General features: G+C 42.4%; 1 protein-coding gene across 1 annotated transcript; it reads left to right on the forward strand.

Annotated features, from left to right (window-relative positions):
- Positions 1 to 17399: 17399 nt before the first annotated feature.
- On the forward strand, positions 17400 to 185513 carry LOC124717352 (E3 ubiquitin-protein ligase UHRF1-like). The gene is made up of 14 exons (XM_047244181.1): positions 17400 to 17579; positions 17684 to 17815; positions 46397 to 46438; positions 66141 to 67093; positions 91494 to 91834; positions 126225 to 126411; positions 134781 to 135201; positions 140190 to 140404; positions 146684 to 146824; positions 152238 to 152394; positions 163327 to 163662; positions 170939 to 171037; positions 180426 to 180568; positions 184205 to 185513. Exons 1-14 carry the CDS (start codon positions 17433 to 17435, stop codon positions 184227 to 184229), a joined length of 3339 nt encoding a protein of 1112 aa, XP_047100137.1. The 5' UTR covers positions 17400 to 17432; the 3' UTR covers positions 184230 to 185513.
- The last annotated feature ends 102759 nt before the right edge of the window (positions 185514 to 288272 follow it).

Genomic DNA, 288272 nt, shown 5'->3' on the forward strand with positions numbered 1-288272 from the left:
CATATTTATAAACAGTGAAGAACATTTCTTTTGTTTAACAGCCAAAAAATAAAAAACCCTCTGATGATGTAGCTACAGCAGTGAAACACGTATGGGACAAAATACACAATTGTGTTTTGCTAAAGGTGGACCCCATCCAAAAACATATGTATTGTTAAAGCAAACACAGACAAAAGAGCTTCAACCTCAAAAATGTTCTTACTGTTTACTTCTGCTGAATAAACATCTTATTTACTCTGCTTGCACTGCTCCAGAGGATAATTACATAAGGTGACAAGGACTAAAAATGTGCAAGCTAAGCCAATACTCTCACCTTGAAATCAGCACTAGACAGATGCTTCCGAGGGCAAAACATGCTGAGTTGAAGTTATTGTTTAGTTTATGTATGTGCCGACTCCATTTTAATTTGTTATCCAATTGGAGCCTGAAGAAATTGTATCATTCTGCATTATTTAATATGTGATTATTAATGTCTACTTGCGTGACTACAAGTTGTTCGAAACTGAATATGAATCTTGGTGAGATTAAGACTTAAAATTTTAAGCCTTGCACCACTTATAGGGAATGATGGTGTACTCATGTAATTCGGGCCACTGGAAGACCTTTGTGTGGGAAAGATCTGTAGATCAACTACATATTTGGTCGTTTTGTGAGCCCTACCCTGGAATGACTCAGATGGCAGTATGGAGAATTTCGGTGAGAGACACTTCTGGAATTATGAGAAGCTGAACTTACAGATCCTTGAGAAACCAAAGCAATAGCTTGGTTACCTATCATCTGCTAAGACTGCATTTGTTTATGTCATTATTACATCTCTTGAACGATACTCTAAAATCATTGTAACATCATGTAGGCTAAGGATAAGAGTGAGCCAATTACCGCATGTGTCATGTTTCCTCTTTCCGAGTTTAGTTTCATGCTTGTACAATACACATTACATGGCCGAAGCAAGAAATAAAGAGCATGGAAGTAAGTAGAGTGGGGTAGGAATAGTTTTTTTCTAAGGTACCTTCCCCTAAGAACAGTTTGCAAATTTGAGACTGTGCAGATCACTAAGTTAACGCATTTTCATTCAATGATAATCTCAAGAAAAATATTTTTGAGAAACTTTTAAATTAAGTTAAATCTTACATATTATACCACAAGATACAAAAACTGTTTAAGCAGTTGAGATATTAACTACAGCTGCACTGCAGATTTATTGACTGATGAAATTCGTTGTGGGAGAGACTAACAGTAGGCCTAACAGATTGCTCCACTAATAGAATAATGGAAGGAAAAATTATTTGCATCACCCTCTGGGGCAGTGGCTCCCAACCTTTCTCAGGCCATTATGTCAGGTGTAAACAGACATTAGCCAGGACACTCTTGTCCCCAGCATCAACAGTAGCGCCTAAAATTTAAAATGAAAAAAAATTTTCTTTGAACATTTTTGTTTTTAAAGTGACAAAAGGTAAATGAAATTTAGTATTTTGCAGCTTCCTCCCCTTCTTAGAAAAGAAACCTAACTATCCAGATGGAGGGCAGACATTTGCTACAAAATATGCTTCCTCTGCATGAATCCTCTACATAGCAACACTTGCTTCACCGATATCCTGCATTCCGATTTAAAAATAACCATGTTAAAATGTTTGCACAGCACTTATTGTGTGTGAATCACTCGTTTGCTGGACTGACAACTGCTGCTCTTGGTTATAATAATGACAATAATAAATAATGTTGTGTAGGTCCTACAGCAATGTAGTACCCATAAAATGGTTACTGTTGTGCTGTCTATTAGTTTATCTACTGTACAGTGAAAAATGAAGCAATTTGTGGTCCATTGCGGGAGCTACCTATAACTTGAAGGAGACATTTTCATGAGATATTTAAGCATATGTGATATTTATGTCTCAGTTTTACTGTCATAGATGCATGCTACAAAATACAATGAGTGGGGTGAGTGGGTTATATAAAGAAGATATTATTCATACTTCTGTTTCACAAAAAGTAGCCTCCATCACATAATGTCATGTGTTAATGCCTTGTACACTCCTGGAAATTGAAATAAGAACACCGTGAATTCATTGTCCCAGGAAGGGGAAACTTTATTGACACATTCCTGGGGTCAGATACATCACATGATCACACTGACAGAACCACAGGCACATAGACACAGGCAACAGAGCATGCACAATGTCGGCACTAGTACAGTGTATATCCACCTTTCGCAGCAATGCAGGCTGCTATTCTCCCATGGAGACGATCGTAGAGATGCTGGATGTAGTCCTGTTGAACGGCTTGCCATGCCATTTCCACCTGGCGCCTCAGTTGGACCAGCGTTCGTGCTGGACGTGCAGACCGCGTGAGACGACGCTTCATCCAGTCCCAAACATGCTCAATGGGGGACAGATCCGGAGATCTTGCTGGCCAGGGTAGTTGACTTACACCTTCTAGAGCACGTTGGGTGGCACGGGATACATGCGGACGTGCATTGTCCTGTTGGAACAGCAAGTTCCCTTGCCGGTCTAGGAATGGTAGAACGATGGGTTCGATGACGGTTTGGATGTACCGTGCACTATTCAGTGTCCCCTCGACGATCACCAGTGGTGTACGGCCAGTGTAGGAGATCGCTCCCCACACCATGATGCCGGGTGTTGGCCCTGTGTGCCTCGGTCGTATGCAGTCCTGATTGTGGCGCTCACCTGCACGGCGCCAAACACGCATACGACCATCATTGGCACCAAGGCAGAAGCGACTCTCATCGCTGAAGACGACACGTCTCCATTCGTCCCTCCATTCACGCCTGTCGCGACACCACTGGAGGCGGGCTGCACGATGTTGGGGCGTGAGCGGAAGACGGCCTAACGGTGTGCGGGACCGTAGCCCAGCTTCATGGAGACGGTTGCGAATGGTCCTCGCCGATACCCCAGGAGCAACAGTGTCCCTAATTTGCTGGGAAGTGGCGGTGCGGTCCCCTACGGCACTGCGTAGGATCCTACGGTCTTGGCGTGCATCCGTGCGTCGCTGCGGTCCGGTCCCAGGTCGACGGGCACGTGCACCTTCCGCCGACCACTGGCGACAACATCGATGTACTGTGGAGACCTCACGCCCCACGTGTTGAGCAATTCGGCGGTACGTCCACCCGGCCTCCCGCATGCCCACTATACGCTCTCGCTCAAAGTCCGTCAACTGCACATACGGTTCACGTCCACGCTGTCGCGGCATGCTACCAGTGTTAAAGACTGCGATGGAGCTCCGTATGCCACGGCAAACTAGCTGACACTGACGGCGGCGGTGCACAAATGCTGCGCAGCTAGCGCCATTCGACGGCCAACACCGCGGTTCCTGGTGTGTCCGCTGTGCCGTGCGTGTGATCATTGCTTGTACAGCCCTCTCGCAGTGTCCGGAGCAAGTATGGTGGGTCTGACACACCGGTGTCAATGTGTTCTTTTTTCCATTTCCAGGAGTGTATTTGGAAAAATGTAATTGTTGGTAACTTATGTAATCAGTATTATAGTCTTATAAAATAGTGATAATAGTAATGATTTTTAAAACATAATTTAATTTCAGGGTGGAAACACGGTAAAACACTTTTGTTTTTACCACTCAGAGAATCCCATTAAACCTCAGGGGGCAATTACCCCGATGTTGGAAATCGCTGCTCTACGGTATCTAGTTTTGCCCCAAATTCTGTTTGACAATCAACTAACTGAAATTAAATGTCTGCAGATAGCAGCAGTGCTGTTAAGTGCAGAATACAGTTGCTTCCCCTTGGAAACTTTTTTTGTAGTGTATAAGAATTCTATACAAATTATAGAAGTTAATTATGAAACTGTACATTGAAGCCATATATCTTGAACATCCTAGTTATTTTATAAAAAAACAAAGAAATTAAATACTTTAACTGCCAGTGTGCATTGCCTTATATCCATGGAGCAAGTTAAAAAATTGTGTCGAACCGGGATTCGAACCCAGATCTCCTGCTTACTAGGCAGATGCACTGACTACTACACTATCCAGACACAGTGGTCACAATCACATGGACTACCCTAGCACGCCTCCCACCAGACCCAAAACTCAAGTCACCATGCACTACTGATGTAATGCCCCCGCAAATTAACCTTCAAGAGAACACACACCACAGATGTACAATCAAGGCAATGGTGGCCATTGATCCCTTCAATGAAGATGCACAGCAAGTTGAAACTCTTGTTGGAATTGGCGAGATGCTGCAAGTAATGAGGCTAATGAACAGGAGCACTACATCAGTAGTGCATGGTATAAGTTGAGAATTTGGATCTGACAAGAATGTGCTAGGGTAATATGCCAAAAATTCGCATCATCTGCGAAATGTTACTGGTCTTTACCCAGGTTTTGCCTAGAGTAATCTAGCCTTCTTCAGAAGTACAAAATAAACTAATACATGCCAGAATAAGGCACGGTCCATGTAGCGTCCGCGGCTAACCGACCGCATTCCATGGAGTGGGGCTGGGGCTGTTCCTCAGCTAAGTAACGTAGCTTGACATAGTACCACGGTACTTTAGTTTTTTAAGTTTTACTGTGCCTTATTCTGGCATGTATTAGTTCATTTTATGCTTCTGAAGAAGGCTAGATTACTCTAGCTGAAAATTGAGTAAAGACCAGTAACATTTCGCAACTGAGGCGGATTTTTCACATATTAATTTTTCACAGTTGCTGACAGGGCTGCAACATGTTAAAAATTCTTATATGTGCTAGGGTAGTCTGTGTGGTTATGTTGACCACCTTGTGTGTATGGAACAGACGTCAGTGCGTCTGCCTAGTAAGTACAAGATGCAAGTTCAAATCCCAACGTGGTACAAATTTTCAACTTACCCCACTGATATAAATCAGTGCCCATGGGCAGATAATATCTTTGATTCCTTTGTGTCTTGACTCATAGAAGCTGCAGGATAAAAAATGGTGCTCATTCATTTTGACATGTCTTTTTAACCACATTCAAAACCTCTTGGAATAAGTTCAAAATCTGCAACGAAATTTTTGCAAAAATAGCTGAGTAATTTTTTGAACAGGAGTGCATAGATATGTGGCAAAATGTGTTTATCCTGTGTTGAAATAGTCTCAGACCAGTGATAGAAATGGGACTTCGCAGGTTAGAGATTTTTAAAAATATGTATTTCAAGCAGTTTTCATTTTTCAATTACAAGCTGAGAGCAGAGCAGATGGAATCCCAGCTAGAAATATTTGAGAGACTATTTCCAGTTCTTACATTTGCCACACAACTGTGGAAAACCAAGGGATTTGAACTATTTTTAATTTATTTCTTGGATGATAAATCTTATACTAAAAACAGAAGACTTGCTGAGTGTCCATATATGTGTTTAAGACAGGACTTGCTTGTCATTTGCATTGATCTGATGAGGGACTTATTTTTCTCTATTGTTATTACAACTCCCCGTGAGGGCATGGCTTGACACTGGATAAAATTGCTCTTCTGCTAAAGGTTTTACATGTTAAACAAAAGTTTCATTTACAGTGCCTGACAAAAAAAATTGAAGTACCAAGAAGACACAGACAGATGTCAATACATGTGCAGTTCATTGGGACATATGTAAATAGTTAGAGTCGCAGTTCTCTGTAACAGGTAGAATGGCCACTGGAGCATTGTTAATCTTTAGCGTTGTTACCAGCCCTGGAAGGGTATACAGGAAATGAACAGTGTCAGATCTTGAGTGATCACAGTGTAGGAAACTGTAATGTTATTTACTCCTGTGAGACAGTACATGACAGAGTTTGAAAGGGGCCTCATTGTTTATCTCCATTTGACTGTCAGGTTGAATGGTACAGTATCTACATTAATCTGGCATTGAAATGGGACAGTGGCCCAATATTGGATACCATGAGAATGTGAGGACAAACATATTTGTCATCAAGTTTCCGATCATATCTGAGAACTAAAAGGGACTCGCCACATTGTGCATGAAGCATATCACAACCCCTTCACATCTGTGCCAATCGACCAAGAACAATTAATGGACTCCCTGCAACATTTTGTATCATCCTGCACAACTGGTTGTTGACTAGCAGCAGCCATACTAGCAAACTAATGTCCCATGGCGTAGCCTGCCATTAACATAACAACACAAATGACTGTATTTGAAGTAGATATTGACTGGGAAGCATGGACTGTTGGTGAACGGCATCACGTTGTGTTCAGGAATGAAACATAATTCTGCACTATCCCAGATGACTACTGTTGGCAAGTATTTACATGGTCTGTGGGGAGGCCCCATTTTACAGTATTTCAGAGAGGTACTGTGGTGTACTCCTGGCATCATGGTGCAAGGAGCCATTGGGTATGCTTTCAGGTCATGGCTGGTAATGACTGAGGGAACAGCACAACAGTACATCACAGACATCCTGCATCCTTACGTGTTAACTCTCATGAGACAGAACCACAGCACCATTTTTCAAAAGGATCACGCCCATTCACACATCGTATGGTCTCTACGGACTGTCTTTATGATGTTGAAGTACTCTCATGGCAAGCAAGATCACCAGGTCTATCCCTGATAGAATAGCTGTGGGACCAGCTCGGACACCAATTCCATACCAGTGCCAGCATTGAGGATATCAAGGATCAGTAGCAACAGCTGTGTGACAGCCTGCCTCAGGAGATGACACAATATCTTTATTATACCATTCCTGAGCAAATTCGTGTGTGTGCCCAGACCAGAGGGGGTGTAACATGATACTGATGAGCAGACTCATACTGCAAAGTTTTTTGTAAATATCATTAAGTTTTTTTAAAATCACTGAAATGACATCACATATCCTTTCAATCAGTGCTTTTTTTCTAAAAAAATTTGAGGGTACTCCGACATTGGATATAATTCAGCGAAAATTACTTCTAACTGAAGCATGGGATACCACCCATCTGCTTTTAGCCATGACGTCATCAACATGTCGAACTACAAAAAAATGGTATTAGACTCTTCAGTTGACTTTACTACAGCTCAAATGAAGCAGGCGATACTGAGAAACACCCAAATGTACAAGAGAATGTGGTATCGAACGCTTCAGTTTACATCACCTCAAATGAACCGTGCGATTCCCATAAACCCCTGAACAATAAAAGAAAATGGTATCGTATACTTCAATTGACCTATAATACAACTCAAAATGAAACAGGTGAGTCCAACTAATCAGTGCTCAGGTCTACAGTTTCACTTTCATCATCCACTGATGAACTTCCTGGCTTTTCACTCGCACACGAATTACTGACAGTTTTTGGTTTTTTATATGCAGGAGAACAAGAATAGTTTGTTAGTTTTCTGCTCATCTCTCACCTCCAACTTAACTTTCAAGTTGCAACGAAAGACAGAACATATTGTAAAACTTTGCACAACCGACAAGCATGGAACAGCAAAGGCAAATGAATAAAGAACAACAAAACAAAGATGGCAATGAGTCGAGCAGGATCATGGTAGTGGGACCATAGAGTCCTTTATCGGTAGCTCGGCATTTGAGCGTACGCATATCCGTTTAGCACTACTATCACCCACTATTAGCGGGTGAGGGCACTACATGCTTGTCGAACTGGCTGCAGCGATTCAGTTGTCGAGAATGGTTGCCGCAGCTTCGAAATGCTTGAAACAGTCAATGACATCGCTTTTCCCACCAAAAACTGCACTAGTATCGTTCGTATTGCAATTACTAACACGAAAAAATGAAATAAAAAATTTACGTCCGTGAAATGGCACTCGTCTAAGTTCTCAACATCGTAAAAAAATTACTTTGTCGACGAAAACGTTTAGGGGCACGCATCCCCCAGCGTTCTCCCAGAAAAACAGCACTGCTTTCAATCCATAAACTTTCATTTCATTTCCTCCTCCCCTTCTGCATGCTTCACTTTTTTGTCATGCAGGGTATACAAAAAATATGAAATAAATTCTTTTTGTGAAGACATAGATTGGTGAACATTTTTACAGTTTTCAATTTTTAGATGATTTTACATATCACTTAAAATGATGAAGGAGATGATGATAGTGACACTACTATGATATAACGGTGATGAATGAAAATGATAACGTTGGTGTCACAAGGCTGTGACAATTGTGTGAGATCAGTAGTGGGGAAAGCAAATAGAAGATTTAGATTTATTGGGGAAATGCAATCAATCTTTAAAGAAGTCTCATACAAGACTCCACCGCAACAAATTTTAGAGAATTTATCCAGTATTTGGAGTCACTATCAAGTAGACTACACAAGAGGTAGCCAACAAATTTAGAGACAAGCTATTAGGAGCATCACGGAGTCGGACAGCACACACAAAAGTGTAATAGAAATGCCAGAGAACTTAAATGGTAATCCTTTAAAATGTGAAATTCTGCACTGCAAAAACAAGAAAGCATGGTATTCTTGTCTAAATTGGAATTAGTCAAGTCATACAAACTCCTGACTGTAAAAATTTCTAGACTTGCTCAAGTGTGTAGGACCCATGCCAAATGGGACTAACAGGGAATACTGGACATATGCAAAGAAGAGCAGATATGGAAGGTACTGAAAATTAAACATGGCAAACACTTGAAAATGTACTTAAACAACAGACAGTGGAAGCGTAATTAGAAAGTTTCAAGAATCAGTTTTAAGAGACTACTGAAGGCACTAACTACTGATAGGCATAGTTAGCAAATGAAAGATTTTAATAGAGAACAAACAATGTATTTACCTTAATAGTCATAATATATATAGCAGTTCATGACATCCAGTCTTACAAATTTCAAAACTCCGCCATCTCTCTCCCCACATCCACCACTGCTGGCAGCTCACCTCCAACCAGTGTTGCCAACTCTAAAAAACCCGAGTCGCTAGATTCAATATCAAAAGTCGCTAGAAAGTCGCTAAAACTGATTTTACTAGGGGTGTACTGAAAATTTCGTGCTGTGAATGGTGCAGTAAGCCAGTGGGGCGGGGGGAGGTAATAAAATATTAATAAAATTGTCTCATACATAATTGCTATATTGTCTTAATTAAATGATGCATCACTTGCAACAACATACATATAAAATACGCTAACGTTTAATTAAACATGTTATCATAATTGCCGCCACACGTAAATTGTTGTTTCAATCACAGTAGTCAAATATACTAGAAATATACAACTATATTTGTAACAAAAGAAAACAAGAACTCAGATTAGGTTACAAAATATATACATACCGGTATGTGAGCTATTCATCGTCGTCACTCAAAAGATCGAATAATTCTTCTGTTTCATTCTCTGACAGAACTGTAGTTGACGTAGAGGGTTGAACGTCGCTCAGAAGATGATGTTGCAGTTCGACTGATTTTGTTGCAAAAGAGTAACTTTTGTTCGTTCCAATAAGCTCCAATACGTATGATGGTATGTCAAAAGATGCACAATCTTTATTTTGTTTCTTCATTTGGTCTCTCAATATGATCAAAGCATTAATTGTCTTTAATGATAATCTGTTACGTTGTTTAGTTTTAATAATATTCATAGAACTGAACAGTCTTTCCACTCAGTCATTGCCAGCTGTGAAATCAAAGAAAAAGTATTCTCCCCTGCGGCATTTTTATACCGCAAAACCTCACTCCAAAATCGAACAGTGTTAGTAGTGTTATTCCACCTAATGAAGTTGATATTATGCCATTCTTGCAGCATACCGTCTATGAAATCGCCACTAAAACCCAATTCTTTGGCTACATCCACTACAGCATTATTTTTATTCACTTTTAGTGTTTCTTCAACATTCAGCATTGACATTTTTTTCAGGATCGTAACGTTACTTGGCAGTCTTTGTTGAATTTCTTTTACGAATTTCAGACTAAACAGAATGCATCTCGTCTTCAAATAAACTTTATTTTCTTCAGACAAACTTGACTCAGACAATTTCTGTTCAAACATAAAGCCAAGGTTCGGATTTTCGCACATACATTCGCTTGGAACTGGTGTTGTCAACAAATCAAGAGTTGGAAAAACTATGTTTTGTCCGAATGACCGCATGAGAACTACAAGAGTATCTAGTAATTTAGTGAGGTCATTCTCTTATCCTTCAAAAGCTTTTATTGCTATTTGTACGTCTTTTAAATCATGTTTAAGGTAAGACATGTAAAGATGATTTGAGTCGTCACAATACATCTTGTACAAAAGATCGGCAGTGTAACAATTGTCTTGAGCCATGGGAAGTGAGAAATGTAGCTTTAGTTCTTCCCACTGCTCCAGAATTCTTCGTATTGCTGGTTCAATTGAAAGCCAACGTGTTGCACAGACCTTCAAAATTTTTAGTGGCTGTTTTCCACAATTTGTCTCATAAACCTTTTTATATTCCTCTTGTCTTTTGGGTGAAATGGAGAACCAATCGTAGATGTCCCGTACAAGAAGCTCTGTGTTTCTAGGTATGGTATTCACTGAGGCGTGCGAAACTGCAAGCTGAAGAGAGTGACAAATGCAACGGATCAATACCAAATGATTCAAACTATATTCTCTCTTGAGTTGTTCGAAAAGCGCATTTTTTATTCCAACCATTGCAGAAGCACTATCTGTGCCAATTCCTACCATATTAGCTATTGGAAGTTTGAGATCTTTCAAAGAATTCACAAGAACAGCAGCCAGATTTCTTGCATCTGCAGTTTCTACTACAACGAGTTTGAGAAATGCTGATCTAATAGTTTGGTTGTTTACACTATAGTACCGTATAACGATACCTAGCATTTTAGATATTGATACATCTGTGAAATCATTTAGTAGTACACTGTATTTTTGGTTACCTATTTCTTCAACCAATGATTGTGTAAAATATGGAGCCAAAACTTCAGTTATAATGTTAGTACACTTTGTACGACGCAATTGCATGTTTTTAACGCTCTCATCACCGGAAAACACTTTCTTGCACAGTATTCTTAATAGTTTTCGAATGCTTTCTAATATCACACAATTTAGCATAAAACTCTGTTGCACATACTTGACATCTTGCCTTGGATAAGTCTCCAGCGACTGGTTTCAGCCACCCATTGAATTCGGGTTCTGCTTCACACGCATCCCGATATTTTTGAGCGTACTGCTTCTTCTTCTGGGGTAAATACATTATGTAAGCCACCACAACATAAGTTTCACCAATTTATAATCACTGAAAATACGTTAAAACTCAGGCGAACTAGAGGTCATGAAACAATCTACTCACTTGGTATCAGTCCTATAGTTCATTGTTTAAAACGTAATAATGTCTGAGATACCCCCACCGAATTGTTCTTGCGTTACCACTGTGCATGTGGTAATAATTTGACAGCGAGTTAACATTTCGAAAAATTAGAGGTTGCTGGACAGAAACGTATTTTATTATACTTAATATTACGTATGTTTTTTGTCAATTCGAAAAATAAAGGGAGTTACAAAGTTGAAGAATTATAGATCGATACGCTATCGACGATAACAGGCTAGTGGGTAATGAATAATGAATTGTTCTATAGTCAAGGTTTTCTTACTCTGTAGGCAATTCCCACATTCAGGTTTACTAAATGCTGAACAATGCTACACGATCTACTAAGAACTTAATTTAACTTAGTAAATCTAGAACAAAGTCAGTGTAGTACCCATTCTATAGTTAAAATCTTACTTTTGTTAATGAAAATACTGGCCCAAAATAGTTTTGATTTGTACTTCAAAAGTCGTCAGTACTCCAAAAGTCGCCAGATAAGTAGATAAATAATTTTTGTCGCTAAAAAGTTTTTTTGGTCGCTAAGACAAGGGCAAAAGTCGCCATTTCTAGCGACAAAGTCGCTAAATTGGCAACACTGCCTCCAACTGCCCAACGCTACGCGCTGTTCACATCCAGCTGCCCAACACTACAATGGCAAACAACAATGCAAACTGGCCACAGACTGCACACAGCACAGCCAGTGATTTTCATACAGAGTGCTACGTGGCGTTACCAATATAAGAACCTAAACAGCCTACTTACACAATCACCAGTCGACATGCAGGCAGGGAAATCAGGACGTGCTCAGTGTAAAGATACTTCAGCTATCAAGATATTAGCAGTAAATTTCCAGAGTGTTCGGAATAAAGTTCCTGAATTTACTGCCCTCCAGGAAGCGTGTGGTGCGCAAATTATTGTCAGGACTGAGACCTGGCTGAACCCTGAGATAGGAAGTTCTGAAATATTTAGTGAGGGTTGGAACATGTATCGGAAAGACAGATTAAACACCGTATGAGGTGGTGTCTTCATTACAGTTGACAAAAATATTGTGTCTACTGAGGTCGAAGTAGAGTGTGATTGTGAAGTTATCTTGACACGTTTAACAGGGCTAGGAGAAATAAAGTTAATTGTTCGGTGTTATTACCGGCCACCAGGTTCCACCGTGACAGTTCTATAATCATTCAAAGGGAGTCTACACTCTATATCGCAGAAGTACCCGGATCATGCTATATTAGTCGGAGGCGACATCAACCTACCTAGTACAGACTGGGATGTCTATGGATTCATTAAAGGCGGTACAGACAAGCCGTCGTGTGAATTACTTTTAAACACATTATCCGAAAACTGTCTTGAGCAGCTAAATCGACAGCCAACGCGTAATGAAAATATTTTAGATCTGGTAGCCACGAACAGACCAGACCTCATCGGCTGTGTCAGTGTTGAGGCAGGGATTAGTGATCATGATGTTTTCATTAGGACTATGGTTACGAAAGCTAAAAAGTCGGTCAAGAAAGCTGGGAGAGTATTCTTACTAGAAAGAGCAGATAAGCAGTTGTTAGCGTCCCACTCAGTAAATGAATCGACTACATTTACTTCCGGTACGATGGACGTGGAAGAATTATGGGCAAATATTAAACATATTGTAAATCACGTATAGGACAAGTATGTGCCGAAAAAGTGGGTTACGGACAGAAAAGACCCACCGTGGTTTAACAGCGCAATTCGGAGAATGCTCAGGAAGCAAAGACAGTTGCACTCGCGGTACAAGAAAGATCGGGAGAATGAGGACAGGCAAAAGATAGCAGAGATTCGTGCTACTGTAAAAAGATCGATGCGCGAAGCATACAACCACTACCACTGTCATACCTTAGCAAAAGATCTTGCTGAAAAGCCAAGGAAATTCTGGTCTTACGTAAAATCGGTAAGCGGGTCGAAGGCTTCCATCCAGTCACTCACTGATTAGTCTGGCCTGGCAACGGAAGACAGCAAAACGAAAGGTGAAATTTTAAATTTAGCATTTGAGAAATCTTTCACGCAGGAGGATCGTACAAACATACCGCTGTTTGAGTCTCGTACAGATTCCCGTATGGAGGACATAGTGATAGACATCCCTGGGGCTGTGAAGCAGCTGAATGGGTTGAAAATAAATAAATCGCCAGGTCCTGATGGGATTCCAATTCGGTTTTACAGAGAGTACTCTACTGCATTGGCTCCTTACTTAGCTTGCATTTATCGCGAAACGTAAAGTCCCGAGCGACTGAAAAAAAGCGCAGGTGACGCCTGTATATAGGAAGGGTACAAGGACGCATCCTTAAAATTACAGACCAATATCCTTAACATCGGTTTGTTGCAGAATTCACGAACATATTCTCAGTTCGAATGTAATGAATTTCCTTGAGGCAGAGAAGTTGCTGTCCATGCATCAGCATGGCTTTAGAAAGCATCGCTCCTGCGAAACGCAACTCACCCTTTTTTCACATGATATCTTGCGAACCATGGATGAAGGGTATCAGACGGATGCCATATTCCTTGACTTTCGGAAAGCGTTTGACTCGGTGCCCCACTGCAGACTCCTAACTAAGGTACGAGCATATGGGATTGGTGCGAGTGGCTCGAAGACTTCTTAAGTATTAGAACCCAGTACGTTGTCCTCGATGGTGAGTGTTCGTAGGATGTGAGGGTATCATCTGGAGTGCCCCAGGGAAGTGTGGTAGGTCCGCTGTTGCTTTCTGTCTGCATAAATGACCTTTGGATAGGGTGGATAGCAATGTGCGGCCGTTTGCTGATGATGCTGTGGTGTACGGGAAGGTGTCGTCGTTGAGTGACTCTAGGAGGATACATGATGACTTGGACAGGATTTGTGATTGGTGTAAAGAATGGCAGCTAACTCTAAATATAGATAAATGTAAATTAATACAGATGTATAGGAAAAAGAATCCCGTGATGTTTGAATACTCCATTAGTAGTGTAGCACTTGACACAGTCACGTCGATTAAATATATGGGCGTTACATTGCTGAGCGATATGAAGTGGGACAAGTATGTAATGGCAGTTGTGGAGAAGGTTCATTGGCAGAATGTTGGGAAGATGTGGTTCATCTGTAAAGGAGACCACTTATAAAACACTAATACGACCTATTCTTGAGTACTGATCGAGCGTTTGGGATCCCTATCAGGTCAGATTGAGGGAGGACATAGAAGCGGGCTGCTATATTTGTTACTGGTAGGTTTGATCATCATGCGAGTGTTACAGAAATGCTTCAGGAACTCGGATGGGAGTCTCTAGAAGAAAGGAGGCGTTCTTTTCGTGAATCGCTACTGAGGAAATTTAGAGAACCAGCATTTGAGGGTGACTGCTGTACAATTTCACTGCTGCCAACTTATATTTCGTAGAAAGACCACAAAGATAAGATAAGAGAGATTAGGGCTCGTACAGAGTCATATAGGCAGTCATTTTTCCCTCGTTCTGTTTGGGAGGGGAACAGGGAGAGAAGATGCTAGTTGTGGTACGAGGTACCCTCCGCCACGCACTGTATGGTGGAGTGCGGAGTATGTATGTAGATGTAGATGTAGTTTCTGAACATCATCCACCGAAACACTTCTTCCTGGTGTTATAGCAAGGCACTTCTTCTTCCTGGACTGGGGTTTAGAGCACTGGCTGACTGAAGGTTTAGCACTGGTTTGTGAGGTTTCAGATCTCTTAAATTCCTCCCAATACTCTTTTAAGCTGTCAGACCAAGATTCAACATCTTCAGTTTCTTCATTTCCTTTTGGTACGTTTTTCAGAACCTAATCTTTAGTCAAAGGCATGACGCCTGTGGCCTCAAACCCTGCCATCAGGTTTTGCTTAGATGAACCATCTTTTTCTAATTGAGTCAAACACTTCTTCAGCAGATGAGGGAAACAATCTTTTGGAATGGGTCCTCTGTGCTTTGTCTTATATCCATCGAGAACCTTCCACCAAGACCTCTTAAGAGGCCTGAAATATATTACATCAAGAGGTTGACACAAATGGGTAGTGTTTGGGGGAAGAAGAACAAAACGAATGTTGTTCTCTTTGCACTCACTGATAACTGTCAAAGAAATGTGGCTGCTGAGATTATCTCCAGTGAGTACTTTAGGAGAGTCTTTATCAAACTTCTTGAGGCATGGCAAGGCAACACTTTGAAACCAGTCCTCAAAAACAATTCAATTGAACCACCCATTTTTAAATCCGCTGTATCAAGAGCCAGTAGGGCCCCCTTCAGTCCATGAGTCATACATGTGTTCAGCTTTGTAACAAACATTGATTGCTAGAAGAACTCCTGAGGCTGAAGCACTAAACATTACAGACACACTAGACTTTGAGTGATCAATTATTCGGTCTGAATGCTTATATCCCCTGTGAGTAGCAACTATTTTTCTTTGTGGGTCATTAGTCATGTTGCTCTCACCATAATTTACAATTGCATCTTGAGCCACCCCATCCAGTGATTTTCTCAGTCCCTCAAAATACTCTACAATCATTTCTGCAGTGAGAGCTGCTCTTGCTTCAGTTATATTCTGGCACAAGCGCTATGACAGTACTGATCGATGTCTATCAAGGAACTCTCTGACCTAATCAACGCCAGGCATATTTTTTGTTAAAGCGATTCTCTACAATGTCTCTTCCATCTAAAAACCCTTTCACAATGAGACGAACGTCTAAATGAATCAACAGAAACCTCAATTCACTTGCCAGACTCTCTGCAAGACCTTTTTCATCCTCAGGTGTCAATATTGTTGGTTGGCCAACATTTTATTGTATGTTTTCCACATAACTTTTTGCTAAGAGTTCCTGCAGAGATTCTGTACTGCTTTATTCAGTGAAATAACACCACTCTGTATTTCCTTCAAAGCCTCCTGTAAGGTTTCTTCTGAATAATTTCTGTATTTTCGAGAACCAGGGGTAGTTTTATACACTCTTGACATCTTGGACTGAAATAAACCAAAATAAAAATATAAAATCACCATATTCTGTCTATCTAGCTATGAAATTACAGGGTGAAATGGTATTTACATTTCAGCTTGGGGGAGCTTGAAATGTATAGGGGTACTTGAAACACCCATTCAAGTTACCCCACTCCTGTCATTAAAAATTAAAATGAAATATATATCAAAAAGATGGAGAGCTATTGAAAGATTGATACTGTAGCCGTTTTGACAATAAGTGAGGTTAGACAGCTTCAGAGTTTCAATAATCTTACTTCTCTGTATTTCGTTTTACAGCAGAAGTTTACAGAGGTCTATTTTTAGGTTAAGAAATGTCCCTGTGATTAAAATTTCTTAAAAAGTGCTTAATGTAGTAGTTTATGACAAATTTATTCCAGAAATCACATACAAAACTTCCTTCATTTGTCTGAACACACATCAAATGAAATACACTACAAATCAGCGTTGCCAAGAATGTAGAAGCGAGATATGACACAAGTATTTCAAGTAACCCCACTATTTCAAGTGACCCTATTTGACAATATATGATTCAAGCTTTTGGGGAGGGCGTTTGGATTTTAACTTGTGGGAGTAGCTATGTAGCAGGTAGGTGAGAATTTTTAGCTTTGGGCATTATTTATGAAGGTGATGTTGCTTCAGGAGAAAATAAGTATGCACCTTTGGCATTTGCAATTAGTCCCTGCGTCTACCCGCTTATATGCGGGCAGCCGTAATACACTTCTTGATTCCTACCATACAAGAAACCGCGAAGGATAGAAAACTGTGAAGAAATAAATATATGCTTCACATCCGTTTGAATCATTATTTCAACAACGTTTTAGTTATCGCAATATTTTCACAGAATACCACAACATAGCATCGGAAATACTAGTTCCTAAAACAAAAATTTATGTTAACTAAAGCATTAATAATAGCGCTGTTGACACAAATGATCACCATTTTAAAGAGTAAAGACGAAGTGTTGTTCGGCTTGGCTACTTTACTTTACAAACAATGCGATATACAAAATTATTGGTTATGAAATCAAGTACGTTTCTCTTTCTCAAGAAAAAACTCTGAAATATAATCTAATAACTGTCATGCTCTACTCATAATCCGGTACCAACTATATGCGCCTCTTGCGTGTGCAATGAAAATAAATAAATATGAGGGCAGGTTTCTTAAATCCATAAACTTACAGAAACGTTGGCAGTACTGTTGTAGTCACCATGTAGTTTCTACTTTTTTTTGTGCTACTTGAGAACAATTGACGTCTAGCTTGTAAACATAATTTTATACGATGTTTGTGAAAGTTAGAGGACCTGGTAAACGAGTCGAAACTGTAACAACCACTTTGTCGATGCAGATAAAAGAATTGAAAGAAAAACTTGCCAATATTTTCTCTGTGGATCCAGAAGATCAACGTCTGACACATAGACGGAAACAGGTACAATGTAATTTTTTTGTGTGTGTGTGCGTATATACGTGTTCTCGTTTGACAGGTGTGTGGTTTTTTTTCTAGTTAAAATAACATACCATTGTCCATTCCAGTTAGAAGACCAATATCAATTATTCGATTATGGTGTGAAAATTGGTGACCTGGTGTTGTTAACTGTAAACCGAATAGTAATTCAGAAAGAAGCTGTGACAGAAACCAAAGAACCTCTCAGTATAGAGAAACGTGTAAGTATAGCTTTTAACAGAACGTTGCTTTCGCTTTATTTCATTTGGCAGCGGCAGTTGCGAAAAGTTGCGAAACAGCAAGAGAAATCATAAACGTTAAAATAAGCCTTCACAGGAAGTAAACCCCCCCCCCCCCCCCCCCCCCCCCCCCCGCCAATAGCAATAGTTATTTTTCGCTGCCATTACCCTGTATTTTGTGCAATGTATATTCAAACAACTGCAGAAAGATATAAATGTTATTGTATGGAACAGTGATATGGGATAAGTTCGGTTGACTGTTCTTGTATTATTAACTATTTGAAAAAAAGCATGGACATTTGCTGCTGAGCACCGAAATGTTGAAGATGTTTGGTTGGATTTCATTTTTGTATCTAATTTATTGATGGGCTATAAGCACTGTTGTAGCCTACCTATGGTTTCAAAGTGTTTAGTTCTTTGTATTTTGTAGTTGGTTCAGCTAGAATTTTATATATAATAGACTTTGCTCAGACTTCACTGTTTTTCAATGGCATCAATGGTGATAATTTGTGGGAACATGAAAATAAGGAATTATTCAAACGTTATTGACTGTAATGCTCAATGTACCTTGGAGTGAGTGAATGTTGTTATGTTTCATAGGTTTTTACATTTATCAGGACCTGTTTTTAAGCACATGTTATAATTGTAAAATAATATAACAACAGTTGTGTTCATACGCTAGGCATACAGACAAAGGAAAGCATATAGTGACTTTCTGGTAAGCAAAATTCTTTTATTTAATTATGTACACACACATTATTGTATAGCACAAAGCTGGCCAGAAGAAATTACATTCACATTGAGAAGTTATGTATAGCACTGACATGTACTAACTACCACCTGTCAGTTTATGCTGGAAATAATTCTTTTTGAATATTTCGCAGAAACGATTCTGTCAGTATGTATGTCTATTCCCAGATGACACAGCATGTTTTGTGCAAATGAAATAAATCTCTGTTGCTTACACGCCATGTTTTATGCAAAAGAACTACATTTTTGTTGCTTATAAATCCTCTCCAATAGCGACTGTATGAGAGTAGTTAGTTGCTAGGTGGTTTCTATAGCTTAGCGATGGATATGCAGACAGACCACACAGACAACCTCTGGATTGACTTGAGACGATGTAAGAATTTTACCTCAAGAGACAGAATTATTGCTATACTTGCCTGTATCTGCATTGCACAACATGAGATATTCTTCAATTACGATTGTGTTCTCTTAATTTCCCACATTGGAGATGAAAGTATTGTGGCTAGATATGGAAGTGTTTAGCTGAAATGCACTTGGAGTGCCAGCAACTCTTGTGTAACATGTTGAATCGGGTGATAGTATAGGTAACCGACTAGAACCACTGGTGCTAGTGATTTCTTTCAACAGATGATACAAATTGATTACATTTGTTTTTAATATGAGGAGCAGCAGAGTAACTTTTACTGACCTGGCTGTTATGAATTTTGAGGTTGGTTACCGATTTTCATATTTATTTGATGAAGGCGAAAGCAGGATGTGCTGAGAGACTGATCTGTATTGACGCTCAAGGCCTAGGTGAGGCTGGAATGTGAAAATTTGCATTAGAGTTGGTGAAGGCAATGAATCTGAACATGACAATAAGAGTGCCTGAATAGATTGCTGTGTAGAGTAGTCTGTGATATATGTTTGACTTCGAAATTACCTACTTGAATGCCTTATTTCCGATTTTGTTGAAAATTATGACTCTGTGATTAAATTCTAATGGGTCATTCCACATCAAATCACCCAATAAAAAATAAATTTTACACCCACCTCCTTAGATTTTCATGAAATTTGGATCAAATGGTTCTAATACCATCCTGACAACACCTGCAAAATTTTTTTGCTGTATCTCCTATAGTTTTTTTATAAATTTTTTAAGTTTTTATGTTTTGCGTTTTCCGAACCTTTCGAAATGGTAAATTTAATTTGTATTCAAAACTTTAAAATTGCTTATCTTAAAAACTCTTCTAGATAACATCATGAATTGTTGCAGCAAGTTCATTTATTATACATATTTGAAGATAAAAATGATACTATTAAAATATATTAATATTTTCTATGAAACCCAACTGATTGCTTGAAACATTGAATTTTTTGAGTAATTTTGTCTTTTTAATAAACATTAATGCTGATTCAACTTGTTTTTCCACTTCATGCAAGAGCTTTCAGTTCTTTTGATACAGTCTTTATTGAAGTAATACATTCTTCCAGTGCCACTTGATTGAGGTGCGTCTACTACACAGACTATGTGCTCCAAAGGCACTATGCAAGAATCTTCTCTTTCAGGCCAATAAAATGATGCAGCTGGTCCTGAAGGATGTAGAAATAGAATTTCTGCATCTTCATCATCATTGAATATTGTTTTTACCAGTCCAAAGTACCAGTTACCATCATAATTTACAGCCACATAGCTATTTATGGATGGTTCAACACGAACCCAGTCAGAAGATGAATGGAAAGAAAAGAGTAAGGAGGGTTTTACACTATCTGTAGTCCTTCTAATTTCAAGGTTGTTTGTTGGAAGTGGTTTGAAGTTATGAAAACTTGTTGTTCCAGGAATGGTTCGGGATGCTGAAAAACGGTTTTCTATTTTTAACCGTAGCAAATCAGCTTCTTTTTTGTCAATAAAGTGAAAATGAACACACATCGATTACTGTCATTATTTGTTCTTTGTCTGAAAGCTGTAGACTAGCTTTCCTTAAAATTCTTTTAATAGTTCCTCCTAGGCCATCACAAATTGACTTCCCATGACTTGTTGCAAAAAAAGAGTGTTGGGCCTTCAAATTAAAGTCTCTCAAGTGTTCAGTCAAATTTTTAAAACTGTTTCTATTTTTGTACTGCCCAGCACAACCATCTGTAAGGTAGTGAACTGAGTCAATGTCAGTATGATGTGATGACAGCCACTTTGTAATTTATTTTTGTACAAAGTTAACAAAACCAGTATCACGTTCTTGGTCATCACTAATAAAACATTGGTTGGAAACAAAAACATTGTTTTCCTCATTTCTTAGAAAAACTCCAACTGGGTGTAGAGTACAACCACCTCTATTCCAGTGGTAACTTTGGATCTCATTTTGTATAACAAACGAATAATTTTCACTGAAACCCATCACAATAATTGCTGTTTTGGGTGGTGGGTCTTCTTTCAATCTTTTAAAGGCTGCTGATTGGGATTTTGCTATAAATGAGTGCGGGGTGAGCTTTTCCAATGACCTAACCAATAAAGAAATGTAGTCTTCAACACCGATAGACTGTTTGATCATTTCTGCCCGTCTGTGTTAACCCACTGACTGATTACAATTTCTTCTTCTAAATCATAATCTTCACTTAGTTTATATATAAAAACAAAGATGAGGTGACTTACCGAACAAAAGCGCTGGCAGGTCGATAGACACACAAACAAACACAAACATACACACAAAATTCAAGCTTTCGCAACAAACTGTTGCCTCATCAGGAAAGAGGGAAGGAGAGGGGAAGACGAAAGGAAGTGGGTTTTAAGGGAGAGGGTAAGGAGTCATTCCAATCCCGGGAGCGGAAAGACTTACCTTAGGGGGAAAAAAGGACAGGTATACACTCGCACACACGCACATATCCATCCACACATACACTCAGTTTTTCAGATAAGTACTCAGTTAGTGTAGTATTTGCAGTACAGCTGTCGCAATGACGTAGCATGCAGTTTTGGTTTTCCATGTTGCACACAAGCATCTTAATTAGGTCTTTATAAGATTCTTCAATTTTCGCAGCATCCAGTAATAGTTTAACATTCTGGTGGATACTGCATACACATACAGTGTGTGTGCCTGCAGCACCAGCAAGGATACACCATTTAGGTCTCAAGAAACAACATTTTGAAAATCCTACTTCTACCTCGGGATTCTCCCATTAGAAAGAATAATATAGTTCTCTCAAGTTACACAAAATGAGTCTTTTTTTGCATGTACACATTTTTTGAACACTTACTTTGTCTTTTGTTCCAGGTGGCACTCTGGAACTTCCATCCTTTTCATAAAAATCTGTTACAAGTCTTACTGTATTTTCAGAAAGAGTTTTACCTTTTTTTGGACCAGGAGTTTCCAAAATACCCTTTTCAAATTTTAGCTTTCTAGCTTGTCGCACCATGTACTCACTCACATTAAATTCTTTCATCACTTTATTTTGACTCCAAGAATCTGGAGCCAAGGTCAGAATCTGGATTTTTCTAGACCTCCCAACAGATGAAATCTTCTCTTTCATAAGATAAATCATTACATCAAAATCCTTTGCTTTCTCAACCACACTTGTATCTTCTTCGTCATCATCAGAACTTGGTGCATCATATTTTAATGCTTTTGAAACCGCCTTTTTTGCAGTCTTTTCAATACTGCTAACCTTCCTTTTAAAATAAGACCCTTTACTTTGTTCTGACAAGCCATGAAGCTCTATCGGTGTTAAACCTAAATTATCAAGAGCAATGTTTGTTTGTACGAGGGATTCATTTCTGGATTCCTGTGATTCTAATTCAACCATGACTTCATCATCTGTTTCACTTTCATTGATTTCAACTCTTTATTTTTCCTCACAAAAGTTACGGCATGTTGAGCAAAACTTTTGTCCAGGTTTTATGTTAATATTTTTTGTCAGTAATTGTTTAGAAAGATCCAAGCCTACACTTCTCAATGATTTCTTCTCAATGGTTTTTTGAAGGACTTTTTGTGTTTTTTAGTGGGTCTACACATGTTGTTTGATACTTTTCAAAAACGTTTAAAAAGTAGTAGCTGTGGTATGAACATATATTCTTAAATTCACACAGATTAACTCCAGATCGTAAGTGGATCAAATCTTTTTCTTTCTCGCTCAATTCAGATACCGGCTGTAACTTTTTTGAGGGTGTGTAGGTTGTTTGGAAACAGTCAGATTTTTTAAATAACCCTATGCTACAAGTTTGAATATCTGACATACTGATTTCACTTTTGGTCTGATTACTGTTCTGGTTACTTTTATAGGATATTGGAAAAGAATCTCTGTAAACTAAGTAACAGTACTTACTGAAAGTTTGAATAAACTTAATAAAATACTATCCAAGCACTATTTTACACTGTAATAATTTTTTATTTCAAAACACAGGAGTAACAAAACAAAATCCAAGTGTACATTGTTACTCGAAGAAGACAAAAACTTATTTTCGGTGTCTAAGTCACTTGGTACTTTTTATTTTTAAAATATAATTAATATTATTTTAAAAATTAGATAACTATTAAACAGGCTAAAAAGCCAACATAATTTTTCTTTTATCTAATAGCCTATACAATTAAGAGTATTTTAAAACAAATTTGAGCTTTCTATGAGGTCTGAGACTCTAGATATTGCAGTTCTTGTAAAACTAAACATCCGTTAGCTAAAAAAAAAACTTGTAAATTTTTATTCATTTGGAAGGTTTAAATATGTCTTTATGGTAATTTTTTTAACATTTAGATATAATACACAAACTTATTCCAAAATTTCATACTGATATCTTGAGTATTCTTTAATATACAAATTTTTTTAGTTGTGAGGACGCGTTTAAGTTATGATTTCCAACTGCTGAAACTACGCCAAATCTAAAAACTTTAAAAATTTATAAAAAAAAACTATCAGAGAAAGAGCAAAAGTGCTTTCAGGATGATAAAAGAAGTAATTGTACCAAGTTTCATCAAAATCTGACATGGTTGGTGTCAAGGCCTGGGTGACTTGACATGGAATGACCCTAACATGAAAGAACAAAATATATCTACACTTACATGACTGTTCTGTATGTCACCTGAAGTTTTTAGCAGAGGGTTCAGTAAGTCACCTTCTTGATATTCCTATACCACCCAACTCTTAGTCGGCAGGAAAAATGAATGCTTAAGTATTTCTGTCCTACTCCTGATTTTTCTTATCTTATTATGATTATCATTTCTTCCTGTGTAGCTGGGAATCAGAAAAATATCTTTGCATTTGCAGGTGATTGAAATTTCATGAAAAGACCTTGCTGCAACAAAAAACACCTTTTTATTAGCGATAACCACCCCAGCTCACTTATTGTATCTATGACCCTCTCTCATACTTCATAATAATACAAAAGGAGCAGCCCTTCTTTGAATTTTTACAATGCCCTCCAGCTAACTTGATTTAAGGACTGCAGAAACTTACAAACAAACGTTTTGATTCTCTACTGACTGCCTTGTTCAGTTCCCATTGTTCATCACACAAATTGTTATCAACATTGACATGAAACACAACAGCTGCCAACCCCGTAAATGCTCTTTCACCAATTGTGTCGCAAACGGTGGCAACTTCTGTAAGGCATAATGCAACCTTTCGAAACTCAGAGGCTACAACTTTTGCTTACCCGTGTGGTAGTTTTCTGGTGGGTAGATACTGCCTTCAACAAGCAATGTGACAATATTGATGAACAATGACAATATTTCTTTCCTGCCCATAATAGTTTTTGAAATGTAGGTTGCAGTGACAGACTGATCTGTAGACTAGCCCGAGGACTAAGTTAGGTTGGAAGGGGACAGTTTGATTGTGAGTAGGTGAAACCAACAAATGTGAGTATGAAATTTCAGATGTGACAACTTACTGAAGTGTAGCATTGTCAGAGGTCTAGGTTAGATTGAAAGGTGACAGTTTGGTTGTGAGTTGGCATACCGATATCGGATTCTGCTGTTAATTCTTCATTTCAGTTCTGCAGATCAGAAAAAATTCCTTCAAAATCTCTATCGATGGGAATGGACTACATTTTGTTGTGAGATATATCATAGCTCTATATATTGTAGGAAGACCTTAGTTTTACACTCTTAGTTGTGTGTCAAATGGTTGGTGACCAGTTTTAGTTAAATGTAATAATCACCTTTAGATTGAGTGTCCGCCATTGTTGATTGTTGGGAATCTTGTTGTACCTGTTGGACCTGCAATATGAATTGATTGTAATAATGTAAAATGTATTTACCAAGGGTGTGATGTATTAGACTTATTTCTTGCATAATTTTGGGCTGATTATTTTTACCAGAAGATGTTGACCAGTTGCCAGTGATAAGTGCTCAAATCTGAAGATCAGTCTTTCGTTTATGGTATACAACTGTAAAAATAAGCATTTCTTATCATTTGTACAGAATGTTCAGTACCTGTACTGATATGACATGATTTTTTTGCAGTAATATGTTGTGTAAAATGCTTTACTCACATTTGAGCGTTTTTACTTTCCATTAGTGCCATCCAATAAATCGTTAGTTAAATGACTATAAGCACAATATGTGCATACGTAACTTAGAAATAGATAACCGTGATGTAACCAAGCAACTTAAGTGACTCAGTAAAGACAGATCTTCCGGTCCTGATTTTGTACCATTTGATTCCTTTCGGAGTATTCTTATGAAACAGTTCTATTTTTAGCAACCATGTGCGACCACTGGCTCAGTGAATGAGCTGTACCTAAAGACTGGGAAATTGCTCAGGTGACACCACTACACAAGAAAGGAAATAGGAATAAGCTGCTGAATTATTGACCCCACATCACTGACATTGATTTGTAGTAGGATTTTTGAACTTATACTGTATTCAAACATTAAAAAAAAAAAAAAATCTATTGACATAACCGGGATGGTTTCAGAAAATATCATTTTTGTGAAACTCGGCAGGCTCTTTATTCACACAGATTAATGAGGGCTGTCAACCGGGGATCTAAAGTTGATTCAATATTTCTATACTTGCAGAAGACTTTTCCTCAAAAGTGACTTCTAATTGTATTGCTTGCCTATGGGGTATCATCTCAGTTGTCGACTGTATTTGTCATTTCCTGTCATCTGGTGGGGTGGATGTGATGAATGCAGGCCACAACAATGTATTGACTGCCATATATGCATTACAGTTAATGTTTACTCACTCTGTGCAATGTTAGCCATGTTATGTATCTTACATACACCCTCATATCACGTAATACGATGATAAATGTTATTTCAATTATGATAATGTGTCATGAGGGTAGGTCGGGCATTTCGACATTTCATCTTGCGCTTGAGAAAGGCTATAAAGATGAAATCGTGATTGCATGAAAGAAATGAATTTGAATTTACAGTCAAATGTCGAAAATTTATTTCAAAATGGAAGGTCACAGTTCGTAGTAATCAACAGGAAGTCATAGAGTGAAAAAATGATGATATCTGGGGGTTCACAAGTAAGTGTTACAGGTGCTTTGCTGTTCTTAATCTATGTCAAAGACTTAGGGGACGATCTGAGCGGTCCTCTTACATTGTTTTCAGATGATGCTGTCAAGTACAATCTACTAAAGTCATAAGAAGATCAAAAGAAATTGCAAAATGATATAGACAAAATATCTTTGTGGTGTGAACATTGGCAGTTGACCTGGAAGTAATAAAAAGTGTCAGGTCCTACACGTGAGTACTAAACAGGACCCATTAAATTTCAGTTATATGAGAAATCACAAAAATTTAAAATTTGTTGATTGAATTAAATGTTTAGGGATTAAATTGATGAACAACTTAAATTAGCCAGAATGAGATTTTCACTCTGCAGCGGAGTGTGCGCTGATATGAAACTTCCTGGCAGATTAAAACTGTGTGCCGGACCGAGACTCGAACTCGGGACCTTTGCCTTTCGCGGGCAAGTGCTCTACCAACTGAGCTACCCAAGCACGACTCACGCCACGCCCCGCCCTCACAGGAGACGAGATACTGGCAGAAGTAAAGCTGTGAGGGCAGAGCATGAGTCATGCTTGGGTAGCTCAGTTGGTAGAGCACTTGGCCGCGAAAGGCAAATGTCCCGAGTTCGAGTCTCGGTCCGGCACACAGTTTTAATCTGCCAGGAAGTTTCAACTTAAATTAGAATAATCATGTAGATAATGTGGGGAAGGTGAACCACTGACTGTGTTTTATTGGTAGAATGCTTAGAAAATGCAACAGATCAACTAAAGAGAGTGCCTTCACTGTGCTTGTCCATCATCTTTTGGAATATTGCTATGCCGTATGGGATCCTTACCAGACAGGAATGACACAGGGGGAAGTTCAAAAAAGGGCACAATGTTTTGTATGTTGCGAGATGGGAGGGAGTGCGTCACAGATGTGATAAGCGAGTTGGTGTGGCACTCAGTACAACAATAGCATTTTTTGTTGTGGCAAGATTTTCAATCACAAGCATTATCCTCTGACTAGTATGTCAAAATATTTTATCGACTCCCACCTCCATAGGGCGAAATGACAGTTTAATAAGAAAAATCAGAGCTTGCACAGAAGAATTTGTGTGTTCATTTTTCCCACGTGCTGTTAGAAAATGGAGTGGTCCAAAAACAATCTGGAAGTGGTTCGATGAATCTGCCGCAAAGCTGTTAAGTGTGGATTGTGGAGTAGTTGTGTAGATATAGATGTAGACACAATAGTTAGCATTCTGTGTGGATGCAGATACTTGTGTATATATCAGCAGTAGTAATTACTTTGCAGATAAAATCCAACACAGATGTGGATATCCATAGATATGTTTGTGAATATCTGCAGTGATAATTACTATGTGGTTTTTGGAATGGACAGTTTGTTGGTAAACATAGATGTGGTGTTATATATGCAGTGTCTAAACATGGTGACATGCTCTTCTTCCTGCTTTTTCACACTTTTACACATGAAGATAAATCTTATTATCCGCTATAGTTTTGTTCCACAGAATATCCGCACATATCGAGTTCACGTCAATCAAGAGCAATTTTATATATAAAATATGCGCTTAGGTTCTTGTTTACTGACATATTAACTTGAAGATAGCACAGTTTCTAAGTATTTTTTGTCAAAAATAAACCTTGCTATCTTCCTGGAACATATTTTAAAGCAAAATATAGACACTTTAAAAAATTTATCACTGAAACAAACAATAATACACTGTTATCAGAACCCTTCATTACCCTAGGATTTTCACAGATCATAAAGGGTTTTAATTTGCAATACCCTGCAGCGTTTCCTTCAAAAAGATATGTGCATCTGTCCTTGGTAGTCTTAAACCAAAGTGCTGTGTTTTCTTCTATAGAGCAATAGAAATGAGCATGCGACTAGGCATTGGATTCCAAAATAAGCCTCTTCTTCAATTCCTTGGCTCCAACTTCATTTGCCACAGCTGCCTCTCTTGTCATTTTAATGTTGTAGAAGTCAGAACTATGCATCAATCAATCAGTCCAATCCAACCTGAGCTGGCCGAGAAAGGTGATGGATTGTCCTCTTTTTTTTCATCATATCTGCATACGAGCTCGTGGCTTTAGTTTGAATAGCAGCCCCAGAGAGAGGCATATGCTTTTGTTGTGGTGCTCAGTCCAATGGCTTACGTTTTTTCCATTCTACTCATCGCCTCCGAGTGAGATTTGCTATCTCTAGTCACACTTCATTTAGTTGAGATTGAGCATTTTTTCGAACTGATACCACATTATCATGACTAGTTGTTACAGTGGAGTCACTAAGTCCTAAAGCATGCTGGAATGTGAATATGCTCATATTTTTCATACTGGTCCAGAAGTTCTACCTTCGTTTCTAATGAATAGGACCTTCGTACATGCTTTTTTTTCTCTTGGCAAGCACACTTTCTTTCCTTTTATGTGACATTTTAAGTATAGGCCCTGTCAAGTGCAACTTCACAGCACTACTGACCTGAACTAGTAATTTACATTTCATCAAACACGACAGAAGATGTGCGTCGAGACGTGCTAATGCATTATTGCTTCCACATGTTGTCAGCGGATTGCAGCACTGGACTTCAATCTAAATTCACATATATGCGAAAATGCGGTTGACAAATCTACACAATGCAGTCTGCCTGTACCTCCTGTTTCTGTAGTACTAGTATCTCACATAATACTAGGTACAGAAAGCTGGCTGAAACCTGAAATTGATAACAGTAAGATTTTTGGGTAAAATTTAAGTGTACATCAAAGGGGTAGGCAAATGGGAAATGAGGTGGTGTTTTTGTCACAGTAGACAAACTCAAACCCACTGAGATAGAAATTGAAGCTGCATGTCAGACTGATTGGGCATAAAATAATAATTGGATCCTTCTGTCACCCATCAGGTTCATCTCCTGATGTAACTGAAATTTTTAGAGAAAACCTCAGTTCACTTGTATGTCAAGTTCCCCAATCATACTGTAATCATCGATGGAGACTTTCATAGTCCAACAATTAATTAGAAAAATTACAGTTGTGTTGGTGGTGGGCTTCCTGTGAAACTTTACTAAATGCCTTCTCTGAAAACGACCTGGAACAGATAGTTGGGAACCTCACTCATAGTGCAAATATATTGGGTCTAAAAGCAGCATCCCTTTGAGGATGTCCGAATCGAAACTAGCATCAGTGACCACGAAGCGGTTGTGGGAACAATTACACTAGACTCTCGCTAATCCGGCCATTTCTTGCACGTATGGGTGCCGGATTAGCGGAAGTGCCCTATTATTCACAGTGTCTTAAATTTATTGTAAAATAGGTGTAATACTGATCCAGAGACACGTTCATTTTCATAGAAAACAAAGTTTTTGAGTGTGTTCTTATATGGTAATACCCCTCACTATGAAACATGTCCCAAATTTTATTTGTCACAATGAAGACACTTGACGGCAGTATGCTTTACCACACAATGACTTTACAAGCATTACATCAGTATTGGACATTGGTAATCAAGGAAGATGTCTGCAGCTTTAGCTCCAACAGTGTGAGATTTCTTCATGGCCTCTCCTCCTGCGTCCCCTCCTTCATCACTTTCATCATAACTTTTCTGCACGCTTTTTATCTTTTTAGTTTTGTCGCAAATAGTTGCATCGCAACATTGTACTCGGCAACAGTGGCTTCCTGTGAAGAACCTCAGTTCACCTTATGTCTGATTTCGAGTTTCTATTTGACATCTAACATAAGGTGCTTTTTTTCAGAAGCCTTGACAATGAACAGTAAAAAAGTGACAATTTCAAACATGTGTAGTATTGTTTAACATTGTATTTAATAATAATGTTGTTACACATGAGAACTCAGTATTGTCATCATTTCTGCTTGAGCAACTAGAAGCTGGATGTGAGCCGGATTACTGAGAGGCCGGACTACTGAGGGCCGCATTAGCGAGAGTCTAGGTTATTACCAAAGTACAAAGGACAACTAAAACAAGCTGAGAGAGATATATGTTCAGTAAACAAGATAAAAATATCAAAAGTGTCATATCTCAGTGAGGAACTTGAAACTATCAGCACAAGTCAGGAGCATGTTGAGGAACTTTGGCTCAAGTTTAAAAGAATAGTTGAACCTGCTCTGGCTAGATATTTACCCAGTAGAACAGTTCATAATGGAACGAAACCTCCATGTTATACAGTCACTATAAGAAACTTTTAAAGAAACAGATATTTTTTTATAATATGTGTAAAACAAAGTGTTGCACTATAAATACAGAAATGCTGAATGAAACTTGTTTATCTGTCAAGAGAGCAATGTGTGATGCCTTCAATGACTATTGTGGCATTAAATTGCCAAATGACATTTCACAAAATCCAAATCAATTCTGATCTGTGTAAAGGCTGTTAGTGGTACCAAATTTAGTGTCCAGTCCCTAACGAACGAGGCAGGAACTGAAATTGAGGGTAGCAAAGCAAGAAATGAAATGCTAAACTCTGTTTTCAATCATTCCTTTACAAAGGAAAACCCAGAAGAATTACCCCAATTAAATCTTCATGACACTGAAAGATGAATGAAATAAGTATTAGTGTCATGCTGTTGAAAACAGCTGAAATCGTTAAAATAGAGTAAAGCTCCAGGCCTCGATGTAATCCCTGTCAGATTCTATATTGACTTTGTGGCTGAGTTAGCCCCTCTACTAAATATAATCTATCATAGATCCTTCAAACAAAAAATTGTGCCTAGTTCTTGGAGGGGAAAAAAACCACAGGTCACACCCATCTACAAGTACAGGTGATCCATAAAACTACTGTCCACTATCCCTGACATCAGTATGTTGTTGAATCTTGGAACATATTCTGAGCTCAAACATAATGGGGTATCTTGAACAGAATGACATTGAGGATAGCAAATAGTTCAAATGGCTCTGAGCACTATGGGACTTCACTACTGAGGTCATCAATCCCCTATAACTTAGAACTACTTAAACCAAACCTAACTAACCTAAGGACATCATACACATCCGTGCCCGAGGCAGGATTTGAACCTGTGACCGTAGCGGTTGCGCAGTTCCGGACTGTAGCGCCTAGAACCGCTCAGCCACTCGGGCCAGCCGTCAATAGCAGCCAGCACAGTTTTCGAAAACATCAATTATGTGAAACCCAACTCACATTTTCTCACATGACGTAGTGAAAGCTTTGTATCAAGGTAAATAGGTAGTGTTTCTTGATTTCCAAAAAGCATTTGAATCAATACCGAACCTACACTTATTGTCAAAAGTATGATCATATCGGGGTATCAAGTGATATTTGTGACTGGATTGAGGACTTTTTGGTACAGAGGACATAGCATGTTATCATGGATGGAGAGTCATTGTCAGATGCAGAAATAACTTCGGGTGTGCCCCAGGGTAGAGTGCTTGGATGCTTGCTGTTCATGTTGTGTATTAATTACCTTACAGACAATATTAATAGTAAAATCTGGCTTTTTGCAGGTGATGCAGTTATATATAATGAAGTACTATCTGAAAGAAGCTACATAAATATTGAGTCAGATCTTTATAAGATTTCAGCATGGTGCTGAGTTTGACGGCTGCCTCTAAATCTTCAGAAATGTAAGATTTTGCTCTTCACAAACTGAAGAAACATAGTATCATATGACTATGATGTCAATGAGCCACTGTTTGAATCAGCCAAGTCTTGCAAATACCTGGGTGTAACACTTTGTAGGGATATGAAGTGGAATGATCACATAGGTCCAGTCATGGGTAAAGCAGGTGCTAGACTTCAGTTTATTGGTAAATACTGGGGAAGGAGATTGCTTGCAAATCATTTGTGCGACCAGTTCTAGAATACTGCTCAAGTGTTTGGGACCCGAAGGGCAGCACGAATGGTCACAGGTTTGTTTAAACCATGGGAGAGTGTCACAGAGATACTGAAGGAACTGAACTGGCAGACTCTTGAAGAGAGACGTAAAGTATCCCGAGAAAGTCTATTTACAAAGTTTCAAGAATCAACTTTAAATGATTCCTCTAGGGATATACCACAACCCCCTACTTACTGCTCACATGGGGATCATGAGGATAAGATTAGACTAATTACTGCATGCACAGAGGCATTCAAACAATTATTCTTCCTGCGCTCGATATGTGAATGGAACAGGAAGAAAACCTAGTTACTGGTACAATGGGGTGTAACTCTGTCAGAGCTCTAGCCTGTCAAATAGATTAAAATGGTTTAAAAAATTTTAATTTCTGCGGATGCAGATAAGACTGGCAGAGAAAGAAATTGCAGCTGTATTTGTGTGGCATTTATTTTGCCCCCACAGTAGTATTCCACAATCCAGGTGGACATGGAAGAATCCGAAATATGCATGTAGTAGAGTTCTTTACTGACAGAGCTCCTAAGGTTGTACAGCATATTGCTCACTCATTGCAGTGGGACACACAAATTTCTTGTGTGAGTATCCCAGATGAATGTTTGATCTGTGTGAAATCTTAAAGTCTGGATGTAGGAAAAAAAGGGTTTGGTCATTTGAGCAGATCAGCCATGATGAGTGCAGGATCTGTTTGATCTACCTCTCCCCCTCCCCATACTGTTGCCAAATTTATTATAGATGACTAGAACTTTCATAGCTGAGCATTTTTTGTTGATTTTTTAAAATTTGTTCTGATGTGATAATGTCATTAAAACAGTATTCTATCCATTGAGAGGTTAACACTTAAAGAAATAAAAAGAACGTTTTATGATGGTTGGTATTCCTAAAAGTATGTTTTTAATTTTTTAAAGAAACTGTTTCTTGCAACTTACTTGACTCTGAAGCCTCATTTTTAGTGCTGCGTAATATAAACTCCTTACAAAGCTATTGCCATTAATTTCTCTTAGTGGACACCACCATTATTGTTGCTCTTTTGTTAATAGGATTGACGTATTATTTATTCCAATCGTCATTTCACCTTCGTTGTTTATTAATAAGTTGCACTAGCTCCATTCTGTACCAACCTTATAGGATTGTCTCTATGCCTAACAGCTTTCCTTTATTTAGTTTCTTGTACTGTTGTTACTCTTTCTCCTATTTAAATTTTCTAATTCCATTCCTGTCAACACATTGTTTTTTTTGTATTCTTTTCCACTAGTACTCTGATCAGATTTCTGTCAAATCTTTCTCATCAATCTGGATTATGTCAACAATATTTTCTCTTCTTTTGTGAAGTTCTTTTTGTAAATTTGTTTTATATTATTTTCCATGCATATGAAACTTCCATCTCTCGTATAATCTTATCTGATTGTTGACATTTTGCTGTTTTATTGAAAATTGACATGATGAGACCATATGTAACAATTAACATGTATCTTCGCATCTGCCTTTCCACATTTTGCTCTTATTTCTTATCTTTTGCCCTATCACCCCCCACCCCCATCCCCTACCTCTCTCCATTTTCAGTTTAGTTTATATTTCCCCTATCTACCTGGTTATTGGACTTAGTCACTTAAAATATATTCGCTTTTCCAATAGTGTCTTTTACCCTACCCCTGCCCCCTCCTCTCTTTTCAATCTAGTGTATGTTTTCCCCATCTTCATAGTTATTGGATTGTAGTCACTTAAAATATATTCGCTTTTCCAATAGTGTCTTTTGCCCTACCCCTGCCCCCTCCTCTCTTTTCAATCTGGTGTATGTTTTCCCCATCTTCATAGTTATTGGATTGTAGTCACTTAAAATATATTCACTTTTCCATTAGTGTTTAAGCTTGTATTTCTGCCCATTGCTGATCTGGTGGTGTCGAATTTTTATATCTTACCTTTCCTAGAATTTCATTTGTCGTGTTGTGAATCTGCTTTTTATTTGCAGATGATATTTTTTCTGCAAAATAGTGATCAGTAATGAAACCAATCTTCCATCTGGGATGCCCTTAAGAATTTAAGAAAGTTATTGCAGTTGGCCTGTAGTGAACAATAATACATCTTTAAATTTCAGAAGATAGCTGCGATGTGCAATGATTTTAAATTTAAACAACGTCTTATTGGCTGTGAGGCCCAACCTAAAGAAAATGATTGTAGATTTTAGTTTAAAACTTTATATTTTGTACTTTAAGTTTGCATGCTTTATTTCTTCACTGTGCTAGTTGCTTATTAACTTTCCTGTTTTGTTTACACCTATACAGAGTGTCCTTGGAGTCTTTTTCGGCAGCCTGTCTGAATAAAATCTTCTCGGTGTTCAAGCCGCATCAGTTTGAATAAAATCCCAGAACTTTCGATGACTGTGTCTACCTTTGGTGTCAGGACGCGTTAGCCATTGAGAACTTGAGAATTTTATTTGAACTGATGCGGCATGAACACTGAGAAGATTTTATTCACATATTCAGATTATTCCAAAAGACTCTTTACAACTTTGATCACACATATTTCAGAAATGGGGATAGGAAGGAACATGCAGTTTGTAGCATAATGTTCACACACACCTATAATTTTAGTAACCATTTAAAATATTTCAAGGCGTGCACCATGTCTAGCACACAGGATATCTAACCAATATTCCAATTCCTCCCATCTCTGACCTAGTACATCATTGCTCCAATGGAACCTTGTAGTTCCTGCATGTACCCCACTGGGGGTCTAGTAAATAGCATTATTCATAAAGACCCAAATTAAAAAAAGAAAAAGTCTAATGGGATTATGTGTGCATCACTTGTGCTAAGAGATTTTGGTTGTATGTAAAGTATGCTATTGGCAAGACACAATCAGTGCTTTCTCTGCACGACAACAATGGAAATACTATTGATGGTGGTGCTAAATCAGTATTACTAAACACAGCCTTCCGAAATTCCTTCACCAAAGAAGACGAAGCAAATACTCCATAATTTCAATCAAGAACAACTGCCAAGATGAATAACATAGAAGTAGATATCCTCGGAGTAGAGAAGCAGCTTAAATCACTTAATAAAAGCAAGTCTTCTGTTTGAGACTGTTTACAAATGAGGTTCTTTCAGAGTATACTGATGCAGCAGCTCCATACGTAAGTCGCGTACAACCGCTGCTCGATGAAAGATCCATATCCAAAGACTGGAAAGTTGCACAGGCCACACCACTATTCAAGAAAGGCAATAAGAGTAAAACCACTAAATTACAGGCCCATATCATTAATGTCAGTATACAGCAAGATTTTGTGTTGTGTTTGAACAGTAAGAATTACTGTGAAGAGAACAGTCTAGTGACACGTAGTCAATACAGATATAGAAAACAATGTTCTTCTGAAATACAAGTAGCTCTTTACTCACTTGGAAGTATTGAGTGTTATTGACAAGGAATTTCAAATTGATTCTGTATTTCTAGATTTCTAGGAGGCTTTTTACACAGTACCTCATAAGCAGATTTTAATCAAATTGCTTACTACTTATGGAATATCATCTCAGTCGTGTGACTGGATTTGTGATTTCCTGTCAGAGAGGTCACAGTTCATAGCAATTGACAGAAAGTCATCGAGTAAAACAGAAGTGATTTGTGGCATTCCCCAAGGTGGTGGTATAGCCCCTCTACTGTTTCTTACCTATATAAATGATTTAGGAGATAATCTGAGCAGCCATCTTAAGGTTGTTCGCATGAGGCTGTCATTTATCATCTTGTAAAGTCATCAGAAACTTTCTCCACCAAATGCGCAAATCTTTTGTTGACGCCGATCTTATAATCAAAATAAGATAAGGGTAATCAGAGCTCACACGGGAAGATGTAGGTATTCATTACCTTCTGCGTGCTGTTCGAGAGTGAAATAATAGAGAATTAGTGTGAAGGTAGATCGATGAACCATCTGCCAGGCACTTAAGTGTGATTTGCAGAGTAGCCATCTAGATATACATCAAACAATGGAAAATACAGAATGGAATGTAACAGTATTCTGAAAAGGAACGTTGCTACTCACCATATAGCGGAGATGCTGAGTCACAGATAGGTGCAAAAAAATACTGTCACAAATAATAAAGCTTCCAACCATTAAGGCCTTCATCAACAATAAACGTGCACGCACGAACGTGCACGCACGCACGAACGTGCACGCACGCACGAACGTGCGCGCACGCACGAACGTGCGCGCACGCACGAACGCGCGCGCACGCACGAACGCGCGCGCACGCACGAACGCGCGCGCACGCACGAACGCGCGCGCACGCACGAACGCGCGCGCACGCACGAACGCGCGCGCACGCACGAACGCGCGCGCACGCACGAACGCGCGCGCACGCACGAACGCGCGCGCACGCACGAACGCGCGCGCACGCACGAACGCGCGCGCACGCGCGAACGCGCGCGCACGCGCGAACGCGCGCGCACGCGCGAACGCGCGCGCACGCGCGAACGCGCGCGCACGCGCGAACGCGCGCGCACGCGCGCACACACACACAAAAAAAAGCATGTGCGCTCAAACGCAACTGTCACACATAACTGCAACCTCAGGCAACTGAAACCACACTGCAAGCAGCAGGACCAGTGCACAGGGGGCATAAAGGAGCATTCCCCTCGTAACTCAGCACCACCTAGGACTGGAGCAACTGAATTACCTTCTCTGCCAGGGTTTCGACTACCTTTAGCCGTGACCTAAAATGAGAAATGTCCTGCCCACTATCCTTCCCACCCCTCCCGCAGTGGTATTCTGCCGTCCACTGAACCTACACAATATACTCGTCCATCCTTACAAATCCCTGCTCCCAACCCTTACCTCATGACTCATACCCCTGTAATAGACCTAGATTCAAGACCTGTTCCATACATCCTCCCACGACCCTCGTCTGGTCACGAACTTCACGTATCCGGTCAAAGGCAGGGCTACCTGTGAAACCAGTCATGTGATCTAAAAGCTAAGCTGCAATCACTGTGCTGCATTCTATGCACAAGCTGTCTGTGTGCATGAATGGCCACCGACAAACTGTGGAAAAGAAATGAGTGGACCACCCTGTTGCTGAACATGCTGCCGGACACGACATCCTTCATTTCAATGACTGCTTCAAAGTCTGTGCCATATGGATCCTTCCCACCAACACCAGCTTCTCTGAATTGCACAGGTGGGAACTCTCCCTGCAGTACATCCCACGTTCCCATAACCGTTCTGGCCTCAACCTTCATTAGTCACTGTCCTAACTCATCCGGCCCCTTCCCTGTTCCCATTCCAACACTACACAACCATCATTCCACCGTTACACTCGGTCTTTTCACTTCTCTCCTTTCCCACTACTTACTCCTCTCCACCCCCCCCCCCCCCCCCTCTCCCGACCTCTTTCCTACCCTCCATCTAACCTGCAGCACTTCACTGTCCACTATCCCCACCATACTATCCTCCCTCCTCTCCGCCCCAGCCTCCTCCTTACCCCCACCCAGTCTCCACTTCCACTGGTGCCGCTGCTTGCAGTGTGGTTTCAGTTTCAGTTGCCTAAGGCTGCAGTTTGTGTTGTGTTGTGTTGTGTTGTGTTGTGTGTGTGTGTGTGTGTGTGTGTGTGTGTGTGTGTGTGTGTGTGTGTGTGTGTGTCTACTGTTGATGAAGGCCTTAATGGCCAAAAGCTTTATTTATATGTGGCAGTCTTTTTGTTGTGCCCATCTGCGACTCAGCACCTCCACTATATGGTGAGTAACAACTTTACGCTTCATAATATTGTTACATCTAGATACAGATGTAGATAAACTTGTCCTCTTTATGACCCCTCCATATTCCTTCAACCTTGTGTACTGCTTTCTGATGGTTGGATGTTATGGTGGTGTGCTTCAGTAACGTGTCCAGAAGTTCTACTGAACCTTTGTGTCAGATTTGGTCGCTTTCAGCCGTTCCACAGTGTTCCATTTGATAGGGAGGAAGGAGGAGACATTTTTGTCAATACTTAAACTGTAAAAACAGAAATAAAATCTCAGGAGAGTGTGTGAGAGGGGAGGGGTGGGGAGGGGAGGGGAGGGGAGGGGGGGGGGGGAAGGAGAGAGAGAGAGAGAGAGAGAGAGAGAGAGAGAGAGAGAGAGAGAGAGAGGGAGGACATTATGCCTCTACCTTTCTATCTATGCCTATTTCTGAAATTTACATGATAAAAATTGTTACCATACTTACTTTTGTCAGGCATTTATATCTATTGGTTTATAAAGGGCTCCTCTAAATTTCTTATACATTGCAGTCTTCACTGATATCAATCCATTGAGCACCTGTTAGCCACTTTCCATTATGACATGGTCACAGATTTAAGCTTAAGAATTTACTGCTTAAAATGTCACGTTGCTTTTAACCAGTAAACCCCCTATTCCTTAAGGAATCCCATCTATAAAACAGCTTCAAACTTCTGATTACTTTACAAATGAGTTAATGTGTTGAATATTTGACTTTAATCATGTAAGTGAAAAAAAATTATGAAAGATTTAAAATTACACTTAAAGTTTGTTGGAAGTTGCTAAGTGCTCTCATTATTAAACAGTGGAGGAATATAGTCTGGGTAATTTGTTCTCCATATTAAGCAAAAGCTAGTTTTTCATGCATCTAAATTTTTTTGACTTCATAAGTCCGACACTACGAGGGTCTTTTAATAAGTAATGCAACACATTTTTTTCTTTTCTTGGCCTGTTTCAGTTGAAAAAATATGGAATTTGTTGTGGCACATCCTGAAATATTCCCACTTCAGCCCCTATAGTTTCATAAAGTGCTGATAGATGGCAATGCTATATGTAACATTCAAAATGGTGTCTGTAATGGAAGTCCTTTCCAAGCTGTCATTGAGTCTCTTTTGGTGGAAAACCAGAGCATTGATGATATTCTTAGGTGCTTGCAGAATGTCTGCAGAGACCTGACAGTGAACAAATGCACAGTGAGTCATTGGGCAAGGTGTCTTTCATTATTGCAACAAGGTCACGCAAACCTGTCCGATGTCCCATGTGCTGGTTGGTCACACACAGCTGCCTGCAATGTTGCAGTTATTCGAGTTAACCGGTGGTTTACAATCGAACACCTTGCTGCTCAACTTCTCCTTCTCCATGGCAATGCAAGGTTTCACACAAGTCTGTGCACTCAAGAGGAGTTCACAAAACTTCATAGAGCCCAGATCTTACACCGTACGACTTCCATATGTTTGGTTCAGTGGAGGATACACTCCACAGGAAGCAGTGCATGGATGATGGTGAGGTTATTTATGCAGAAAGATGATGGTTCAGATGTCAACCAACAGGGCGATACCATATGACCATACAGACCTTCCCAGTACTGTAGTGTAAGGCCGTTGATATTGAACGGAGGTTACATTCAAAAATAGGGTTTTGTAGCCAAAAGAGTGGGGAATAATATGGTGTAATGGAATCCTGAATAAAACCAACATACTTTCAGAAAAAAATGTGTTGCGTTATTTATTGAACATACCTCATAAGTATCGTAGTGTATATACTTCTGGAGGTACATTCTGCCTGATATGTAGATACTGTCTACAAACTGCATTGTGAATAAACTTAGCAGTATAGAAGTGATAAATTAAAAATCATGTCTGATGCAGTAGTTTTACTGTGTGAATAGCAAAAATGTAGCATGTTATAAAAATTTTTCCTTTCATCAATTTGTGTGTGTGGGGGGGATTGACAATGAGAAAAAGTTTTGAAAAGGTTTGAAATTATGTCTTAAATTTGTTGGGCATCAGTATGTGCTCTCATTCTCAACTACAGCTGTTTACTTACAGCTGCTTAGGCCTAATTTTTCTAGTGTGCATATTTAGCGTTATACCGCAGTTGTAATTGCATTTGCTATAACTGATTAAATATGTCCATTAGGGTGCTTTTGAAGCTCACAATTAAAAGTTTTTGTTTTATTTGCGTATTGTTCCAGTAATCGCGAAAAGTTCTTTTCTTTACATTTCGCGGCTTTGCCTTACTTTCCGAGTGTGCGTACTTAGCGTTATACCGCAATCTTAAGTGCATTTGCTATAGGTTAACTGATTAAATATGTTCATTAGTGTGCTCTTCAAGCTTGCCATTAAAGGTTTTTCTTTTATTTTCATATTCTTCCAGTAATTGCAAAAAGTTCATTTTGGTTACATTCGGCTATTTAGGCCTAGTTTTTGAACATGCTTATTTAGCATTATACCACAAATTTAAGTGCATTTGCTAATAGTTTACTTACATATTAGTTTCCAAAACATATTTAGTGTCCTTTTACATCTGTATTTAATATGCTACTGTTATCACTTAGTAAATCTCTTAACTAATTTCCAAACTACCATGGATACTAAATGTACAAGCTGCAGTAGGAAAGTTAGTTCAGGGGTTTTGTGCACCTGTTGTGACAGGTGGTTTCATTGGGGAAATTGTAGCGGCATGGGAATTGGGGAAGCAAACGAGACTCTTCCATTATTTTGCAGGGTTTGTTAAAGAGATAGGATTATAGCTGAACAGGAGGAGAAAATTAGTGCCCTTCAGGCTGATTTGGACAGTGTGTGAGAGGAACTGAAGAGGTTAAGGGGGCGGAGGAGGGTAAACAGTGGTGGGAAGTGGTGGCTGGGAACAGGGGCCACAGAAAGAGAACAGTGTCTAACAGTTTCCCAATTGGCACAGCCAATAGATTTACCTTGCTACCACAGTTAAGTAAGAAAGAGGCTCCAGTAGAAGTAGATGATGTTAAGATGCAACAAAATCTCACTAGGAAAACAACTGTATCAAAAAGAGTAGAAAGTAAGAGGAAAGCTCTGTTGCTAGGTAGCAGCCATGGAAGAGGTGTGGACCAGATTTTGCAGGAAAAATTAGGTGACAGGTACCAGGTCACAAACTTTTTCAAGCCAAGTGCATGTCTTACCCGGGTGGTAAAGAATATAGGTTCCTTGTGCAAGGGTTTCTCAAAGCAGGATCATGTGATGAGAGTGGGTGGAGTGGGAAACAGTATTGATAGGGATCAGGGCTACAGTATTGAGTGTGACCTGGTGAAAATAGCCTCTGCAATGACCCATACCAATGTTGGGCTGATGCCTACTTTCGTGCGGCATGATAAGCCCCAGTTGAACCACTCTGTTAGGTGGGTAAATATGGAGTTGTATCAGTTGTGTAGGGCGGCTACTCTGTCAGACATTGGATTGGTTCCTGTCGAGGCTATTGATAGGGGGGATTTCACAAGGCATGGCCTAAACCTCAGTAGAAAAGGGAAGGGTAAACTGGCAGGGTTGTTAGCGAAATCCATAAGGGGGGACACTATTACTCATGGATATACCTCTTTTTTAGACTAATATCAGTGTCCAATGAGAAGTTCAGGCAGGCAGGTGCTAAAGAGGTCTAAATCTCACAAGATTCTCACGACAGTAAAGTAAATAATAATGTTACCATTTTTCACCAAAATATTCCGGGATTGAAGAATAAAGTAGATGAGCTCCTGGTTTGTTTAGATGACATTGAATCTGATAATGTAATAGATATACTATGCCTGTCTGAGCATCACATTGTGTCTGATATGGAAAAGGTAAATATCAGTGGTTATAAACTAGCTGCACGTATGTGTAGAGAGAATAAGGTGAGAGGAGGAGTTGCCATGTATGTCAAAAGTTATCACTGTGTAAAAAGCTTAGATGCAAAAAAGTTTTGTCTAGAGCAACATATGTAAGCATGTGCCTGTCAACTTAAACTGAAGGAGAGCTCTTTGATAATTGTAACAGTATATAGGTCCCCTTCAGGAAACTTTCATTTATTCCTGGAAAACTTGGATGCCTTGTTGTGCTATTTGTTAGATAGGGGAAAGCAAATTATTATTTGTGGGGACTTCATTGTTGATTCACTGAAAGAGTGTAATAGGAAGAATGACCTGCAAGTCTTGCTCGGTTCTTTCAATTTGACATCTGTCTTGATTTTCCTACTCGGGTAGTAAAGGACAGCAGCACATTGGTAGATAACACTTTTATAGACCAAGATAAGTTTTAAAACATAAATTCATGTCCTGTTGAGAATGGCCTTCCTGATCATGGTGCTCATCTAGTTACAGTATATGACATAGCTCCATTCAGTAATTCAAAACTACTCTCCAAAGTAGTGCTTTCAATTAATGACTCAACAATTAGAAATTTCAGGCAAAATCTTCAGCAGTTAGACTGGGATGAGGTGTACAAGGAACCCGATGCTAATTTAAAATATAACTTATTTCATGATACACTTGTAAGAGAATTTGAAAACTGTTTCCCCAAGAAAGTAGTCGAATCTAATTATAAGAAACCAGCAAAAAACCTTGGCTTACTAAAGAACTAAAAATATATTGTAACCACAAAAGGGAACTGTATCTAACAACAAGAAAGAGTAATGACCCAGAACCAGCCAAATATTATAAAAACTACTGTGCTACATGAAGAAAGGTTATTAAAAAGTCCAGAAGCACGTGAATCATGTCTGAGATTAATACCCCTGATAACAAAATCAAAACAATTTGGAATATTATTACAAGGGAGACAGGGCAACCAAGAGTACAGGATGACGGCATTACCATCAAAGCGAATGGAAACTTGACAGACAACAAACCGGAAGTCAAAAACATTTTGAATAATCCTCTTTTAAATGTTGTAGAGAAAATAGGATCTAAATATTCATTAGAAGATGCAAGGCAGTTAATGGAAGACGCCTTACCCACACCATTTGATACAGTTGAAATTCCACCCACCTTTTCTTGTGAAATTAGGAAGATAATAAACTCTCTCAAGAATAAGAGCCCACATGGAATTGATGGCATTTCCAGCAGGATAATAAAAGCTTATTCCCAAGAAATAAGTGGGATTCTTAGCCACATATGTAATAGCTCTCTGAAGCAGGGTATTTTCCCAGATAGACTGAAGTATGCCATTGTTCAACCACTGCATAAAAAAGGGGATATGTCTGATGTCAACAACCATAGTCCAATCTCTCTTCTGGCTGCCTTATCCAAAATTCTTGAAAAAGCTTCACACCTTTGTAAAAATAAAGTTTTAACAAAATGTCAGTTTGGTTTCCAGAAAGGTTTTTCAATGGAAAATGCTATATATATTTTCTCTAATGAAATATTAAATGCTCTGAGTAACTGGAAGTCACCCGTTGGCATTTTTTGTGATCTCTCAAAGGCTTTTGATTGTGTAAATCATGGAATACTTCTAGATAAACTCAAGTACTATGGTATGAATGGGACAGTGGTCAAATGGTTTAAATCATACCAAACTGGAAGAGTGCAGAAAGTTCACATAATATGCAAAAAACTGGTGATTTCTCAATCTGGGGAACAATCAAGAATGGGGTGCTGCAGGGTTCGGTCTTGGGTCCTCTGCTGTTTTTAATATATATTAATGACTTACCATTCTATGTTCACAAACATGCAAAGCTGGTACTTTTTGCCGATGATAAAAGTATAGCTATCACACCCAACATACTAGAATTAACTGATGAAATTGTAAATGATGTTTTTCAGAAAATCATTAAGTGGTTCTCTGCAAATGGGCTCTCATTAAACTTTGACAAAACACAGTATATACAGTTCCACACAGTAAATGGAATGACACCATTGATAAATATAGATTTCGATCAGAAATCGGTAGCTAAGGTAGAATATTCAAAATTTCTCGGTGTATGCATTGATGAGGGGTTGAACTGGAAAAAACACACTGAAGATCTGCTGAAACGTCTGAGTTCAGCTACTTATGTTATTAGGGTCATTGCAAATTTTGGCAATATACAGCTCAGTAAATTAGCTTACCACACCTATTTTCATTCTCTGCTTTCGTGTGGCATCATATTCTGGGGTAACTCATCATTGAGTAAAAGAGTGTTCATTGCACAAGAGTGAGTAGTCAGAGTAATTGCTGGAGCTCATCCAAGATCATCCTGCAGACACTTATTTAAAGAGCCAGAAATCTTCACTGTAGCCTCACAATATATATATATTCACTTATGAAATTTGTTATTAACAATCTAAACGAATTCAAAAGTAATAGGAGTGTACATGGCTACAACACTAGGAGAAAGGATGATCTTCACTACTCAAGGTTAAATCTAACTTTGGCTCAGAAGGGGGAAAATTATGCTGCCACAAAAGTCTTTGGTCACTTACCTAATAGCATCAAAAATTCCTGACTGGCAACTCCTTCTACTCATTAGATGAATTTTTGGATATAGTAAGTGGGTAATCCCCCCCCCAAAAAAAAAAGAAATTAAAAAATATTAAGTGTCATGTAATATTTTGTGTAATGTAATATCTTGTATAGACACCTTTTATTAACCTGACACATTTAACAACATTACGAAGTGTTGTATTCATGATCTATGGAACAAGTACTAATCTAATCTACTGGATATATCAGATTTGCCACAAAACAAACACAATTTCAAACTGTGATATTTGCCTTTTTGTGTTAAACTTTTAATACAAGATTATAGCTGTTAAGGAGTAGATTATAACAGCATTTTTAAATTTGGTTAGCAATCATATGAAATATTGATAATCAAATTTTTGTTGCCAGTGGAAGCCATTAGATAGATGCCCAGCAACTGGCACTAGATTCTGGGTTCTAGGGTAGTCGCTTAGTAATTACACTGAAGTGCCAAAGAAACTGGTGTAGACATGTGTTTTCAAATACAGAGAGATGAAAACAAGCAGAATACAGCATTCCGGTCAGCAACACCTATATAAGAAAATAAGTGTCTGGAGCAGTTGTTAGATCAGTTACTGCTGCAGCAATGGCAGGTTAATCAAGATTTAAGTGAGTTTGAGTGTGATGTTACAGTAGGTGCATGAGCGATAGGACACATCTTCAAGGTACTGATGAAGTGGGGATTTTTCCGTGTGACCATTTCACGAGTGTATAGTGAATATCAGGAATCTGGAAGACATCTAATCTCTGACATCGCTATGGCTGGAAAAAGATCCTGCAAGAATGGGACCAACAATGATTGAAGAATTGTTGAATGTGACAGAAGTGCAACCCTTCCGTAAATTGCTGCAGATTTCAATGCTGGGCCACCAGCAAGTGTCAGCGCCCGAACCATTCAACGAAACATCATCGTTATGGGCTTTCGGAGTCGAAGGCCCACTCATGTACCCTTGATGACTGCACGACACAAAGCTTTACACCTCACCTGGACCTGTCAACATCGGCATTAGACTATTGATAACATGAAACATGTTGCCTGCTTGGACAAGTCTTGTTTCAAATTGTGTGGGTGTGGAGACAACCTCATGAATTTGAGGACCCTGCATGTCAGCAGGGGATTGTTCAAGCTTGTGGAGGCACTGTAATGGTAATGGTGTGGGGCATGTGTAGTTGGAGTGATATGGGACCCCTGACATGTCTAGATAAGACTCTGACAAGTGACACATATGTAAGCATCCTGTCTGATCACCTACATCCATTCATGTCCATTGTACATTCAGATGGACTTGGGCAATCCTAGCAGTTCGATGTGACACCCCATATGTTCAGAATTGCTACAGAGTGGCTTCAAGAACACTCTTCTGAGTTTAAACACTTCAGCTCACCACCAAACTCCCAAGACATGACCATTATTGAGTATACCTGGGATCCCTTGCAACATGCTGTTCAGAGGAGATCTCCACTCATTCGTATGCTTACAGATTTGTGGACAGCCTTGCAGGATTCATGGTGTCACTTCCCTTCAGCACTACTTCAGACGCCGGCCGGAGTGGCCGAGCGGTTCTAGGCGCTACAGTCTGGAACCGCACGACCGCTACGGTCGTAGGTTCGAATCCTGCCTCGGGCATGGATGTGTGTGCTGTCCTTCAGTTAGTTAGGTTTAAGTAGTTCTAAGTTCTAGGGGACTGATGACCTCTGAAGTTAAGTCCCATAGTGCTCAGAGCCAACCAACCAACTACTTCAGACATTAAGTCGAGTCCATGCCACGTCGTGTTGCAGCACTTCTGTGTGCTAGCTAGGGCCCTACGTGATATTAGGCAGGTGTACCAGTTTCTTTGGCTCTTAAGTGTATATGTGATTGATTTAACATTTTCAGCTTTAATAATACAAATTTACACAAGATATCATTCATTTTTGACAAGATTTATATTTCAGAATAAAAACAGCCTTGGTTGCAAAATGATTTAATATAAGTGACATGTTTCACCCTTTTGGGCATCATCATATTGTGTAAAAATAGCTGGATATGTAACTCATCCATCATAAAGTCATACAAAATGGAGAATGGATGTAACAGTATGTGGATATGTAATCCATCTATCATGAAATACAAGGTCGACCTTGACTACACTGACTGACTCCACCATAGCAGTACAAAATAGGGCCACACTTACAAAGCACATGCAGTATGAATTGCATGCAGCACAATGTCCATTTATATTACTGAATTTATTGCTTAATTATAAATAAAAATTTTTATATGAGATATCAAAGCTGTCGTGTATTATTAATTTTTGTGTACCACTTTTAATTCTTACCGTACTTGTTTTGTTGCAGTTGAGGGCTTTGCCTCAGATATCAGAGAGTAAACACTTCAAGGTGAGTGCTGTTACTTGAATTTTGCTAGAATGTATTTTTCTTGTTGTTGCTGTAATTGGTGGTGGTGGTGGTGGTCTGTAAATTAATCTGTTCTGTGGAACAGATCCACTTCATCAGTAACTCGAAGATGATGTGTCCTATCACTCGTGCGCCTACTATAACGTCACGGTCAAACTCGCTTAAATCTTGATAACCTGCCATTGCTGCAGCAGTAACCGATCTAACAACTGCGCCAGACACTTACTGTCTTATATAGGTGTAGCTGACCGCAGTGCCGTCCTATTAACAGCTTCCTTCTTTTAGTCAAGTGTGCCGTAACACTCCTTTTCCCCCAATTTGATTTAGTACCTTTTCATTAGTTACATGATGTACTCGTCTAATTTTCAGCTTTCTTCTATAGCACCACATATCAAAAGCATCTGTTCTATTCTTGCCCGAATTACTGACTGTCTGTGTTTCTCTTCCATGCAATCCTACACTCCTAACAAATACCTACAGAAAAGACTTACAAACACTTAAATTTATAGTAGATGTTAAAAATTTTATAGTTTCCACAAATCAAACAATGGAAACTCCAGGGTGGAATATCAGCGGTGTAAGGAAAAGATTGCTGCTTACCACAAAAATGACACAGTAAGTTGCAGACAGACACAACTAAACGACACATACATTCATAAAAGCAACCACATCTCACACACGTGACTGTCGTCTCCATCAGCTCAGTCTGGAGTTAGGTAAGAGCGTAGGGAAGGAGATAGGACAGACAGGTACACTGGAACAGTGTGGAACACAAAAAGAGGATGAGGGAATGTGGAAGGTGCAGGGACAATAGGTTGCAGTGGGTTGAGGCCAGGATAATTTCAAGGGTGGAGAATTTATTCTTAGGACAACTTCCATCTGTGCAGTTCAGGGAAGCTTGTGGTGGAAGGGGGCCATCTGGATCTTCTCCTCCACCACCAGCTTTTCTGAAATGCATAGATGCGAGTTATCCTAACAAAACATTCTCCGCTCCTGATATTATCCCTACCTCAATCTACGGTAATCTACTGCCCCCACACCCTCCACCCAACAGTTTCTGCCCCTTTGTCATATCACCTCCTCCCATCTTGCATTCCCTCATCCTCTTTGTGTGTGTCACCCTCCTCTCCTTTTCTGCTCCAGTCCACTCCACTCCCTGCCCTTCCCCTCCTTTTCCGCTGTCCCCCTCTTTCGCTCCCTGTTCCTTTGTCTTTTTCTTAAATGCTTTTCTTGCTATTGTGAGTCTGCATTCTATATCTACTTCAGTCATCATCTGTTATTTTGCTTCCAAATTTGTAAAAACTCTGTTATTTTAGTGATTAAATTATATATCCTGATATAATGTGACTGTATACTGTTACCTTTCTCACATTTTATGAGCATTTCATATCCTCTTCTAACTGTTCTTCCAAGTCATTTCCCACCTGATAAAATTACAATGTTGTTTGTAAATTTTAAAAGTCGTCCCCCCCTCTACCTACCCCAGTTTCTCCTAGGTTTCTTTCACAGCTTGTCCATTGTAAAGATTGAATAACACCAAGGACTGTCTACAAACCTGTGTCATTCCCCCTCCACTACTGCTTCCCTTTCATGTCCTTGACCCCTTATAACTGTAGTCTTGTTTGTGTACAAGTTGTAAATAATGTTTGACTCCCTGTATTTTATCCATGCTACCTTTACAATTTCAATTAGTGTATTCCAATAAACAATGTTAAAAGCTTTCTCTTAACATACAAATGCTATGCGCATTTGTTTGCATAGAATGCTGCATGCATAACATCTGCGCTGGACAACAACAAAAGAGTGGAATACACTGAAGGGAAGGAGGAAACTAAATTCAACTTCCAGGGTTGAGAGGGTATGGGATGTTATTTCAGTGGTTACAAAATTGAGTCAGTTTGACAGTGAGCTTGGCAGTATGAGCCCATTTATTAATATAATGTCGCACCCCTCTGTCCTGGATGCACGGGCTGGTTTGGTTGTGAAGGGTGTCATGACACCATTTTAGCCTCTCGTGAGGCAAGCTGGCCCACAACTGTTGTAACTTTTTCACAATGTCCTGGGGATACTGGTACAGGGATGGAGTTGATGTCCAAGCTGGCCCCACCTCAACATCAAGGAAACAGTCCAAGGCAAAACTTGTCATATGTGGATGAGCATTGTCCTATTGAAAAATACATAATGATACTGTCACACGAGAGGTAAGACGTGAGGATGCGGGATGTACTCGACATACTGCTGTGCCATCAGAGTTCCCTCAGTGACTACCAGCCGTGACCTGAGGTCATACCTGATGGCTCCCTACACCGTGATGCCAGGTGCGACTCTGCAAATCATTGGAACACTGGGACCTCTGCCCAGTGTCACTGTCATTTCACCAACGATGCCGATCTGGGGTAGTGCAGAACCACAATTTCTCACTTAACACAATGTGACACCATTCACTAGCAGTCCTCACTTCCCATACTTCCGGGTCATGACACCGCTCCAAACTCCAGCCATTTGTGTTATGGTGCAACGGGACCTATGCTAGGGATAATAATTACCTAGTCTGCTAGTATCTAATGGTGGTGTGGGGTGACACAGAATGTTGTGTGAAGCCTTCAATGACTACCATAGTAGAATATTACCAAATGATCATTCACAAAATCCAAAGAAATTCTAGCCATAGTTAATGGCTGTTAGTGGCATCAAAGTTAGTGTCCAGTCACTCAAAAAGTTCCTTTACAAAGGATAGATATTAGTGTCAGCTGTGTTGAGAAACAGCTGAAAGTGTTAAAATTGAACAAAGTCCCAGGGCCTGATAGAATCCCTATCATATTCTACACCCAATTTGCAGTTGAGTTAGCCCCTGTCTTAACTGTAATCTATTGTAGATGTGTCGAACGAGAATTTGTGCACAGTAGCTGGAAGAAATGATAGGTTACAACTGTCTACAAGAAGTGTAGCAGAAGTGACCCACAAAACTAACGCCCAATATCCTTGACAGCTTTGTTGCAGAATCTTAGAACATTTTTAAGGTCAAACACAATGGCCTCATACATGCCAACATAGATCGTGCGAAACCCAACTCACACTTTTCACACCTGGCATTCTGAAAGCTGTTGGTCAAAGCAGTCGGGTAGATGCAGTATTTCTTGATTTCCAAAAGGCATTTGACTCAGTATCACATCTATGCTTATTATCAAAAGTATGATGATGTGGGTTATCGGATGAAATATGTGAGTGGATTAAGGATTTCTTGGTAGGAAGGACACAGCATGTTATCTAGCATGGAGAGTCATTGACAGATGTAGAAATAATTTCAGCTGCACCCCAGCGAAACATGTTGAGCCCCTTGCTGTTTGTGTTTACATAATGATCTTGCCAACAGTATTAATAGTCACTTCAGACTTTTTGCACATGATGCAGTTATCTAGAATGAAGTGCAGTCAGAATGAAACTGTACAAATATTCAGTCAAACCTTGATAGGTTTCAAAGTGGTGTAGTGATTAGCAATTTGCTTTAAATGTTCAAAAATGTAAAACTGGGCACTTCGGAAAATAACATACAGTAGCCAATGAATATAATATTAATGAGTCAAAGTTGGAATCTGTAAACTCATACCTCATTGTAACACTTCGTAGGGACATGAAGTAGAATGATCACATAGGCTCAGCCCTGGGTTTATTGGTAGGTTACTGGGGAAGTGAAATCAGTCTACAAAGGAGACTGCTTACAAATCAGTTGTGCGACACATCCTAGGATATTGCTCGAGCATGTGGGACCTGTACTAGGACTAGCAAGGCATATTGAGTGTATAAAGAGAAGGGCAGCATGAATGGTCACAAGTCTGTTTGACCCATGTGAGAGTGTCACTGAGATGTTGAAAGTTAACTGAACTTGTATACTCTTGAAAATAGACAGAAACTATACCAAGAAAGTGTGCTAACAAAGTTTCGGGCTCCAGCTTTAAATGTTGAGTCCAGGAATATACTAGAAGTTCAACATATGGCTTCCATAGGGATCATGAGGGTAAGATTAGATTAATTACAACATGCACAGAAGCATTTAAACCATCATTTTTCCTGCCCTCCAAATGTGAATGGAACAAGAAAAAGCCCTAATAACTGGTACAGTGGGCTGTACCTTGTGCCATGCACTTCACAGTAGGTCATAGAGCGTGGATGTGGATATAGATGTAGAGGTAGATATAGAGTCCATTACCGGTTCATGGATGGCAAGCAGATTTGGAGGGGTTACCGTGTGCTCAGTGCATAATACAGTGATCTTCCATTGTGGTGGTCAGAGGTATTCTACTGGAACCTCAATGATGAGTTTTCCTGCTGTCAATATCCCACACAATATATCTTAAAGCCACTGTCCCATCAAAATCCTCCACAAATCTGAATATTGCACAGTTAAACCTGCCAGCCAAATGGAGGCCCACAATGAGGTCCTTTTCAAGCTACATCAGCAGTTCTGTCTCACAAGAGTACATGAAATCTCTGTCTCTCACACAGTAATCACTCGAGGCCTGATGCTGTTCACACCCTGTATATATCCTTATGGGCCTGGTAGCAACACTAAACATGAACACCACTAATATACTCCGATGCTCGTTTTACGTGTTACGGAAAATTGCACTATTTATGGGCATTGGTTGGCTTACTAGATATACAGGGAGCAGTACCTCACAATAAACTTAGTTTCGGTGCGGGCAGTGGCAGGTTAGACCTAAGCTGTTTTAGCTTCCCTGTTAAAATCAAATCACCGTTTTAGACGGGTCAAGTCCACTTGTACCAGACAACAGACTCAAGTGGCGAGTTTTCCATTACAATGGGGAGGGGAGAGATTCGTGAGTCAAGGCTCCGAGCACCCTGAAACAGTGAGTTCAGAGATAATGTCACAGGACTCTCTGGTAAGTGTATGGATCTCACTTATGTATTTATATGATTTAAACACACAATATGATTTAAATACACACACACACACACACACACACACACACACACAGCTACTGTCATCTCCGGATGTTGAAGTGCAAATGTGGTGCACAGGTGTCAGGTTTGGGGTGAGTAGTATAGGGTACAGAACAGAGTTGGGGCGGGGAGGGATAGCAGGTAGAGGTTTGGGAAGGCACTGTAGGGCTTGCCTGTAGTAGAGTGCTTGGACATGACAGGGATCTGTGAGAGAGGAGACAACTGGAGAAGAGGTAAGGGCTGTGCAAGTGAGTCAGGGTGATAGCAGGTGTGGGTGAGGCTGGATTTGGAGCAGGGAAGGAGATAGGCAGTTGGGGACAGGATCTGGCAAAGTTTGAAACCAGGAAGGTTACTCGAATGAATCGTGTGTTGTAGGGAGAGTTACAACTGGTGCAGTTCAGAAAAGGTAATGATAGTGGGAAGAATCCGGATGGCACACAGGCTGTGTAGCAATTGTCGAAGTCGTGCCCACCGTGCTGTGCAGCATACGTCTACATATATACTCCGCAAGCCACTGTGCAGTGCGTGGCGGAGGGTACCCTGTACCACTACAAATAAAACGAATGTTGGCAGCCGTGGAATTGTTCTGCAGTCAGCTTCAAATGCCAGTTCTCTAAATATTCTCAACAGTGTTTCTCAAAAAGAAAGTCACCTTCCCACCCATTTGAGTTCCCGGAGCATCTCCGTAATACTTATGTGTTGTTCGAACCTACTGGTAACAAATCTAGCAGCCTGTCTCTGAATTGCTTTCATGTGTACCTTTACGAGCTGGCATCCAAAATTTTTGGGACTGGTGCTGCCATCTGGAAAGTAGGAGTAGTAGATCTTTTCACTGCTAAATGGCGCGAGCTGCATATCTGATGGGTCAGTGTGTGGAGTGGTATTCAGCTGGGAGGACGTGTTGCATGTCCACAGTAATTTCCATAATAATCTGTGTTTGTGTGTGCGATTTTACAATGCATCTGCGTACGGAACAGTATGTGTGTATCAAATTCTGTGCGAATCTCAGGAAAAGTGCTACGGAGACCCTTGCAATGACTCAACAAGTGTTTGGGAGACAGAGCATGAGCTGTACGCGTGTGTTGGAGTGGCATGCTCAGTTCAGGCCGGCAGTACAGATGTCAAAGATGATGCTCACACTGGAAGGCTCGTTAGCCACACAACACCAGACATTGTTGCCAAATTTCTACAATTGGTTCGTGCGGATCGACGTCGAACGATTCGAGACCTTGCGGATGAAGTGAGTATTGGTTATGGGACATGTCAACGAATGTTGACTGATGAATTGGGTGTGCATCGTGTTGCTGTTTGTGCCAAGGATCTTAACTGTCGATCAGAAGGCATAGCATGCTGGAGTGTGCACAGACCTTCGTCAGACCACATCTGATGATCCAACCTTCTTGTCATGGGTTATCACCAGTGACAGGAGCTGGATTTACGGTTATGACCCAGAGACAAAGCAACACCTGGGATCAGTGGAAGAGCCTGGGCTCTCCAAGACCCAAAAAAGTGAGACAGGTGAAGACAAAGTGAAGAGCATGATCATAGTTTTCTTTGATACCAAGGGAATTGTGCACAAAGAATTCATCCCACCCAACCAAACGGTGAATTCCGCATACTACTGTGATGTTTTGCAACGGCTCTGTGAAAATGTGTGGCAACGACGGCTCGAACTTTGGCGTCAAAGGAACTGGCTGCTGCATCACGACAGTGTACCCTGTCACAGGTCCTTGCTCACCAGGACCTTTTTGGCAAAAAACAACATGGCGGTTGTACCTTACTCACCGTACTTGCCAGATTTGGCACCTTGCGACTTCGCGCTATTCCCAAAACTGAAACTCAAGTTGAAAGGCCGCCAGTTTGACACTGTAGAGAGGATTCGAGAAGCATCGCCGGCAGTGATAAACACCCTCAAAGAACAGGACTTCCAGAAAATGTTTGACCAGTGACAGAAGCGTTGGGACCAATGTGTATGTGCGGATGGGAACTTCTTCGAGGGTGATGGTGACCATTAGTCCAAAGGTAATGTTTTCAACAAATGGCAGCACCAGTCCCGAAAATTTTGGATAGCACTTCGTAATTCTATTGGGCACTGATCCTAAATGCTTGAGCAGTACTCACAAATAGGTCGTAGTACTGTCCTATGTGCTGTCTTCTTTATAGATGAACCACACTTTCCCAAAATTCTCCCAGTAAACCCAAGATCATAAACCATTAGCATTCCCTACCACAATCCTCACATGCTCGTTTCATTTGATATTGCTTTCCAACGTTATGCCCAACTTTGTAAATGTCATGACTGTGTCAAGCAGCACACTGACAGTGTTGTATTCGATCATTACGGGATTGTTTTCCCTACTCATCTGTATTAACTTACATTTTTCTAGGTTTAGAGCTAGGTGCCATTCGTGACACAAACTAGAAATTTTGTCAAGTCATCTAGTATCCCCCTACAGTCACTCAACTACTAAATGTTCGTGTACACCACAGCATCATCAGCAAACTGCTCCAGATTGCTGCTCACCCTGTCCAGCAGATCATTTATGTATACAGAAAATAATAGCAGTCCTTTGACATTTCCCTGAAGCACTCCTGATGATAACCTTGTCTCTGATGAACACTTGCCGCTGAGGACAACATTCGAATCACTCACACATCTGGGAACCTAATCCATACACTCACACCTTTGTTAACAGTCTGCAGTTGGGCACTGTATCAAATACGTTTCGGAAGTCTAAAAATATGGGATCTGCCTGTAGCCCTTCATCCATAGTTTGCAGGATATTATAAGAGAAAAGGATAAGCTGTTGGTGGTGGCCATTCTTAAGGACAGATAGGTCGTCGGTGGTTGTGCCCACATAGAATTTCGCACACTGTTTACTGATAAGTTGGTAATGTTGTAGCTGCTTTCACAGGCAGTCTTGCCTTTGATGGCAGTTGTGGAGTTGGTGGTAATGGAAAGATGGCTGGGACAGGTCTTGTATGTAGGTCTCTTGGAGGGATATTAACTGTAGGGGCAGGGTTGAAATAGAGACAGACAAGGATATTATTTGGGTTTGGTTTGTGGTGGAATGCCACAGTCGAAGGAGTGAGGAGGATATTTCTCATTTCAGGGCATGACGAGAGGTGGTCAAAATGGTGCCAGAGACCATGATTAATTTACTCCGGTCCCAGATTGTACTGAATCGCAGCAAAGGAGTGGGGCTGGGGGACTTCTTTGTGATTTGTGGCTAGAAGAGATAAAGCATGAGAGTTCTGTTTCTGGATGAGGTAGGGAGGATAATTGTGGCCTGTGAAGGCCTCAAGGAGACCCCCAAAATTTGTACCGTGTAACACATAGGCTAGCATTGATGATGGTCTCAAATCAGCGAATACATGAGTTCACAAGTTTCTCAAGATGTACCACATCCAGCCTGACCCAATCATTATTCTTAGATTGCTTAGGGCCCCACCACACTGGGAACATTACAGCAACACTGCAGTCTGGTGTTACAAGACACCTGAGGAATTTATAAGTTTGTGCACAGTTGAAGATCTAGTAGCTTTGTGTGTGACTTGGTTCATCCATTAATTGATGATCATGATGTAAATTGGTTATTTCACACTCTACAATTATTTAAGAAATTACAGTGTTAGATTCTTCATTTTCGTGAGTGTGTCAGTATATTAATTTGACAAATTAGTGGAGATCTCCCAAAATGAACTGAAGAAAAAGGACGCTGTTTTAAGGAAAGTCATCTAATTATTTGTTGTTTGCAGTAATATTTACAGTTTCAGCTGTAGCTGAAAGTTATAGTTAGAAGTGACGTTTCAGTTTTTATTTGAAAAGAACCTTGTTATAAACTCAAATTCAGTTTACATATGTTTTAAACCAAAAGTAGGAAGCCTGCTTCAGATGTTTATTTCTTAAAACAATGCTACCGTATTGGACTCATTAACATCACTTGCTGCAGCAGGAGATGTAGCTGTGTTGTTTCAGTTTGAGAGTAGGTTTTGAGGAAAAATTTTCTGTCCCTGATAGTAAAGTGCTTCATCTGTGTTATAAAGTTCTTGTGACTGGAGTGGATCACCCAACCAACTAGTGTCCTGAAAATGCATTATTATAAATATTTAGAATGTGATAGTAATGTGGAGGGACATGTTCTTGAAACTGGATTTCATTTATATGGCACTCATGATTCCTACTACTGCATATTACACCCCCCCCCCCCCCCAATTCCCCCTCCAATCCCCATTTGCAATTTGAATAGCAGTGAGGTGAACTGTCACAAATTTCTAGTGCCCCCCTGCGGGTTCGGGGGTTAGAATAGGCCCGCGGTATTCCTGCCTGTCGTAAGAGGCGACTAAAAGGAGTCTCAAATGTTTCGGCCTTATGTGATGGTCCCCTCTCGGGTTTGACCTCCATCTTTCTAAATTGTTCCGAAGAGCGAGCCGATTGGGGAAGGGCGCCTTACTTGGTGCATTGTGTCCATCTTGCGTTGAGAACTTTCGCCAGCTTATTCGTCGTTGCATTGCAGTCCTGCCCGCTCTCCATCTCTTGGGCATGGATCCGTTCCTGCGTGCACTTTCCGCCATGCGATGAGCAGTGCCAGTTTCTGCACAGATGAAAACCATGGACGACGTGTCACCTAAAATCCAGCACGGTAGCCAGTCCGTTGTGGTGGGGCTGCCATGTACCCTCTTGATTGTAGCCCCCTGACAACACAGGGATCGCTCTACTGATGCCTGCGCTGTTAACTCCCCACGTATGCCAAGGAGTAGATGCCCATCTCCCTGGGGCATCGGGACTCCCGGCAATGGCCATCCTGCCAGCTGGCCTTTGCTGTGGCTGGGTGGCGCCCGTGGGGAGGGCCCTTGGTCAGAGTAGGTGGCATCAGGGCGGATGACACGCAATGAAGCGTGGCACATCTTCTTTTGCTGGTGGCCAGCCACCAGCAGTCTCTAAGCGTTAGAGGGCCCATTTTAAAGGTAACGTTTATGACCCCAAATCGTTCCCCTCCTTCGCCACACCGTGGGAGGAATGAAAGGCATTAAATGCATGTGAGCCGTATTCGCCCAGGTATCTTGTGTGTACTCGAGCTGATGGGGAATCCTTTATATCCGTGAAGCCTCAGTTCTTTGTAGAGCATTTAGAGGACAAGTTTGGGGAGGTGGAGGGCTTGTCCAAGATGCGGTCCGGATCGGTGTTGATAAAAACGGCATCCTCCGCCCAGTCGCGGGCCTTGCTCGCTTGTAATAAGCTGGGGGATGTCTCCGTAACTATCACGCCCCATAAAAGTCTGAATTTGGTCCAGGGCATTATCTTCCACAGGGATCTCCTTTTACAGTCTGATGACGAGCTGCACGCCAACTTGGAGCGACGAGGTGTCCATTTCGTCCGGCGCGTCCACCGGGGTCCGAGGGATCATCAAGTTGCCACCAGTGCCTTCAGCTTGGCCTTCGAGGGTGACACGTTACCTGAGAAGGTCAAGGTGATGGTGTACCGTTGTGATGTCAAGCCATATATCCCTCCCCCGATGCGGTGCTTTAAGTGTTGGAAGTTCGGCCATATGTCTGCACGCTGTGCTTCCGACCTCGTATGTCGCGATTGCGGTCGACCGTCCCATCCTTATCATCCCTGTGCCCCGCCTCCCATCTGTGTGAACTGTGGTGAGCACCATCCGCCTCGCTCGCCGGACTGTCCGATTCTGCAGAAGGAGCGGAGAATCATGGAAATCGAGACCCTCGACCGACTGACGTACACTGAGGCGAAGCGAAAATACGATCGGCTTCATCCAGTGCATATGACATCTTCTTATGCCGCAACTGTCACTCCTGCTACAGTTCCATCAGCTCCAGTCAGCTCTCGGAGTCGAAGGCCCACACCTGCCCCCTTGATGGTGGGGGACACTAAACTCCCCGTTGCTCCTGCTCCATCTACTTCAGGAGCAACACCCCCCAACCAATGGGGACATCAGTTCCCCCTTCCCAGCCGGCGAAGCATAAGACTTCTTCGGCTACTCTCGCAAGGAAGGGGTCCCTTGGGGACCTCCCTCCGCCAGTTCCGACCAGCGGCACAGCAGATACCCGCAAGTGGCTCAAACAACCACCGGTCCCTGGTCGTAGGGCCTCACTGTCATCGTCCGTCCCTGAGACTGACCCTGTGAAGCCCTCCAAGCCTGAACCACCAAAGGCACAACGAGAGAAACTGACACAGAAACAGAAGAACGTCCCCAAGAATACCGACATTGCGGTGGCACCCGTCCCACCGCTTCCTACAAGCTCTGCGTCTGAGGACGAGGTGGAGATTCTGGCGTCCGCTGAGGACCTCGATCTCGCCGGTCCCTCCGACGCCGTGGAAAGCACTAGCACAGGTGCTCACTCGGAGGCAGCAGGTGACCCAGCGGCGTAATCTGCCTTGCCAGTCCCGTCACGCCTTTCCCAGCCATGGACAACACCATCCTCCAGTGGAACTGCAGCGGTTTCTTCCACCATCTAGCTGAGCTCCGCCAACTTATCAGCCTTCATCCTTTCCTCTGCATTGCTCTGCAGGAAACTTGGTTTCCAGCAATGCGAACCCCTGCCCTCCGTGGCTATCGGGGTTATTATAAGAACCGAGCGGCTTATGAAAGGGTGTCAGGTGGCGTCTGCATCTATGTCCTTAACTCTCTTCACAGCGAGACTGTCCCTCTACAAACGGCTTTAGAGGCTGTCGCTGTTAGGGTGTGGACGCCGAGGGCTATTACTGTCTGCAGTCTTTACCTTCCACCGGATGGTGATGTCGCACTGCATGTCCTGGTTGCACTGATCGCCCAATTGCCGCCACCTTTCTTGTTGCTGGGCGATTTCAATGCCCACAACCCTCTATGGAGTGGGACTGTCTCCGATGACCGCGGTCGTGCCGTGGAGCATGTGTTGGCTCAGCTCGACCTTAGCCTCTTGAACACCGGTGCTCCCACGCATTTCAGTGTGGCCCATGGCTCGTTCTCGGCCATCGATCTCTCTCTTTGCAGCCCCGGACTTGTCCCGTCCCTCCACTGGAGAGTGCATCCTGACCTGTGTGGTGGTGACCATTTTCCCATCTATTTGTCACTGCCACAGTGTTGTTCTTCTGGGCTCCTGCCCCGCTGGGCTCTCCACAGGGCTGACTGGCCGGCTTTTACTTCCGCTGCAACCATTGAGTCTCCCCCACAGGGTGACATTGACGAGGTGGTCCGTGTCTTAACCACGTCAATCATTTCGGCAGCCGAGGCTGCCATCCCCCGCTCTTCTGGACTCCCTCGGAGGAAGGCTGTCCCCTGGTGGTCGCAGGGGATTGCTGAGGCTATTCGCGACCGTAGGCGGGCTCTCCAGCGTCATAGGCGGCACCCGTCTCGAGATACCCTCATCGCCTTTAAGAGGCTCCGTGCCTTGGCCCGTCGCCTTATTGCACGGTGTAAGCAGGAGTGCTGGGAGAGGTATGTCTCATCCTTGGGCTCCCGTGTCTCCCCCTCGCTTGTGTGGTCCCGGATCCGGCGGATTTATGGATACGAGACCCCTATGGGTGTCCCTGGGATCTCCTTGGACGGCACTGTCTGCACGGACGCTGCCGCCATTGCTGAACACCTTGCTGCGCACTTTGCTCAGAGCTCTGCGACTGCAACTTACCCCCCGCCTTTCGCTCTCTAAAGGAGCGAGCCGAGCAGACGCCATTATCATTCCACATGCATCGTTCTGAAAAATACAATGCTCCTTTCAGCGAGAGGGAATTCCTTGCTGCCCTCGCCGATTGCCCTGATACAGCACCAGGACCAGACTGCATCCATGCGCAGATGCTGAAGCATCTCTCCAGGGACTGCCAGAGACACATCCTCACCATCTTTAACCGCATTTGGAGCGAGGGCGTGTTCCCGTCGCAATGGCGAGAGGGTCTTATTGTCCCGATCTTGAAGCCCGGTGCGGACCCACTGGCGGTGGACAGCTATCGTCCCATTACCCTCACCAACGTTTTGTGCAAATTGCTCGAACATATGGTGGGGCGGCGTTTGTGTTGGGTCCTTGAGTCGCGCGGTCTCCTCGCTCCATCCCAGGGTGGCTTCCGTCGGGGCCGGTCTGCAGCGGACAATTTGGTGCGGCTGGAATCTGCTATCCGTACGGCCTCTGCCTGACGTCAGCATCTCGTTGCTGTATTTTTTGATCTGCGGAAGGCGTATGACACCACTTGGAGGCATCACATCCTTGCTACGTTGCATGAGTGGGGTCTTCGTGGTCGGCTCCCGGCTTTTCTTCAAACCTTTCTATTGCGCCACTCTTTCCGGGTGCAAGTCGGTTCCGCCTCTAGTTCATCTTATACACAGGAAAATGGCGTCCCGCAGGGTTCGGTGTTGAGCGTCTCCTTATTTCTCGTGGTCATTAATGGTCTGGCTGCAGCCGTGGGGTTGTCGGTGTCTCCTTCTTTGTATGCCGACGACTTCTGCATCTCCTTTAGCTCCACGACTACGGGAGTCGCCGAACGCAGGCTGCAAGTAGCCATTCGCAAGGCAGCGTCATGGGCTCTGACTCATGGTTTTCAGTTCTCTGCGGCCAAGACTCGAGTTATGCACTTCTGCAGGCATCGGATGGTCCACCCTCATCCTGAACTTTACCTCGACGGACACCTGCTTGAAGTGGTGGACACTTGCCACTTCTTAGGACTCGTCTTTGTTGCCCGGCTCACATGAGTTCCTCATATTACTCAGCTGAAGCAAAAGTGCTGGCAGCACCTCAACGCCTTCCGCTGCCTGAGCCACACATCTTGGGGTGCGGATCGCTGCACGCAGTTGCGATTATACAGAGCCCTTGTGCAGTCCAGGCTTGATTATGGGAGCCTGGCCTATGGGTCTGCATCACCCTCAGTGTTGACGTTGTTAGACCACATACACCACTGTGGGGTTCGGCTTGCAACTGGCGCTTTTCGTACGAACCCCGTGGATAGTCTACTGGTGGAGGCCAGGGTTCCCCCGCTGCGGATTCGCCGCCATCGACTGCTCGCTGACTATGCTGTCCACGTGCATTGCTCGCCGGGCCATCTCAATTGTCGCCTGCTTTTCCCTGCCATGGTCCTCCATCTGCCAGACAGGCGACCTAGGTCTGGGCTTCCCATAGCTGTCCGCGTCCAATCCCTGCTGTCGGAACTAGGGTCATTCCCTCTTCTGCCTCCCTTCCGGGTCCGTGCAACTACGCCTCCTTGGTGTTTGCCCCAGCCGTCCGTCCGTCTGGACTTGGCACAGGGACCCAAGGACTCAGTTCCGCCTGTGGCCCTCCGTCGCCGTTTTCTTGCACTCCTCGCCTCATTTTCGGGCTGTGAGGCTGTCTACACTGATGGTTCCCTGGTTGATGGTCGCACTGCCTTCGCTTTTGCTCACGCTGCCCATGTTGAGCAGCGCTCCTTGCCGGCTGGCTGCAGTATTTTTACTGCAGAGCTGGTGGCCATATTGCGCGCTCTTGAGCATATGCGTTTCTGCTCAGGTACGTCCATCGTCATCTGTAGTGACTCCCTGAGCAGCCTCCAGGCCATCGACCGCTGCTATACCTCTTCTCCTCTGGTGTCCTCTATTCAAGAGTCTGTTTCCGTCATTACCCGCTCTGGTCGTTCAGTGGTCTTTGTTTGGACGCCAGGTCACGTTGACATCCCGGGGAATGAACGTGTTGACAGGCTGGCCAAAGGGGCGATCGACGCCCCAGCTTTGGAGATCGGCCTCACGGCTCGCGATCAGCAGCTGGTGTTGCGCCGTAAGGTGCTTGGGATGTGGACTGCTGAGTGGCGTGACATGACATCCCCGAATAAACTGCGGGCTGTCTCAAGGAGACGACCGATGTGTGGTGCTCCTCCCTGCGGGCTTCTCGCAGGGACTCTGTCATCCTGTGTCGGCTCCGCATCGGCCATACCTACCTGACGCACGGCCATCTTTTGCGTCAGGAGGATCCCCCCCTGTGTCGGTGTGGGTCCCGGCTGACGGTCGCCCACATTTTGTTGGAGTGTCCCCGACTGCGCACCCTCCGGCAGTCTTTTAATCTCCCGGGCATTTTGCCTTTGGCTTTATGCAACGATGCCTCCATGGCTGATGACGTTTTAAATTTTATCCGTGGTAGTCCTTTTTATGGATCCATTTAGGGAGGTCCTGCACCTTTCCCTTTCTGTGTCTCTTGTCCTCGAGTCTCTCATATTTGGTTGCAGATTTTAGTGTGTCGTAAGATGGTTGACTCTTTCCCTTTTTTTTTGTTTTCGTGGTCAGTCAACCAGTCTCCGGCCTTCTTCTTTTCCTCTGTTTCTTTCTGTCTGGTGTTTATCTGTACTCTTCTTGTCTGTAGTGTTCATTGCCTAATTTGTGTTCTTTTAGTGCCTGGGGGGGAGTCTCCTTCCCCTTGGGGTTTTACCTGCTCCGCGAATTTATGTATTGCCTGTTTTTGGAATGGGGGACTGATGACCTTCGCTGTTTAGTCCCCCTTAAACATCCCAACAACCACCACCACCCAAATTTCTAGTCTCATCTCAATCTTACAAATAAAAGATTCAGTGTCAAAACTATCTATAGCACAAATGCAGAATTGGCTTTGGAAAGTGAGATTTTATCAAGGGCACAAGTGTTTCACTGGCAAAAAATGTTTTCTGAAGACAGAGCCAATGTCTAAGATGAACATCGCAGTGGACAACTGCCAAAAGCATGATCGGATGACAGCAGAACCGGGGCAAGTGAAGCTGTATGAGCTGATCAAATGTTAACCATGAAAATCGTTGCCCCGAGATTAAAAGTCAAAGTTGGCAGTGATGTTTGAAGGAATTGTGGAGACCAAAGAAAGCGTGCATGTCCAAGTCGAAGGTGAAATGTGTGATTGTGTGTTTCTTTGAATCCATGGGCGTTGTGCCCAAAGAGAGGCTACCTCATCTCCAGATAGTAAACCAATACTACAATTGAGAAATTCTCAACAGACTTTGAAAATGGGTCTATTGTGTTCGTCGACACATGACTAATGATTGGAACCCACTTCATGATAATGAACTGTCCTATACTGCATTATCTATTGGGCAGTTTTTGACATCAGAGTCCATTGCAGTGCTACCATGGCCCCATGTCATACTTTATTTGTTCCCGAAAGACAGTCGTTAAAGGGCACCATTTTTTGCCAGAAGATGAGTTCTAGAGATGCTACCGACAATGGAAGCACTGGTGGAATAAGTGTTTGCAGACACAAGGGAATTGCTTTGAAGGTGATAGAAACGTAGTTGGTTGAAAATGTAAGTAAAGGTGTATTGTGTGTTTTCCTAGCCAGTCTAGTTACTATACTGTTGCATGCCATTCCTCTGTGGTCATTATTGACTCAAATTCAAGTGACAACCTGATGCCAGTTCTGTACCATCTAAACTACCAGTCAAAAGTTTTTGATCACCTATCACAACTATGGATTTGTGCTTAAGAGGGATTTCGTTTTGAAAATTACTTCATACCTGCATTCTGATAATAAAATAAGTATAAACATGTAAAGACTAAGCACCCCTGTTGTGTATTTGAAGGGCTTTTGCCTAGAGTGGTACTAAAGAGTACCCACAACAACACTGATGTATCTCTATGTGAGTCGGCTCAATTGAAACAAGCCTCATTCATTATACTGTATAAATCAGTTTGCTTTAGTTTACAGTACATTGTATGCATCTGACAGTGTTTGTATACCTGATCAGAATCCTACCATATTACGTCCTAACAGGAGACTGGAACTGAAAAACATGCTGTAATTGTATATTGGCATCAGGAAGGCTATTCTAGTAAGACAATAGGAACAAAAGTTGGCATAGCCCAATCTGCAACCAAATGAGGTGGCTCAGTAGTTAGCACACTGGACTCGCTTTCGGGAAGACGATTATTTAAATCCTCATCCGACCATCCTGGTTTAGGTTTTTTGTGATTTCCCTAAATTGCTTCAGACAAATGCTGGGGTAGTTCCTTTGAAAGGGCATGGCCAACTTCCTTCCCCATCCTTCCCTGATTTGATTGGATCAATGACTGCGCTGTTCGGTCCCTCAACCCGAATCGACCAACCATCCAAATCTGCAGGGGTGTGCACATTGCAGCAATTCAAGCAAACTGGTGCCAATGCAAGTGTTTCATGATTTGAAGACAGCGAGTAACACCGTACAATGAAGACCGGTTCATATGTATACAGAGTAAATGTCAGAGGACTTGCACTGCACCTGAATTTCCTGAGGAAGTAAGTAGTATGCAAGCAGTTTCAGTCTCTGTCTCAACAATGCAATGCTGTCTCTGTGAGCAAGGTTTAAAGGGATGGATATTGGAAAAAAAAACTTTGTTATTCAAACAAAATAAGATGAAACAATTGCATTGGCACAGCAACATAAAAACTGGAGTGTACAGCAGTGGCCTAAGGTGTTATTCATGGACAAATTTAGGTTAGATATTTGGAAGCCGTCATCAAATGTCTGTCTGTTGACTTTGCAGAGAACGCGTGAAGAATCAGTGTGTGACACCAATGGTGAAGGACGGTGGAGGGCTAGTCACGGTTTAGCGATGTTTTGTGGGTGACAGAGTTGATCTAGTGAGAATTAATGGAACATTAAAGAAGGAAGGGTATCACATGACACTGATCAACAATGGTTTTCCATCTGGTAAGAGAATTATTAGTCATGAGTTTGTTCTGCTTCAGAACAGTGATCCCAAACATGCTTCTAAATTGTACAGTGTGTATGTTGATAGAAAAGGGTCTGAAGAATAGGATTTGGCCAGTTCGGTCACCTGACTTAAATCCCATTGAACTCTTGTGGGCTGAACTTACCAGGAAGGTCAGAAAACTCAGGTCATCTGATATTTGAAGATCTATGGAATAATTCATTGACGTGTTCGGTTGCAATAGCTACAAAAAATGCTACAAAATCATATATCCAGAATGCCAAGAGTTCGTGAAGCCGTATTGTACTAGATGTAGAGGGGGAAAATATTTATTTTGTTGGTCTTTTTAGTTTGTATGATGTGTTTGTATATTGAAATAAAATATACAGTTTTCTTTCGTGGGTGATCGAAAACTTTTGACCAGTAGTGCGTGATGCTGCAATATGATCTTTGTGCTCATTTAGGGACGTGACTCATATTTTGTCCAGTGAGATTTTATTGTTATTTACTAAGACAAGGAATAGCCATACTAATGAAAGGGTAGTATGCAGAGAAATAGGGGAGTCTAAGGCTAGTTGCTGAAAATTTTTTTCTGATAATGTTTTTGTACAAGAAGGTTTTAGAGGTGTTTTTTATGCTCGGCTATCAAGAATATCACTGACTTGATATTATTTTTGGTCATGCACTCTGTAACAGTTTACACACAGTGGGACATGGTGGTACAGTATGTGGGGTAATTTGTTATACATTGTGTAGCCCATTAAGTATTGATAAAAAGTATTATATAGTTGTTGTTTTCTCTTACAAATAATTTATCAATATCAATGTTTTGTTTTTAGAAATTACTGATGCAGAAAGTTAAAAATTTTCCTTAATAAAGTTTTTAATAGTCAATATTGGAATTAAATAATATTATTTACATACTGTTGTTTACTTGTGATCTTGACTATTAAAAGATTTTAAGGACAATTTTTTTAAACTTTTTGTAAAATATTTAGATCATTTGTCCCCATCTTGACTATTTCAGGAATCAACAAGTTACTGATAATCTCAAATGTTCAAGATCGCTTTTTCTGATACACTAACATAAATTTCATCATCACATCGCAACTGCAGTTCTTGCAAATGCAATACTCATCAATATTTGCACAATAATCATGATCCCATTCTTCACTTGTCGTACACTGAAACCATTTTGTTGGTTGCACTGATTTAGTATTAGGCTCAACCAACGAGTTTAAATTTCGTAGAGTGAGTATATGTGTCTGCCATGTTTGAAGCAAATCAAATACTCATTCACCACTTTTATCTGTTGTCAGGTATGTCGTTTGCTATGTCACCCCCCGCCCCCATTGAAATTGACTTTAACTAACTTCATATAGCTCATGCTAGCTTTATTTTTTTCTGAAAAAACAGTAAAGGGTCATGATTTGTGTGTACACTGGCAGCAACGAGAAATGTTTAGCAAAAATATGAATAAACTTTTCGATGTAGATAAAACTGCAAAAGACGACTGAAAACATTTTTGTCCATCCACGATAACTTCTTGTTGCTCACAAACTGAATGTAAAGCAATGCAAAATGAGCAGCTACCACCTAAAGATTACATAGTAAACTTCGATATGTTTTGGTTAACTAATAGAATTGGTATTTTTTTTAATGAAAATGTGTATAGCGCTGTAATTATTGAATTACCGGCTTACAGTGCGCTACTGCTGATTGATTAAGAGTATTATTGATCAAATTGTTGACAGTTCATTTTCTGGTGGGTTGGCTGGTTTTTGGGGAAGGAGACCAGACAGCATGGTCATGGGTCTCATCGGATTAGGGAAGGATGGGGAAGGAAGTCGGCCGTGCCCTTTCAGAGGAACCATCCCGGCATTTGCCTGGAGTGATTTAGGGAAATCACGGAAAACCTAAATCAGGATGGCCGGACGCGGGATTTAACCGTCGTCCTCCCGAATGCGAGTCCAGTGTCTAACCACTACGCCATCTCGCTCGGTTCATTTTCTGGGCTGTGGTTGTGTGATCACTGTAGTCTGGTCTCACCTAATATCACTTTGTAGTTCTGTATTCTGAACTTGTTTTCCTCTTTTTGTTTGCAGGTTGGCGAGTACGTTGACTTTCTGGACACACATTTTGGAGCGTGGTTTCAAGGCAAAGTTAAAGTTATTTATGTGGAGGACCAGGCACGTTTAGATGCTATTAGTGAGGAAACTATCCCACCGACCCAGAGGAATGGGGAACGGGAAGCTGACTACAGCAACAAAGGTGTTGGTGACAAAACCAAAGATGCACCAGCTCCAAGTACCTTACATAGAGACTCACCTGTGGAAATCTCTGATGATGAAGTAGTAGATGTCGTGACAGTTCGATCGAGTAGCCCCGAATCGGTAATTTACATCCCATCAGAAGAAGAACCGGTAATTTACCTTCCCCCAGAAGATCCAGATGTTCAGGTAATATATGAACCAGAAATTTACGTGCCTCCAGCAATCTATGTTGCTCCATACCCACGTGGTGTAGAAACAGTTGACTCGGTTGCAAATACACCAATGTCAAATGGAAATAAACAGGTAGAACTGCAAGAAATCACTTGTGACCAGTCTTCTCATAAAATATGTGCAGTGAGTGATACAGGTGGTAAAAGAACAGTTGACTCCATTGGTAATACACAGAGGACGAATGGAAGTAAAAAGGGTGTGCCGCAGAAAAAGACGTGTGGCCGACCTTCAAATAAAAAAAAATCAGTGAGTGATACAAATAGTAAGATAACAGGTGACACCATTGGAAATACTCCGAGGCCAAATGAGACTAGACAAGAAGCGCTGCAGAGAGCGCTGCATGAAGCACTGCAAGAAATGACTTATGACTTATCTTCTGATAGAATGAATGGAGTGAGTGATACAGATCATTCTGAAAGTGGTGACAGTGGACATTCTTCTCATATGTCACTCAAGAACACTTCACAAAGCAATGGATGGGCAGAATGTGAGGAAGCTTCCAATCAGCAAGCACTGCCAGATGATGGTTGTTTGTATGAGATAATTAATCTGAAGTTAGTATGAATTATTTTTATTATTATTATTGTTGTTATTATAATCTTTATTTTCATAATGATTAATTACTCACTACACTGTTTGAAATTCTGAAGTTGCAAGGGATGAAATACAGTGAGCAAAAGCTTGTATAGAAATCATACTGAAGTTGCAACAGTTGAAGTAAATGCAAAAGAAGCAGTAATTGAGAGACTAGTGGGTTAGAGTACCAGCCTATGCCCATGTTATTCAATAAGTACAGAGAGCAAGTAGTACTGGAAACCAAGGAGAAATTAGGAAGAGGAATTAAAGTTCACCGAGAAGAAATAGAAGCTTTGAGGTTTGGCAGTGACATTGTAGTTCTGTCAGAAACAGCAAAGGACATGGAAAAGCAGTTGGTCAGAACAGGTAGTATCTTGATAAAGAGGCTACAAGATGAAAATGAAATTTATGGCCTGTAGTCAAATTAAATGAAGTAATACTCTGGGGGGAGTAGCTGCTGGATTTTGCTATTTGGGTAGAAAAGGAAGTAATAATAGAAGAAATAAAGACCAATTTGCACTGGTCTTCACTTCATGTCACATCACCTCTAACCATTCCAGAATGCATTTCAAATGACAGTTTTCACACAATCAGTCAGCCAACATTCATTTCACATCAAGGTTCCTCCGGAAGAAAGTTTGAGCTTTTAGCCCAAAGGCCTTCTTGTAAAGTAGAAAGCGTACAAGCACACAGCCACACGACGGTTGTCTCTGGCTGCAGAGGCCGGGTTGCATACAGCAACTGCACTCGATGGAAGAAGCAATGAGTGGTGGGGATTAGTGGCTGTGGCGGCAGGGACGGGGGGGGGGGGGGGGGGTCGGTGTAGTTCTGACTGTGGGAGAATGCAGGGACATGGTGGCGATGGGGTAGCACTGCTAGGTGCAGTTGAGTGGCTTGGGAGGGAGGGGCAGAAAGGGAGGAAGAGGAAAAGGCTAGTAGGTGTGTTGGTGGAATAGAAGGCTGTGTAATTGAGTAGGGGCAGGGAAATGCAACACAGTGGTTGCAGCTTGGTTTATAGATCACATGATTGCTTTCACATGTAGCCTTTGATGGAATAGATGATGCCTGTGACTGGACTGGAGCAGGTGATGGGAGGATGCATGGGGCAGTCTTGCATGTAGGTCTGTTACAGGAATATGAACCATGAGAAAAGGGGTTGGGAGTGGGGGTGAAGTGGGGATGGACTAGGATATTGTGTAGATTCAGTGGACAGCAGAATACCACTACGGGAAGAGTGGGAAGGATAGTTTGTCGGATATATCTCATTTCAGGGCATGATGAGAGGTGTTTGAAATCCTAGCGAATAATGTGATTCCTTTGCTCCAGTCCTGGGTGGAACTTAGTCATGAGTAGAGTGCACCTTTGTGGGAAGACAGTGGGTGTGCGAGAGGTGGTAGGTGACTGGAGGGAAAGCCACAGGAGATCTGTTTTTGTATATGGTTGTGAGGTAATTTCAGTCAGTGAGAGGGGAACTACTCTTTACTACAATTGCTACAGTCACTAGTGGCTATGCTGTATGAAGGGATGGGTGGCAGCTGTTAAAGTGGAGGTATTGCTGGTGGTTGGTTGGTTTTATATGGATTGAGTTACTGATATAGCCTTCTTTGAGGTGGAGGTCAGCATCAAGGAAGGTGGCTTGTTGCAATATAGTGGGACCAGGGGACAAGCAATGATATTGGGGTTCCGGAGGAATGTCGAGAGGGTGTCAGCACCCCCAGCCCAATTCACGAAGGCGTCATCAATGAATCTGAAACTGTTGAGAGTTTTGGGATTCTGAGTGTTTACGAAGGATTCCTCTAGATGGCCCTCGAATAGGTTTGCGCAGGATGCTGCCATGCAGGCGGCCATTGCTGCACCGTGGAGTTGTTTGTAGGTAATGCCTCCAAATGTGAAGTACAAAAAAGTATGTGGAGATATAGTTGGTCACGGTGACCAGGAAAGAGGGTGTAAGTTTGAAATCAGTCAGGCGTTGGGAAAGGTAGTGTCTAATAAGGGCAAGGCTGTTGACATTAAGGATGTTAGTGTAGAGGAAGATGGCATCAGTAGTTGTGAACAAGGCACCGTATGGTAAAAGAACAGGAATTGTGGAGAGGCAGTGGAGAAAATGGTAGTTGTATTTTATGTAGGAGGGTAGGCTACAGGGAAATTAGCTGAAAGTGCTGCCCCCACAAGAGCAGAGATTCTCTTAGAGGGGGCACAATAGGTTACTCTGGGCAGTTGGGTTTATGAATTTCAGAAAGCATGTAGAAGTTAAGAGTGCTGGGAGTGGTATGGGTGAGGAGAGAGATACTTGGGAGAGGTTCTATGGTGGGACTAAAGATTTAAGGAGAAACTGGGAATGCTGTTGGATTTCGGAATGGGGTCACTATGACAAGGTTTGTAGGAATCCGATAGCTGACAGAGTCCCTCTGCCAGGTAATCCTTGTGGTTCAAAACCACAGTGGTGGAGTCTTTACTGGCAGGTGGGATTGCCATAAGCAATGTGGCCCCAGCAGCCAGAGACAGTGGTCATGTGTGTGTGAATTGTGCTTGTTTATTTTTATTTATTTATTTATTTATTTGTTGTTCCGTGGGACCACATTTAGGAGAAGTCTCCATGGTCATGGAACGAGTCAATGCATGAAATTATAACACGATTGTAGAAACAGATAAAATGAAATATAAGAAACATATTCAGGCGACAAATCATTAGTTTAAATAAAGAAAATCAAGAATGTAACACTGGAATTTGCTTAATTTTTTAGCTCTTCCAGGAGCTCCTCGACAGAATAGAAGGAGTGAGCCACGAGGAAACTCTTCAGTTTAGACTTAAAAGTGTTTGGGCTACTGCTAAGATTTTTGAGCTCTTGTGGTAGCTTATTGAAAATGGATGCAGCAGAATACTGCACTCCTTTCTGCACAAGAGTCAAGGAAGTGCATTCCACATGCAGATTTAATTTCTGCCTAGTATTAACTGAGTGAAAGCTGCTAACTCTTGGGAATAAGCTAATATTGCTAACAACAAACGACATTAAAGAAAATACATACTGTGAGGGCAATGTCAAAATTCCCAGACTATTGAATAGGGGTTGACAAGAGGTTTTCGAACTTACACCATACATAGCTCGAACAGCCCGTTTTTGAGCCAAAAATACCCTTTTTGAATCAGAAGAATTACCCCAAAAAATAATACCATATGACATAAGCGTATGAAAATATGCGAAGTATACTACTTTTCGTGTTGAAATGTCACTTATTTCAGATACTGTTCTAATGGTAAATAAAGCGGCATTTAGTTTCTGAACAAGATCCTGAACATGGGCTTTCCACAACAGCTTACTATCTATCCGTACGCCTAGGAACTTGAACTGTTCCGTCTCGCTTATAACATGCCCATTCTGTCTGATTAAAATGTCAGTTCTTGTTGAATTGTGAGTTAGAAACTGTAAAAACTGAGTCTTACTGTGATTTAGCATCAAATTATTTTCCACAAGCCACGAACTTATATCATGAACTACATTATTTGATAATGTTTCAATATTACACACAAGATCCTTCACTACCAAGGTGGTGTCATCAGCAAACAGAAATATTTTTGAATCACCTGTAATACTAGAAGGCATATCATTTATATAAATAAGAAACAGCAGTGGCCCCAGCACCGACCCTTGAGGAACGCCCCATTTAACAGTGCCCCATTGGGACTGAACATCATTACCACTCTCAATATTGCGGAGGATTACCTTCTGCTTTCTGTTCTTAAAGTAGGAGGCGAACCAATTGTAAGCTACTCCCCTTACTCCATAATGTTCCAACTTCTGCAGTAATATTTTGTGGTCAACACAGTCAAAAGCCTTCATTAAATCAAAGAAAACACCTAACGTTCGTAACCTTTTATTTAATCCGTCCAAAACCTCACAGAGAAAAGAGACTATAGCATTTTCAGTTGTTAAGCCATTTCTAAAACCAAACTGTACATTTGACAGCAAATTATGTGAATTTAAATGCTGCAGTAACCTTGTATATACAACCCTCTCGATAACTTTAGCAAACACCGATGGCATAGAAATAGGTCTATAATTGTCAACATTATCCCTGTCTCCCTTTTTATAAAGTGGCTTCACTACCGAGTACTTTAATCGGTCAGGAAACCGACCACTCCTAAAGGAAAAGTTACAGATATGGCTAAGTACTGAGCTAACATACGTGGAACAATACTTCAGTATTCTGCTAGATACCCCGTCATATCCGTGAGAGTTCTTGGTCTTTAGTGATTTAATTATTAACTCAATCTCCCTCTTGTCAGTATCATGGAGGAGCATTTCAGGTAACAGTCTCGGAACACTTTTTTCTAAGAGCGCTATATGATTCCCTGTTGGGACTAGGTTTCTATTTAGTTCACCTGCTATATTCAGAAAGTGATTATTAAGTACTGTACATATATGCGACTTATCAGTAACACGGACATCCCCACTACGCACTGATTCTATATTCTCGACCTGTCTCTGCAGACCAGCCACTTCCTTTACGACTGACAATATGGTTTTAATTTTATCCTGAGACTTAGCTATTCTATCTGCATACCACATACTTTTTGCCTTCCTAATAACTTTTTTAAGCACCTTACAATACTGTTTGTAATGGGCTGCTGCATTTAGATTTTGACTGTTTCTAACGTTTTGATATAATTGCCACTTTGTTCTACAAGATATTCTTATCCCTTCAGTCAGCCACCCAGGCTGCCTGTTTGTGCTAGTACCCTGTTTTGAACGTTCTAACGGAAAGCAACTTTCAAAGAGCACGAGAAAAGTCTTGAGGAAAGCATTATATTTATCGTCTACTGTATCAGCACTATAAACATCTTGCCACTCTTGTTCCTTGATAAGGTTTACAAAAGTTTGTACAGCAACTGGATCAGCTTTCCTAAAAAGTTGGTAACTATATTTAACATGTGTTGCAGCACAAAAATCTTTTAGACTTAAAATTTGTGCATCATGATCTGAAAGGCCATTCACCTTTTTGCTAACAGAATGCCCTTCTAATGATGACGAATGAACAAAAATATTGTCTATGGTTGTTCTACAGTTCCCTTGCACTCTTGTTGGAAAGAATACGGTTTGCATAAGATTATATGAATTAAGGAGGTCTACCAGCATCCTTTTCCTTGCACAATCACTTACACAATTAATATTGAAGTCACCACATATAACTAACTTTTTGTATTTCCTATAAAGTGAACCAAGAACCTCCTCTAGCTTTAGCAAAAATGTTGTGAAATTGAATTCTGTGGATCTATAAATAACAACAGTAAGAAGTTTAGCTCCACTAAATTTAACCACACCTGCACAACATTCAAACACCTTTTCGGTGCAGTACTTTGAAACATCAATTGACTCAAATGGGATACCGTTTTTCACATACATGGCTACTCCCCCACACCGCAAAGAGCTCCTAGAAAAGCTGCCAGCCAACCTGTATCCTGGTAAAGGAAGCCTCTGAATTATCTCCTTATTTAAGAAGTGTTCAGATATACCAATAATTTCAGAGTCAACATCTATAAGCAGTTCACTAACTTTATCTCTAATACCTTGTATATTTTGATGAAATATTCTAATTCCCTCATTAATCGGATACCCAAGCTTTGTAGAAAGTGGTTTCTTTGTTAGAGTGACTTCCCTTAAGCAGGAATACCTATCAGCTGACTTCAATCTAAAAAAGATACAGCTCTAACACCCACAACTACCGGAATTTTCCCACGAGTGATCCCACCACCCCCACCTATGCTGTCACCTGTAAGTTTTGCCAACCTCCCCTTCCCATACCTGTTGAGGTGCAGGCCATGTCTAGTGAAACCCATCCTGCTGATAGAAAGTGTGTGTTTTCTACTTTAGAAGAAGACCTTTTGGCGGGAAGCTGAAATGTATGACAAGTCTTTCTACTGTTTACAAAATGGTTGTAGGTTGCACAGTACTTTTATTAACTTAAGAACAATGCATTTTGCCTGGATAAGGCATCATCAGGTTGTGTTAAAAAAAAATCAGAAATTTTCTGCCAAAAAGCATCTGTCAAGGAGGCAAGATACTAGATAAAATGTATTGAAAGGCAACTTCATGGATACAATGACAGGCTTTTAGTATGTTTTATTTGGTGTCTTATCTTCTTGATGTATGCTTTTTGGCAGAGAATTTTCTGGTTTTATAACGACCTGATGATGCCCTATCTGGGTGAAATGCATTGTTCCTAACTTAATAAAGAATACTGTGCAACCTACAATTGTTTTTTTAAATAATAGCCATAGAAGGTTGCTGTACCACTACACAAGATGTAATGGATAATTTTTATAACAATCTTTTTGTTGTGCCTGTGTGTGAGTCAATGTCTCCTTCACACTGAGGTGACAAAAGTCATGGGATGGCAATATGCACGTATACAGATGGCAGTAGTATCGTGTGCACAAGGTATGAAAGAGCAGTGCATCAGCAGAGTTGTCATTTGTACTCGGGTGATTCATGTGGAGAGGTTTCTGATGTGATTATGGCCACACAACGGGAATTAACAGGCTTTGAATGCAGAATGGCTGTTGGATCCAGATGCGTGGGACGTTCCATTTCAGAAATTTTTAGGGAATTTAGTATTCCAAGATCTGCAGTGTCAAGAGTGTTTCGAGAATACGAAATTTCGGGCATTACCTCTCACCACAGACAACTCTGTGGCCGATGGTCTTCACTCGATGACAGAGCAGTGATGTTTGCATATAGTTGCCAGTGCTAACGGACAACCAGGACTGCAAGAAATAACCACAGAAATCAATGTAGGATGTACAACAAATGTATCCATTAGGATATTGCAACAAAATTTGATGTTAATGGGCTATGACAACAGATGACTGACGTGAGTGCCTGCAGTGGTTCTCCTTGGCTCTTGACCAATACAGTTGGCCTGGTCAGATGAGTCCCAATTTCAGTTGGCTAGAGCTGATGGTCGAGTTCAAGTGTGGCCAGACCTCATGAAGCTGTGGACCCAAGCTGTGAAAGAGGCACTGTGCAAGCTGGTGGTGGTTCCGTAATGGTGTGTGCTGTGCTTACATGGAGTGAACTGAGTCCTCTGGTCCAACTGAGCCAATATTTGACTGGAAATGTGTACGTTTGGCTACTTGGAGACCATTTCCAGCTGTTTGTGGACTTTATATCCCCAAACAATGATGGAATTTTTACGAATGCAGTTTGTCATTTCACTGAGCCACAATTGTTTATGGTTTGTTTCAAGAACATTCTGGATGGTTTGAGCAAATGATCTGGCCACCCAGATCTCCTTACATAAATCCCATCGAACATTCGTGGGACGTAATCGAGAGATCGGTTTGCGTGCAAAATCCTGCACTGACAACACTTCCACAATCATGGACGGCTGTAAAGGCAGCAGGGGATTTCCAACAACTTGTCAGAGTCCATCCCACGTCGAGTTGCTGCACTGTACTGGACTAAGGTCCAACACAATATTAGGAGATAACCCATGGCTTTTGTTTCCTCAACATGTATGATGAGTAGCAATCTGTCCTTTTTATAATATTATTGTTATTCTGTCCTGGATTTTACATTGTTTGAAAAATTATTTAGGTTTTCCAATAACAAACAGATCTGACATCCATACTGTATACAAATAAGAACACAAGTTAATGAAGCAATTGTCATTGAATAACATTATAAGTGAAAAAGTCAGCGCAAGTGAAGGAGAAAAATACAGTCGTTTGTGACATTATTAGTTATGTAAGGAAGAAAAAGATGTGGATGAGGTAAACAGGCTCTGTTTATTCCCTCATAAGTATTGTTTGTATAAGTTTTTGCCTGCAAATAAATGTTGATGTATTGAAAAGTTGTTTCAATTCTCAGCACTTCACTACGCAAAAAGTTATGGAGGACATATGTTATGAGATTTGCTTTGGTGATTAATAAACTTAATTGTTGTTAGTTCCTCAATTCCGAAACTATACTCTGACGTCGTGTGTCACAGATGATAACTCGTAACAACACTTTCACTGTTCAGTAATGGGTTAAGAGAATTAATGTGATTTGACATGATAGACAGTGTGAACACACCGCGATGTGACGGCCAGTGTGAATTGGCGTTAAGGAGTGGCAGGGGTGGAAGAGGGAATGGGGGGGGGGGGGGTTTGGGAGGAACACAGCCCGTAAAGGCCCAAGGGATATCTACCAGCTGCCGTGTCATCCTCTGCATTGTGGCGTCATGTGGATGAGGTATGGAGGGGTAGGTGCTCAGCACACCACTCTCTTGCTGTTTCTCAGATTGTGAGCAGCTGCTACTCAGTCAAGTAGCTCCAGAATTGGTATCACAAGGCCGAGACCAGCAAAATAAGCTCATCTGACAAAAAGAAATATGTTAACAGTAAATATAAATTTAAGTGTTAGGAAGTCTTTTCAGAAGCAGTTTGTCTGGAGTGTAACCTTATAAAGTGAAACATGGATTATAAGCACTACGTACGAAAGGAGAATAGAAGTTTTTGAAATGTGGTGGGACAAAGAATGATGGAGGTAGGTGGATAGGCTGGGTAACGAATGAAGAGGTATTGAAACAAATTGGGGAGGAAATAAATTTGTGGCATAGCTGAAATGAATGAAGGCGTAGGTGCAGAGAACACTTCCTGAGGCATCAAGGTATAGTTACGTTGGTGAGGGGAGACCAGGGCTCAAATACAATAAGCAGCTTGGAATAGTTATTTACAAATGAAAAGCGTAGGCTGGCAGGGTTAGCTGCATCAAACCAGTCTTCGCACTCATTTGGACTGGGGGGGGGGGGGGGGGGGGTTAGGTCCCAACACCTGGAAAGATTATTTGATCTGATGACAGCATATGCCACCTGGGGGATAGTAGATGTACCAATAATGGTTTCAGTGTCATCTGCAAGTGGGCGGCATTTAGCATAATTTTCAAAACATCACCTTTGTCTCTTCCTTGCAGATTAAAATTGTGCCACACGGAGACTCGAAGCTGGGACTTTTGCCTTTTGTGCGCAAGTGTTTTACCAATTGAGCTATGTGAGCATAATGCGTGACGTGCCCTTACAGCTTTACTTCCACCTATACCTTATTTCCTATCTCAAAAAACTTCACATAAGTTCTCCAGCATACCTTGTGGGACTAGCACTCCTCAAAGAAAGGGTATTGTGGGGACATGGCTTAGCCACAGCCTGAGGTATTGTTTCCAGAATGAGTTTTCACTCTGCAGTGGAGTGTGCAGTGATTTGAAACTTCCTGGCAGATTAAAACAATGCGGTGGAACTGGACTTGTACACGGCACATTTGCCTTTGCGGGCAGGTGCTTCCTTCCAGGAGTGCTAGTCCCGTGAGGCAGGCCAGAGAACTTCTGCGAAGTCTGGAAGGCTGGAGATGAGGTACTGGCAGAAGTAACGATGTGGGGGCGGGTAACGAGTAGTGCATATTTTGTTGTATAATGAAAATTCCTTTTGCTAGAGGTATAGTCCGAAAATGTTCTATGCACCCTCTGTTGCACACTTAAGGGTTAATTGTAAAGTGATTGTATAAATGTAGAAGTAAACAGAATGTTTCTCACAGAGTGGATACAAGCATTGTGGCCCAAGAAATGTCAACACAAACCATTGGAAACAGGTTACTAGTGGTGGGACTAAGGGCTTGTCCATCTGCAGCATGTTTTCTGCTCATGCATGCACGGTTCTACTGGTGCATCAGAGGATCACTCACACAGTCAGGGTGGCTGATGTCTCACAGTGCTCTCATCTGAGGCACGGTGGTCCCACCCCAAACCTTCAGTGTAACCAGCCCTCAGTATGTGCATTGTTGTTAGACTAGCTCTTCTGCTGTTTTTACAAGGCAATGTGCAGTTCCAGTAGTATGATACCTACCCACTGCCTGTGAAACTCTGCAAGAAGTGCAACAGTCTCCATGTCCAGTATGATTTTCAGACATGTTTCCAATGTAGAGAGAGAGGTCTGCATCTTGCCTTTATGTGTGCTCAAGTTGCTTGACCCATGGAATTCTGCAAACATCCACCAGATATGTAGCCACTTTCGGTGCTGGCAGCAGCTGCATTTGCCTTTGTTTCCAGTCATTTGGACGTCTTGTGCTCAAATGGTCCAGCTGTCTAATCACCTGATAACCATTCAGTTGCGCTGTGCAGGATTGTGGCACGACACTGTGCGACTAAAGTATGAAAGCTAAGCCTGTCTCCAAAGAGAGTATCCTGAATACGAAATATAGCACTCGTAGCAATATTAGGGAAAGATTTACGCTAGTGACTAATCTGGATGGAAGTGAGGTTTTTTGCATGTTCTGTGCAGGTGCTCCGCTCTCCCCCCATTCAATTTCATTACACCACAGCTGAAGTAAAATGTCTGCAGAACAAGCTAAAGTATGAGCTCTGCAGTATTGCCAGCTTCAGTGGAAGGTATTATAACTACGTGGCCCAGCCACATTAATGTGACCACCACTGTATGTAAAGTGCTTCAAAGGGGACTCTGAAACATTAGTTGTCATAATGCAAAAGGGCATAACCATTGGCCTTCAGGTCAAAGGTGAAAGCATTTCCAAAATGGCTAATTTTTTTAAACTGTTCGTGTGCTGCTGTGGTTAAAGTATATCGTGCATAGCAAAGTGGCGCTGTCCAAAACCGGCACCGAGACAACTGTAAAGCAACGTGGGCCATAGATGACAGTTATGAAAAATGGCTGCATGTACAGGTATTTGTGGAACTGTTGAGCAACTGACCACCCAGATGAACCAAGGAGCTACAAAGTGTCTCTTTGACAACCATTCAGGCATTGTTGCGTATGGGCCTCAGCAGCAGGCACCCGAGTCGTGCACTTATGCTGACTGCTGTTCGTTTGCGAGGAAGGCTGGAACTTGCGTGTCAATACCACAACCAGAAGTCCAGTGAGAGGCAACAGGTGGCCTTTTCATATGAATCATGTTTTGTGCCCATCAGACATAAGGTTGTGTACAGCGCTTCAACAATCATTGGAAGGGTCCAGGTCAGAGGAGGGAGGATTATGATCGGAGAATCGTTTTTGTGGCATTCCCTGAGTGATCTCGTCATTCTGGAAGGCACAATAGAGCAATGCAAGTATGCATGTGTCCTTGAGGACCGTGTCCACCCCTACACACAGTTTGTTTTTCCTCGGTACAAAGGTGTTTACCAATAGGATAATGCAATGTGTCACACAGCTCACAGTGTATGTGCGTGGTGTGAAGCCCACTGTAATGAACTTACACTACTCCCCTGGCCGTCAAATACCATCATTTAAATTCATTCGAGAATCAATGGGACCACCACATTCAGGCTATTTGGGCCATGGATCCTCAGTCGAAAACCTAGCTCAGCTGACCATGGCACTGAAGTTAGAATGGCTCCACATCCACTTCAGTACCTTCCAAAACCTCGTTAACACTCTTTCTTCGTAACCAGCTGCAAAACGTGGTTATCGAGGCTTTTAAGAGGTGGTCTCATTAATGTGACTGGACTAAATAAAAAGTACATAAAAAAGTGCGTCATAAATCTACGTCCATTTGCATAGATAGCAGATTGAGGGTTTCACACTTGATTTCAGGACCTTGTAGACATCAGTTCATGATTTGGACGAAAGGATATCTGTAGCAATCTGCCTCATATTACAGCAGTGTCACCCAACATAGGAAGCCAGACCAATAAAGTACGAGTGAAAATGAAACCCAGCATTTTAGGCTAATGGCGAGAATACCAGTTCAAGTATTGCAGATTTGTGAGCCTGTCCATATCAGAAATATGTTTCCCGTCTGTAATGGCACATTTTTTTCACAAAAATTTGAAGTTGTTGGTGACAACACTCTTTGTGGAGATGTAAAAGTGGTGGGGGGGAATAATTAAGAATCATATTGTGGAAATGTTTTTTTGTAAATCCACGTAAATCATAGAATTCAAAGTCTCTGTTACATTTTATTCTGGTCTAACACACACCTGATTTTGACGTTACAACCATTCTCAAATCTATAAGAAAAAATAAAAAAATAACATTATTTCTCTGTTTAGGAAAGATGAATGTGCAAATAGCTTTTTAACTTGTAAAGCAGTAACAAAGGGAACACAGTAACGTGACTGAATTGACAATAATGTACACGATACTTCAGTAATGGGTAACAGTTCCAAACCTTGGCACTGGCAGTACCAGCTGTGACAGATCTTTAATACATTGTCTGATCAAAAGCTTTTGAACACCCCTATGTATCGTGGAATTGAGCACTAGATGTCACGAGAAGCGGACCTGCCAGTATAAAACTAGGCAGGGAGTGTTGTGTTGTCAGCAGAGTAGCAGTAACAACAGAATAGGTCAGCCAGGAGAGCTTCAAGAGTTCAATTTGGGCTAGTCGCTGGATGTCACCTGAGTAATAAATCCATCAGGAGCATTATAACACTTCTAAAGCTGTGCAGGTTGACTGTTGGTAATGTGATTGTGAAGTGGATAGATGAAGAAACAACACAGCCAAAACAAAAGTCAGGCAGACATTCCAAAGAGTGGGTGTGTAAAGTCAGATGAAACCAGCCACCAGCAGTCCAGTTAGCATAATGACTGTCTACAGGGAGTTAAAAAGAATGGGATACAGTGGACGAACAACTTCTTGTAAGCCACACATTTCTGAAGTTAGTGCTAAGCAGTGCTGGAGGTGGTGTGAAGAGGGATGTCTCGGGAAAGTGAATGAATCGCGGTATAACTTGTGGCAATCTGATGGAAGGGTTTGGGTTTGGCAAATTTGTAGTGCCAACAGTGAAGTGCAGAGGAGGTGGTGTTAGGCTATTGAGGTGTTTTTTTGTGGTTAGGGTGTTGTCCCCTGTTTGCGCTTGAAAAACCACTAAATGGGAAAGGATACGAGCACATTTGACAGCATCATGTACTGCATACAGTACGGGAACGACTTGGGGACTAAGATTGAATTCGCTTGACAATGCACCCTGTTATAATGCAGCATATGTGAGGCAATGGTTTGTGGACAATAACATTTCTGAAACAGACTGGCCTGTCCAGTGTCCCAATCTGGAACCCAATGGAACACCTTTGGGATAATGGGATGAGTTACAAAGTCAGCCTGGCTTCAGAACCTAGTGGCCAGGCCAACCAACATCCCTAGCTTCTTTGGTTTCAGCTGTTGAGAGAGGATGTGCTGCTGTTCATGTACAGACATTGGAAATCTATCAAAAGTGTCGTCAACAGAGTTTAGGCAGTCATAAAAGTGAAGGGTGGACATACTCCTCATTAATGGCCACTAATGGGTGTCCGGATACTTTTGATCAGATAGCATAGAGTCCAAATGAGTTAATTTGGCTTGCCCTATGAGAGTGTGGAGTACCTGAAGAGCTCGTTCGGTGAGTCAGACTGCTCTGCCAGAACCCAAAGAGCCAGATACAGTCAGCTGCTGGACCATCTTACGGGAAGTATTTCCATGGGAGTTCATCGAGGATCTGCTCTCCGCTCCTATTCATCACTGTCATGGATACCGTCACTAGAAACCTGCAGGACACCTCACCCTGGACATTACTGTATCCTGATGATGTGCTACTGGCCAGTGAAGATAAGAATGATCTACAACTTTAAATCCAAGCCAGGGATGACCGCTTTGTAGATGCAGGGCTGCGGCTCAATGTGTTCAAAACATATTACCTTTCCACAGATTTGAATGACTCTGTAACCATCAGAAACAATGATGTTGACTTCCCAACAGCAAGGACTTTTAAGTACCTGGGCTTGACAATTGCTGCCAATGGAAATCTCCAGCCGCCTTAGCAGCGTGTGGTTCAAATGGTGTTCTTTTACTGGAGTAGTATGCAACAAGAAAATTCCAAACAGGCTCAAATCAAAAGTAAACTGATCGGTAATCCATCCAGTTGCACTGTATGGTGCTTCAACAAAGGAAGCAGAGCAAAGACTTGCTGTTACAGAGACGAAAATGCTTAGGTGGACGTCAGGATTAACATTGCGCAACCATGTCACAAATAATGTTGACAGGCTGTACGGTATTGCACCAATAGTAGACAAAATGAGAGAAAGCAGCCTATGTTGATACGGGTATGTCCTCAGAACAGACGAGACAACAGTGGCAAAGACTAGTTTCAATCTAAATGTAAATGAGAAACAGCCAGCAGGGTGGCCAAGGCAGTGATGGCTTGACACCCTGCTTGAAGACCTCACAGTCTTAAGGCCTTCGCCCTGATCAGGCACAAGATTGCAAGAAGTGGTGACAACGAGTGAAAACAGCGGACCCAGCCAGCACGTGGGACAAACGCTGAGGAGGAGGAGGAGGAAGAGGAAGGAGAAGAAGAAGAAGAAGAAGTATGGTAAATACACAGTTGGAAAAAGATCACAACATCAAAATATAATTAATGGAAAGTAATGAAGTTTCAGGAATACATTTGTCTAGGTACCATAGTGATTGACATTGCAAGGTCACAGGCTAGTGCAGGCGTGAGATAGGCCATTGCAAATGTGAGATGCTTGTACATTAATAATCAGTGTAACTGCCAGAATATTAAGTGTAAGCATGCCAACTTATATGCATTGTGTTGTACATCTGCCAGATATCAGTTTGTGGGATGGAATTCCACGCCTGTTGCATTTGGTCAGTTCAGTCTGTGGATGATGCTGGAGACATCATCTGATGATGTCCCATACGTGCTCAATTAAGACAGATGTGGTGTTCCAGCAGGCCAAGGCAACCTGCAGACACCCTGTAGAGCACATTGTGTTACAACAGCAGTCTTTGAGCAAGTGTTATCCTGTTGGAAAACAACTGATTGTGTGCTATTCACGAATGGCAGCAAAACAGGTCAAGTCACCAGATTCATGTACAGTTTCATAGTCAGGGTGCACGGGATGATAACCACGAGGGTGCACCCCGGACCATCGGACCATAACTCCAGGTGTAGGTCCTGTGTGTCTAGCACACCGACAGTTGGGTTGCAGGCCCTCAACTGGCCCCCTAACCGACACGCGGCCATCACTGGCATCAACTTTCGTCAGAATTCCACCCTGCCCTCCATTGATCTCTTGCTTGACACCTCTGAAGTTGCAAATGGTGGTGGTTTGGGGTCAGTGGAATGCACGCTGCAGGGCATCTGACTCGGAGCTGTCCTTGAAATTAACAGTTTGTCTTCTCTCTCAGTAGTACCACACGGCCATCCAGAACCCGGTCTTCTTGCGACTGTACATTCGTGTGACCACTGCAGCCAGCGGTTGTGTACAGTGGCTACATCCCTGCCAAGTCTTTCTCCAGTATCACAGGACGATCATTCAGCTTCTTGTAGCCCAATTACACGACCTTGTTCAATCCCAACAAAGTGTTGATAATGGTGTTTTTCTCACTGAAAGGCTTTCATGACGAACATCATCTCACCACATCCGGTCGTAAAGGTAACTAACGCTCAAGACCTTTACAGCATGTCTTAAAAGCAAACCTGATTTGCATCCTCATAGTGGCACTACTAGAGGCACTCTCGTGTGACTGCTGTGAAATTTGAATAGACATCATCTTTCAGATGTTAGAAACACGCAGTCGTGTCACACAGCTCCTTCGTGGTGTTGCGAATTTTTTTTCTGTCAGTGTATTTATTGATAGTAATTAAAGTCAGAAAAAGTAGTCAAAAGAGAGTTTCTTAACATTTATGGATCATTTTAGTAAAATTAAATAAGGAAGTGTGGTCCAATGGTCAACATCTGGATGTAATAGAGTCTGAATTAATAACACTTAAAACAAACTGATATGCAATAGCGGTAGCAGTACTGTAAAATTAACCTGAAAGTGCAAAGGATATGAACTAAAACATGTACAAAAGAAAACGCAGTTTTGAGGATTTGGCCATCTATGTAAGTATCGTGTACATTATTAATCCATCCAGTTACTGACTACCCGTCCTCTGTGTTGCTGCCTTTATAAGGTAACAAGCTTAAGAAATTTTTCTGTTTGTGTATAACAGAACTACCTTCATGTTTCAAAAATCCTGAAACACGTTAATCTTTCATTTTACTCTAATAGATCTGATGGCGTCTGTACAGCCAAAACTGGTTAATCCTAGAAATAATAAAATGTGACCCAGATTATGAGTTCTATGATTTATTAAATTTTCATTTGTTATTGACTGAGGAGCTAATATATAAAACATTGACAGTCATTTTAGCATTATGGATTACACATTTAAATGCAATCTTCATGCATGTTTCAGATGATAATTATCTGAAAAATGAACCTGCAATGGTTTTTTCTATGATTCATGTTGCTTAAAATGCTGGTTTTATTGCAAAGAAAACTGGTGACTTGCAATCATTAGGGACAAACATGAAACAAGAAACTGAGATTCCATGAGAGTGCCTTTTTACAATTCAAGAGCATGTGTTTAGATAGTACATTTGAGTGTTGAAAATACTTGAAGAGAAGATGCTCACTGAAAACTTCATTGTTGCAACAGCACTGCAAGACGCACAGTAATATTTTTGATGGCATTCAGAGATACAGTAGAAAACCTCAAAAGGGAGAAATATTCAACTGTAAACTGAAAGGTCATTATATCACAGGTCTCACCTACATAGACGATCATTTGTTTGAATTAGTCTTTTATATAGGCTACATGCCTATCATGTGAAACATGTTAAACTTAATAGTTTTTTGCCTTGCAAAAAAGGTAGTGTCCATTCCTATAGGATGATGATGTCCCACTCAATGCCTGTGAAATTCGACAGTAATGTGCAAAATTCATATTGCTGACTGTGTATTTTTAAGGCAATGAGAGTGCTGAAAGAGTTTTGTTCATCTGGTGGAGGAGAAAGGTGAAATTCAGGTGCCTCACTAAACCACATATGCTCATTCAAGTACTCGCATTTGGACATGTGGTGTGTCAGAGTGGATGCAATCGAGTGAGTATGAGGAGGAAAATCTCATGTTGGTAGACTTCTACTTCAACAAGAAGCGTGTGGGCACTGTGGGATGACAAGTAGCTTGTGTGTCTTGTCCACCCACAACTCTTAACAGAGCTACACAAACACATCTACATCTACATCATTACTCTGCAAACCACTGCAAAGTGCATAGCAGAGGGTATGTTCCATTGTACCACTTATTAGGGTTTCTTCCGATTCCATTCATGTAAGGAGCACATGAAGAAAGAATGACTGAATGCCTCTGTGTATGCTGCAATTATTCTGACCTTATCCTCTTAATCTCTTTGTGAGTGATACATAGGGGGTTGTAGTGTATTCCTAGAATCATCATTTAAAGCCAGTTCTTGAAACTTCGTTAGTAGGCTTTCTCAGGATAGTTTAAATGTATCTTCAAGAGACTGCCAGCTCAGTTCCTTCAGCATCACTGTAACACACTCCCATGGTCAAACAAACCAGTGACCATTCGTGGTACGCTTACCTGTATAGACTGAACATCCCCTGTTAATCCTGTTTGGTACAAGTCCAGAACACTTGAGCAGTATTCTAGGATGACTCTTAAGAGTGATTTATTAGCAGTCTCCTAAGACTGAATGCAGTTCCCTAAAATTTTAGCAATGAACTGGAGTTTACCACCTGCTTTACCCACAACTGTGCCTATATGATCATTTTATTTAATATCCGTACAAAGTGTTACACCCAGGTATTCACATGTGTTGGCCAATTCCAGCTGTGACTCATTGATATTAGATTTATAGGATACTATATTTTTTTTCATTTTGCGATGTGTGCAATTTTAAATTTGTGAACACTTAAAACAAGTTGCCAATCTTTGCACCAATTTGAAAGCTTACCAAGATGTGACTGAATATTTACACAGCTTCTTTCAGACACTAGTTCATTATAGATAACTGCATCATCTGCAAAAGTCTGAGTTTACTAATATTGTCTGCAAGCTCATTAATATACACATGAACAGCAAGGGTTCCAACATACTTACCTGGGGCTCACCTGAAGTTACTTCTACATCAGATGATGACTCTCCATCTGTGATAACATGCTGTGTCCTTCCTATCAAAAAGTCCTCAATCCAGTCACAAATTTTGCATGATACCCCTTATGGTTGAACTTTTGACAATAAGCATAGATGTGAGATACTTTTCCGAAATCCAGAAATACTGCATTTACCTGACTGCCTTGAGCCAAAGGTATCAGTATGTTATGCGAGAAAAGTGCGAGTTGCGTTTCACGTGATCCAAGTTTTTGGAATTCATGTTAGTTGACATTGAGTGATCATTCTGTTCAAGAAATCTCATTGTGTGTGAACTCAGAATATTCTGTAGCAAATCAGTGTCAAAGATAGTGGACAGTAGTTTGGTGGATCACTTCTACTACCCTTCTTGTAGACAGATGTTACTTGCACTTTCATCCAACTACTGGTCACAGTTTTTGCTCTATGAACCTACAATTGATTATAGTTAGAAGAGGAGCTAACTTAACTGCAAATTCAATATATAATCTGATAGGCGTTCCATCAGGCCCTGGAGCTTTGTTCAGTTGTAACAATTTCAGCTATTGCTCAATGCCATTGGTACTAATCCTGATTTCACTCTTCTTTTCAGTGGTACGACTATTAAATTGTGGCAATTCTTGTGGGTTTTCCTTTTTAAAGGAACATTTGAAAACACATTTAAGCATTTCATCTTTTGCTTTGCTACCCTCAATTTCAGTTCCTGTCTCATTCGTTAGTGACTGGAAACTAATGTTGGTAGCACTAACAGCCTTTACATATGACCAGAATTTATGTGGGTTTTGTGAGAGATCATTTGATAGTATTCTGCTGCAATAATCACTGAAGTCTGCTACAATAATCACTGAAGACTTCACACATTGCCCTCATGACAGTCAAATGTGTTTCATTCAGCACCTCTCTATCTATGGTTTAAGCTCTGTTTTACACCTATTATGCAGTACTCTCTGTTTCCTTAGAAATTTCTGTACAGTGATTGTATACCACGGCCAGTGATTGTATACCATGGAGGGTCCGTACCATTACTGTTCTACTTGGTACGTATTTATCCAGTGCATGGTCAACTATTCTTTTAAACTTGAGTAATAGTTCTTCTACATGCTCCTGTCCTGTGCTGAAAGTTTCCTCATTGAGATACGATACTACTGATTTTCTACCCAGTTTACTGAACATGTATAACTTTCTGCTTGTTTTAGTTGCTATTTTGTTCTTTGGTGATCATCGTTGCCACAACTGCGTCATGAACACTGATACTAATTTCCGTGTGGACGTCCTCAAAGAGATCAGGTCTGTTTTTTGCCATTGGATAGATTCCCCTGCAAGTCAGAGATTTTTTCCACTCGGAGAGTGAGTTTCATGTCGCCGCCGTCATTTCGTCACAGCCGATACACAAGTCTCCGAATTAGTGTAATATAAAAAGACTTGCACAAGGCAGCCAAACTCCCTGAAAGTGGACTCCCTGCCAAATATGCCATAATACACACATTTCAGTCATTCTCTTCTTATCAGTACTGTTTATTGTCCATGCGTCACTTCCATAAAATGGTACACTGCAGACAGACATCTACAGGAAACACTTCCTAACACTTAAACTTGTATTCAGTGTTAACAGATTCTTGTTTTTTTTTATATTATTTTATTGTTAATCTCAGCCTGCTGTGCTGGTACTGTGAACGGCTGAAAGCAAGGGGAAACCACAGCCGTAATTTTTCCCGAGGACATGCAGCTTTACTGTATGATTAAATGATGGTGGCGTCCTCTTGGGTAAAATATTCCGGAGGTAAAATAGTCCCCCATTCGGATCTCCGGGCGGGGACTACTCAAGAGGACGTCGTTATCAGGAGAAAGAAAACTGGCATTCTACGGATCGGAGCGTGGAATGTCAGATCCCTTAATCGGGCAGGTAGGTTAGAAAATTTAAAAAGGGAAATGGATAGGTTAAAGTTAGATATAGTAGGAATTAGTGAAGTTCGGTGGCAGGAGGAACAAGACTTTTGGTCAGGTGGTTACAGGGCTATAAATACACTCCTGGAAATGGAAAAAAGAACACATTGACACCGGTGTGTCAGACCCACCATACTTGCTCCGGACACTGCGAGAGGGCTGTACAAGCAATGATCACACGCACGGCACAGCGGACACACCAGGAACCGCGGTGTTGGCCGTCGAATGGCGCTAGCTGCGCAGCATTTGTGCACCGCCGCCGTCAGTGTCAGCCAGTTTGCCGTGGCATACGGAGCTCCATCGCAGTCTTTAACACTGGTAGCATGCCGCGACAGCGCGGACGTGAACCGTATGTGCAGTTGACGGACTTTGAGCGAGGGCGTATAGTGGGCATGCGGGAGGCCGGGCGGACGTACCATCGAATTGCTCAACATGTGGGGCGTGAGGTCTCCACAGTACATCGATGTTGTCGCCAGTGGTCGGCGGAAGGTGCACGTGCCCATCGACCTGGGACCGGACCGCAGCGATGCACGGATGCACGCCAACACCGTAGGATCCTACGCAGTGCCGTAGGGGACCGCACCGCCACTTCCCAGCAAATTAGGGACACTGTTGCTCCTGGGGTATCGGCGAGGACCATTCGCAACCGTCTCCATGAAGCTGGGCTACGGTCCCGCACACCGTTAGGCCGTCTTCCGCTCACGCCCCAACATTGTGCAGCCCGCCTCCATTGGTGTCGCGACAGGCGTGAATGGAGGGATGAATGGAGACGTGTCGTCTTCAGCGATGAGAGTCGCTTCTGCCTTGGTGCCAATGATGGTCGTATGCGTGTTTGGCGCCGTGCAGGTGAGCGCCACAATCAGGACTGCATACGACCGAGGCACACAGGGCCAACACCCGGCATCATGGTGTGGGGAGCGATCTCCTACACTGGCCGTACACCACTGGTGATCGTCGAGGGGACACCGAATAGTGCACGGTACATCCAAACCGTCATCGAACCCATCATTCTACCATTCCTAGACCGGCAAGGGAACTTGCTGTTCCAACAGGACAATGCACGTCCGCATGTATCCCGTGCCACCCAACGTGCTCTAGAAGGTGTAAGTCAACTACCCTGGCCAGCAAGATCTCCGGATCTGTCCCCCATTGAGCATGTTTGGGACTGGATGAAGCGTCGTCTCACGCGGTCTGCACGTCCAGCACGAACGCTGGTCCAACTGAGGCGCCAGGTGGAAATGGCATGGCAAGCCGTTCCACAGGACTACATCCAGCATCTCTACGATCGTCTCCATGGGAGAATAGCAGCCTGCATTGCTGCGAAAGGTGGATATACACTGTACTAGTGCCGACATTGTGCATGCTCTGTTGCCTGTGTCTATGTGCCTGTGGTTCTGTCAGTGTGATCATGTGATGTATCTGACCCCAGGAATGTGTCAATAAAGTTTCCCCTTCCTGGGACAATGAATTCACGGTGTTCTTATTTCAATTTCCAGGAGTGTACAAAATCAAATAGGGGTAATGCAGGAGTAGGTTTAATAATGAATAAAAAAATAGGCGTGCGGGTTAGCTACTACAAACAGCATAGTGAACGCATTATTGTGGCCAAGATAGACACAAAGCCCATGCCTACTACAGTAGTACAAGTTTATATGCCAACTAGCTCTGCAGATGACGAAGAAATTGAAGAAATGTATGATGAAATAAAAGAAATTATTCAGATTGTGAAGGGAGACGAAAATTTAATAGTCATGGGTGACTGGAATTCGTCAGTAGGAAAAGGGAGAGAAGGAAACACATTAGGTGAATATGGATTGGGGGGAAGAAATGAAAGAGGAAGCCGCCTTGTAGAATTTTGCACAGAGCATAACTTAATCATAGCTAACACTTGGTTCAAGAATCATGAAAGAAGGTTGTATACCTGGAAGAATCCTGGAGATACTAAAACATATCAGATAGATTACATAATGGTAAGACAGAGATTTAGGAACCAGGTTTTAAATTGTAAGACATTTCCAGGGGCAGATGTGGATTCTGACCACAATCTATTGGTTATGAACTGCAGATTGAAACTGAAGAAACTGCAAAAAGGCGGGAATTTAAGGAGATGGGACCTGGATGAACTGAAAGAACCAGAGGTTGTAGAGAGCTTCAGGGAGAGCACAAGGGAACAATTGACAGGAATGGGGGAAAGAAATACAGTAGAAGAAGAATGGGTAGCTCTGAGGGATGAAGTAGTGAAGGCAGCAGAGGATCAAGTAGGTAAAAAGACGAGGGCTAATAGAAATCCTTGGGTAACAGAACAAATATTGAATTTAATTGATGAAAGGAGAAAATATAAAAATGCAGTAACTGAAGCAGGCAAAAAGGAATACAAACGTCTCAAAAATGAGATCGACAGGAAGTGCAAAATGGCTAAGCAGGGATGGCTAGAGGACAAATGTAAGGATGTAGAGGCTTGTCTCACTAGGGGTAAGATAGATACTGCCTACAGGAAAATTAAAGAGACCTTTGGAGAGAAGAGAACCACTTGCACGAATATCAAGAGCTCAGATGGGAACCCAGTTCTAAGCAAAGAAGGGAAGGCAGAAAGGTGGAAGGAGTATATAGAGGGTTTATACAAGGGCGATGTACTTGAGGACAATATTATGGAAATGGAAGATGATGTAGATGAAGATGAAATGGGAGATAAGATACTGTGTGAAGAGTTTGACAAAGCACTGAAAGACCTGAGTCGAAACAAGGCCCTGGGAGTAGACAAGATTCCTTTAGAACTACTGATGGCCTTGGGAGAGCCAGTCATGACAAAACTCTACCATCTGGTGAGCAAGATGTATGAGACAGGCGAAATACCCACAGACTTCAAGAAGAATATAATAATTCCAATCCCAAAGAAAGCAGGTGTTGACATGTGAAAATTACCGAACTATCAGTTTAATAAGTCACAGCTGCAAAATACTAATGCGAATTGTTTACAGACGAATGGAAAAACTGGTAGGAGCGGACCTCGGGGAAGATCAGTTTGGATTCCGTAGAAATGTTGGAACACGTGAGGCAATACTAACCTTACGACTTATCTTAGAAGAAAGATTAAGAAAAGGCAAACCTACGTTTCTAGCATTTGTAGACTTAGAGAAAGCTTTTGACAACGTTAACTGGAATACTCTCTTTCAAATTCTGAAGGTGGCAGGGGTAAAATACAGGGAGCGAAAGGCTATTTACAATTTGTACTAAAATCAGATGGCAGTTATAAGAGTCGAGGGGCATGAAAGGGAAGCAGTGATTGGGAAAGGAGTGAGACAGGGTTGTAGCCTCTCCCCGATGTTATTCAATCTGTATATTGAGCAAGCAGTAAAGGAAACAAAAGAAAAATTCGGAGTAGGTATTAAAATTCATGGAGAAGAAGTAAAAACTTTGAGGTTCGCCAATGACATTGTAATTCTGTCAGAGACAGCAAAGGACTTGTAAGAGCAGTTGAACGGAATGGACAGTGTCTTGAAAGGAGGATATAAGATGAACATCAACAAAAGCAAAACGAGGATAATGGAATGTAGTCGAATTAAATTGGGTGATGCTGAGGGGATTAGATTAGGAAATGAGACACTTAAAGTAGTAAAGGAGTTTTGCTATTTGGGTAGCAAAATAACTGATGATGGTCAAAGTAGAGAAGATATAAAATGTAGACTGGCAATGGCAAGGAAAGCGTTTCTGAAGAAGAGAAATTTGTTAACATCGAGTATAGATAGATTTAAGTGTCAGGAAGTCGTTTCTGAAAGTATTTGTATGGAGTGTAGCCATGTATGTAAGTGAAACATGGACGATAACCAGTTTGGACAAGAAGAGAATAGAAGCTTTCGAAATGTGGTGCTACAGAAGAATGCTGAAGATAAGGTGGGTAGATCACGTAACTAATGAGGAGGTATTGAATAGGATTGGGGAGAAGAGAAGTTTGAGACACAACTTGACTAGAAGAAGGGATCGGTTGGTAGGACATGTTTTGAGGCATCAAGGGATCACAAATTTAGCATTGGAGGGCAACGTGGAGGGTAAAAATCGTAGAGGGAGACCAAGAGATCAATACACTAAGCAGATTGAGAAGGATGTAGGTTGCAGTAGGTACTGGGAGATGAAGAAGCTTGCACAGGATAGAGTAGCATGGAGAGCTGCATCAAACCAGTCTCAGGACTGAAGACCACAACAACAACAACAACAACAGCCTGCATTTTGTCCTTTCTTTTTCGACCTTTAGAATTTCAAAGAGTGTATTGCAGTGAACACTAGTTTCTGTAAATCTGAATAAATTGGTCTTTCTTTTATTTACTTTTTTATTTTCTGTGTGAAATCACTGTAATGACATTATCTTACATGCAATCAGTATTTTGTTTTTGTAAATTGTCATTTGTTGGGCAGGACTTGTACATTTTTTATGTAATCTTTTAAAGAAATTTGCTTCCTTAAACAACATGTTACCCCCTTTACAGCACCATCGATCAGATAGACATGTTGTGTAAGCTGTCACAAGTTCGGCCAATGTCGCGTAAACTTCTGGACATTACAGAGATTGAATGTGGCCAGACTGTTTTGGTTAATTACAGTCTGGATGGAACAGATAAATTGGGTCACTGGTTTGACTTCAAGGTTTCGAAAGTTGTGAACAGTAGTAAAAAGAAGTGGCTCGAAGGTATCATTCACGTGCTTAACTGGAATCCTTACGAGGTGACTGGTGTGAAGATTATGAAAGTGGACATGATATGGCAGATTGAGAAACTAACATTGCGGAAGCAAAGAGAAGATTTGTGCAGTGCTCATAATGTACAGAAACGTAAGTACCTATGTTCAGTGTTTGTAACTTTAGTTAAAATATTTATGTTACATACTTTCATTCCTCATAGACTTATCTTTTGGGATAGTGCATATAAAGAAAATAAAGTATCTGCTTTGGAATGTATAGTGTGTTCTAGCCTCTTCCCCACTACAGTATCTCTCTGAGCCTAGGACAGTTGAGTGACCTAACCTTTGTTTCTAACCTTCCACCCAATATATCCCATTCCCCTTCCGAAAACTAGTAGGTAGGCACCTTATCCTTTTACACACTATCTGATAAAAATAGATTGGTGAGCATTAATATGAGATGTGTCTACCATTCACCTATATGATGTCTTGAACTCTGCTGGGGACACTTGCAGTAGACGTCTAAATGTCTGTACAGGAATGGCAGCCCATTCTTCCGCAAGTGTCAAAACAAGAAAAGGTAATGGTGTTGGAAGGTGAGGTCTGGAGTGAAGCCAACATTTTAACACCCTCCCAAAGATGTTCTGTTGGCTTCAGGTTGGGCCTTTGAGCAGACCAGTCCATTTCAGGTCTGTTATTGTCTACAAACCATTGTGTTACAGATGCTGCTTTATGGTAGGATGCAGTCACACTCGTGCACTCAGTTTTTGCCTCTGAAGTGTTCCTCTACTGTAAACAGTACACAATGCTGTATAATGTTTTCATATCATTCTGTGTTTAGCATTTTCTTTACTGCAATAACGGAACCACACCCTAACCTTGAAAAACACTCCATACCATAACATCATCTTCTGGTACTTCAATGTTTACACTACACATGATGATAGTTCACATCTTCAAGTATTCACCAAATCCTTCCATCAGACTGCCACAGCTTATAGCACGACCCATCACTCCAAATCACTCATTTCCATTCATCCACTGCCCAGTGGCATCACTATTTACATCAACTCGAGCATCGACCACAGAAATGTGCAGCTTACGATGATTTCCACGACCGTTGTACCCCCTTTTTTTTTATCTCCTTACGCACAGTCACTCTGTTAGCAGAAATGTCGGTAGCATTTCAGAACTCGTGAGTGATTCTTTCTGCTGATTTCATGTTTTCTTGCAAGCACTCTGCATTGCTTGACGGTCTGTATCCGTCAGTTGGTAACATCTGCTTGGTCTTCCTTTAACTGTGGATGTTCTTTTGCATTTCCAGTCCACAGCCACATCACTAACAGTCAACTTGGGCAGGTGTGAAAGGCCTGAAATGTCCCTGACGTAGGTGTTATACAGGTGACATGCAATGACTAATCTGCAGGGTGATTATAATTAAAGTTAAACTTTTAGCCTGCTGTAGAAACACCACCACTGGTCAGAATGATGTCAAATTGCAACGGAATGTTATCAGAGAAGTGGGAAAACGTATGGCAGTAGAAAAATAAATAGTTGTCAAATTTAGCAATAGATTGGCACTGTAAGCTTTATATTTTAAGAGTGGTCAACTGCAAATGATAACTGAATCGTACAGCAATGCCTGTGATGTATGTGTGATGTTAAAGTAACTTACTACTCAGTGTGCATGGGTGTACAGGTGTGATACTGTTAGTTATGTAAGCCCATCCATCACAGCAAGGTCATATCGTGTCGGATGGGAAAAATCAGTTTTTAATTGTTCTGAGGCCAAAAACTGCATAAAAAGCATCAATGGCATCGGTTTTAAATTGTCCTGAGACCAAGAACCGCATAAAAAGCATAAATCAAAATCAAATTGGATTATTAATTTCTGTGTGACTGGTGCAAAACATGTTCAATATGCTGTCCAGCATTTTCTGCAACAAGTTGAAATCGAGAAACAGCATGATCCATGACTGATCAAAGTGTTTCCAGGGTTACATTCAGATTGTGTTGCGCAATGCCTTCCTTCGATGCAGCCAAGTTTGCAACATCCCACAGCCAGAAGTCACACGGATTAAGATCAGGTGATCGGGACGGCCAGGCTGTAGGGAAATGGGGGCTGATAATTCTAGGATTTCTGAAATGGCGCTTTAGCAGCTGCTTAACTGGTTTTGCAGTGTGTGGAGGTGCACCATCTTGCATAAAAATGATCCCACCCACGCTGTGGGAGAGCTGAAATGATGTGGTTGCGCAAAAGACACTCGTAGCGCTTGCCAGTGACGGTACAGGTAACAGTACCGGAAGCACCTGTCTCTCCGAAAAAAAAAATGACCAAATGATGCCGTAAACCCACACCACACAGTGACCTTTTCAGGATGAAGTGCTACTGGTTGATCCTGTCAGATGGAAGTGGGCTTCGTCTGCCCACAAAATCTTCCACGGCCAATCATTGTCCAGTTCCATGCAAGCAAGAAATTCTAAAGCAAGGGTCTCTCTAGCTGGCCGGTCAAAAGGAAGCAACTCGTGCACATGGGTGATTTTGAATGGATAGCAAAGAAGGATGTTTCATATGATTTTACGCACCGTGTTCACAGGTGTGTCTAATGGTCGGGCAATTCTCTGTGCACTACACGTTTGCACACCACTACTAATCTCCTTCAGCATTGCTGTGGCCACTGCTTCCACTGATTTTGAATGAATTCGTTTCCTCCTCCTACCAGGTTGCACACCAAAAGAACCCGTCTTTTCGAATTTCTGAATCATTTTCTCCAGACCCACAGCAGTCGTAGGACTAACACCTTTTTTCAAACTCTTCAGTGTCTGAACTTCTGCAGAGCAATGCGGCACAGTCATAATTCTTGTAATACAGCTCTACAAGCAGAGCCGGAGCCTGTATTGAGGCAGCCATGGTGAATGTTGCAGACACGAAAGGAGGAAAAGCTGTGTATATGGCGTATTTATACCAACTTTAATGGGTCATGTGCATAACAGGTGGTTTCATTTACATTTTCTGACACATACAGCATCGTCTGTTAATCAATTTTCACACTGTTTTTTTTCTTCTGCCATATGTTTTCCCCCTTCTCCGATAATATTACATTGCAATTTGATGTCATTGTGACCAGTGGTGTTATTTCTACAGCGTTTTGAAAGTTTAACTTTAATTATAATCACCCTGTACATTCAAAGTCACTGCACTCTCCCGACACACATTCTGCTGTTATTGTTTCTCAACTGAGAATACAGTACTGCTCACTGCCTTTTGTACTGATGGGTCCTCCTCTTGTGACATACAGTGGTCAATTCCACATTACACAGGGGTGTCTGAATACTCTTGATCAAATAGTGTGTGTGTGTCGATCAGCAGTAGTACTCATTTCACCTACTGAAGGTAAGTAGCAGCCAGCAATTCTGTCTACCAATTTATTAGTTTTCTCAACTGAATTTTCCTTCGATAAATTTACTCTGTTCCAACGTTATGGAAGAAGATATCTTCCTAGTGAAACAGAACTAGCTCTTTATTCTCGTGGTTTAATCAGTGCTGTTGCTGTGGGATCTTGAGTCAGTTACAGATTTCTACATTTCCACAAGACTTTTGACACCATTCCTCATAAAAGCAGGTTCTAATCAGATTGTGGGTGTATGCAATATTGTCTCAGTTCTGTGACATCTTGAGATTCCTGTCAGAAGAGTGACAGTTTGTAGTAGTTGATGGGCAGTCACCTAGTGAATCCAGCTGAATGTGGGGTGTCCAAAGGCAGAGGTCTAGGCCCTCTGCAGTTCGTATTCTTTATAAATGATTTAGAGTACAGTGTGAGCAGCTCACTTACATTCTTTTCAGGTGATGCCATGTGTGAAGCCACAGCCAGTCTAGGGGATACCAGGATTATTTTATTGTTAATTCAAAATTTTTCTACACTGAAATTCTCTCCTCCAGTATATTTATGCATTAACTCTTGCATCATAAGTGCTGGATTAATTCATTACCTCATCAAAACGGCATTTCTCTCTGGAAAGGGCGCTGACAAACAGAGTTCTCCCACATTGCATTGGTCTGTCTCATATAGTGTGCAAGGATGTGACCAGAAGTGTCAGTTTGCGTGCTCCCCCCCCCCCCCCCCCCCCGCCCCCCCTCATAATGATCATTCAGATTGGCTGCTGGCGTTCGTTCACCGACTCTATGATGCACCCATCTATATTCCAAACTGAAGGGTATAGCTTAATTTTCCCTATTACTCCTCCTTTTTTTTTTTATTGCTGTTGGCCTGGGATATCCACAAATGTTTTAGACAAGATAGCTACTGGATGATAAAGTTATAGTGCTTCCTGAACAAAAACTATGTGATACCACCTCACAGTTTTTTTTAGAAAATAGTTATTGTGCAATTCGTTTAAATTTCACAAATTGAAAGGTTAATGATTGACCTAATTACCTAGAGACTACAAGTATGAACGACTTAAACTGGAACAATCTCGAAGAAAATGTTGTGGGTCAAGGGAAACCAAAGACTGTATTCTGTTGACAGAATACTCGGAAAATATTTCTCGGCATCATAATTACCATCCCTGACTGGTACCAAAATAGTGAAGTGTTGTATCAAAACTTCCTCGAAAATGGTGATCAAGAAATATCAGATGAATTCCTACACAGGCTAGGTGCAGCAAAATGGCAAAAGTGAGTGGACACAGCAGGAAGTCTGAATTTTGAGACCACAATGTAGATGAGCCTGAACTTTGTTAAGGGAACTAGGAATTGGTGTCCCCATACCAAGGAATAAGACAACAGTTAAACCAAATGCCATTGTTTCACATCTAGTAGTGACATCCAGAGCACCAAAAGACAAAGCACCTACATCAAAGCGAAACAAACACCCAGAACCCGAAAAGCCAAAGCCATAAAACCAAACAATCCTGTTCCTTTACTCGTGAAGTTGTCTCAACGGCACTTAAACACGTTAAGCCAGAAAAAGCTACAGGTTTTTACAGTATCCATGCTGAATACTTAATAAACTGTGGCAGATACACAAAATAAGGATGACTCATTTCTTCGTAGATATTATGCAAACCAGCAATATAACACGAGAATTAAAAATACTCTAAGGTAATCGCTGTATTAAAACATGCCAAACCAGCTGATACCCCTAAAAGCTATAGACCAATACAAAATGGCTCTGAGCACTATGGGACTAAACATCTATGGTCATCAGTCCCCTAGAACTTAGAACTACTTAAACCTAACTAACCTAAGGACAGCACACAACACCCAGCCATCACGAGGCAGAGAAAATCCCCGACCCCGCCGGGAATCGAACCCGGGAACCCTGACCAATACACCTACTATCTGTGGGCTACAAGCTGCTAGAACAGCTCATCCATAATAGAATAAGTACAAGGTTACTTGAAGCAGTCCCGGTCGAAGAAGCGTGTTTCCAAGCAAAACAAAGCTGCACAAATCAAGTTCTGTCACTCACCACTTACATCAAGGCAGGATTTTAAAGAACTCTTAAAACTGCAGCTGCAATCATTGAGTTATTAGTGGCCTATGATAGTGTCGGGAGACGGCACAATTCCTTGCAGACCAGTCACTTGCGTGATTGACAATATGTTAAATGACCGGGTGTTTGGATCCAACATCAGCTCCCTACGAAAATTGATTAATGGTCTACCACAGGGATCAGTCCTTATTCCTCTTCTTTTCAGCTCGTACATACCATAAACAGAATCGAGGAAGTTTGGTTACACTCTTGATTGGGTACTTGCAACAAGATGTAGCTCAATTGAAAAGTCAGAAGAAATTGTAATGGAGACCTAGTTGTAGTGAGAAAATAGTTCCTTAAATGGAGACTCCAAACAAACACCACCAAAACTGAGGTTTCCTGCTGCCGTGTAAATAATAAAACTTGCCAGGAAAAAGCCTCAACATACAGTTTGGAACTACTTCAGTCATAATAAAACACCAAGGTACCTAGAGATAATGCTAGATAGAATTCTGTCTTTCAGAAGGCATCTAACAAAAACAGCTACAAAATTGGAATGAGACACACAATCATTCAAAAGCTATATGGAATAACATGGTGAGCATCAGAGCATCATTATCCACCATACGTTCTTTTGCTCTGGGTCTTATCTTCTCAACTGCTGAATATTGTGCTAGTTTGGCTAAACAGTCGATTTGCGCAAAAGATAGATGTCAAACAAAATAACAACTCGAGAATGATTGCTGATGTTATCAAATCAACATCTACCAAATTACTAAGAGTACTGGGCCCTATTACACCTTGCCATCTCACGAATGAGTACAAAAAGATCGTGGGTAATAAAAATCTACCAGTTCATCAAGGTGTTGATGATGAAAATGATAACCGACTCCACTCTACATCAGCAACAGCAAAAGTGATAGTTGCTGTGGAAGCTGAGTTTAGTATTACTAGAGCATGATAATAGTGTCCCATGTATCACCCAAAAACTGCTGGGTTTTGACTTGCCATGCAAAACATGGTCAGTACTAAAAGAAATGTGCACACAAATGGGATAAATAACCATCCCCACATTGTGAATGTGGGTGAACCACAGACCATCAGACAAATCGCAGAAAATGCCCCCTCAAGATCATACGATGCTAGGCAAGGAGACTTCATGCTGCTGACTCCAAGTTGATAGGTTACATAAATGCTCTAGACGTTTGTTTATAAGATTTTGTGTTGTAAATATTATGCACAAAAAATTTGTTTCTAATGTGTCAAAATGCAGTACAGTAAATAAATAATTTAGAAAGTGCAACAAATCCACCAAAGAGAATGCGTCCACTATGCATGCTTTTCTGTGATCAACTGAACCTACCAATACCAGATGTCGGCTTTGTCCTGTAACATAAGTGTTGCAGCATATGATTGTTATAACACCAAGTTGAACAAATATATTTCAAGGACGATGCAATACATGAAAGTCACAGATCAAGTAAACAGAGTAAGACGTGTGTCACTTTTACAGTCAAATCATAACTGAGTCAGAGTCTAGCGGCCACTGGCTGGCTGGCTGCTTAGGTGGCGCTGCTGCTGCTGCATGGCTGGCAGACAGCGCCGCATGTAGAGGATGCTCGTAACTGCGTGGCGGCACTTTGAAAGATCGGTGAGTCACAACACTTTTCCCCCCTTTGAAGTTTTTGCACAGATCTTGATGGAGGTGGCCTGTAGATAACTAACGTCCATAGGTGGTGTTTGACTGGCCTAAAGTCTCGAGGAGGAGGCTTCCCGTACGGACGGAAGTGCCCCTGATGATAACGGGTCGAGACGACTGGAGACGTGGGGATCGAATCTGCTGGATCCCCGTGCACCAATCTGCCCGTTGCGGCAAGTCTGGTTGTTATAACAGGAGACATGGGCAATGTGTCCGTGTCCGTAGGAGAAGGAGGCGAGTAGAGTTGCTCCGACAGATGGTGGTCATCTGGTTCCTACATGGGCATGTCTCCTGTTGGCGTCAGTTCTTGTGCTGGCACCGATGTGATGGTGAGAGGACTGCGTTGTGACTAATGAGAGATTCCAGGATCCCGAGCGTCAGGTAGAGTCGAAGATGGTGTAGCGGCATCCGGAACAGGCGTTGCCGGCACACGAGGCTGAAGCTGGTCCGAATGAGACACTGCAACATCCGTGCCCGTCTGGATTTCATACAGGCGTCGGCCATGGTGTCGTAAGATGCGGCCAGGACTCCATTTTGGCCGCCTGCCATATCCCCGTACCCATACAAGGTCGTCGGCGGTGAACTGGCCAAGTGAAGGCACCCGCGGCTGTGAGGTGGAAGGCCGCAGAAGATGAAGTAGCTTGCGGTGCTGTCGGCCATGTAAGAGCTCAGCTGGGCTGTGGTTGCCCATGGGGGTGAAACGGTAAGAAGCCAGAAATTGGAGAGGCACATCATCATCAGCAGCAGAAAAAGTCAGTAGTTTCCTCATCTGAGCTTTAAATGTGGAGACTAGTCGTTCAGCCTCACTGTTTGACTGTGGATGGAATGGAGGGGCCGTGACATGCATGACGCTGTGATGGGCACAAAAATCCGCAAAATGGGAAGAGGCAAATTGCGGACCATTATCAGTAACAAGAGTAGAGGGAAGGCCATCCAAAGAGAAAATGCGAGCTAGAGCATTGGTGGTTGCCGCGGTGGTAGGCGACATGCAACGGACAATGAAAGGAAAGTAAGAGTAGGCATCAGTAACGAGAAGCCAATAAGTACCTAAAAAAGGCCCCACGAAGTCAGCATGAATATGCTCCCAGGGCTTCTCAGGCGGAGGCCACGGTGACAAAGATGACTTCCGGGCGGCGGCCTGTGATGCACAAGGGCCACAGGCAACAACCATGCGTGCGATTTCAGAGTCTATATTGGGCCAGTACACATGACAGCGCGTCAGAGATTTTGTGCGAGAGACACCCCAGTGCCCTTGGTGAAGGAGGCGCAAGACCGAAGCACGCATAGACACAGATACCACAACACACGGTGAAGCATTTTCGGTGGAAAGGAGTAGAACACCTTCCCTAACCGTGAGGCGGTAACGTAAAGCATAGTAGTTCCACAATGGATCAGAAGATAGCGGGCGGACGATCCGGCCAACCCTTCTGAATACAGCATTAACCTGGGAGAGGGTAGGGTCGGAACCCATAGCGGCTGCCAGCAGGTCCCCGGTGATGGGGAACCCATCCACAACCCGCTGCTCGGCAACATCCAGGTGGAAAAACAAAAGTTCGTCCCTGTCGAATGCCAGATCAGGACCCATGGGAAGGCGAGACAGTGCATCAGCATTCGCATGTTGAGCCGTCGGCCGGAAATGAATCTCATAATTGAAACGAGACAAGTAAAGAGCCCAACACTGGAGGCGGTGTGCAGCCTTGTCGGGAAGTGACGTTGATGGATGAAACAAGGAAACAAGTGGTTTGTGATCCGTATCAAGATGAAATTTGGATCCATAGAGAAAAACACCAAACTTATGAAGAGCATAAATAATGGCCAAAGCTTCTTTTTCAATTTGTGAATACTTTTGTTGGGTATCCGTGAGCGTTTTGGAGGCATAAGCAATGGGTTGTTCAGAGCCATCTGAAAAACGGTGCGCAAGGACTGCACCGACCCCATATTGAGAGGTGTCCGTGGCAAGAACAAGATGTTGGCCAGGTCGATAAGTAGCCAGGCACGGGGCCTGTTTCAGCATAGTATTCAATTTGTGGAAAGCCACATCGCATGACGTGGACCAGTGAAAAGGCACATTTTTATGCAACAGGCGATGCAACGGCTGAGCCACTGAAGCAGCAGATGGTAAAAACCTGTAATAGTATGCTATTTTCCCAAAGAAGGCCTGCAGTTCCTTAGCAGATGTAGGGTGAGGAAGGGCATTGATCACAGCAACGGTTTGTTGAAGTGGACGAATACCATCCTGAGAGAGTTGAAACCCCAAGTATGTGATAGATGCCTGAAAAATTGATTTCTGAAGACTACACTTGAGGCCGGCAGTCTGCAAGACATGAAAAAGTGTGCGGAGATTCTGAAGATGTTCTTCAGTGGTGGAGCCAGTGACAACAATGTCATCCTGGTAATTTATACACCCAGGGACAGTGAACAATAATTGTTCCAAGAATCGCTGAAAGAGAGCAGGTGCACTGGCAACCCCGAATGGCAATCGTTGGTATTGATAGAGGCCGAAGGGCATGTTAAGGACCAGAAACTGCTGGGAAACAGCGTCAAGAGGAAGTTGATGATAAGCTTCTGGCAGGTCAAGTTTAGAAAAATACTGGCCTCCAGCAAGTTATAGTGAACAATTCTTCAGGTTGAGGCATAGGGTAAGTGTCGATAAGCCATTGAGCATTTACAGTGGCCTTGAAATCGCCACAGAGACGAATAGCACCATTTGGCGTAGCAATGACGACGACAGGAGAGGACCGCTCACTGGAAGTGACAGGAAGCAAGACCCCTGAAGCAGTGAGACGATCTAGCTCCCGTTTGACCTGATCACAAAGGCCAAATATTTGCAGGTCTCTGCTGCTAGAGGATTCCAAGTTGCAGCCGCACGGTCAGTGGCTCCTTGCCATGGTTCACGCAGCTCACCCCTTCGGAGGTTCGAGTCCTCCCTTGGGCGTGTGTGTGTGTGTGTGTGTGTGTGTGTGTGTGTGTGTGTGTGTGTGTGTGTGTGTGTGTGTGTGTTGTCTTTAGCATAAGTCAAATTAAGTAGTGTGTAAGCCTAGGGGCCAATGACCTCAGCAGTTTGGTCCCATAGGAACTTACCACAAATTTCCAAGTTGCAGTGTGCAACATGGAGGTGTGTTACATAACTATGTCGGTACATGAGAAACAACATGCTGTAATTGAGTTTTGAATTGGAAGAGTTTGTCCACCCATGGGGAACACACTCTTTCGGTGTGACAATGGGACCACACACAAGTGCTGTGACACCTGCAACAATCTGATGCCTTGGATTCACTGTCATCAGTCATCCTACATACAATCCTGATTTGGCCCTATCTGATTTTCATCTGTTTCCAAAACTTGAAGGTCATCTTTCTGGACTTCACTTTGAAAGTGCCGAAGCAGTGCAACCAGAAGTTACAGTGTGGCCCCGTCAACAGGGTCGAACGTTTTACAGTGGCGGTACCAACAAACTGGTCTCTTGTTGGGAGAAATGTTTGTCACCAGTGTGATTATGTTGTGAAATAAATATGTAGACATGAAAAATAAAGATATTAAGAATAAAAAATTTGGAGACATTACTTTTCAGCACATGGTCAGTAGCAGTGAGGGGTTAACCAACACAAATTCCAAGATTCGGGGAAGAAATTTCAAAAGATTTCACAGTAAAAAAAAATGGTCTTAGACCAATGTGTTCCTCAAGTACATAATGAGAATTTGGCAAAAAGAATATCTATTTAAAACAAATTTGGAGCAAAACCCTTAATAAAAACAGCCTACCTTGGGTTTGTGGATGACATAGAAAAGGTTCATGCCCAGATCACCCATCTGCAAAACATTGCCTTAAAAATAGGATTACAGATATCCTTTGAGAAAGCTGAGATTGTGCCCATGAAACCATTGTATCATTATTCATAGTCAGTCAGAAAATAAACATAATAAAAAATTGAAAATTAATCAAACAATGGGAAATCTAGGAAAGAATGTAACAATATTACGAAAAGGACTGTGTTCATGTGTGTGTGAGTTGCTATTGCGTTTGCACACACGTGCGTGCGTGTGCATGTGCGTGTTTTTTGTGTGTTGTGTGTTTTTGACAGAGACCTTGCTGGCTGAAAGGTTATTTTGTGACAGAAAATTAACATAGTTCTACAATTTAAATAGCGTGGAGAACTCAACAAGCACAACTTATGTGAAAAAGAAATGTGGATAAACAGAAGCAGCAAAATGAAAAAAACGCAGTTTGTAACATGGTCAGTGTGCAATAGAAATGATTGTGTATAACAGAAATGATTGTTAATAGACACTAATTTCTAACACGATAAAATTGTAGTTCTCTTGGAAGCCACTTATTCTAGCAAAATCCAGTTCCAAATCAAAAATGAAAGAACTAATCAAGTCCTAGAAACTGAAAGAAGAGTAAAAACTACCAGGGTGAAGGAGTCTGGAGGATCTTGCCCAGTGAGACTTTCTGTTGAGAGATTGACCCAGTCACCAGGATAATGAACGAGAAAACCACCTCTGATTTCTGTCATACCAAGCGAATACAAGGAAACAGCATTTCACTATAACTTATGAAGAGAAATCTTAGAAATAAGACAAGAGGAAAATGGATCAGAAAAATTCCACATCTTCTAAAAGCGGTTGTAATCCCGAAAACAGACAGAGAGCAAAAAAGATAGAATTATTAATCTTCTTGAGAACCACAAATTTTCAGCAAAAATGACACACACAAGGGTTTCAAACAAATTGAGAAAATTAAAAAATTATGACTGGAAAGAATGAAATGGTATTGAGCGGATGGCAAGAACCAAACAGTACGAACTTCAAAGAGAAATTGAGTGTGGAATGTCTCAGGTGGTCTAATGTAACCAATAAACTTAGTAATAATAATGTTATTAGCAGTAATAATAATAATAAATAGTGATAATAATAATCTTAATAACGATGATGTAGGTTTTATCCATCTGATGCCTTTGTTGTATGTAAATGTATACTTTATCTCATTCCACATCGAAGAGGGTTCTCCTTCTTGATGAGATCTGTTTAACACAATGAATGAATGGATGAATGAGTGTCGTTCATTAATTTGTAAGTTATTTGTATGCTCCATGGATTGTGTTACATATCACCATGGAGGAGAGATGTATACCCGTATGTATTCCCATAGTTATTGCATTTGCATGTGGAAAAACGTGCTGAGGGATGACACACGTGTCTTCAGGATGGGATGGCGATTGTAGTAACTTCGTGGCAAGAAGTACCTCCCTGGATGCAAACATAGAAGCTCCTACCATCACTGGCCTTCTTTGGAGAAGTGCAAACTTCTCTTAGAATATATATTTTTTACAGTAGTTATGATGTTGGTCAGACAAATGAAATGTGATGTTCGTATTCATTCTTTCTTTGGATAGTCTTCTATATAGAGGTTTTGTGCTGGACATTAAGATTTGACAGAAATTTGATTTTATCCAGTTGTATATGTTTATTGACATTATGCAGATTATAAATATGAAAGGTGTTTGTATTAAACAGTGGAAAGCCCACATTGGAATGTCAACAATATTACGAAAAGGATAGATTGCTACTTACCATGAAGATGAAAAGTTGAGTTGCAGATAGGCGTAATGAAAAATCTGTTAGGTGTTGGCTTTTGTCCAGAGCCTTCTTCAGAAAAGAAAAATGAGCACACACATGCCTCATGGACACATGACCACTATGCATGTCACATTGAATGAATGCAGCAACCCTTGGTAGGACAGGGAATGGGGAGCGATAGCAGGATACGGGTGGGGAGATAAATTAGCTCTGTTTGGCAGAATGTTTGGAGACATGTGGTCTGGAGGTAGCATCTTTGACTAGTAATCAAAATATCCTTGGTCTTGAAACCTGCCACTGCTTAAATTTTGATTGATAATCAGCATCTGAATCCAAAGTCTTCCAGCATAAGAAGTCACTCTCTTTCTGCCAATGACCTGGTCAAAGATGGGTGAAGGAGCAGGCAGAGGTTCAGGGCACTCTCTTGTCCTTGGGGTGGGAAACTGCCCCTAAAGGCAGAAGAATTAGCAACAATTAACGGTATGACAATGCAAAAGACAATGGAACCCATCACATTAAAGATACATAACGTGTATCCACAGGCCTGTAATTGAAAGAAGTGTCACGACGACCTCTCCATTGGTGGAAGATTCCGGAATAGTCCCCCCTTCGGGAGGGGACTGCCAATGGGGGTTGGCCATGAGGAAAAGATTGAATAATCAACAAAAGGATAACGTTCTACGAGTTGGGGCATGGAATTTCAGAAGCTTGACTGTTGTAGAGAAGATAGAAAATCTGAAAAGGGAAATGCAAAGGCTCAATCTAGATATAGTAGGGATCAGTGAAGGGAAATGGAAAGAAGACAAGGATTTCTGGTCAGATGAGTAGTGGGTAATCTCAACAGCAGATTCATAATGAATTGTATTGCATAAGGGGAGTGGGATTGATTATGAAAAAGAAGGTACAGCAGAGAGTGTGTTTCTGTGAACAGTTCAGTGATAGAGTTTTTCTTATCACAATTGACAGCCAACCAACACCGACAACGATAGTCCAGCTTGTGCCAACATCGTAAGCTGAAGATGAAGAGACAGAGAAAGTATATGAGTATATTAAAAGGGTAATACAGCATGTACAGGGAGATGAGAACCTATTAGTCATGGGCGACTGGAATGCAGGGAAAGGAGTAGAAGAAAAGATCACAGTAGAATATGGGCTTGGGACAAGGAATGAGAGAGGAGTAAGGCTAATGGAGTTCTGTAATAAATTTCAACTTGTAATAGCATATACTCTGTTCAAGAATCACAACAGATGGAGGTATACTTGGAAAAAGCTGATTGATACGTGAAGATTTCAGTTGGATTACATCATGGTCAGGCAGAGATTCCGAAATCAGATGCTGGATTGTAAGGCATACTCATGAGCAGATATAGACTCGGATCAAAATGTAGTTGTATTAACACAATTCACGTTGTCCGTCACCCTTCACCTAGTGTAGACCGGGAACTGTCTGCTAGGCATGCCCGATGTAAAACTGACTGGGCACGGCTCGTGCTGCCTGAGTTGTTGTTGTTCCGCCAGCAGAGGGTGCAGCCAAATTCCCGCGTGCCCTCTGGTGGACGGGACTTTACTTGCGGCAACTACTGTCCGTGACGTGACGTGCCGATGTGCGCCTCCCGCAATCTTTCTAGTGGCTACTGCACTCCTCCTCCTTTGGGGGGTGAAACCACTGTGATCCACTGCGTCGGGAGGTGGAGCGTCGTGCAGTAGCGATGACCTCGACGCCCATTGGAATGCTGGAGTCTGGGGGGATCTGCCAACCCTCGAGCCGGAACCTTCGAATACGGTTGGAAGTGACCCACAGGAAGAGGCCCCCATTGTCTCACCACCGGAGCCCAGGACACAACGGGCGACAAGCTGGTGAACTCCGGATTCCGTTCCCCCTCGGGAGGGGCAAGACCCACTGGCGGGGACGATGGGGAAGGCTCGACCACAGGTGAACCAGCCTCCTGAAAAACCGGGCCTGCGAGGGGGCTGGCTCTCGCCGGGGCATCTCTAACGATGGCGATGCCGGTGCTGGAGCTACTGGAGGCCGCCAAGGCTGAGAACCATCGCAGTGTGGTGGAGTCACAGGTGGGAGGGGCGGTAGCGTCTCCTGAGAAAACAACACGGGTGCCGGCAATGCGGAAGCCGGCACCTGAGGTGTCGGAGGGTGGGTGCCCAAATGTGGACGTAGCTGATTTTGGTGACGACGTACCTCCCGGTCCCCCGCTGCAAGGTATAGAGCTGGCGGCCATTGTGGCGCAGGACCACCACCGGTATCCAACGTGGATTGCGACCAAACCCACATGCCCAGACCGACATATGCAGTGGAAAGCCGGGTACCTTATTTTGCGAAGACTGGCGAGGACCAGGCTGGAGGAGGTGCGGCAGAGTCCGAGGTTGGTGCCCGTGGAGGAGCTCTGCGGCACTAAGTTCTCCCATCGGTGTGGTCCATTGTGTCGTCAGGAAATACGTCAACACCTCCCCCGCAGGAAATTCGTGCACATACTTTTTCATCTGCGTCTTATGTGCGCACCATGTGCTCGGTTTCTCCATTCGATTGTGGATGAAAGGGGGGAGAGCAAACGTGCCGAATACCGAAGAGCCTACAGAAATCCTGGAAGGTCTGCGAAATAAACTGAGGCCCATTGTCCGATACCAGGGTGACTGGCAGACCTTCCACAGAAAAGATTTTTGCGAGTGCCTGGATGGCAACTTCTGAAGTGGTTGAGGAGCAGCAAACCACATATGGGAATCAGGAATAAGCATCAATGACAATGAACCAATAGCCATGGTTGCAGGCGGCCATGAGAAGAACGCTGACGTGAGAGATGCCCGTTGGCTCGCACACTGGGAACAGGTGACCACCAAGTGCTCAATTTCTCTGTCAATACCAGGCCAGTACACATGTCTGCGAGCCAAGATTTTAGTACGGGAAACACCCCAGTGCCCCTCATGTAATAACGTGAGGACCTCCCTTCGCAAACTTGAGGGAACAACCACACAAGGAGCTGTATCATCAGTAGCCAGAAGGAGAACTCCTTCCAAGACCGAGAGGCGGTCTCGTAGAACAAAATAATTACGAAGAGGGTCCGAGGCCCGGCCTGGAGGTCGGGACGACCACCCCTGCTGAATGAGGCGAACTACTTGCCGGAGAACCGTGTCAGCTGCCGTTTCCCTGGTGACTCTTGAACTAGTGATCGGGAAGCCATCAACCGCTTGGTGGGACGCCGCATCCAAATGAAAACACATAATCTCCTCCCGATCGAACTTAGGATCCGGGCCCACCGGAAGACGGGAAAGAGCATCAGCGTTGGCATGCTGTTCGGTAGGGCTAACATGAATGTCATAATGGTACTTAGAGAGGAACAAGGCCCAGCGCTGCAGTCTGTGGGCCGCCCTATCCGGAATCTGAGAGGCAGGGCCAAATAACGATATTAATGGCTTATGGTCAGTGATTAACTGAAACTTCGTGCCGTACAAGAAAGGGTGAAACTTGGTAACAGCATAGACAATGGCCAAAGCCTCTTTTTCCACCTGGTAGTAATGGGCCTGTGCGGGACTAAGAGTTTTAGACACAAACGTCAGTGGCTGCTCGGAACCATCCGCGTTGCGATGGGCCAGGACCGCCCCCACCCCATACTGCGAAGCATCTATAGCCAGGACCAACGGCTTATTGGGGTCAAAAGTAGCCAAACAAGGCGCTGACGTGAGGAGGCCCTTCAACGAGGTGAATGCACGCTCGCATGCAGGCGACCAATCAAAGGAACACCCTTACGCAGAAGGCAGTACAGGGGGCGGGCTATGGAGGAAGGCCTGGGAATGAACCGGTGGTAATAGGCAATCTTGCCTAAAAAAGCGTGTAACTCCTTCAGCGAAGCGGGCCACGGAAGGTCGACGATATCTTGGACCAAACTTCCTAGCGGCTGGACGCCGTGCCGAGAGATGGTGTAGCCCACATACTCAATGGACGGTTGGAAGAAGTTCGACTTACACAGGTTGCAATGCAGGCCCACAGATCTGAATTTGAGAAAGAGGGTTCAAAGGTTATGCAAGTGTTCCTTTGTGCTGCAGCCGTGACAATTATGTCGTCCAGGTAATTAATGCAATGGGTGATTGTTGACGTGACGTGCTGAAGATAATGCTGAAATATCGCCGGGGCACCAGACATTCCGAAGGCCAACCGCTGGTATTGGTAAAGGCCAAACGGGGTGTTGACGACCGCCAGCCGTTTGGTGTCATCATCAAGTGGTATTTGATGATAAGCCTCCGAAAGATCGATTTTCGAAAAATATTGGCCTCCCGCCACATCGGAGAACAATTCATCAGAACGAGGCAAGGGATAGGTGTCCACCGATTGGGAATTAATGGTGGCCTTGAAATCGCCACAAGGACGTAATTTTCCCGAGGATTTCCTGACAATAACGAGGGGCGTAGTCCACTGACTAGAAGAAATGGGAAGAACGACCCCGAGGGCTGTCACCCGGTCTAGATCTGCTTTTACCTGAGGGCGGAGAGCCAAGGGGCTCTGCCTCACGCGTAGAAAATGCGGGTGAGCCGACGCCGTCAACGTTAAGTGAGCTAAAAAATCTGAAACACGCCCCAGGCCCTCCTCAAAGATATCCTTAAAGTCAGAGGTCAAAGATTCCAATGATTGATAGGGAACATCTTTGGAGACCAACTGTATGGTGTCTGCGATAGAAAAACCAAAGGCTTGAAAGGCATCCAATCCATAAAGGTTAGCGGAGCTCGCATCACTGACAACAATAAAAGTAAGAGGCCGAGTGAATGATTTGTAAGTAACATCGGTAGTGAATTGACCCAGTAGGGGAATGAACTGTTTACCATAACCGCGGAGACGCCGATAAACTGGCGCCAATGGGGGCGACCCAAGGTCGGAGTAAGTTTGTGCATTCAACAAGAAAACTGCCGCACCCGTATCTACTTGCAGTTGTAATCGGCATGACCGAACTGACACCTCGATAAAGAGTTTGTGTGCCGATGCGTCGGGAGCCTGGCCCGATGAAACTTCCTTAATGTCAACATCCATGTCCTCTGTACCTGCTTCCTTCGATTCTTTTGAGGCTGAGCGGCAAACTGTAGCAATGTGTCCTTTTTTATTACATGTGCGACAAATGGCCCAACACTGGGGGCACTCTGACCAATCCTGATGTATATAGCATGATGCACAGGACAGTAACAGGGGCCGGCGGCCAGAACTCTGTTTATGCGCCGCGCGGGAGCGGCCGTAATGGCCAGATTGTACCGCTCGCACATCGTCCAACCCGGACGCAGTGGACCCGGCCGCGCTGCCCCGAACTGCCGCGACGTTGCACCACACTTTCAACTGTTGACCTGCGGTGTGACAGACTTCATACGATTGAGCGATGGACAGGACTTCCTCGAGGGAAGGGTCTTCTAACTGCAGGGCCCGTTGCTGGACCTCCGTATCAGGGGCCGAACGAACAATGACGTTGCGCACCATAACGTGGGCATACGACTCTTGCGACTGCTCCGTGACAAAATGACACTTGCGACTAAGACCGTGCAGGGTAACGGCCCATGCCCAGTAAGACTGATGGGGCTGTTTCTTGCATTGATAGAACTCGACCCTAGCCACTACAACATGCGTGCGGCGGCGATAATATGAAGACAGCAATGAACACAACGCATGAAAAGACAAGGACGAGGGTTCCTGCAATGGCGCTAGCTGCCACAAAACTTAATACAGCGAGGGAGATACCCAAGACAAGAAAAGAGCACAACATACCTCCGCATCGGCAACATGAAATGCCTGCAAATGCTGCCGAAGGCGATGTTCATATGTCCCATTCCTCTGCCGTCTTGTCACACGGGGGAAAGGGAAGAGGGAACGGCGCTGGAGCAGACTGTGTGGAGAGCAACGCCGGAAGCGCTTGTTTCATGATGGCCATGAGCTCCGTCTGCCGCTCAACCAAACCCCGCACTAAATCCTCCATGCTGTGGATAAGCTGCGAAACCGGAACGATGACGCAACATGCGAAAGAACGACCCTACTCGTTGCCAATTGTGTATTAACACGATTCACGTTGTCCGTCGCACTTCACCTAGTGTAGACCGGGAACTGTCTGCTAGGCATGCCCAATGTAAAACTTACTGGGCACGGCTCGTTCTGCCTGAGTTGTTGTTCCGCCGAAAGAGGGCGCGGCTGAATTCTCGCATGCTCTCTGGTGGACGGGACTTTACTTGCGGCAACTACCGTCCGTGACGCACCGTGCCGATGTGCGCCTCCTGCAATCTTTCTGGTGGCTACTGCAATAGTAGTGATGAAGAATAGGCTGAAGTTTAAGAGATTAGTCAGCAAGAATCATTACGTAAAGTAGTGGGATGTGGAAGTACTAAGAAATGACAAGATATGCTTAAAGTTCTTTAAGGCTTTAGGTTCGGCCAAGATTCTCATGTGACCTTTTCTTCTACTCCTTCCCCTGGAACTGCTTTCCAGTCGCCCATGACTATTAGGTTTTCATCTCCCTATACATGCTGTATTACGCTTTTAATATCCTCATATACTTTCCCTGTTTCTTCACCTTCAGCTTGCGATGTTGGCATGTAGGCAGTACAGTTGAAGAGGAATGGACGTCTCCAAAAAAGGCAATCATGGAAGTTGGAAAGAAAAAGAAGGTAACTGTGAAGAAAATGTGGGTAACAGAAGCAATACTTCAGTTTATCGATGAAAGAAGGGACAAAAATGTTCAGGGAAATTCAGGAATACAGAAATACAAGTTGCTGAGGAATGAAATAAGCTAAGACGAAATGGCTTCATGAAAAATGTGAAGAAATTGAAAAAGAAATTATTGTCGGAAGGACAGACTCAGCGTATAGGAAAGTCAAAACAACCTTTGGTGAAATTAAGAGCAAGGGTGGTGACATTGAGAGTGCAATGGGAAATCCACTGTTACCCCTCTATGAAGGGGAAGATTTGTCTGGTGTGATGGAAGAAGAAACGGGACTCTGTTTAGAAGAGATAAGGGATCCAGTATTAGAATCGGAATTAAACAGAACTTAGGAGGACTTAAGAACAAATAAGGCAGAATGGATAGACAACCTTCCATCAGAATTTCTGGAATAATTGTGGGAAGTGGCAACAAAACAACTATACGTGTTGGTGTGTAGAATGTGTGTGTCTGGCGATATACCATATGACTTTCAGAAAATATCACCCACACAATTCTGAAGGCTTCAAGAGCTGACAAGTGTGAGAAGTATCGCACAATCAGCTTAATAGCTCATGCATCCAAGTTGCTGACAAGAATAATATACAGAAGAACAGAAATGGAAACTGAGGATATGTTAGATGACGATCAGTTTGGCTTTAGGAAAGGTAACACGAGAGAGGCAATTCTGACAGTGCAGTTGATAATGGAAGCAAGACTAAAGATAAATCAAACATGTTCATAGGATTTGTTGGCCTGGAAAAGGCGTACGACAACGTAAAATGGCGCAAGACTTTCAAAATTTTGAGAAAAATAGGAATAAGCTATAGGGAGAGACTAGTAATATACAATATGTACAAGAGCCAAGGGGGAATGATAAGACTGGATGACCAAGAATGAAGTGCTCAGATTAAAAAGGATGTAAGACAGGTATGTACTCTGTCGCCGCTACTTTTGAATCTGTACATTGAAGAAGCAACAATGGAAATAAAAGAAAGATTCAGGAGTGGAATTAAAATTCGAGGTGAAAGGATATCAGTGGTGTGATTCACTAATGACATTGCTATCCTTAGTGAAAGTGAATAAGAATTTCGTGATCTGCTGAACGGAATGAACAGTCTAATGAGTATAGAATTCAGATTGAGATCAAATCGAAGAAAGACAAAAGTAATGAGAGGTGGCAGAAACGATAACTGCGAGAAATTTAGCATCAGGATTGACGGTCACAGAATAGATGAAGTTATTCCGCTATCTAGGCAGCAAAATAACCAGTGATGGATGGAGCAAGGACGACATAAAAAGCAAGCCAGCACTGGCAAAAAGGGCATTCCTGACCAAGAAATGTCTACTAGTATCAAACATAGGCCTTAATTTGATGAAGAAATCTCTGAGAATGTATGTTTGCACCACAGCATTGTACGGTAGTGAAACATGGACTGTGGGAAAACCGGAACAGAAGAGAATCGAAGCATTTGACATGTGGTGCTATAGACGAATGTTGAAAATTAGGTGGACTGATAAGGTAAGGAATGAGGAGGTTCTACGCAGAATCGGAGAGGAAAGGAATATGTGGAAAACACTGATAAGGAGAAGGGACAGGATGATAGGACATCTGCTAAGACATGAGGGAATGACTTCCATGGTACTAGAGGGAGCGGTAGAGGGCAAAAACTGTAGAGGAAGACAGAGATTGGAATACGTCAAGCAAATAATTGAGTACGTAGGTTGCGAGTGCTACTCTGAGATGAAGAGGTTAGCACAGGAAAGGAATTCGTGGCGGGCCGCATCAAACCAGTCAGTAGACTGATGACTCAAAAATATTCAGAGAGTAGATGGTGGCAGGACAAGACTGCCAGATGCAGCATCGGGAGGCTGTGGGAGACACGGGGGAAAGGGAATGGGGAATGGAAAAAGGAGAGGGGCAGAGAAAGGTAAAAGACCAGTTGGTGCATTGGCAGAGAGTGGCACACAGTTAGGGCCAGAAGACTGGGTTTACTGTTGCTGAACTGAAGTCTACCAAGTGAGGTGGCGCAGTGGTTAGCACACTGGACTCGCATTCGGGAGGATGACGGTTGAATCCCGCTTCCAGCCATCCTGATCTAGGTTTCCCACGATTTCCCTAAATCGCTCCAGGCAAATGCCGGGATGGTTCCTTTGCGAGGGCACGGCCGACTTCCTTCCCCCTAATCCGATGAGGCTGATGACCTCGCTGTTTGGTCTCTTCTGCCAAAACAACCCGACTGACTAATGTCTAGAACGGGACAGGAACTGTATCCAAATGAGAAGATAGGCCAAACCAGTGCTGATTTAAAGGCTCAAAGCATTAAATTTCAAATAGTTCTTTCTGAAGCAACTGCTGAATTAAATGCCAAATTAGATACAACTAATGCTAAAAAACAGACCAGCAAGTCAATAAATTAGAGGAACATACTGTTGAGTCTCACAAGGAAATGATTCAAATAAATTAAAAGATATCAGATTTAAAAACAACCACACTTAATTTACAGGCTGAATTATATGCTAAGATAATTGAACAGTATGATCTAGTGAGGAACAAAGTATATTAATAATTTAGAGATCTGAATGAAGGTGTAAAAGAGATTATGGCATTTACTGAGCAAGGATTTACTGAAGCACATAAATGTCAAGACCTGATGGTGAGATGTAATGTTTTAGGACAAGGCAAAGAGTCATCAGATGCAGCAGTCTGATGTTCTACTTTCACAACTTTGGAGGAACAAGTAAGTGATTTAATTTATCAAAAGTCCAAGAAAAGAGAGATTCATCTGTCAGTGAATCTAAGTTGATAGTTGACAGTAAGAAAAAATGAAAAATATGCCTCTGACAGGCACTTAAATGTGATTTGCAGAGTATCGATGTAGATGTAAGTTTAAAAGCAGAAAATAATTTTAATTATATTGTACATGAGGAATCAATATGGGAGAAATTATGTAAATTTAGTACACAGCTGCAGCTGAACAGTGGGAAGATATACACAGGGAAGTTCTTGGATAATTTAGAACTAATTAAAATGAATTTTGTTGTCAAATAGTATTTGATGTGTTTGATTTTGATATAAAATTACATGAAATTAGGAAATAAAATTACTGATGCAAAGCAAAAAGAGATGGGAGCAATAACTGAAATCTCTCTAAGAAAATAAATACATTGATAGAATTGCATGCAGTCACTATCAGAAATGTTTCCTTTGCTATTCTATGTGCTATCTTTCATATTACCTTATCATAACCATACTGCATTTTTTTCTCCAATGTTGTAAACACAGGTATCATTGTTTTATTGTGCACTGTAGTAGGATTTATTTTCTTGGATATTAGCAATGATGAGAAAGTTAGGTGCTAAGTCTACCTCAATTTAAATGAGAGTAGTAATGTCATAAGCGAATCTTATCATCGCTGTCGTTTCACCCTCAGTTTTAATATCAGTCTTGTACATTGGTTTTTTGGTGTACAGGTTGAACTGCATGGGAGGCAGACTGCATTCCTGTCTTAAACCTTTTATAAGCTGAGTACTTCCCTATCGATCTTCCATTCTTATTTTTTCCTCACAAGTCTTGTTCATACCGTACGTTACTTGCCTCTCTCTGTAGTTTACCCATATTTTTATGAGAACTTCAAATATCTTGCACCATTTTACATTGTCGAATACATTTTCTACATCAGAACTGCCTCTCTGGTGCCTTTACGTTACCTGAAGGTGAACTAATTTTGTTGTAACAGACCATCAGTTTCCTTTTCCATTCCATATACTAACATCTGAAAAATCATCTACTGCAATTCATCCTTTTGTGTCAGACATTGTAAGGCTCGGCATCTATACTGTGACCATAACAGCATCAGTTTCCTTTTCCATTCCATATACTAACATCTGAAAAATCATCTACTGCAATTCATCCTTTTGTGTCAGACATTGTAAGGCTCGGCATCTATACTGTGACCATAACAGAGGCAGTGCATGATACTTGTACTTCCGTATGTCACAAAAGCTGGAACTGCCGGCTGTGTTTTTTCCACACATGTGGCTTCTTCTCTGCCCACTCCTGATACTGACGCGTTAAAGGCATAAACAGAACCAAAGTCATCCTGAGCTGGAATAGACACCGATAGTGGGAGGAAGAAAGTCGGTGACCAAAACAGGTTCATTATCCAAATAGCAGCAAGGTGTAACTGGTAGTAACTCATGGAATGTTCTATATGTAGCTGTTCTGGTGCCTGCTTGCCTGACCTTGTCCCCACAAGACTGTGTGATATTTTGTATGTGCCTCTAGCAGTGATCGTCGATCATGAGATCGGTGCCTCTGAGCTGCGATAGACTTCTACAGTTGGCATAGATATTTTATTCCCCCCCTCCCTCCTTTGAAATCAGCATGCAGGGCCAAAACTGTACAGGCTTATGCTGGTGAAGGTGAGAGGGTTGCAGGAGGTGCAACAGAACTCCCTACTAACAGATCGAGCTACAAGGGCTCGGGTCCGTCCTACCCAGACAGCCCGGCCAGTGACTACCGGTGTGGCAGAGGTGGCAGCATGCCAGAGGTGACAGTGTGCCACAGGCAGCAGGCTGCACCACTACAATATGGGTGAGGGAATGCTGAGGAGGAAGCAGTGGTTCCATCCTCACAAGTTCCCACACCATTAGTGGGTGTATAGGTTGCATTGCAGTGTAGGTGGTGCAGTGGTCGGTGGCCCTGGCATTTGACTGGGCAGTGGGAGGCGGCAGTGGGTGCGAGAATGCCAGTTGCAGCTGTGGTTGCTGCTGGAGCAGATTGCGGTGGCGAGTCAGAAGTCTCGCCTGTCTGCGGTGTCATCGAGCTAATGGCCCCTATGGCCTATGGTGGCCCCAAAGGTTCATCTTTGACACCAGCCAAACTAGTGTACTCAGACGTAGGCACCTGCTTGTAGGTTCACCTGTATGCAGGCTGAGTACGCTGCACAGGACACGTGTGGTCGAACAGGGAACAGTGACAGCACTCGTGCCGGCGGTGGACCGATACATAGTAAGGAAGCCGTGTAATGCTTCCTCGTTAGACAATGTCGGCAAGACCTTCTGCACCTGTTTTTTAAAAGTATGAATCATCCTCTCGGCCTCTATATTGGGGGTGGAGTAAATTGGGGTGGTGGTCAGTTGTTCAATGTGGAAAGACTATGACTGTGATGGTGAGAATTCGGGACTGTGGTCCGACACTAGGGTGTGCGGCCCTCCCTCTGTGGTGAATATCGAGAGGGCATGGACGGCAGCAGGCGTGGTAGTGGGCGGCACCTGCACCACGTAAGGGAAGTTTGAGAGACTGTCCACGACCAGCTGGCACGTAGCTCCCTGAAGTTGTCCCGCATAATCGATAAGGACACTCTCCTACAAATGGTTAGGGTTGGGTCTTGGCGAGAAACGTTGCGCAGTAGCCGTCTGATTGAGGGAATGGGTGTGACCCGTCACTGAGGCTTTTGCAGCGAAGGTGAGCTGAAATGCCGATGTGTGTCCTCATTGGTTAATGACGTGGCAGATGTGCTGTCCAGCTGGAACTCTACTGACTGTATGACAATAGGAAAGGCCAATGTCAGTTTCTGTGTTGCTGGTGGAACTGCCTGGTCAGCTGCCATAACTGCGCAGAACTGTGCACTGTCACTGGGCCTTCTCGGCACAGGATGTCAGCGAGTAGCTTGTTTACAAACAGCTGTGAGGTGCTCGTGTTTGCCCCACACCTGACACTGCACAGTGAGGTGTGAGTGAAGACATCAAGAATAGTGGCTGCTGCAGTCCCATCGTGACCGGAACTTCGTCATTTTGCTTGATGGATGTTTCAGTGTCAATAAGAGAAGGCGTTTGTGACATGCCCATTTAGTATTAAAAGAAGTTACACTTGACACAGTGGGGGAGCATTTAGATTATCATACTGAAGTCTCTCAGAATACACTGGCAATCCAGGTGACCATGAACTTGGCTGAGCCTTAAGGCATGAAAAGGTGGCTGTCACATCTGATGGTGACTGAAACTATGCTGAGCAAAGATAGCAATGTTAAAAACTTCACTAAAACAGGGATCAGATCCGACCAACCATTTGGCCTCGATGTCCCTATCTGAGGCTAGGTGCACAATCACAGCACGAATCAATCATTCTGCTTAGGAAACTTTAGAGTTCTGATAAGTGAAACTGTACTGACATACAAGATCCCGCAACTCAGCAGTTCACACTGTGTAAATGTGTTCAAGCTGTTTATCACACTGATTAAATTGGAGTCTAGCTTCAGCAGGGTAAATTAAGTACAACTGTAGCATTTAGTTAACAGAGCACTTAGTTCATCGAAATACAAATTGCTGGGCATCGAAATACAAGTTGCTGGGGTTCATAAGTGATCGTAACTTTTGTGCCGCTTTGCACTAGCGACTGCTAGAAGATTATGCTGCTTACCAGAAGTTCTATAAGCAAAACAGTGTAGTGCTCGCTGAAGCCCCATCAAAACAGACAAATGGCAGTGTAGACTTAGCGGTGATCACTGACATTGTTACTGCTATTGAGACAAGAGTTGCAGGAGGGCAGCATGCTGTTCTTGCTGTTGTGGCTACTGTTCTGGTGCTACTGCCGTTGTGGTGACAGTTGTTGCATTTAGTTGCTGCCATTGCTGGTGTTGCAGTGACAGTTCCAGAAACATAGGATTCATTGCACTGACACTGAGTGTGAATGGTTCACTGAAAGCCCAGTATGGTAAGACCTGATTGCCACTTTTCTGTCTGCTTCCGATACTAACATGTAATCTGTAAACAAAGCCAAATTCATCATAAGCTAGAAGCGAGGAAATCAGTGTCCAAAACAGAGTTCTCGTTGTGAATGGCAGCTAGATCTGCTGGTAAAACTTGCATTGTTGGCTATGACAGTGAAATAGCGGCTGCTTGCCTATGCTTCTTGCAGCGATCATCGTCAATCGCAAGATGAAGCACCTCTTAAGCTGCGATTGTCGATCGCAAGATGCAGCACCTCTTAAGCTGCGATCGATAGCTGCCATTGACGTGAATACTAAAGTTTTTCAAAATCGATTTAGACATATGTTAGTTTTGTTCCATTGACAAGTCCTTTCGCATTCTGAGCTGATGCTCCATCTCTGATAACAGGATGGTAACCCCTAAGCTTTCTTCTGTTTCAGACTGAATAACCACTGCTTTGTGAGATCCTTGTCACAGCTACAGCGTTCCGTATCAGTTCAGCAGAGTAATGTGTAATCTTGTGTCTACCTAGCCAGCGAATGATGATTGTGATCGTTAAACCACATAATAATTTAGTGGTTAAAAATTGGTAGCCATTTTCAGGTTTTTGTTACCTTTTTCACATGTGATGCATATTCAGATGAACACCGTGCGCCTTCAAGTTGGAATGGCGATTGCAGTATTACCATGAGTTGCTCTACCTGTGAGGGCTTTGTGCTTTCTCCTTGAGTCATAGTTCCATACTTGGAGTAGCACAGTGTTCCACCAAGTAAAAACACATGCAATAACAATGCGATGTGGCATCGGGGTACAACAGAAGAAGTCATTTGTAATGTAAAAAGTGTTTTTTGTTTTTCTAATGTCAGATCTTGAGTCATATACTTGTGTAATGTTCCCTGTGTTATAAAATACTGTATGGAAGAAGTCAGTGCATATTCAGAAGATAGTATAAAAAGTTGTTACAGAATATAAAGTTAAATGCTTTTTAAATTTTATCAGTTTGATCATAAGCAAAACTGCAAAGGTGATGAAGTCCACGAAATCTCCACTAGCGCTGTTGAAAGAGAATTTGATTTTCTAGGTGCAGATGTTCAGAATGAAGAGGAGACAATAAACTTGAATCTGAACACAATTATATTTAAAAGGGAAACATTGCACAGCCTATTTTCAGTGCCTTTTTACAGTAACGTGCAGTTGAATGAACTTCTGGTGTTTCTGCACGAGTAAGGAGGTCACATTTCAAGTTTTAACATACAATCACTAGAAATTGCTATTCAGATAACATTAATGTTGTTTAACATTTGCTGTTAAACAGCAGTAGCTCCAAAATAGGCAGAGTCATTTGTTTGCAGTGAGTGTGTAAAGGAACAGGGTTATGAAAAAAAGGAAATGTCCATTGAAGGTTTTGATTGGATGACTATTGTATGGTTTTTGTAAAGACCTAATTTAACAATAACATGGTGAACATTTTGTTCAACTTTTGGTAATCAGTTGTCTTTAGAAAGGTGATCTCCAATCGGTTTGTAGAATCTCGTCAGGACCGTTGAGGCGTGGCACCTTATATTGCCCCTCTCTAGAGCCTGTGTACCAGGAGAATGACTCATGCAAGCACAGTGACAGATGGTCTGAAGCGGATTCAGTCAAGTGCGTAGCTCAAAATGGTTCAAATGACTCCGAGCACTATGGAGCTTAACTTCTGAGGTCATCAGTACCCTAGAACTTAGAACAACTTAAACCTAACAAACCTAAGGACAGCACACACATCCATGCCCGAGGCAGGATTCGAGCCTGCGACTGTAGTGGTCGGACGGGTCCCGACTCTAGTGCCTAGAACAGTTCGGCCACTCCAGTCGGCAGTACATAGCTCTAATTTTTATCTGCTAGAGGACAGTAGTGCACACACACACATTCAAGAGACAGGTAAAGAGAATGTGATTCTTCAGTTTCTCCCAGCGTATTTCTTGCCTGAACCGTCCACGGGTGTACTGCTGGTCCATAGTGTCCAACAGGCACAATATTTCGGTGATCAGACATGTCGCCATCGTCAGGTGTGCTGACAAACTGAGCTCCTGAAGTCAGGCGGCCGTATTAAATCCCCTCCCCTCACGAGGCGTTCTCTCCACGGTCCGCGACCACGCATCAGAGGTCGCTGAGATGTGGGCGTCAGCATCTGTGGTGGCGTCGGTGTAATTGCCTCATCCGTTCCAGGCGCCCATTCGTTTCCTTTGCTGAGCGTCTTTTTAATTAGACTCAGTGCTGGTTCCCATGCCCTGCTGAGGTTGTAGCTGTAATCTTGGTTGATGAGTCCGTCCCTGGTACAAATTTCAGTAGCTTCTCTAACGATGCTCTCCCAGTATTTAGATGTCTATGCCAAGACCCTGGTATGTTGGTAGTCCATTTCGTGATTTTTGGACAAACAGAGCTCTGCGACTGCAGACTTGTTGGGGTACCCGAGTCGAGTGTGCCTCTGATGTTCTCCGCAATGATCTTCGATGGTGCGCACTCTCTGTCCAGTATAAGTCTTCCCACATTGATACGGTTGTATATGCCGGCCTTCCGCAAACCGAGATCGTCTTTGACACTTCCCAATAATGCTCGTGTTTTGTTTGGTGAGCAAAAGTCAGTTTCTACTCATGGTTTCCTCAATATTCATCCTATTTTCCCTGATAGTGTGCCAGTATATGGTATATAGGCAGTGGCTATCTCTTTCTCTGTGGCTCCTTCCGTCTCCACATGCTGTACTGTAGAGGGGGGTGGAAAGTGCATCTGATCTTCCATTTTGAGTACCCGTTTTTCCGGAATACAGTTTTGAGGTGTTCCAGCTCTTGGGGCAGACTCTATGCATCATAGATGGTGCGCGCCCTGTGCCCCAGTGTTTTTAGCACCCCATTCCTCTGCACCGGATGGTAGCAGCTATCCGCTTGCAAATACAGGTCGGTGTGTGTTTTCTTCCTGTATACCCCGTGGCCCAGGGTGCCATCTGCTCTTTTGACCTTGACGTCCAGGAATGGTAATCTTCTCTCTGCTTCGGTCTCCATAGTGATTTTGATATTCGGATGTGTGGAGTTCAGGTTTGTAAGGAAGTCTAGGAGCTTGCCCCTTTTATGGGGCCAGATCACGAAAGTGTCATCCACATAATGTAGAAAACAAGTAGGTTTCCATTTGGATGAAGCCAAGCTCCTAGTCTTCCTTACACACCTTAAATCCATACATCCGAACATCAAATTCACTAGGGAGACTGAAGCAGAAGGAAGATTACCATTCCTGGAAGTCATGGTCGAAAGAAGAGCAGGTGGCATCCTGGGCCATGGGGTACACAGGAAGAAAATGCACAGCGACCTTTATTTGCATGTGGATGGCTGCCACCACCCTGCGCAGAGGAATGGGTTGCTAAAAACACTGGGGCACAGGGCGCGCACCACCTCTGACACAGAGAGTCTGCCCCAAGTGCTGGAACACCTCAAAACTGTATTCCGGAAAAACGGCACTTGGAATGGCAGATAATATGTGCTCTCCGCCCAACCTGTACAGTACAGCGTGTGGAGACGGAAGAAGCCACGGAGAAAGAGAGGGCCACTGCCTATATACCATATACTGGCATACTATCAGGGAAAATAGGATGAATATTGAGGAAACCCTGAGTAGAAACTGTCTTTTGCCCACCAAATAAAACACAAGCATTATTGGGAAGTGTCAAAGATGATACCGATTTGCGGAAGGCCGGCGTATACCAGATTCCGAGTCAATTGGACAGAGAGTGCGCACCATCTAAGATCGTTGCAGAGAACATCAGAGGCACACTCGACTTGGGTACCCCAACAAGTAGGCGGTCGCAGAGCTCTGTTTGTCTGAATATCACAAAATGGACTACCAACATACCAGGGTCTTGGCACAGACATCTTAACTACTGGGACAGCATCAAACCGAAATTTGTACCAGGGACGGACTCATCAACCGAGATTACAGCTACAACCTCAGCAGGGCATGGGAACCAGCATTGAGTCTAATTAAAAAGACGCTCAGCAAAGGAAACGAATGGGTGACTAGGGCGGACGAGACAATTACACCGACGCCACCACAGATGCTGACACCAGCGTCTCAGTGACCACTGACACGCGGGCGCAGACTGTGGAGAGAACGCCTCGTGAGGGGAGGGGATTTAATACGGCCGCTCGCCCTCAGGAGATCAGTTCGTTAGTGCACCTGACAATGGCAACATGTCTGATCACCAAAGTATTGTGCCTGTTGGACACTAGGAACTGGCATTACACTCGTGGACTGTTTGAGCAGGTAAAGAGAATGTTTTTGTGAATTGTTCTGTTTATTTCTGGAAGTGTTTTTGTTTATTTATATTTGTACAGTTTTGTATATGCTTTTAGTAGTGTGAATGATGCATGAATGTGGTCTAAAGCAAATATGTAGATCATTGTTCTTCTAATGAACGCTGTAGTGTGAGAAAGTTTTAAGACAGTGTGAATGCAGATGACGGGGAATTTTGTATCATAATATGTTAAGTAAGTTTACGGTAAAAGGAAAGCTCATTCAAGCGTAAATGAAAATAGTGAATAATGTAAAGTATAAACAAAATATCAGAATGTTAAATATTTATTTCAGGAAAAAGTACAGTTCGAAAGCATGTTATTTGTTGATGGGTTAGTCACGAAAAATGCAGACTAATGCAGGAGAATAATGTTTTTCTATTGGCTTTAAAGAAAACTGACTAATCAGAATGGAGTATTCTTCACCCATCTTTTCTCTTGGAAATATAGAATGCTTACAACAGTCTAAAGAGTTAGAGCCAAGCCTTTCAGTGGTACATCCGTGTGTAGTATGAGCTCTGAAAGAAGTTATAATTGCCAGTTTTCATTGTGCTGCATGTTTCAAAAGTGTTCTAAAGTGAGGACATATTTATTTGTTGATGAGAAAAGACAGTAATTCCAAGTGACGTATTGAGCAGATCAGTGACTAAAAACTGGAGTGCATTGGACACTGATGAACTTAATAGAATGGTGTGAATTTTCATGTTAGAACAATTTGTGCTTAGTAGCTGTTCAGATTTTGGGAAATACATTACCATAAACTTGCTAATATCAATGAAAGGGTTTGTACATGACTGTGTTAAGATTAGCACGGGCGTGGCAGTGAACGTGTACATTATCAAGGTTCAGAATATAGTGAAGTTTTGCCAGTATTTCCACCTTTCATTCAAAATTAAGACCTTTTCCCCATTCTTGGGAATGTTATGTTGTACCCAGCATAGTGCGAGTTGCAGTACGATAGGTTTCTGCTCGGCTTTCCTACCGGCAATCTGCTCCAATGAGTTCACAGGTAGGTGCAGGTGATGGACGAAAGAAACCGTGCCGCCACACTGTGCTTCCATCAGCAGTGAAATTCGTGAATGTTTATGTAAAAATTTTGTTCCAAAAACCAGCAATGCTGAGCCCGATTTAATGACACAGGCCACAGCCAGAGCCCAGTGCCCAGTGCCATATACAGAACACGTAGCAGAGGTAGCCATCGCGGCATTTCGACATACTGTCCACTTCCTGAATTGCAGCCCAAATCTGCAGACAGCGACTGACCTTCAGAAAGTGTCAACGGCACTGAAATTATGTGGCAGTGGTTGCCTTCCGCATTGCTGAGCTCATTTTTGGTGGCATATATATCCTAGGACTAACAGCGTGGGTCATGCACAACACCCTCCACACGTCAGCCTCTGCTGCAGAGTGGAGACGATGTCCTCCTGATGCAGCTACCCGTGCTGCACCTGTGTTGCAAAATGATGTCCGCTGCCTTATGGCCATGTCATTGGGCCACTTCATCCTGCTGCTGCCCCGTGATCTGAGGCACAAAGAGAGATCCTGCCAGCTTCACACTGTGTATGTCAGTCGTTGTCTGATGCAGTACCGCAACTTCCGGTCGCAGGTTAGTGCCTCGTGGCAAATACGTGCATTCGCCCTGCAAGTATCTTGCCTTTTGGCAGTTTGCGGGAACTGCGAATGTGACTGCCACTCCTGCCATACCGATGGGGGGGACATCCCAGGCTGCACCCAAAATGAGGATGCGCACATATAATTTTTAGAGTTTAACAGAATAATAAAAAATTATGTTTACTGATTGTTTTGCTGCAACCACCTATTACGCACTCTGGTCTCTCTCACCAGCATACAAACCCAGCCTCCTAAAAAACACAAAGATGGCTCCTACTATCCACTAGCAGTTTTCACACCCCATCCCGCTACATTTCTCTGTCAGTGCTGAACAATCGCCATGCACGCATGTCTGCTGTGCTGATTACTTGCTCTGCCGTCCCCGAATGTGGCCAAAACGAGGTCGTCAATGTGAAATACAAGCACTGTTGCATATTTTCAATTCCGTAGAAACTTGCTGAAGATTAGTCACTGCCCAGAGAACTGGGTCGTAATCCAGAAAGTGGCCATTATGTCGAAGTGCTGTGTTGGCTAGCTGCTACTCATGCCCCGGATAATGGCATTGGGACCTGGCTGTTGCTTCTGCCATTACAATAACATGATTGCTGAAGCTTGGCATGTGACTTACTGTGAGACATAGTTGTTTTTAGGCATGTTGAAGACTGCAGTATATTAGAGTTAGCTTGAACATTTACACTGATGAACTAAAACATTATGACCACTGCCCACTGTGAGATTGAATGCCTCTTGGTGGTGTGATGCAGTAAGGAAGGAATGTCAGTGGAAAAGAGATGAATCGACAGTCATTATAGTGAAAATATGGGCCGCAAATGCGTAAGTCCACTGATACGTGCAGTTTTGACAAAGGGTGCATTTTTGTGGCTCTGCTGCCGCTGGAAACGAGAATCTCTAAAATGGCAAAGCGGTCGCCTGTAGGCGTACTCCTGTCATGAGCACCTAAGGAAAGTGATTGAAGGATGGTGAAGCATAATTATCAGAGGATCCCCCACTCTGTAATCCAGGATAGGCAGCAATCTGTGGTGGATCTGATGACAGACACAAGTGTTTCGGAGCACACTGTTCAAATGCCATTGTTGAACATGGAGATCCACATGACATAACCCCTATGTGTTCCTGGGCACAGCATAATTGAGTTTCCACCAGGCTGATGGTTGGGTCCTTACACAGCATCCAGGCGAAGGGTGCACGAAACGTGTGTCCATGTCAAAGATGCAGGTAGGAAAGAGAAGAATCATGCTATGGGTTACACTGAGTTGGGCTTCCATGGGATCTGTGGTGGAATCATGACAGCAGCGAACTATGTGAACATTATTGTGGACCACCTGCATCGCTTCATGCTTGAAGTCTCTCTCTGTGGCAGTGACATTTCCCAGCAGGATAACTGTCTATGTTGCAAGGTTAGAATCATGCTGCAGTGGTTTGAGGTGCATTACAGTGAACTCATATTGATGCCTTGGCCAGCAAATGTGCTTTATCTATACCCATTGGGATACATATAGCGTGCCAGTAGCATGCCTGTAAACCAGTTGCTTGATTTGTGCGTAGACATCTGGAGCTGCAATGTCTGGAATCCTGTCAAGGACACGTAGAATCCATGCCAAGCAGAATCTCTGTTGCACAGTGTTTTAAAAAAGTGGAGCAACACACTTTTAAACAGGTGGTCATAATGTTTTGGACTGTCCTTGCAGCTGCATGGTAGATCTGTTCATGATGGGCCTTACAATATTTGACTGAAACTCAAAACTGGGCTTGTGTTAATTTGTGTCAGGAAATAATCAGAATGCTGGCTGGGGGGCAGGGGGGGGGGGGGGGGGAACCTTAGATATATTTGTACAAGCTGGTAACTATGCCGCAGTTGATTGTGTAGGTGTTGTGAGCTGAATCGTAACCGTTGGAAGGAGTTCACTTGTGTGTCATTCCCAAAAAAGATGATTACCTGTTTCTTTGGTTACCGTGGACATACCATGACCAGTACTTTAGAGGATCAAATAGCAGTTCATGGCAAATGATAGATGGCTTGTTTGCGACAAGACATCGACAAAATGAGGAAAAATGGCTAAAGTTCACTTATGCTGTCAGCAGCTCTCACTTTGCATGACGATGTTGGCAATTCATTGACGTCGATCATAGCCAATTGCGTGGTGGTATATGATAGCCAATGAGAATCACTGACCCTAATGATTTCATTCAGCAGAAGATACAAATTAATGTCATTTGTTTTCGATCTGATGTTGTTGTTATGAATTTTAAGCTTGGGTACTGAGTGTTGTATATGCTACAGCACAGTCTGGCAGCATATAACTCAGATTTTGCTGTCCTCTCACAGTGCATCTGAGCTATTTTATCATCACTGGCAGCAGGCTATAGTTCTTCAGAGTACAGTTTAGGAGTTTCTGTACCCTGTGTGATGTCTTTTGTGCATATTAACTGCACAGTTTGCTTTTAGGTCCGGTTCGTGCCATCTGTGACAATTGCAATGACAACCCAGCTGCACAGTGTAGAGCTTGTAGCTGTCGAGTGTGTGGCCTGAAGAGCGAACCATCCAAGCAAATCATGTGTGACGAATGTGACTCGCCGTACCACCTGTGGTGTCTTACGCCTCCACTGGCAGAAGTTCCGGATGTGGATCAGTGGTGAGCAAATATAGTTCTTCTTATATTAATGTTATCAAATGAAAAAGTCAGTCATCCAAGCAGTTTTACCAGTTGAGACATTTATCCCACTAGTGGAAAAGATGTTCAATCCCTTACCTGTAAAACTCTTTAGGTCTCCAGTTAAACCTCAGTTACATTAGGGCAAATGGAAAATTTAATTGCCTAATGTAGATATTGCATCAATACAAATGCAATGAAATTGATTTCGATATCTTGTTACATTTGTTTAAATATCATCAATATCATCATCATCATCACCATCATAATATTTGGAACAGCCTTGCTTATATAGCTGTTTGTAGTATTTCAAACAATGGAAACTCCAGGAGAGAATGTAACAATATTATGAAAAGGAAAGTTGCTACTCACCATGCAGCGGAGATGCTGATTTGCAGATAGGCACAACGAAAAAGACTCTCACAATGTAAGCTTTCAGCCAACAATGCCTTTGTAAAAAAATAGACAACAGACATATACACACAAATGTAACTCACACACGACTCCAGCCTCTGGCAGCGGAAGCAACGCTGCGAGCAACAGTAGCAGTGCATGATGGGAGTGGCAACCGAGCTGGGATAAGGAGGCTGAGACAAGGGGGGGTGGGGGGGGGGGCAGTGAAGTGCTGCTGGGAGCACGCAAGGACGAGGTGGAGAGAGGGTAGGGCAGCTAGGTGCAGATGGAGAGCAGGGAAAAGGGGGGTGTGTGTGGGGGGGGGGGGGGGGGGGGGACGGCTTACGGAAAAAGGAGAGAGAATGACTGGGTGTGTTGGTGGAATGACGGCTGTGTAGTGCTGGAATGGGAAGAGGGTAGGGGCCAGATGAGTGAGAAAAATGAGTAACCAAGGTTAGGCCAGGAGGATTACGGGAACATAGGATATATTGCAGGGATAGTTCCCACCATTGCAATTCAGAAAAGCTGTATGCTCTAGAGACGGACAGTTATCACCCAGTAAATCTCACCAATGTTCTTTGTAAGTTGCTTGAATGCATACTGAGCCGGCAGCTGTGTTGGCTCCTTGAGTCTTGGGGTCCTCTGATTCCATCCCAGGGTGGTATTTGTCAAGACCATTCCACTACTAGTAATGTGGCTTACCTGGTGTCTGCCATCCAAACGGCTTTTGCCCGACATCTTTTTTGACCTGCAACAGGATTATAACACCATATGGCGACGCCACATCCTTGCTACCTTACATGAGGTGGGTCTCCAGGGTCCGTCCCGATTTTCATCAAGAACTTCCTGCTGTTGCACAGGTTCGAGTCGGTGCTTCGCACAGTACACCCCCCCACCACCACCACCACCACCACCACCACCACCACCACCACCACCACCCCCTCCATCGCAGAGAATGGTATCCAGCAGTGTGCTGTCCTGAGTGTACCTCTCTTCCTAGTAGCCATTGATGGTCTAGCAGCAGATGTAGGGCCCTCAGTATCACCCTCATTATATTCTGACGAGTTTTGCCTCTATTATTCCTCCTCTGGTGCAGGTGTGTTGCTGAATGTTGACTGCAAGGTGCCATACGAAAAGCGCAGTCATGGGCCCTCATTGATGTCTTTCAGTTTTCCACTGCCAAGACGAGTCATGCACTTTTGTCGATATCGTACTATTCACCCACAACCAGAACTTTACTTCAGTGACCAGCTACTTTATGTGGTGGAGACTTGTCACTTTTTAGGGCTGGTCTTCGATTCTCGGTTGACGTGGGTTCCACATCTTTGCCAGGTTAAGCAAAAGTGCTGGCTACACCTAAATACGCTTCGCTGTCTGAGTAACACCAGCTGGGATGCAGATCACACTACCCTTCTGCAGCTTTACAAAGTCCTGATACAATTCTGCCTTGATTACGGGAGTCTGGCATTTGGTCTGGAATTGCATTGCAGGTACTGGATCCGATACTTAGTGTGGGATTCGACTTGTGACAGTAGCCTTTCGAACTAGTCGTGTAAACAAGTTATTTGTGAAGGTTGTGGTCCCTCTGTTGCAGATCAGTCACCAACAACAGCTTGTCAATTATGCTACCCAAGTTTGTAGCTCCCCTAAGCATCCAAACTTTTATGTCTTCTTTCCAAACACTGTAATCCATCTCTTGCAATGGCGGCTCCTATCAAGGATTATGATCGCAATCTGCATCCAGTCTATCCTCTCTGAACTTCAGTTGTTTCCTCTTCCACCTCTCCTCTGAACCCGTTCCGAGACACCTCCTTGGTGCATCCGTCGGCCACAGCTTTGTCTTGACCTGTCATGAAGTCTGAAAGACTCAGCTCATCCCGAGGCCCTCTGCCACCAATTTTTCTCCATTCTTGGTGCATCTTGGGGTTCAGAAGTCGTCTAAACTGATAGCTTGATGGTTGCAGGTCGTGTAGACTTTGCTTATACTCATGCAGGACATATTGAACTGCTCTCCTTGCCAGATGGCTGCAGTGTTTTCACTGCAGAGTTTGTAGCCTCCCTCGAGCTCTTGAGCATATCCATTACTGCACTTGTGGGTTGTTTCTCACCTGCAGTGACTCCTTGAGCAGGTTGCAACCTCTCGGCTAGTGGGTTGTTTCTCACCTGCAGTGACTCCTTGAGCAGGTTGCAACCTCTCGGCTAGTGCTACCCTTGCCACCCCTTGTTCATTGCTATACAGGATTTCTGTATGCCCTTGAACAGAGTGGATGCTCCGTGATCTTTGTCTGGACCATGGGCCACGTTGCGAACCCGGGGAATGAACTCGCTGATTGCCTGGCCAGACGTGCTACTTGTAAACTGACTTGAGATTGGCATTCCAGAAACAGGACTGCAATTGGTATTACACTATCAAGTTTTAGGTGCCTGGAATATGGAGTGGTTCACTCTGACTTCACCAAACAAACTACGGGTGGTAAAGGAGACTATTAACCTGTGGAGGTCCTCCATGCAGGCCTCTCGCAATGACTCTGTCATCCTTTGCTGTTTTGGCATTGGCTGTACTTGGCTGACTCATGGTCATCTCCCCCATAGTGTTGTCGTTGTGACACCCATTTGGTAGTGGTCCACATTTTACTGGACTGTCCCAACCAAGCCACCCTGTGGCAGACTCTTTAATCTCCCTGACTCGCTACCCTTGGTGTTAGGAGACGATGCCTCAGTGGCTGAAGCAATTTGATGTTTCATTTGTGAAACGAGGTTTTACCAGTCTCGTTAAGGGAGGACTGTTTAACCTTATTGGCCCGTTGAGGGGTTGGCAGCACACACTGTTGCCTCCTGTGCCCAAATTGGGCTGCAGTTGGCTGGGCATGGTGGTCCAGCCAGGTCCTCACCCTACCTGCTCTTTTATTCTTCTTCTTCCCCCCCCCCCCTTCCCCCCCCCCCCCCCCCCACTTGCAACTCCCCTCTCATGTGGGCAGTTTGACTTCTTGACTAGTTTCGGCAAATTAATTTGGCATCCTCAGATCATCATACAATTAAGCTTACATCAAAAAGCAGTGAATCAAACTGGAGAATAGTGTCCAAAAAAAATGGACATAGAGTAATAACTTAGTGATTACCAAGGTTGGATCACAATTAACAGCGGATTAATAACAATAATCATACAGTAATAAACAAATTAGAAACGTATCTTCATTAAAATTTTTACACAGTGGTGTCAAGCAGTTAAAAAGTAACGTAAGAAATGCGAAGATGTGGCGACAAAAAAAATTTTGCTTCATAATTAAAATATTGAAAAACCACAATGCATATGATGATTAGCACCAGCAGGCTGATAGTTTGACTATAAAAGGTTTCACTTATATAAGAAGCAAGAAGTGCTACTGAGCCTAAAAACTTACGAAGATAAGCATAATGAGGGGACTCACATCTATTACATAAGTCAAATGAAACTGAACCTCAATCTTAAAAAAATGAAACACTATTAAGACCTTACATGACATTCTAAGAAACTGTATAAATTTTTACATGAAAATGATATAGATTGTAAAAAGGGCTGAAGAATGGGTTCAATGGTCAGGTTAATTTAATAATCAGCTGTTGATGGTGCTGAGGGCTGCTGGAGAAGTGATGCTGTGTTGAACTTTCCAGTATCGTGACATAGAGGCCGGCCGCTGGGTGTGAGTTTTCAGCAAGGCAAGTAAGTGGGCACATCCCAGCTGAGACATCCGACTCAATGGCGAGTGTGAGGTCTCAGTGCAGTGCGTGTGTACGAGTTATCTCTCTGTGTGGGGCCTCTGCCTATAGCTCTTATAAGTGCTAGCTGTGGCACAGCACATCTATGTTAATAACTTAAAACCTTAACCAGATAACAGCGTAACGTAGAAAAATGTAGTAGGCACACAGACTGCTATACAAATTGGTGGCCCGCGGCTCTGGCTAGCAATCACAGTTAAAACATATAAAAAATAAATTACATTAAAAAGCACTATGACATCTTGACTAGATAACAAAGTTGAGGAAAAATGTGAGTAAACAACAGATGCAAATGGTCATTCTTAACCTGCAATAAAATGTACTAAGCAAATAAGGAAGTTACAAGTCATTTGAATCAACACAAATGGTTATTTTTACTGTGTGATGTAAACCATTGGTTAAGCAAATAGGCGGGTTAAAAATCATTCGAAAAGAGAGGAAATACAATCAAGAAATAACCTGTTTGTAAGTGAGAGCTGGTCATTCGGCAGATCTTTGGAGCTGAGACGGGAATGATTATAAATTTCTATCTCTTCTAAAGATTCATTTTGCAAATTGATTTGCTGAAACTAGTCAAGAAGTTAATTTAATAAAAAATTGTACAGCTGATGACTGATTATTTCTATTCATACAATGTGCTTCACAGCTGCCGATTGACAGCCGTGAACAAAATTTTCAGACTGGCAGACAGGGACTGTCGAGCAGTGATGAGGATGGTTCTAAAAGATCACGTGAAGTCAATGGAGGGAATAACTTGTGAGCTCCAAAAGTGCTACCACAGACCAGCTAGCACAGTAACTGTGCATACACTGTTTAAAAAGTATGGGATACAGTGTTCGAGAAGCTCCTCATAAGCCGCACATTTGTGTAGCGAGTGCTAAGCGATGCCGGAAGTGGTCAAAACAGTTATGCCGATAGTGGATGACAGGAAATGAACGATTTAGAGTGATGACTCGCACTATCCCCTGTGCCAACCCGATGGAAGAATTTGGGTTTGGTGAGTTCCTGGAGAACATTAATGGCCATCATGTGTAGTGTCTACAGTGAAGTATGCAGGTGATGGTACTATGGTATGGGAGTGGTTTTTGTGGTTAGTGTGGTCCTCTTGTTGTGCTCAAGAAAATGCTAAATGTGTAAGCATTATACAGCACTGTGTACTGCCTATAGTTGAGCAACAGTTTAGATTCAGTAATTAATTGTATCAGCATGTGACAGTACACTGTACAATAGAACCTCGATTATCTGACCTTCAGTTAACTGACACATCAGTATCCAACCACGTGTCTGACTGTCCGTCTCCACGTTGCATTGAAAAGCGTACCAGTGTCATTGGCCGATTTTACTCCTGTCACAACAGGTCCAAAGCTATGAGTCACTTTCCTTCAAAAGAATAAATATGTCAGCACTTCCTATTTATAACAAAGGTTAAAAAATTCCTTGGATGAATGGTCTGTTTGTTTAAAGAATTGTTTTGTGGTGCATTTCTTCCCATTGTTAAAAAAATACGTGATCAAATAAATCTAAGACTCTGTGGTATTGCATTGTTAGACAGTACCTCAAGCTACCGCTCTGAATCGGAACTTCAACAAGGTGACGTAAAAACTATGTTTTTAGATCTCCCCCTCCCATCCTGCCCTGCCCCACCCCACTCCATGTGACTTCAGTAATCCAACCAATGGACAAGGGTGTTACTGGCTTATTAAAGTGATATTACAGGAGGAAATATATCAGTGCTTTGTTAGAGAAAATGAAGAGTGTTGTGATTTTTGTGAGACAATGAAGAGCCTCAACGTAAAAGATGCAATTTACACAGTTGCTCAAGCTTAGGGAGGGAAAAAAAAAAAAAAAAAAAAAAAAAAAAAAAAAAAAAAAAAAAAAAAAAACACTACAGAACCCACAGAGGAAAAAAAAAAAACCTCTACAAAACCCACGCAAAAAGTTTTGTCCTAGCCTAAACCAAGAGCATGAACTTCCAGAAAGTAATGAGCCAATGAAGATTTACTGACTGATTTGCAAACACTTCGGAGTAATATTGAGCCTGCTGGTGCAAAGGAATGCTTAGGAGGAGGTAATGTTAGTGCTGTCACCAATGAAGAATTTGAAGGGTATCAGATCATCAATCTTTGTTTGCAGCAGTGTAGTGTTGACCAAGAGAGTGAAGTGATGAATGAAAAGGCACACGACAGAAAGATCAGCCACTCCGCAGCAAAGGCAGCATTTGAGACTGCCTCAAATATTTGGAAAACAGCCAGCCCACTACAGCTATGCACATATTGTGGGGAAAGAATACCGTGATGCAGCTGCAAAGTCGAGGTTTAATAAATAGAAGCAAAAACCATTTTACACTTTTTAAAACCGGTTTTCAGTGTCTAAAATTTTGTGTTTTCTTTTTCTCTTTATTAGAAATGTATCTTTTTTAACTTTAATATACCACATAACATTGTAAATGATTTGTTTCATTCCACTCTGATTATCTAACCTTTTTAGCATTCCGACCACTGCCCGGTCCCAAAAGTGACAGTTTATCGAGGTTCTGCTGTAGTATAAAATAGCATCTATGAGGAAAACAACATTCCTGTCTGGAGTCCCAACTTGAAGCCAAGGAACACCTTTGGGAGTAGTCAGAACATCGACTTCATTCCAGGCCCGAACATGCAGCATCACTATCTTCTCCGGTTTCGGTTCTTGAAGTAGGTTGGGCTGCCATTCCTCCACTGACATTCAGACACCTTGTTGAGAATATTCCCAGCAGAGATCAAGCTGCCATAAAGGCAAAGGATATATGCAAGGAGTCTTGCCATGTCGTTGAGGTGTTGGTGTTGTTGTTGTTACGCATGTAAACAAGACAGAATATTGCCAGCTTTCAGACAAATCCTCCTTCAGAACTAATAGGATTTTTTAATATAAATTATGAGTTTGAACAACAGATCGTCCTCAGTTGAAGAAAGGGAAAATGGCCATTAACTGCATCAAATTGATAGAACATGGGAAAGTACCCAATTTATAGAGACTGAGTCTGGCCTTTTGTTTTACCCTGTTAATATACTGTCTAATATATAAATTGAGTGCTTTACTGGTTTTACAGATTTGATGCAGATAATGTGTAAAGTTGATCTGGATAGAAATGATCATGACTGGATGCCTGTTCTGGAGTCAGTGTTGTTTTTTAATGCATGAGCCCATTGTTTCAGGGAAACTGGTTGTCTTAATAAAGTGACATGCAGCTATTGTGCCATATCATGATTTTTCAAAAATACTTAAAAGTGTAAATCATTACCTCCCCAAAATGATGCTCATAGAATACACAAACTCCCCTTTCCTCTCTCACACATACAAATTCTTTTATAAATTAATGTTAATAGAATTGTAGTATTAACTTCTTCATTTTATTTTCATTGTAAGTGTATACTTTCAAACTTGCAGTTTATTAGAAAAAAAGTGTTCACAGAAAATGCGTAAAAACACCGTTTTCATGCACTCAGTTGATAACATGAGCATGCTTATTACTTACTCCATCTTGTAGCTCACGACCGTGTCAGCAAAATGTGAGATTTCTCAATTATGTAGAGGCTTGGAGACTGTCATTCTTCTCTTTCAAACAATGTGTGAATCTTTTTATTGTGCCTATCACGGCTCAGCATCTCTGCTGTATGGAGAGTAGCAACTTTCCTTCTCTCGTATTGTTACATTCTTCTCTTTCACCATTTTGTGGATGGAACACAAGAGTGGAATGTTCAACGGTCGTGCATTCTATCCCCTGGCACTTTCAGTAAGGTGTGCACATGTAGATATGTAAGTGAGGATGCTGTCCTCTTCTCTCCTCATACAACATACCACATCCAACGAGACTGAACTGTGGCCTTGCAAAACGGATTACACAGCAAGCATATGGAGGCAGATAGTGAACTGCAATTAAGATACAGCTTGCCCTACTGCTTGCGTTACTGAAGTGTCAGTCATATAGTTATTTTGATTGATGTGTGGAATGCCATCAGCAGATTAGAGACTCAAATCCAAACAAGGTGACTGCTTTGTCCTCTAGAGTGATAAATGTCTGAACTGAGACATTGGTAACGATTGTTTTAAATGTTAAGTAACATTATCTGACTGACTGATTGTCATTTGATTGCACTGATGTCCTAACTGTTTCATGACATGTTCCATTTTATTTCTTATAATAGAATAAGATGATATTTGGATAGGTTTTGTCAAAACTGCAACGCCATCGCAAATGAGATTCTCAAAGCTGGTGAAGAGCCGAAAGTCAGCAAGAAGAGGGGACGCAAGCCCTCAGTGATGAATATCTCTAGTGAAGTGATGAGCACTTCTCCTGAGGCGATCAGCACTTCTCCTAAGGTGAAGACGCGCACTTCTCCTAAAGTGAAGGGCACCTCTCCTAAGGTGAAGACGAGCACCTCTTCTAAGGCGATGAGTATCTCTCATAAGGTGACAAGCCCATCTCCAAAGAAGTCGGATATCTTTCCTCAAGTTAAGAGAGTCCACACCATTAGGCGGAGCATGGCGAATGCCTCGAGGACAAAAATGTGTACAGTAGTGCCGTCTAGCCACTTTGGACCTATACCGGGTGTGGAAGTAGGAACAACGTGGAGATTCCGGATACAGGTTAGTACAGCATATGTTAAAACTCTTTGTAGTAGTAATCTATTTTATTCTTTATTTTTGTTGTTGTTGTTGGTGTTGTCTTCAGTCTAACATTGGTCTGATATACACTAATCTTTTTTTGTGAAAGCGTCTTCATCTCTGCATAACTGCTAATGCCTACATCCATTTTAACCTACTTGCTGTACTTAAGCCATAGTCTCCCTCTACAATTTTTACTCCACACAATTCCCCCTGTTACCAAACTGGCAGTTCCTTGATGCCTCTGGATGTGTCCTTTCAACCGATTTCTTCTTTTAGCCAGGTTGTGCCATAAATTTCTATTTCCTCAGTTTCATTCAGTCTCTCCTAATTAGTTATAAAATCTGCTCATCTGTTTTCTGTGTTCTATTGTAGCATTAAATTTAAAAATCGTCAGTCCTCTTCGTGTCTGAACTGTGAATCATTCGTGTTTCACTTTCGTACACGGCTACATTTCAGACAAACACATTTAAAAAACTTCGTTCTAGCACTGAAATTTGTGTTCAGTATTAGCAAATTCCTATTTTTCATAAATACTTCTGATGCAGTTGCCAGTCTGCATTTTGATTACTCATTACTGTGGCCATAATCAGATGCTTTGCTGCCTAAGTTGCAAAACTCATCTACTATTTCCGTGTCTCATTTCCTAATACATTAGGTTGGTGCACAAGGTGGTAGCATTTTTCTTTTGCATATTAGTATTCCAGTTGCTATGGGTTTATTTGTTGATTGTCATTTTTATTTGTATTCACTTTTGCTATTTGAGATAGTGAGTGGAGCTGTGGATACTATAAAATTGAGTGCCAAGTGGAGAAATCAAAACATTTCCGACTTATTCTTCTGTTGCAGTTCAGTAGAGGGGAGACAGGAGCAGAGGCAGCCAGAAACATATGCACTGTGTATAGAGATAATGCTATTGGGAAGAGCAAGGCAAGAAAATTGTTTTCTCATTTTAAGGAGAATTGTTTTGACATTAGCGATTCTCCACATTCGGCAAGACCTTTAGAAGGATCGTTTTGACATTAGTGAGTCTCCACATTCAGGATTTGATGAAGGTTATTTAAACACATTAGCCCACAATGATACTTGTCAGTGTGCTCGAGAACCTTCAAATGTGATGAACTGTGATAATTCCACCATTGTGTGACTTCGATATACAATGGGAAATGTTCAGAACTCCGGCGTATGGGTACCGCATGCTCTATGCCATGGATGGCTATATGTGTGCATCTCTGCTTGCTCGTCAGCAATCTTCTCATGGACACCACCATACATTCCTACCCTGCATTGTTACTGGTGACGAGAAATATTGTCTTTACACTAACGTAAGGAAAAGAAAGGAATGGTTAAGTCCAAACAAAGCAGCAACTCCCCGTACAAAGACCCGAGCACATCCACAAAAGGAAATGTTATGCATCTAGTAGAACAGTGACGGTGTGGTGTACTATGAATTGCTTCCCTCAGGTGTAACAATCACTGGTGACATTTATTTTCAATAACTGAGATGTCTCACAGATGCAGCCGAAGAACAATGGCCAGGAACACTGTAGGAAGTGATACTATCCCATTGATGCCACTCCATGAAAACACTTCCCCACATTCTGACAGACTGGCAAAAAATATTATATAGTCTGGTTGGGAAATCATCCCACACCCGTCTATTCATCTGACCTTACGCCTTCAGAAGTTCTCACCTTTTCTGCTCTCTGTCGAATAACCTTCAAGGAGCTTCCTCTCCGATTGAAAATGCACTCCAAATGTGGCTTCATGAATTCTTTGCTCTTAAACCATGTGATTTCTCCGGTTGCGGAATTGAAAAGTTTCCCAGCATTGGCGGACTGTTGTAAATAGTGAAGGAGAGAATATATTATGATGACTAAAGTCTCTGTTATGTCTATCTGTTGTATTTATTAAGCATATGGAAAAATGCTACTAACTTGTGCACCAATCCAATAATTCCCTCAGAATCACCTAACTTAATGTGACTAAATTTTGTTACTCTTAGTTTACTTTTGTTTGTGTTCATCTCATAACTTCTTTTAAAGAGAACAATGTGTCTACAATTGTGAATACAATTAGGCTTCATCTTCGCAATTTATTAGCGAAATATGGAAATTTTTTGCTAGAACAGGACTTGAACTTGGCTTTTTTTGCTTTACATGAGCTGTCACCTAAACAACTTCAGCTATCTGAGCACAACTCCCAGACAGGTCCAAACCTCCATACATCACCATGTGTCCACACCCTGCACTTGCACAGTTGATGTGTTTCCCACACATAGAGTTACCATCATTGTGATACAAACTAACATACAGTCCCTCCTTAAAATCTCAGACCCTTTACAAGAGCTAACACCGCAGTTCACAGAACTTCGTACCCCATTCAAACCACGCACTTCCACCTTTTACCTTCTTTCTAACATCCACAAACCCAATCACCTTTGACGTCCCATAGTAGCCGACTTCAGAGCACCCACTGAATGTATATCTACCTTAGTTGATCAACACGTGCAACCTGTACTACAAGGACTCTCCTCCTATATTAAAGACACCTACCACTTCCTAACTCATCTGAAATATGTGCCCGTTGCACTCCCATTACACACCTCGGTTGTTAATATTGGTGGCACCTCACTCTGTACCAATGTTGCCCATGTACAACGTCTGTCCGCTGCTCAACATTACCTCAACCAGCACCCACCTGATTCCAAACCTACGACATCCTTCCTGCTCACCCTAATCAACTTTATACTTACGAACAACTTTTTTATCTTTGAGCAGCAAACTTACAAAAACATCAGGGGTCAACCGTGAGAACTAGAATAACTCCTTCCTATGCCAAATATTTCATGAGTCATTTGGAATGGTTTCCCTGGGATCCATAATCTTTCACCCACTGGTTTGTTGTAGATACATTGATGACATATTTGCCATGTGGAATCATGGTGAGGCTGACCTGTTAACATTTTTGGAATATCTAAATACATTCTTCCAATTAGAATCCGTGTGGTCCTGTTCTGAATCTCATGTCACTTTACCTGATGTTGACCACATCCTCACTGAGTGTCAGCTGCATACTTTCGTTTACAGTAAACATACTAACAAACAACAATACTTACTTTTTGACAGTTGCCATCCTTTCTTTATCAAATGTTCCCTTACTGTACAGCCTTGGCATTCAAGGCAAACGTAGTTCTTCAGATGTAGACTCTTTAGAGGAATACACCACCACTCTTACGTCAGCCTTCACTGGGTGTAATTACCCCACCAGCCTAGTTCAAAAGTGTATTTCCTGCTCATCACTTCTTATACTGGTACTGCTGACCCCTCCAAAAAAAAAAAACTTCATAGTACACCACTTATAACTTAGTATTATCCTGGTCTTGAATGTACTAAACAACTACTTTGAAAAGAACATGACTTCCTAAAATCATGCCGTGAAATGGGGTCCATTCTGTCTGACATTTTGCTCACCGCACCTAGAAAAGCTTTTTGTGACTCCCCAATCTCCGCGGTATACTGGTCACACCTTTTGCTCCTTCTCCACCCATTTCCCTACCCTGTGGCTCCTTCCCCTTTGACCATCCCTGCTGTAAGACTTGCGCTATGCACCATCCTACCCCCACCTATACCAGCCCTGTAACTGACAAAACATATACTATCAAAGGGAGACCCACCTGTGAAACGACATGTTGTGTACCACTTGTTTTGTCAACACTATTCAGCTTTCCACATTGGTGTGACTACCACCAATTGTCGGTTAGGATGTACGGGCAAAGGTGGATGATCTATACAGGCACCACACAGTATCCTTTTGCAGAGCATGCTCTACAACATGACAGTCATGACGTCAGTGTCTGTTTCACCAAATATGCCGTCGGGATTCCCCCCCCACCTCAGTCCCCCTCCCCCCACCTCCCCTCCTGTATCCATACCCCTTACCCCCTGTCCCCCACCCTGACACCAGTTTCCCAGAACTCTGCAGGTAGGAACTGGCATCACAGCATGTCGTTGGTCATTGTCATCCACCTGGACTAAACGTACATTAATTTCTTTTCAGCAGCTATTCCTTTTCTTCACTCCCTTTAGTTTTCTATGTCTTCAGTTTCTGATGTGTATTTTGCATCGGCCACCCTATTTCCCCTGTCTATCACGTATAATGCAATTAGCTTTCCGCTTTTCTTAACTCTTGCTCGATGTTTTTTCAGTAATCTCTGTCGTGCTTATTACCCTTATCTTCCACTTTTAAGCTCTGAGGTTCTCAAATCTCATCCAATGCAGTTCCCCAACAACCAGTCCTTCCTTCTCATCTCATATCGTAAGTCTCTCCTGACTCAGTTGCAGAAAAATCACCCAGAACTCTGTCTCCATTTCCCTTTTTTCTTTTATCCCTCTTCCTTGCTCTTCAACCCTTGTGTCTGAAGAAGGAGCTACTGGCCCCAAAAGCTTGCACATTTCCGTAACTTCTGTGGGTTTCCTCCTGCCACTACTGGGTGAGTAGATATTTTATCCATCCAATCATACTACATTTTCAGAAATTGATTATTTTAATTGAAGACAGTGTTTGATGTATTTCTGTAACTTTGTCAGTTTTTCATCATATATTGCCTTTTTGGTTTTCAAACAGTTGAGTGCTCTCAATTTTTGGATGTGTCAGTTTTATTGTACCTCAGTTTTGTTTTTGGTGTAAAGTCAAATAGTTTTGTCCCACACTTACAACATACTCAGTATGTAGGGAATGATAACTATAGTAGTTCAGTTCCTTAAAACTACATAATCTATCCTTATATTCACACACTTACTGGATGTGGACACTGACACTCGCGTGTCACATCGTGACACTGGTTTCCTCACTATCAGAGCCTGTGACATTTATTTGCAACTGTAGTGATAATTTCTGTGTATATTGGAATTATTTTTCAAACAGTTATGGCGTTATTTTTACTAATTCTGTCACTAACTGCACTGAAGGCATCTGAAGCAGGAGTTCATAGGCCACCTGTGGGCGGAATGCACGGACGCGAGGACATTGGTGCCTTCAGCATCGTGCTGAGCGGAGGCTACGAAGACGATGAGGACTTCGGAGACTGGTTTTGGTACACGGGTGCCGGCGGTCGGGACCTCTCCGGCAACAGGCGTACGACTAATAGGCAGACGTGTGATCAGACGTTCACACATACTAACAAGTAAGTCTTACTTTTCTTACATGTCACTTTTGCTGTTTGTGAGACAATTCTCTGCATTTTAAAATTTTTGTGTGTGGCTTTCTTTTATTACCTATTCCCTCGTGGTCCTGTAAGAGCTTGTACAATCAAAGTAGTTTCTATTCGAGAAACTTTATTGGATGTCTACACAGCTGTATCTTAACAACCAATTTCCATTCATATTTATGACCATTTTCAAGTTATCTGTATCCACAGAAAATACTATTACAAAGAATGCTTTCTTGTGTGCTACTGCTACGGCTGGAGGAGTACTTATATACTCTGCCAGCCACTGAAATTGCAACATGATGAAGACAGCATGCAACAAATGTCAAATTGGCACAGAGTGTACTACATGTTTGGATATGCAAATGATTAGCATTTTCAGTGCAACTGCACGAACTAGGGTAATGCCATCTACATTCTGTATTGTAATGAATTAATTGGTGCCTTTAACCTTGTGCTGCATCCCTGACAACGCCCCTGCAGCACGTGACCCCTGCCAATGCAGCACCCGTGGCTGTGAGCTGCTTTCATGCTCCTACCTGCTTCCTCATGGAAGTGACAGTCCTCAGATGCTGACCATCCTTCGAGAATCTTCCAACTTCCATGTGATGGAATAATGTGGCAGGGCTACTTCTTCTGTTTAATCAGCTACCTGACAGCAGTATTTGTCCACCCTCTATCCTCCACCTCCCAATGGGGCCAGCCTGCCCCGTATTGGACTATGCCATTAGACGACAACGTGCCGATGACTTAGTAGAGCCAACGCTGTCAATGGTTTGCCTGACTGCTCGGGCTCTTAGCACCCCTGCATTCTCGGGCGCTAATGACCGTAGCAGTTTTGCGCCCTAAAACCATAAAAAAAAAACACCCTGCATTCTCACTCCACCACAGGGCTACTTGCTGGGCCCAGCCACTTTCCCACACTTCAGCGCTCGCATTAAGGTGCCACAAGTCACTGAGGCCTGGCACAGCCATCCATTCGTCCATCCTCTGGTTCAGAGTTTGGGACACTGAGTCACCTGCCATAATTTGGTAGTCTTTGCTGGGACAACAGAAGCCACCACAGATGTCCGCCGGGCCTCACACATCGTCAGCACGCACTTACTACATGTAACTGCTGACACGGATGACACTGCAAGGACAGCTATATCGGCACATGCTGCATGCTGCGACAGTTTATTTTCTGCTCTCTCCGAGGTTGCAGAGACCAACACCTGTGGTCAAGAAGACTGAATAGTTATAAATACACAGTCCAGTCACATAAATGCGACCATCTTGTATGTTTGACATCAGTATGCAATAAGCACCCACAGACAGCAGGTGGCCGCACTAGCAGTGGATGACACACAAAGTATATCTGGTGGGGGGGGGGGGGGGGGGGGGGATGCGGAAAAAAGTGCAGTTGTTGTCATAATGTGGAAACAGAGCAATTTATCTGGTGCCCAGAAGGGCACAATCACTAGCTATTTGGCCAAGGATGGGAGTATTTCTGAAACAATCAAGTTTGTAAACTGTTTGCATTCCGCAGTGATTAAAGCATATCGTGCGCTGCAAAAAGGTGCTATATGAAACTGGCCGTGAGGCAACTGCGGTTCACTGTGGGCCATAGATAACAGGGACGAATGACAACTGCGGAGGTGTGTACAGGCAAATAGATGTGCAGCTGCTGAGCATCTCATCACCCAGATGAACCAAGGGGCTACCGAGAGTATTTCCTCAATGACCGTTCTGCGAACATTGGTGCGTATGGGTCTCTGCAGGAGGCGTCTAGTTCGTGCACCCTTGCTGACTGCTCCTCATTGGCAACAAAGGCTGGAGTTTTCACACCATTACTGCAACTGGATGTCCACCGAGTGGCGAAAGATGGCCCTTCCAGATGAATGACTTTTTATGCTCCATCAGACAGATGGCCGTCGGCATGTACCGGGTGAGGTGTCAGAAAGCAAATTCCCTGCAAGACTCATTGGAAGAGTTCAGGCCAGAAGAGGAAGTGTGATGGTATGGGAAATATTTTATGTGGCATTCCTTGAGTAATGTTGCCAATCTGGAAGACACTATGGGTCGACACAAACATAAACCTCTCCTTGGGGAGCATGTACACCAACGGCTGCTAGCTACCCTAAAGTTTTCTAATATTTTTAAAACTGTTAAACAATCTTTCGTAAGTTAGCATCCATTTGGTCCAGTGACTTTGATATATTTTTCTTGTGAAAGAATACTTTGCAGCTTGTCGATTTTTTTTTTTTTTTTTTTTTTTTTTTTTTTTTTTTTTTTTTTTTTTTTTTTTTTTTTTAAAAAAGTCCTGACTTTGCAAATTGTTTCGGTAATCAGCAGTAGCAGTAGTAGTAGTCAAGATTTTAAACATGGCTGCAGCAGCAACTGTTAAAATTCTTCACAATAAAGGATGGCAGCCAAAAACAGTTGCAGGATAGAATTTTTTTTATTAAAATTCTTGACCAAGGTTTCGGTACATATAAACATACCTTCATCAGAAGTACATTTCCTGAATAGAAAGACACATTCATTAGAAAAGCCATATCAACGAAAGTGAGAAACAGAAGCTTAAATAACGGTGAAATTGCTAAAGTAATACAGGCACACAATCTGTAGTACTTACTGAAATTACATCATGCACTGGAGAGTAATGAAACAATTATGCCAAAAGGCGTCGTCAGTAATTAAAATATCATCTCCATTTGTACGACATGTGTAATGGGTACAGGATCAAAGCGAACAGTTTAACAATGTTACTTCGCCTACGAACTGTTGAGACACGAGTGTGAAGGCACTAAGGTAGATTGTTTCGCCGAGAGAGGGCACTTGCATGTGCCAGACTCGCGCATATTACAATCCATAAATACATATATAAGCGCATCAAAATTATTAAAGGTTGTGTTAATTCAAACTTTGTCTTAATAAATGAAGCGTATCACGCCAATTAAAGACATTTATGTAAACTAGAAATATAGAACCAAATTTACCTGTGTCCTAGTGTCAAACGGATAAAGCTTGCGCTTGGAACATCTAACGAGAGAGGGCACTACTGTAATGCGCGAGAGTCTCGCGTAACGTAGGCAGTGAAATCATACTAGCGAAACAACCAAAATGTTATAATAAAACGAAACCATCTGTCTGTATGAATAAAACATAGTAGTCATTTAACCACACATACACATTGAAATTGGTTGTTTCGCTAGTATGATTTCACTGCCGACGTTACGCGAGACTCTCGCGCATTACAGTAGTGCCCTCTCTCGTTAGATGTTCCAAGCGCAAGCTTTATCCGTTTGACACTAGGACACAGGTAAATTTGGTTCTATATTTCTAGTTTACATAAATGTCTTTAATTGGCGTGATACGCTTCATTTATTAAGACAAAGTTTGAATTAACACAACCTTTAATAATTTTGATGCGCTTATATATGTATTTATGGATTGTAATATGCGCGAGTCTGGCACATGCAAGTGCCCTCTCTCGGCGAAACAATCTACCTTAGTGCCTTCACACTCGTGTCTCAACAGTTCGTAGGCGAAGTAACATTGTTAAACTGTTCGCTTTGATCCTGTACCCATTACACATGTCGTACAAATGGAGATGATATTTTAATTACTGACGACGCCTTTTGGCATAATTGTTTCATTACTCTCCAGTGCATGATGTAATTTCAGTAAGTACTAAAGATTGTGTGCCTGTATTACTTTAGCAATTTCACCGTTATTTAAGCTTCTGTTTCTCACTTTCGTTGATATGGCTTTTCTAATGAATGTGTCTTTCTATTCAGGAAATGTACTTCTGATGAAGGTATGTTTTTATGTACCGAAACCTTGGTCAAGAATTTTAATAAAAAAAATTCTATCCTGCAACTGTTTTTGGCTGCCATCCTTTATTGTGAAGTAGTAGTAGTAGTAGTAGTAGTAGTAGTAGTAGTAGTAGTAGTAGTAGTAGTAGTAATAATTGACAAAGTAACAAGTTGTATTAATTGACACAAAATATGCACGGCAGATTTCAAATAACAAAATATATATATCAATTTTTATATGGACATTTTTGTATAGGAATGTGGTTGTCATGTAAATAACATCAGCATTGTACATTCAGATGTAAAAAAAGGCTATTGTGTGAAAGATTTTATTGGATTGTTATGCTTATGAGTGCTGTGTATCGTGTCTTCAATAGGGAATCATTGGCCAGTTTCATTACACACTTCTGCACATCTCCACATCTTGCTCATGTAACAAAAGCTTGCACCCACACACGTGCTCATCAATCAGACTCTGAAGGTGAAAATCACTTGGAGCTAGGTCAGTACTCCATCAGTTTGGGTTGTTTTCCCAGCTATATGAGAGCAGCCATTACCCCGATGCACAGTTACACTTTTTAAATCTTCCCTGTCCTTGTCTCACTTTTGGGTTTCAGTGCACGCAGTAGCTGTCATTATTCGCAATTAGACGTTTAGGAGAGTAACAAATCAGCAGTGAACCTTTTGTATCCCAAAACACTATCATCGTCAGCTGTCCTGAAGAAGCTTGCCTGCTGAGCCTTATTGCTGTAGGTGAAGGTGATGTTTCCTCATCACACTCTGCTGCCTGTCTTATGTTAACGTATCACTTCACAATAGTGATAAGTTTCTACCTGTACATGTACCAGTTTCTGGCAAGTGATGATCATTATCTGCACATAGAAATTTCGTTAAGTGGGTAATAAATATGGATGTGCATTTGTGCAAAAATTTATTGATGTATGCATGAATTCAGAAAGCTGGATGCTACATTTCTATGAGATGGAGCAGCTTTGACCGGTGTTTTACAGCGATTTTGTCACTTGCTGGCTCAGTGGTTGTTCCATGGATGTGCGTCCCCAATGCTTCGGAGAATGCTTAAGCTTGTGACAATAGAAGGATGAGATGTCAAGGGCACAACAGAAGAGTCACTCTGTCTTCATCCCTTGAAGTGGGAAGTCTGTTCAGTGTAATGAATGTTAATGTTTATCAACAGAAATGTGTTGGAAGAAGTGTTTCCTATGGCAATATTCAGTTAATATTTTAGAGTGTTTCATGAAAAAACTGTATCTCTTATTTTGTGGATTCGAGAGACTGAAGTTTTGAGACTCAGAATTTCAGTCCATGGAGATGAAGTCAGCAACAAGTATAAGCGTAGTACATACATACGGCAAAGCAAAAGGGGATCTCAGATGGTCATATTATGGTTTCTGTACCCTTCTAACTACAAATTATGTGAGGTAAAACACAGGTAATGTTGTGGACTGGCGAGACAGCCAATCCACAGTGACGGGTAACCGAAAGGCATGCGCTTAAACTCACGCAGGCTGGCGTGAGGTCTGAAACAGAATACGTAATGAATGCTATAAAGAAAAGTACGTAGCTTCTGGAATACTTAACTTTAATCCACAATTGGTGAACATTGGTCTTGTTACTGTACATGCTTCATTAGATACATAGCAAAGGATAAATGGCGCCTTGCTAGGTTGTAGCAATTGACTAAGCTGAAGGCTATGCTAACTATCGTCTCGGCTAATGAGGGCGTAATTCTCAGTGAACCTTTCCTAGCAACGTCGGTTGTACAACTGGTGCGAGTGCTAGGAAGTCTCTCTGCACCTGCCGTGTGGCGGCGCTCGGTCTGCTATCACTGATAGTGGCGACACGCGGGTCCGACGTATACTAGCGGACCGCGGCCGATTTAAAAGCTACCACCTAGCAAGTGTGGTGTCTGGCGGTGACACCACAGGTAACACCTCACTTACGGTCCGTAGTGGTGGACCCACCTGTCATCGATGGCTATTACGCCAACAAGGAAGTCTTCATCTTCGTCTTGAAAACCCTGTAAATGTGATTCTGATTTTTCCAAACGTTCCTATTTCTTTGCGTGCATGTTTGTATGAACAGACATTATTGAAGAAAGACAGCCATCTGAAATAACTTTTAAATACAGTCACTGAACGCGAATAATTTGGCTTCATCTGTGTTAGGTATAGACGTACCACATACAGGTGACGTGAAAATTCGTGCTGGATCAAGATTTGAACCTGGATTTCCCACTTTCACAAACAGTCACCTTAACCATTAGGCTATCCGTGCATGCATGTTTCTGAGAAACACATTTCCCAAAAGTTTACCTATGAGGTCTGTTTTGTTTAGGTGCTTGTCTATCACTCAAAACCTCAAAGCCTCAACTATAGAGTGAGTGGCTACTTTTGCATCCTCTTTGGTTTACATTACTTATAACTGTGTATTTCAGGGCTCTCGCACTTAATTGTAATACTGAACTGAGTGAAGAAGGAGGGAAAGCTGTCGACTGGCGAGCGGGGAAACCAGTACGTGTACTTCGAAGCTACAAGTTTAGGAAACGCTCCATATATGCTCCTGAGGAAGGCTTGCGGTAAGATATCTTCACATATTTATTTTAGTATTTTGTGTAGTTTATTCGAGTTCCTTGGAACTGCCACTAAGTACTGTGCTATGGAGCATGTATAAAGATCAATTGAAGCCAATAACTTCTAACACTTCATCTTTCTTGTAAAATTACTTGCGATATTCTGTTCTCTACGTATCCATCATTTCATGTTTCTATGTTCAGGTTACTTTATACGCATATTTTGGATAGAATCCCCTCTAATACATATTAGAGCAGGCAGTTCTGAGATTTTGGATACCAAAGATGATTGTAGTATATTTTGTAGGTTCTGTAAAGGTGGAATGTAGGGCTTGCTCCAAATGTTGTTGTTGTTGTTTTTTTTATATGTGTTAAACACAAGTATTTCACTAAATCTATGACGTGTACGACATGAAAATGATATTAATGATGTACAATCTCATGAACTTCAACCGCAATTGTAACTGATTGTCTAGAATACTGGCATAGTTATGAGAGACTGGGATTAGTATAATAGGAATTAAATGTGGGAGCAAGGCTATGTACAAAACAACAAAGGGAGCAATTCAAAACCATTAGAAAAAATTTGCGTGTTCCCCAAAATGTGATTATTCTAAGTGTGTAGTGGGACTGTGTTATAAGGAAGTACCATAGCACTGTGCGCATACCTGTGCGACCACAGGCATAAGGTAGAACATAGACTGTCTGACTCTGGATCACAGGGTCCCGGGTTCAATTCCCGGCCGGATTGGGGATTTTCTCTGTCCAGGGACTGTGTGTTTGTGTTGTCCTCATCATTTCATAATAATAATAATAATAAATAATAATAATAATAATAATAATAATAATAATCATCATCATCATCATCATTCGTGACAGTGGCTAAATTGAGCTGTGGAAAAGAAATTGGGACTTTGTATGGGCGCTGATGACTGCACGGTTGAGTGCCCCACAAACCAAACATAGACTGTCTGACAAAAATAGTGAAGAACCCAGATGGGAGGATGAAATGAAATAAAACTTCACAGGTTGAGAAGGTATGTGATTTTATTTCGATGATTAAAACTCAAGTGAAATACATAAAGAAATTGCCAGTATGAAACCACTTTTTAGTATGACATTACACCCCCTGTGACCCAGATGGACGCTCTGATCCAGTTGGAAAGGGTGTCGTGCTGCTTTTGTGTCTTCTCCTGAGGCAAGCTGGCCCACAACTGTCATAACTGGTCATCCGTATCATGAATATTGGCACTGGGATGTAGTTGAAATTCGAGCTGGACTCTCACATTTTCTATTGGGGATAGATCAGAGGATCTTGCCAGCTATGGTAGCACATCCACATCATGGAGACAGTTCATAGAGACATGTGTCGTATACGGATGAGCATTGTCCTCTTGAAAAATGGCACCACGATACTGTCATATGAGACGTAACACATGAGAACACAGTATGCCCTTGTGTAAAGTATTTGTACCATCAGAGTTCCTTTAGTCATTGCATTACCAGCTGTGAACTAAAGTAAACCACAATGCAGGCAATAACAGTGATGTGCTTTTCAAAAAAACCTTGGAGAAATCTGAGATTTTCCAGGTCGTCAACATTCTTGCAGACGATGCTGTCGAGTAGTGCAGAATCACGACTCATTGCTGTATACAGTGCGACACTGTTGATCACCAGTCCGTGTTTCCTGGTCGTGACACCAGACACAGCCGTTTGATGTGCTTATGCTTGGGACGACAATTCCCTAGTCCTGCTGCTGCTGCTGTTAATCTCCGGCCAGTGGTGTGTGTTGATACAGAATGTTGCAGGGAGTCAATCACTTGTTCTCGGAGGGCATATGCAGATGTGAAAGTTTTACGATGTGTGGTATGCTTGGTGCACAATACGGTATTCCTTCCCTGTGGCAGTGATTCCCTGTGGCAGTGAGACATGGTCGATCGGAAATTTGATCACAATTATGCCTGCCCTCACACTTTTATGCAGGCTGACATCGGCCCACTACTACATCTAAATGCCCCACACATCTGGATCTTCCATTATTCGACCAGCTGGCCAAATGGAGACTTACAGTGAGGCCCCTTTCAGACTCTACCAGGTGCTGATAATGCTGTCTCAGACAGGTACATGATATCTCTGTAGCCTTTCACAGTGATCACTCACAATATGATGCTCTTCTTGACCCTTATACAACCTACCGGTCTGATAACAACACTAAACACGAACAACACTAATGCACTCCATTGGCCCTCCTGCCTGTCAGAGAGAGATCTGCAACTCTAATCATTTACGTACCTGTCGACGGCATCTGAAAGTATAAAATTACTTTGACATCTGATTCACTTGTTTTGTCTGGAATGTATAAAAAAACTTAACAATGAATCATAAATTGAAATAAAGTGTAGAAATAAAGGCTTCCAAGTGTTGGGAGACACTGGACTCGCATTCTGGAAGTCAGCAATTCAAAACCTCAAACAGTTATCAGGAATTGGGTTTCCATATCTCCCTAAATTTATTAAAGTGAATGCTATGATGATTAGTTTGCAAAGAATATTCCTCCTTAACTTGTGCTTTGTGTGAAAGTTGTCAGTAACTCACAGTACAAAAGTAGCAGAAAACAGAGTCTGACTTACATATGGGAGATGTGTGAAATTGTAAAAGAGTGAAATGTGCTTGCAAGTGCTTGAACAACAGCCTACTGCTCTGCACTGATTAATTACAAACCTTTCCAAAGGAGCCCTCGTGTGGAAAAATCATGAGGAGGAACAGTGAGGTTTAAAAATTTTTTGCTTGCATTGTTGCCTAAACACGCGACTTGTCTCTGTATAGACAATGCAAAATCTAAAAATTCCATAAATGAAGCAGGCAAAAGGAAATGTTTTTGAGCCAACAGACTTTCTTCCATTACCAAATCGAAACCAACTCTAGTGTGTAGTGGAATTGTGCCATAACCCGTAGCCTAGTTAATAATATTATCAGATAATCAAATGTCACAGAGTCTCTTGGAACACATTCACAGTAGTGAGACAAAGGTGCGATCATTTGGATCTCATTCTGCAACATCTTATGTCCCTTGCTAAGACAGGAGTCTGCCACTGCGCATTTCTCTGGCTGGAGTAAAGAAGTGTGATGATGGTGTTCTACACATTGGTTCTGAATAGTACAGATTGTTTGGCCTTATAAGTCATCCCACAATGACAGCAGATTTTGTTTTATCCACGTTTCCTCAGTCTGAAGTCATCCTTTACTGATCCAAGGACAGCCCTAATCTTAGCAAGTGGGATGAATACACTTTTGATGTCATATCTTCTTAAAATTCTTGAAATTTTCGAGGTTCTGCTCACGACAAAAGGTAGAAAAGCATCAGGTTTACGATTATCCTCTGGTGATTTCACTGGCAGCCTGAACTGAACACTATCGTCACATTCGTTTGCTCCAGCCAGAGTAATCCACAGTGGCAGAATGCTGTGTTAATGAGGGAAACAAGATGTTGTATAATGAGATGCAAATGATCATTCCTGTGTTCATGAGGAATCTGTTGAGACTCAATTATAAGATAATATTATTAATGGGAATAAGGTTTTCCCTTTAAGTAAGACATTGAATCCAATTTGTTCAATATTAAACAACAGTCTTCATTTCGACCAGAATATTCTTTTAATTATTGTTCTGCTAGCAACATATAATTTTGTCTATTTCTACTAGTTCATGGCGGTGCTGCACGTGTGTGCTTGGTGTGCAAGCCGCGGTCTATAAAGGAGCCACTGATTCTGTTAGAAACTCGGTTCCGGTGAGATTTTGCTTCAGCATACTCGCCTGAAGATGACGGACAGTTGGTCCATTGAAATATCGTGTCGAGATGGCTACAATATCCGGCTGCGTACCTGAGAAATGCATCCTCAGTCATTATGCCAGAAAGTCTACATAATCAATAACATCTTAGTTTCAAAACGTTCATATAGGTACTATTTGTGTATGTCTCACAAGCTGCTTATGATGTTACAATTAAGGAGTGTAATTCATTAACACTCCAAGATCACTACTGTACCTCAGGTGCTAGCCAGCTAAAAACTTTGCAGGGAACAGTCGCTCGATCTCTGTTGGTGTTGTCCACGTTCCAACTGAAGAGTGTAATTTCATATGCATTACTTGCGAAAAGTATACTGATTGAAAATGGTGTCTTGGGTGGGATATGTTTTGGAGTCTGAGCAGTGAGTGGTGAGGGTTTGCGGCTAACTGATTGATTCATTGATTGCCCCAAGAGTGTGTCCTGCTGCTGCCCTCCAAAGGTGCAGTCCAGTGGCCCATCAGGTTGCCACAGTTAATGGCCCAGGCTTCAGATTTATTGTTGGCTCCAGAAGAGTAGTATTTTACATAAAAATTACAAAGAAATACAAATGCAAAAAGAAAATAAGATGAAATCGTAAACAGAAAGAAGTAAAATCCTGAGTAAAAACTAGCTTTTAAGCTGCTTATAAAGTAACTATCAGAGAGAGTCATCATTTCAATTCTTGCCCTCATGGATGACTTGTTACGTCTAGATACAGTGCATACCTACTAGTAGTCATTCCTATCCTGTGCCACTTGCATATATAGTGAGGGAAAAAATCTGTACAAGCCCTAATTTCTCGTGTCTTAGCTTCGTGGTCCTTGTGCGAAATGTACATTGGCGACAGTGGAATCATTATGTAGTTGGTTTCAAATGCCAGTTCTATAAATTTGCAAAATTGTGCCTTGTGAAAAGCGCGTTGTCTTTCTTCCAGGGATTCCCATTTGAGTTGACAAAGCATCTCCGTAATACTTGCATGCTTATCAAACCTACTGGTAACAAATCTAGCAGCATACCTTTGAATTGCTTTTATGTCTTCATTTAATTCGACCTGCTGAGGATCCCAAACACTCGAACAATACCCACGAATGGGTTGCACTAGCAGTCTGTACACTGTCTCCTTTATGAATGTGTTACACTTCCCCAAAATTCTTCAAATAAAACAAAGTCGAGCGTATGCCTTTTCTACTACCAACTTGATGTGCTCATCCAATTTCATATCCTTTTGCTTCTTTATGCGTAGATATTTAATGGACGTGGCTGTTTCAGAAAGCTCCTACTAGTGCTGTATTCGACTTTGCATGATTGTTTTCCTACTCGTCCACATTAACTTATATTTTTACAAAAGTGACACTTTGGGTATCGGCTCAACTGTACTTTGCACAGTCAAAACAATAGTTGAGGAATCTTTTCATCGTATCACTGCTGGTTGTTTTCTATGTTGACAACAGTTGCCAATTTGTGACTTCCTGTTGTCTTTCTGACCACACTACATACAGAGGATATCCCCCTCTTCACTTCTTCCTCTCAGTGTTATTGTCAGTTAATTATTGAGATCATTTTTTTCTTACCTATAATGGTGTTGTGTTTCAGATACGATGGCATATACAAAGTCGTCGAATATCTCCCACATAGAGGATGTTCTGGATTTATTGTCTGGCGATACTTGCTGCGTCGAGATGATCCCACACCCGCCCCGTGGACAGAGGAAGGAAAGAGGTTAATAGAGTCTCTCGGCCTTCAAATTGAGGTCAGTAAATAAAATTGGCTCTGAGCTGAATCAGTTCCAGTGACTTTACCATTTATTCTATTCATTTGTTTCTTCTTCATAATTGTGAGAGAGCAGTCTTATCATGTCAACCCCAAACTAACAGGTCTTCCAGAAAGAATGCAACTTTGGAGTGCACAATAACATACAAATTGAAGAAATGAAGTAATTTACATATTACTGCAGTGTATGCTACCTGTGGTTATATGTGAAGTATGATGCTACTCAAATGCCCGTGATGACTCTGCAGTCACACATTCGTTTGTTTGATCAAGTTCTTCATAATGTTTTGGCATACTTGCATCTCTATTTCTGATATTACATGCTGCATCTCACCGTTGAGCTGTGGAAGGGATCCTCATTTGTTGGTGTACACGTGAAATTTCAAGTGCAACCACAGAAGTAAATCACACAGTGTTGACTCAGAAGAGCTGAGCGGTCAATTAGCATTACCATTGTGAGGAAACACCCAGCCATGGAACCTCTCATAACAGCTCCTTTGTTGTTATTGAGGTGTGACAGGCTGCCCAACTTTTTGAAACCAAACTACTTCAGCACTCACTCAGTCAGAGATCGGACCAAAAAAGCTTTAACATTTTATGGTAGCATTCACCATCCACTGTGTATGCCTGTGCAGTGCCATCTTAAGACGTATGGCCCAATTGCACCATCAGCCCAACTGCCACACTACACAGTCATTTCTACAGGTAACGACATCTCCATAATTACTTGAATGTTTTCTGTGCCCCAAAGCCTGCGATTATGTTTGTTCACGAACCTATTAACTCGAACGTGTGCTTCATCAGTAAATGTTATTTTCTGGATGAAATTTTTGTGCATTATTCATTTTGGAAACACCTAATGGACAAATTCTCGGTGCTTTACATGATTGTTTGGATTCCATTCATGTATCAGTTGAATTTTACAGGTCCAAAGGTGCAGATTTTCTTCAGCATTTGTTGCATGCTGGTTCTGCAGATATCTAATTTTTGTGAATTTTGTTGTATAGAGTTCACTAGACTAACAGCAACATTATCACTCCCGACAGTGACGTTTTACACTTAACTAACGCGAGCATGCCCAAGTGTTTAATGTCCCCAAACAAACCACTTTTCTCAAGTTTAACAATCAGTCTCATCACAGACGACTTACTCAATGCATTGCGTTGACCAAACATTCTACAGAGTTTGTGAACATGTTCTGTGCAATGTTCACTGTAAGTAGAGCCCACATTTTTTCCCCCCCAACATGTGAAATACATTGGTATTTATTTAAGGAAAATAGTAGAAGTATGTACAAAAAATGTAATATCATGAAAATATTTTGTTTAATATTTAACATAAACGGTAATTCCAACTGAAATCAAATTCTCAGTTACACTATGCAATTAAAATACCAGAAACATGAAAAATACATTAAGAAGGTAAATTTTACATTACTTAAATTTTTATTTTGAAAATCTGCGACTGTGCTGTTAAAATAAAGTTACATTGAATCATATAACTTTACTAGAATGTCCATCTACACTGAAATTACTAAGTTACTCTACCTTACCTCTCATTCTGAAGTGCAATGAGCAGCCAGGTACTTCTCCAAATTCTCTGACAACCAGAAAGAAATGTTTTGCAGGAGGAAAATGATCCTTGCATATTACAGGACAATGTTGCAAATTTTAAGATATTAAATATTCCTGAAGAGATGTCCATTAGAGTGCCTTCATCTGCGCCACTGAGGCTATTTCAAATAGTAGTAAAAGTCGAGTAACGTGGAGACCTTGCCAAAGTAGCATCAAACTTATTCTTCTTTGCCCAAAATCATCTCTAATGTTAGCCCACATTTGACAGTGTTAACAGTTCCTAAAAATATAATGTAATTGGTTAGACAGAAAATCAACTCACCAAGCAGCAGCAGGAGAACACACATATAAAAGGCATAATATACACAAGGGTTAAAGGGGACGGAAGAGGGCTGAAGGAAAAGGACTGGTGATGTTCAGGAAAAGCGGTATAGTTCAGAAAAGTCACCCAGAACCTGGGTCAGGGGTGACGTACTGGGTGGGATGAGAAGGACAGGCTGTCCTGTAAGACTCCTCTGACCTAGAGTTCTTGGTGACTTTTCGGAACTATACCCCTTTTCCTAAATCTCACCAGTCCTTTTTCTTCACACCTCCTTCCTTCCTGTCCGCAGCTTGTGGCCTAGTGGCTAGCATTGCTGCCTCTGGATCACTGGGTCCCAGATTTGATTGCTAGCCGGGTTGCGGATTTTCTTTGCCTGGGCGTTTGTGTTGTCCTCCTCCTCCTTATCCTCATAATAATCATCATAATCATTCGTGACAGTGGCTATATCGGTCTGTGGAAAAATTGGGACTTTGCACGGGTGCTTATGGCCACACGGATGAGCAGCCCACAAACCAGTCATCATCATCATCATCATCATCATCATCATCATCATCATCCTTCCTCTTCAACCCTTCCATCAGAAGGAGGAGTCACTGGCTCTGAAAGCTTGTATACGTCATACGTCTTTTACATGTGCTGCTGTGTGGTGAGTAGATTTTTTTATGTACCCCATTACATTATATTTTCATAAATTGATTATTTTTGTTGACATGTTAACAATTTGTAATGATTTCTGCAGAGGCAACTGACAAATTCTTATTCTCTTACACTGCTGGCAAATAAGTCGAAGTTGCTGTGAATGTATGCCAGAGAATTTTCAATTTTAGATTCAGTGGAAGCATTTTATGCTTTTTGTACTGATACTGTAGACTCTTTTGGAAATTGATTAGTCACAGATTTAATGGCTCGAAAAATTGTCATCACAAAAACTGACAGCTACAATCCAGGTGCTGCATCTCGTTAGGACAGGCCCAGGTGGCAACACTAGGTTCAGCAGCAGTTCTCTCGAAAGTGGCACGATGTGCACCTTTCAGACACACCTTGGTATATGAAATTATTTTATTTTGTTTGGGTTAGCTGCTGCACACTTCTTCGGAAATACGTTGCAGCGCACAAAGCAAACAAGTGAAGGGCATTAAATTCGGACAGAATATGCAGAGGGCAGTTGCTGCTTTTGGCATGTATGCTTCAGCATCCAAATACATAACAGGAACTTCTCTGCTTGAATTCTCCCAGGCCACAGCAATTGAAGACTGTCTGGCTTTTACAAAATGAGCTACTGTTGAATGAGTCATGCATTCCAGTCCTTTACAAGAATCAGTAATGGCTTTGAGGGTTTTTCTCTGTCGAGATTCCAACAGTGGGTTTGCCAGTGGAATGTCCACATACTTCCTTTGTTTTGTCGATAGCTGTCCACCTGTGGTGGTTACTTGTATAGTGTCTGCCCCCTAAGCCTAGTGTTCAGTGTGTCTGACAGCCATACAGTGGGCCTGGGTTTGATTCCCAGCCAGGTCGGAGATTTTCTCCTCTCGGGTACTGGGTGTTGCATTGTCTTCCTCATCATTTTATTGTCATCGAACTGTAAGTCACACAATGTTGTGTCAACTGAAAAGACTTGTAACTCAGCAGCTGAACTACCCCAGGTGGGGTCTCCCGACAACCTGCGCCATACGATCATTTGATTTTCATCTGTATACTGCCGCACACTCTTCAGAGCCCACCGTTAACAAAAATCGTCTTAATTTTTCCTTAATGTTGACTTATCAGAAATCTGTTGCCCACACCACTTTTGTAGAAACGCGCAATATTCAGGCAAATGAAGTTTACACCACAAAATGTTCTCAGCCACCCTGGAAGAGTACATATAATAGAAAAATTCACTTGTTGAATTCTGGAATATTTTGCATCTGTGTCAATTACATTTTCATCCTAGAAAATTGCACTGCTTTTTGTTTTTGGTGTGCTCATCAATACAAACAAACTGAGGTGACAAGAGTCATGGGATAGCAATATGCGTGTATACAGATGGTGCTAGTATCACCTAAACAAGATAGAAAAGTGCAATGCATTAATGGAGCTGCGTTTTGTACTCAAGTGATACACGTTAAGAGGTTTTTGACATGATAATGGCTGCAGGAATTATCAGACTTGGATGCGGAATGATAGTTTGAGCTAGATGCATGGAACATTTCATTTTGGAAATCATTAGGTAATTAAAGATTCTGAGAATATTCACAGTATCGAGAGTGAGCCAATAATACCAGATTTCAGGCATTACCTCTCACCACAGACAATGCATTGGTGAGTGGCCTCCACTTAGTGGCCAAGAGTAGTGGCTTTTGTGAAGACTTTTCAGTGCTAACAGACAACTGTCCCTCCATACAATAACCACAGAAATCTATGTGGGACGTACAACGAACGTAGAATGTAGCTGTTAGGAAAGTGCAGTGAAATTGGGCATTAATGAGCTGTGACAGCAGACAGGTGACATGAGTGAGTTTACTAATAGCATAACATTGCCTGCAGCACCTCTCTGGGCTTTTGAAGATATTGGTCGGACCCTAGACAACTGGAAAATGGTGGCCTGGTCAGATGAATCCCAAATTCAGTTGGTAGGAGCTGATGGTAGGGTTAAAGTTTGGTGCAGGCCCCTTGAATCCATGAACCGAAGTTGGCAACAAGGCACTGTGCAAGTTGTTGGTGGCTCCATAATGGTACGGGCCATGTCTACACGGAATGGACTGGGTTCTCCGGTCTAACTGAACCAATACTGTGCAAGTTGTTGTTGGCTCCATAATGGTATGGGACATGTCTACACAGAATGGACTGGGTTCTCTGGTCTAACCGAACCAATCATTGACTGGAAATTTGTATGTTCAGCTACTTGGAGACCATTTGCAGCCAACAATAATGGAATTTTTACGGTTGACAGTACACCGTATCACCAGGCCACATTTGTTTGCTATGGCTTGAAGAACATTGTGGACAATTTGAGCAAATGATTTGGCCACCCAGATCGTCGTACATAAATCCTGTCAAACGTTTTTGGGCCATAAATGAGAGGTCAGTTTGTGCATAAAATCTTACAAGAGCAACACTTCCGCAGTTATGGTCGGGTATAGAAGCAGCATGGCACAGTATTTCTGCAGGGGACTTCCAATGACTTTGAGTCCTTGCCGCCTTGAGTTGCTGCCCTATGCTGAGCAAAAAGAGCACCAACATGATAGTGGGAAGTATCACATGACTTTTGTCACCTCAGTGTGGGCTATCTGATGTGTTTATTGCATGCTCAGTGTGGAGCAATGACACCACCAGTAGTGAAAGCACCACCCATCATAGCGCAAGATCTTAATTTAGATAAAAACATTGATGCACCAGGAAGCAACAATAACTCAAACACTTGTGAAATCCGGACATGGGTGTGAGTGTTATTTTTAGCATAAGTTAGTTTAAGTAGTAAGTCTAGGGACCACTGGCCTCAGTAGTTTGGTCCATTAGGAATTCACACACATTTCAATATTTGAACTTGTGAAATCTTTAGTAATATTTGGCATTCTTTTATTGGTACACACACTCTGTGGTTGAGAATCAGTGGCAATTGCTAATAGTTGGAAACATTTTGGGCGGAAAGTCTTTTGTATGCCCCACTTTCAGTCCTGAAAGCACATGAAGCGCTGTACTGCACATAATAATGGATTTAACAATGATACACACAATACTGATATTGTATCTGCTTTGCTTTTGGGAACTGAAATCCTCTATCGTAAGAAATTAGTCAGAAACATGTCCTAGATGACCCAGCTCAAAGTGCAGTTAAGCACAGTTTATTCCATTAGAACTGACTGTAGATTAGATTCAGATATTTTTCTACGGGAGAGGTTTGCCAAGGGTATGACAAAATATAAAAAAGGGTGAAAAAGCAATAACTTCTAATTTTATGTAGCATAAAGTTTAAAAAAACACGTAATTATAGTGAAATGTTTAAAAAAAATATGTAATGATAAATTGAAATACATTGTAGTTGATGATATAATTCATGAACATTTACATTTTTCACATGCGTAGAAGTGAAGGAAGAAAATATATAATTACATAAAAATCTAGCTTCTAGTAATAAATTTTGACTATGATAACACACTGTTCTGTAGTAATGAAGCACTCCATTACTTACCACACAGAAACAGATGAAAGATTTACCAAAAATCAGAAGTAGTGGGTATTTCAAAAGTTGCATTTTTTATGGGATACTCTTCATATTTAATTCCTAGTACACAGGCTACCTTTGTTAAAACACCTTTAATATTTAAAGGCAATTTACAGTTAATGTATAATTTTACAAGCACAAAATAAAATATCAGTAGTAAGATTCTGAGTCCACTATATGGTCAGTAGCAACTTTCCTTTTCATAATATTGTTACATTCTCGAATTTTCATTGTTTGATATCAGTAGTGTGCGTGTGCGTGTGTTGATGGCTGATGATCCCTTCAGTGTAGATGCACCCTAAACTGGAACACTTACTGGAATCGGCAAGATACTGTGAGTAGTGAAGTTAACAATCAGGGGCACTACGTCTGCAGTTTGTGGTGTAAGTTGAGAGTAGTTTGGGTTTGATGGGATATGTGATAGGGTAGTCTGTGCAGGTGAAGTGACCACGTTGTCTGGATGGTGTAGTGGTTAGCACAAGTGCCTAGTAAGCAAGAGATCCGGATATGAATCCTGGTCTTGCATAAATTTTCAATTTGCCTCATTGATATAAATCAATGCACATTGGCAGCTGATGTCTTTAATTCTTTTCTGTCTTGCTCAGTAGTCAGTATTTTTTCATTTGCTATTTCCTCCTCAAAGCATTTTACTTTGTAATTCACTTCCCATTCAATAAGCTGATGTTCTATGGAATTTACAGCACAGCTGACAGATGTCTCATACAATACTTTCTGATAAGAATACAGATAGGTGTGTTACATAACTCAACAAAGGCAGAGAAGATATTGCTATCTGGAAAGTGAAAGAAATCGTTACTGGAGTTACACATAGTTCACACACTGCTCAACCACTGTTTCTCATATGTTATGACCTCCCAGTCAATATGCAACAAGCAGAGATCATGTTTTTTTGCAAGTGATCAGGTGCGTGTATTGTATAGTACAGTGTCTTTGTTTCGGACATGCATGTCTGAAAGAACAAACACCATACCTATATATCTGACAGCATATAGATCTTTCATTGCAAATGTACAGAAATGTCTGATGTATCACATAAAGACAGTAGGGCTGCAAACAAAGAGGAAGAGTAGTTGTGGACTCTACTTTCTAGTGTGCAGCATTTGGAAATTTGGGTCAGACAGGAGACGAGCTCAGGTAGCTGAAGCAGTAAAGGCAAATGCTTGTATAAAGCTGGAAATCCAAGTTCGAATCCTGCTCCAGCACAAATTTTCACCTGTTGCTAGTGATTTATTTCAGTGCCCCAGTGCAGCTATAGCCAGAAATTTCTTTCATCAAATGTGTGTTAAATAACAAGAAAGGTTAACAGTTGTGGCCTCACATAGGTTGTTGCTAAACAGAATAAAATAATTGATTATTGCAGTGCAAGCAGAGTATTTGCAGGCATTAACAAATGTCAACTAAAGACGTGTTGAGCAGCAGTGATGATGTTAATTGGAGGTAAGTGTCAACGAAGTAAGTTAGAAGAAATTTGTAAAAGAGATGACAGGGAAATGAAAGAAACATGTTGACATTAAAACAAAAATTAGAATTAATTAGAAGATTTGAGGAGAGGGAAACTACTGCAAGACTTGGAACGCAGGTTGTTGGAACATTAAAAAGAATAAGCAGAAAATCCAGAATTTTACCAGGAAGTGTAATTCTAGTTGTGGACCATCTGCATGGAAAAGAATGAAGAGATCTACATCTGATGAATCATATGCTGATCTCTTGCAATATTTTAGCCAAAAGCAAACATAAGGTGTCATTGTTTCAGGCACAAGCAGGTGTGCCAAAAAAGCTGAATTTTTTCATGGAGCTCTAGGATTAGAGGCAGAATTTAATGCCACGTCTTGATGGTTAACCAGACGGAAACAATGGGACTCACAAACTTACTGTGCAAGGAGAGTGGCTTAGTTCAAATGCTGTGGCAGCTGGTTCCTTCTGGGAAGAGTTACAGGAATTTATGAAAGGAAATAATTTCACATCAGATAATGTTTATAATGCCGACAAAAGTGGTCTATATTGGAAATGTTTAACAACCAGCACTGACGATTTAAGAGTGAAGTTGGTGCTCCCAGATGTGTCATCTAAAGAATGCCTAATAGTTTTGTGCACTGCTAATGCTTCTGGGAATCACAAAATGAAGCTACCAGTGATTGTAAAACAAAAAAAATGCCTGAACATGCAAGGATATCAGAGCTAATGATCTTCCTGTGCACTATTGCAACCAAAAAGGAGCAGGGGTGAACAGTCAAATTTTCAAAAACTGGTTCTACAAACATTTTCTACCATAAGTTTGGCGATTTCTAGACGAGAAAGGTTTTTCACAGAAGGCTGTTCTATTGCTTGATAATGCTCCTTCACACTCTATGAGAAGATTCTCACAATTGATGGTGGTCTCATTCTAACAAAGTTTTTCCCTCCCAGCATGACTGCCACTGTGCAGCCAGTGGACCATGGCGTAACTGCATCGGTAAAGCAATAGCCTACTGATAATGCTAGTGGGTGAAGATGATTTGGTGCTGTTCTAGAAGAAGTTGACAATTCTAGATGCCATTTGTGGAAATTTTGATGTCTGGCAGGAAGTCAGACAACATAATACTAGTTCAGTCGAGGAAAATTCTTCCCAGATATTGAAGGAAGTGATTTGCAAGATTTCCATGATGAAGAAATAACAAATGCACAAGTAATGGATCTGGCAGCAGTTTTAAATGGTTTTGGTGAAGAAAACTTGAATGATTGAATATCAACACATGTGAATCCAGCTTCCAGTACAGGAGTGATGCCAAAATTGTGACTGCTGCTTCACAAAAAAATAAAAGAGAAAAGAATGAATGTGGAAGTGATGATGAAGAAGTGACCTTGTCAGTCATTGTACTGCATTTCAGTATGTTGGTACTCTTCTAGATTATATGGACTAGAGGAAGTCTCTATAGAGTGGTATTATTGTTGCAAGAAAAATTCAAAACACCTTGCAAGAAAATGTCGACTTCTGTCAGAGGCAGACCAACATCACAGATTATTTTAAGAAATAAACAGGCCTGCAGTATCTACGCACAGAAGTTGGATTAACTTTTGAACAAAGAATATATGTGTGAAAATAACTAAATTATTTGTGTCTTTTCAATTATTTGTGCATATTCGTCCCCAGATTATCCCGAACAGTCAGCTGTGTACTGTGTATAGCAAATACTCGTGGTTGGTTAGCAACTCCATATCACATTATTCAATGTTAAACGTAGCATAACTGACTTTATTCAATTTTTATTTGCCACAAATGGAACTGCGATAAAACTAGTCAACATAGGAACTTTATAATGCTTATCAATGCAGTCCTAACATTAGTGAAGTTACAATCTTGCATTTATTAAGTTACCGAAATCTTTTTTAAAAAACATGTACACGAATAGGACAGCGGAGAAACTCTCGTGCTGGCAGTACTTGTGGAATAATCTTTGGTTTGGCCTCATTATTCAATAAATAATTTGTAATTATTTATTTGACAATAATAGAAATATACAATATTATGAAAAGGATATAGCGGAGATGCTGAGTCGCAGATACGCACAAGAAAAAGACTGTTAGAAAATGTGTGTGTGTGTGTGTGTGTGTGTGTGTGTGTGTGTGTTGGCCGAAAGCTCATTTTCTGACAGTATTTCTGCTCTGTGTCTCTGTGATTCAGCACCTCACCTACATGGTGAGTGGCAATTACCCTTATCATAATATTGTACGCTTCATCCTGGATTTTCCATTGTTGAATTATAGAATTAATCTGCCAGGAAGTGTCATATCAGCGCGCGCGCACACACACACACACACACACACACACACACACACACTGCTGCAGAGTGAAACTTTAATTCTGGAAACATCCCCCAGGCTGTGGCTAAGCCATGTTTCTGCAATATCCTTTCTTCCAGGAGTGCTAGTTCTGCTAGGTCTGCAATAGAGCTTCTGAAGTTTGGAAGGTAGGAGATGAGGTACTGGTGCAATTGAAGCTGTGTGGATGGGTCGGGAGTCGCATTTGGGTTGCTCAGATGGAAGAGCACTTGCCCGCAAATGGCAAAGGTCCCGAGTTTGAGGCTAGGTTTGGCACACATTTTTAATCTGCCAGAAAGTTTCTAGTTTCAATAGAAATACAGTTATTCACTAGCTGACGTCAGACGTGATACAATAGTGTCTCGTGTGAAAATACTTGTCTGTATAGTGACAATGTTAATAACTTAATTAATAATAATGTTGTGCACATGTAATAATTTTAGTGAGATCATTTCGCTTCTTTGTTTTCGACACTGTCTTTAGGTTTTTGTAGGGTATCTATAAACATTTTTAGTGAGTGTATTAGGTTTCATTTTTAACACTGTTTCTGTCAATTCCGCCCCATTCCCGCAACTACCATGACAGCACATTCTCCTCTTTGGGATTTACAAATCACTGAGCCACTGTAACCTGCTGTGTGGCCCTCTCCAACTGTTCACAGCTTGCTGCAGTGGCCCGGTTACTCTACCCGGCCCCATGTGTGACTTGCCTGGTTCATCCACATCTCGGCAACTAGCCAGCCGTACACCGATTGACCAAAAATCTGTATTTACATACAAATCTTAGCGGACATGCTGGTTGTAATGTCACACCTGATACCAAAATGCTTAGACAATATTTGTAGACAACGTCCGAAATTTTATCAGGGGTGTACTTTTTCACTCTGTATGTGATTTAAATCACCATCTGCTGTGGTGGTGGTGGTGGTGGGGGAGTCTGGAGTAACCCTTTATACGTGTAATCTAATAAACTCGAATTTACTTTCTGTTGCAGTATCCAGAAAATTACAATCCGACACTGTCCGAGAAGAAGTTGGAGAAAAGTTCCAAGAAGTTAGAAAAAAGTTCCAAGAAGCCGATAGAAAAACCTTTGACGAATGAGACTGAAGAAAACAGTTTGCATATAAGTATTAAAACTGAACTGTCTGAAAATTATGCAAGCGTAGAAGAAAGCCACATGATGGATGAGAATGAAGAAGACAGTTTGAATAAAAGGATTAAACCTGAACCGTATGAAATTGATCCAAGAATAGCAGACATCATTGCTAAAGATGAGCAAAATGAGGAGCTGTGGCAGCACTGCAGCTTTTATGTTAGAGATGGGAAGATGGTAAGGTCTAATGTAGCACTCTGTCACGTCATTTGTTAACACTGATTACCACGTGTGCCACTGAACTGCCTTCACTGTATACAGTTTTTGTAATCATGTATGAATTGTAATAAAACTGCTCTTGTTCTGGGAATCTGTTTAGGTACCAGGTGCTGAAATTGTAAGTACACTGGTGAAAATGGAAAGTGTTACAGTTGAAGCAGCAGTCTGATATTTCTGAGATTTTGTGGAGTCGTTCATCACACGGCAGGTGTTGCATGATTAAATTGCCTGTATTCAATGTGGCATGAAAGCAGGCAGCTTTCAAATGTCATCTTGAGGAATCTCTTGCCATTTCTGAAACACTTGTTGTATAGATTCATAAAAATTGCTGGCTGGAGGCTAGTATGAACTTGTCTTCCCATTGCATTCCAGATGTAGTCTTCTTCTTCATCTTCGTCTTCATCTTCAGCGTTTCCTGTAGGAGTTAGCCATTTTCGATCTCCACAGGCCTCTTTTGTTCCAGCCACCTGGTTCTAGATTTCAGTGTTCCATTGATTCCCTGTGTGTATTTTCGCTGTCATCTCTCCTCATTATTCTGGGTGCCACCCAGTTTAAAATCTTCTGTGGGAATTCTCTCTACCTACTGTTAATGCTGAAGCATTCTTCTTCCCCAAAGGTTTTGTTACGCAGCATGTTATCTCTGTTTGTCTCCACACTCCTTTGTTTCATATCCTATCTTGTCTCAGTAACTGTGGACATCTTCTCATTTCGTCCATTTCCACTGTTCTGATTTTCTCCCTAACTTTCCTTGTTTGAGGCCATTCCCTACAGTACTAATTTCTCCACCACACTGAATTATCCTTTTATGTAAAGGAAAGTTGACCCTCACCATATAGCGGAGATGCTGAGTCGCAGATAAGCCCAATAAAACGACTGTCACAAATAAAGCTTTTGGCCTTCATCAGAAATAGATCTCTCTCTCTCTCTCTCTCTCTCACACACACACACACACACACACACACACACACACACACACACACACACACACACGCACGCACGCACGCAAACGTGCACGCACAAACTCACCTCATACATACGACTGCAGTCTCAGGCAACTGTAGCCACATTGACACACAGAGAAAAAGAGAGAGAGAGAGAGAGAGAGAGAGAGAGAGAGAGAGAGAGAGAGTGTTGTCTGTTTTTGACGAAGGCCTTATGGGCCGAAAGCTTTATTTGTCACAATCCTTTTGTTACGCCTATCTGCAACTCAGCACCTCTGCTATATGATGAGCAGCAATTTTCCTTTTCATAATATTGTTGCATTCCATCCTGGATTTTCCATTGTTTGAATTATTATTTTCTTAGTGTCTTGCCAAATATTATTATTCCATGTTATATCATGCAAAGCTTTGGTAACACACTTACCTGTTGCTACTCTGAAACTAATATCCTCATCCATGCACCAGAGTTTCCTGTTATTGCTCCCAAATATTTGTAGCTTCTGCAGGGTTCTGTTTCCCTTCCTCCATATCAATTTTCACCAAATCATGTCCCAAACACACAAACTCTGTCTTCTCCTGAATTATCCCCAAATCCCATTTGCTATACTCTTCAAGCTTTCTGGGCATTTATTTCATATCCTCTTCATCTTGGAAGACTATTACGTGCGATCCTCAAGTAAAAGAGAGTGGAGAGTATTGTTACCGATGTTTATTCCCACTGCTGAGTATTTGCTATACCAGCCATTCATTACCTGTTGCAAATAAATGCTAACCAAAATAGGTGACAATCCACAATCTTGTTTTAGGTTTCTGTCAACAAAGATGTTTTGAGATAAAGTTGTTTTGCATTATAAACATTACTTTTGTGTTGTTGTGTAACTTTTTAACAGATTAATTCATTCTTCTCTCACATTAACCTTTTAATTGCTTCCCATAATTTCATTCTGTGGACATTGCCATACACTTAGGTCCTCAACGAAAAGCAGAAGCATTGAGTTGTCAACAGGCAACTCGCACACACATAGGTGTGCATGCGCACACACTTAGGTGTGCATGCATGCGCGCGCGTGCGCACGCGCCCACACACACACACACACACACACACACACACACACACACACACCTCTGTTCGCCCATGTAGGGGGTTAGGTGTACGTATACTTTTTTTTTTTTTTTTTAGCTCGTCAGAGAATAATTCTGAAAACTAGCAAGTTTTCTTTCTTTTGTGTGTGCCTATTATTCCTTACTTATCACTGGCATCTGGAATTTTTTGAAGCTGTGCATGCCTTTTCTATGGAGGGAGCATTGTCTCGCTGTCAACAATGCCCCAATGCTATTGGTCACGCACTGAGTTATTGTGAGAGAGCCATAGGGCTTCACCATGCAGTGGTTACGCACAGCTGCATCTCAGGTAAATAGTATGAAGCACTTCTTACAAAGTTTAAGTAAGAGTTGAAGTGTTATTTTGGTTTCTAGGGGAAAAGTGTTCGAATAGTTCAGTTATTTTGTGGAAAGGCTTGCAGGATCACTTAAAGCGTTTGTTAATGATTCTATCAACAGTGCAGTATTTATACGGGATATTCAAAAAGTGTGTCTGCAGTGCTGTATGATTGTTTGTCGCACGTGCCGTATGCTGCAGTGAATATACCGAAATGAAACTCGGTGAAATACAAGTTATTAATTTATTGAATATTCATTTTTACTGAGGTAAACGAAACAGTGGAATGTTGGGAGAGTCCATTTGTAGGGAAGTAATCCAGGCAGGCGAACAATCGTACGGCACGTGCGGCTAACAGTCATACGGCACTGTGGAGAGACTTTTTGAACACCCCATATTAGGTGACTAGTTTCGAACCTTACATATTCATTTTCAAGCCTGGCTTGCTAGTCGCCTAATATAAATACTGCAGCTGTTGACAGAATTGTTAATAATCACTTTAAGAAGTTTAATAACGTTGCTGGTTCCTGTCAACAAAATGTTGAAACTGAAGGAATATGCTGTATTAGTTATGAAATTTATGATGGAAGAAATATTGTGTTTCGTAATAAATAACTTTTGTGGAGGAACATATTGATAGTAAAATGTAAATGAAAAGGCTTCCATGATCAGTGATTATCTCTTTAATTAATGTGGAAACAATATAGAAATTCTTACTTCTGTGTGAATTTGAAACGAGCTTAACTATTAAGAGAAGACTGGAAGAATTTAGCCATTGAAAGGGAAGTGTGTGGCATACAAAATGGACAGTAAAACAATGTAATTTCACCCGTAGTTTGAAATTCTCCATCTTCAACTAAAAAAACATAGTATTTGAAAAGTAGGACACATGTTTGTATAAGGCAAATGGTCAGGTTTGTTTCGTAACCTAGTGTGTTATCTCAGTAAAGCCACTGAACTCTTGTCGAATAGCTTCAGGAAACGCTGTATATCTTCTTACTGTAACAACAGACAAGATGAGTAATATTGCAACCTCAGTCTTTTTTCCTTCTTTCATTTCCACAATGACAGCCACTAGGAGGTGGTGTGTTTTCTCGAGTGTTTGGTCTCCTGATAGGTTCTGGCACTCATAGAATATCTAGATAATTTTTGCTGTGGCCGCAATGTTGTAGAGCTTCCAGTGACACCAGGAGAATTTTTTCATTATAATATAAATAATAGTAACAGTAAATCATGTCAGGATATTACATACTCATAACACAGCTTGCCTAGTGTTGTATGTAATCACTGGCTAACTGCAACTAACCTAAAAACATGATTATAACTGTAATGAAAACACTGGCCAATGAGGGAAAACTTTTTATAATAATGTGATTAATTCTTTTGGTTTTTAGTGTGTTGAATGCTAGTTGTTGTTGTTGTTGTTGTTGTGGTCTTCAGTTCAGAGACTACTTTGATGCAGCTCTCCATGCTACTCTTGGTGTGCAAGCTTCATCATCTCCGAGTACCTACTGCACCCTACATCCTTCTGAATCTACTTAGTGTATTGATCTCTTGGTATCCCTCACCAATTTTACCCTCTGCGCTGCCCTCCAATACTAAATTGGTGATCCCTTGATGCCTCAGAACATGTCCTACCAACTGATCCCCTCTTCTAGTCAAGTTTTGCCACAAATTCCTCTTCTCCACAATTGTATTCAGTATCTCCTCTTTAGTTACGTGATCTACATCTAATCTTTAGCATTCTTCTGTAGCACTACATTTTGAATGTTTCTATTCACTTCTTGTCTAAACTGTTTATCATCATTACTTCACTTCCATACATGGCTACACTCCGTACAAATACTTTCAGAAAGATTTCCTGACACTTAAATCTATACTCGATGTTAACAAATTTCTCTTCTTCAGAAACACTTTCCTTGCCATTGCCAGTCTACATTTTATATCCTCTTTACTTCGACCATCATCAGTTATTCTGCTCCCCAAATAGCAAAACTCACCTACTGCTTTAAGTGTCCCATTTCCTAACATAATTCCCTCAGCATCACCTGATTTAATTTGACTACATTCCATTATTCTCATTTTTCTTTTGTTGATGTTCATCTTATATCCTCCTTTCAAGACACTATCCATTCCGTTCAACTGTTCTTCCAGGTCCCTTGCTGTCTCTGACAGAGTTACAATGCCATGGGCAAACCTCAAAGTTTTTATTTTTTCTCCATGAATTCCTACTCCATGTTTTTCTTTTGTTTCATTTAGTGCTTGCTCAGTACATAGATTGAATAACATCGGGGATAGGATACGACCCAGTCTCACTCCCTTCCCAACCACTGCTTCCCTTCTGTGCCCCTTGACTCTTATAACTGCCATCTGGTTTCTGTACAAATTATAATAGCCTTACGCTCCCTGTTTTTTTACCCCTGCCACCTTCAGAATTTGAAAGAGAGTATTCCAGTCAACATTGTCAGAAACTTTCTCTAACTCTACAAATGCTAGAAACATAGGTATGCCTTTCCTTAATCTGTCTTCTGAGGCAAGAGTCGTATGGTCAGTATTGCCTCACATGGTCCAATATTTCTAAAGAATATAAACTGATCTTTCCCGTGGTCGGCTTCTACCAGTTTTTCCATTAGTCTGCAAGGATTCGTGTTTAGTATTTTTCAACTGTGACTTATTAAACTAATAGTGCAATAATTTTCACCTCTATCAACACCTGCTTTCTTTGGGATTGGAAGTGTTCTTCTTGAGGTCTGAGGCTATTTCACTTGTCTCACACATCTTGCTCGCCAGATGGTAGAGTCTTGTAAGGGCTGGCTCTCCCAAGGTTATCATTAGTTCTAAAGGAGTGTTGTCTATTCCTGGGGCCTTGTTTTGTCTTAGCTCTTTCAGTGCTTTGTCAAACTCTTCACGCAGTATAATATCTCCCATTTCATCTTTATCTACATCCTCTTCCATCTCCATAATATTGCCCTCAACTAAATCGCCCTTGTATAGACACACTATATACCTACTTCCACCTTTCTACCTTCCTTTCTTTACTTAGAACTTGTTTTCCATCTGAGCTCTTGATGTTCATATAAGTGGTTCTAGTTTCTCATAAGGTCTCCTTAATTTTCCTGTAGGCAGCATCTATCTTACCTCTAGTGATATAAGCCTCTACATCCTGACGTTTGTCTTATAACCATCCTTGCTTAGCCATTTTGCACTTCCTGTTGATCTCGTTTTTGAGATGTTTGTATTCCTTTTTGCCTGCTTCATTCACTGCATTTTTACATTTTCTCCTTTCATCAATTAAATTCAATATCTCTTCTGTTACCCAAGGATTTCCACTAGCCCATCTCTTTTTATCTACTTGATCCTATGCTGCCTTCACTATTTCATCTCTCAAAGCTACCAATTCTTATTCTACTGTGTTTCTTTCCCCCATTCTTGTCAGTCGTTCCCTAATTATCTCTCTGAAACTCTCTACAACCTCTGGTTCTTTGAGTTTATCCAGGTCCCATCTCTTTAAATTTCCACCTTTTTGCAGTTTCTTCAATTTTAATCTACAGTTCATAACCAATAAATTGTGGTCAGAATCCACATCTGCCCCTGGAAATGTCTTACAATTTAAAACCTGGTTCCTAAATCTCTGTCTTACCATTAAATAATCTAGCTAGTATGATAGCAAAAACCTATTTCACCCACCATTTTATATAATAAAGACTCAATATAGTATTTTAAAAACTTCATTTTTAGTGATTTCAATTTAATCACATGCTAGTGGTTATTAAACTTTCCTATTATGCACCATTGGCATTGCTGAGGTGATGTGGCTTGCAGGTCTCAACAGTACAAATAGCTGCACTGTATCTGCAACCACAACTGAGGGATATCTGTGAATGGGCCAGACTAACCAGTCATTCCTGAAGAGTGGCAGCAGCCTTTACAGTATTTCCAGTGATATGAGATGATAATGCCTCTTGTTTTGTCAATTATACTATTTCTCCAGATCTACACATGTCCTGGTACCCAGCAAAATCCCACCCCATCTGCCTTGGTTTTGGATCTGCTGTAAGGCATCTTTGATGCTCCAAATCATGTTTCCTACTGGATATATTTGTTGTACCATTTGCAGGCCACTGAGAGGGTCAGTGTAGATGAGAAACTTCGTACTGCAAAGGTGTCCCGCTGTACCATTGCCTGTAGGACTCTCTATGCTTTGACATCATAATTTGTTAGTTCTTCTGGGAGGCAAACTCTGAAGACCCTACCGAGGAAAACAGCTTAACGAGCAGATGTATTACCCTGTGTAGATCCATCTGTAGCTTTCTCTCGTATATACATGTGGGAACAATAATAGCCTTGTAACATTCTCTCAGAATACTCCAAATGTGACTTTTACATCTGACAACTTCACACCATTAAGAATGACATGCTACATTCTGCCTTGTAGGACATTTTGGATCCACTCACAAAGCTAGTCTAATATTCCGTAAGCTAATATTTGGTTCACTGCAGAATATTATTTAAAGCCTTCTGGGTTTGAAGGAATAGAATATCAACCTGAATGCTGTTGTCTGCATATCTCCGGATCTTGTGGACGAATAGAGCAAACTGTTTTCTAAGATCTCCATTTTTGGAATCCTTGTTAATACTTGTAGAGAAGTTTTTCTTTCCCTCTGTCATTTGGTTTTATACTTTTCCAACGTATACTTCCTCCGCCTTTGTGGTTCTTCTCTCCAGTTCCATGAAAACTGCCCTCTTCCTTTACCACATCGTGCCTGAATTGTTTCATGTTTAGTAATCTCCTCCAAGAATATAGACCTCACTGCATTTTTATTTCTTGAATCTACATTTGTGCTTTATTTTGCAGAAATACCTCAAAGCTATTCAGGAGAATTTTACGTGCATCTGTTGCCAAGAATTGTTGTACCTGCCAATAACGACTCCGTGCAGCCACAATGTATGTTTGGTAAGTGACAAAAAGATTATGGTGGATCAGTTAATTCTTTTCATTTTCTGTCTATGGATTCTCTTCACAATATGTATTTATGGTGTGGTGCAAATCAGTTGATTTACAAAAATTTTTCATTTTTCTCATTGAGTTTTAGAAATTATATTTAACTTAAGACTTTATATGCAAGGAGTGTATGGAAATCAAACAATGGAAAATCTAGGGTGGAATGTAACAGTAGTAGAGAAGGAAAGTTGCTACTCACCATATAGCGAAGATGCTGAGTTGCGATAGGCACAACAAAAAGATACACACAATTAGAGCTTACGGCCATTAAGACCTTTGCAGCAACACACACACACACACACACACACAATTTGCACACATGTCTGCAGTCTCAGACAACTGAAATCACACTGCGAGCAGCAGTGCCAGTGCATGATGGGAGTGGCGACTGGGTAGGGGTAAGGAAGAGGCTGGGGTGGGAAGGGGGAGGGATAGTATGGTGGGGGTGGCAGACAGTGAAATGCTGCAGTTTAGGCAGAGGGCAGGAGAGAAGGTGTTTGGGGGGGGGGGGTGGGGGGGTGGTAAGTATCAGAAAGGAGAGAAATAAAGACTGGGTGTGGCGGTGAAATGAAGGCTGTGTAATGCTGCAGTGGGGACAGGGAGGGGGCTGGATGAGTTAGGACAGTGACTAACGAAGATTGAGGCAGACCAGGAGGGTTACAGGAACATAGGTTGTATTGCAGGGAAAGTTCCCACCTGCACAATTCAGAAAAGCTTGTGTTGAAGGGAAGTATCCATATGGCACAGGCTATGAAGCATTTGCTTCAACTGGTCCTACTCAAGCCAACAAGCCACCTTCCTAGATGTTGACCCCCACCTCAGAGATGGCTACATCAGAACCTCCGTCCATATCAAACCAACTAACCACCAGCAATACCTCCACTTAGACAGCTGCCACCCATTCCATACCAAGAAGTCCCTTCTGTACAGCCTACCCACCTGTGGTTGTCACATCTGCAGTGACAAGTAGTCCCTCTCAAAATATATTGAGGGTCTCACTAAAGTCTTCACTGACCATAATTGTCCTCCCATCCTTGTACAAAAGCAAATCTCCCATGCCTTACCTTTCCAGTCTCCCACCACCTCCCAAAGTCCCACAGTCCAGCCACAGAGGAGCATTCCCTTCGTAACTCAGTACCATCCAGGACTGCAGCAACTGAATTACATTCTCCGCCAGGGCTTCGATTACCTCTCGTCGTGCCCTGAAATGAGAAATGTCCTACCCACTATCCTTCCCACCCCTCCCACAGTGGTATTCCTCCGTCCACCAAACCTACACAATATACTTGTCCATCCTTACACAATCACTGCTCCCAATCCCTTACCTCATGGCTCATACCCCTGTAATAGACATAGATGCAAGACCTGTCCCATAAATCCTTCTACCACCACCTACTCCAGTCAGGTCACTAACATTACCTATCACACCAAAGGCAGGGCTACCTGTGAAACCAGTCATGTGATCTACAAGCTAAGCTGCAACCACTGTACTGCATTCTATGTAAGCTTGACAACCAACAAGCTGTCTGTCCAGATGAATGGCCACCGACAAACTATGGCAAAAAAAAAAAAAAAAAAAAAAAAAACAAAAACAAAAAAAAAAAAAAACAAGTGGACCACCCTGTTGCTGAACATGCTGCCAAACATGATATCCCTCATCTCAGTGACTGCTTCACAGTGACTACTTCACAGCTTGTGCCATATGGATCCTTCCCTCCAACACCAGCTTTTCTGAATTGTGCAGGTGGAACTTTCCCTGCAATACATCCTACGTTCCTGTAACCCTCTTGGCCTCAACCTTCGTTAGTCACTGTCCTCACCCGTCTAGCCCCCTCCCTGTTCGCATTCCAGCACTACACAGCTGCTATTTCACCACCGCACCCAGTCTTTTAATTTCTCTCCTTTCTGCTATTCCCCTCCCCCCCCCCCCCCGCCCCCCCCCCACGCGCCTTCACCTTCTCTCCTGCCCTCGATCTAAACTGCAGCACTACATTGTCCTCCACCCCCACCAAACTATCCCTTTCCCTCCCCGCCCCAGCCTCTTCCTTTCCCCCTCCCAGCACTGGTGCTGCTGCTTGCAGTGTGGTTTCAGTTGTCCGAGACTGCAGACATGTGTTCAAGTTGCGTTTTTGTGTGTGTGTGTGTGTGTGTGTGTGTGTGTCTGTGTGTGTGTGTGTGTGTGTGTGTATTGCTGACAAAAGGCCTTAATGGCTGAAAGCTATAATTGTGTGAATCTTTTCGTTGTGCCTATCGTGACTCAGCATCTTCTCTATACGGTGAGTGTTTGGAAATATTGTACAATTGCATTGTTTTACAAATACTGCCCTGACTGCGGGCACATCCTCTTGTAGGATGGTGAATTGATTCTAGTACTCTGCACAGACTCTATAGATGTGAACAGTGCGTATGAAAAGCAGTGCTCATTTGTAGTACGTAGAGAAAGATATGGGAAAGATGGAAAGTGACTGTCACAGACAAAGGTGGACCATATGATTTTTGTGGAATGATGGAATCAAAACAACAGATACTCATAAACATTTAACTGTGGTTAGTGATCAAGAAACTCCCGCACAGAGGACTGTTTACAACTGGATAACTGGGTTCGCTAGTGGAAGGGGATCTGTATGCAAAAATGTGAATACTGGTCATCCATCAACATTGTTGTCTCTGTGAAATATTAAGGTCATGTTTCAGTTGATTATGGTTGATAGGCACATAACCTTTGTTGAACTGGAATGGCAAACAGACCTGAACTGCCCATCACCACCCACTGTTATTAGTGACAAATGCACAAAGTTGTGTGCATATTTGATTCCGTGGGACTTGATGCAGGCCTAGTAGGAGCACAGAATTGAAGTTTGTTGTCAACTATTGGAAATGAAGAAGGAAGATCAAATCCAAATTTTTTTGAGAAACTGGTGACTGGTGACGAATCATGGTGTCGCTACCATAGACCTGAGGAGAAAGTCCAAGCCATGCAATGGAAACACCCTGGGAGTTCTTGGCCCAAGAAATTTCATGCTGTTGTGTCTGCAGGTGTGCAAATGGTCTCCGTCCTTTGACACACTTGTGGCATACTACTAATGGACTGGCTTTCACAAGAACAACTGTCAACAGCAGGGTGTACTATGACACCCTCACACAACTCAGAGACAGAATTTAGGGAAGGTGACAGGGAAAGTGGTTGAAGGGAGTCCTCCTGCAGCACAACAGTGCACAACCCCACATCAACAATGCCATGGCTCGAGATTTGACATCACTGGGGTTCATTGTTGTGCCATGTCCCCCATATTCATCAGATCTCGCTCCATCTGATTATGCCGTATTCAATAACACAAAGCATGCGCTACGAGGTAAAATATTTGTTATCAATAAAGATTTGCAGGCAGCTTACTATGAGTGGGTGCATAGTACCTCCAAACAATATTTCTGTGATGCAATAGTGGAGTTGCAAGGGAAGTGGCAGCAGTGTATTGGTTTTGATGAGGAGCACAGGGTGTCTCAAAAGAGTGTTTATATTTGATGTGCCAAATAAAGTAGAGGTTGAAGTCTATTGACATAATCTTTATTTATTATTGAAATATACAGTTTAGGAATTTACTTTTGAAAAGTAATGTCATTTAAATGCATTCCATGATGCCTGTGGCACTCATTTAAATGATGAACAAAATTTGGCGTAACAGCTTTGCGTGTGGACACTGGGATGGCTGCCACTTTGCTACAGATATTTTCTTTCAGTTGCTCCAGATTATTGGCAAACACTTTAGATTTGCCATATCCCCAAATAAACAAATCTACAGGGGTCAAATCTGGACAGCAAGGAGGCCAATTTATGTCACCCTCCTATAGATCAATCTGCCCAGAAAAATTTTGTCAACTTGCAGTATAGACACATTGGACGTGTGTACTATGGCTCTGTCTTGCTGGAACCATGTCCTTAGGTTATAACCAGGAAAGTTTTCGCAACCAATGGTTGCTTCGTCAGGAAAGAGGGAAGGAGAGGGAAAGACAAAAGGATGTGGGTTTTAAGGGAGAGGGTAAGGAGTCATTCCAATCCCGGGAGCGGAAAGATTTACCTTAGGGGGAAAAAAGGACGGGTATACACTCGCACATATCCATCCACACATATACAGACACAAGGAGACATATTTAAAGACAAAGAGTTTGGGCAGAGATGTCAGTCGAGGCGGAAGTGCAGAGGCAAAGATGATGTTGAATGACAGGTGAGGTGTGAGTGGCGGCAACTTGAAATTAGCGGAGGTTGAGGCCTGGTGGGTAACGGGAAGAGAGGATATATTGAAGAGCAAGTTCCCATCTCCGGAGTTCGGATAGGTTGGTGTTGGTGGGAAGTATCCAGATAACCCGGACGGTGTAATACTGTGCCAAGATGTGCTGGCCGTGCACCAAGGCATGTTTAGCCACAGGGTGATCCTCATTACCAACAAACACTGTCTGCCTGTGTCCATTCATGCGAATGGACAGTGTGAGGCCTTTGGGGGTAATGCCAAATGTCAGACAAGCCTGAGAAAATAAAATATGCGAGCGTAATCTGGCTAGGGCGAAGGCATGTTTGTGGAGGGAATGTAAATAAAACTTAATGGGGTCGTTGTGGGGGTGTTGTGAGGGTGACATGGTATTAGAAGGTGGAAAGTGTAACATGAGGCTGAAATGAAAATGAAAAATATATGTATGTGGGGAGAGATAAAGGTGAACTAGAAAGCAACTGGAGATCTATTGTGCAAAAAGGCGAAAAAGTGTTGGTTAAAGCTGGGCTGTGTTGATCCTGTGGTGAACTTGGGTTGTTAGACAACGATGTGCATAAAAGTTAGATGGTTGTGTTGCCGCCAAAACACGTTAAAGGGTGGAGAAATTCGGGATAATTTCGAAAAAATTACGTGTAAATGTATTAAAAGGAGTGGTTTTGTGGTGGCAGATTATGAGAATGAGGCTAACAATTGTCTGACAAAGAAATAATTACGTTAAAACCTGTGGGAAGCAGCTAAAAATGATAAATGACGAGTAAAAAAACGGAAATATATATATATATATATCCCGCGTGGAATGTATGTCTGCTTGTGTCTGTATATGTGTGGATGGATATGTGTGTGTGTGTGTGTGTGTGTGTGTGTGTGTGTGTGTGTGTGTGTGTGTGTGTGTGTGTGTGCGCGCGAGTGTATACCCGTCCTTTTTTCCCCCTAAGGTAAGTCTTTCCGCTCCCAGGATTGGAATGACTCCTTACCCTCTCCCTTAAAACCCACATCCTTTCGTCTTTCCCTCTCCTTCTCTCTTTCCTGAGGAGGCAACAGTTTGTTGCGAAAGCTTGAATTTTGTGTGTATGTTTGTGTGTCTATCGACGTGCCAGCGCTTTCGTTTGGTAAGTCACATCATCTTTGTTTTTAGATATATTTTTCCCATCTTTCACCACAACACCACTCCTTTTAATACATTTACACGTTTTTTCGAAATTTTCCCGAATTTCTCCGTCCTTTAACGTGTTTCAGCGGCAACACAACCACCTAACCTTCATGCACATCGCTGTCTACCAACCCAAGTTCACTACAGGATCAACTTAACCAACACTTTTTCGCCTTTTTTCATACCAGATCTCCAGTTACTTTCTAGTTCACCCCTATCTCTCCCCATATATTTTTATCTTTCATTTTCATTTCAAACTCACGTTACACTTTCCACCTTCTAATACCATGTCACCCTCACAACACCCCCACAACGACCCCATTAAGTTTTATTTACATTCCCTCCGCAAACATGCCTTCACCCTAGCCAGATTACGCTGCCATATTTTATTTTCTCAGGCTTGTCTGACATTTGGCATAACCCCCAAAGGCTTCACACTTAAAGTTCCCATCTCTGGCTGCAACCCTTCTTTCCATCAGTCCCTATACCAGTTCCAAACTGAACAATCCATTGCCCTCACCCACCTAATCCTTCACCTACACATCAACTCAGCCAATGAACACACCCGTCAACTCCTATCCTTAGTAAAAGTCCTCAATCTTTCCTCTCCCGCATCCACACCCGCTGCTCAAAGCATCCTCCTACAGGCCAACCGCAAATTAGAACAGCATGCCACCCTCCACCTCAAAAAACTATCCAATCTCCTGTTTCCCATCTCTGGAAAGGCAACTCACTCACCCTTCACAACCTTTCCAGCAAACCTCAACCTCCTCTCATTGCACACAAACCCAGTCTCTCTCATCTACTCAATCTCGCACTTCCAGCTCCACTCCCTCCAAAACCTCAAAATTCCAGTCAACGCAATCTGGAACCACAACACCCCAATTCAGTAGTTAACCTTTCCTCCAAATCTCTCTCCCAATCCGAAACCTCTGTCCTATCCAAAGGCCTCACCTCCAATCCCACTCCCAGATTCAATCAAACAGCCCTCGTCAAAGATTTACTGTCCTACACTCGGACTCTCTGCTGGAAATATCACTTTGCCACGAAGAAAAATGATCCTAATCCTACTCCTAATGATCCAACTCCCCAAGACACTATCCAAATCGAACCCTGCCTGGAACAGTTCCGTCCTCCGTCACAGTGGGACCCACCCCCTCTTCCTCAAAATCACCCTCTCCAAACCTTCCAGGAATTTCTGACTTCCAGCCTTGATTCTCAATCCTTCTTAAAAAATCCTACTCCCAACATCACCACTGCTGAAGCCCAAGCTATCCGTGATCTGAAGGCTGACCGATCCATCGTCATTCTTCCGGCGGACAATGGTTCCACGACCGTGGTACTTGATCTTCGGGAGTATGTGGCTGAGGGACTGCGTCAGCTTTCAGACAACACCACATACAAAGTTTGCCAAGGTAATCCCATTCCTGATGTCCAGGCGGAGCTTCAAGCAATCCTCAGAACCTTAGGCCCCCTACACAACCTTTCACCTGACTCCATCAACCTCCTGACCCCACCGACACCCCGCACCCCTACCTTCTACCTTCTTCCTAAAATTCACAAACCCAATCATCCCGGCCGCCCCATTGTAGCTGGTTACCAAGCCCCCACAGAACGTATCTCTGCCTACGTAGATCAACACCTTCAACCCATTACATGCAGTCTCCCATCCTTCATCAAAGACACCAACCACTTTCTCGAACGCCTGGAATCCTTACCCAATCTATTACCCCCGGATACCATCCTTGTAACCATTGATGCCACTTCCTTATACACAAATATTCCGCACGTCCAGGGCCTCGCTGCGATGGAGCACTTCCTTTGACGCCGATCACCTGCCACCCTACCTAAAACCTCTTTCCTCATTACCTTAGCCAGCTTCATCCTGACCCACACCTTCTTCACTTTTGAATGCCAGACATACCAACAATTAAAGGGAACAGCCATGGATACCAGGATGGCCCCCTCGTACGCCAACCTATTCATGGGTCGCTTAGAGGAAGCCTTCTTGGTTACCCAGGCCTGCCAACCCAAAGTTTGGTACAGATTTATTGATGACGTCTGACTCACAGTGAAGAACAACTCCAGAATTTCCTCTCCAACCTCAACTCCTTTGGTTCCATCAGATTCACCTGGTCCTACTCCAAATCCCATGCCACTTTCCTTGACATTGACCCCCATCTGTCTAATGGCCAGCTTCACACGTCCGTCCACATCAAACCCACCAACAAGCAACAGTACCTCCATTATGACAGCTGCCACCCATTCCACATCAAACGGTGCCTTCCCTACAGCCTAGGTCTTCGTGGCAAACGAATCTGCTCCAGTCCGGAATCCCTAAACCATTACACCAACAACCTGAAAACAGCTTTCACATCCTGCAACTACCCTCGCGACCTGGTACAGAAGCAAATAACCAGAGCCACTTCCTCGTTCCCTAAAACCCAGAATCTCCCACAGAAGAACCACAAAAGTGCCCCACTTCTGACAGGATACTTTCCGGGACTGGATCAGACTCTGAATGGGGCTCTCCAGCAGGGATACGACTTCCTCAAATCCTGCCCTGAAATGAGATCTATCCTTCATGAAATCCTCCCCACTCCACCAAGAGTGTCTTTCCGCCGTCCACCTAACCTTCGTAACCTCTTAGTTCATCCCTATGAAATCCCCAAACCACCTTCCTTACCCTGTAGCTCCTACCCTTGTAACCGCCCCCGGTGTAAAACCTGTCCAATGCACCCTCCCACCACCACCTACTCCAGTCCTGTAACCCGGAAGGTGTACACGATCAAAGGCAGAGCCACGTGTGAAAGCACCCACGTGATTTACCAACTGACCTGCCTACACTGTGAAGCTTTCTATGTGGAATGACCAGCAACAAACTGTCCATTTGCATGAATGGACACAGGCAGACAGTGTTTGTTGGTAATGAGGATCACCCTGTGGCTAAACATGCCTTGGTGCACGGCCAGCACATCTTGGCACAGTGTTACACCGTCCGGGTTATCTGGATACTTCCCACTAACACCAACTTGTCAGAACTCCGGAGATGGGAACTTGCCCTTCAGTATATCCTCTCTTCTCGTTATCCGCCAGGCCTCAACATCCGCTAATTTCAAGTTGCCACCGCTCATACCTCACCTGTCTTTCAACAATATCTTTGCCTCTGTACTTCCGCCTCGACTGACATCTCTGCCCAAACTCTTTGCCTTTACAAATGTCTGCTTTTGTCTGTGTATGTGCGGATGGATATGTGTGTGTGTGTGTGCGAGTGTATACCTGTCCTTTTTTCCCCTTAAGGTAAGTCTTTCCGCTCCCGGGATTGGAATGACTCCTTACCCTCTCCCTTAAAACCCACATCCTTTCGTCTTTCCCTCTCCTTCCCTCTTTCCTGACGAAGCAACCATTGGTTGCGAAAGCTAGAATTTTGTGTGTATGTATGTGTTTGTTGGTGTTTCTAATGATCTGCCAGCGCTTTCGTATGGTAAGTCACATCATCTTTGTTTTTAAATATATTTTTCCCGCGTGGAATGTTTCCGTCTATTATATATGCCCCGAGTCAGCACTCACATACATGTAAGATGCATTGACTGAAAGTCATATAGTAAATCCTGATTATTGTGTACATCCCGAAAATGTCTTCATCTTCTATTCTCCCCAGTACATTCACCCAAATTACCTACACTCTTCCTTTTCTTCCAAGAAGACTAATCAATTATATTCTTGGAAATTTCATTTACTTTCTATTTTGTTGGTGAAATTTTGGGCTTGACTGTCATGCTTGTAAGAAAAGAGAGTTAATACCACTTTATCAGTATGCTGTTACTATTATAATAAAACTGAGTCATTGTGGATTTGTTGAAAAAAACAGTAAACTGACATGATAATTATTGGTGTTGATCATTTTGCATTTATTTCTTTTCAGGGATGTCTACAGAACTCTTTCCAGGCAGAAGTGTACAAGTGCCCAACATGCAAGGAAGACTTGCCTGACAGTTTCCCATTTGTTGTGAATGAACACTTGTTTGAAGCCCTGAAAGCATTCTTTCCGGGATACAGACCCAGCAAGTAGGTGTTTGTTGTACAGGGTCTGTGCGGAGCTAAAAAAACTCATTCCACGCTTGGAAAGTAAAATGTGACCATATTTTTAAAACTATTTAATTATCTTTTCCCTCTCTTTTCCTCGTACACATTCATTTGACACCTTATAAGTTAGAAATATTTAGTCCAACCTATAAAAGGCATTTCTTACACTTAATTCTGATTCCACGTATTCTGTGTGTTTCTTTGTTTGTTCAGTGTTGTTTCAGTTCCTTTTGTCCTTATAAGGTGAAACAGAAGGACTTTTCAACTGTGGAACAATAAACAAATCTATTGAGCTGACTTACAGAATTGGTAGATGTCTCATTTTGTAGCAAACAATCTCAAGTTTCACATAAAAATATCAAGTGCCATTTTAGTTCAACGTAATTACCATTTGTGATGCAGCAGACATCCCACTGGTAATTAATTTCTTCCCACACTTGTAGCAGCAAATTGGCCATAACTTGTGCAATGGCAGTGTAAATTCAGTTTCTCAGGTTGGCTAAGTTGTTTGTTAGGGAAGGAACATACACATGGTCTTTAATGAAACCCCAAAGAAAGAAATCCAGTGGTGTCAAGTCTGGGGAGCGAGGTGGCCATGTGATTGGCCCTTCTCGGCCAATACAGCGAGCTGGGAAGTGACTGTTGAGAGACATCAAATTTCCATGAATAAAAGAGGTGGTGCACCGTCTCAGTCATTGATCTGTAAAATTAAAATGTTTCCAAGCATATTTAGATGCACAATACGCCCTGTACGAGAACTGCCACCTATAACTTCACGTAACTAGCCCTGTTGCTAGCAGACACAACCCAGCCCCGATAAGAGGAAAATTGAGGAAAAAAAATAAATTTGTAAATAGTCTTAAAAATAATGATTTATAACGTGAAGGAAAGCGGTGGTAACTCTCTCGCTACACAAAAGCTCAGGTTCTGGGAAATTACAATCAAGCACACAAATGGCTGTTATTTACGTAGATTGTGATTGATGTAGTTTTTAAATACTTTTTCCATTTAGTGTTGTTATTGATCGAAATTAATCTGAAATTATTTTGTCTAAACATGTAAGTAAGAGGTTGCACTCTAGAACTGTTCCTGTAACAGAAAAAAATTAATTTTTTTACTTGTAATCTTTTAGAGTAGCCAAGAATCACTACTAACAAAACACAACTCAGATCACTTGTTAACATAAGTCACAGACCTTCAGTGCACTCACCTCCCTATTGAGCTTTTAGTAAAATCACAGTAAAGGTAGTTATATTTTGCTACCTTCTTATTTACGCATAATACCTTCACCAAAAATCCAAAGTACTTCAGATGTATGAATTTTGATAGATACAGTTGGTGATCTATTTTGTTGCTATGGCATCGCCTGTCAATAATATAAATAATGTCTCTGACTTTATGATACAAAACTGCATTTGTAAACTATCAATTTTGGAACAAAAAGAAACCAGTCCTTCGTATTTTCTGTACCTTTAAATAGATAACTGACTCTTACATCCTTACTGGTAAATACTTTGGATCGCCTATCTTGCATTCATTTGTCACTCGGGAATCACTTACTTTGACAGGTCTTTTCTACTTGTTAATATTCACGGTTTAAGACCTCGCTTGTTTCTGCTGTAAGTTGTTATTTCTCTCAAATAACAATTATTTAGTAACTTTGGGCTAAATGAGAATGCGGGGCTTTTGACTTTTAAACAAAATAACAGTTTATTCTTTTCTTTTTGCTAACTCTGTACAGACAAAACTAATCCCCACTGTAAGTGGAATGAAGTAATAAAAAGAAATCAAACACAAATTGTAGGTGCTACCACCTCAATTTAAAACACATTTTACAGAATTCTCAGCCACTTCAGATGTTAGCAATCCTCGATCCTACTAACAAAACCTCAATGAAAATGTCACTCATCTCTATTTATTACAAGAATAATGGTTGCAATGGAATTCCACTTAAATATGGTTCAACTAGTGTCTGGATCACCATGAAATGTTACAATCACAACTCTGAGTGAGGTAAACTTTAAAGAAAAAACCACCAGTCTGGGTGTTCCAGTAACAACCTTCAAATCTCTTCAAAAATTGAGAACTCCTCTCGACAATAAAATAATTCAGTATCCACAAAATCCTACTCACCTATCACCTCAAATACCAAATCCATCCAATACATTCATGACTGTTACGCTATACCTCAGAGAATGCCTTCATAAACTTTTACATTTAATCACAGCATCTAATTTATAGGCATGCTACAAATACACCATAACTGGAACCCCAACTTAAATAACTTCAGTCGACTCGCTGAAATAAAATAATATTTCGTCGATTCATGACTCTCAGTCCTTAAATAGTTCATAACTGTATTACAAGTACAAACATAAAACCCCATTCAGCTAATTGAAGAATATGTCACTGTGATAATTCTTCAAATCAAGGAGCATAGTAAAATTAAATTATTTCCAGTCTTTAATATCCATCCCTATGTCAGATGCTGCAATCTTTCACCAAAGTGCAGGCACTTTCAGTCATATTTCTAAAATTGTGGAAACTTTCCAATTGTGGAAACTTTCCACTTGCACCATAAATTGATACAACTGTCCAATTAAATAATATTGATAGCTAACATAATATTGATAGCTAACATAATATTGATAGCTAACCACATCAGCTCAAGTTAACGAACAAACAGCAACTACATGACTGGTCCTTCTGACCCTCTACACATAATCTTAATTCCTCGTGTCTTTCCCTGTTCCACAATAGTAACTGCCTTTCCTCAGGCATAAAACCATAGCTGAACCATTGACAAATGTACAGCATCACCATTATTCCTCAACAATTACCAATAAGCAATAAATGGCCATCGATTGTTTTTGTAGCAGCTAGCTGGTGCACAATGGTCTCTAGCTCCACTGCTCTGCAGTTTTCTTTGGGTTCACAGATGATCTTTGCTGCAATCTCCTGAACATGCTGTACAAGGTACTCTGCTATCTGCACAAATACACAAGACATACATTACATAAAGAAAGGTAAAACTTTGTTACATAGAGAAAGCTGTTTCAATACTGTGAAAGAAGCTTAAAAAACTTACATCACCAAAATGTGCGAAATTATTCCATCCCAGCACAAATAATAGTGATAGTTTTCTCTGTAAAGAAGAAAGTGCCATAGCTGGTGATCTATCATGTCATAGTGAACAACCCATCTCAACAAAGTTCTTGTGCCAAGGGTAAATTGTAGGCCTGCTTGGAGGTTCTGTAGCGTATTCAGTGTGAAATTCACACTGAACAGCTGTTGCAGAGCTCGTTGTATGAAATCGAAACACACAGTGAGCACATTCCTCACCAGTGAAAGTAGACATCTTAACTGTGCATTATGCTGACGCTCCTGGTGGCAGAATGGGGTACGGATGTACTACATGAATCAAACTTGAGACTGTAGCTACAAAATGATGAATATATGGATTCTGTAAGTTATTTTTATATCATTCCAAAGTTGTAAAGTACTTTTTGTTTCACCTTGTATTTATCTTTAATTTATTATTATTATTATTATTATTACTATTATTATTATTATTATTATCTTTATTTATTTATCTTATTTTATTTTTTATTTTTTAAGTGGGACAGTGCTGCACTACAGTTGAGCTTCAAAGAAGGCCACGAGCAGGGTAGAATCATCAAGTATTAAAAGGGCTGTGTTGTATAGCTTAGGAGTTTTTGTGCTTGACTATACATTTAGTTGTAAGCATTTCGTGTCATTTATATTGAATTTTAAAACAAATATAAAACCAAATGTCCCTTTGAATGTGTCGCAAGGGCTGAGAATTTCTTTCTCATGTTGTGTACTATTACTGGAGTGATTTCACTTCTCAGATTTTTAATGATTTTAGTTCAGATTTGCTATGTTTGTATGTGTTACTGTCCAGTTATATGTATACTTGGCTATCCATTGTACCAAGAAATGCCCTATTCTGTACAGGCAGTTCTATATTGAACAGTGTAGACACTAATTACCAGTACATTGCTTATTTTTATAGTTGGTGGTTTTTTGACTTACGTACCAACTGTTTCTATTGTTCATTACTTAGTTCTACTGTGCTCACGTCGGGACTGCTTTAATAATTACTTATGAAGAGATCAGTGTGTTATCTTTCATTAATATTCTGTTTTGTAATGAATTTATTGCTAAAGAAGCTTGAATCAAATGTTACATTGTTTTTAATGTATACATCTTAATTATCAGTGTTCATATAACACACGTATTTTTGGTTAATATTGTGACTGTGATGATAAGTATATTGTTAATGCTATATTGCTGTATGAAAGGCATTGTATGCATCATAACTTTTGGAAATGGTGGTACAAAATAGCTAGTGTGTTTCCATGGATCCTTTTAACCTCCTTGGTAATATAAATAATTTATATGTATAGAGTTTTGTGTAGCATTGTGAAATTTTAAAAAATCTCTTAAATAAAATATTACTTGATAGTATGTGTGTAGCAATAATTGTTACTACATAGTATTTTAATTGATATTACTGATGTATATTCATTTTTCTTTATGAAATATTGAGTAGCCATTCTTCCAGTATGCTTCATTCTGAAGAATTAAGTTTTATTCTTCCATTTTGATGTATCAGTAAATATGATTTGTAATCAAATTTTAGCACCTTCCTTGCCATAGTTTTCCTTTGGTCTGTAAAAATAGAGTGGCAGCTATATCTACCACCTCTCATATTCCAGGACTGATTTTGAAAGCATACTTTTTAACAGACTAAGTTGTCACCTACTTAACTTTCAATTTATCCCTATTTGTACTCACTACTGTACATAGATGTATTAGGGTTGTGCCAACCAGGAGCATATTTTCCCTACATATGTTTATAAATATGATAAAAATATTGCTAATTTCATACAGAAATCTCTCTCTTCCCCGTCTCCCCCCCCCCCCCCACCCCCCCCCCCCCCTCTCTCTCTCTCTCTCTCTCTCTCTCTCTCTCTCTGTGTGTGTGTGTGTGTGTGTGTGTGTGTGTGTGTGTGTGTGTGTGTGTGTGTGTGTGTGTGTGTGTGTGTCCCTCCCTTTCTCTTTTTCTTTGGATAAAAATTGTGCTGGTAATAGAAAACAGTGCTACATACAATGTTTCAAAAGTGTTATATTTATTCGTGTAGTAGCACACTGAAATGATATTTATTACATAGCTGCAAGATCTTATATACACAGTGATTTGACAGAGATCTGATATTTTTGATTTTTAATTCTTTGATTGATTTATATTGTAGGTTATTTAAGAAATGTATTGACACGACAATGAGTTATCTTAAATATTCACATGTGCTAACTCAATTGCACAAGGGAAGGGACTTAGTACTTAATATTTTTGATAGAGAGAATTATTTTAGCATATATGTTATGATAAGAAACATATTCTGTAGAATGAAACTTGTAGATGGCTCAATTACAAGGTGTACTGCTCTGAATGTTGACACATGGGACTGACTGCTGTTATTTTTGGTATATATTATATTTCCATGGTTACATATATTTGTTTGAAATATATTGACAACAGTGTGGTAATTTACATCTCCTAGTGTAAAAGAATCAGGCATATTTCAAGTAAAAATACTGAAATATGAATTTAAATTCAGAGTATGCAATTAAAGATGAATAGTTCCACAAAACAGAATAGTGTATCAACCTACTAATTTCTGAGACAGGAATGACTGGAATAAGGCCAACGAACATGTAAATTTAAAGACACACAAACTCTAGCTTTTTGAAACTTCTGAAAATTGCCCTACTCCAGTTGTTCCTGTCAGTGTGCAGAGACAGTTTCTCTGTTCCATACTGTGATGCTGACTTTTACCTGTGCAGAAGATACTGACTTGAATAAGATGAACTGCTGCCTCGATTGTTCGTCATCAGCAACGATCTACTGTATATAATGCTCAGACTGTACCATTTACGAAGGGTAGTCAGAAAGTGAGTTACACTTGCATATTATCGGCCTATAACAGTTTATTGGTAAGAGCATTATACCACAGATGGTACACATTCACTAATCTGTTTCTCTATGCACTGTCAAAAGGAAAATTCACTTAAGAAAACTGTAAAATTTGGCACTAGGCAAAATTCTTAGTATGGCCATAAACACACACAAAAGTTAAGAAACTATCACAGCTTTCAGAAATATGTATCTGTAGGGAGCGCTAAGAATTTCTTTCCCTGAATGCAAGGACTAGTCCAAAATTCTATCCTGAAATTTTGTGTTTCTCTATGTAATCACGCAGGTTCAGTAATTAAACGTGTGCCGGAATGTAGCACTGAGCATTCCGTGCCCTCCCAATAGAAATCTGTGCAATATTGTAGGTGGCAATAGGGTCCACATCCACCGTAAACCATGTGAATGGTAACATTCTCCTGCGCTGGCATTGGTTGGAGTAAAATAGCTCTCTACCTTGATTTCATTGCTCCACATTTTCTGTCATCGAGGCATTTTGAAATTTTTGTGTAGTGAAACACATCAAAATGGTCACACTCCGGCTTGAGCCCAAGCACCCACTAAACCAAATGGTGCTAAAAACATAGGAGGTTCACTGGAGCTCACAAATGTAGGCATGGTACCAAGTGTATGTAGAGCTAAAGTGAAAGAGTATGCCACTCACGAATGTAAGAACAGATCGGGCTGCACATAGGGATGTCTTGCAAATCTGGACGCCCTTGATGTCATGTCCTTAACTGTGAAGTCTGGCGGACCCTTGTGCTTTTACCATTGTGAGATTTTATGGTAATTATGTTCATCTTGATGAGTTGTATTGTACAAAAATTTGAAAATGGCTTCACAGCTGAAAGTTCACAGCAATGAAACCAAAATAAAGTGACATGCATCTTCGTGTTTTCTTGGTGCATTGGCTGATCCTTAGATTGTGAGTGTCACCTGCAAAAAGCTCCATTTCTTCAACTGAGATTTCCGCCTTGTGGTCATCTTTTGTGTGAGCCAAACGAATAAAGCTAAAGCACTTGCACCCATCCTTTTAAAGCCGAGTGCCATACCACTGCGCTTGCGCTCACAGATACGTGGAGATCAGATGTATCGCTCGCCAGCAAAGAACTTTTTACGAATATAATCTGCGGGTAGAACTCGATCTGCCAATAGTACCTGAGCTGTAGCCACATCCTAATTAAACCCTTTGGCAAGCTAAATTCCACTGCTTAATTGACCACAGAGTCCCAGAATGGTGAAGTTTCTGCTAGAATTTTGACTTTGTCAAATGGCATAGAATGGCCAGTATCATTGCAGTCATCTGTCACATGTGATTCAGTGGGTTTTAAGAGCTGGGTGTACCTACAGTTTTCTGAGCATCTCTCTCATGGGCTGTATGCATCAGCTGCTCAATGTATCAAAATGGGCTATACGTTTCGTCTGCCCAGAGTATGAATGGATGTGGCAGAACACTGCAACAACACTGAGCACTCTACACTGTTTGACAGTGTCAAAATTATAGTGTTGACTTCACTGTCCAGGAACCCAGTGGTGAAGGAAGCAGTGGAAATTCATTTGTTGGATAATTTAGTTTTTAGTGCCTGGGCAATGTGTGGAACCCAGTACTTCCTTTGATTAACTCACAGAAATGTTGCTACAGTGGAAGTTCTATTGGTGCATTGGTATCCAAGCATGGATTGAGTGTCTAGCCATATGGTCAGCTTGTACAAAGCTTTTTGCCACTAAATGGTATATCTGGCCCTCGTGTATCTGTGATCGCATACATAGTGATCCGGAAGTTGGGTTTAAATAGACGGAGGTGTGTGCAATGACTTCAGATGGCGGCACTCGAAAGGTGGCCAGAAGATATACAGCCGAAATATTGGTTGAAAAAAAAGTAGTTCATACATATGAATGTCCTCTGGAAAATTTAAACCTTCCAGTAACAGGGAGAATGGCAGAATATTATCATTCAGAAATCTGTACCTCGATTATGGAGTTAGCTAAGAAGATAGTTTGCTACTGACAAATTGGTGACCATGCACGTATGTATTATTTCAATTTACTCCTGCAAGTGGGAAATCACACCTATCAAAGCCTGTGCTATGCTTGGCCTTATAAGGAGGTGCTGCACTGTCTTTGTAAGAGAGCGATGCTTCTGTTTGTCTTTCTACACACCTTGTTCCACAGAAGTGTGCACATAGCCTTTAGTATATCACATTATGATACACAATTAATGAGTTCCCCTTTCAGGATTAACTCACTGTATGTAACACTTTCACAGTCGTAGAAAACTATTCCCTGTGGGGAGTGGGACAACTTAAAATTTTATTTATATTGGTAGTGAAATGTGTGTGTCTCTCTCCCATGCCAATGTCTCCCTGCGGTTATGATGCAGCTTAAGAACACATTATCATCCACAGCACATTGTCCCAGGAAATGCATGGTAGGCTCAGACCTTCTCAACTTTGCACATCCGGCACATCTGTCCACCACTTTTTTATGGTGGTGACTGTTTCACTACAACAGAACCTCATATTTTTACATATTATGTAATAAACTTTTGGCACCACTATGAGACAGGTGTGACTCACTTTCCAGACACTCCACGTATCTGTTTTTATACTATACATGTTTTAATTGTTATGTTAGTAATCAATATCATCATCATATGTATATCAGCTGAATAAAACATGTTTTTGTACATAAGCATTCCTTCTGTATGTCTGTGTGAGATATATGTCTGTTCATTGTATGTCATAATAAGAAGTTACCCTACATTTTCACTTTGAATAAAAAAAAAAAAAGAGGAACAGAAACGTTTATCACTTTGTTGAACTGGACCCATATGTAGAAGAATGCTAAAGACATAAACACCTGTGGTAGCTACTGTTGTTTGGCTTTTTCTACCTTAAGTGTACTGGTAATTAAAATTGGTTACCTTCAGAAGTGTTTCACTTTATGGTAAAGCAACATCAACAAGAGTTTTGTAAACATTTTGCAAGCTTAATCCTTTTTAACATTTTGAGTGTTAAAAACAGTTTTGTATGTGTATATGTTTTGTGCACAAGACTTGTGTTTATTGCTCCTTTTCACATGTGTTTTGATTACTACTGGAATTTCTCTTACCTTTTTTATTTTGCAGTCATCATGAGGCATATATTGTTGGCAGTAGTATCATACTGCGTCTTGTCACTAATGACAATTCTCTGAACATTCTCACTAGTGTTTTGCAAAAAAAGTATTCTTCCCTCCAGGAGTTCCCATTTTATTTCAAGGAGCTTTTCTGTAGTACTCGTGAGTTGATAGAAGTTACTGATAACAAACCTAGCACCATACCTCTGAATTTCTTTTAATCCCATGTGATGGGGAATCCGAACACTCAAGTAGTAGTAAAAAATGTCCCATATACAGTGTCCTTTATAGATGAGCTGCACTGTCCTAGAATTATCCCAACAAACTCAAGTCGACCTTACACTCTCATTCCATCTTATGTCACATTACAGCGTTACGCGTAGATATTTACTTGCCATAGCTGTGTCAATGAGCACATTACTAGTACTTTATTTGTGTATTACACTATTGTTTTCCCTTCTCATCTTCATCAGCTTTGATTTCCACACGTTTAGAGGAAGTTGAGACATTCATCATGTCAAATAGAAAGTCTGATCAGGTTGTGCTGTATCCTCGTACAGGCACTCAAAGATGACACTTTCCCATACACTACTCTGTCATTAACCAACAGTCACAGATTGCTGCTCCACCTGTCCATCAGTTCTTTTATTGGAATGGGAAACAATAGCAGTTCTGTTGCACTTTCCTATGGCTATCCTGATGATACCCTTTGTCACCAAGGAAGACTTGATGTTCTAGAGAACTTACTGGTTTCTGTTGCTTAAAAAGTTCACTGTATGCGTGCGTGTGTGTGTGTGTGTGTGGGGGGGGGGGGGACATCTTATTTTAATATGTGTGAAAATTACAGCAGTTGTTTTAGCAATGACAGTAGGTATGCTCCAAACTGGGAGGCTTGCAGGAAGAAAGGAGTGCATGAAAGGGTGAATGGGCCTGTGACAAGGAAAAGAGTATGTGTTTGATTTTTTTAATATGCACTTCACTTGAATTTCATAAAACTTTGTGCTATAGGGGCTTCATACTAATGCTACTGTATCGGATTAAACTCTGTACTAATCAAAATGTAAAAAAAAAGTTATATGGATGCAAAATGTTAACAGTGTCACCTCTTGTGATGGTTTACCTATAGCGAAGACACATCTGGTGAATAGCCTTCTTAACCTGTAATGTGCCTAAGAAATAAAAAGCCAAACAAAACTTGTTGTATAACAGCTGCTGTGAAAGATGACCATTTAATCAAATGTAATGTTTAGTAACATTTATGATTAAAGTCAATAAAAATACATGCCTGCCTGTCCAAAATTTCATTTGTTGGTGGGTCAAACAGATTGAGGGTTAGGAACAGCATCACATGATATGCAGATGTACTAATTTTAATTTTGAAAATCAATTTCAGTCAGTGCTGACTATTCTCAGATAATAAAAGACATCTAGGTATTGCTATTGTCCAATGCACAGTTAAATGTCTTTCGTGCCATGAGAACACTTAGAGTGTAACTGAAATTGATTGTCAAAATAAAAATAAGTTCATCTGTGTCTTACACTACAGTTTCTACTATATATGTTTTTAAGAAAACAGAACTAATAATTTTTCACCTCCCTGGAGGCTTACCACTCTTTGCCGAGTTCATGCTTGGCTACCACAGGGCCCCAGCATTTGCAGCATCTCCTCACTTTCCAAGCTGCATGTCTGTCCTCCTGCTATTTATTTTCCCCTCTCTTGGGGAAAATGTCACATCTGGGAATGTGTTCTGAAGTTTCGATAGCCTGACATCGGAACAGTCCCTAATCTATTTTTTTTCTTTCCTTCTTTCTTCATTCTCCATCTCCTACCCTTCCTCCACGTTTGACGGGTAACAGGTGGCTAGGTAATGCCTAATTCCCATTCGTGTGTCAACAGTTAGGGTTCACACGTGGAGTCTGCAGGATATGGCAGCTGATGCGCAGTGACCCATTTTTGCCCAAAGTGCTGGGCGAGTTCATTTGTTTGTTCAGAAGCGAAGGCCAACAGTGTTTGCCACTTTTCCGCTGGTCAGCATGCCCTGCACTCTCTCTCAAACAATTTTACAGAATCCTACCATTTTGTCAATGGTTGTAGTTATTATAATATTTACATGGAAGTAACACTGCACGAAATTTGAAAAAGTTTCCAATGAAAAATAGGAGTCACTATGATTTTGAGTTTGATACATGTTACGTAATGTGTTATTGCGTAGGAAATTAATTAACATATCAAATTTTTCTTTTGACTTGAGTGGATGTTTTAGTCAGTCACCAATATCGAGAAAACTGATATAGCACATTCATTTGCAATCATGCTGCACCTGCGATAAAGACAAAGTGAAATACCCACAACATTTCTCGTATTTCATGAATGGTTTGAGATATCCAAATGAGATTTTGGTAAATGATAGCATGCAAAGAGGAGAGTATTTTGCCATATGGTCATTATGGAAAAATTCATTATGTACAGTGTTATTCCTCCAACTACAGTCTTTTTTTATGGAAGAATGTAATTTTTAGGGACTATTGATGGCTGGTGAAATGAGAAATGCTATGATTTTTGAAACAACATAAGTGAAGACATCACACATTTATTTTGTACTGAGGATATGCTTTTCCTTCAGTTCCTCTATTAATAAACTTATCAAATCACTGTTTCAGAATTCTTTTGCGATTGCATCTGCACAACATGTTAGTCAGGTGACACTGTGTAAACCCCACCGTGTTTTGCAAAATAAGCAAATTTTCATATGTCAACAAAAGAAATGTGTAGCTTGTACTCAAAATTCGCCATTTATGATGCTTCTTTGAAAGCTACAAATGGTTAACAAGCCAAGTGAAAATGAATCGCTACATTTTCAGTGGAATCCTTTTTAGATACTAACCAAAGCAAAGGTGACAGATGTTTTTGAATGGTCACTGCTACATTTTCAGTGGAATCCTTTTTAGATACTAACCAAAGCAGAGGTGACAGACCTTTTTGAATGGTCACCGCACAAGTGTGAGTGTGGAGTGGCTCTACTTAATTTTTACAGCTTGAGCACAGTCTTCAGTTTAGAATGGCACTTCCCCTCAAGCGCTTGGCATTTCTATTACGGTATCTGACCATAAGCCCCACCACTGCCACTCTCCTCACACGATCCATGCTGACTGTGAATCTACCGGCCACAGTATTCCATTCAGACTCTACCCCCTGGTAGAGGCCAGGCCCAGGGAGGAGTGATTGTCTGAGCTGTTACCTTCCCACATTGCCAATTGTCCCTATGTCAGGAGTCCAGGGGGGTGTGTCCTGAGGTGTGAACAATCAATCACCACCTTTGAGGGGTGTGCCATTGGAGATGCTGGCAATCATGGGGGACTACTACTTTTTTTTTTTTGTGCTGAGCCAATCATCTTCATCTCAGTCTACATCTATTAAACATAATGGGGCTAAAGATTCTCTTCCAGCTGCACTTCAGTTCCTCAAAGTATCACATACTGTAGTTCAGTCCCTTGATATGGTTAATCTGTTTATTATTCAGAAAGTTGTTAATGCAGTTGCAGGCCCCATGAAACCCTGCTGTCATTTACGTAATGGGACTTTGTTTCTGGAGACCAGTTGTGGTTTTCAAGCCCAACAGCTGCTTACAGCTTCGCTCCTCCATGGCTATCCTGTTCGTGTCAAACCCTACGAAATGCTAATGCTGAATTCTTTGCATGATGTTGTTTACATTTGGCTGCTTGATGGTCAGATGGAGGGAGAAATCCAAACGTCTCTCTGCTCAGGACGTCACTGCTATCGATTGTATAATGAAAAGGCTGATGCAACTTTAGTTCACACACACACACACACACACACACACTCGTTTTCTCACTTTTGACCAAGTAGTGCTTCCATTGAAGGCCAAAGCAGGCTTATGAAGTCATCACAGTCTGATCAGTGTCAATGCACAACTACACTTGCACGCTCTGTCAAAACACGGTCAAATGTGTTGCTTGTAGTAGGGGTGCTCATGAGAATGATTGCCCACATCCTCTTCATCAATCCATCAGTTATAATGGTGACCATGCTGCCACATCCTAAGAACGTCCTATGACAGTGTCCTTGTCTCCTCCTCCTACAGCTGCACTACAAGCCAGCCTGATGATCATATTATCTGCTACACAAATGGCAGGCCAGTAAGGACAAAAGGAATACGCCTGCAAATACTTTTTATGTCCCTCCAGCCAACGAATGTGACTATTCATCTGCCAACTGCAAGGGCTCAAAGAAATCAAACAAAGCCAAACGGTCTTCTTCCCTGAATTGGAGATCCTCATTAAGGGTGTTGCTGTGTAATACCCACAGCCGGCCAACCTCCACTTTGCCAGTGCACACCACATACTGTTTTTCTGCCCTGGAATCTGCAGGCTGAACCAGGGAGAATGCCGACACCTCGAGATCTCGTGGGAAAGCATCCTCCGGCCTCTAGGCCCCTTAGCAGTGAGTCTTTGAAGGCTGGCACTTGGCAGCTGCCAAGGTGACTACCCGTCATTTGTTCCCTCTTTCTCACTTCCCATTATGACTCTTCACCAGTGGAACATTCATGGCATTAGAACCAACACAAAGGAATTACGGCATCTCTTAGATTTGCAGCATCCACTTGTTTTCTGCCTTTCTGAAACAAAATTGTGTTCTTGCAACTGATTTGACCTCGTGCATTTCCTTCTGGACTGCTTTGATCTTCCCCCGGAGAACAGCATTCCATCTCGTGGGGGAGTCGTGCTGCTCATCTGAGATGATGTTCACAGTCACTGAATGCTCAGCTGGAAACTGTTGCAATCTGCATTTTCCTTCCTCACTTCACCTTTCCTCTTTGCAACATGTACATCCCTCCATTCACGGTCACCAGGACAGATTTCCTCCAGCTTATTGGTCAACTCCCTCAGCCCTTTTTGCTGCTCGGTGGCTTTAATGAGCTCAATCCTCGCTGGGGCTCTTCGAGAACCTTTCTGAGAAGTGCCCTCTTGGCTGCCCACAATCAACTTAACCTCTTATGTCTTAACATGTTCCTTTCAGACTCTGAGCACATTTATTCCCATTTGGACCTCTCATTGTGCACTACCCAGCTTTCCTGTCATCTCGAGTTGTCTGTTCTCTCTGACTTTGTACTTGAGCTACCATTTCCTGTGCACTATCTGTTTGATTAATCATATCCCACCTATGTGGAAACCCAATTGGCAGCTTTCTAAGGCTGACTGGAGTTGTGATGACCAGGTAGGTACCTTACAAACTTGAATAGTGCCACAGAATGTTCCATATCTCACACTTCATCTTTACCGTGCTTTGTCCTAGACCCCTTCCCCCCCCCCCCCCCCCCCTCTCTCCTACTGGACTGAGGCGTGCCATGGCACGATTTGCGAGCAGAGACATGCTCTCCGTGTTTTTGACAATCGTCCTATGCTGGTGAACTGTATTCTGTATAAACAGTTGCGTGCACAGTGTTGTCGCATTCTTTGGGATACAAAAGAGCTAGCTGGGTCTTATTTACTATTCCTTTCAATAGTTTCTCTCTCTCTTCTGTCACATGGGGCAATCTCCATTGGACTGAGGTTCATTCATCAATTTCCAACCTGACTGTAGTAGATGATGTCATTGTGGACCCTATTGCTATCTCCCACACCTTAAGCCACTAGTTTGGTGGGTTTTTTAACTCTACCTACTACCACCCTGCCTTATTCACTCGGGAATGAGTGGAGGAGGCCCAGGCGATATTCTACTACTCTCAGATTAGTGAATTCTACGTCGACTTTACTGTGAGGAAGCTCGATCGTGTTCTTGTTCATCCAGCCAGGCTGTGAAATGTTCACATTCAGATGTTGCAGCACCTTTCTCTTGCAGGCAAGCAATTTCTCCTTCACGTGTACAATCAAATTTGGGCAGGTGGTACATTTCCCAGATGCTGGTGTGAAGCCAGTGTGATAGCCATACCTAAGCCTGGTAAGGCTACCTACTGCCCCATTTCTTTCACCAGCTGTGTTTGCAAGGTGATGGAACATATGGTTCATAGCTGACTGGTATGATGGCTTGAATCTCACAATCTACTAACCACTGCACAGTGCGAATTTCGAGCATGCTCATCACTTTTTCAACCAATGTCATGAACAGTTTTCTGTGGAAATAACGGCCATCTTTTTTGAATTGGATAAAGCTTATGACACCTGCTGGAGGACTGGTATCCCCGTACTTCGTACACATCGGGCTTCTGAGGCCACCTGCCCCATTTCCTTCAGGAATTTTTAAAAGACAGTTTTCAGGGTCCATGTTGGTTCTGCCTTGTCGGACACCTTTATCCAGGAACACAGGGTGCCTCAGGGTTCTTCCTGTTCATCATTCTCTTGCTATAGCCGTTAACCATATTATGGCCTGTGTCCCACCAGGCATCTCCGGCTCACTTTTCATTGATGACTTTTTGATCTACTGTAGTTCTCCACACACTTTTCTCCTCGAGCAGCTTCTTCAGCAATGTCTCGACAGTCTTTGCTCTTGGAGCATCGACTGTGGCTTTTGCTTTGCCACTGACAAAACCGTTTGAATGAATTTCTGGTGGTGCCATGGGCTTCTTCCACCATATCTACATTTTTGGTCTATTGCTCTTCTATTTGCTGGAACTACAAAATTCCTGGGGCTCATGCTTGATAGAAAACTTTCTCGATCCTCCCATGGGTCTTGCCTGGCCACATGCTATACACAGTCCCTCATTGTCATACATTTTCTAAGCGGTACTTCCTGGACAGTGGATCGGGCCACCCTCCTCAGTTTGTATTGATCCCTTGTCCGTCTGAAACTACACTACTAGCCATTAAACTTGCTACACCAAGAAGAAATGCAGATGGTGAACGGGTATTCATTGGACAGATATATTATACTAGAACTGACATGTGATTACATTTTCATGCAATTTGGGTGCATAAATCCTGAGAAATCAGTACCCAGAACAACCATCTCTGGCTGTAATAACGGCCTTGATCTGCCTGGGCATTGAGTCAAAAAGAGCTTGGATGGCGTGTACAGGTACAGCTGTCCATGCAGCTTCAACACAATACCACAGTTCATCAAGAGTAGTGACAGGCGTATTGTGACGAGCCAGTTGTTCACCCACCATTGACGAGACTTTTCAATTGGTGAGATATCTGGAGAATGTGCTGGCCAGGGCAGCAGTCGAACATTTTCTGTATCCAGAAAGGCACATACAGGGCCTGCAACATGCGGTCGTGCATTATCCTGCTGAAATGTAGGGTTTCACAGGGATCGAATGAAGGGTAGAGCCACGGGTCGTAACACATCAGAAATGTAATGTCCACTGTTCAAAGTGCCATCAGTGTGAACAAGAGGTGACAGAGACATGTAACCAATGGCACGACATACCATCACGTCGGGTGATACGCCAGTACGGCGATTACGCATACACGCTTCCAATGTGCGTTCACCGCGATGTAGCCAAACATGGATGCGACCATCATGATGCTGAAAACAGAACCTGGATTCACCGAAAAAATGGTGTTTTGCCATTCGTGCACCCAGGTTCGTCGTTGAGTACACCCTCGCAGGCACTCCCATCTGTGATGCAGTGTCAAGGGTCTCCGAACTGATAGTCCATGCCGCTGCAAACGTCGTCGAACTGTTCGTGCTGATGGCTGTTGTCTTGCAAACGTCCCCATCTGTTGACTCAGGGATCAAGACGTGGCTGCACAGTCCGTTACAGCCATGCGGATAAGATGCCTGTCATCTCGACTGCTAATGATACAAGGCTGTCAGGATCCAGCACGGCGTTCCGTATTACCCTCCCGAACCCACCGATTCCGTATTCTGCTTACAGTCACCGGATCTCGACCAATGCAAGTAGCAATGTCGCGATACGATAAACCGCAATCGCGATAGGCTACAATCCGACCTTTATCAAAGTCGGAAATGTGATGGTACGCATTTCTCCTCCTTACACGAGGCATCACAGCAATATTTCACCAGGCAATGCCGGTCAACTGCTGTTTGTGTATGAGAAATCGGTTGGAAACTTTCCTCATGTCGGCACGTTGTAGGTGTCGCCACTGGTGCCAACCTTGTGTGAATGCTCTGAAAAACTAATCACTTGCATATCACGGCATCTTCTTCCTGCCGGTTAAATTTCGTGTCTGTAGCACGTCATCTTAGTGGTGTAGCAGTTTTAATGGCCAGTAGTGTAGACTATGGGTGTTTCATTTATCATCTGTCTATCATATGCCATCTTAATACAACTGACCATCATGGAATCCGTTTGGTCACTGGTGCCTTTTACACTAGCCCAGTTGAGAGTCTCTATACAGAAGCTGCTGAACAGCCAGTTATGCTGTCGTATGTTCTCTTCAGAGGATATCCGTGCTGTTTATCTGCCATGTCTGGCCACCCATCCAATGCTTCCTTTTTTGATGACTCCCTTGACTGCCAGTATGTGGTTTGCCCTTCTTCTCTGTTACCTCCCAGAGTTCGCTTTCAGCTGCTGCTCTGGTAGCTTAACTGCACACTGCCTGTCGTGTCCCCAGTGGGTGTGAACCCTTCACCATCTTGGCTTCATGTGGCAGCCGCTGTCCATCTCAAACTTCATTCACTTCCTAAAGAAACTGCTCTGGATCTGATCTGTCACTGTGTGTTTCTCGACCTTCACACACAACTTAGTAATAGCACCGTTGTGTGTACTGATGGTTCTAAGACTGACTGTGGTGTCAGGTGTGCCTTCATCATTGGCACTGTCCTTTCAGAACACTGCTCAATACTTACAGCAGAGCTCTTCGCCCTCTATGGGGCCACCCAGCACATCTGGCGACACGGGCTTCGTAATTGTGTCACAAGCTCCGATTGTGTCAGTGCCCTTCAGAGCCTCTGTGTGCTGTACACGGTCCATCCCTTAGCGCAACAGGTCCAAGAAATCTTCCACTTGCACACTGTTGAGGGAACCACTGTGATGTTCATGTAGGTTCCTGATCACATTGGCCTGATGGGAAATAAGGCTGCTGATGCTGCTGCCCAGGTTGCAGTCCTCCTACCTAGGCCCACTATCTCTTCTATTCCTTCGTATCATTTCCGTGTTGCCATCTGTCAGCAGGTGGTGTCACTTTGGCATCACCACTGGTCTTCGTGGTAACAAACACCAGGAAATTAAATTTCTCCCAGTGGCTTGGCTGACCACCTCTCAGCCCTCTCACTGTGAGGAGATCATTTGAGCTACGTTGCGTATTGGGCACCGTCTTTTTTATCCGTCGTCATTTGTTTAGTGGTGATCCCCCACCACTTTGTAATCATTGTTGTGAAACCTTGACGGTTCACTATTTCTTGTCCGAATGCTCTTTTTTTGACTGCTTACATTCTAGTGTATGTTTGCCACCTGAGTTATTGGCCCAATTAACTGATGACACGCAGGCTGTCAAGTGCATTTTACTTTTTATGTGTTGTAGCAATATTGCAAAGGGCATTTAATCTTTGATTCGGGACCTCTGCTCTCTCTGCGGCATATTTTGTGGACGTTTCTCCTTATCTCTCTTTCCTTCCGTCAAGTGGGCGTAGCAGGTAGTCATTTTCAACTTCTTCTTCATATTGGTGTTCTAAGGTTGTGACATGGGTGATTATGACCTCAGTTGTCTTTCTGCCCTAAAACAAAACAAAAAGAAAAATTTGGTTCATAAGTTCCTTCATAAATGCAAAAAACAAGGAAATGAAGGAATGCAGGTCACTTAGAACCCTATTTAAGAGGGACCCATGAGGTATAAGGAGGAAAGAAGGCAATGAGGAAATGTTAATGGGTCAGAGGGATCTAAGTTACTACATCAGTAAACAGAGGACCTGCATAAACTGAAATATTGCAAATACAGGGCAGCCCAAGAGGAATGATCAGTATTCAAGGATATGACAAAAGCAGTCATTTGAAGGAAAAAGGTCTGGTAAACATTGGATCTGAAATAGAGATATGAATAAGTCAATCATACCTGTGGCAAGGGGGTGTCATCCCCCCTCCCCACAATGCCCTCCATCTCTCTGGGAAAGGAAAAAATATAGTGTAGTCATGTGTTTTTCTTTCAAGAAAATGATTTAAAAGTAGTTGTTATGCATGTTTTTGACGGGCTGAACTAGATCAGTTTTATGCCTGCTTGTAAGTCGCCATTCATCTTCCAAAATATTAGAAATACTCTATACCCTCAGGTCAAGAGTACCCCATAGATTATTTATGGGCATCCTCAACAATGAGCACTTATTAATCTTCACTACTATGAAATATGTCTCTTCTACTGAACAAGTGAGCTCTTAAGGTATTCATTTTAGAGCCCATGTTTAGAAGACCTTTTGCTTCAAATGGTTGTTTCTGTTATATCCCTGAATATTGACCATTTGTCCTGAGCATCTTGCATAAGGGATAGACCTTCAAGTGAAGATGAATAGAGACAAATACAGGAGCAGTCAATGAAATAAAGTACAGCAGTAAATCAATGTTCAGCATATCTGTGCATAGTTTGGTGATTTTTGAAAAAATAAGAAGGAAACCTGAACTGATTTGATGTAATTAGAAAGAACATTTTCATTCAGAATGCACTATTATGCATATGATTCTTGTTTTACTGCTGGAAGATGATACAGACCACAGTCAGATGTACTTAAAATATTTTTCCATTGTTTCCAATTTCATCTTCGGCTAAACGTTGGGATTTTGTAAATAAGTTGTCAGATTTTGACTAGAAACAATACGTAATGGAACAGGCTTTGAAATATAAACAGTTAAATCAGTTCATGGTGCATTATTCTTGTTGCAAATTGTGCATCTAACAGCTTCCAATGGCAACAAAAGGTTGATTTTTTATATTTCATATACCGGTAACTACTGTCCAAATTTAAAATTCTGTCATAATAATCTTCTGCTGTGTATGTGCGGATGGATATGTGTGTGTATGCAAGTGTATACCTGTCCTTTTTTCCCCCTAAGGTAAGTCTTTCCGCTCCCGGGATTGGAATGACTCCTTACCCTCTCCCTTAAAACCCACATCCTTTCGTCTTTCCCTCTCCTTCCCTCTTTCCTGATGAAGCAACCGTTGGTTGCAAAAGCTTGAATTTTGTGTGTATGTTTGTGTTTGTTTGTGTGTGTATCAACCTGCCAGCGCTTTCGTTTGGTAAGTCACATCTTCTTTGTTTTTAGATATATTTTTCCCACGTGGAATGTTTCCCTCTATTATCTTCCCATTAAGAGGTATATATTATCTTATGTTAAAGGTTTGACACAGTGAAACAAGTTTTACATTCCTAAAATTTTGTGATGCAAAATTTATGCAGCCTGTAATGATCCAATACTTGAGAATGAGAGCAATCTGAGACTTGCAATAGACATTACACATAATTTGAAACTTTTTCACATTGGCACCCCAAGAAAATAATGAAAGGAAAAAGAAATTATCACTTGCTACATTTTCATTGTTTGTGCGGCGAAACATCAGTGTCAAACATAACAGTATCACTTCTGTAGTGACTGGGTTGTTGGCCCTCAAGATGGGTGGCAGTGATGGGAAGATTGAAGGTGGGAGGTCGAAGCACCACCACCCACAGGGCGAGGGTGAGCAGTGGTGAGGCGAATGGTTGCCTGTTATACACCCAGTGACACATCAGGGCAATGCTATTGACTACATAAACATTTATTATTCAGAGTACAAAAGCAGTTGGGTTGTTGCTCCAGGCAGGCAGCCAGCCAGCCAGCTAGCTCTCACAGGTCAGAGCAACACATGCCCAACCATAGGGTTGTCAGTGGGAGGCCAGCATTGTCACAGTTGCCCACTGCACTTCTGCTGCACTGCCTAGTGGCGGCCAAACCTCTCAGCAAAGCATGTGTCGAGGCACACCTGATCACGCTGAGGCCCACCAATGCAGGAGACGCAATGTTCAGCTGTGGAATGTGCCCACAGGAGCAGAAGTGGACAGCAGAGAGTCGATTCACCCTTATGACAGCAGACAAGTGCCCGCGTGCCTCCAGGTTCATATACAGCCACTTTGAAGTCCGCTGGTTATAAGTCAGTAAATTCACCGCATCGGATGGGGGGGTACTGCTTTCTGCATTCGTGGCATTTGATAAGCTGTATGTGACCCCCCCCCCCCCCCCCCCCCCCCACACGCACACACACACAGGCTAACAGGCTAAATAGTGAGCACCTCAGGGAATTCGGTGTTACTTTGCTGGGTACTGAACCCAAGTATCCTGAGCTGGGGACTGGCTTGGTGACCCCAAGTATCCTGAACTGGGGACTGGTAAGCACCACCAGTCCCTTTCACTGTGAGCTCTGCATATGCTCCAGCGACCACCATATGGCGAACGGTGGAATGTTGAGTCTCACGAGGAATGGGTATCTTGACTCGGCCAGTGAGGATCGTATGGATGGTAACACAGTCTATGGTAACACCTCATTCCCAAAGTGTGCTGTGTGCTGATGAGATACATGGCTGTTGAGGCAGAATAGTTGTTAGTGGGCAACTGTTGGGGAAACTGCTGCACCTCAGTTGTGTAAGGCTTAACCAGGCTAACAGAACTCTGACTGGACCCTTTTGTCCCTAACTACTCTTGGGAAGATTATGACAAATCTAATCAACACTTCACTCCCAATTTAGTGTGTGTACCATCTGGTAATATTCCCATTCACTCACACAGATGAATTAGGGAGGCTAGTCCTCTTGATAATCAGTTTGTCTTCAATAACGAGGCTCAAGGACTTCCGCAAGGCATTCGATACAGTTTCCTGCAGTCGTTTAATGAACAAAGTAAGAGCATATGGACTATCAGACCAATTGTGTGATTGGATTGAAGAACTCTTAGATAACAGAACACAGCATGTCATTCTCAATGGAGAGGAGTCTTCCGAAGTAAGAGTGATTTCAGTTGTGCCGCAGGGGAGTGTCTTAGGACCATTGCTATTCACAATATACGACCTTGTGGATAACATCGGAAGTTCACTGGGGCTTTTTGCGGACGATGCTGTAGTATATCAAGAGATTGTAACATTGGAAAATTGTACTGAAATGCAGGAGGATCTGCAACGAAGTGACGCATGGTGCAGGGAATGGCAATAGAATCTCAATGTCAAAAAGTGTAATGTGCTGCGAATACATAGAAAGAAAGATCCTTTATCATTTAGCTACAATATAACAGGTCAGCAACTGGAAGCAGTTAATTCCATAAATTATCTGGGAGTGAGGGAGTGAGCATTAGGAGTGATTTAAAATGGAATGGTCATGTAAAGTTGATAGTCGGTAAAGCAGATGCCACACTGAGATTCATTGGAAGAATCCTCAGGAAATGCAATCCGAAAACAAAGGAAGTAGGTTACAGTACACTTGTTTGCCCACTGCTTGAATACTGCTCACCAGTGTGGGATCCGTACCAGATAGGGTTGATAGAAGAGATAGAGAAGATCCAACGGAGAGCAGTGCGCTTCATTACAGGATCATTTAGTAATCGCGAAAGCTTTATGGAGATGATAGATAAACTCCAGTGAAAGACTCTGCAGGAGAGACGCTCAGCAGCTTGGTATGGGCCTTTATTGAAGTTTTGAGAACATACCTTCACCGAGGAGTCAAGCAGTATATTGCTCCCTCCTATGTATATCTCACGAAGAGACCATGAGAATAAAATCAGAGAGATTAGAGCTCACACAAAGGCATACTGACAATCTTTCTTTCCACGAACAATACGAGACTGGAATAGAAGGGAGAATTGATAGAGGTACTCAAAGTACCCTCCACCACACACTGTCAGGTGGCTTGTGGAGTATGGATGTAGATGTAGATGAATCAGTGTGTTTCTCTAGAGATCAAGAGAAAGGAGGGGACATTTGAAAAATTGTCCTCTTTTTCATATCCGTAAAGGATTAGAAGGGCTTGCTGGTACCTTAAAGTCTATCAAACAGCTGCAAAATGGTTCATTGTTGGTTGTAACTAATAGGTCAAGGCAGTTGGGACTGCATGGGAATTGTAAAAAAACTGGGTGGCTATGACAAAGTTGTTGGATTGCACAACTTCTACAGCATGAGCACGAGTGTGGTTGCATGCTGCGATATTATGGATATAAACATCTCAGAACTGTGTTGTTGACGTGGAACAAATGACAAGAAGGTATAATGGAGAGATTGAGAAGGCTGCCACCTTCATTGCAATCTCAAATTCTCCAACCCTGACAGAATATGTAATGCCAGGGTTCCTCCGACTTAGAGTTGTCCTATCTATGTCTAACTCTATAAGGTGCTTCAGATGCCAGCAATTTGGCAACACAATGCTGTGTTGCGGTGGTGCAGTGCCTTGCAGGAAATGAGGAAAAGTGGCTCTTGAATCTGACACCGTGTGCACTTTTCCAGCAATAGGCACCAACTGTTCTGATAGCCACCCAATCTGGAACCAAGGCTGTCCAATTTTTGCTGAGGAACAAAAAATTCAGGAAGTGAAACTAACCAAGTGGATCTCCTATGCAGAAGCTTGTTACGAGTATGGAGAAACTGCTTTTGCGGTACACACACTGCCAAGGAAGCATCTCGGACCAAGCTGCGTAGTTGTATACTGTAAGGCAGGCCTGCTGTATGAGAATAATGTTGTATTTCCCCTTGAGAAAACTTACGACCTAGATGCAGGTTCACATATGAATGCTGTACGTGAAAACACGACATAGGCTGGAATTTAGCATATCACAAAGGGCTTACGAGAACTATTTCACATTTGCATATCCTCCCAGATTTATGTGAGCTGAAACAGACAAATCAATTGTTCATTCTTCAGAAATAAAGAGCTCTTATATGCTGCAAAAAGCAACTATTGTATTAAATTTCTAAATGTCAGAAGGAAGATTCGACCTCTCTTTTTCCCGTACGTTGCTGTCTGCTTCTTAGAAATAAAATACGTGCTGTTGGACAACCATCTCTACCTATACTGCTCTAAATTATATCATTTGAGCTACATTCGTTGAACTAAACATTTTAATAAAAATACTTTGTTGACCACCTGTACACCATAGAATAAATATTCATCTTGCCGAAATGTCGTTTCATGCTGAGCGTAAGCGCTTAAGTGTAGCTACTTGCAGTACACACTGTCGTCTTATTGCAATGCAATTTCATACACACATAAATGAAATAAACAATTTACTAACAACAATTTGGTAACCACCCAAATCACATGACATAAATTTTGTCTTCCAAAAACATAACTTTATCCTTTATTTAAGCATGTGTTCAAACTGTTGACCACGGACTGAAAGGCACATTAGCAATCGCCGTTTGAAAGAATGATGAACAGACATAATTAAGGTGGATGATATGGTTGAGCATGTGTGGCGATTAGACGACACGTGTCATCTGGCGTAGTTGGGACTTCGTCATAGACTGCTCCCCAAGAAAGAAATCAAGAGGAGTCAGATTGAGGGACCTCACAGGCCATTTGACAACAGAATTTCATCCTATCCATTGCTGAAGAAAGTTTTTATTCAGTATTTGCATTGCAACATGGACGAGTGATCTGGACAACCGTAGTGTTGCAGTCATGTAGGCCTATACTGTTGAATAGCCAGTGGTGCCTCTTCTAGAAGAACCCGCAGAATATTCATCAGAAAGTTTGTGTACCTGTTCATTTGGAACACTTGAGATGAAGTAAGGTTCCACAATGCAATTTCCTATGATGCCGCACCATACGTTTACCCTCCGCTGCTGTTGATGTCACATCTGATGGAGCCAGTGTGGATTTTTGGATACCCAATAGCGCATGTTATGCAAATTTACATTAGCGTGGCTAATAAATGTCGCTTCAGCAGTAAAGAGCACATACTGGGCAAATGTAGGGTTGCCTCTCAGTTACTGAAGGGAAAAGCAACAAAATTCTGTATGATGTTTGAAATCATGATGGAGTGCCTGATGTACTGACAGACGATAGGGATGCAGGAAGTGAATGACACTTGTCTGGCTGATTCCACATTCCTTGGCAATACATACCACTAAGCGGTTTCATTAGCGTCTTAACCCAAACAGCTTCTTCATGTTCTCTGTCAGTTGCTGTCTTCTTTCTTGTCCTCTTTTTGATGTTCAAACAGCCTGTCTGCACTAGAGTCTTAATAATTTGTGCAATTTCTTCCTGGCGCGTCAGACATTGGTGATCCAGATGGATAGCCCTACACTGGTGTACTGCTTATTAATGGCATTTCTTTTACAGTCACCATATATAAGCAGTATATCCAACTTCTTAGTGGTGTACATTTCTGCACACAACAAATTTTGAAGCAGAAATTTGCAGCCCACAGCGCAGACAAGTAAAACAGGCGAATGTGCTGGCATTCTGACACAGTGTAGCACAAGAGTTCTGCTTGGTGGTGTTAGCACCACTAATACTGACTCCAGCCTGTGCACTCTCACGTCATTACTCAATTTTTTTATAACAGGTTTCAATGACAACATTAACAAATGCTATATCACTGTAACTGTCTTCTCAAGAGCTATCGAATACAGTTATAAAATGTATAAGGTTCTATTTGAAAATAAGGTAATTGCTTCAATATCTCAATTCATACCAGCACTGAAAACATTAACCGAACAAAAAATACCTGCCCATTGACGCTCTAACATTTTCCGAAGAGTGCATTTTGATATATGTAATGGTTGACGACATAAAAAGGGTGTTACATCTTACACGACTAACTGTGCGTGCGTGCGTGTGTGTGTGTGTGTGTGTGTGTGTGTGTGTGTGTGATCTTTCCTCCCCCTTTTTTGTGGAGAAACCTGCCAATAATAATAATACTTTATTCAACATCGAATGATTCATTGCATATGTATAAAAACAGGTTACAATGCTTGATACATACCGCAATAATACATTCTTCTAAATACATCATTGATTAACAAAATGATTAAAATACAAATAAAATGGTTTGCTTAACACTAGTTATATATTTTTTTCGAAGCACTTCTTATCCTGCATGTAAGTATGGCATTCTTTTAATGTGTAATGTGGCCTTTGTAACAAGAATTTCTTTAGCTGAAATTTAAGCTTCATTGTGGGTAGGTTCATAACTTTACTAGGCAGTGCATTGGCTATCTTTAGACCTACATGTTGTGGACCCTATTCAGAGAGTGTTGTTCTGTGGATGCTGGTGTAAAATTTTTCTTTGTTTCTGGTATTGTACTGATACAAATTTGAACAAATGTTGGGCTGCAGTCTCTTAACAAGTAAAAAGGCTTTTAGAATGTACATCTTTACTATGATTAATACACCAGTTTTTGGAAACAAGCCACAGTATGATTCCTTATACTTTGCTCCACAGATGATTCTTGTATCCCTGGCCCCTCCTGTCTCTGTACGGGCGCATACACCGCATTTTGACGTGCACCCTGGACTAGGTTTTCAGGCGTTTCCTAGATCCCCTCGGACCGAATGGCCGGGTGCGGGTGGCACAGCCTCGCCTGTTGTTAGGCTCCCCACCTCATCGCATACGTCAACATGGGGTCCTCCCCACGGCGGGCGGAAGCCGTATAACACGACCGTTTGCCGATTTGCGGGGGAGGAATGTGGTGTCACCGCCAGACACCACACTTGCTAGGTGGTAGCTTTAAATCGGCCGCGGTCCATTTAGTACATGTCGGACCCGCGTGTCGCCACTGTGTGATCGCAGACCGAGCGCCACCACAAGGCAGGTCTCGAGATACGGAATAGCACTCACCCCAGTTGTACCACAACTTTGCTAGCGACTACACTGACGAAGCCTTTCTCTCATTTGCTGAGAGACAGTTAGAATAGCCTTCAGCTAAGTCAATGGCTACGACCTAGCAAGGCGCCATTAACTATTTTAAGATAGAGTCTCACTTGTATCCTCTAGCAATGCTGTATACAACAAGGATAAATTAAAAGTTAAGTATTATAGCAGCTACGTACTTTTCTTGTTACCATTCATTACGTATCCTGTTTCAGACCTCTATCTAGCCTAAGTGAGATTACGCGTGCCTTTCGGCTACTTCAGTGTGGCGTAGCTCTCTTGTTACGCCCCAACAACTTTCATGGGTGTTGACTTTTGATAGTTTTTTTTTTACTAATTGTACCCTACTGCTTAAGTATGATAGAAAAAATTATAATGGTTTATCTACAATACCATAATGTTCTAGTTTTTATCATTATTTCATGTGTGACTGAGTCGAAGGCTTTTGTTAAATCTAACAGTGTAGCACAAGTGAGTTTCTTGTTTTCATATCCTTCATATATATTACTAAGGAGGCATTCAACTGCTTTGGTTGTCGATAGTTCAGATGAAAAGCCAAACTGGTTCTTACTCAATAATTTATTATTTTCAAAATAATTGTAAATTTGGGTATGTATGCAGTTTTCTATTACTTTTGGTATAATGGGAATTATTGATATAGGTCCATAATTGTTTGTCATTTTTCTGCCACTTTTCTTATAGATTGGGAGTGTAACTGTCATTTTCAGACATGCAGGTAATACTCCTTCTTCAAGTATGCGATTCATCAGATATATTAGTGGCATTAAGATTGCAGTGGCTATATGTTTAACAGTACTGTTACTAAGCCTTTAATAGTCCTCTGTTTTTGATTTTTTAAGTTTCTTTATAGATTTGATAATGTGGCCAGAGGTGATTTTTGACCAAGAGAATTTCTTGGTTGCAGGTGCTTGTTGTTTAAGAAGGGTTACAGCAGCTGAAATATTATCAGAATTATTTATACCAAAAGAAGAAGAAGAAGAAGAAGAATGAGAGCTGGCACAATTTATAAAATATTCGTTAAGGATGTTGCAATCTATAGGCAGTGTGGCTACCTGGAGGCATAATATTTTGTTGCAGCTCTTCAATTGGAGTTTCCATCGACTTGTCTCCACATTCATACCATCCTTCCCATCTAAAAGGTATTTTTGGTATGGGGTCAGAAATGTCTGACTGACCGTTCTAAGCAGGAGGATAGCATCCCTCAAAAGAGTATTGTAAGTGAACAGCATCTGCTCAGATTCCCAAAATACTCTTCTCACTGTTGGCCCAATATACCCAGAAGATCATGTGGTGGAATAAGTACAGGATGCTCGTCTTCTCTGGCACAGACAGGACAAGGAAGCAATTTTCTGCTAGGTTCCAGGGCACATAAGGTTCCAGAGAAATGAACTTGCTAAAGTGGCTGCCAAGGAGGATTGCTCTCTTCCATCTCCTACTCGCTGTTCAGTCCTCCTGCAGGCTGTTACCTCACTTGTGGCACAGAAGACCATGTGTTGGTGGGAGGCTGATGGCAGATCTGGATCTCCTACGGGATCTGCCCTCTATTTTAACTGACAATTAGGCAAGTGTGATTTGGGTTTTAAGATTTTGTGTTATGTCCAGACTTCTTCTCAAAATATTGGGTGGAAGATTTTAATGTGTTGCAGACTGGCTCGATCACTCATTGCATCGAAGTAGTCATCCAACCAAAGTCATCTGTCCCCTGTCTGTGTCTGTCCTATTCTTTTTTGTTTTTCTCTAGCTGTTCTGCTGTGCTTTGTCTGACTTTTATGCTTGGTCTTATACGAATACTACAGCATCAGGGCTGTATTTTCAATACTTGTTTGAGGATCCAACTTGATTTTGAAATTTAATGTGGATGTTTAATAGATTTCCACCATTCTCATCTGTATTTATTTCAAACATGGACGCTGTTGACCTTGCCATTTAGTGGCCTAATTTACTAATCATCATTGGACTTGGCACAAAAGGCAGTGCGCAGCAGCCATGTCCCAAGGGTGGGACTTGCAGGTCCATAGATGCTTGTAGACTGCTAGATGAGTAGGGGAGAGTGGGGCATATTGAACCATAAAAATATTTCCCCATGTTACTCATCCAATAATTTTATTACAGAGTAGTGATTTACAGATGTTACAGTGTAATCCTTCAAGTATCAAATGACCTTATATGATTGCATTGTCATTAACTGCTTTTTAGCTGCACGCCTTTGAAGAAAATTTGGTAAATAGTTCAATGTGCCCCACATGTGGGGTACAATGAACCACTTTAAACAGGTTCATTGAAAGAACCTATTTAGCATAGAAAGTAAGAGTAAATGTACTTTAAACATAATGTTTACATATATGCCACGTGTGAATCATATAATTAAATCTGTTTGCACACAATCATGTAAATTATTTTGGAATTACCGAACATCAATGGACTCAAAGCTGATTCCAGATTTTAAATATGATTTTTGTCTCTTTCTCACACCATCAGTAGCAGGTCATAGGAGCATATAAAGTATGTTGCTAGCTGGAACAAAAGCTTCATCCTTTACCTGAGGAAAATAAAACTTCCCTCCAATTTTTTCACTTTTTCTCAAAAATGATACCTGATATTCTCCTGTGTCATCCTTTGGTTTCAAAATCTTCCCCACATAGTAAACCGGTGTTTTGTTTACCAGTTCAAATTTGGTCAAAACAAATTCATCTGTTTCTGGAAATTTGTCCAAGTCTTCAAAGTTGTACTCAGATTCACCAGACACATCAACAAGCCTTAAATACCTACACATATATTTTACCCTTGCTAAAGAAATAAAGTACAGAGTGCTTGTATAGGACAATTAAAAGAGTCCTGGGGCACAATGGACCACCCTGGGGCACAATGGACGATGGCTCATTGTGTCCTGGGAGAGCTTGGTTCAATGTGCCCCAACAGTACATATTTCAAATAAAGCTCATGTGAGGTTATCTATGAACATTGTTAATATTTGAAAATCTATATAATTAAAATATAGTATTGATATTGTTACAATGACTTACTTTCTCTAAAATTTGGTGACAAAGGAGTGAACAAAATGCAGTCTATTTATGTCTCCAAAAATTACTTAACTGTCGCAAAACTAACGTATCACCAGTACAACACTAATGGCGGGAACTAGATCCTGCAGAAAACAAATGGCAGTCGGTAGAGCAGTACTTACAACATATGCCCAGAGAAAAAAATAATTTACCACGTGATACTGAAATTATGCTACCGGATTCGTTGTGCCCCGTGGTTCAGAGTGCCCCACTCTCCCCTAGACAGCATGTCAACATAGGCTCCTCCTATGTCTTAAAAAACTGAAAAGGTTATTGGAAATGTTTAACTGTATTTGGAGTCTTCTCAGTTTTACTCGATGTTTGGCACTCGTTTTTAAGTTCTTTTCAGACGTGTTAAGACTCTCTTTAGCAGCATTTTTTTGTCAGTGCCACACCTCTGGGCATATTTCTACACACACGAAGTGCCCATTATATAGAGACAGCGCGTCCTTACGTTTAGTGTTGAAAAAATGTTGGCTAAAACAAGTCTGGTGCCCTCAGAATCCTTACAATGACGCTATAACCCCTGCCATGTGTTCACCATGTCAGTTAAAACTGCATTTACGCCTCAGTCCGGATATTACATGTATAATTTACATGCATAAGTATGGTAACCTCTGGATCCCGATAATGGATAAAGACATCAAAAAATTTCAAGGTCCCTGGAGAATATCGTCTGAAGAACATATCGTATAAATTTCGATTTGCCATGAATGCAAATTATAGAAGTTATGGAGATTATAGAAGTGGCATTTTTGGTACCCTAAGAACGTATGGAAAAATTTCGATGAGGAGGGTAGAAGAGCAGATTGACAATGAGGTCATTGAAGATGGAGCACAAGCTCGCTTTAGGGAAGGGTGGGAAAGGAAATCGACTGTATCCTTTCAAAGGAACCTTCCCAGTATTCGCCCGAAGTGATTTAGGGAAATTACGGGAAACTTAAATTAGGATGGTCAGATGCTGGTGTGAACCATCGTCCTCCTAAGTGGTAGTCCGGTGTGCTAAATTCCGATCATCTGCCATGAACAGAAACAGTACAAGTGGCCATCCTCATAATTGCTGCTTATCATTCCCAAAAATCATGGTTTTTAGGAGTTTCCTCAAGAAACTGCCTATGGAAAAATCGTGCTTTTAGGAGATGTGATTGGAAAGTTGTAAGAAAGGATTGGCTACTGCTTACTGGTTTGACCGGCCAGTACACGGAGGGTGGGGAGTGAGTCATTGCCTTGTCCTTGAACGCCCTCTGACAGGAAACTGCATTTCCTTTATTCAGTTAGTTGTCGCAGCTGATTGAGTGTGGGCCTGTTACGACTTGTTGACGGATTCTATCTGTGTGAAAATGGACGTAAAAACGGAGCAACAACTTTGTGTGAAATTTTGTTTTAAAACCGGGAAATCAGCTTCCGAGACTTACGAACTATTAGAAACAGCTTTTGGAGAAAATTGTATGATCCAGTCAAATGTTTTTGTCTGGTTCTACAGATTTAAAAATGGCCACGAATCATTTGAAGATGAACCATGGTCTGGCCGTCCTTCCACCTCAAAACCGAATGAAAATGTGAAAGTTCACAGCTTAGTGCCCTCTAATTGTAGACTTAGAATTAGGCAGATGGCTGATGAACTTAATTTAAGTTTCTGTGGAGTTCAGTGAATTTTAACTGAAGATCTGAACATACATCGAGTGTTCGCAAAATTCATTCCAAAAGTGTTGTCAAGTGACCAGAGACAATACCGACTTGAAATGTGCCAAGAACAGATTAATCGGACTAAAAATGACCCAGATTTGTGAAATAGGGTAATTACAGGTGACGAATCGTGGGTATATGGATATGAACCTGAAACAAAAATGCAGTCTTCGCAGTGGAAGACTCCAGGTTCACCACGACCGAAAAAAGCATGGCAAAGTTGGTCGAAGGTGAAGACAATATTGGTGATTTTTTTCGATTCTACCGTTATTGTGTATCATGAATTTACCCCTAGAGGACAGCCAATTAACCAGGAATACTACAAATGTGTCCTTGAGCGTTTTAGTGAAAAGGTGCGGAAGAAAAGGCCTGCACTGTGGAAAGACAGGAGGTGGGAGCTACACTACGACAATGCTCCAGCTCATTGTGCCTTCTCCATCGTTGAATTTTTGAACAAATTCAAAATTCCTGTGCTTCCACAACAGCCACATTCCCCTGATTTGGCCCCTGTTTCCTAAACTGAAATTTTCACTGAAAGGGGAGCGATTTGACTCGATTGAAGACATCCAGGCACATACAGAGAGCGTCTTTAACACACGCCAGGAATGTTTCCAAAGTGGAAAGACCGTTCTAGTTGGTGTGTTCAGTCAGAAGGGGACTATTTTGAAGAAGATGCATCACAGTAGCATGTAAGTACCACCATTCTACAATTACAAGCCATTCTTACAACTTTTGAAACACACCTCATATAAGCTGTCTAAGATCCATCCAGGATCACACCTAATACAAAAGAACCAATCTATTTGCTCAGTTTGCTTGGGCTGGAGGAAATGCGTAATGTTTAAATTTTGACCCCACTGTAGGGTAACTACAGTATGCCTGTTCTTCTGACAGGTATTTAAATGGTCACTAGGCCAAGGCCCTTACAAAACATTTAACCCCTTATCTCTGTCATCAACAGAACCCGATATGTGACTGCCTGAAAAATCGCATTTTCGAGTGCGGCTTATGGGAACATACTGGTATCGTGCGCTGTCGTGCACGGACTGATACACAAGTGGAGTTTATTTATACTTCCGTAGTGTTCACTGTTCTTTCTAAAACTGTAAAGCGTATTTTAACTCGTAGTAAATGAGCTCACTGTACAAAATGTGTCACCCCTCTTAAAAGCAACACAGTTTGGAGTGCTGTAGATGATGTAAAACTGGTACCAAACAGTTATGTGACCCTCTAACTCCATAGTACCGAAATGGTGTCAAGTGCCAGTCGGTTGTATGAAACCAGCGCAGTAACAAAGGTCGACGTGGAGACAGGAGTCATTGTGAAACTTCCTGGCAGATTAAAACTGTGTCGGACCGAGACTCGAACTCGGGACCTTTGCCTTTCGTGGACAAGTGCTCTACCAACTGAGCTACCCAAGCACGACTCACGCCCCGTCCTCACAGCTTCACTTCTACCAGTACCTCGTCTCCTACCTTCCAAACTTTACAGATGTTCTCCTGCGAAACTTGCAGAACTAGCACTCCTTTCTTTCAGGAGTGCTAGTTCTGCAAGGTTCACAGGAAAACATCTGTAATGTTAGGAAGGTAGGAGACGAGGTACTGGCAGAAGTGAAGCTGTGAGGACGGGGCGTGAGTCGTGCTTGGGTAGCTCAGTTGGTAGAGCACTTGCCCGCAAAAGCAAAGGTTTCGAGTTCGAGTCTCGGTTCAGCACACAGTTTTAATCTGCCAGGAAGTTTCATATAAGTGCACACTCCGCTGAAGAGTGAAAATTTCATACAGGAGTCATCGTGTTTGTATGCGCCCGCGATCTCACTGTGAATGAAATTTGCCCAGTTTGTCGGTGTATCAGTACAGTCTGTCAAACGTGTTCTCAAGGAATGGTGTACCCATTGTAACGCTTATTTCTAAAACAGGAAAACTCACCTTTTATAAATTATTCAGGGGGAAAGAAAACGTTCCACAAACATGGGCTAACAGTTTCAAGGCGAGTTTCTTTCTTCTGCATGAAACCATGCATTTTCTCGAAAGTGTAAGTCTTATATTATGTAGTTTGAAAAATGTTTCTAGGTGCTATCCTGACTTTTATCCCATGAAGTTATCCCCTAATAGCATTTAGTGACGAAAGAAAAAGACATTGCTGATAAAAACGTACACCCTTTTAGAGGTTTCCAGCTCACTCAAGAGTGCGTAGGGAGTACATAATATTATTACATTTACAGATCAATAGCACAAGCAGTTCTGAGGTACCAGTTACTGAATGCTGAAATGCACATGAAATGTCATGGAGTAGCCTCCATGGGCAGGAATGCAGGCACTCAGTCGGGTATCCAGCTGATTGTACATCTGTTGAACACTGTCCTGGATACGTTATGCCACCCCTGTTCGACCTGTTCATGTAGGCAAAGGATGGTAATTACCATGTACAGCTGACCAACAATGTGGGGCGATACAGAATGTTGGAGGGACTACATTACTTATTCCTGAATGGCAGATGTGAAGAAGTTACCATATGCTTGGAGCACAAAACAGCAATATTCCCTTGTGGTCAGACGTGGGCGATGGCGACCTTGACAACTGGTAAGTATGCCTACCCTCACGTTACCTGGCAGCCCAACATACAACCACTGTCACATCCGAATGCTCCACAAATATGGATGTTGTACTGTTCGAGCAGCTGGCCAAATGGAGATCCCCAAAGAGGCCCCTTTCAAATGATCAAGTGCTGGTCCACTGTCTCACATAAGTATGCAGCATGTCTCTATCTACATACATAATCCACAAGCCACTATTTCGTTCATGCTGGAGGGATCCTTCACAATGACAACGCAACATCTGATGCTGTTCGCGCCCCTTATACAGAGTGAGTCACTCAATATTTCCACGAAGTATGATAGGAGCTGGAAAGTTTGTCGCACAAAAGTTGCATGGGACATAGGGGGCCATGATATGACATTGGCTTTTGGTGATAGATGGGGTCGCATCAGAGATATGAAGCTCAACTTCGTTTTTTTAAATGGAATGCAATAGTTTGGTACTTATTTTCTGATAGCGGCTATCGAGAAGAATACAATGATGTGTGACAGTAAGGTTCTTGAAAGTCAACGAAGGTCATAAAGGCCGGCAGAAGTGGCCGAGCGGTTCTAGGCGCTACGTTCCGGAACCGCGCGACCGCTACAGTCGCAGGTTCGAACCCTGCCTCGGGCATGGATGTGTGTGGTGTCCTTAGGTTAGTTAGGTTTAAGTAGTTCTAAGTTCTAGGGGACTGATGACCTTAGAAGTTAAGTCCCATAGTGCTCAGAGCCATTTGAACCATTTTTGAAGGTCACAAAGGTGGCAGGAACGTCCATTTACAGAAGGCGTTCGATGACCATTGGTATCAATGCAGTGCTGCGATCTTCTTATCATGGACTGATTGGTATTCCTTACACTTCGGCACTTATCGTAGCACATGCTCTGACATTTCTCTCTCGTGTATGGTGCAAATAGTAAATATTCGCCGAATACGGCATATCTGTCTAACGTGCCATTGACATGTAAACAACATGTTATTTACACTAAAATCCGAATAAAGCAAATTTTTTAAAGTGAGTTTTCAGTTTTATCTCAAGAATACATTTTTTATTTATATGACTCACTTTAAACGGTGTCCGCGCTTTCAATTCACGTGAGATTGGACTCCATACGCTACATTTGTCTCGATCTGAAACCATCGTATCCCGCCAACGGATAAAGATTATTGGATAAAAAAGTTCGTTTTGATCTTATCCGCTTGACCGCCTTCAGACAAAGTTTTTGCACATAAAATATGATCGAGGGTGACTGTTTTTGCATGTAAAAACCGAACGGCGCACAACCAAGTGGTGCCATTTGCTGAGCACTATTTCAGCCCAATTAAAATCCTCTGCAACAGGAATTAATCGATTCGCACAATTTTCGCCAGCTCCGGTTCGTCGCTGAAACCTTGCTTAATATGCTGTAACGCAGCTACAGTGAGACAGATATTCGAATGAGTATACAAGTGGCGGTTGGTCCAGGTTCCATATTTATATCTCAAACAGGAACCGAGCACCAAGACATTCCCCCCTCCCCCTGCCCAACAAACCGTGATTCTGCGTGCGACGTTTTTAGACTTATTTGTTACAGCGCTTCTGCGCTTTAACGATGAGACACCTGTGAGCTATCAAATAGGAAAACAGCCTCAAATTGACCTACACTACTGGCCATTAAAATTGCTACATCACGAAGATGACGTGCTACAGACGCGAAATTTAACCGACAGGAAGAAGATGCTGTGATATGCAAATGATTTCCTTTTCAGAGCATTCACACAAGGTTGGCACCGGTGGCGACATCTACAACGTGCTGAGATGAGGAAAGTTTCCAACCAATTTCTCATACACAAATAGAAATTGACGAGCGTTGCCTGGTGAAACTTTGTTGTGATGCCTCGTGTAGGGAGGAGAAATGCGCACCATCACGTTTCCGACTTTGATAAAGGTCGGATCGTAGCCTATCGCGATTGCGGTTTATCGTATCGCGACATTGCTGCTCGCGTTGGTCGAGATCCAATGACTGTCAGCAGAAAATGGAATCGGTGGGTTCAGGAGGGTAATACGGAACGCCGTGCTGGATTCCAGCGGCCTTGTATCACTAGCAGTCGAGATGACAGACATCTTATCCGCGTGGCTGTAACGGATCGTGCAGCCACGTCTCGACCCCTGAGTCAACAGATGGGGACGTTTGCAAGACAACAACCATCTGCACGAACAGTTCAGCATCGACTATCAGCTCAGAGACCATGGCTGTTGTTACCCTTGACGCTGCATGACAGACAGGAGCGCCTGCGATGGTGTACTCAACGACGAACCTGGGCGCACGAATGGCAAAACGTCATTTTTTCGGATGAATCCAGGTTCTGTTTACGGAATCATGATGGTCGCATCCGAGTTTGACGACATCGCGGTGAACGCACGTTGGAAGCGTGTATTCGTCATCACCATAGCAATTTTAATGGTCAGTAGTGTATAAAAGAGCCACATAAGCTACAGTGCGTTTTTATGTCCTCTCGTTTTGATATCCTGTCGCCCTCCTACGCCTCCGACTTAGTCTAGTACTTTCAAATCGTAAAACCGACGCCTGTGCAAATTGTACCTCACAATTAACAATTAAATTAACAATTAAATCGTCTTTTTCTTGTGGCCTTCTTACTACAACTCTGATTGCGAAGGTTAAATTCAGATCGAATTGGAAACTTAATTCAAAAGCTCAATATAATTAAATTTTCCTCAAGATATACTACTGGCCATTAAAATTGCTACACCAAGAAGAAATGCAGATGATATTCATTGGACAAATATATAATACTAGAACTGACATGTGATAACATTTTCACACAATTTGGGTGCATAGATCCTGAGAAGTCAGTACCCAGAACAACCACCTCTGGCCGTAGTAATGGCCTTGATACGCTTGGGCATTGAGTCAAACAGAGCTTGGATAGCGTGTACAGGTACAGCTACCCATGCAGCTTCAACACGATACCACAGTTCATCAAGAGTAGTGACTGGCGTATTGTGACGAGCCAGTTGCTCGTCCACCACTGACGAAACGTTTTCAATTGGTGAGAGATCTGGAGAATGTGCTGGCCAGGGCAGCAGTCGAACATTTTCTGTATCCAGAAAGGCCCGTACAGGACCTGCAACATGCGGTCGTGCATTATCCTGCTGAAATGTAGGGTTTTGCAGGGATCGAATGAAGGGTAGAGCCACGGGTCGTAACACATCTGAAATGTAACGTCCACTGTTCAAAGTGCCGTCAATGCGAGCAAGAGGTGACCGAGACGTGTAACCAATGGCACCCCATACCATCACACAGGGTGATACGCCAGTATGGCGATGACGAATACACGCTTCCGATGTGCGTTCACCCCGATATCGCCAAACACGGATGCGACCATGATGATGCTGTAAACAGAACCTGGATTCATCCGAAAAAAATGACGTTTTGTCATTCGTGCGCCCAGGTTCGTCGTCGAGTACACCGTCGCCGGAGCTCCTGTCTGTGATGCAGCGTCAAGGGTAACCGCAGCCACGGTCTCCGAGCTGATAGTCCATGCTCCTGCAAACATAATCGAACTGTTCGTGCAGATGGTTGTTGTCTTGCAAACGTCCCCATCTGTTGACTCAGGGATCGAGACGTGGCTGCACGACCCGTTACAGCCATGCAGATAAGATGCCTGTCATCTCGACTGCTAGTGATACGAGGCCGTTGGGATCCAGCACGGCGTTCCATATGACCCTCCTGAACCCTCCGATTCCATATTCTGCTAACAGTCATTGGATCTCGATCAACGCGAACAGCAATGTCGCGATACGATAAATCACAATCGCGATAGGATACAATCCGACCTTTATCAAAGTTGGAAACGTGATGGTACACATTTCTCCTCCCCACACGAGGCACCACAACAACGTTTCACCAGGCAACGCCGGTCAACTGCTATTTGTGTATGAGAAATCGGTTGGAAACTTTCCTTGTGTCAGCACGTTGTAGGTGTCGCCACCGGCGCCAATCTTGTGTGAATGCTCTGAAAAGCTAATCATTTGCAGATCGCAGCATCTTCTTCCTGTTGGGTAAATTTCGCGTCTGTAGCACGTCATCTTCGTGGTGTAGCAATTTTAATGGACTGTAGTGTATTTAAGTATCATCTTTATCTACGAAGCTGAAGTAACGAATTAAAATTCGTGCTATGGCTGGGACTTGAACCCTTGACTACTGGGCAGTTATTCTAGCCATTACACCAGCACAGCATTGTAGCTAACATAGCTGTACACACTACGCTAGTCCAACGCCCTCCCTGTCAAACTTCATGTCTTCAGCTTATTTTCCTCTTCTGAAGATCTGAGTTGAAGTTTATGACAGTGAGGGCGTTGGATTGGATTGGATTGGATTGTTTGGGGGAGGAGACCAGACAGCGAGGTCATCGGTCTCAGCGGATTAGGGAAGGTCGGCGAAGGAACTCGGCCGTGCCCTTTCAAAGGAACCATCCCGGCATTTGCCTGGAGCGATTTAGGGAAATCACGGAAAACCTAAATGAGGGTGGTCGGCGAGTCCAGTATCTAACCACTGCGCCACCTCGCTCGGTCAGGAGGACGTTGGACGAGGGTAGTCTGTGCAGCTCTGTTAGCTACTCGTATAGTGGTGTGGTGCTGCAATGGCTAGCATACGTACCCAGTAAGCAAGGGTTCAAGTACCAGGTATAGCACGAATTTTAATTCATTTCTTCAGCTTAGTAGTTGTACAAAAACCTCTTCCTTTCAGAGGTAAGGTTAGCTTATTGATGTTTACGAAAGACAATGGCGTAAGAAGGCGAGAGGATACTACAAAACTAGTGTGGTGTGCATGTACTACACTCCTGGAAATTGAAATAAGAACACCGTGAATTCATTGTCCCAGGAAGGGGAAACTTTATTGACACATTCCTGGGGTCAGATACATCACATGATCACACTGACAGAACCACAGGCACATAGACACAGGCAACAGAGCATGCACAATGTCGGCACTAGTACAGTGTATATCCACCTTTCGCAGCAATGCAGGCTGCTATTCTCCCATGTAGACGATCGTAGAGATGCTGGATGTAGTCCTGTGGAACGGCTTGCCATGCCATTTCCACCTGGCGCCTCAGTTGGACCAGCGTTCGTGCTGGACGTGCAGACCGCGTGAGACGACGCTTCATCCAGTCCCAAACATGCTCAATGGGGGACAGATCCGGAGATCTTGCTGGCCAGGGTAGTTGACTTACACCTTCTAGAGCACGTTGGGTGGCACGGGATACATGCGGACGTGCATTGTCCTGTTGGAACAGCAAGTTCCCTTGCCGGTCTAGGAATGGTAGAACAATGGGTTCGATGACGGTTTGGATGTACCGTGCACTATTCAGTGTCCCCTCGACGATCACCAGTGGTGTACGGCCAGTGTAGGAGATCGCTCCCCACACCATGATGCCGGTTGTTGGCCCTGTGTGCCTCGGTCGTATGCAGTCCTGATTGTGGCGCTCACCTGCACGGCGCCAAACACGCATACGACCATCATTGGCACCAAGGCAGAAGCGACTCTCATCGCTGAAGACGACACGTCTCCATTCGTCCCTCCATTCACGCCTGTCGCGACACCACTGGAGGCGGGTTGCACGATGTTGGGGCGTGAGCGGAAGACGGCCTAACGGTGTGCGGGACCGTAGCCCAGCTTCATGGAGACGGTTGCGAATGGTCCTCGCCGATACCCCAGGAGCAACAGTGTCCCTAATTTGCTGGGAAGTGGCGGTGCGGTCCCCTACGGCACTGCGTAGGATCCTACGGTCTTGGCGTGCATCCTTGCGTCGCTGCGGTCCGGTCCCAGGTCGACGGGCACGTGCACCTTCCGCCGACCACTGGCGACAACATCGATGTACTGTAGAGACCTCACGCCCCACGTGTTGAGCAATTCGGCGGTACGTCCACCCGGCCTCCCGCATGCCCACTATACGCCCTCGCTCAAAGTCCGTCAACTGCACATACGGTTCATGTCCACGCTGTCGCGGCATGCTACCAGTGCTAAAGACTGCGATGGAGCTCCGTATGCCACGGCAAACTGGCTGACACTGACGGCGGCGGTGCACAAATGCTGCGCAGCTAGCGCCATTCGACGGCCAACACAGCGGTTCCTGGTGTGTCCGCTGTGCCGTGCGTGTGATCATTGCTTGTACAGCCCTCTCGCAGTGTCCGGAGCAAGTATGGTGGGTCTGACACACCGGTGTCAATGTGTTCTTTTTTCCATTTCCATGAGTGTATAACGTGTTTTTTTGTAGGCGAATTTGAGGCTGTTTCCCAGCTTCACCGCCGTAGGTGGTCAAAAGGTAGAAGCCAGGTATACAATGAATAATATGTTTACTGAATTAAGAGGACTCAGTTTTCCTTTTTCGAAACAAATCTTGAAATAGGCACAAGCAAATAAACTCTTCTGGTTTGAATACCAACAGTACTTGAAGCAGAGGGCGTATTAATATTAAATAAACAAAGAGATCTGACTGAAGTCTTCGCACACAAAGTGCCAGAATAAGAGTCCAACAGGGACTAGCAAAATCCGTCAAAACTGTGTTGCATGCAGCTGGTGACAATAAAGAACTGACATGAACATAATCCGCAGACAGAAGGATTCTACGAGGTATTTCTGTAAGACAGAACAAGAATATAATAGGTCATTGAGGATGTTCCATCGAACAGTTTGTGGTGGGGAACCTGGGGTTGAAGAAGCCAGCTTAAGGAGATAATAGGAATAAAATCACGTTACTATATGTTTTTTATATACATTAGTTACAGTTAACTGCATTAACACAACGAGCATACCACTTTTACTTTATCTGGTAAAATGTGCTGATACTGACGGCCGTCAACCTCACTGCAAGCATGACATTTACAATCAAGATTCTAACGCACCCTGAAAAATACACCTGATGTGTTTCGAATAACATTATAGGCAGCTACAATTCTGGAAACTAATTCCATCTCTGTATCCATTCTGAAGGTGGCAGGTGTAAAATACAGGGAGCGAAAGGCTATTTACAATTTGTACAAAAACCAGAAGGCAGTTATAAGAGTCGAGGGGCATGAAAGGGAAGCAGTGGTTGGGAAGGGAGTGAGACAAGGTTGTAGCCTATCCCCGACGTTATTCAATCTGTATATTGAGCAAGCAGTAAAGGAAACAAAAGAAAAATTCGGAGTAGGTATTAAAATCCATGGAGCAGAAATAAAAACTTTGAGGTTCGCAGATGACATTGTAATTCTGACAGAGACAGCAAAGGAGTTGGAAGAGCAGTTGAACGGAATGGGCAGTTTCTTGAAAGGAGGATATAATATCAACATCAACAAAAGCAAAACGAGGATAATGGAATGTAGTCGAATTAAATTGGGTGATGCTGCAGGAATAAGATTAGGAAATGAGATGCTTAAAATAGAAAATGAGTTTTGCTATTTGGGGAGCAAAATAACTGATGATGGTCGAAGTAGAGAGGATATAAAATGTAGACTGGCAATGGCAAGGAAATCGTTTGTGAAGAAGAGAAATTTGTTAACATCGAGTATAGATTTAAGTGTCAGGAAGTCGATTCTGAAAGTATTTGTACGGAGTGTAGCCATGTATGGAAGTGAAACATGGACGATAAATAGTTTGGACAAGAAGAGAGTAGAAGCTTTCGAAATGTGGTGCTATAGAAGAATGCTGATGATTAGATGGGTAGATCACATAACTAATGAGGAGGTATTGAATAGAATTGGGGAGAAGAGGAGTTTGTGGCACAACTGAACTAGAAGAAGGGATCGGTTGGTAGGGCATATTCTGAGGCATCAAGGGATCACCAATTTGGTATTGCAGGGCAGAGCGGAGGGTAAAAATCGTAGAGGGAGACCAAGAGATGAATACACTGAACAGATTCAAAAGGATGTAGGTTGGAGTAGGTACTGGGAGATGATGAAGCTTGCACAGGATAGAGTAGCATGGAGAACTGCATCAAACCAGTCTCTGGACTGAAGACCACAACAACAACATCCATTGGTGACTCAGACACAAGTGACTTTAGACATCCTGATAGGCAAGGCTTTTGGGACAAAGCTTTTATACTTTAAAGAAAACTCTCTTTCCTTATACCCAAGTTCTGTTAGTATCATATGCACAATTTTTTGCTGTAAGTAATAGGAGTGGTAGTGGAGGTTTCTACTAGGCTAGCGTATTTCGTACACTTGTGTCTCTAGCCAACATATCACTAATCCTTTGCAATTTGTAACAGTAGCTCTTAATGATGAGTACGCTAAACGATCTCTGCATCCACAATGTGCTTTTAAAAGATTTTGCTTTCATAATTATGATGATTTTTTAATTAAGCCTCAGATACAACTATAATGTGTTCACATGTCCCAACGGGACGAATGAGATGTGTCTATCATCATGTCGTTAAATACGATAAAAAACTCTTAGTCTGCACCCTAAAAAATTTGTTTATAAAGAATAGGCCTATTGTGTTTCATGAGATTTTGACCTGTTAAATCGTGGCATATATTGTACAATCACCACTATTTATGTATTTGACTTCTTGGCTTCAACGTAATATTTTACGTAAATTAAGAACTTTGCACCTCTGACTTCCCACGCCAGATGGCGATTACTGCTATATAACGAATTCTTTTATATGTGATGTCATGTTATTTGTATATTTTTCTTTTCTACTAGCCCTATAATCTGACACCTTATAATTCGCCTGTTGATTTTTATTCTTGCATGTTTCTTTTTGAAGTTGTTTTGAAAATAAGACGCCAGTGTATGTTGGCAAGATGTGCATTTCTCCCTTTCTTTTTGCTATGCGTTTTTAATGTACAGCCGGCCAATGTGGCCGAGCGGTTCTAGGCGTACAGTCTGGAACCGCGCGACCGCTACGGTCGTAGGTTCGAATCCTGCCTCGGGCATGGATGTGTGTGTTGTCCTTAGGTTAGTTAGGTTTAAGTAGTTCTAAGTTCTAGGGGACTGATGGCCTCAGACGTTAAGTCCCATAGTGCTCAGAGCCATTTTTTTTAATGTACAATTTCAGATTTGAAATATTCAGTTAATGGCCCAAATGGCTCTGAGCACTATGGGACTTAACTGCTGTGGTCATCAGTCCACTAGAACTTAGAACTACTTAAACCTAACTAACCTAAGGACATCACACACATCCATGCCCGAGGCAAGATTCGAACCTGCGACTAGCGGTGGCGCGGTTCCAGACTGCAGCGCCTAGAACAGCTCGACCACTCCGGCCGGCTATTCAGTTAATGATTTGCAAGTGCACATTTGGTATTTTGTGGTAATTCTCTAGCCAAATAAAGTAATGTTAAGTCTTCGCGTGACACATGTCAGAGAGAGGGCGTTCCAAACCCCTGTCACACCGAGGTCTGTTTTATAGGTGAATGTAAACAGCGGCTTCAGTTCTTGTGATCGTTTCATAGCTTCTGTGACTGCAAATAACTAGACATCAGTGCCTACGAGCTCTAATTTGTACGCTAAAGGTATGTTCTTACCGACAGTTGGTTTACACTCAGGTGTACTTGTGGTCTTTTGTTTCTTATTAACTGATCGCTGTGTGAAATGTTTAACTTCTAGTACTGAATATGATCATTATGTGATCGAAAATCGAATTTGCTGTTAATAAATCATAAAAATTACGGCCAATGCGACCTTCCTTCTAATTTTATTTATCATATGGTCGTTGTGCACACAGCACTCTATGGAGTCGCCAGTCAATCCCCACAGGAAATAATCATGGGGATTCTGGTCAGGTAACCTCACAGGCCATGGAATGGGACCACCCTTCCAATCAAGCGACCAGGAAATACAGTACTGAGATGGTTGCGGACAACCACAATGAAGAGAGGCTTTGCACTGTTTTGTTGTTGATTCATAGCACATTCTGTCATGGGTCATTATAAATACGATACAGCCACCTTGTGGATAAGTAAAGTCAACAAAACCTGCACCATAGCGTCCTAGTAGTCAGGCTTGTCCTTGTTTCCTTGCAGGAAATAGGGAATGTACAAGTAAATAAACTGCACAGTACGTGTAAATTTGTACGCATCTTAGTTGTAAATAAAATGGAAAATAGTAATGCTAGACAAAGCGGTAGACAAGTTTACTTCCATACCTCCATAAGCTGGCTTCCCGACCCCAGGTTGGCTACCTCAAATTGTTCAGTGAAGCATTCTCTATGTCCTCTTGCATTGTTGCACACCCTTAGGGAAATATCCTGCAGAACGAAAACCAACACTGTTAGAAGAAATCACTGACTAGTAATTACACTAATCACTGCGCAACGAAAAAGTTGAAGTCTCGGCAAGACAGTTACAAGTTGAAATACATGAAATGTTTTCGCAGTTGCAAATATGGACAATCGTTCTTCTAAACAACACAGCCACTGCAATATTGTATCTCCAGTTAAGAGGCTGAGAATTCACACCCAGCTCAAGTTAAACTCCCCAGAGTTCCAGTATGAGGAAAACATAGTCAAGTTTGGTGTACCGCAAACGAAAACGAAGTCTGGAAACCCTACAGTTCACTCGCAGAGACACTAACTCGAAGCTTTGCGTCGTCGTTGCGACAACTCCCAAGTGAGTTCCTGATTGAAGAAATGCATAAGCATTCAGCGCCTGGCCCAGGGAGCTCTCGCGGAACTGCCTCTCTCAGTGCCCATGCACCGGCCTAAGTACAGCCTTCGGCACCAGGATACAGTCGGTTTTGACTCCTGTCACGTGACCGGAATAGGAGAAAGGTCAATGGGACCTGCAACTTCCGCTGGTGCTTCAATCGCCATCTGGTGGCCGTCTAGAATGGCAGCATTCGAGGGTTGTCTATGAGTATGTAGGCTTCCTGCGTCACTTGGATGTAATGTGGGTTGCTGGCAAAATAAGCATAAGCCCACAATACAGCAGATACACTGCAAGTGTCCTGTGTCAAACTGTTCGTCAAGACGTGCCCTACACCAAGTTTCCTTTAATTTACGTCTATGGTCACAAGCTTTTTGTTAACAGATTACCGGTTTCGGTCTGTAATGACCATGATCAGATCTGCAGCAAACAATGGGCAAAGAACAAAAATACACTCGCAGATTGTCTAAAGCTTAAAAACAATAAATAGACCCTAATGAAAAGTACTGCTGACATGTGTATGTATTTGTGCGCTTTAAGTATGAAGAGGCATATTTGTTTTTATAAAACAAAGTCCTAATGTACTGCAGCCATAGTTAAATGCAAAATCAGCACCAGTATCGTCAAATATATATAAATAACATCATATGCACGAATCATGTTCTCAATAGTACTACTGTTCAAAACAATCTGCCGTACAATAGACACAAGAGGTTTGTGTTGTAAGTTCACCAGATGTCACTAATGTAGGCATACACTAGTTTTCAATGATTAATTGAACAGCGTAAAATAAAGAGGGATACAATAGTTGAAGTCTGAAATGAGCTCATAACGTATAAAAGGCATTGCAGTAATAAAAAGCGATGAAATAGAACACGACAAAAGTCAGATTGTTAAAAAGAGGAAGAGTTAAGAGGCAGTAGTTGACATATGCTCAAGTGCCAATATTCTAGATAATGACATAAGTAATAAACACCTTTGATAGTGCACAGAATAATATTAAAAAAACTACGAAACAAATCGCTAAAGAAGCCACAATGTAGTGCTGCGTATAATCAGCGGCCTCTGTTAGCGCTAACAATCTGCGAGTGTATTTGTGTTTTTTCTCATTTTTTGCTGCTGATCTGATGATGGTCATTACAGATCGAAAAAGGTAATCTGTTAACAAAATGCTTGTGACCATAAACGTAAAAAATGGTTCAAATGGCTCTGAGCACTATGCGACTTAACTTCTGAGTTCATCAGTCGCCTAGAACTTAGAACTAATTAAACCTAACTAACCTAAGGACATCACACACATCCATGCCCGAGGCAGGATTGGAACCTGCGACCATAGCGGTCGCTCGGTTCCAGACTGAAGCGCCTAGAACCGCACGGCCACTCCGGCCGGCTGACCATAGACGTAAATTTAAAGGAAACTTATTGTATATACGGGTCACTGTTTTATTCGCAACAATGTCGCAGCTTGTGGTTCCCCTACACCATTGTGGTACGCTGTAAAAAGTTATCTTTTACATCATATAAAGTTCTGCGTTTGAATTCTTGAGTTCAAATCCAAGAGAGATGGTACTTTTTAATTTTATTTTCTAATTTCATTCTGTGTAAGGTGGGGCTTGCCGCAGTGGTAACACCGGATCCCGTCAGATCACCGAAGTTAAGTGTTGTCGGGATTGGCTAGCACTTGGATGGGTCACGGTATGGTCTGCCGGGTGCTGCTGGCAAGCAGGATGCACTCAATCATTGAGAGAGCAATTGAGTAGCAGCGCCAGCCACAAAAGCTGAGCACGGCTGGGAGAGCTGTGTGTTGCTCACATGCCCCTCCGCATCCACGTTTGCTGATGCCTGCAGCTGAGGATGAAATGGCAGCTTGTCGGTACCATTGTGTCTTCAGGGCCTGTTCAGACGGTGTTCGTTTGTTTGTTTTTGACGTGGCATCTGGCTTCTTATCGTTGCATCATTACACAATGCAGCGTTTCTCAAAAAGGACTTTACAACTACACATATATTTCACATAAATTAATCCTTAGTGCCTACAGAGGTGATTGTAGTGTTCATTTGCAGGGAAATACATCGAGGGGCATGAAAGGGAAGCAGCGGTTGGGAAGGGAGTGAGGCAGGGTTGTAGCCTGTCCCTGACGTTATGCAATCTGTATATTGAGCAAGCAGTAAAGGAAACAAAAGAAAATTTCGGAGTAGGTATTAAAGTCCATGGAGAAGAAATAAAAACGTTGAGGTTCGCTGATGACATTGTAATTCTGTAAGAGACAGCAAAGGACTTGGAAGAGCAGTTGAACGGAATGGACAGTGTCTTGAAGGGAGAATATAAGATGAATATCAACAAAAGCAAAACGAGGATAATGGAATGTAATCGCTTTAAATCAGGTCGCCCAATGGGAATTATATTAGGAAATGAGACACTTAAAGTCGGGTGATGCTGAGGGAATTATATTAGGAAATGAGACAAATTAGTAAAGGAGTTTTGCTATTTGGGGAGCAAAATAACTGACGATGGTCGAAGTAGAGAGGATATAAAATGTAGACTGGTAATGGCAAGGAAAGTGTTTCTGAAGAAGATAAATCCGTTAACATCGAGTATAGATTTAACCGACAGGAAGTCGTTTCTGAAAGTATTTGTATGGAGTGTAGCCATGTATGGAAGTGAAACATGGACGATAAATAGTTTAGACAAGAAGAGAATAGAAGCTTTCGAAATGTGGTGCTACAGAAGAATGCTGAATATTAGATGGGTAGATCACATAACTAATGAGGAGGTATTGTATAGAATTGGGGAGACGAGGAGCTTGTGGCACAACTTGACAAGAAGAAGGGGCCGGTTGGTAGGACATGTTCTGAGGCATCAAGGGATCACAAATTTAGCATTGGAGGGCAGCGTGGAGGGTAAAAATCGTAGAGGGAGACCAGAAGATGAATACACTAAGCAGATGCAGAAGGATGTAGGTTGCAGTATGTACTGGGAGATGAAGAAGCTTGCACAGGATAGAGTAGCATGGAGAGCTGCATCAAACTTGTCTCAGGACTGAAGACTACAACACAACACACATCGAGTTTTTTCTCGCGTTTTTCGCTAGTGCGAAATCGCACCGTAAGAAGCGCTAGCGGCAATTGCGTTTAAAATGGCTGCCTTGCTGTGTGTTTTGGTTTGAAGAATCAAAGTCGGCGACAACAGTTCAGCGTTATTTCTGTACCAAGTACGCTAAAGATCCACATGGTAGGTCTACAGTTTATGGGTGGCATAAGTGTTTTGTAGAAACAGGGTACTCGGTAAGACATGGGAAATCGTAGGGTCGTCCCAGCACATCTGACGACGTCGTTGAGGGAATGAGACAACGTTTTGTCAACAGCCATACGAAATCGAGCAGGCGTGCAACTCGCGAATTGCAAATCCCACATATGACTGTTTGGCAGTGTTGAGAAACCGTTTGCTTTTTAAAGAGTACAGGTTGACGATCGCACAAACAGTAAAAGATACTGATAAAATTGCTCGCAAGAATTTCTGTGCGGACACATTAAATCGATTACATGTGGATGAAAATTCCTTGGACAAAGTCATATTTTATGACGAGTCGACTTTTCACTTAAGTGGCAAGAGTAACACACATAACTGTAGGATTTGGGGCAGTGAAAATGCACATCAGATATTGCAACATGTTTGTGATAGACCTAAACTGAACGTTTTTTGCGCATTGAGTAAGAACAATGTCTATGGCCCCTCTTTTTCCGTGAGAGAACCATCAATGGGATAGTGTACCTGGCTATGTTACAACAATTTTTGATGTCACAGATCGATGAGGATGACCAGGAAGGAAATGTTTACTTCATGCAAGATGGTGCAACATCCCACTACCTGGTTCACGTCCAGGATTTTCTCAGTGACCGCTTTCCAGGTCAATGGATTGGCCATTACGTGCAAATGGCATGGTTTCCACATTCTCCAGAACTGACACCACTCGATTTTTTTATGGGGATTCATCGAGGATATCGTGTTTGTACCTCCTGTGCCCGCTTCTCTACCTGAACTTAGAGCAACAATTTACGCCGCAATTGAGCAAGTTACACCTCCAATGTTACAGCGAGTTTAAGAAGAAATTGACTTCCGATGGGATATGTGCAGGATAACCAACGGAAGATACATCCAACATCTTTAATTTACGGTAAAAAACCTTGATGTGTTTCCCTACAAAATAACACTAAACCCAGCTCCATATCTTCTTCCAATAAATTTATATGAACTTTTAAAGTTGGAAAGTCCTTTTTGAAACACCCTGTATAGCGTAATTATTGAATACTGACACAGAGAAGGCCGCTAGCGCTTTTATTATTCCGCTTTTAAAGAAGTAGATATTTAAACTTTTTTTCTGTTTATTACTCTCTGGTTATTACTGTTCATGAATACTTCTGACATCTCTGACAAATTATTGTTATTTTCAAAAATAGAAAAGCTGTTGTTGTAATAAATGAAATGCTTGAGAAGCAGAGTAAAAATCTAAGAAACTCTCTTTTGGATATGCATTCTGACATTTAACTACACTCAATAATACACACACCAAAAAAAGTTTTGCTCTACCCGGTTCACAGAACTCCTGAAGATAGATGTCGACTGTGGATATTGTATCACAGACACAGTCCCTTTCACTATTCAGAGATGTTACTAAACCCGTCCAAAGATGTAAATAACCATGCATGAGGAGCTCCTGTTAAACGGAGGGGGTCCGACAGCCGATCAGTTCCAGTCATTCCACCAGGAAGGAGGTACACGGGTCGTGTTGTCTATAGTTCAACCGTGCCTAGATGGTCAGTACCGCGGTCCGTCTGCGTTGTTACTTTGTGCCAGGAAGGGCTCTCAACGAGGGAAGTGTCCAGGTGTCTCAGAGTGAACCAAAGCGATGATATTAGGATATGGGGGAGATACAGAGAGACAGGAACCTGCTTCGCTAATGCCGCCAAGTGCTACTACTGCAGTGGATGACCGCTACCTACGGATTATGGCTCGGGGGAACCCTGACAGCAACGAACCATGTTGAATAATGCTTTTCGTGCAGCCCAGTACGTCGTGTTACGATTCAAACTGTGCACAACAGGCTGGATGATGCGCAACTTCACTCCCGACGTCCATGACGAGGTCCATCTTTGCAAACACGACACCATGCACCACAGTACAGGTGGGCCCAACAACATGACGAATGGATCGCTCAGGATTGGCATCATGTTGTCTTCGCCGATGACTGTCGCATATGTCTTCAACCAGACAATCTTCGGAGACGCCTTAGACGCACTTTCCAGCGAGTGCAGCAAGGTGGAGGTTCCCTGCTGTTTTGGGGTGGCATTATGTGGGGCAGTCGTACGCAGCTGGTGGTCATGGAAGGCGCCGTAACGGCCGTACGATACGTGAATGCCATCCTCTGACAGATAGTACAACCATGTCGGCAGCATATTGGTGAGGCATTCGTCTTCATGAACGACAATTCGCGCCCCCGTCGTACACATCTTGTGAATGACTTCGATCAGGATAACGACATCGCTCGACTAGAGTGGCGAGCATGTTCTGCAGACATGAACCGTATCGAACAGGCCTGGGATAGATTGAAAAGGACTGTTTATGGACGACGTGACCTACCAACCTCTCTGAGGAATCTGCGTCGAATCGCCGTTGAGGAGTGGGTCAATCTGGACCAACAGTGCCATGATAAACTTGTGGATAGTATGCCACGACGAATACAGGCATGCATCAATGCAAGAGAACATGTTACTGGGTATTAGAGGTACTGGTGTGTACAGCAGTCTGGACCACCACCTCTGAAGGTCTCGCTGTATGGTGGTACAACATGCAGTGTTTGGTTTCCATGAGGAATAAAAAGGGCGGAAATGATGTTTATGTTGATCTCTATTCCTATTTTCTGTACAGGTTCCGGAATTCTCGGAACAGAGGTGATGCAAAACTTTTTTTGATATGTGTATTTACGCGCACTATCTAGTCAAAAGTAGCTGGACACCTATCAGCAACGTAGGGTGTATTCAGCCTTTGACATTTATCACAGCTTGAACTCTGCTGGTGATACATTCAATGAGGTGTTTGGTTCAAAATGGCTCTGAGCACTATGGGACTCAACTTCTGAGGTCATTAGTCCCCTAGAACTTAGAACTAGTTAAACCTAACTAACCTAAGGACATCACACACATCCATGCCCGAGGCAGGATTCGAACCTGCGACCGTAGCGGTCTCACGGTTGCAGACTGCAGCGCCTAGAACCGCACGGCCACTTCGGCCGGCGAGGTGTCTGGATGTCTGTGGACGGATGGCATCCATTCCTCCTTGAGGGCCAAAACCAGAGAGGTTAGTAATGTTGGATGCTGGTGTCCGGAGGAACATCGACGTTGTAACCCAACACAAAGGTGTTCCACTGCGTTCAGATTGGGACTCTGGACAGGCCAGTTTATTCTTGGAATGTCAACTATCTACAGACCATAGCCTCACAAAATGCTGCTTTGTAACAGGTTGTACCATCATGCTGATACGATCACCGCATCGTATGGAGTACACAATGGTTTAAAATGTTTTCACATCTCTTCGCGTTTAGCACTTTCTTAAGTACAATAAGAGGATCACACCCTAACCACGAGAAAGACCCCCATACCATAACTCCACACTCGCCATACTTAACTGCTGGTAGTATGCATGATGCCAGCTAACGTTCTCCAGGGTTTCGCAAAGACCAAGACCTTTGCATCGCATCACCACAGGGTACAGCGTCATTAATCACTCCAATTAATTCGTTTCCAGTCGTCCACTGTCCAGTGGCATCGCTGTGTGCCCTACCTCAACCGACGCATTGCATTGTCTCTAGAAATGTCTGGCCGGCGATGGAGTGCTCGAGCATTGCACTCTGTTTCAACTCCATACACACAGTCGTCGGGCTTAATAGGTTGCTGGTAGTATTTTGGAACCCACGAGTGATTCCTTCCACTGATTACCTGCTGACTTTTAACAACTATCCTCCGCAGTGTTAGATGCTCTCTGTCCCTCAGTACAATGGGTCTTCCTGGTCTTGTTTTAGCTGTGATTGTTCCTTCGCGTTCAGCTTCACAGTTACAGTCACAACAGGTGACTCGGGCAGCCTTAGAAGGGTCGAAATGTCCCTCGTGGATTTGTTACTCTGCTGACCTCCAGTGACCAGTCCAAGTTCGAATTCAAGTCTGGCGAACGAGCCGCCCACGATACACCTCCTCCGCATCCAGTCCAACGATTTGGGAATTACCTCTGCAACTCATTTCTAGCCATCAGCGAAAAGTGTGCCGGACACACATCGTATTGATGTCACATTCTGTTCCTTGTTCCTAAATGTACAGGGCTATTACAAATGATTGAAGCGATTTCATAAATTCACTGTAGCTCCATTCATTGACATATGGTCACGACACACTACAGATACGTAGAAAAACTCGTATAGTTTTGTTCGGCTGAAGCCGCACTTCAGGTTTCTGCCGCCAGAGCGCTCGAGAGCGCAGTGAGACAAAATGGCGACAGGAGCCGAGAAAGCGTCTGTCGTGCTTGAAATGCACTCACATGAGTCAGTCATAACAGTGCAACGACACTCCAGGACGTTCAACAAATATCCACCAACTGCTAACTCCATTCGGCGATGGTATGCGCAGTTTAAAGCTTCTGGATGCCTCTGTAAGGGGAAATCAACGGGTCGGCCTGCAGTGAGCGAAGAAACGGTTGAACGCGTGCGGGCAAGTTTCACGCGTAGCCCGCGGAAGTCGACGAATAAAGCAAGCAGGGAGCTAAACGTACCACAGCCGACGGTTTGGAAAATCTTACGGAAAAGGCTAAAGCAGAAGCCTTACCGTTTACAATTGCTACAAGCCCTGACACCCGATGACAAAGTCAAACGCTTTGAATTTTCGGCGCGGTTGCAACAGCTCATGGAAGAGGATGCGTTCAGTGCGAAACTTGTTTTCAGTGATGAAGCAACATTTTTTCTTAATGGTGAAGAGAACAGACACAATGTGCGAATCTGGGCGGTAGAGAATCCTCACGCATTCATGCAGCAAATTCGCAATTCACCAAAAGTTAACGTGTTTGTGCAATCTCACAGTTTAAAGTTTACGGCCCCTTTTTCTTCTGCGAAAAAAACGTTACAGGACACGTGTATCTGGACATGCTGGAAAATTGTCTCATGCCACAACCGGAGACCGACAGCGCCGACTTCATCTTTCAACAGGATGGTGCTCCACCGCACTTCTATCATGATGTTCGGCATTTCTTAAACAGGAGATTGGAAAACCGATGGATCGGTCGTGGTGGAGATCATGATCAGCAATTCATGTCATGGCCTCCTCGCTCTCCAGATTTAACCCCATGCGATTTCTTTCTGTGGGGTTATGTGAAAGATTCAGTATTTAAACCTCCTCTACCAAGAAACGTGCCAGAACTGCGAGCTCGCATCAACGATGCTTTCGAACTCATTGATGGGGACACGCTGCACCGAGTGTGGGAGGAACTTGATTATCGGCTTGATGTCTGCCGAATCACTAAAGGGGCACATATCGAACATTTGTGAATGCGTAAAAAAACTTTTTGAGTTTTTGTATGTGTGTGCAAAGCATTGTGAAAATATCTCAAATAATAAAGTTATTGTAGAGCTGTGAAATCGCTTCAATCATTTGTAATAACCCTGTATTTCTTCCATTAACAGACCTAATGTTTCTTGCAGGAAAGTGGTGTACTTACCACCATTAAGATTTGCTTAGATGAAATAGGGGTCTATAATTCTGTCCTCCAGTACCTCACACCATACATTCACCGACCATTTGGTGTGCAACTTGCCGCAGCCAACAAGGATTTTCAGTAGCCCAGTAATGCATGTTATGCAAATTAACATCTCCATGGTTCGTGAATGTAGCCTCGTCAGTAAATAAAATCAAATTAATAAATGTGTCATCCCTCTAATCTGGAGATGAGCCAATGCGACGCATACAACCCGTACCAGATAATTCTTGGTGGAGATTGATATGGTAAGGATGATATTTATGGCGATGTAGAACACGAACAACACTACTCTGGCTCATGCCAGATTCCCTTGCGATTTGACGCTATCTAACACAAGGATGTAGAACCACAGTGGCAAGAGTACCAATTTCCGTTTCCCCGTTATAACTTTCACGAAATGCGACATGGTCGCGTATACAGACAGTGATCCAATACTGTCAAATGTTTTTTATTCTAGTCTTTGATCAAAATGTCAATTATTTAGACGATGACCGGTTTCAGTCGGTAATGTCCTTATCACTTTAGGACATGATGTAAAAAAGATCTGAGGATGGTCATTACGGAGTGAAACCGGTCATCGTCTAAAGAATTGATATTGTGATCAAAGACTGGAATAAAAAACATTTGATTAGTAACTTTCCTTTGTCGTATATATGTTTCCGATGCGTTTATCGTACACATATTTAAATGTACGACTTATAGGGTGAGTACGTTGAGGATATCTTTCAGCGTATAAGTCTCTAGCTCTCACTGAATTTCGTTGGCATTCTCCGTAAATGAGAAGAATATCGACTTGTTCTTCGAAGGAATACATTATTCACATTCGCTTGATTCGACGGTACTAGTCTTACCATTCCTATTAGTGTGGTATTGCGAAATCGTCGAATGGTATTTACATGTCAATGGCACGTTAGATAGATACGCCGTATTCGGCGAATATTTACTATTTGCACGATATACGAGAGAGAATTGTCAGAGCATGTACTTTGATAAGTGCCGAAGTGATAAGGAATACCACTCAATCCATGATAAGAAGACGGCAGCAGGGCATTGACACCAATGGTCACCACTTCAAACCTCTTCTGTAAATGGACGTTCATGTCACCTTTGTGACCGTCGGTGACATTCAAAGACCTTACTGTTGCACAACATTGGATTCTTCTCGATAGCTGCTATCAGAAAATAAGTACCAAAATATAGCACCCCATTTAAAAAAAAAGTTGACTTTCATATCTCTGCAGCGACCCCATCTAGCAACATAAAACCAACGTCATATTATGATCCCCGTTTTCCCATGCAACATTTTTCCCACAAACTTTTCAGCTCCAATCATACTTTCGGAGTTATTCTAGCTGACAATAATTAGTGACTCACCCTGTATATTTGGGTCACTGTTCGATTCGTGACCATGTCGCAGGGTTGTTCTGATTGAACGGGTAGTGTATGTATAGATGTACATGCCTGAGAAAACAATGGATCCAGCCTCTTCACAATTACTACCCTGTGGCGAATAACAGTGGCAGCTACAAAAATTTGCGGGTGTTGAATTCTGCACTCCCATCACTGATTGGTTGCAATTTTATAGCCACAATTCCACCTTATTGCAAATTGTAATCGATCGCCCTCCACTATTCTGATCTGATCTTCTATCAGTTTTTTTTTCTGCAACCTATAAATCGCCGGTGAAAGTGCGTGGCTGTCAAGATTGGGAGAACCTTAATTCTTTATCGATGTTTACAGTTAATGTTTGCTGGGTGATAACGGAGCCATGATGCAGCATGTGATCCTGTTATCTCGGATGGGCGGTCGTCAACGAATGCAGCACGTAATCTTGTTATCTCTGATGGACCCTCATCAAAAGATGCAAAAGTTACTTCAGGTGTGCCCCAGAGAAGTGTGTTTCAACGCTTACTTTGTATTTCTACGTTAACGATCCGACGCAGATCGTGTAAACACACGGTCCAATCACTTTAATGTGACTATTGACAGTGTAATGACTTGTGCATTGTTAAGCTTAAGCCTATTGGTAGCCATCCACTTAACCAAGAATGGGTTAAAGCCAGACCCAAACAACTTACAAGCAGTGGCGGAACATCCGCAGTCCAATACAACAAAGATGTTAAAACGTTTGCTTGGGTTAGTCAGGTATAAACGCGATTCCTAAGTGAATTTAGTACGGTGGCAAAACCCCTTCATGAGTTGTTGAAGAAAAGTGTTAAGTATTAATGGGGCGTTAAGCAAGGAGATGCATACCAAGTGCTAAAAGAGAAGGTGCTCGACCCCTTATATTGCAGTACCCATATTTTTCAAAACAGTTTATAATCACGACTGACGTCAGCCAGGATGCTATTGGCTCGGTTCTTAGCGAAGGGCGATATGTAAAGACCTTCCAGTTGCATATGCGTCCGAAACTCTGAACAATGCAGAGGCAAATTAAAGCACAATTGAGAGAGAGTTATCAGCCGTAGTTTGGGTGGACAAGCATTTCACACCATACGTGTCTAGTCGTAAGTTTACCATTTGTACAGTTCATAAACAATTAGAGTGGGTTGGAAATATTAGCGATCCGTTCTCCCGTTTAAAGAAGTCCAAATTGAAATTAGAGGAGTATGATTATGAAATTGTATACAAAAAGGGCAAAGTGCAAGAACAACTGTGTAACAGATGCATCGTCGAGGCGCACAGTCAGCTGATAAACTGGGGCAAATGAAGGAGGAAGGGCTGGTAGTCAAGGAAGACGAACAGCAGGAGATAACTGTCGAAGAAAAGGCGGATATTTTGGGGGAGCCGGCCGCGGTGGTCTAGCGGTTCTGGCGCTGCAGTCCGGAACCGCGGGACTGCTACGGTCGCAGGTTCGAATCCTGCCTCGGGCATGGATGTGTGTGATGTCCTTAGGTTAGTTAGGTTTAAGTAGTTATAAGTTCTAGGGGACTTATGACCTAAGATGTTGAGTCCCATAGTGCTCAGAGCCATATGAACCATTTTGGGGGAAATCCACGACACATCCGTAACTGGTCATCAAGGGGTCTTGAGAATGTACGGTCGAATTAGGAAATAGCGAACTTGGCCCGGTACGAAGAAGGATATTGAGGACAATATCAGAAAATACGTTAGTTGTAAAAAATAAACGCAAAAAAGACAAAAATGTCGTTGATTATTACACCAACGCCAGAAGGGTGTTTGATAGCTGTGATATTGATCCTGTCTGTCCCCTGATGGTAACAGAAATAATAGTCGCATACTAACATTCCAGGCGGCATTAAGGAAGTTCATTGTAGCAGAACCAGTAGAAGAAAAGAACGCAGATACAGTGGTTCGAGTTCTGGTGGAAAGAGTAATTCCAAAATTTGGGAGACATTCTAAAGAGAGTGTGCAGGTTTTCATAAGGCTGGCGGGGTATTGACCTCCTGTTCCCCTCCCCAATCGAATGGAGCATTGGAATGATGACACCGAACTACAACAGAATTACTGAGATACTGTATCAATACGGTTCCATCAAATTGGGATGAATGTCTTCCATTCGCTGTATTTGTGAGCAATACCACACTCCATTGCGCCCTCGATTACACACCACAAAAATTATTTTTCGGTAAAGCGTGTAATATGACTAGTATCTTCCAAAGAGATTCCGGAGATGTTACTCATAATTACGATGATTATCTGTTCGAGTTAAAGGAGAAAATGAGACAGACGCACCAGTGTCCAGGAATTATAATAAACAGTGTCAAGAGAAGAACAAAGAGAACTATGATGGAGATCAGAATCCGAAATATTTTAAAACAGGTGATCAAGTTTCTAATAAACGATGAAAGTATTAGAAGGGGCAAAAACCGGAAGCTAGACAGGCAGTGGCGTGGCCCATATTCTGTAGTAAGGACAAACGGCCCAGATGTGGTCATTCACTTGGAGAGAAAAATTTTTTTAACGGTGCTCGCCAATAAGTTAAAGGAGTTCTACTGAAGTAGAACTTTTCTAGAATTTCAGATGAGGAAAGAGACGGGAGTTTTGGATCTGGTCAGCTTTATTGCAGCAATGCACAAACGTGGACAATATCAAGATTTTAGTATAGAGAAGTTTCCTTCGTCGCCTTGGCTTGTATTGTGGTAGTACTGACAAGGTACAAATCTACAACGTGACGTGGAACATCGTTAGCTGTATTAATCTGGGACAACTTTAGGGAAATGCTGATAAGACAGAAAGATTTGCACATTTGTCTGTAAGATATTATAAACAGAAGTTATCAAGGGATCAAGAGTTTACAGCTGTAGAGCAAGCCTCAGAACGGCATTTTAAAAAGATCTAACTGGACAATTAACAGGACGTGAGACACGTAGGAAACGAGATGTCTTAAATTTTGTGGGTGTAATCAGTAACATATTGTTTGAGATATTAGGTGAACAGGATGCCTTCTATTTAAATCAAAGATTGACTTAACTGAAAATAAACAGAGGCAATTGCTTAAATTGATCTAAGAGCAAGTAACAAAAGTAAAAGCAACCTCGACGGGTTTCAATCACACAGTAGCTAGTCTTGCACACAACGTGGAAATGACTATTGAAAACACGAAACAGCTCCACAGATACAAAAATGAATATACTAATAGTAATGATTAGAAGATAAAGACTTCAGTTATGATCACTACTGTTAATGAACAGTTAATGCAGTTGATACTGATTTACAGTAAGTTAGAAAGAGAATACGAGATTTAATTTCTCCTATAGTACATGCACCAAAAGGAATACTGGCACCTCATGTAATTAATACGGTGCAAACAGTTAAATACTTGCATTTAATTCGAGATGATATTAAAGACAGAAAGTTCTCAGTTGCTGTCATGGAACAGAGCGGATACCAGTATTTACGCTTTATATGTTGGTGTGTTTATGTCTGGACATATATTAAGCTATGTACTGAATGTCTCATTAGTAGAAAAGAGCTGTTTAATTTGTACAGAATATTGCTTCTATCTACCGAAGTTGATGGAAATCAATGTTTATTTGTGTACATACGGCCAGAGGAAGGTCACCTGTTAATTGTTCTTACCAAGCGGCACTATGCATATCTGACTATCAACTGTTGTGTAAAGAGATAGATCACGATCGCAAAACTTGTTACCAAAATTTTGTTTTAATGTCCACATCTGGTAACTAAACGTGTGAAGCTAGGCTGTTGCAACTGGCGAGGGAAATTCCCAAGGATTGTGTTAAGACGACTGCGAAACAAAATGATAGTATTTGGAGTCCACTGAGTCAGGACAATTCGTTATTCGTTGCCCCAAAAGAGGAAGGCTTGACAATTTTGTGTAATGACAACAAGCCAACAGATATTCTGGTCAAAGGTACAGAGAAACTAACGTTTTGTGGAAAATGTGAAGAGTACAGAACACAGGTGTTCGTACATCCCGAACAAATAATAAGAATTAATGTGACCGCTGAAGATATGGTGCCACCTTTAAACATGGAGATCGACTGCCGTATTAAAATGGGAACATTTCTGAGTTAAAATTAGACATGTCGTTGGAACACGTAATACAACATATAGATGTCCTTAAAGGAACAGGTCATAAAATAGCATAGTTTCTTAGAAGTATCTTGGTATCATTATTCATTCTGATCTTACTTATGAGGTGTAATACTTACAATTATGTTTATACGTTGTTTGTGCAGAAACTGCGTTGTTTTACGTACATATGGAAAGGCATGGGCGATGATTGTTATGGTTCAAATGTCTCTAAGCACTATGGGACTTAACATCTGAGGTCACCAGTCCCCTAGAACTTAGAACTACTTAAACCTATTTAACCTAAGGACATCACACACATCCATGCCCGAGGCAGGATTTGAACCTGCGACCGTAGCAGCCACGTGGTTCCGGACTGAAGCGGCCAGCTGATTGTTATGGCAGTGTGTATGTGGGGGGCGGGGGGGGGGGGGGGGGGGAGGGGGGAAGTGGGGGGTGAGGGGGGGACCATAATAACACTTGTGAAGGGTCGGAGATGAGATGAATTTGCAGTAGACGGCCTCTTAGGTCAAGCAGAGGAAATACTGAAAAGCGAGATGAAATCACCATTACGTTTGAACACATTGAGGAAAAAAGAGCCTTGTTATCTACGCCAGCTCCATGCAGAGATAAAAGATAATGCAAGGCACTGCAAAACTCACTTAATACATAGGAAATTACTATTGTGACTCATATAAGGAAAATATAAAAAAGAATCTTGTGTGTTCTTTTTCAGATTTATTATCATAATTATGATATGTAATGTTGTTTATTGAAGTGTTTATGTACATAGAATGCGAAGAAAAGTAATATAAATATAGATAGGTATATGTAATGTGAAGAAAAGGAGAGACAAAAGTATTTTATATTTGTTGTGTATAATATGTATCTGTAATGTGAAAAACAAAAGTTATTTTATCGATGATTTAAATTGATGTTTCTATGTATCTGTAAGCTACAGTGAAAAATGAAGCAATGATTTACATTAATGCTTTTATGCGTATGTTTCTATGTGTGTATAGGTGCAGTGTAAAATTAAATTATGTTTTATATTGTATTTTATATGTGGGCAAAAGTGCAGCGGAAAATGAACTTTACAAGGCCCGAAATGAAAACACGACCAAAGTGATTAGTCAAGAATGTATATAATGCCATTTTTAGAACTTTGACGTTTTTTTCACAACAGAAATCAAATTACAAATGTGTCGTCAAGTGACCGACAACAAATTTTTCCCACGGGGAGGGATGTCATGTATTGACTATGTAATGGCTTGTACATTGTTCAACTTAAGGTTGTAGGTAACCAGCTAAGGTACTCCAAGGTAGGAAATCAGAGACATAATGCAGAGGGGAGGTAAAAGTGGTAGTGTTTAGGTTACCAGAGTAGTAGTAGTAGTAGTAGTAGTATGGTATTCTGCCTTACGGCAGGTCTTGTCATGGGTTAAGCCTCTTCCTCTTTTGGCTGTTCATAGCCAGTCTTTTCATTTCTGAATATTTGTCTACTTTTATATTGTCCAGCATTTGATATCTTCTTTTTCCTCATCCTCTTTTTCCCTCCACTATTCCTTCTGTTCCTTCCTTCAATAAACAGTCCCTCCTCAAACAATGTCCAATCCAGTTCCGTTTTCTCTTTCTGGTAACTTTCAGCATGTTTCTTTCTTCTCCAACTCTTCTTAATACTTCTTCATTCCATACTCGGTCTTCCCATTTCACTTTTTCTATTCTTCTCCATATCCTCATCAATAGTGCCTCCAATCTACTTTCATCTTCCTTCCTCAATGTCCAGATCTCCACACCAAATAGTGCAACGCTCCAGATGTAACATTTGGTCTTTTCCTCAGATCCTTGTTTAGTGGTCCACAAAGTAATTTCTGTTTCTTCTTGAATCCTTCTTTTGCCGTTGCAATTCTTGTCCAATTTTCTGTTGAGCAATACATATCATTCATTATTACACATCCCAAGTAATTGAAGTTATGCACTTGCTCTATTTCCTCTCCCCCTATTTTCAAACGTAATTTCCTCCCCTTTCCTCCACTTACCATGCTTGACGTTTTCTTCAGGCTAATCTTCATTCCATATTCTTCTAATTTTGTGTTTAGATCATCTAACATTTGTTCCATTTCTCTTAAAACAGTAAAGCTAGAGCCCTGCGAATTGCAGACGCTCTGGGCAGCTGTCCCAGCAGAGAAGTTTCACTTGAGAGAATTAACCGGTAATTCCATCCACCGTCTAAACGCTATCGTAATGCGTCACAGTAGAAGATGACCACAAAGAGGCACGTCTAAGCAGAGGCGACAAGCTTGATATTTGACCCTGAGAACCGCAACCGCGGTGTGTGTACACTGGCCAGAGTGCTATAACAGCAGTGCTCACTCACGAAAGGCTTCTGGAATGGGTCCAAGTGATGTAAAACACTGTTTTTGCTGGCCGCGAGAGGAACACCATTGACATTTAGTTTTCAGTTGAGCGCTGTTGCTATCAAACTTGCAGTTTGTTAATGATGAGTCCAGATACATCCCTACCTACCGGGTAGGAGAAGGGGAGGACGCAGTTTGGACAGAGGCGCCCTGGAAGTGCAGAGTAACTCATCAGATTGGCTGAAGCCTGTAAAGTGAAGGTGGATTGGTGGGCCAACTATAGGAAGGGAGAAACAGTGCACGGACCAAAATTCCTTTAAAAACTTATACACTACTGACCATTAAAATTGCTACACCACAAAGATGACGTGCTACAGACATGAAATTTAACCGACAGGAAGAAGATGCTGTGATATGCAAATGATTAGCTTTTCAGAACATTCACACAAGGTTGGCGCCGGTGGCGACACCTACAGCGTGCTGACATGAGGAAAGTTTCCAAGTGATTTCTCATACACAAATAGCAGTTGACCGGCGTTGCCTCGTGAAAGGTTGTTGTGATGCCTCGTGTAAGGAGGAGAAATGCGTACCATCACGTTTCCGACTTTGATAAAGGTCGGATTGTAGCCTATCGCGATTGCGGTTTATCGTATCGCGACGTTTCTGCTCGCGTTGGTCGAGATGCCATGACTGTTAGCAGAATATGGAATCGGTGGGTTCAGGAGGTTAATACGGAACGCCGTGTTGGATCCCAACGGTCTCGTATCACTAGCAGTCGAGATGACAGGCGTCTTATCCGCATGGCTGTAACGGAACGTGCAGCCACGTGTCGATCCCTGAGTCAACAGATGGGGACGTTTGCGAGACAACAACCATCTGTACGAACAGTTCGACGACGTTTGCAGCAGCATGGACTATCAGATCGGAGACCGTGGCTCCGGTTACCCTTGACGCTGCATCACAGACAGGAGCGCCTGCGATGGTGTACTCAACGACGAACCTGGGTGCGCGAATGGCAAAATGTTTTTTCGGATGTATGCAGGGTCTGTTTACAGCAACATGATGGTCGCATCCGTGTGTGACGACATCGCGGTGAACGCACATTGGAAGCGTGTATTCGTCATCTCCATACTGGCGTGATGGTATGGTTACACGTCTCGGTCACCTCTTGTTGGGATTGACGGCACTTTGAACAGTGGACGTTTCATTTCAGATGTGTTACGACCCGTGGCTCTACCCTTCATTCGATCTCTGCGAAACCCTACATTTCAGCAGGATACTGCACGACCGCATGTTGCAGGTCCTGTACGGGCCTTTCTGCATACAGAAAATATTCGATTGCTGCCCTGGCCAGCACATTCACCAGTTCTCTCACCAACTGAAAACGTCTGGTCAATGGTAGCCGAGCAACTGGCTCGTCACAATACGCCAGTCACTACTCTTGATGAACTGTGGTTTCGTGTTGTAGCTGCATGGGCAGCTGTACCTGTACACGCCATCCAAGCTCTGTTTGGTTCAATGCCCAGGCGTATCAAGGCCGTTATTACAGCCAGAGGTGGTTGTTCTGGGTATTGATTTCTCAGGATGTATGCACTCAAATTGCGTGAAAATGTAATCACATGTCAGTTCTAATATAATATATTTGTCCAATGAATATCCGTTTATCATCTGCATTTCTTGTTGGTGTAGCAATTTTAATGGCCAGTAGTGTACACGGGCTACCAACAGTGCGCGACATCTGGATGTGCAAAATTCCTGCTATAAGCAGCAGCTCGGGGTGCGTTCGCCAGTGTCCTGTGTGCGAGCAATACACTGCCACTACAAGGCGGTTACGAGAGCCGACTTTCTGTTTCAAAGACATGGCGCCCATAAACCTTAGAATATTGTAGCTCGACAGTAGGGCAGCAAAACTATAAAAGCTGATCAGAAAGTTTCCGTGTAAGGACGTTCCAGCAGCTCATATGCAACGAAGCATGCCTCTAATCGTGATATACACTGATGAGCCAAAGAAACTGGTACACCTGCCTAATATCGTGTTGGGCCTCCGTGAGCACGAAGAAGTGCCGCAACACGACGTGGCATTGACTCGACTGATGTCTGAAGTAGTGCTGGAAGGAACTGACACCATACATCCTGCAGGGCTGTTCATAAATTCGTAAGAGTACTATAGGGTGGAGATCTCTTCTGAACAGCACGTTGCAAGGCATCCCAGATATGCCCAGTAGACTTTGGTGGCCAGCGAAAGTGTTTAAACTCAGAAGAGTGTTCCTGGAGCCACTCTGTAGCAATTCTCTGGCCAGGAAGTTTCATATCAGCGCACACTCCGCTGCAGAGTGAAAATCTCATTCTGGAAATTCTGGACGTGTTGGGTGTTGCATCGTCCTTCTGGAACTGCTCAAGTCCGTCGGAATCCACAATGGACATGAATGGGTGCAAGTGATCAGACTGGATGCTTACGTACTTGTCACCTGTCAGAGTCGAATCTAGACATATCAGGGCTACCGTATCACTCCAACTACACACGCCGCACACGATTACACAGCCTCCACCAGGTTGAACAGTCCCATGCAGGGTCTATGGGTTCATGAGATTGTCTCCACACGTGTACACGTCCATCCGCTCGATAGAATTTTAAACGGGACTCATCCGACCAGGCAACATGTTTCCAGTCATCAACAGTCCAATGTCGGTGTTGACGGGCCCAGACGAGGCGTAACGCTTTGTGTCGCGCAGTCACCAATGGTACACGAGTAATCCTTCTGCTCGAAAAGCCCATATCGACGATGTTTCGTTGAATGGTTCGCACACCGACACTTGTTGATGGCCCAGGATTGAAATTTGCAGCAATTTGCGTGAGTGTTGCACTTGTATCACGTTGAACGATTGTCTTCAGTCGACGTTGGTCCCGTTGTTGCAGGATCTTTTTCCGGCCGCAGCGATGTCGGAGGTTTGATGTTTAGCTCGATTACTGATATTCAGACTCGTGAAATGGTCTGCGGGAAAATCCCCACTTCATCGTTACCTCGGAGATGCTGTGTCCCGTCGCTCTTGCGCCCACTATAACACCACGTTCAAACTCACTTAAATCTTGATAACCTGCTAGTGTATGAGCAGCAACCGATCTAATAATTCCGACAGACACCTGTTGTCTTATATAGAAGTTGTCGACCGCAGTGCCGTATTCTGCCTGTTTACATGTCCCTGTATTTGAATACACATCCCTATACCAGTTTCTTCGACGCTTCAGTATCGACATGTGGGCAAGGCATTCGTGTGGCATGTGCGTGCAGTAAATGCAGAAATGTGAACTGTGGTGACGTTATTAGCAAATGTGTCCAAATAGTACCAACATACTGTTGTTTTTTCTTGGCTGCCGAAGAACAAACAACAGTAGACACCCATCAACCAATGAAGAATGCGTATAGGGCAGCACGTCTGTCGAAAACCACCCTTATGTAATAGTGCGCCAAGTTATGCGCCGTTCACGATAACGCACATCACCACATCAGAAATGTCGTCACGCAGAACTTGCGCTAACTCAAGTGGGAACACTCGAGCAGCTGCCCTACTGTCCTGATCCCTCCCCATGTGATTATCACGCTTCGGTCCCTTAAAGAAAGCCTGTCACATGAGAACGTGCGGCACGCTGCTTTGGACTTCTTCACGCAACAGGACACTGCGCTTTACCGAAGGGGTATCTTCAACCTCGTGTGTCGGTGGGGTGACTGCCTTAATGCTCACTGCTATTTTACGTGATTTGCATACCGACTCTGGACTGTACAGTCTCCGAGGTGAAACTTTTCGATAGCCTCCTATAACTTCACCTAGCAAAATAAGGAGATAAAAGAACTCTGCGCACGAAATTTACAAACACAGTGAATCTTAATAGAGAATTTGTTGATTTATATCATGATCTACAAATATCTTCAGATAAATTCTTCGAATCTTCGACGAAAGATCCGTACCCAAAGACTGGAAAGTTGCACGGGTCACACCAATGTTCTAGAAAGGTAGTAGGACTAATCCACTAAATTACAGGCCCATATCGTTAACGTCGATATGCAGCAGGATTTTAGAACATATATTGTGTTCGAACATTATGAATTACCTCGAAGAAAACGGTCTGTTGACACACAGTCAACATGGGATTAGAAAACATCGTTCCTGTGAAACACAACTATCTCTTTATTCACATGAAGTGTTGAGTGCTATTGACAAGGGATTTCAGATCGATTCCATATTTCTGGATTTCCGGAAGGCTTTTGACGCTGTACCACACAGGCGGCTCGTATTGAAATTGCGTGCTTATGGAATAGCGTCTCAGTTATGTGACTGGATTTGTGATTTCCTGTCAAAGAGGTCACAGTTCGTAGTAATTGACAGAAAGTCATCGAGTAAAACAGAAGTGATTTCTGACGTTCCCCAAGGTAGTGTTATAGGCCCTTTGCTGTTCCTTATCTACGTATGTTGAGTCATAAACTGATTTACCAAAATCTTTACTACCAATTTCAAACATATGATAGGTACGATAGACAATTACATCTCTATCATTAAAACTTTCAAGACCAGGTACACTAGGAACACAGCTACCACCTCTTACTATGGCAACGGTGAACCATCCATTTCCATGTGAGAAAGTGTCGTTTATACCCAAGCTAAAATTAAGAGAACATCCAAGAAATACACAGGGTCCATCGACGAGGGCGTTGGCTGCAACACTCTTCACTGGAATGCGATTCTTCTTGTCCTCTGATGTTCTGAGTTCAATGTTTTCTATGGTTTTGTAGACTGTTGTGCGGGTACGACGATACCTCCTGTAGCGCATGTTGGCGGCGTACCACTGCATTGAACTCGTTACAGTTCGGTTACACCATAAATCAGTCTAATCTAAAAGCCGTAAATTCAATGAAATACCTAAGTATTACAATAACGAACAAATTAAATTGGAAGGAACTCATAGAAAATGTTGTGGGGAAGGCTAACCAAAGACTGCGTTTTATGGGCAGGACACTTGGAAAACATAACAGACCTACTAAGGAGACTGCCTACACTACGTTTGTCCGTTCTCTTTTAGAATACTGCTGTGCGGTGTGGGATCCTTACCAGATAGGACTGACGGAGTACATCGAATAAGTTCAAAGAAAGGCAGCAAGTTTTGTATTATCGCGAAATATGGAGAGTGTTTCACAGAAATGATACAGGATTTCGGCTGGAAATCGTTAAAAGAAAGGCGTTTTCCGTTGAGACGGAATCATCTCACGAAATTCCAATCACCAACTTTCTCCTACGAATGACACCGACCTACATAGGGAGGAACGATCACCAAGATAAAATAAGGGAAATCAGAGCTCGTACGGAAAGATACAGGTGTTCATTCTTTCCGCGCGCTATAGGAGATTGGAATAATAGAGAATTGTGAAGGTGGTTCGATGAACCCTCTGCCAGGCACTTAAATGTGACTTGCAGAGTATCTATGTAGATGTAGATACGATGGTGAGTGCAGATGTGTTCGACTACCTCATTGGGGAATTAAAGACGAATGTTTCTTACGTGACTACAAACGTTCAGCAGACAAGAAGTGCGGAAGAATGACAGACTAACGTAAGTAAGGAAAGGTCAATAAGCCCATCACCGATGTGTTCGTAATGTAATAGAAGCGTCCTTCGTTAGTAATGTGAATTGTTGTGGGTCCCGGATTCAGACCCAACTGTTTATTCTATTTCAGCTGCCTCAGCTGCAACCCTGTCACCAGTTCTGTGTACTAAGTTTTATCTACACTATTTACACTGCATTTCAAATTATATTTTCAAGATCTTGCGAAAGTATTTTAACTGTACTCCCACGTACCCCATTATATCACACACATTAAATTTCTAACAAAATACATTGAACAACCATAAAATTTTACTGATATTTGAGTGTTTTGGAAATTAATTCACCCCAATCAATGTTAGTGCCAAGCGTTTCAATTTAGCTAAATAGTTTCCATAAATAAAGCATAAAAATATTTTTGAAAAAGCGTCAATTGTTTCGTGGAATAATTTGTTTAAAAGTAAGAAATAAAACAGATTATAGAAACATTTCATCATCTCATCTGCTGTACTTGCTGTCGAGCATCATTCAAAGGCATGTAAATTTTTTCTCTAATGTATTTTATTTCTTTCACACATATCATTTCACAAAAAAATCTAGCAACTGCTTTTTCATTTTGTTTTTTATTTGCAAGCTTTATTCAGAAACCGTGATCTTATTGACACCTCATTTGCCTTCCTAGTCTCTCATGTTGTCGAAATGTCCATAATTTAGTACTTGATTCGAAGGAAGCCTTTTTTATGCACAAAATAGCTAGGCCTTGAAGAGATGAACTTTTTGACAGTTCATTTACTTAACTAGCAGCGTTCGTAAAATACTTCAATTTTCCCTCAACGCACCAAGTTTTGCTTAATTACCCTAACTGTTTCAAGTTATTAAATATTTCTTTGAGAACTAGACCTCATGATAGTCAATTTGATACCCCATTCGGCCATATCCCACTCTTCGTTTTGCTATGAAAACTTGCACAAAAACCCACTGTGTAATTTACAGGCAGCCTTTTTCTCGCTTTGTTCAAACATTTGAAAAAAAAAAAAACAATTCAAATGTTAATTATGTGACAAAATACGACCCCTATGAGTGCTGTCATTTTCAAACATCCTTCTTCCGATATCTTGGATGGTTTATACAATATGACTATTTTTACGACAACAAGATTCCCGATTCACAGAGACGGAACTGAGCACGCCACATGCAACTTATTTGCCACAATATAATACAAAATATAGAGAACTAAGAGAGATATATTGGCTACATTTCATAAGCAGTAGTGTACGACTTAAAATGAACTTCACACAACAACAAAAGTTTTGCATCACGCCGGTTCCCGGAACTTCTGAAGATAGACATTGATTGTGGATATTTTATGAGAGACACAGGCCCTTTGACTGCTGAGAGATGTCACTAAACCCGCCCAAAGACGTAAACAACCATGCATGAGCAGCGCCTATTAGTCGGAGGGGGTCCGACAACCGACCAGTTCCAGTCATTCCGCCAGGAAGGAGGTACACGGCTCGTGTTGTCTATAGTTCAACCATGCCTAGACGGTCAATACCGCGTTTCGATCGCGTCCGCATTGTTACTTTGTGCCAGGAAGGGCTCTCAACAAGGGAAGTGTCCAGGCGACTCGGAGTGAACCAAAGCGATGTTGTTCGGACATGGAGGAGATACAGAGAGACAGGAACTGTTGATGACATGCATCGTTCAGGCCGCCCAACGGCTACTACTGCAGTGGATGACTGCTACCTACGGATTGTGGCTCGGAGGAACCCTGCCAGCAACGCCACCATGTTGAATAATGCTTTTCGTGCAGCCACAGGACGTCGTTTTACGACTCAAACTGTGGGCAGTATGCTGCATGATGCGCATCTTCACTCCCGACGTCCATGGCGAGCTCCATCTTTGCAACCACGACACCATGCAGCGCGGTGTGGATTGCCCCAATAACATGCCGAATGGACAGCTCAGGATTGGCATCACTTTCTCCACACCGGTGAGTGTCGCATATGCCTTCAAACAGACAAACGTCGGAGACGTGTTTGGAGGCAACCCGGTCAGGCTGAACGCCTTAGACACACTGTCCAGCGAGTGCAGCAAGGTGGAGGTTCCCTGCTGTTTTGGGGTGGCATTATGTGAGGCCGACGTACGTTCCTGGTGGTCATGGAAGGTTCGATACGTGAATGCCATCCTCCGACCGATAGTGCATCCATATCGGCAGCATATTGGCGAGGCATTTGTCTTCATGGACGACAATCCGCGCCCCCATCGAACATGCCTGGGATAGATTGAAAAGGGCTGTTTATAGACGACGTGAACCACCAACCACTCTGCGGAATCTACGGCGAATCGCTGGTGAGGATTGGGACAGTCTGGACCAACAGTGCCTTGATGAGCTTATGGATAGTGTGCCACAACGAATACAGGCATGCATCAACGCAAGAGGACGTGCTACTGGGTATTAGTGGTACCGGTGTGTACAGCAATCTGGACCACCACCTCTGAAGGGCTCGCTGTATGATGGTACAACATGCAATGTGCGGTTTCCATGAGCAATAGAAAGGGCGGAAATGATGCTTATGTTGATTTCTATTCCAACTCTCTGTATATGTTCCGGAACTCTCAGAACCAAGGTGTTCCAAAACTTTTTTTGATGTGTGTATAAGCAGGGTCTATGCAATGCTTTTTTACCTCTGTAAACTCCTTGATATTTTGTTGAAGTTATTTACTTAGTTTCGTGCAGCACAGTAATTATAACGAATATTGTAGTTGTTGTGGTTCAAAAATGGTTCAAATGGATCGGAGCACTATGGGACTTAACTTCTGAGGTCATCAGTCCCCAAGAACGTAGAACTGCTTAAACCTAACTAACCTAAGGACATCACACACAGCTATGCCCGAGGCAGGATTCGAACCTGCAACCGTAGCAGTCGCGCGGTTCCAGACTGTAGCGCCTAGAACCGCTCTGCCACTTCGGCCGGCTGTTGTTGAGGTCTTCAGTCCAGAGAGTGGTTTGATGCAGTTTTCCATGATACCCTATGATCTGCAACCTTCTTTATCGCCAAGTAACTACTGCACCCCACATCCTTCTGAATCTGCTTAGTGTATTCATCTTTTGGTCTCTCTCTACGATTTTTACCCTCCGCGCTTCCCTCCAGTACTAAACTGGTGATCCCTTGACGCCTCGGAACATGTCCTACCAACTGATCCCTTCTTCTAGTCAAGTTGTGCCACAAATTCCTTTTCTCCCCAGTTCTATTCAGTACCGCCTCATTAGTTATGTGATCTACCCATCTAATCTTCAGCATTCTTCTGTAGCACCACATTTTGAAAGTTTCTGTTCTCTTCTTGTCTAAACTATTTATCTTCCATGTTTCACATCCATACATGGCTACACTTCATACAAATACTCTTAGAAAAGACTTCCAGACACTTAAATCTATACTCGATGTTAATAAATTTCTCTTCTTCAGAAACGCTTTCCTTGCCATTGCTTGTCTACATTTTATATCCTCTCTAATTCGACCATCATCAGTTATTTTGATCCCTAAATAGCAAAACTCATCTACTATTTTGTCCCATTTCCTAATCTAATTCCCGCAGTATCACCTGATTTAATTAGGCTACATTCCATTATCCTCGTTTTGCTGTTGTTGATGTTCATCTTATATCCTCCTTTCAAGACACTGTCCATTCCGTTCAAACTGCTCTTCCAAGTCCTTTGCTGACTCTGACAGAATTACAATGTCATCGGCAAACCTCAAAGTTTTTTATTTCCTACTCCAAATTTTTCTTTTGTTTCCTTTCTGGTTGTTCAGTATAGAGATTGAATAACATCTGGGATAGGCTACACTACAGTCTCTCTCCCTTCTCAACCAGTGCTTTCCTTTCATGCCCCTCGATTCTCATAGCGGCCATCTGGTTCCTGTAAGAATTGTAATTAGCCTTTCGGTCCCTGCATTTGACCCCTGCGACATTCAGAATTTGTAAGAGACATACGCAGGCAAATTTTCAAAGAACCGGCAGTGCTGTAGATGGTCAACAAAAATTATCTGTTTCCAAACTGGAAGTTAATTCCGTTTACACATGGGCGGGTGAACACGCGCGCGTTCCCATTGGCCTTGTGATTTTTCGTTGGTCGCTTGGTCAGAGCTGGAACAACCTGGTGGGGATAGTGCAAAACCCTGTGTCGTTTCCGTTCTCGCGTGAGGAAAAAGCCGGGACTCGAGGCGCGGTTGGCGGGTCAGTGTTGGTACGATCCGGCAGTAGATATGGATGCAGGGGACATTCTGTTGACTCAGTGGCGGCTGGGCCCTCTTGCTGTATTCGCGGACGTATGCGCGATAGCATCCATTGAGGCTGATATCTGGGCTTTGGAGAGAGAGTGCACCAACGATCTACCTTCTGGAATGTTCTCGCAGTGTGCTGTTTGGGTGTTGGCGGCCAGAACAGTGATTTGAATGACGGCAAATGGAATACTAAACGAGTTATGGTACGTATTGCGTTTACTTCCTCAGTGAAGGCCCGCCTATGGAGTTTGAAAGATGAGGTTTTCTTTCAATTAATGTAGCCTATTTGAAGCACTGAGTGTAAATTTGCTGATTTGCTTAGTGATTTCCATTTAGGTGTGTATAAGAAGTGTTGTATAGCCAGCTGGTCTGTTGGAACCTCCGAGTTAGTCTCGGGTTACATGAATGTTTGTGTATTGTGTATTAAATTAGGGAACTAGAAACGAAGGTGAGGCTTGGTCCCTCCGTAGCCCTCAGTGGTTCACAACCCAACAACAGGCCACAACAGTCCACCCACCCCACCGCCCACTCATACCAGACGAGTGTAACCCCAAATGTTTGCGTCGTAGAGTGATTATGGTGTACGCGTACGTGGAGATAGTGTTTGCACAGCAATCACCGATCTAGTGTTACTGTGGCAGAATAAGGGGTACCAGCCCGCATTCAGCGAAGTAGATGGAAAACCGCCTTAAAAACCATCCACAGGCTGGCCGGCACACCGGACCTTGACACTAATCCGGCGGGCGGATTCGTGCCCGGGACCGGCACGCCTTCCCGCTCGGGAAGCAGCGCGTTAGACCGCGCGGCTAGCCTAGCGGGCTACATGAATGTTTACTTAGATGAGCCACTGACTGAAGTGGTAAATTTATCTCTGAACTGCTCTGCTCAGATATAGCCGGCGGTACTTAAAGTGCACTGGTATTTCCGTTTGTTGTTGCTTACCTTTGAGTCATTCCTTATATGTTGTAGGTTTTGAGCAATGTTGGAAAAGCTTATCATGTTTTAAACTAATGTTCTTTTAAATTTGTTTTGGATGGGCTTAAATCTTTAGGGTCTGCAACCCCAATCTTATCTGTAAATGTTTAGTCTAAATCCATGCCAGGCGGGTAAATTTGTATCTATTATTCTGTAATTTCAAAAGAGCATTCGATGTCTGTTCATAAACTCGCTATTGGTTGTCACATGTGTCTTATTCTTATATTAGCAGTTTTGGTACAGTGATTGAAATTTATGCTTATAATTAAAAGATTTAAGCCTAAGTAATTGCTTACCGAACGTTACGTTTCTTTACGGGTTTTATTATGTCTCGAAAGCCGTCTTGTTGCCGGAGTTCTTGACTTTAGTGTCGTAATCTGTATGATATTTGTTGACAACCCTGGCTTTTGAGTCGTGACACCGTAATTCACGCGGCGCTTCCCTGCGTCTACGTACTCCTGGTTTTCGGTTTGTGCATGTACCCGGACGTCACCTCCGCTGGTCGTTAACTCCCGCTGGAGTTGATTCCAGCTGCAGCTGCTCAACAAGTTAAGTTTTCCGATTATTCTATTTGATGGATGGTTTTCGGTAACTGCCTTTTCGAGCTTGCCCTGTCTTGCGGTCTGTCCTAACGAAGCTAAGAATATATATTCTGTACTCGAGTTTACCAACATATACCGTACTCAAGTTTTGAACGTTTAAATTCAATTTGTAATTCACTGCTCTTTATAGCTTGGCCTTTATTGTCCATAAAAACCGGACTTAAAGTTATGAATTTGCATTCCTTCTCGGATGATTGATTCTTGTTCTTAGTTGGTTTGGTTGTTTGGGGAAGGAGACCAGACAGCGTTGTCATCGGTCTCATCGGATTAGGGAAGGATGGGGAAGGAAGTCGACCGTGCCCTTTCAGAGGATCCATCCCGGCATTTGCCTGGAGTGATTTAGGGAAATCACGGAAAACCTAAATCAGGATGGCCGGACGTGGGATTGAACCGTCGTCCTCCCGAATGTGAGTCCAGTGTTTGTTCTTAGTTGTTGTGCAATTTAATTTGGGAACATTTACTTAATTTTACTGCTATACTTGTGTGGGTTTTATTTATGGGCCTTACGGCTGTTTAAAATTTTGTGTGACTTTAACTTGTTGTCTACTGCGTTTTAAGGTTGGCCCCTGCGACGGTAAGGGTGCTTCGGTCTACTTGTTGTGATAAACAGAAGTTATTTCACTTATTGCTTCTCCGTTTTTAATTTGTTTGTTTGTGAAACTGATATTTCTCTTTTCTAAAGACTGTTTATGTAAGAAATTTGCTGTTTATTATTATAGAGAAGATTGTGGTTTTAACTACCGTTCTGATTGTTTGCGTATTTGAAATAATTTTGTTATGTTTTGAATTTGCAATTTCTTGAGAAATTGCCGTCACCTGTCCTTTGGCCATCATATGCATGGACATTTCAGCTGCTTTATGTGTTTGCCGAAGTACGCTGCACCAGTTCCTTTGCAGTAACGTTTATTCTGAGTTTCGGTTACAAAATACGAGATTCATATTTTTCAAATAGTTACACTATACACAGTTGCATTTGCAAATTCTTCTGTCTTTCCAAATTTGTCCACAACGTAATAATAATTTTGCATTTTTCTGTGAGATAATATTGTGCTACGAAAATTAGTAATCCTATAGGTTCCATTTTACACGAGTTACAACAAATGTCACACATTTCAAATACTTTTTCAAAATGTAATTCACGTATTTTCCATGAAGTTTCATTATTCAGTGTATAGGAAAGTACTGCTATGTTGCTAAAACATACTTAGCTTTTCATAAATATATGAGTATTCACGTAGTAGCTAAAGCTAAATCTTTACCATCTTTTACATGTGACATATTAAATGTTTCAGAAGCTGTATTTCATAATTTTTTAAAACAATGTATATTACTGTTTTTAGCCTTAGCCATACATATTATAAAAATAGATGTATGATTGTGTGTACGTTCCACATCTCCGCTTAAACCAGTGGGCCGATTTCAACCAGACTTGACATACATATCCCTTAAAGTAAGGCAACGATTGCTGTGATGGCAAGAACCACCTACATATCACAGATGAGGAGATAAGATGTCATAAACATGAGATGCGTGGAAAACTGCCGCAACATGCATGACGTTTAAATTTGTTACTTCTTTGCTACTAAATCTATTCGCAACATATTTTGGAGACGGTATCCACATATGCCGCTGAGTGTATCTACAAAATTACATAACTGTATGACTATAGAACAGGAGATTTGCCATAAACATTACGACGCTTGAAAAACTGCGTCACTAAGCATGACGTTTAAAGATATTACTTCTTCGTTAGCAACTCTTTTCGCAACAACTTCATAACATATGCCATTGAATGTACTTGGCACAGATATCCTTTACTGTCAGGCAACAATCGCTCTGGTGGTAAGAATCACCCGCCTATCATAGTACAAGTTCATGACGTCATAAGCCCTGAAATGTGAGAAAAAATACCGCATCATGCATGAAGTTTTAATACATATCTTTTTTTTATTTCTAAGACACTCCTAGAGCGAGTCAGCTTAAGGACACCGCTGACAACTGGCAGCTCTTTTGACAGCTTCCAACTGCGAAGCGCAAACGTTAGTAGCCGAAAACAGTGGCCCTCTGTAGGGGTACGATGCACCCCATCGCGTTGTAGACACGCGAAAAAGCTGGGCCCAGCGTACGTAAACTGTATTGTAATTTCAAAGGTGTGTTAAAGAATACGTGGAAATGAAAATTTCTCGATATTACGTTACAAAGACAGTCCATTTTTCTTTTCGATGCTAATACAATATTGCCAAAATGAATACCCAGGCAACCCTGCCTTTGTCAGCCAGTATTTTTATAAACACGAAAAGATGCAGTCTTTTTAAAGTGTTCATCAGTCAAAAACAGGAATTTAATGCAATTATTAATTTAAGCAATTACTGCTTCCAGAACATTCCAGACGCTCATGTTCTAATATATACACTATGTGATCAAACGTATCCGGACACCTGGCTGAAAATGACTTACAAGTTCGTGGCGCCCTCCATCGATAATGCTGGAATTCAATATGGTGTTGGCCTACCCTTAGCCTTGATGACAGCTTCCACTCTCGCAGGCTTACGTTCAATCAGGTGCGGGAAGGTTTCCTGGGGAATGGCAGCCCATTCTTCACAGAGTGCTGCACTGAGGAGAGGTATCGATGTCGGTCGGTGAGGCCTGACATGAAGTCGGCGTTCCAAAACATCTCAAAGGTGTTCTACTGGATTCAGGTCAGGATTTTGCGCAGGCTAGCCAATTACATGGATGTTATTGTCGTGTAACCACTCCGCACAGGACGTGCATTATGAACAGGTGCTCGATCGTGTTGAAAGATGCAATCGCCATCCCCGAATTGCTCTTCACTTGTGGGAAGCAAGAAGGTGATTAAAACATCAATGTAGGCCTGTGCTGTGATAGTGCCATGCAAAAGAACAAGGGGTGCAAGACACCTCCATGAGAAACACGACCACATCATAACACCACCACCTCTGAATTTTACTGTTGGCACTACGTACGGTGGCAGATGACGTTCACCGGGCATTATCCATACCCACACCCTGCCATCGGATCGCCACATTGTGTACCGTGATTCGCCATTCCACACAACGTTTTTCCACTGTTCAGCCGTCCAATGTTTATACTCCTTACACCCAGCGAGGTGTCGTTTAGCATTTACCAGCGTGATGTGTGGCTTATGAGCAGCTGCTCGACCATGAAATCCAAGTTTTCTCACCTCCCGCTTAACTGTCACAGTACTTGCAGTAGATCCTGATGCAGTTTGGAATTCCTGAGTGATGGTCTGGATAGATGTCTGCCTATTACACATTACGACCCTCTTCAACTACCGCCGGCCTCTGTCAGTCAACGGATGAGGTCGGCCTGTACGCTTTTGTGCTGTACGTGTCGCTTCACGTTTCCACTTCACTATCACATCGGAAACAGTGGACCTAGGGATATTTATGAGTGTGGAAATCTCGCGTACAGACGTATGACACAAGTGACACCCAATCACCTGACAACGTTCGAAGTCCGTGAGTTCCATTCTGCTCCCTCACGATGTCTAATGACTGCTAAGGTCGCTGATATGGAGTACCTGGCAGTAGGTGGCAGCACAATGAACCTAATATGGAAAATGTATGTTTTTGGGGTGTCTGGACACATTAGATTACATAGTGTACAAAGCTATGAATCTGCGCCAGACAGGTCAGTCGTAGTACAGTCGTTGTTGAGTCGTCATCTAGCATGTGCCAAGTGCGAGTTCTTCACCTCAGTCTGTAGTGGGCAGCCAATAAGTGCGGTTATTGTCCTTTCTTTATCTCAGCTCTCTATGAAATTTTGTTCTCATGAAAAAGTTGCGGTGATGGAAAAGCGCTCTTTCGCATAAAAAGATTATTTATCACTATTTTTCGATGTTCTGACAACAATCAGAACTGTTATGTGGTGACAAGAATCAGAATTGTTCGATAAAAACCTCCTACAATGTAATTGTGAAGTATTTTTACTACGCAATCAAAACCCAGGACGTCAGGTGTACCTCTATAAAAGGACAACGCGCTTGAAATTTTGAACTGCAACAAAGATGAGTATAAATTTTACTCACATTATCATTTTTCTATGATCTTTAGTATATGCTGTCTCTTTCTTGCTGTACTAAATATGTACTATATTGACAGAGTCTAATGCTAGGAGAGTACATTATTCAGATCTATAATTGGGCCGCGTATTTATAACCGGAGACAACTCACGGCTGGTAAATGATTCATTATGAATATTCAAATTTTGACCGTCACTTCTCTCTGGGACGTTACTGACCTACCCAAACTGAACTCTTCAATCCCGAGGTCGTAGCCAATTCCCACCCAACCCCACCCCCGGTCGGCTACAGCGATACTGGACTGAGAAAACAGGGAGAATGCAGTGTGTTACCTCGGATGGAGAATCATCGGCAGATGTATCAGTAAGTTCAGGTGTGGCCGTTGGAAGTGTGTTGGGACGCTGGTTGTTCATATTGTATGTTACTGAGATGGTAGACAAAGGGGTCCAAAGATTGCACTATGGGACTTAACATCTGAGGTCATCAGTCCTCTAGAACTTAGAACTACTTAAACCAAACCAACCTAAGGACATCACACATCCATGCCAGAGACAGGATTCGAACCTACGACCGCAGCAGTCGCGCGGTTCCGGACTGAAGCGCCTACAACCGCTCGGCCACACCGGCCGGCAGACTGACGAAAAACACCACACAGGAGTTGGGTTGGGAATCCATTCCGCGCCCGCCTAATTCACGTTTTCCGCGCTCTACTGAACAACATTCAAGGAGCGTCCTTTCCGGATGTAAATGCTCTCCGAACATGGTTAGACGAGTACTTCGCCTCAAACCACGTGATTTTCACAGTAGCGGAATTGAAAAGTTACCACAACGTTGGCAGAGTTTAAGCAGTGAAGCAAAACATATTATTGATGAATAAAGCCTCTGTGATGTGTATTTATTGTGTTTATTGAACTTTTGGAAAAAACGTTACGAACTTATGGAACAAAGTAACAGTACGCCCACGTACCCTGTTAGTCCAAAATGTTTCGAGAGTGGATTAATAAAATTGAGGAAAGTTAAAATGGTGGTTTCAGTGTTTCAGGTGTTCTACACAGTCTCCTCTCACTTGAGTAAAAAGCACAGAACGTTCATAAAATCATGTGAAACAGTCAGAAAGGTCATTCTTTGGGCTATTGTTCAACTCGTGTCTCACATTGACGTGAATGACGGTTGTGTCGTCAAGACTTAACACTTCTTGTTCACAGCTGACAGGTCGGATGCACAGCTGTTATTTACAATTTTTAGTTCCAGCTGCCATTTCAGTAATTGCACAGATGTTGCTTATGCGCCAAGAATAATATCGGGTTCGGAACTTTTTGGATTGACAGTGTTGCCTCAGTCAGGGCAAGTAAGAGACTACACTTCGTTGGTAGGATACCGGGAAAGTGCAGTCTGTCTACAGTGGGTGATTAAAAACACTCGTGCGTTCCATCTTAAATTTTTGCTCAACCACTTGCACCAAACAGGACTAAATTGGGACATTGAACGTCTAGTTTTTTTTTTCTTTATTGTGATTCATTCCCCTGTCCCATACGGGCAGGGGAGGGCTGTCAGTGGCACAATCTGCCGGTCTTCAGCCGAGTGACATGACAACTAAAACAAGAATAAAATGATACATACATAAGGTGATAAAAAAGGGGAACATAAAACAGAGTAATGGGAGAAAATGGAGGTAAAAATATACCGACATGGAGACGTTCATGGGGGACAGTTAAAAAAGTCACCAGAAAGATAAAAAACACAGTTGGCGATTCTTAAAACACAGAGAAGACACTGAAAGCGCATGCATAGGTTAAAAGTCGGCCACAGTATTAAAAACACTCCGGAACTTAAAACCCACTTGGAGCACACACGATGAAGAATAAAACTGTCAGGTGGGACTTGCCGAGGGAAAGGTCAGCGAGGATGGAAAAGGAGGGGAGAGCAAGGGGCAGCAGGGGAGGGCGCAGGATGAAGATAGTAGGGGCGTCTGCGGGTACACTAAGAGGCAGGAGAGAGTACAGAGACACTGAAAGGGGACACAAGAGAGGGAGGGGGAGTAGGAGGGGGAACCCACTCAGGAGGAGGGAGGGGGAGGAGAGGGAGCCCTGAGGAGGAGGCAGGAAGAGGGGGTAAGAGTTGGCAGGAAGGGTAGATGTCAGGGCGAAGCTCATCATCCGGGAGGGGTAGACGGTGGAAGTTGCGTTTGGGAAGGAGGTGGATGGTGTGGAGATGGAGAGAGGGTGGGACACAACGGTAAAGGCGCGGCAACTGGGTGGGGGCAGAGAGGAAGGGAGACACCAGGGGGTGAGAGGGATCGAGGCGGCAGGCAATATATAGTGTGCGGATGTGTTCAAGGAAAAGGAGAAGGTGGGGGAAGGGGATGAGTCCTTAGAGGATCCGCATGGGGGACGGAAGGCGGATGTGGAAGGCGAGTCGGAGCGCATGGCGTTCGAGGATTTGGAGGGCTTTATAGAATCGGGGAGGGGCGGAAATCCAAGCTACGCTGGCATAACAGAGGATGGAGCGGATCAAGGATTTGTAGGTGTCAAGGATGGTGGAAGGATGCAGACCACACGTCCGGCCGGACAGGAGTTTCAGGAGGCGGAGGCGGTTGTGAGCTTTGTGTTGGATGGTAAGGAGATGGGGTGTCCAGGTGAGGTGGCGGTCGAGTGTGAGGCCAAGGTATTTGAGGGTAGGAGTGAGGTGGATAGGACGGCCATAAATGGTGAGGGTAGAAATCATGGACGCGGAAGGAGCAGGTGGTGCGGCCTATGATGATCGCCTGTTGAACATCTAGAAGGAAGGGTAGCACATATGGTCAGAAGTGCGTTTACTCCACGTGAGTGTGTCGTGGAGATGTTGAAAAAAACTGAGTTGGCAGACGCTTGAACATCAACATCAGTTACCCCAAGAAAAGTGTATCTAGTAAGTTTCCAGAATCAGCTTTGAGTGAGTAATCTAGGAATGCACTACAGAGTCCCATCATATTAATGTGACCACCGCCTATGTTCGACGTCAAAGTGCAATAACCACTAACAGACGTCAGGTGGCAGCACTAGCGCTAGAGGGTATCAAAAGCGTGCAGGGAGGACGCGGAATACATTGCTGCTGTTGATGTGATGCAGAAACAGAGCATGTCATTGGTCTTTCGGCCAAGGGTGGGAGCATTTCTAAAGTGGATAAGTTTGTGAACTGTTCGTGTGCCACCGTAGTTAAAGCATGCCGTAAAGGGCAAAATGGCTGTATCAGAATATGGTGCCCCATGGGCCGTAGGTGATGAGAGCGAATGACGGCTGTGGAGACGTCTACGACCGAACAGACGTGCAACTGTTGAGCAACTGATCAGCGAGATGAAGCCAGGCACTATCAACAGTTTCTCCTCAAAAACCGTTCAGCGTATGGGCCTCCACAGCATGCACCTGGTTCAGGCAACCGTGCTGACCGCTGTTCATCAGCGATGAAGGCTGGTCTTTGCATGACAACAGTGCAACTGGAGGTCCATCGAGTGGGAACAGGTGGCGTTTTCACATGGATCATGTTTGACTCACTGACATTAAACTTCGAAAAGACTCACTATATGCAATTGAGAACCTGTAAGAGGTTTCCACCCAGCATATGCATAAAGTATGAAGAATTGCAGATAGAAGAGGTTGACAGTCTTAAATTCCTGGGATTACAACTTGATAATAAATTCATTTGGGAGGAGCACATCACAGAACTGCAGAAACACCTTAACAAATCTGTATTTGCAATTCGAGTGTTAGCAGGCATAAGCGACATAAAAATGAAAAAGTTTGCATACTTTGCCTACTTTCATTCCATAATGTCATATGGTATAATATTTTGGGGTAACTCTTCAAGTCAAACAAAAGTTTTCAGAGTCCAAAAGCGTATAATACGTATTATTTGTGGAGTAAATTCACGGACGTCCTGTAGAAACCTCTTCAAAGAGCGGGGTATACTAACTACTGCCTCTCAGTATATTTACTCCTTAATGAAATTTGTCCTAAATAATATATCTCTTTTTCCAACAAACAGCTCAGTTCATACATACGATACCAGGAACAAAAATGATCTGCACAAGGACTTAAAAGCACTTACTTTAGTTCAAAAAGGGGTCCACAACTCAGGAACACTCATCTTCAATAATTTGCCAGCAAACATAAAAAATTTAGTTACAAATGAAGATCAGTTTAAAAGGAGCCTGAAAGACTTACTATTTGGTTGGTTGTTTTGGGGAAGGAGACCACACACCGAGGTCATCGGTCTCATTGGAAGGGGAAGGAAGTCGGCCGTGGCCTTTGAAAGGATACATCCCGGCATTTGCCTGGAGCGATTTAGGGAAATCACGGAAAACCTAAATGAGGATGGCCGGACGCGGGATTGAACCGTCGTCCTCCCGAATAGACTTACTAGTGGCCAACTCCTTCTACTCCATTGACGAATTTTTTAATAGAAACAAATGATGTATTTTATATACTCATACTATTAGTATTGTTGTTGCAGCTTAAAAAATGATGTATTGTATATACTCATACTATTAGTATTGCTATTTCAGCTTTAAAACAAAAAAAAATTGACATGTTCCACATCCACGAGGATCTCCTCAGCACGGATCTATGGAACGAAAAATTAATCTGATCTAATCTAATCTAATCTTATGCTCCATCGGACGGATGACATTTAGAATGTAAAGCGCGAAACATGTGACAGCAAACATCCTGCAACAATGGTCAGAGGAGGGAGTGTTATGTCCTGGAGACTGTTTTCGTGATTTTGGAAGGTACAATGGAGCAACACAAGTAGGTATCTATCCTTGGGAGCCATGTCCATCCCAACATGCACTTTGCTTTTCTTCGGCACGATGGTATCTACCAGCAGGACAATGCAAAGCGCCACGCAGCTCACAGTGTACTTGCGTGGCCTTAAGAACACCAGGACGAGTTTACCGTACTCTCCTGTCTACCAAACCCCCCGGATTTAAACCCAACTGAGAATATGTGGGACGCCTTCGATCTGGCTTTTCGCGGCGTGGATCGTCAGTTGAGACACCTTACGCAGCTGGCCACGGCATTGGAGTCAGCATGGCTTCACTGCCCTGTCGGTAACTTGCAGAACCACACTGACTCTAGAGCTGCATGACTCTCTGCAGCCCACGCACACCAGCTGGTAGTGCAGGCTTTCGGCAGGTGGTCACGTTAATGTGACTGGACAGTTTACAATCCCCTATGTATCTCTACACAGCGGCCGATAAGAGAAGATCAGAGTTACAATGCGCACAGAGGCATTCAAGTAGTCTTCTCTCCGACCTCTACAAGCGATTTGAATGGAGAAAAGTTCTAAAATATGGTAACATGCTAAGTACCCTCTTCCAAGCAGTTCACAATGATTTGCATTATGTGGATGCAGATGAAGTAGTTTCGAAGATAGATTTTTTCCCAGAATGAAAATGTAAATTAATGCAGATGAATAGGAAAAAGAATCCCGTAATGTTTGAATACTCCATTAGCAGTGTAACGCTTGGCACAGTCACGTCGATTAAATAGTTGGGCGTAACACTGCAGAGCGATATGAAGTGGGACAAGCATGTAATGGCAGTTGTGGGTAAGGCGGACGGTCGTCTTCGCTTCATTGGTAGAATTTTGGGAAGATGTGGTTCATTTGTAAAGGAGACCGCTTATAAAACACTAATACTCGAGCGTTTGGAATCCCTATCAGGTCGGATTGAGGGAGGACATAGAAGCAACTCAGAGGCGGGCTGCTAGATTTGTTTCTGGTAGGTTTGATCATCACGCGAGTGTTACGGAAATGCTTCAGAAACTCGGGTGGGAGTCTCTGGAGGAAAGGAGGCGTTCTTTTCGTGAATCACTACTGAGGAAATTTAGAGAACCGGCATTTGAGGCTGATTGCAGTACAATTTTAATGCCACCAACTTATATTTCGCGGAAAGACCACAAAAGATAAGAGAGATTAGGGCTCGTACAGAGGCACATAGGCAGTCATTTTTCCCTTTTTCTCTTTGGGAGTGGAACAGGGAGAGAAGATGGTAGTTGTGGTACGAGGTACCCTCCGCCATGCACCGTATGGTGGATTGCGGAATATGTATGTAGATGTAGATGTAGATTTCGCTCTTCAGTGTGCCCATTTTTGAAACGTCCATTATGCTGCAGACTGCCTAACAGAAACAGTGGAGGGCTCAGAAGAAACGGACACCGCACAGGTACAAACCATCGACTGGTACACAAGTGATTACAGTTGCAGTTCGCTGTCACATGTAAACTGTCCAGTCACATTAATGCGGCCACCTGACAAAAGTTTTAATATGGTTCCCAAAGGTAGGTGCATACTTTTGTTGACCCAGTGTACCTTCCAGAATGACGAGACCACCTATGGAATGCCACGGAAACGTTTTCAAGACTATAACGCATGGCATGGACCCTTCCGCTGATTTTTGCGGGGTGTTTACTTTCAGACGTTTCACACTGTACATGCCAATGGCTGTCTGACGGAGCATAAAAAGTGATTCGCCTGCAAAGGCCACCTGTCCCCACTAGATGCATGTCCAGTTGCGGTACTGGCGCACCAATTCCAGCCTTCGCCGCCAATGCACAGTAGTCACCATGGGTGCATGAACAAGGCGTATGCTTCGCAGGCCCACATGCACAAACGTTCGCTGTGCGGTCGTTAACGAGACATCGTTGGCAGCCCCGTGGCACACCTGGGTGATCAGGTCCTCAACAGTCGCACGTCTATTCGCCCCTTCACACCCCCTCAGCCGTCATGTAATCTGTGGCCCGTTATGCACCACAGTTGCCTCGGCGCCTGTCTTAGATCTACATCTACATCTACATCTACATCTACATCCATACTCCGCAAGCCACCTGACGGTGTGTGGCGGAGGGTACCTTGAGTACCTCTATCGGTTCTTCCTTCTATTCCAGTCTCGTATTGTTCGTGGAAAGAAAGATTGTCGGTATGCCTCTGTGTGGGCTCTAATCTCTCCGATTTTATCCTCATGGTCTCTGCGCGACATATACCTAGGAGGGAGCAATATATTGATTGACTCCTCGGTGAAGGCATGTTCTCGAAACTTCAACAAAAGCCCGTACCGAGCTACTGAGCGTCTCTCCTGCAGAGTCTTCCACTGGAGTTTATCTATCATCTCCGTAACGCTTTCGCGATTACTAAATGATCCTGTAACGAAGCGCGCTGCTCTCCGATGGATCTTCTCTATCTCTTCTATCAACCCCATCTGGTAAAGATCCCACACCGGTGAGCAGTACTCAAGCAATTGGCGAACAAGTGTACTGTAATCTATTTCCTTTGTTTTCGGATTGTATTTCCTATGGATTCTTCCAATGAATCTCAGTCTGGCATGTGCTTTACCGACGATCAACTTTATATGATCATTCCATTTTAAATCACTCCTAATGCCTGCTCCTAGATAATTCATGGAATTAACTGCTTCCAGTTGCTGACCTGCTATGTGGTAGCTAAATGATAAGGGATCTTTCTTTCTATGTATTCGCAGCACATTACATTTGTCGACATTGAGATTCAATTGCCATTCCCTGCACCATGTGTCAATTCGCTGCAGATCCTCCTGCATTTCGGTACAATTTTCCATTGTTACAACCTCTCGATATACCACAGCATCATCCGCAAAAAGCCTCAGTGAACTTCCGATGATATCCACAAGGTCATTTATATATATCGTGAATAGCAACAGTTCTACGACACTCCTCTGCTGCATACTTGAAATCACTCTTATTTCGGAAACTTCTCTCCATTGAGAATGACATGCTGCGTTCTGTTACCTAAGAACTCTTCAAGCCAATCACACAATTGGTCTGATAGTCCATATGCTCTTACTTTGTTCATTAAACGACTGTGGGGAACTGTATCGAACGCCTTGCGGAAGTCAAGAAACACGGCATCTACCTGGGAACCCGTGTCTATGGCCCTCTGAGTCTCGTGGACGAATAGCGCAAGCTGGGTTTCACACGATCGTCTGTTTCGAAACCCATGCTGATTCCTACAGAGTAAATTTCTGGTCTCCAGAAAAGTCATTATACTCGAACATAATACCTGTTCCAAAATTCTACAACTGATCGACGTTAGAGATATAGGTCTGTAGTTCTGCACATCTGTGCGACGTCCCTTCTTGAAAAGGGGGATGACCTGTGCCCTTTTCTAATCCTTTGGAACGCTACGCTCTTCTAGAGACCTACGGTACACCGCTGCAAGATAGGGGGCATAAGCGAGTTTGCCATGCATCGTATGGTTTAACCATTTCAGAAATGTTTCCACTCTTGGCTCGAAAGCCAATGATCCTGACCTTTTAGACGTCAGATAAATCGCTCCGTTTGTGCGTTACGACGATTGGGACACTGTTTCCTCTACACTCGAGGTATGAATTAAAAAACACCTTCAGTACACGATGCATTTCGGACCCTGTGGGTCCATCTTCGGTGTGTCTCAGTCTTAATAAATGCTTTATTTGTTTTCTTGAATGAGATGAAATGCGTATTCCTGTCACGAAAAGGTTTGATGTTAGGTTACGAATTTCGTAAGTCAGATGCGGAAAATATGTGCGAAATAGTGGAAGGGATCAATAGTGTAAACTTACCAAATAATCCAAGAAAAGCCATTTTAACGTTTTAACATCATCATAAGTTTTTTCCTGCATCGTTTTCAAACATATCACTTCATTCAAGAGGCACATTCGCAAGCACTTGTTTGTAAACACTTCACAGATGTTTTTGTACATGGTGTGGTCAAAGATGAATTTTTCATAGTGCTAAAGATATAACTGTTAAACAATTGGCATATGCGGGAAACAATTAACATATGCAGGAAATAACTTTAGAACAGATCTTTAAATGTACTAAAATAGCTGTGGCTTGAGAAATCTGTTTCTTCATTTAACATCGATTCCGGTTTTTTGATTTTGTGGAGGTATATCTCGAGTTGTCCTAACAGATTTAGGGTCTTACCATTGGCTTCATTACGTTATACTACCAAATCGTTTTCTAGATTGTTGATGACATGTTTCGTTTCCAACACATGTGTGCAATGACTGATTTTCAAAGTGGTTGAGCCTGAAAAGCTGGTTTTGAAGTTTCTGCCTGTTTTCCCTACATGGTAGGCAGGACAACTGGGGCATGATACTTTGTACACACTGCTGCTGTTGTATGTTCGCGTATTTGATTTTATGTTATGGGTGAGTAAGTTTCCTAATTTATTATTAGTTGAGAATGAAACTGTTACTTTTTTTTTAGAAGATTAGCTATTTTTTGTGATACGGGGCCCAGGTATGGTGAATATTTTCTCTTCTTTCATAGTGTTTCCATTCGTTGTCTGTCTAAATTGTCAATTGTTTTGGCTGTAGCCATTGCTTATGGCATACGTCGAGTGTATTGAGTGCAGTCACGTTTGAAGCTGCAAAATATGGATAAAATTAATTTCCTGTGTTCTCGACACACTATACTCTCCACTGCAAGTGCTGCCTTTCCCATCTGTGAGATATTACTGCACATTGACAACGACCATAGGTGGTAGTCACATTAATGCGATTGGACCATATAGAACGGCCACATTTGTGTTGTCTGTGTGTAGTGTTGCTACCATGGATCCAAAGTTATTGGTCACTGACACTGAACATAGACAGTGGTCACATTAATGTGACTGGATCACAATGAACAACCACATTAGTGTTGTTCGTGTTTAGCGTTGCTACCATGCCTGGTAGGGTACACAAGCGGCGTGAGCAAGGTCAGATGTCGAGTGACCATTGTGAAGGACGTGGAAATGCTGTGTACTCGCGTGAGAGATCATTATCAGCATCCGACAGAGCTTGAAAGGGGCCTCATTGTGATGCCCATTTGGTCACCTAGTCGAATTGTACAGTGCCCAAATTTGGGAGGCGCTCATATGTGACTGTGGCCTGATGCTGGACTGCGTGGAAACATGAGGGCAAACATACTTGTCGTCAGAATGAGATTTTCACTCTGCAGCGGAGTGTGCGCTGATATGAAACTTCCTGGCAGATTAAAACTGTGTGCCCGACCGAGACTCGAACTCGGGACCTTTGCCTTTCGCGGGCAAGTGCTCTACCATCTGAGCTACCGAAGCACGACTCACGCCCGGTACTCACAGCTTTACTTCTGCCAGTATCTCGTCTCCTACCTTCCAAACTTTACAGAAGCTCTTCTGCGAACCTTGCAGAACTAGCACTCCTGATAGAAAGGATACAGCGGAGACATGGCTTAGCCACAGCCTGGGGGATGGTTCCAGAATGAAATTTTCACTCTGCAGCGGAGTGTGCGCTGATATGAAACTTCCTGGCAGAAGAGCTTCTGTAAAGTTTGGAAGGTAGGAGACGAGATACTGGCAGAAGTAAAGCTGTGAGTACCGGGCGTGAGTCGTGCTTCGGTAGCTCAGATGGTAGAGCACTTGCCCGCGAAAGGCAAAGGTCCCGAGTTCGAGTCTCGGTCGGGCACACAGTTTTAATCTGCCAGGAAGTTTCATACTTGTCGTCAAGTATACAGTCTACTATGTCAGGCTGCCACAAGTTAGGATCATCGTTCTGTGCCTGAAGAAGATCATAACCCCTTCACATCCGCGCGTCTATCCAGAACAAGTAATGGACTGCCTGCAAGATTCTGTGCCATCTCGCAGCGTTGTTAAAAGACTAGCAGCCAATGGACTATACAGATGGCTGTGTCTGCAGTTGGTGCCGTGACTGGGAAGCATCGTCTGCTAATGAACAACGTCACACTGTGTTCAGCGACGTATCGTGGTTCTGCTGTACCCTGGATGATCAATTTCTGTGGGTCTGGTGGTGTCCTGGGAGAGGCACATTTTTCCAATGTTTTGGAGAGACAGAGAGAGTTTACTCCTGGTCCGGGGAGACATTGGGTGGTAATGACTCAGGGAACTCTAAACGTACAGTGGTACGTCATGGGTGTACTGCTTCCTCATTTGTTTCCTCCCACACGATGGTTTGTGCTCCAATTTTTCAACAGTGCAATGCTCACCCACACATGGCAGATGTCTCTCTACGAATTGTCTACTATCTTGAGGTACTCCAGTATGCAGCCAGATCCCAAAATCTGTCCCTGGTAGAACATGGCTATGGTCAGCTCTGTCCCGATGACAGTAGCCAGGATATTTAAGACCAGTTCCAACAGTTATGAACCAGGTTGCCTCAGGAGAGCATGCAACAGCTTTATGATCCCCTATCTAACTGAATCAGTGCATACATCGAGGCCAGAGGGTGTGTAACGTCATAGTCATACGTGTGCTCATGCCATCAAGTTCTTTGTAGAGCTGACTCGATTTCTAATCATTGGAATTACATCACATACCCTCTCAACCCGTCGAGGTTCGTATCGTTTTCTTCACGCCTTCTGGCACTTTTTTGGTCAGGCTTTACGGAAGTTAATGGTGAGCTCCCGTCTGTTGTATTGCATAGTAACTCAGTGGTGCCAAAGGGAAGAGCGAAGTCAGCCGCTCCGTCATCTGTGTGTTCCTTTTATCCTAACTTCTAGGGAGCGCCAGCCGTTACTTATGTGTGTTTTGAACGATTTAGATGTGCTGTAGCGGCTGTACCACCTGGGCGGTACTTTGGTATAAGCGGCTTCTGGCACTTGCTTAATTATGCACTGTTCGGCCAAAGGAACCGCACAGTAACTGTTTTTTTCATGGCTGAAGTCATTTGAACAATTCAGGGATGTTTAATACACACACTCCCCCCATGAACCATGGACCTTGCCGTTGGTGGAGAGACTTGCGTGTCTCAGCGATACAGATAGCCGTACCGTAGGTGCAACCACAACGGAGGGGTATCTGTTGAGAGGCCAGACAAACGTGTGGTTCCTGAAGAGGGGCAGCAGCCTTTTCAGTAGTTGCAGGGGCAACAGTCTAGATGACTGACTGATCTGGCCTTATAACATCAACCAGAACGGCCTTGCTGTGCTGGTACTACGAGCAGCTGAAAGCAAGGGGAAACTACAGCCGTAATTTTTCCCGAGGGTATGCAGTTTTAATGCTGGTTAAATGATGATGGCATCCTCTATGGTAAAATATTCTGGAGGCAAAATAGCCACCCACTCTTACGTCAGGGCGGGGACTACTGAGGAGGACATCATCATCAGGAGAAACAAAACTGGAGTTCTACAGATCGGAGTGGGGAATGTCAGATCCCTTAAACGGGCAGGTAGGTTAGAAAATTTAAAAAGGAAAATGGATCGGTTACTGTTAGATGTAGTGGGAATTAGTGAAGTTCTGTGGCAGGAGGAACAGGACTTCTGGTCAGATGAATACATTGCTATAAATACAAAATTAAATAGGGATAATGCAGGAGTAGGCCTAATACTGGGTTAAAAAGATAGGAACATGGATAAGCTACTATGAACAACACACTGAAAGCATTATTGTAGCCATGATATACATGAATCCCACACCCACCACAGCAGTACAAGTTTATATGCCAACTAGCTCTGAGATAAGGAGGAGATTGCGGAAATATATGATGAGATGAAAGAAATTATTCAGATAGTTGAGGGAGACCAAAATTTAATAGCCATGGCGGATTGGAATTCGGTAGTAGGAAAAGGAAGAGAAGGAAAAGTAGTAGATGAAAACTGACTGGGGGAAAGGAATGAAAGAGGAAGCCGCATGGTAAAATTTTGCACAGAGCCTAACTTAATCATAGCTAACACTTTGTTTAAGAAGCATGAGAGAAGGTTGTGTATGTGGAAGAGACCTGGAGACAGCGGAAGATTTCAGATAGATTATATAATGGTGAGACAGAGATTTCTGAATCAGGTTTCAAATTGTAACATGTGGACTCTGACCACAGTTTATTGGTTATGAACTGCAGATTAAAACTGAAGAAACTGCAAAAAGGTGGTAATTTAAGGAGATGGGACCTGGATAAACTGACTAAACCAGAGGTTGTAGAGGGTCTCAGAGGGAGCATTAGGGAACGACTGAGAAAAACAGGGGAAAGGTATACAACAGAAAAAGGATGGGTGGCTTTGAGAGGTTGGTTGGTTGTTTCGGGGAAGGAGACCAGACAGCGAGGTCATCGGTCTCATCGGATGAGGGAAGGACGGGGAAGGAAGTCGGCCGTGCCCTTTGAAAGGAACCATCCCGGCATTTGCCTGGAGCGATTTAGGGAAATCACGGAAAACCTAAATCAGGATGGCCGGACGCGGGATTGAACCGTCGTCCTCCCGAATGCGAGTCCAGTGTCTAACCACTGCGCCACCTCGCTCGGTGCTTTGAGAGGTGAAATAGTGAAGGCAGCAAAGGATCAAGTAGGTAAAAAGACGAGGGATAGTAGAAATCCTTGGGTAACACAAGATATATTGAATTTAATAGAACAAATGAGAAAATATAAACATAAAACAAATGATGCGAAAAGGAATACAAACGTCTAAAAAATGAGATTGACTGGAAGTGCAAAATGGCTAAACAGGAATGGCCAGAGGACAAATGTAAGGATGTAGAAGCACGTATCAATAAGGGTAAGATAGATACATCCTACAGGAAAATTAAAGAGACCTTAGGAGAAAAGAGAACCACCTATATGGATATCCAGAGCTGAGATGGAAAACAAATTCTAAGCGAAGGAGGGAAAGCAGAAAGGTGGAAGGAGTATGTAGAGGATCTATACAAGGGAGATGCACTTGAGGACAATCTTATGGAAATGGAAGAGGAAATAGTGGAAGATGAGAAGAGAGATATGATGCTGCAAGAAGAATTTGACAAAGCACTAAAAGGCTCACGTCGAAACAAGGCCCCAGGAGTAGACATCATTCCATTAGAGCCACTGATAGCCATGGGAGAGCAAGACATGACAAAACTCTTCCATTTGGTGAGTAAGATGTATGAGAGAGGCGAAATACCTTCTGACTTCAAAAAGAATATAATAATTCCAATCCCAAAGAAAGCAGGTGTTGACAAATGTGAAAATTACCGAACTATCAGTTTAATAAGTCACAGCTGCAAGATACTGACACGAATTCTTTACAGACGAATGAAAAAACTGGTAGAAGCCGACCCCAGGGAAGATCACTTTGGATTCCGGAGAAATGTAGGAACACACGATGCAATATTGACCCTACGGCTTCTCATGGAAGATAGGTCAAGGAAAGGCAAACCTATGTTTCACAATAGTATTTGTAGATTTAGAAAAAGCTTTTGGCAATGTTGACTGGAATACTCTCTTTCAAATTCTAAAGGTGGCAGGGGTAAAATACAGGGAGCCAAAGGCTATTTACAATTTGTGCAGAAACCAGATGGCAGTTATAAGAATCTAGGGGATTGAAAGGGAAGCAGTGGTTGGGAAGGGAGTGAGACAGGGTTGTAGCCTCTCCCCGATATCATTCGATCTGTATACTAAGCAAGCAGCAAAGGAAAGAAAAGAAAAATTTGGAGTAGGAATTAAAATCCATGGAGAAGAAATAAAAACTTTGAGGTTCGTCGGTGACATTGCAATTTTGTCAGAGGCAGAAAAGGACCTGGAAGAGCAGTTGAACGGAATGGACTGTATCTTGAAAGGAGGATATAAGATGAACATAAAAAAGCAAAACGGGGATAATAGAATGTAATCGAATTAAATCAGATAGTACCGAGGGAATTAGATTAGGAAATGAGACACTTAAAGCAGTAAAAGAGTTTTGGTATTGGGGAGGTCGGCCGCGGTGGTCTAGCGGTTCTGGCGCTGCAGTCCGGAACCGCGGGACTGCTACGGTCGCAGGTTCGAATCCTGCCTCGGGCATGGGTGTGTGTGATGTCCTTAGGTTAGTTAGGTTTAAGTAGTTCTAAGTTCTAGGGGACTTATGACCTAAGATGTTGAGTCCCATAGTGCTCAGAGCCATTTGAACCATTTTTTGATATTGGGGAAGGAAAATAACTGATGACGGTCGAAATAGGAAAGATATGAAATGTAGACTGGCAGTGGCAAGAAAAGCGTTTCTGAAGGAGTGTGTAGCCATGTATGGAAGTGAAACATAAATGATAAACAATTTAGACAAGAAGAGAATAGAAGCTTTTGAAATGTAGTGCTACAGAACAATGCTTAAGATTAGATGAGTAGGTCACGTAACTAATGAGGAGTTACTGAATAGAATTGTGGAGAAGAGAAATTTTTTGTTACAACGTGACCAAAAGAAGAGATAGATTGGTAGGACACATCTGAGACATCAATGGATCACCAGTTTAGAACTGCTGGGAAGTGTGTGCGGTAAAAGTCGTAGAGCGAGACCAAGATATGAATAGAGTAAGCAGAGGGATGTAGGTTGCAGTAGTTACTCGGAGATATATAGGCTTGCACAAGATAGAGCAGTATGGAGAGCTGCACCAAACCAGTCTTTGGACTGAAGACCACAGCAACAACAACAAATATGCAAAACAGTTTCCTTATTTCAATATGAGTGGGTGTTTTTAAGGTGTTACGTACAGTAACACCTTATAAAAACCCACATGTCATTTTGAAATAACAGTGTGGTAACACTGTTTTTGAGGTACTGTACCTCGTTCGGTAAAAGCTGAAAATTTACAGGACCACATTGTTATCTGTGTGTCAGATGATCTGTCAGTCCGACTGATAAGAAACCTTTTTCTCATAAACGAAGAGACGTAGCAAGTTGTAATTTATGTGATGTTAAGGTCTACAGTACCTTGACAGTCTAAGACAATTAATCCTTTTATTAGCGTCTGCAAATTAGTTGCCGGCTGGGGTGGCCAAGCGGTTCTAGGCGCTTCAGTCTGGAACCGAGCGACCGCTACGGTCGAAGGTTCGTATCCTGCCTCGGGCATGGATGTGTGTGATGTCCTTAGGTTAGTTAGGTTTAAGTAGTTCTAAGTTCTAGGGGACTGATGACCTCAGCTGTTAAGTCCCGCAGTGCTCAGAGCCATTTGAACCAATTTTGTAAAGTAGTTTCTTAACGGCGACTTACGATCCAAGTTGAGGCGCCCCTTTAGATAATTTTGCTGTTAAATTGTGCTTTTAAATACGCTCTAAGACAAAAGAAAAGACGAACCAGGAAGGAATTTTCCGAATGGGATGTAAATCGGTAGACATGACGTAAATGTTCAGACGAACAAATGATCACAATTTCAGAAAAAATAGATGATTTATTCAGGAGGAAGTGTTTCACAAATTGAGCAAGTCAAAAACGCGTTGGTAGACCTCTGGCTGTTTTGCAAACAATTATTCAGGTTGACGTTAATCGATAGAGTTTTTGGATGTCATCCTTAGGGATATCGTGCCAAATTCTGTCCAACTGGCGCTTTAGACCGTCAAAATCCTGAACCGGTTGGAGGGTACTGACCAAATGCGCTAAAATTTCTCGACTGGGGAGATATTGCTGGCCAAGGTCAGGTTTGGTAAGAACGGAGATAAGCTTTAGAAACTCCCGCCCTTTGTGTCCGGGCTTTATTCTCCTGAAATGTAAGTCCAGGATGGCTTGCAATGAAGGGCAACAAAAAGGTGCGTAGATCATCGACGTACTACTGTGCTATAAGGGTATCACGGATGACAATCAAAGGGGTCCTGCTATGAAAAGAAATGGTGCCCCAGATCATCATTCCTGGCTGTCAGGCGACAGTCATGTTGGCATCCCAATGCTGATTGGATCGACTCCAGACACTTCAGCTTGGAATCTCATTGACTGGGGTAGACTTGTCCTCAGACTGAGTCCCGCTTCGAACGGACCCTCAATGACCAGCAAAGTCATGTCTGGTGAAGACCAGGATGACTGTCACCTGCCATATGGCCTGACAGCCAGAAATGACGGTCTGGGGTGGCATTTCTTTTGGTATGATAACCCCTTTGGTTGTCATCCTTGATGGCATGCCATCCTGGTCTTACATGTGCACAAACGATGAGAGTTTCTACTCCTTGTCTTTGTGCTTACCAAACCCTACCTTGGTCAGTGGGGTCTCTGGACAGCTCCCCAACTGAGAGTGATTGGAGCATTATGGGCAGGGACCTCTAACCAGCTCGGGATTTTGATGATCTAACGTGCCAGTTGGACAAAATTTAGCAAGATACTTCTGAGGAGAACATCCAACAACTCATTCAGTCAATGCCAAGGCGATTAAGTACTTGCATAAGGGACTCAGGTGGACCAACCCGTTATTGACTTCCTCAGTTTGTGAAGCACTTTCTCTTGACTAAGCCATCCAATTTTCTGAAACTGTAATCATTTACTTCTCTGTACATGTACATTAAATCTACCGATTACCGTACCATTCGGGTAATTCCTTTGTGGTGTGTCATTTATTTTTTTATGTCTTAGAGGGTGTTGTAAATAAGTTAGAATGTAGTTGGGGTTGAAAATAAATTTTGATGTTAAGTTGATGTTGTAATCAGTGTCGCTTTAGGTACTGGTTTGGGTAGAACTCTGTCACATCCTTTATTGGCGCCTTTTTCAAAAATGGTTCAAATGGCTCTAAGCACTATGGGACTTAACATCTGAGTTCAACAGTCCCCTAAACTTAGAACTACTTAAACATAACTAACCTAAGGACATCACACACATCCATTCCCAAGGCAGGATTCGAACCTGCGACCGTAGCAGCAGCGCCGTTCCGAACTGAAGCGCCTAGAGCCGCTCGGCCACAGCGGCCGGCGGCACATTTTTCATATTTATAGCTTTTGATGTATCGTAGATGGTCTGATAATGATTTCCATTTGCTTAACTGAATAATTAAATGTGCTTTGTCTAATAGCCTGTACCTTATGTAAATTGATGGTGTTAAATCAAATTGTGTAATTTTGTCTAAGAGTGTCATGATGATCTCTCCATTGGCAAAAGATTCCGGAATAGTCCCCCATTCGGATCTCCGGGAGGGGACTGCCAAGGGGGAGGTTACCATGAGAAAAAGATTGAATAATCAACGAAAGGATAACGTTCTACGAGTCGGGGCGTGGAATGTCAGAAGCTTGAACGTGGTAGGGAAACTAGAAAATCTGAAAAGGGAAATGCAAAGGCTCAATCTAGATATAGTAGGGGTCAGTGAAGTGAAGTGGAAGGAAGACAAGGATTTCTGGTCAGATGAGTATCGGGTAATATCAACAGCAGCAGAAAATGGTATAACAGGTGTAGGAATCGTTATGAATAGGAAGGTAGGGCAGAGGGTGTGTTACTGTGAATAGTTCAGTGACCGGGTTGTTCTAATCAGAATCGACAGTAGACCAACACCGACAACGATAGTTCAGGTATACATGCCGACGTCGCGAGCTGAAGATGAACAGATAGAGAAAGTGTATGAGGATATTGAAAGGGTAATGCAGTATGTAAAGGGGGACGAAAATCTAATAGTCATGGGCGACTGGAATGCAGTTGTAGGGGAAGGAGTAGAAGAAAAGGTTACAGGAGAATATGGGCTTGGGACAAGGAATGAAAGAGGAGAAAGACTAATTGAGTTCTGTAACAAGTTTCAGCTAGTAATAGCGAATATCCTGTTCAAGAATCACAAGAGGAGGAGGTATACTTGGAAAAGGCCGGGAGATACGGGAAGATTTCAATTAGATTACATCATGGTCAGAAAGAGATTCCGAAATCAGATACTGGATTGTAAGGCGTACCCAGGAGCAGATATAGACTCAGATCACAATATAGTAGTGATGAAGAGTAGGCTGAAGTTCAAGACATTAGTCAGGAAGAATCAATACGCAAAGAAGTGGGATACGGAAGTACTAAGGAATGACGAGATACGTTTGAAGTTCTCTAACGCTATAGATACAGCAATAAGGAATAGCGCAGTAGGCAGTACAGTTGAAGAGGAATAGAAATCTCTAAAAAGTGCCATCACAGAAGTTGGGAAGGAAAACATAGGTACAAAGAAGGTAGCTGCGAAGAAACCATGGGTAACAGAAGAAATACTTCAGTTGATTGATGAAAGGAGGAAGTACAAACTTGTTCCGGGAAAATCAGGAATACAGAAATATAAGTCGCTGAGGAATGAAATAAATAGGAAGTGCAGGGAAGCTAAGACGAAATGGCTACAGGAAAAATGTGAAGACATCGAAAAATATATGATTGTCGGAAGGACAGACTCAGCATACAGCAAAGTCAAAACAACCTTTGGTGACATTAAAAGCAACGGTGGTAGCATTAAGAGTGCAACGGGAATTCCACTGTTAAATGCAGAGGAGAGAGCAGCTAGGTGGAAAGAATACATTGAAAGCCTCTATGGGAGTGAAGATTTGTCTGATGTGATAGAAGAAGAAACAGGAGTCGATTTAGAAGAGATAGGGGATCCAGTATTAGAATCGGAATTTAAAAGAGCTTTGGAGGGCTTACGGTCAAATAAGGCAGAAGGGATAGATAACATTCCATCAGAATTTCTAAAATCATTGGGGGAAGTGGCAACAAAACGACTATTCACGTTGGTGTGTAGAATATATGAGTCTGGCGATGTACCATCTGACTTTCGGAAAAGCATCATCCACACAATTCCGAAGACGGCAAGAGCTGACAAGTGCGAGCATTATCTCCCAATCAGCTTAACAGCTCATGCATCGAAGCTGCTTACAAGAATAATATACAGAAGAATGGAAAAGAAAATTGAGAATGCGCTAGGTGACGATCAGTTTGGCTTTAGGAAAAGTAAAGGGACGAGAGAGGCAATTCTGACGTTACGGCTAATAATGGAAGCAATACTAAAGAAAAATCAAGACACTTTCATAGGATTTGTCGACCTGGAAAAAGCGTTCGACAATATAAAATGGCGCAAGCTGTTCGAGATTCTAAAAAAAGTAGGGGTAAGCTATAGGGAGAGACGGGTCATATACAATATGTACAACAACCAAGAGGGAATAATAAGAGTTGACGATCAAGAACGAAGTGCTCGTATTAAGAAGGGTGTAAGACAAGGCTGTAGCCTTTCGCCCCTACTCTTCAATCTGTACATCGAGGAAGCAATGATGGAAATAAAAGAAAGGTTCAGGAGTGGAATTAAAATACAAGGTGAATGGATATCAATGATACGATTCGCTGATGACATTGCTATCGTGAGTGAAAGTGAAGAAGAATTAAATGATCTGCTGAACGGAATGAACAGTCTAATGAGTACACAGTATGGTTTGAGAATAAATCGGAGAAAGACGAAGGTAATGAGAAGTAGTAGAAATGCGAACAGCGAGAAACTTAACATCAGGATTGAAGGTCACGAAGTCAATGAAGTTAAGGAATTCTGCTACCTAGGCAGTAAAATAACCAATGACGGACGGAGCAAGGAGGACATCAAAAGCAGACTCGCTATGGCCAAAAAGGCATTTCTGGCCAAGAGAAGTCTACTAATATCAAATACCGGCCTTAATCTGAGGAAGAAATTTCTGAGGATGTACGTCTGGAGCACAGCATTGTATGGCAGTGAAACATGGACTGTGGGAAAACCGGAACAGAAGAGAATCGAAGCATTTGAGATGTAGTGCTATAGACGAATGTTGAAAACTAGGTGGACCGATAAAGTAAGGAATGAGGAGGTTCTACGCAGAATCGGAGAGGAAAGGAATATGTGGAAAACACTGATAAGGAGAAGGGACAGGATGATAGGACATCTGCTAAGACATGAGGGAATGACTTCCATGGTACTAGAGGGAGCTGTAGAGGGCGAAAACTGTAGAGGAAGACAGATATTGGAATACGTCAAGCAAATAATTGAGGACGTAGGTTGCAAGTGCTACTCTGAGATGAAGAGGTTAGCACAGATGACCAAAAAAAAAAGGCTCCTTGCATCCTAAACCATTTCACTAGCCCCGCGGCCAGAGTGATGCAGTAATTTGCGATACTCTGTGCATTATCTCGTTCAATGTGACGAACTATTTATGAGTATGCGTTACAGATAACTAAAGAACTTGTACTTTGATGTGTTGTCGGCACTTACGGTCGCCAATTCAGTCGTACACAATGTGTTTATCGAGCGTATCATCGTGGGAAGAAACCGTTCTGTGTCCTCTCTGACACGTGATGTATCAGGATGTCGTATGCGACTGCCGAGGTGATAAATACGCCGCTAAAACGGTTAGAGGCTGCTGGGAAGCTGCAGTGGAGCGGCAGAGGTCCTGATAAGACACCTGTCTCTCACATTGCACAGTAAGGTGAGTTACTTCTGCATTTATGTTCCCTGAATGACTGTGAATTGCTTGGAAGAATTTTTATTGCAACCTATGACACGTGTTAAAAAAGGCCCTTTTTATAGTCTCGCCTGAGTTATTAAGCCCCTTTCCCATGAATTTCTTCGTGTGTTAACAGGGCTGCACCGAGGCCATGGCGAGGTAGGCCCCTGCCACTCCGGGGATGTGAAAATCCAACCGATTAAAACTGATACCAGTATTTTAGTTCTGAATAGCCGGTATTTTTCTGTGTTTGTTTGGTCTCTGTTTTAGCAGGCATATTTCTTTTTTACTAATAACTGGGTATAAAACCAATGTATCAATTTGTCATAGCAGCGGTGCCAAAATTTTTTAGCTAATTTAAAACAAAAAATACGAGTAGTTTTGTAGGGCATTCCGTGACTTCTCAAAAATTAATTTCGTCTTAGAATGTTTTTTTCCTTTTGATGAAAGGAGACAACTTAACAGATGAACACATTATAGAACCAGTATTTATGAGCAGACTGGGCAATAAATGTTTGTCATTGGATTAATTATTGAAATATTAATGTAATTGTTCCTGGTAAACGGCATATTTCGTCCATTATCTAAATTGTTCGTTTGTATTTCTTAAGAGTATTTTTGGTTTAGTTAGAAAAAATAAATTGTATCCAAATTCCCGATAAAAAGCGCAGATATACAGGGTTATTCTAAATGGTGCACTCATTTTCAAAAATTCGTATGTATTCAAGTACAAATCCATAAAGAAACAAACTTTATACTGATGAAAAGAGGAAGTTTCAAAGTTTTTGGCGGGTGATGCTTTCAAAGCGGCCGGTAGAGTTTCCGCGGCAATAGGTTCAAATGGTTCAAATGGCTCTGAGCACTATGGGACTCAACTGCTGAGGTCATTAGTCCCCTAGAACTTAGAACTAGTTAAATCTAACTAACCTAATGACATCACAAACATCCATGCCCGAGGCAGGATTCGAACCTGCGACCGTAGCGGTCTTGCGGTTCCAGACTGCAGCGCCTTTAACCGCACGGCCACTTCGGCCGGCTGCGGCAATAGGGCCGTCATTCCTTTTCACTGTCAGTTGTGAGATGGAGACTGTGGAGCAGAAGGTTTTCTGCGCTCTTAAACTCGCGAAAAGTGAGTCATCAATTCCAGTGCAGCGGGAATTTAGAACCAAATTCAGTAGTGAATCACCAGCTCTCAAAAGCATTACGCGTTGGTTTAAGCAATTTAAACAGACTGGGAGTGTGTGCGAAGGAAAAAGCACAGGCCGACCGCGTGTGTCAGAGGATGATGTCCGACGGTTTCGAGACAGTTTAGTGCGCAGTCCCAGTAGATCTACCTATAGAGCCAGTCGAGAACTTGGAAGTTCTGAGACGGCGTTAGCTGTACAAGGCCTACCGATTACAACTTGTGCAAGCTCTCAACCCCAATAACAAAGACAAGCGTCCCGCATTTTGTGGTTATGTGCTAGCAAAGATGGAGGTGACGCATTTCTACAGCGCGTAATTTTTAGCGATGAAGCGACGTTCCACCTTAGTGGAAAAGTCAACAGACGCAATGTTCGCATATGGGGTTTGGAAAATCCATGTTCACCATAGCAGCACGAAAAAATTACTCTTTCTTTAAAGGAAGTATTATTTAGAAACGAAAAATTTTACCACAGCCGCTATGGCTAATGGATACTTTGGTTTTCCCCGGTTATTAGTAAAAAATAAAGTACCTCTTGTAACTGAGATCAAACAAATAGAAAAATACCGGTTATTCAGAACTAAAACACAGGTATGTTTTAAGCAGTCGGTTTTTCCCATGCCTAGGAGGGAATGGTGTAACGAGACATCCTCCTCGGGCATTACTTTTCATGAACAATAGTTGCCGATACCAAAATTATTTTTGGAATTTTAGATGGGTCAGTATTATCTCAGCTGCTTTTCTGAAAACTTTCATATAATTTTATACACACTATGTTATATTTCAAGTTAATTTATGAAAAGGAATTACTTTATTTAGGATGTTATAATCGATAAATACTAGTCTTGAATGTACAGTTAAAATTATTTTGAGATACGAATTCTTTGGCACATTTAAAATTTCTGTTATTAATTATGCAATCTAGTACTGTTTGTTATGTTTATTTCCGGATTCATTTACGAAATAATAATCAAACGTCATAAGAATTCACTTGTCAAGAAAAATTGTAAGCCCTTTGGAATATTGTTATTGCTGTTAAGACAATGAGAAACATGTCAAACATAACTTCACTACCAGAACAATGAGAAACTTGCCAAACATGACTTCACTACCAGAAATATTGTCCTAAACACTTTGTTGTAGATTTTGTAAATAGCATAAGAGAAAAAAATTGCAATGTAAAAACATAACACTAATTTTTATAAAGAAAGTAATGTATTAAATATATATTTTATTACGAATGCCACACAAAACGAAAAATGAGCAAAGAAAATCTCTGCCTCCACAAAACTCTTTGGATAGAACAACCAAACTCTTTGCTTTGTTTATATTTTGTAAATGTGTGGGAGTCGCCATCGTCCGCAGCTCGTGGTCGTGCGGTAGCGTTCTCGCTTCCCACCCCCGGGTTCCCGGGTTCGATTCCCGGCGGGGTCAGGGATTTTCTCTGCCTCGTGATGACTGGGTGTTGTGTGCTGTCCTTAGGTTAGTTAGGTTTAAGTAGTTCTAAGTTCTAGGGGACTGATGACCATAGATGTTAAGTCCCATAGTGCCTGGAGCCATTTGAATCATTTTTGGAGTCGCCATCGGTGGAAAAGTGCCTGTTTCACTCGATACTTAATGATGCTGGAAAGCATACATTATGTTTTTCAGAGCAATGCTTGCAACAAGAATAAAAAACAGTGAGTAATACCATCAAATTAATCTTACAAACTTCCCACATACAGTGCTCACATTTTCGTCTCTATATTTACCACAGATGCACGACACACACAATACTCAAAACTAAAATATATCATCTGCTGATGAATCGCCACGCGATTCGAAACAGGTCATGAATAAATAAAAATTGAAGAAAAAACGGTGATTGGTTGTAGTAAATCCTAAAACCTTTAACAAGACAGTCGCAGTGTTCCAAATCCAGAATGGATAAAAGTTTTAAATTGTAAGGTTATTATGCTTGGGTTATTAGCACCCTTTTGTGTAGCTGTGAAACACGGAGAACTCTTGCTAAACATGAATCCCGACTGAACAGCTTCCATTTCCGTTGTCTCCGGAGGACCCTTCAGATCCCTTGTGAGGATAGAGGACCCAACACCGAAGTATTACGACTCGCAAGCACAAGCAACATTCATGCACTCCTGAGCCACCGACGTCTAAGGTGGCTGGGACGTGTCAGGCGTATGGGTCCTGAGCGAATACCAAAAAAAGTGCTGTATGGAGAACTCCAGGAGGGTGTGAGGCCAGTAGGACGACCGTATCTTCGCATCAAGGATGTCTGCAAGAGAGATCTGACTGAGGCCAGCATCGATCCAAGTCATTGGGAAAATACAGCTGGTGATTGTATCAAATGGCGGCAAACTGTGCGCAATGGGGTTGAGCATGCAGAAAACGAACGTATGCAGGAAGACATCAGGGAGAGGGCAAGACGGCAGGAGAGAGCGGCCTCTGGTGGAAGTCCTTCACATTTCAAGTGCCCAAACTGCCGTAGAGACTGCCACTCTCGAGTGGGACTTTGCAACCATAGCAGATGTTGCAGAGTCTGAACCAACTATGCTACACTATCATCCTTCGAGGATGGACGGATACCATATATACTGCAGGTCGATGTGGCCGAGCGGTTCTAGGCGCTTCAGTCCGGAGCCGCACTGCTGCTATGGTAGCAGGTTCGAATTCTGCCTCGGGCATGGATGTGTGTGATGTCCTTAGTTAGGTTTAAGTAGTTATAAGTTCTAGGGGACTGATGACCTCCGATGCTGAGTCCCATAGTGCTCAGAGCCATTTGAACCATTTGAACCATTTGAACCATCACAGCTCTCCAAAACGCGGGAAGAACGGGGCCGACGAAGATTGTCGTAGGGTACTGCAGAACTGTGGTTCACCACTGAACGCAGTGTGACACCATTCATCAGCAATCCATGGTTTCCAGCCACAGTACCACTCCAAATGCAGCCGTTTGTGTGGTGGTGTTTCTGGCAGCCTACCCATGAGACAGTAATTCCCTAGTCCAGCTGCTACTAGCCTCCAACAAATAGTGTGGTAGAGGATGTTCACCGAGTCCATCACTCGGTCTCTTATGGCATGTACACATGTGATGGGGTTACATTATCTGTCTTGCACCATATGGCCATCCTCCATGCGATAGTCAGATATGGTCGACTGGAACCCAGGTTATGAGTATGCATATCCTCAAAGTCCAACGTAGGCCACTTTCACATCCAAATGTCTCTCAAATCTGGATATTCCACAATTCGACCAGCTGGCCAAATGAAGACCAACGTGAGGCACCTTAAAACTTCGTGAGGTGTTGCAACGCTTTCTCATGTGAGTATGCAGCATATCCATGAGCTTTGCAGTGACATTGTTCATGGCGTTTATATACACTACCAGGCCTACTAACAACACTAAACATGAACAAAACTAAGGCACTCTGGTTGACGATCTACCTTGTCACAGAAATTTTCAACGCTAATCAATTATATACCAACAGCCTTGTCTCAGTGGTAGCACCAGAACCGTCAGATCACCAAAGATAAGCACTGTCAGGCTTGACTATCACTTGGATTGGTCACTGTCTGGATCTACCGAGTGCTGTTCTCAAGTGGGGTGCACTCAGCCCTCGTGAGGCCAATTGAGGAGGTACGTGACAGAGAAGCAGCAGCACCAGCCATGAAAACTGACAACAGCCGGGAGAGTGGTGTGCTGACCATGGGCCTCTCCGTATCTTCACCTGGTGACGCCTGAGGGCTCAGGATGACATGCAGCCCGTCTCTACCATTTGGCCTTCATGGCCTGTTCGGACGATCTTTGCTTATTTCTTAATCGTTTACATACCTTTTTGGACAACATGGTTGTGGAGATGAAGCAGCGATTAGTATGATTAATCAATTGTTCAAACTTACTTTACTTTTTCGTGTCTGGAAACTACAATTTGTTTGCCCAGTATTGGGCAATGTCCAATGCTTCTTCTTTAGCCAGCCATAGATCGTCGAGGGTGCATCTGTGGGGGCAGGCAGGGCATCGTAGGAGATGTTCCATGTCCTGTCGAGTGCCGCAGTCGCATTTGTCGTCATTTTCGTCCAACAAACCCCATTTGATCAGATTAGATTTCACAGGAGCCACCCCAGTACTGATGCGGTTAAGCATTCTCCAGGTTTTCCAATCACCAGAAACGCCGCTTGGTGGGTCCTCTCTTCGTGGATAGTAGATGGGGGGCTCATCTAAGGCGCAACTTAGGAACCGGCGTCTGGATTTGAGTCTCCTGGGGCCACACTCTAGGCCAAATATTGAGTGACGGGCAACAAAGGTTTGTTTTAGCTTCTCGGTATGTTCATGGGCTTTCCTACGTGAGTCAGGGTTTGTGAAACCTGCGGCCCTGTGAAGATTTTCTATGGGGGTTGGTTTCATGCAGCCTGTCACTATCGTGCATGTTTCATTCGAGCTAATATCTACCTTTTTTGCGTGGGCAGATCTGCACCATACCGGGCAGGCATATTCGGCAGTTGAGAAGCACAAAGCTTGGGCTGAAGTTCTGACCTCGGTAGGTTTGGCACCCCATTTACTATTGGACAGGTTTCTTATTAGGGAATTTTGTGCTTTTACTTTTTTGCGTGTTTTTTTGCAGTGATATTTGTATGTCAATGTTCTGTCCAGCACGACGCCAAGGTAGGTGGGAGTATCTGTGTGTTCTAGTAGTGTCCCAACCCAGGTAACATGGAGCCTGCTGTACTCTGCCTGCCTCGAGTTCACATGGAATGCACTCACTTGAGTTCTGGAGGGACTGCGTTTTAGATAATTCTATTTGTAGTAGGTTGACATTGTAGAAAGGGCGGTTTCTAGTTTCTCCTCGATGGCTTCAAACATGTTGCCTTGAACTGTTATTGCCAGGTCGTCTGCATATACAAAAGTTTTGGTTTTGTCTGGAGTTGGTTGGTCATTTGTATATATGTTGAATAGGATTGGCGCCAGCACGCTCACTTGGGCGAGCCCATTTTTCTGATTCCGACATCGACTCTTTTTCCCCTCAAGCATTACGAAGAACTGTCTATTTTGGAGCAGGGATTCGATTATCTTGACTAGGTGATAGTCTTTCAGGGTCTCGTAGGTTTTATGCAGTAGTGTCCGGTGATCTACTGTATCGTAGGCGGAACTTAGGTCGGCTAGTGCCAGCCCGGTGATTAGTTTATTTTCAAACCCATCCTCGATATGTTCCGTCAATGCCATAATTTGACTGGTACAGGACTTTCCAGGTCTAAAACCTGCTTGGTGTGGAATTAGCTTCGAGTCAACGATCTTCTCTATTCTGTTGAGGATCAATCTTTCATAGAGCTTAAACAGATGGCAGAGAAGGGTTACGGGTCGATAGCTCTTCGGAGACTCTGGGTCCTTCCTGGGTTTAAGGAGAGCCACCACTTTTGACTTCCTCCACAGTTTCGGGATTTGAAAGGTTTCACGGCACACGTTAAAAAGTCCAAGTATCCAGTCCCTGGCGCCAAGGCCAAAGTTTTTAATCTGTTCCACGCAAATATCATCAAACCCAGCGGCTTTCCCATTCTTCATGGTATTTATGCCATTGTTCAACTCTCTCATGGTAAATGGTTTCTGGAAGTTGGTGTTTTCCGTTGGCAGTAGGCGTGTGATTTTAATTTCCTGACGTTTGGAGTTGAACTTGCCGTTTACAAGGAGTTGGTTGGCCACCTGGTTTGGAGTTACATTGGCCGGGGCCTTGCTTAGTCTTGGGTCACCATCCAGTTTCTTAATCAGGTTCCAGGCTATTTTGCAACTGTGGGACGTATCCATTCTTTCTAGGGTTGCTATCCACTTCTTCTCGCGTGCCTCGCTGAGGGCTGACATGAAAGCTGTGCCGCAGATGATGCTTTCGTCGCTGAATGGGTCTTCTGCGAACAATACTTGATACTTCTCCAGGATGTCCTTTGAGGCATTTGAGAGCCCTGGGATATAGTGTTGTCTGCAGCCCCTAGGAGGATAGCGTCTAGATACCTTTCGCAAAGTCTCAACAAAGATAAGATAATTATTTGGTGTTGGGGTCAGACTGGCTAATTCCTCATCCAGCGCTTGGGAATATTCTGACCGCATAGCCTTTTTAAAGTTGAATCTCCTATGGAAAGGTATTTTGGTTGTTTTGATTGTTGAGTAGACTTGGATTCCAATAGGTCGATGTTGTGTCTTTGGGATTGCAGCAGGTGTCGTAGATGCTCTGGCTGATGAAGCAAATATCGGGATTGTAACCTCGCTTCCAAATTTTGCTGTTGAAGGAGCAGGGGAGCTTGGGGTCTTGGAGAAGTGAGAGGTTATTTGTCTCAGCCCATTGTTCTATCAGCTGACCATTGGCGTCTGTCTCGTCGTAGCCCCAAGTGGTGCTGTGGCTGTTAAAGTCGCCTACAACGACGTGTGTCCTTTGTTTGTTGAAGCTTTCTGGCGTTGAAATGTGTAAGTTCTGGATGCGGGGTTTATATACCGAGCATATTGTAAATGATCCACTCTCTATGGCTAACACTTCAATGTTGTTGGTGGTTGTCTTACTCGTGGAAGAGAGCAGCATCTCGGGTCTGGTAAAAGATTGCGCTCCCATACCTTCTGTTAGGTGCTTCTACGGCCAAGTGCATTCCTTTGATATTGGGTCTGTTTGCTGTTTCATCTCTATGCGTTTCCTGCAGGCACAGTACGTCCCACTTTTCTGATTGGCATAGTTGTGATATTACATCCTCTTTATTCTTGGTGATTCCCTCGACGTTCACTCTGACGATCGTCAGGGTTGGCCCTGAAGAGGACCTGTTTTTGTTTTTGGCTTTTGATTGCATTGGTTTCTGGTGGTGGAAGGTTTGGCTGTTGTCCGATTGGGCAACGTTTCCGGAGAGCGCCGGCATTTTACTTTCTTCTATGTAGCATGTCAGTAAAATGCACATGTGGAGGCACCTTCCTTGCTCGCCAATTATTCAAAACCAGTCTTAATCGCATTTATTATTATTATACCGCCAACCGGTTTCAGCCCGACATAGGGGTCATCTTCTTGGCGTTTACACCATTGGTCGACTGCTGGTGGTGTCACTCCTGTCTAGGAAGATAGTTCCCTGCCGTTATGTAGACAGGAGTGACACCACCAGCAGTGGACCAATGGTGTAAACGACCAGAAGATGAGCCCTACGTTGGGTTGAAACCGGTTGGCGGTATAATAATACATAGTTTCCTGCCGTTATGTAGACAGGAGTGACACCACCAGCAGTCGAACAATGGTGTAAACGACCAGAAGATGAGCCCTACGTTGGGTTGAAACCGGTTGGCGGTATAATAATACATAGTTTCCTGCCGTTATGTAGACAGGAGTGACACCACCAGCAGTCGAACAATGGTGTAAACGACCAGAAGATGAGCCCCACGTTGGGTTGCAACCGGTTGGCGGTATAATAATACATAGTTTCCTGCCGTTATGTAGACAGGAGTGACACCACCAGCAGTGGACCAATGGTGTAAACGCCCAGAAGATGAGCCCTACGTTGGGTTGAAACCGGTTGGGGGTATAATAATACATAGTTTCCTGCCGTTATGTAGACAGGAGTGACACAACCAGCAGTCGACCAATGGTGTAAACGCCCAGAAAATGACCCCTACGTTGAGTTGAAACCGGTTGGCGGTATAATAATACATAGTTTCCTGCCGTTACGTAGACAGGAGTGACACCACCAGCAGTCGAACAATGGTGTAAACGAGCAGAAGATGACCCCTACGTTGGGTTGAAACCGGTTGGCGGTATAATAATACATAGTTTCCTGCCGTTATGTAGACAGGAGTGACACCACCAGCAGTGGACCAATGGTGTAAACGACCAGAAGATGAGCCCTACGTTGGGTTGAAACCGGTTGGGGGTATAATAATACATAGTTTCCTGCCGTTATGTAGACAGGAGTGACACAACCAGCAGTCGACCAGTGGTGTAAACGACCAGAAGATGAGCCCTACGTTGGGTTGAAACCGGTTGGCGGTATAATAATACATAGTTTCCTGCCGTTATGTAGACAGGAGTGACACCACCAGCAGTCGAACAATGGTGTAAACGACCAGAAGATGAGCCCCACGTTGGGTTGCAACCGGTTGGCGGTATAATAATACATAGTTTCCTGCCGTTATGTAGACAGGAGTGACACCACCAGCAGTGGACCAATGGTGTAAACGCCCAGAAGATGAGCCCTACGTTGGGTTGAAACCGGTTGGGGGTATAATAATACATAGTTTCCTGCCGTTATGTAGACAGGAGTGACACAACCAGCAGTCGACCAATGGTGTAAACGCCCAGAAAATGACCCCTACGTTGAGTTGAAACCGGTTGGCGGTATAATAATACATAGTTTCCTGCCGTTACGTAGACAG

Source organism: Schistocerca piceifrons, chromosome 9, assembly GCF_021461385.2.
Source record: "Schistocerca piceifrons isolate TAMUIC-IGC-003096 chromosome 9, iqSchPice1.1, whole genome shotgun sequence".
NCBI lineage: Eukaryota > Metazoa > Arthropoda > Insecta > Orthoptera > Acrididae > Schistocerca > Schistocerca piceifrons.

What these genes read in the sequence shown, in the direction of transcription:
- LOC124717352 (XM_047244181.1), top strand. Translation starts at nt 17,433, where the DNA reads ATGTTTGTGAAAGTTAGAGGACCTGGTAAACGAGTCGAAACTGTAACA. An exon ending in CGTGGAGATTCCGGATACAG is followed by an intron (nt 135,202 to 140,189) that starts GTTAGTACAGCA and finishes ACTGCACTGAAG; the next exon opens with GCATCTGAAGCAGGAGTTCA. An exon ending in GCAGCCACAATGTATGTTTG is followed by an intron (nt 171,038 to 180,425) that starts GTAAGTGACAAA and finishes ATTTCTTTTCAG; the next exon opens with GGATGTCTACAGAACTCTTT.